This window comes from Mytilus edulis, chromosome 3, assembly GCF_963676685.1.
Source record: "Mytilus edulis chromosome 3, xbMytEdul2.2, whole genome shotgun sequence".
In the NCBI taxonomy this organism is placed as follows: Eukaryota; Metazoa; Mollusca; class Bivalvia; order Mytilida; family Mytilidae; genus Mytilus; species Mytilus edulis.
Genome location: NC_092346.1, coordinates 57,684,293 through 57,972,650, shown reverse-complemented (window position 1 = coordinate 57,972,650; position 288,358 = coordinate 57,684,293). Strand labels below are relative to the sequence as shown.

The following is a 288,358-nucleotide window of genomic DNA, read 5'->3' as shown; positions in this document are numbered from 1 at the left end:
CTTCTATTTCACACTTTAATATTGCGTGAATACTGCTGGTTGAAAAAAATATAAATCTGACAGAACTCATGTGATATATTGTTAGGACACATGTCTATTGTTGCAAATTACACGTCTCCCTCCAGATTTTTTTTTTCTGTAGTTGGGTTGCTGCCTCATTGACAATTACCTCTCATCTCCTTTTATTGACGCAGTACTTAACTTTCCATGGGCACTTATTGCTGACAAATAATATCATATAAATCGGATAGACTAAGCACTGCCAGTGTTTCTTTGCATCAAGTGTAGTGGTTGATTTGATGGTTTTTGCTTAACGTATAGTGGCAAATATTCCATGCAAATTAAAGCCACTGTGTTAGAAATTCACCTCAAGTCTACTTAAACATTAGCTTTTATTGATGTTTTTCTGAGAGAAGGAGAGAGAAAAGAGAAAAAAAACAGAATGATATAGAATTGCAGACACGAACTTGCTTCAAATGTGTTTTCTGGAATAAAACCACTATGCAATTTTAAGCATTGATGGCTATTTCGACTTAAGTTAGAATAAAGTGGCAGTTATCTCATAGCCAAATTATCTGCTCCCGACTTGACTGTGATGAAAAAAAAGCAACATATTACATAGTAGAGCACACTGGTTCCCGAAAAGTAGATAGTATAAGAACAGGTACTTCCGATCTGGGCAACAAGGCAAACATTGGCCCCATCATACTTTCATATATATATTATATCATTCACGAGAAACTTCCGTCACGGGTTCTACCCCCCCCCCCCCCCCCTGTGACGTGGAGCCTTTTTCAATTGACATCAATTCATTACCCATTTTCTTTTACGTTTGCACAAAGTTACAGCTACTCGTAGGAACTACAGTTTGTCTAAAAGATGTATTTCTGTCTTGTATGTTCTTTGTGACCGGGCCCGAAATAATCTATATACCTTCTTGGTGGTGTCAAGCGAAACAAAACACAAAGGAATTAACGCACACACAATTTTGAAAATTTAGCGAAGCTCTACCTACGCAAGTCTTACTAGTTTTCTGCAGACACATACAAATAAGCAAAAACTAAACGAAGAGGAAAATGACCCAACAGAAAAAAAAAGAAAAAATTCCGTCACGGCTTTCTTGATTATTTCTTTTTTTTTTCATATCAACAATAGTCAGACTCTTTTTTTTTTCTTTTTTTTTTTGAAACTCTACCACTTGCACGTGAACAGAAGTGTATATTTTAACACTGAGTTTCTTCTAAAATAATACAACAAACAAAAAACAGCGAATTTCATACCGTTCAGTTTTGTGTTGTTGGCTTGCTGTTTGATTGATGTATTATACACTGCATCTCCTGTATGATTCATATGACTGTTTTATGTGTCAACAAGTTGTTGCTTATTTACTAAGCAATGGAGGTATTTTGCATTTTATAGCTGATGTTTATCATTTGAAAAATCTATTTCAAGGTACCCCCCTTTTCTTCATAAAATAATTTATACCAAAACAATGCAAAAGCAAAACAAAAAGCAAAAAACAACAAAAAATCGTTTTCCAGACATAACTCGTAACAAAACAAGTTTCGTATTTCAGAGGTAAGCATACGATGTAATGGGTTTGAAACCCTTATATAGTACCCAATTTGCAAAGTTTCCTCAGAGAAGGTATTGGCAAAAATCTGTCTGGTTATATACGTATAGTATACGTTTGTGGCTTGTGGCGTTTTTCTTGTATTTTGAAGTTGTGCTCTGCATAGATAAAAATCTAATAATCCCTAAAAATTTAAAACAACGACTCAATCATAAATTGAGTCTTTGTAGGGGCTTTTTCGTAATAACAAACAAAAATTTTGCAAAAATTCGATATAGTACACCTTTTTCATTGAATAATCTATACAGTTAAGTTTGCACTGCATGCTATGTTATGAAACCACAGTCTAGTAACCATGTCTAGGTCTGATGGGAACATAGCCCTCGACGGGACAGAATAATACCCGAACGTACGATGAGGCGAATGATATAAATCTTAGTTGCTAGTAGTCCTTTCTCTAATCTATTTAGGAAGAACGATAAAAGGGGGATGTTTAAAATATCGTTTAAAAAAATAAGCTTTAAAATAACAGCCCATTTACATTTTGTTTAAAAGACCGGTGTTTAAAAGCGTGTGTGTGTCCCACGTCAGGTATGTTGTCGTGAAAAGTCGTTTATCATATATTAATGGTTATGCCCCCCCCCTTTTTTCCCTTTATTTAGAGAATTGAGTATTGATAGCAGATCTTTGATTGTTTCTATTGAATTTATATATATATATCTGTCATAAAATCGAGATAGTTCAGAGCGAGACATATCGACAATGTGTCGACTTGTCTATTTGTCGTCGTAGACTTAATGTCTGCATCAAAGATGTCGTTTCTTTTTCTGTCGTTGGGCTGATGTTCAGTTAACTTATAACCTACATCCGATTCTCCTTCTATTTCACACTTTAATATTGCGTGAATACTGCTGGTTGAAAAAAATATAAATCTGACAGAACTCATGTGATATATTGTTAGGACACATGTCTATTGTTGCAAATTACACGTCTCCCTCCAGATTTTTTTTTTCTGTAGTTGGGTTGCTGCCTCATTGACAATTACCTCTCATCTCCTTTTATTGACGCAGTACTTAACTTTCCATGGGCACTTATTGCTGACAAATAATATCATATAAATCGGATAGACTAAGCACTGCCAGTGTTTCTTTGCATCAAGTGTAGTGGTTGATTTGATGGTTTTTGCTTAACGTATAGTGGCAAATATTCCATGCAAATTAAAGCCACTGTGTTAGAAATTCACCTCAAGTCTACTTAAACATTAGCTTTTATTGATGTTTTTCTGAGAGAAGGAGAGAGAAAAGAGAAAAAAAACAGAATGATATAGAATTGCAGACACGAACTTGCTTCAAATGTGTTTTCTGGAATAAAACCACTATGCAATTTTAAGCATTGATGGCTATTTCGACTTAAGTTAGAATAAAGTGGCAGTTATCTCATAGCCAAATTATCTGCTCCCGACTTGACTGTGATAAAAAAAAAGCAACATATTACATAGTAGAGCACACTGGTTCCCGAAAAGTAGATAGTATAAGAACAGGTACTTCCGATCTGGGCAACAAGGCAAACATTGGCCCCATCATACTTTCATATATATATTATATCATTCACGAGAAACTTCCGTCACGGGTTCTACCCCCCCCCCCCCCTGTGACGTGGAGCCTTTTTCAATTGACATCAATTCATTACCCATTTTCTTTTACGTTTGCACAAAGTTACAGCTACTCGTAGGAACTACAGTTTGTCTAAAAGATGTATTTCTGTCTTGTATGTTCTTTGTGACCGGGCCCGAAATAATCTATATACCTTCTTGGTGGTGTCAAGCGAAACAAAACACAAAGGAATTAACGCACACACAATTTTGAAAATTTAGCGAAGCTCTACCTACGCAAGTCTTACTAGTTTTCTGCAGACACATACAAATAAGCAAAAACTAAACGAAGAGGAAAATGACCCAACAGAAAAAAAAAGAAAAAATTCCGTCACGGCTTTCTTGATTATTTCTTTTTTTTTTCATATCAACAATAGTCAGACTCTTTTTTTTTTCTTTTTTTTTTTGAAACTCTACCACTTGCACGTGAACAGAAGTGTATATTTTAACACTGAGTTTCTTCTAAAATAATACAACAAACAAAAAACAGCGAATTTCATACCGTTCAGTTTTGTGTTGTTGGCTTGCTGTTTGATTGATGTATTATACACTGCATCTCCTGTATGATTCATATGACTGTTTTATGTGTCAACAAGTTGTTGCTTATTTACTAAGCAATGGAGGTATTTTGCATTTTATAGCTGATGTTTATCATTTGAAAAATCTATTTCAAGGTACCCCCCTTTTCTTCATAAAATAATTTATACCAAAACAATGCAAAAGCAAAACAAAAAGCAAAAAACAACAAAAAATCGTTTTCCAGACATAACTCGTAACAAAACAAGTTTCGTATTTCAGAGGTAAGCATACGATGTAATGGGTTTGAAACCCTTATATAGTACCCAATTTGCAAAGTTTCCTCAGAGAAGGTATTGGCAAAAATCTGTCTGGTTATATACGTATAGTATACGTTTGTGGCTTGTGGCGTTTTTCTTGTATTTTGAAGTTGTGCTCTGCATAGATAAAAATCTAATAATCCCTAAAAATTTAAAACAACGACTCAATCATAAATTGAGTCTTTGTAGGGGCTTTTTCGTAATAACAAACAAAAATTTTGCAAAAATTCGATATAGTACACCTTTTTCATTGAATAATCTATACAGTTAAGTTTGCACTGCATGCTATGTTATGAAACCACAGTCTAGTAACCATGTCTAGGTCTGATGGGAACATAGCCCTCGACGGGACAGAATAATACCCGAACGTACGATGAGGCGAATGATATAAATCTTAGTTGCTAGTAGTCCTTTCTCTAATCTATTTAGGAAGAACGATAAAAGGGGGATGTTTAAAATATCGTTTAAAAAAATAAGCTTTAAAATAACAGCCCATTTACATTTTGTTTAAAAGACCGGTGTTTAAAAGCGTGTGTGTGTCCCACGTCAGGTATGTTGTCGTGAAAAGTCGTTTATCATATATTAATGGTTATGCCCCCCCCCCTTTTTTTCCCTTTATTTAGAGAATTGAGTATTGATAGCAGATCTTTGATTGTTTCTATTGAATTTATATATATATATCTGTCATAAAATCGAGATAGTTCAGAGCGAGACATATCGACAATGTGTCGACTTGTCTATTTGTCGTCGTAGACTTAATGTCTGCATCAAAGATGTCGTTTCTTTTTCTGTCGTTGGGCTGATGTTCAGTTAACTTTTAACCTACATCCGATTCTCCTTCTATTTCACACTTTAATATTGCGTGAATACTGCTGGTTGAAAAAAATATAAATCTGACAGAACTCATGTGATATATTGTTAGGACACATGTCTATTGTTGCAAATTACACGTCTCCCTCCAGATTTTTTTTTTCTGTAGTTGGGTTGCTGCCTCATTGACAATTACCTCTCATCTCCTTTTATTGACGCAGTACTTAACTTTCCATGGGCACTTATTGCTGACAAATAATATCATATAAATCGGATAGACTAAGCACTGCCAGTGTTTCTTTGCATCAAGTGTAGTGGTTGATTTGATGGTTTTTGCTTAACGTATAGTGGCAAATATTCCATGCAAATTAAAGCCACTGTGTTAGAAATTCACCTCAAGTCTACTTAAACATTAGCTTTTATTGATGTTTTTCTGAGAGAAGGAGAGAGAAAAGAGAAAAAAAAACAGAATGATATAGAATTGCAGACACGAACTTGCTTCAAATGTGTTTTCTGGAATAAAACCACTATGCAATTTTAAGCATTGATGGCTATTTCGACTTAAGTTAGAATAAAGTGGCAGTTATCTCATAGCCAAATTATCTGCTCCCGACTTGACTGTGATGAAAAAAAAGCAACATATTACATAGTAGAGCACACTGGTTCCCGAAAAGTAGATAGTATAAGAACAGGTACTTCCGATCTGGGCAACAAGGCAAACATTGGCCCCATCATACTTTCATATATATATTATATCATTCACGAGAAACTTCCGTCACGGGTTCTACCGCCCCCCCCCCCCCCCCCTGTGACGTGGAGCCTTTTTCAATTGACATCAATTCATTACCCATTTTCTTTTACGTTTGCACAAAGTTACAGCTACTCGTAGGAACTACAGTTTGTCTAAAAGATGTATTTCTGTCTTGTATGTTCTTTGTGACCGGGCCCGAAATAATCTATATACCTTCTTGGTGGTGTCAAGCGAAACAAAACACAAAGGAATTGACGCACACACAATTTTGAAAATTTAGCGAAGCTCTACCTACGCAAGTCTTACTAGTTTTCTGCAGACACATACAAATAAGCAAAAACTAAACGAGGAGGAAAATGACCCAACAGAAAAAAAAAGAAAAAATTCCGTCACGGCTTTCTTGATTATTTCTTTTTTTTTTCATATCAACAATAGTCAGACTCTTTTTTTTTTCTTTTTTTTTTTGAAACTCTACCACTTGCACGTGAACAGAAGTGTATATTTTAACACTGAGTTTCTTCTAAAATAATACAACAAACAAAAAACAGCGAATTTCATACCGTTCAGTTTTGTGTTGTTGGCTTGCTGTTTGATTGATGTATTATACACTGCATCTCCTGTATGATTCATATGACTGTTTTATGTGTCAACAAGTTGTTGCTTATTTACTAAGCAATGGAGGTATTTTGCATTTTATAGCTGATGTTTATCATTTGAAAAATCTATTTCAAGGTACCCCCCTTTTCTTCATAAAATAATTTATACCAAAACAATGCAAAAGCAAAACAAAAAGCAAAAAACAACAAAAAATCGTTTTCCAGACATAACTCGTAACAAAACAAGTTTCGTATTTCAGAGGTAAGCATACGATGTAATGGGTTTGAAACCCTTATATAGTACCCAATTTGCAAAGTTTCCTCAGAGAAGGTATTGGCAAAAATCTGTCTGGTTATATACGTATAGTATACGTTTGTGGCTTGTGGCGTTTTTCTTGTATTTTGAAGTTGTGCTCTGCATAGATAAAAATCTAATAATCCCTAAAAATTTAAAACAACGACTCAATCATAAATTGAGTCTTTGTAGGGGCTTTTTCGTAATAACAAACAAAAATTTTGCAAAAATTCGATATAGTACACCTTTTTCATTGAATAATCTATACAGTTAAGTTTGCACTGCATGCTATGTTATGAAACCACAGTCTAGTAACCATGTCTAGGTCTGATGGGAACATAGCCCTCGACGGGACAGAATAATACCCGAACGTACGATGAGGCGAATGATATAAATCTTAGTTGCTAGTAGTCCTTTCTCTAATCTATTTAGGAAGAACGATAAAAGGGGGATGTTTAAAATATCGTTTAAAAAAATAAGCTTTAAAATAACAGCCCATTTACATTTTGTTTAAAAGACCGGTGTTTAAAAGCGTGTGTGTGTCCCACGTCAGGTATGTTTTCGTGAAAAGTCGTTTATCATATATTAATGGTTATGCCCCCCCCCCCTTTTTTTCCCTTTATTTAGAGAATTGAGTATTGATAGCAGATCTTTGATTGTTTCTATTGAATTTATATATATATATCTGTCATAAAATCGAGATAGTTCAGAGCGAGACATATCGACAATGTGTCGACTTGTCTATTTGTCGTCGTAGACTTAATGTCTGCATCAAAGATGTCGTTTCTTTTTCTGTCGTTGGGCTGATGTTCAGTTAACTTATAACCTACATCCGATTCTCCTTCTATTTCACACTTTAATATTGCGTGAATACTGCTGGTTGAAAAAAATATAAATCTGACAGAACTCATGTGATATATTGTTAGGACACATGTCTATTGTTGCAAATTACACGTCTCCCTCCAGATTTTTTTTTTCTGTAGTTGGGTTGCTGCCTCATTGACAATTACCTCTCATCTCCTTTTATTGACGCAGTACTTAACTTTCCATGGGCACTTATTGCTGACAAATAATATCATATAAATCGGATAGACTAAGCACTGCCAGTGTTTCTTTGCATCAAGTGTAGTGGTTGATTTGATGGTTTTTGCTTAACGTATAGTGGCAAATATTCCATGCAAATTAAAGCCACTGTGTTAGAAATTCACCTCAAGTCTACTTAAACATTAGCTTTTATTGATGTTTTTCTGAGAGAAGGAGAGAGAAAAGAGAAAAAAAACAGAATGATATAGAATTGCAGACACGAACTTGCTTCAAATGTGTTTTCTGGAATAAAACCACTATGCAATTTTAAGCATTGATGGCTATTTCGACTTAAGTTAGAATAAAGTGGCAGTTATCTCATAGCCAAATTATCTGCTCCCGACTTGACTGTGATGAAAAAAAAGCAACATATTACATAGTAGAGCACACTGGTTCCCGAAAAGTAGATAGTATAAGAACAGGTACTTCCGATCTGGGCAACAAGGCAAACATTGGCCCCATCATACTTTCATATATATATTATATCATTCACGAGAAACTTCCGTCACGGGTTCTACCGCCCCCCCCCCCCCCCCCTGTGACGTGGAGCCTTTTTCAATTGACATCAATTCATTACCCATTTTCTTTTACGTTTGCACAAAGTTACAGCTACTCGTAGGAACTACAGTTTGTCTAAAAGATGTATTTCTGTCTTGTATGTTCTTTGTGACCGGGCCCGAAATAATCTATATACCTTCTTGGTGGTGTCAAGCGAAACAAAACACAAAGGAATTAACGCACACACAATTTTGAAAATTTAGCGAAGCTCTACCTACGCAAGTCTTACTAGTTTTCTGCAGACACATACAAATAAGCAAAAACTAAACGAAGAGGAAAATGACCCAACAGAAAAAAAAAGAAAAAATTCCGTCACGGCTTTCTTGATTATTTCTTTTTTTTTTCATATCAACAATAGTCAGACTCTTTTTTTTTTCTTTTTTTTTTTGAAACTCTACCACTTGCACGTGAACAGAAGTGTATATTTTAACACTGAGTTTCTTCTAAAATAATACAACAAACAAAAAACAGCGAATTTCATACCGTTCAGTTTTGTGTTGTTGGCTTGCTGTTTGATTGATGTATTATACACTGCATCTCCTGTATGATTCATATGACTGTTTTATGTGTCAACAAGTTGTTGCTTATTTACTAAGCAATGGAGGTATTTTGCATTTTATAGCTGATGTTTATCATTTGAAAAATCTATTTCAAGGTACCCCCCTTTTCTTCATAAAATAATTTATACCAAAACAATGCAAAAGCAAAACAAAAAGCAAAAAACAACAAAAAATCGTTTTCCAGACATAACTCGTAACAAAACAAGTTTCGTATTTCAGAGGTAAGCATACGATGTAATGGGTTTGAAACCCTTATATAGTACCCAATTTGCAAAGTTTCCTCAGAGAAGGTATTGGCAAAAATCTGTCTGGTTATATACGTATAGTATACGTTTGTGGCTTGTGGCGTTTTTCTTGTATTTTGAAGTTGTGCTCTGCATAGATAAAAATCTAATAATCCCTAAAAATTTAAAACAACGACTCAATCATAAATTGAGTCTTTGTAGGGGCTTTTTCGTAATAACAAACAAAAATTTTGCAAAAATTCGATATAGTACACCTTTTTCATTGAATAATCTATACAGTTAAGTTTGCACTGCATGCTATGTTATGAAACCACAGTCTAGTAACCATGTCTAGGTCTGATGGGAACATAGCCCTCGACGGGACAGAATAATACCCGAACGTACGATGAGGCGAATGATATAAATCTTAGTTGCTAGTAGTCCTTTCTCTAATCTATTTAGGAAGAACGATAAAAGGGGGATGTTTAAAATATCGTTTAAAAAAATAAGCTTTAAAATAACAGCCCATTTACATTTTGTTTAAAAGACCGGTGTTTAAAAGCGTGTGTGTGTCCCACGTCAGGTATGTTGTCGTGAAAAGTCGTTTATCATATATTAATGGTTATGCCCCCCCCCTTTTTTTCCCTTTATTTAGAGAATTGAGTATTGATAGCAGATCTTTGATTGTTTCTATTGAATTTATATATATATATCTGTCATAAAATCGAGATAGTTCAGAGCGAGACATATCGACAATGTGTCGACTTGTCTATTTGTCGTCGTAGACTTAATGTCTGCATCAAAGATGTCGTTTCTTTTTCTGTCGTTGGGCTGATGTTCAGTTAACTTATAACCTACATCCGATTCTCCTTCTATTTCACACTTTAATATTGCGTGAATACTGCTGGTTGAAAAAAATATAAATCTGACAGAACTCATGTGATATATTGTTAGGACACATGTCTATTGTTGCAAATTACACGTCTCCCTCCAGATTTTTTTTTTCTGTAGTTGGGTTGCTGCCTCATTGACAATTACCTCTCATCTCCTTTTATTGACGCAGTACTTAACTTTCCATGGGCACTTATTGCTGACAAATAATATCATATAAATCGGATAGACTAAGCACTGCCAGTGTTTCTTTGCATCAAGTGTAGTGGTTGATTTGATGGTTTTTGCTTAACGTATAGTGGCAAATATTCCATGCAAATTAAAGCCACTGTGTTAGAAATTCACCTCAAGTCTACTTAAACATTAGCTTTTATTGATGTTTTTCTGAGAGAAGGAGAGAGAAAAGAGAAAAAAAAACAGAATGATATAGAATTGCAGACACGAACTTGCTTCAAATGTGTTTTCTGGAATAAAACCACTATGCAATTTTAAGCATTGATGGCTATTTCGACTTAAGTTAGAATAAAGTGGCAGTTATCTCATAGCCAAATTATCTGCTCCCGACTTGACTGTGATGAAAAAAAAGCAACATATTACATAGTAGAGCACACTGGTTCCCGAAAAGTAGATAGTATAAGAACAGGTACTTCCGATCTGGGCAACAAGGCAAACATTGGCCCCATCATACTTTCATATATATATTATATCATTCACGAGAAACTTCCGTCACGGGTTCTACCGCCCCCCCCCCCCCCCCCCCCCTGTGACGTGGAGCCTTTTTCAATTGACATCAATTCATTACCCATTTTCTTTTACGTTTGCACAAAGTTACAGCTACTCGTAGGAACTACAGTTTGTCTAAAAGATGTATTTCTGTCTTGTATGTTCTTTGTGACCGGGCCCGAAATAATCTATATACCTTCTTGGTGGTGTCAAGCGAAACAAAACACAAAGGAATTGACGCACACACAATTTTGAAAATTTAGCGAAGCTCTACCTACGCAAGTCTTACTAGTTTTCTGCAGACACATACAAATAAGCAAAAACTAAACGAGGAGGAAAATGACCCAACAGAAAAAAAAAGAAAAAATTCCGTCACGGCTTTCTTGATTATTTCTTTTTTTTTTCATATCAACAATAGTCAGACTCTTTTTTTTTTCTTTTTTTTTTTGAAACTCTACCACTTGCACGTGAACAGAAGTGTATATTTTAACACTGAGTTTCTTCTAAAATAATACAACAAACAAAAAACAGCGAATTTCATACCGTTCAGTTTTGTGTTGTTGGCTTGCTGTTTGATTGATGTATTATACACTGCATCTCCTGTATGATTCATATGACTGTTTTATGTGTCAACAAGTTGTTGCTTATTTACTAAGCAATGGAGGTATTTTGCATTTTATAGCTGATGTTTATCATTTGAAAAATCTATTTCAAGGTACCCCCCTTTTCTTCATAAAATAATTTATACCAAAACAATGCAAAAGCAAAACAAAAAGCAAAAAACAACAAAAAATCGTTTTCCAGACATAACTCGTAACAAAACAAGTTTCGTATTTCAGAGGTAAGCATACGATGTAATGGGTTTGAAACCCTTATATAGTACCCAATTTGCAAAGTTTCCTCAGAGAAGGTATTGGCAAAAATCTGTCTGGTTATATACGTATAGTATACGTTTGTGGCTTGTGGCGTTTTTCTTGTATTTTGAAGTTGTGCTCTGCATAGATAAAAATCTAATAATCCCTAAAAATTTAAAACAACGACTCAATCATAAATTGAGTCTTTGTAGGGGCTTTTTCGTAATAACAAACAAAAATTTTGCAAAAATTCGATATAGTACACCTTTTTCATTGAATAATCTATACAGTTAAGTTTGCACTGCATGCTATGTTATGAAACCACAGTCTAGTAACCATGTCTAGGTCTGATGGGAACATAGCCCTCGACGGGACAGAATAATACCCGAACGTACGATGAGGCGAATGATATAAATCTTAGTTGCTAGTAGTCCTTTCTCTAATCTATTTAGGAAGAACGATAAAAGGGGGATGTTTAAAATATCGTTTAAAAAAATAAGCTTTAAAATAACAGCCCATTTACATTTTGTTTAAAAGACCGGTGTTTAAAAGCGTGTGTGTGTCCCACGTCAGGTATGTTGTCGTGAAAAGTCGTTTATCATATATTAATGGTTATGCCCCCCCCCTTTTTTTCCCTTTATTTAGAGAATTGAGTATTGATAGCAGATCTTTGATTGTTTCTATTGAATTTATATATATATATCTGTCATAAAATCGAGATAGTTCAGAGCGAGACATATCGACAATGTGTCGACTTGTCTATTTGTCGTCGTAGACTTAATGTCTGCATCAAAGATGTCGTTTCTTTTTCTGTCGTTGGGCTGATGTTCAGTTAACTTATAACCTACATCCGATTCTCCTTCTATTTCACACTTTAATATTGCGTGAATACTGCTGGTTGAAAAAAATATAAATCTGACAGAACTCATGTGATATATTGTTAGGACACATGTCTATTGTTGCAAATTACACGTCTCCCTCCAGATTTTTTTTTTCTGTAGTTGGGTTGCTGCCTCATTGACAATTACCTCTCATCTCCTTTTATTGACGCAGTACTTAACTTTCCATGGGCACTTATTGCTGACAAATAATATCATATAAATCGGATAGACTAAGCACTGCCAGTGTTTCTTTGCATCAAGTGTAGTGGTTGATTTGATGGTTTTTGCTTAACGTATAGTGGCAAATATTCCATGCAAATTAAAGCCACTGTGTTAGAAATTCACCTCAAGTCTACTTAAACATTAGCTTTTATTGATGTTTTTCTGAGAGAAGGAGAGAGAAAAGAGAAAAAAAACAGAATGATATAGAATTGCAGACACGAACTTGCTTCAAATGTGTTTTCTGGAATAAAACCACTATGCAATTTTAAGCATTGATGGCTATTTCGACTTAAGTTAGAATAAAGTGGCAGTTATCTCATAGCCAAATTATCTGCTCCCGACTTGACTGTGATGAAAAAAAAGCAACATATTACATAGTAGAGCACACTGGTTCCCGAAAAGTAGATAGTATAAGAACAGGTACTTCCGATCTGGGCAACAAGGCAAACATTGGCCCCATCATACTTTCATATATATATTATATCATTCACGAGAAACTTCCGTCACGGGTTCTACCGCCCCCCCCCCCCCCCTGTGACGTGGAGCCTTTTTCAATTGACATCAATTCATTACCCATTTTCTTTTACGTTTGCACAAAGTTACAGCTACTCGTAGGAACTACAGTTTGTCTAAAAGATGTATTTCTGTCTTGTATGTTCTTTGTGACCGGGCCCGAAATAATCTATATACCTTCTTGGTGGTGTAAAGCGAAACAAAACACAAAGGAATTAACGCACACACAATTTTGAAAATTTAGCGAAGCTCTACCTACGCAAGTCTTACTAGTTTTCTGCAGACACATACAAATAAGCAAAAACTAAACGAAGAGGAAAATGACCCAACAGAAAAAAAAAGAAAAAATTCCGTCACGGCTTTCTTGATTATTTCTTTTTTTTTTCATATCAACAATAGTCAGACTCTTTTTTTTTTCTTTTTTTTTTTTGAAACTCTACCACTTGCACGTGAACAGAAGTGTATATTTTAACACTGAGTTTCTTCTAAAATAATACAACAAACAAAAAACAGCGAATTTCATACCGTTCAGTTTTGTGTTGTTGGCTTGCTGTTTGATTGATGTATTATACACTGCATCTCCTGTATGATTCATATGACTGTTTTATGTGTCAACAAGTTGTTGCTTATTTACTAAGCAATGGAGGTATTTTGCATTTTATAGCTGATGTTTATCATTTGAAAAATCTATTTCAAGGTACCCCCCTTTTCTTCATAAAATAATTTATACCAAAACAATGCAAAAGCAAAACAAAAAGCAAAAAACAACAAAAAATCGTTTTCCAGACATAACTCGTAACAAAACAAGTTTCGTATTTCAGAGGTAAGCATACGATGTAATGGGTTTGAAACCCTTATATAGTACCCAATTTGCAAAGTTTCCTCAGAGAAGGTATTGGCAAAAATCTGTCTGGTTATATACGTATAGTATACGTTTGTGGCTTGTGGCGTTTTTCTTGTATTTTGAAGTTGTGCTCTGCATAGATAAAAATCTAATAATCCCTAAAAATTTAAAACAACGACTCAATCATAAATTGAGTCTTTGTAGGGGCTTTTTCGTAATAACAAACAAAAATTTTGCAAAAATTCGATATAGTACACCTTTTTCATTGAATAATCTATACAGTTAAGTTTGCACTGCATGCTATGTTATGAAACCACAGTCTAGTAACCATGTCTAGGTCTGATGGGAACATAGCCCTCGACGGGACAGAATAATACCCGAACGTACGATGAGGCGAATGATATAAATCTTAGTTGCTAGTAGTCCTTTCTCTAATCTATTTAGGAAGAACGATAAAAGGGGGATGTTTAAAATATCGTTTAAAAAAATAAGCTTTAAAATAACAGCCCATTTACATTTTGTTTAAAAGACCGGTGTTTAAAAGCGTGTGTGTGTCCCACGTCAGGTATGTTGTCGTGAAAAGTCGTTTATCATATATTAATGGTTATGCCCCCCCCCTTTTTTTCCCTTTATTTAGAGAATTGAGTATTGATAGCAGATCTTTGATTGTTTCTATTGAATTTATATATATATATCTGTCATAAAATCGAGATAGTTCAGAGCGAGACATATCGACAATGTGTCGACTTGTCTATTTGTCGTCGTAGACTTAATGTCTGCATCAAAGATGTCGTTTCTTTTTCTGTCGTTGGGCTGATGTTCAGTTAACTTATAACCTACATCCGATTCTCCTTCTATTTCACACTTTAATATTGCGTGAATACTGCTGGTTGAAAAAAATATAAATCTGACAGAACTCATGTGATATATTGTTAGGACACATGTCTATTGTTGCAAATTACACGTCTCCCTCCAGATTTTTTTTTTCTGTAGTTGGGTTGCTGCCTCATTGACAATTACCTCTCATCTCCTTTTATTGACGCAGTACTTAACTTTCCATGGGCACTTATTGCTGACAAATAATATCATATAAATCGGATAGACTAAGCACTGCCAGTGTTTCTTTGCATCAAGTGTAGTGGTTGATTTGATGGTTTTTGCTTAACGTATAGTGGCAAATATTCCATGCAAATTAAAGCCACTGTGTTAGAAATTCACCTCAAGTCTACTTAAACATTAGCTTTTATTGATGTTTTTCTGAGAGAAGGAGAGAGAAAAGAGAAAAAAAAACAGAATGATATAGAATTGCAGACACGAACTTGCTTCAAATGTGTTTTCTGGAATAAAACCACTATGCAATTTTAAGCATTGATGGCTATTTCGACTTAAGTTAGAATAAAGTGGCAGTTATCTCATAGCCAAATTATCTGCTCCCGACTTGACTGTGATGAAAAAAAAGCAACATATTACATAGTAGAGCACACTGGTTCCCGAAAAGTAGATAGTATAAGAACAGGTACTTCCGATCTGGGCAACAAGGCAAACATTGGCCCCATCATACTTTCATATATATATTATATCATTCACGAGAAACTTCCGTCACGGGTTCTACCGCCCCCCCCCCCCCCCCCCCCCCCCCTGTGACGTGGAGCCTTTTTCAATTGACATCAATTCATTACCCATTTTCTTTTACGTTTGCACAAAGTTACAGCTACTCGTAGGAACTACAGTTTGTCTAAAAGATGTATTTCTGTCTTGTATGTTCTTTGTGACCGGGCCCGAAATAATCTATATACCTTCTTGGTGGTGTCAAGCGAAACAAAACACAAAGGAATTGACGCACACACAATTTTGAAAATTTAGCGAAGCTCTACCTACGCAAGTCTTACTAGTTTTCTGCAGACACATACAAATAAGCAAAAACTAAACGAGGAGGAAAATGACCCAACAGAAAAAAAAAGAAAAAATTCCGTCACGGCTTTCTTGATTATTTCTTTTTTTTTTCATATCAACAATAGTCAGACTCTTTTTTTTTTCTTTTTTTTTTTGAAACTCTACCACTTGCACGTGAACAGAAGTGTATATTTTAACACTGAGTTTCTTCTAAAATAATACAACAAACAAAAAACAGCGAATTTCATACCGTTCAGTTTTGTGTTGTTGGCTTGCTGTTTGATTGATGTATTATACACTGCATCTCCTGTATGATTCATATGACTGTTTTATGTGTCAACAAGTTGTTGCTTATTTACTAAGCAATGGAGGTATTTTGCATTTTATAGCTGATGTTTATCATTTGAAAAATCTATTTCAAGGTACCCCCCTTTTCTTCATAAAATAATTTATACCAAAACAATGCAAAAGCAAAACAAAAAGCAAAAAACAACAAAAAATCGTTTTCCAGACATAACTCGTAACAAAACAAGTTTCGTATTTCAGAGGTAAGCATACGATGTAATGGGTTTGAAACCCTTATATAGTACCCAATTTGCAAAGTTTCCTCAGAGAAGGTATTGGCAAAAATCTGTCTGGTTATATACGTATAGTATACGTTTGTGGCTTGTGGCGTTTTTCTTGTATTTTGAAGTTGTGCTCTGCATAGATAAAAATCTAATAATCCCTAAAAATTTAAAACAACGACTCAATCATAAATTGAGTCTTTGTAGGGGCTTTTTCGTAATAACAAACAAAAATTTTGCAAAAATTCGATATAGTACACCTTTTTCATTGAATAATCTATACAGTTAAGTTTGCACTGCATGCTATGTTATGAAACCACAGTCTAGTAACCATGTCTAGGTCTGATGGGAACATAGCCCTCGACGGGACAGAATAATACCCGAACGTACGATGAGGCGAATGATATAAATCTTAGTTGCTAGTAGTCCTTTCTCTAATCTATTTAGGAAGAACGATAAAAGGGGGATGTTTAAAATATCGTTTAAAAAAATAAGCTTTAAAATAACAGCCCATTTACATTTTGTTTAAAAGACCGGTGTTTAAAAGCGTGTGTGTGTCCCACGTCAGGTATGTTGTCGTGAAAAGTCGTTTATCATATATTAATGGTTATGCCCCCCCCCCTTTTTTTCCCTTTATTTAGAGAATTGAGTATTGATAGCAGATCTTTGATTGTTTCTATTGAATTTATATATATATATCTGTCATAAAATCGAGATAGTTCAGAGCGAGACATATCGACAATGTGTCGACTTGTCTATTTGTCGTCGTAGACTTAATGTCTGCATCAAAGATGTCGTTTCTTTTTCTGTCGTTGGGCTGATGTTCAGTTAACTTATAACCTACATCCGATTCTCCTTCTATTTCACACTTTAATATTGCGTGAATACTGCTGGTTGAAAAAAATATAAATCTGACAGAACTCATGTGATATATTGTTAGGACACATGTCTATTGTTGCAAATTACACGTCTCCCTCCAGATTTTTTTTTTCTGTAGTTGGGTTGCTGCCTCATTGACAATTACCTCTCATCTCCTTTTATTGACGCAGTACTTAACTTTCCATGGGCACTTATTGCTGACAAATAATATCATATAAATCGGATAGACTAAGCACTGCCAGTGTTTCTTTGCATCAAGTGTAGTGGTTGATTTGATGGTTTTTGCTTAACGTATAGTGGCAAATATTCCATGCAAATTAAAGCCACTGTGTTAGAAATTCACCTCAAGTCTACTTAAACATTAGCTTTTATTGATGTTTTTCTGAGAGAAGGAGAGAGAAAAGAGAAAAAAAAACAGAATGATATAGAATTGCAGACACGAACTTGCTTCAAATGTGTTTTCTGGAATAAAACCACTATGCAATTTTAAGCATTGATGGCTATTTCGACTTAAGTTAGAATAAAGTGGCAGTTATCTCATAGCCAAATTATCTGCTCCCGACTTGACTGTGATGAAAAAAAAGCAACATATTACATAGTAGAGCACACTGGTTCCCGAAAAGTAGATAGTATAAGAACAGGTACTTCCGATCTGGGCAACAAGGCAAACATTGGCCCCATCATACTTTCATATATATATTATATCATTCACGAGAAACTTCCGTCACGGGTTCTACCGCCCCCCCCCCCCTGTGACGTGGAGCCTTTTTCAATTGACATCAATTCATTACCCATTTTCTTTTACGTTTGCACAAAGTTACAGCTACTCGTAGGAACTACAGTTTGTCTAAAAGATGTATTTCTGTCTTGTATGTTCTTTGTGACCGGGCCCGAAATAATCTATATACCTTCTTGGTGGTGTCAAGCGAAACAAAACACAAAGGAATTAACGCACACACAATTTTGAAAATTTAGCGAAGCTCTACCTACGCAAGTCTTACTAGTTTTCTGCAGACACATACAAATAAGCAAAAACTAAACGAAGAGGAAAATGACCCAACAGAAAAAAAAAGAAAAAATTCCGTCACGGCTTTCTTGATTATTTCTTTTTTTTTTCATATCAACAATAGTCAGACTCTTTTTTTTTTCTTTTTTTTTTTGAAACTCTACCACTTGCACGTGAACAGAAGTGTATATTTTAACACTGAGTTTCTTCTAAAATAATACAACAAACAAAAAACAGCGAATTTCATACCGTTCAGTTTTGTGTTGTTGGCTTGCTGTTTGATTGATGTATTATACACTGCATCTCCTGTATGATTCATATGACTGTTTTATGTGTCAACAAGTTGTTGCTTATTTACTAAGCAATGGAGGTATTTTGCATTTTATAGCTGATGTTTATCATTTGAAAAATCTATTTCAAGGTACCCCCCTTTTCTTCATAAAATAATTTATACCAAAACAATGCAAAAGCAAAACAAAAAGCAAAAAACAACAAAAAATCGTTTTCCAGACATAACTCGTAACAAAACAAGTTTCGTATTTCAGAGGTAAGCATACGATGTAATGGGTTTGAAACCCTTATATAGTACCCAATTTGCAAAGTTTCCTCAGAGAAGGTATTGGCAAAAATCTGTCTGGTTATATACGTATAGTATACGTTTGTGGCTTGTGGCGTTTTTCTTGTATTTTGAAGTTGTGCTCTGCATAGATAAAAATCTAATAATCCCTAAAAATTTAAAACAACGACTCAATCATAAATTGAGTCTTTGTAGGGGCTTTTTCGTAATAACAAACAAAAATTTTGCAAAAATTCGATATAGTACACCTTTTTCATTGAATAATCTATACAGTTAAGTTTGCACTGCATGCTATGTTATGAAACCACAGTCTAGTAACCATGTCTAGGTTTGATGGGAACATAGCCCTCGACGGGACAGAATAATACCCGAACGTACGATGAGGCGAATGATATAAATCTTAGTGGCTAGTAGTCCTTTCTCTAATCTATTTAGGAAGAACGATAAAAGGGGGATGTTTAAAATATCGTTTAAAAAAATAAGCTTTAAAATAACAGCCCATTTACATTTTGTTTAAAAGACCGGTGTTTAAAAGCGTGTGTGTGTCCCACGTCAGGTATGTTGTCGTGAAAAGTCGTTTATCATATATTAATGGTTATGCCCCCCCCCCTTTTTTCCCTTTATTTAGAGAATTGAGTATTGATAGCAGATCTTTGATTGTTTCTATTGAATTTATATATATATATCTGTCATAAAATCGAGATAGTTCAGAGCGAGACATATCGACAATGTGTCGACTTGTCTATTTGTCGTCGTAGACTTAATGTCTGCATCAAAGATGTCGTTTCTTTTTCTGTCGTTGGGCTGATGTTCAGTTAACTTATAACCTACATCCGATTCTCCTTCTATTTCACACTTTAATATTGCGTGAATACTGCTGGTTGAAAAAAATATAAATCTGACAGAACTCATGTGATATATTGTTAGGACACATGTCTATTGTTGCAAATTACACGTCTCCCTCCAGATTTTTTTTTTCTGTAGTTGGGTTGCTGCCTCATTGACAATTACCTCTCATCTCCTTTTATTGACGCAGTACTTAACTTTCCATGGGCACTTATTGCTGACAAATAATATCATATAAATCGGATAGACTAAGCACTGCCAGTGTTTCTTTGCATCAAGTGTAGTGGTTGATTTGATGGTTTTTGCTTAACGTATAGTGGCAAATATTCCATGCAAATTAAAGCCACTGTGTTAGAAATTCACCTCAAGTCTACTTAAACATTAGCTTTTATTGATGTTTTTCTGAGAGAAGGAGAGAGAAAAGAGAAAAAAAACAGAATGATATAGAATTGCAGACACGAACTTGCTTCAAATGTGTTTTCTGGAATAAAACCACTATGCAATTTTAAGCATTGATGGCTATTTCGACTTAAGTTAGAATAAAGTGGCAGTTATCTCATAGCCAAATTATCTGCTCCCGACTTGACTGTGATGAAAAAAAAGCAACATATTACATAGTAGAGCACACTGGTTCCCGAAAAGTAGATAGTATAAGAACAGGTACTTCCGATCTGGGCAACAAGGCAAACATTGGCCCCATCATACTTTCATATATATATTATATCATTCACGAGAAACTTCCGTCACGGGTTCTACCCCCCCCCCCCCCCCCCTGTGACGTGGAGCCTTTTTCAATTGACATCAATTCATTACCCATTTTCTTTTACGTTTGCACAAAGTTACAGCTACTCGTAGGAACTACAGTTTGTCTAAAAGATGTATTTCTGTCTTGTATGTTCTTTGTGACCGGGCCCGAAATAATCTATATACCTTCTTGGTGGTGTCAAGCGAAACAAAACACAAAGGAATTAACGCACACACAATTTTGAAAATTTAGCGAAGCTCTACCTACGCAAGTCTTACTAGTTTTCTGCAGACACATACAAATAAGCAAAAACTAAACGAAGAGGAAAATGACCCAACAGAAAAAAAAAGAAAAAATTCCGTCACGGCTTTCTTGATTATTTCTTTTTTTTTTCATATCAACAATAGTCAGACTCTTTTTTTTTTCTTTTTTTTTTTTGAAACTCTACCACTTGCACGTGAACAGAAGTGTATATTTTAACACTGAGTTTCTTCTAAAATAATACAACAAACAAAAAACAGCGAATTTCATACCGTTCAGTTTTGTGTTGTTGGCTTGCTGTTTGATTGATGTATTATACACTGCATCTCCTGTATGATTCATATGACTGTTTTATGTGTCAACAAGTTGTTGCTTATTTACTAAGCAATGGAGGTATTTTGCATTTTATAGCTGATGTTTATCATTTGAAAAATCTATTTCAAGGTACCCCCCTTTTCTTCATAAAATAATTTATACCAAAACAATGCAAAAGCAAAACAAAAAGCAAAAAACAACAAAAAATCGTTTTCCAGACATAACTCGTAACAAAACAAGTTTCGTATTTCAGAGGTAAGCATACGATGTAATGGGTTTGAAACCCTTATATAGTACCCAATTTGCAAAGTTTCCTCAGAGAAGGTATTGGCAAAAATCTGTCTGGTTATATACGTATAGTATACGTTTGTGGCTTGTGGCGTTTTTCTTGTATTTTGAAGTTGTGCTCTGCATAGATAAAAATCTAATAATCCCTAAAAATTTAAAACAACGACTCAATCATAAATTGAGTCTTTGTAGGGGCTTTTTCGTAATAACAAACAAAAATTTTGCAAAAATTCGATATAGTACACCTTTTTCATTGAATAATCTATACAGTTAAGTTTGCACTGCATGCTATGTTATGAAACCACAGTCTAGTAACCATGTCTAGGTCTGATGGGAACATAGCCCTCGACGGGACAGAATAATACCCGAACGTACGATGAGGCGAATGATATAAATCTTAGTGGCTAGTAGTCCTTTCTCTAATCTATTTAGGAAGAACGATAAAAGGGGGATGTTTAAAATATCGTTTAAAAAAATAAGCTTTAAAATAACAGCCCATTTACATTTTGTTTAAAAGACCGGTGTTTAAAAGCGTGTGTGTGTCCCACGTCAGGTATGTTGTCGTGAAAAGTCGTTTATCATATATTAATGGTTATGCCCCCCCCCTTTTTTTCCCTTTATTTAGAGAATTGAGTATTGATAGCAGATCTTTGATTGTTTCTATTGAATTTATATATATATATCTGTCATAAAATCGAGATAGTTCAGAGCGAGACATATCGACAATGTGTCGACTTGTCTATTTGTCGTCGTAGACTTAATGTCTGCATCAAAGATGTCGTTTCTTTTTCTGTCGTTGGGCTGATGTTCAGTTAACTTATAACCTACATCCGATTCTCCTTCTATTTCACACTTTAATATTGCGTGAATACTGCTGGTTGAAAAAAATATAAATCTGACAGAACTCATGTGATATATTGTTAGGACACATGTCTATTGTTGCAAATTACACGTCTCCCTCCAGATTTTTTTTTTCTGTAGTTGGGTTGCTGCCTCATTGACAATTACCTCTCATCTCCTTTTATTGACGCAGTACTTAACTTTCCATGGGCACTTATTGCTGACAAATAATATCATATAAATCGGATAGACTAAGCACTGCCAGTGTTTCTTTGCATCAAGTGTAGTGGTTGATTTGATGGTTTTTGCTTAACGTATAGTGGCAAATATTCCATGCAAATTAAAGCCACTGTGTTAGAAATTCACCTCAAGTCTACTTAAACATTAGCTTTTATTGATGTTTTTCTGAGAGAAGGAGAGAGAAAAGAGAAAAAAAACAGAATGATATAGAATTGCAGACACGAACTTGCTTCAAATGTGTTTTCTGGAATAAAACCACTATGCAATTTTAAGCATTGATGGCTATTTCGACTTAAGTTAGAATAAAGTGGCAGTTATCTCATAGCCAAATTATCTGCTCCCGACTTGACTGTGATGAAAAAAAAGCAACATATTACATAGTAGAGCACACTGGTTCCCGAAAAGTAGATAGTATAAGAACAGGTACTTCCGATCTGGGCAACAAGGCAAACATTGGCCCCATCATACTTTCATATATATATTATATCATTCACGAGAAACTTCCGTCACGGGTTCTACCGCCCCCCCCCCCCCCTGTGACGTGGAGCCTTTTTCAATTGACATCAATTCATTACCCATTTTCTTTTACGTTTGCACAAAGTTACAGCTACTCGTAGGAACTACAGTTTGTCTAAAAGATGTATTTCTGTCTTGTATGTTCTTTGTGACCGGGCCCGAAATAATCTATATACCTTCTTGGTGGTGTCAAGCGAAACAAAACACAAAGGAATTAACGCACACACAATTTTGAAAATTTAGCGAAGCTCTACCTACGCAAGTCTTACTAGTTTTCTGCAGACACATACAAATAAGCAAAAACTAAACGAAGAGGAAAATGACCCAACAGAAAAAAAAAGAAAAAATTCCGTCACGGCTTTCTTGATTATTTCTTTTTTTTTTCATATCAACAATAGTCAGACTCTTTTTTTTTTCTTTTTTTTTTTTGAAACTCTACCACTTGCACGTGAACAGAAGTGTATATTTTAACACTGAGTTTCTTCTAAAATAATACAACAAACAAAAAACAGCGAATTTCATACCGTTCAGTTTTGTGTTGTTGGCTTGCTGTTTGATTGATGTATTATACACTGCATCTCCTGTATGATTCATATGACTGTTTTATGTGTCAACAAGTTGTTGCTTATTTACTAAGCAATGGAGGTATTTTGCATTTTATAGCTGATGTTTATCATTTGAAAAATCTATTTCAAGGTACCCCCCTTTTCTTCATAAAATAATTTATACCAAAACAATGCAAAAGCAAAACAAAAAGCAAAAAACAACAAAAAATCGTTTTCCAGACATAACTCGTAACAAAACAAGTTTCGTATTTCAGAGGTAAGCATACGATGTAATGGGTTTGAAACCCTTATATAGTACCCAATTTGCAAAGTTTCCTCAGAGAAGGTATTGGCAAAAATCTGTCTGGTTATATACGTATAGTATACGTTTGTGGCTTGTGGCGTTTTTCTTGTATTTTGAAGTTGTGCTCTGCATAGATAAAAATCTAATAATCCCTAAAAATTTAAAACAACGACTCAATCATAAATTGAGTCTTTGTAGGGGCTTTTTCGTAATAACAAACAAAAATTTTGCAAAAATTCGATATAGTACACCTTTTTCATTGAATAATCTATACAGTTAAGTTTGCACTGCATGCTATGTTATGAAACCACAGTCTAGTAACCATGTCTAGGTCTGATGGGAACATAGCCCTCGACGGGACAGAATAATACCCGAACGTACGATGAGGCGAATGATATAAATCTTAGTTGCTAGTAGTCCTTTCTCTAATCTATTTAGGAAGAACGATAAAAGGGGGATGTTTAAAATATCGTTTAAAAAAATAAGCTTTAAAATAACAGCCCATTTACATTTTGTTTAAAAGACCGGTGTTTAAAAGCGTGTGTGTGTCCCACGTCAGGTATGTTTTCGTGAAAAGTCGTTTATCATATATTAATGGTTATGCCCCCCCCCCCCCTTTTTTTCCCTTTATTTAGAGAATTGAGTATTGATAGCAGATCTTTGATTGTTTCTATTGAATTTATATATATATATCTGTCATAAAATCGAGATAGTTCAGAGCGAGACATATCGACAATGTGTCGACTTGTCTATTTGTCGTCGTAGACTTAATGTCTGCATCAAAGATGTCGTTTCTTTTTCTGTCGTTGGGCTGATGTTCAGTTAACTTATAACCTACATCCGATTCTCCTTCTATTTTACACTTTAATATTGCGTGAATACTGCTGGTTGAAAAAAATATAAATCTGACAGAACTCATGTGATATATTGTTAGGACACATGTCTATTGTTGCAAATTACACGTCTCCCTCCAGATTTTTTTTTTCTGTAGTTGGGTTGCTGCCTCATTGACAATTACCTCTCATCTCCTTTTATTGACGCAGTACTTAACTTTCCATGGGCACTTATTGCTGACAAATAATATCATATAAATCGGATAGACTAAGCACTGCCAGTGTTTCTTTGCATCAAGTGTAGTGGTTGATTTGATGGTTTTTGCTTAACGTATAGTGGCAAATATTCCATGCAAATTAAAGCCACTGTGTTAGAAATTCACCTCAAGTCTACTTAAACATTAGCTTTTATTGATGTTTTTCTGAGAGAAGGAGAGAGAAAAGAGAAAAAAAAAACAGAATGATATAGAATTGCAGACACGAACTTGCTTCAAATGTGTTTTCTGGAATAAAACCACTATGCAATTTTAAGCATTGATGGCTATTTCGACTTAAGTTAGAATAAAGTGGCAGTTATCTCATAGCCAAATTATCTGCTCCCGACTTGACTGTGATGAAAAAAAAGCAACATATTACATAGTAGAGCACACTGGTTCCCGAAAAGTAGATAGTATAAGAACAGGTACTTCCGATCTGGGCAACAAGGCAAACATTGGCCCCATCATACTTTCATATATATATTATATCATTCACGAGAAACTTCCGTCACGGGTTCTACCGCCCCCCCCCCCCCCCCCCCCCTGTGACGTGGAGCCTTTTTCAATTGACATCAATTCATTATCCATTTTCTTTTACGTTTGCACAAAGTTACAGCTACTCGTAGGAACTACAGTTTGTCTAAAAGATGTATTTCTGTCTTGTATGTTCTTTGTGACCGGGCCCGAAATAATCTATATACCTTCTTGGTGGTGTCAAGCGAAACAAAACACAAAGGAATTGACGCACACACAATTTTGAAAATTTAGCGAAGCTCTACCTACGCAAGTCTTACTAGTTTTCTGCAGACACATACAAATAAGCAAAAACTAAACGAAGAGGAAAATGACCCAACAGAAAAAAAAAGAAAAAATTCCGTCACGGCTTTCTTGATTATTTCTTTTTTTTTTCATATCAACAATAGTCAGACTCTTTTTTTTTTCTTTTTTTTTTTGAAACTCTACCACTTGCACGTGAACAGAAGTGTATATTTTAACACTGAGTTTCTTCTAAAATAATACAACAAACAAAAAACAGCGAATTTCATACCGTTCAGTTTTGTGTTGTTGGCTTGCTGTTTGATTGATGTATTATACACTGCATCTCCTGTATGATTCATATGACTGTTTTATGTGTCAACAAGTTGTTGCTTATTTACTAAGCAATGGAGGTATTTTGCATTTTATAGCTGATGTTTATCATTTGAAAAATCTATTTCAAGGTACCCCCCTTTTCTTCATAAAATAATTTATACCAAAACAATGCAAAAGCAAAACAAAAAGCAAAAAACAACAAAAAATCGTTTTCCAGACATAACTCGTAACAAAACAAGTTTCGTATTTCAGAGGTAAGCATACGATGTAATGGGTTTGAAACCCTTATATAGTACCCAATTTGCAAAGTTTCCTCAGAGAAGGTATTGGCAAAAATCTGTCTGGTTATATACGTATAGTATACGTTTGTGGCTTGTGGCGTTTTTCTTGTATTTTGAAGTTGTGCTCTGCATAGATAAAAATCTAATAATCCCTAAAAATTTAAAACAACGACTCAATCATAAATTGAGTCTTTGTAGGGGCTTTTTCGTAATAACAAACAAAAATTTTGCAAAAATTCGATATAGTACACCTTTTTCATTGAATAATCTATACAGTTAAGTTTGCACTGCATGCTATGTTATGAAACCACAGTCTAGTAACCATGTCTAGGTCTGATGGGAACATAGCCCTCGACGGGACAGAATAATACCCGAACGTACGATGAGGCGAATGATATAAATCTTAGTTGCTAGTAGTCCTTTCTCTAATCTATTTAGGAAGAACGATAAAAGGGGGATGTTTAAAATATCGTTTAAAAAAATAAGCTTTAAAATAACAGCCCATTTACATTTTGTTTAAAAGACCGGTGTTTAAAAGCGTGTGTGTGTCCCACGTCAGGTATGTTGTCGTGAAAAGTCGTTTATCATATATTAATGGTTATGCCCCCCCCCCCTTTTTTTCCCTTTATTTAGAGAATTGAGTATTGATAGCAGATCTTTGATTGTTTCTATTGAATTTATATATATATATCTGTCATAAAATCGAGATAGTTCAGAGCGAGACATATCGACAATGTGTCGACTTGTCTATTTGTCGTCGTAGACTTAATGTCTGCATCAAAGATGTCGTTTCTTTTTCTGTCGTTGGGCTGATGTTCAGTTAACTTATAACCTACATCCGATTCTCCTTCTATTTCACACTTTAATATTGCGTGAATACTGCTGGTTGAAAAAAATATAAATCTGACAGAACTCATGTGATATATTGTTAGGACACATGTCTATTGTTGCAAATTACACGTCTCCCTCCAGATTTTTTTTTTCTGTAGTTGGGTTGCTGCCTCATTGACAATTACCTCTCATCTCCTTTTATTGACGCAGTACTTAACTTTCCATGGGCACTTATTGCTGACAAATAATATCATATAAATCGGATAGACTAAGCACTGCCAGTGTTTCTTTGCATCAAGTGTAGTGGTTGATTTGATGGTTTTTGCTTAACGTATAGTGGCAAATATTCCATGCAAATTAAAGCCACTGTGTTAGAAATTCACCTCAAGTCTACTTAAACATTAGCTTTTATTGATGTTTTTCTGAGAGAAGGAGAGAGAAAAGAGAAAAAAAAACAGAATGATATAGAATTGCAGACACGAACTTGCTTCAAATGTGTTTTCTGGAATAAAACCACTATGCAATTTTAAGCATTGATGGCTATTTCGACTTAAGTTAGAATAAAGTGGCAGTTATCTCATAGCCAAATTATCTGCTCCCGACTTGACTGTGATGAAAAAAAAGCAACATATTACATAGTAGAGCACACTGGTTCCCGAAAAGTAGATAGTATAAGAACAGGTACTTCCGATCTGGGCAACAAGGCAAACATTGGCCCCATCATACTTTCATATATATATTATATCATTCACGAGAAACTTCCGTCACGGGTTCTACCGCCCCCCCCCCCCCCCCCCCCCTGTGACGTGGAGCCTTTTTCAATTGACATCAATTCATTACCCATTTTCTTTTACGTTTGCACAAAGTTACAGCTACTCGTAGGAACTACAGTTTGTCTAAAAGATGTATTTCTGTCTTGTATGTTCTTTGTGACCGGGCCCGAAATAATCTATATACCTTCTTGGTGGTGTCAAGCGAAACAAAACACAAAGGAATTGACGCACACACAATTTTGAAAATTTAGCGAAGCTCTACCTACGCAAGTCTTACTAGTTTTCTGCAGACACATACAAATAAGCAAAAACTAAACGAAGAGGAAAATGACCCAACAGAAAAAAAAAGAAAAAATTCCGTCACGGCTTTCTTGATTATTTCTTTTTTTTTTCATATCAACAATAGTCAGACTCTTTTTTTTTTCTTTTTTTTTTTGAAACTCTACCACTTGCACGTGAACAGAAGTGTATATTTTAACACTGAGTTTCTTCTAAAATAATACAACAAACAAAAAACAGCGAATTTCATACCGTTCAGTTTTGTGTTGTTGGCTTGCTGTTTGATTGATGTATTATACACTGCATCTCCTGTATGCTTCATATGACTGTTTTATGTGTCAACAAGTTGTTGCTTATTTACTAAGCAATGGAGGTATTTTGCATTTTATAGCTGATGTTTATCATTTGAAAAATCTATTTCAAGGTACCCCCCTTTTCTTCATAAAATAATTTATACCAAAACAATGCAAAAGCAAAACAAAAAGCAAAAAACAACAAAAAATCGTTTTCCAGACATAACTCGTAACAAAACAAGTTTCGTATTTCAGAGGTAAGCATACGATGTAATGGGTTTGAAACCCTTATATAGTACCCAATTTGCAAAGTTTCCTCAGAGAAGGTATTGGCAAAAATCTGTCTGGTTATATACGTATAGTATACGTTTGTGGCTTGTGGCGTTTTTCTTGTATTTTGAAGTTGTGCTCTGCATAGATAAAAATCTAATAATCCCTAAAAATTTAAAACAACGACTCAATCATAAATTGAGTCTTTGTAGGGGCTTTTTCGTAATAACAAACAAAAATTTTGCAAAAATTCGATATAGTACACCTTTTTCATTGAATAATCTATACAGTTAAGTTTGCACTGCATGCTATGTTATGAAACCACAGTCTAGTAACCATGTCTAGGTCTGATGGGAACATAGCCCTCGACGGGACAGAATAATACCCGAACGTACGATGAGGCGAATGATATAAATCTTAGTTGCTAGTAGTCCTTTCTCTAATCTATTTAGGAAGAACGATAAAAGGGGGATGTTTAAAATATCGTTTAAAAAAATAAGCTTTAAAATAACAGCCCATTTACATTTTGTTTAAAAGACCGGTGTTTAAAAGCGTGTGTGTGTCCCACGTCAGGTATGTTGTCGTGAAAAGTCGTTTATCATATATTAATGGTTATGCCCCCCCCCCTTTTTTTCCCTTTATTTAGAGAATTGAGTATTGATAGCAGATCTTTGATTGTTTCTATTGAATTTATATATATATATCTGTCATAAAATCGAGATAGTTCAGAGCGAGACATATCGACAATGTGTCGACTTGTCTATTTGTCGTCGTAGACTTAATGTCTGCATCAAAGATGTCGTTTCTTTTTCTGTCGTTGGGCTGATGTTCAGTTAACTTATAACCTACATCCGATTCTCCTTCTATTTCACACTTTAATATTGCGTGAATACTGCTGGTTGAAAAAAATATAAATCTGACAGAACTCATGTGATATATTGTTAGGACACATGTCTATTGTTGCAAATTACACGTCTCCCTCCAGATTTTTTTTTTCTGTAGTTGGGTTGCTGCCTCATTGACAATTACCTCTCATCTCCTTTTATTGACGCAGTACTTAACTTTCCATGGGCACTTATTGCTGACAAATAATATCATATAAATCGGATAGACTAAGCACTGCCAGTGTTTCTTTGCATCAAGTGTAGTGGTTGATTTGATGGTTTTTGCTTAACGTATAGTGGCAAATATTCCATGCAAATTAAAGCCACTGTGTTACAAATTCACCTCAAGTCTACTTAAACATTAGCTTTTATTGATGTTTTTCTGAGAGAAGGAGAGAGAAAAGAGAAAAAAAACAGAATGATATAGAATTGCAGACACGAACTTGCTTCAAATGTGTTTTCTGGAATAAAACCACTATGCAATTTTAAGCATTGATGGCTATTTCGACTTAAGTTAGAATAAAGTGGCAGTTATCTCATAGCCAAATTATCTGCTCCCGACTTGACTGTGATGAAAAAAAAGCAACATATTACATAGTAGAGCACACTGGTTCCCGAAAAGTAGATAGTATAAGAACAGGTACTTCCGATCTGGGCAACAAGGCAAACATTGGCCCCATCATACTTTCATATATATATTATATCATTCACGAGAAACTTCCGTCACGGGTTCTACCGCCCCCCCCCCCCCTGTGACGTGGAGCCTTTTTCAATTGATATCAATTCATTACCCATTTTCTTTTACGTTTGCACAAAGTTACAGCTACTCGTAGGAACTACAGTTTGTCTAAAAGATGTATTTCTGTCTTGTATGTTCTTTGTGACCGGGCCCGAAATAATCTATATACCTTCTTGGTGGTGTCAAGCGAAACAAAACACAAAGGAATTAACGCACACACAATTTTGAAAATTTAGCGAAGCTCTACCTACGCAAGTCTTACTAGTTTTCTGCAGACACATACAAATAAGCAAAAACTAAACGAAGAGGAAAATGACCCAACAGAAAAAAAAAGAAAAAATTCCGTCACGGCTTTCTTGATTATTTCTTTTTTTTTTCATATCAACAATAGTCAGACTCTTTTTTTTTTCTTTTTTTTTTTTGAAACTCTACCACTTGCACGTGAACAGAAGTGTATATTTTAACACTGAGTTTCTTCTAAAATAATACAACAAACAAAAAACAGCGAATTTCATACCGTTCAGTTTTGTGTTGTTGGCTTGCTGTTTGATTGATGTATTATACACTGCATCTCCTGTATGATTCATATGACTGTTTTATGTGTCAACAAGTTGTTGCTTATTTACTAAGCAATGGAGGTATTTTGCATTTTATAGCTGATGTTTATCATTTGAAAAATCTATTTCAAGGTACCCCCCTTTTCTTCATAAAATAATTTATACCAAAACAATGCAAAAGCAAAACAAAAAGCAAAAAACAACAAAAAATCGTTTTCCAGACATAACTCGTAACAAAACAAGTTTCGTATTTCAGAGGTAAGCATACGATGTAATGGGTTTGAAACCCTTATATAGTACCCAATTTGCAAAGTTTCCTCAGAGAAGGTATTGGCAAAAATCTGTCTGGTTATATACGTATAGTATACGTTTGTGGCTTGTGGCGTTTTTCTTGTATTTTGAAGTTGTGCTCTGCATAGATAAAAATCTAATAATCCCTAAAAATTTAAAACAACGACTCAATCATAAATTGAGTCTTTGTAGGGGCTTTTTCGTAATAACAAACAAAAATTTTGCAAAAATTCGATATAGTACACCTTTTTCATTGAATAATCTATACAGTTAAGTTTGCACTGCATGCTATGTTATGAAACCACAGTCTAGTAACCATGTCTAGGTCTGATGGGAACATAGCCCTCGACGGGACAGAATAATACCCGAACGTACGATGAGGCGAATGATATAAATCTTAGTTGCTAGTAGTCCTTTCTCTAATCTATTTAGGAAGAACGATAAAAGGGGGGTGTTTAAAATATCGTTTAAAAAAATAAGCTTTAAAATAACAGCCCATTTACATTTTGTTTAAAAGACCGGTGTTTAAAAGCGTGTGTGTGTCCCACGTCAGGTATGTTGTCGTGAAAAGTCGTTTATCATATATTAATGGTTATGCCCCCCCCCTTTTTTTCCCTTTATTTAGAGAATTGAGTATTGATAGCAGATCTTTGATTGTTTCTATTGAATTTATATATATATATCTGTCATAAAATCGAGATAGTTCAGAGCGAGACATATCGACAATGTGTCGACTTGTCTATTTGTCGTCGTAGACTTAATGTCTGCATCAAAGATGTCGTTTCTTTTTCTGTCGTTGGGCTGATGTTCAGTTAACTTATAACCTACATCCGATTCTCCTTCTATTTCACACTTTAATATTGCGTGAATACTGCTGGTTGAAAAAAATATAAATCTGACAGAACTCATGTGATATATTGTTAGGACACATGTCTATTGTTGCAAAATACACGTCTCCCTCCAGATTTTTTTTTCTGTAGTTGGGTTGCTGCCTCATTGACAATTACCTCTCATCTCCTTTTATTGACGCAGTACTTAACTTTCCATGGGCACTTATTGCTGACAAATAATATCATATAAATCGGATAGACTAAGCACTGCCAGTGTTTCTTTGCATCAAGTGTAGTGGTTGATTTGATGGTTTTTGCTTAACGTATAGTGGCAAATATTCCATGCAAATTAAAGCCACTGTATTAGAAATTCACCTCAAGTCTACTTAAACATTAGCTTTTATTGATGTTTTTCTGAGAGAAGGAGAGAGAAAAGAGAAAAAAAACAGAATGATATAGAATTGCAGACACGAACTTGCTTCAAATGTGTTTTCTGGAATAAAACCACTATGCAATTTTAAGCATTGATGGCTATTTCGACTTAAGTTAGAATAAAGTGGCAGTTATTTCATAGCCAAATTATCTGCTCCCGACTTGACTGTGATGAAAAAAAAGCAACATATTACATAGTAGAGCACACTGGTTCCCGAAAAGTAGATAGTATAAGAACAGGTACTTCCGATCTGGGCAACAAGGCAAACATTGGCCCCATCATACTTTCATATATATATTATATCATTCACGAGAAACTTCCGTCACGGGTTCTACCGCCCCCCCCCCCCCTGTGACGTGGAGCCTTTTTCAATTGACATCAATTCATTACCCATTTTCTTTTACGTTTGCACAAAGTTACAGCTACTCGTAGGAACTACAGTTTGTCTAAAAGATGTATTTCTGTCTTGTATGTTCTTTGTGACCGGGCCCGAAATAATCTATATACCTTCTTGGTGGTGTCAAGCGAAACAAAACACAAAGGAATTAACGCACACACAATTTTGAAAATTTAGCGAAGCTCTACCTACGCAAGTCTTACTAGTTTTCTGCAGACACATACAAATAAGCAAAAACTAAACGAAGAGGAAAATGACCCAACAGAAAAAAAAAGAAAAAATTCCGTCACGGCTTTCTTGATTATTTCTTTTTTTTTTCATATCAACAATAGTCAGACTCTTTTTTTTTTCTTTTTTTTTTTGAAACTCTACCACTTGCACGTGAACAGAAGTGTATATTTTAACACTGAGTTTCTTCTAAAATAATACAACAAACAAAAAACAGCGAATTTCATACCGTTCAGTTTTGTGTTGTTGGCTTGCTGTTTGATTGATGTATTATACACTGCATCTCCTGTATGATTCATATGACTGTTTTATGTGTCAACAAGTTGTTGCTTATTTACTAAGCAATGGAGGTATTTTGCATTTTATAGCTGATGTTTATCATTTGAAAAATCTATTTCAAGGTACCCCCCTTTTCTTCATAAAATAATTTATACCAAAACAATGCAAAAGCAAAACAAAAAGCAAAAAACAACAAAAAATCGTTTTCCAGACATAACTCGTAACAAAACAAGTTTCGTATTTCAGAGGTAAGCATACGATGTAATGGGTTTGAAACCCTTATATAGTACCCAATTTGCAAAGTTTCCTCAGAGAAGGTATTGGCAAAAATCTGTCTGGTTATATACGTATAGTATACGTTTGTGGCTTGTGGCGTTTTTCTTGTATTTTGAAGTTGTGCTCTGCATAGATAAAAATCTAATAATCCCTAAAAATTTAAAACAACGACTCAATCATAAATTGAGTCTTTGTAGGGGCTTTTTCGTAATAACAAACAAAAATTTTGCAAAAATTCGATATAGTACACCTTTTTCATTGAATAATCTATACAGTTAAGTTTGCACTGCATGCTATGTTATGAAACCACAGTCTAGTAACCATGTCTAGGTCTGATGGGAACATAGCCCTCGACGGGACAGAATAATACCCGAACGTACGATGAGGCGAATGATATAAATCTTAGTTGCTAGTAGTCCTTTCTCTAATCTATTTAGGAAGAACGATAAAAGGGGGATGTTTAAAATATCGTTTAAAAAAATAAGCTTTAAAATAACAGCCCATTTACATTTTGTTTAAAAGACCGGTGTTTAAAAGCGTGTGTGTGTCCCACGTCAGGTATGTTGTCGTGAAAAGTCGTTTATCATATATTAATGGTTATGCCCCCCCCTTTTTTTCCCTTTATTTAGAGAATTGAGTATTGATAGCAGATCTTTGATTGTTTCTATTGAATTTATATATATATATCTGTCATAAAATCGAGATAGTTCAGAGCGAGACATATCGACAATGTGTCGACTTGTCTATTTGTCGTCGTAGACTTAATGTCTGCATCAAAGATGTCGTTTCTTTTTCTGTCGTTGGGCTGATGTTCAGTTAACTTATAACCTACATCCGATTCTCCTTCTATTTCACACTTTAATATTGCGTGAATACTGCTGGTTGAAAAAAATATAAATCTGACAGAACTCATGTGATATATTGTTAGGACACATGTCTATTGTTGCAAATTACACGTCTCCCTCCAGATTTTTTTTTTCTGTAGTTGGGTTGCTGCCTCATTGACAATTACCTCTCATCTCCTTTTATTGACGCAGTACTTAACTTTCCATGGGCACTTATTGCTGACAAATAATATCATATAAATCGGATAGACTAAGCACTGCCAGTGTTTCTTTGCATCAAGTGTAGTGGTTGATTTGATGGTTTTTGCTTAACGTATAGTGGCAAATATTCCATGCAAATTAAAGCCACTGTGTTAGAAATTCACCTCAAGTCTACTTAAACATTAGCTTTTATTGATGTTTTTCTGAGAGAAGGAGAGAGAAAAGAGAAAAAAAACAGAATGATATAGAATTGCAGACACGAACTTGCTTCAAATGTGTTTTCTGGAATAAAACCACTATGCAATTTTAAGCATTGATGGCTATTTCGACTTAAGTTAGAATAAAGTGGCAGTTATCTCATAGCCAAATTATCTGCTCCCGACTTGACTGTGATGAAAAAAAAGCAACATATTACATAGTAGAGCACACTGGTTCCCGAAAAGTAGATAGTATAAGAACAGGTACTTCCGATCTGGGCAACAAGGCAAACATTGGCCCCATCATACTTTCATATATATATTATATCATTCACGAGAAACTTCCGTCACGGGTTCTACCGCCCCCCCCCCCCCCCCCCTGTGACGTGGAGCCTTTTTCAATTGACATCAATTCATTACCCATTTTCTTTTACGTTTGCACAAAGTTACAGCTACTCGTAGGAACTACAGTTTGTCTAAAAGATGTATTTCTGTCTTGTATGTTCTTTGTGACCGGGCCCGAAATAATCTATATACCTTCTTGGTGGTGTCAAGCGAAACAAAACACAAAGGAATTAACGCACACACAATTTTGAAAATTTAGCGAAGCTCTACCTACGCAAGTCTTACTAGTTTTCTGCAGACACATACAAATAAGCAAAAACTAAACGAAGAGGAAAATGACCCAACAGAAAAAAAAAGAAAAAATTCCGTCACGGCTTTCTTGATTATTTCTTTTTTTTTTCATATCAACAATAGTCAGACTCTTTTTTTTTTTCTTTTTTTTTTTGAAACTCTACCACTTGCACGTGAACAGAAGTGTATATTTTAACACTGAGTTTCTTCTAAAATAATACAACAAACAAAAAACAGCGAATTTCATACCGTTCAGTTTTGTGTTGTTGGCTTGCTGTTTGACTGATGTATTATACACTGCATCTCCTGTATGATTCATATGACTGTTTTATGTGTCAACAAGTTGTTGCTTATTTACTAAGCAATGGAGGTATTTTGCATTTTATAGCTGATGTTTATCATTTGAAAAATCTATTTCAAGGTACCCCCCTTTTCTTCATAAAATAATTTATACCAAAACAATGCAAAAGCAAAACAAAAAGCAAAAAACAACAAAAAATCGTTTTCCAGACATAACTCGTAACAAAACAAGTTTCGTATTTCAGAGGTAAGCATACGATGTAATGGGTTTGAAACCCTTATATAGTACCCAATTTGCAAAGTTTCCTCAGAGAAGGTATTGGCAAAAATCTGTCTGGTTATATACGTATAGTATACGTTTGTGGCTTGTGGCGTTTTTCTTGTATTTTGAAGTTGTGCTCTGCATAGATAAAAATCTAATAATCCCTAAAAATTTAAAACAACGACTCAATCATAAATTGAGTCTTTGTAGGGGCTTTTTCGTAATAACAAACAAAAATTTTGCAAAAATTCGATATAGTACACCTTTTTCATTGAATAATCTATACAGTTAAGTTTGCACTGCATGCTATGTTATGAAACCACAGTCTAGTAACCATGTCTAGGTCTGATGGGAACATAGCCCTCGACGGGACAGAATAATACCCGAACGTACGATGAGGCGAATGATATAAATCTTAGTTGCTAGTAGTCCTTTCTCTAATCTATTTAGGAAGAACGATAAAAGGGGGGTGTTTAAAATATCGTTTAAAAAAATAAGCTTTAAAATAACAGCCCATTTACATTTTGTTTAAAAGACCGGTGTTTAAAAGCGTGTGTGTGTCCCACGTCAGGTATGTTGTCGTGAAAAGTCGTTTATCATATATTAATGGTTATGCCCCCCCCCCCTTTTTTTCCCTTTATTTAGAGAATTGAGTATTGATAGCAGATCTTTGATTGTTTCTATTGAATTTATATATATATATCTGTCATAAAATCGAGATAGTTCAGAGCGAGACATATCGACAATGTGTCGACTTGTCTATTTGTCGTCGTAGACTTAATGTCTGCATCAAAGATGTCGTTTCTTTTTCTGTCGTTGGGCTGATGTTCAGTTAACTTATAACCTACATCCGATTCTCCTTCTATTTCACACTTTAATATTGCGTGAATACTGCTGGTTGAAAAAAATATAAATCTGACAGAACTCATGTGATATATTGTTAGGACACATGTCTATTGTTGCAAATTACACGTCTCCCTCCAGATTTTTTTTTTCTGTAGTTGGGTTGCTGCCTCATTGACAATTACCTCTCATCTCCTTTTATTGACGCAGTACTTAACTTTCCATGGGCACTTATTGCTGACAAATAATATCATATAAATCGGATAGACTAAGCACTGCCAGTGTTTCTTTGCATCAAGTGTAGTGGTTGATTTGATGGTTTTTGCTTAACGTATAGTGGCAAATATTCCATGCAAATTAAAGCCACTGTGTTAGAAATTCACCTCAAGTCTACTTAAACATTAGCTTTTATTGATGTTTTTCTGAGAGAAGGAGAGAGAAAAGAGAAAAAAAACAGAATGATATAGAATTGCAGACACGAACTTGCTTCAAATGTGTTTTCTGGAATAAAACCACTATGCAATTTTAAGCATTGATGGCTATTTCGACTTAAGTTAGAATAAAGTGGCAGTTATCTCATAGCCAAATTATCTGCTCCCGACTTGACTGTGATGAAAAAAAAGCAACATATTACATAGTAGAGCACACTGGTTCCCGAAAAGTAGATAGTATAAGAACAGGTACTTCCGATCTGGGCAACAAGGCAAACATTGGCCCCATCATACTTTCATATATATATTATATCATTCACGAGAAACTTCCGTCACGGGTTCTACCGCCCCCCCCCCCCCCCCCTGTGACGTGGAGCCTTTTTCAATTGACATCAATTCATTACCCATTTTCTTTTACGTTTGCACAAAGTTACAGCTACTCGTAGGAACTACAGTTTGTCTAAAAGATGTATTTCTGTCTTGTATGTTCTTTGTGACCGGGCCCGAAATAATCTATATACCTTCTTGGTGGTGTCAAGCGAAACAAAACACAAAGGAATTAACGCACACACAATTTTGAAAATTTAGCGAAGCTCTACCTACGCAAGTCTTACTAGTTTTCTGCAGACACATACAAATAAGCAAAAACTAAACGAAGAGGAAAATGACCCAACAGAAAAAAAAAGAAAAAATTCCGTCACGGCTTTCTTGATTATTTCTTTTTTTTTCATATCAACAATAGTCAGACTCTTTTTTTTTTCTTTTTTTTTTTGAAACTCTACCATTTGCACGTGAACAGAAGTGTATATTTTAACACTGAGTTTCTTCTAAAATAATACAACAAACAAAAAACAGCGAATTTCATACCGTTCAGTGTTGTGTTGTTGGCTTGCTGTTTGATTGATGTATTATACACTGCATCTCCTGTATGATTCATATGACTGTTTTATGTGTCAACAAGTTGTTGCTTATTTACTAAGCAATGGAGGTATTTTGCATTTTATAGCTGATGTTTATCATTTGAAAAATCTATTTCAAGGTACCCCCCTTTTCTTCATAAAATAATTTATACCAAAACAATGCAAAAGCAAAACAAAAAGCAAAAAACAACAAAAAATCGTTTTCCAGACATAACTCGTAACAAAACAAGTTTCGTATTTCAGAGGTAAGCATACGATGTAATGGGTTTGAAACCCTTATATAGTACCCAATTTGCAAAGTTTCCTCAGAGAAGGTATTGGCAAAAATCTGTCTGGTTATATACGTATAGTATACGTTTGTGGCTTGTGGCGTTTTTCTTGTATTTTGAAGTTGTGCTCTGCATAGATAAAAATCTAATAATCCCTAAAAATTTAAAACAACGACTCAATCATAAATTGAGTCTTTGTAGGGGCTTTTTCGTAATAACAAACAAAAATTTTGCAAAAATTCGATATAGTACACCTTTTTCATTGAATAATCTATACAGTTAAGTTTGCACTGCATGCTATGTTATGAAACCACAGTCTAGTAACCATGTCTAGGTCTGATGGGAACATAGCCCTCGACGGGACAGAATAATACCCGAACGTACGATGAGGCGAATGATATAAATCTTAGTTGCTAGTAGTCCTTTCTCTAATCTATTTAGGAAGAACGATAAAAGGGGGATGTTTAAAATATCGTTTAAAAAAATAAGCTTTAAAATAGCAGCCCATTTACATTTTGTTTAAAAGACCGGTGTTTAAAAGCGTGTGTGTGTCCCACGTCAGGTATGTTGTCGTGAAAAGTCGTTTATCATATATTAATGGTTATGCCCCCCCCCTTTTTTCCCTTTATTTAGAGAATTGAGTATTGATAGCAGATCTTTGATTGTTTCTATTGAATTTATATATATATATCTGTCATAAAATCGAGATAGTTCAGAGCGAGACATATCGACAATGTGTCGACTTGTCTATTTGTCGTCGTAGACTTAATGTCTGCATCAAAGATGTCGTTTCTTTTTCTGTCGTTGGGCTGATGTTCAGTTAACTTATAACCTACATCCGATTCTCCTTCTATTTCACACTTTAATATTGCGTGAATACTGCTGGTTGAAAAAAATATAAATCTGACAGAACTCATATGATATATTGTTAGGACACATGTCTATTGTTGCAAATTACACGTCTCCCTCCAGATTTTTTTTTTCTGTAGTTGGGTTGCTGCCTCATTGACAATTACCTCTCATCTCCTTTTATTCACGCAGTACTTAACTTTCCATGGGCACTTATTGCTGACAAATAATATCATATAAATCGGATAGACTAAGCACAGCCAGTGTTTCTTTGCATCAAGTGTAGTGGTTGATTTGATGGTTTTTGCTTAACGTATAGTGGCAAATATTCCATGCAAATTAAAGCCACTGTGTTAGAAATTCACCTCAAGTCTACTTAAACATTAGCTTTTATTGATGTTTTTCTGAGAGAAGGAGAGAGAAAAGAGAAAAAAACAGAATGATATAGAATTGCAGACACGAACTTGCTTCAAATGTGTTTTCTGGAATAAAACCACTATGCAATTTTAAGCATTGATGGCTATTTCGACTTAAGTTAGAATAAAGTGGCAGTTATCTCATAGCCAAATTATCTGCTTCCGACTTGACTGTGATGAAAAAAAAGCAACATATTACATAGTAGAGCACACTGGTTCCCGAAAAGTAGATAGTATAAGAACAGGTACTTCCGATCTGGGCAACAAGGCAAACATTGGCCCCATCATACTTTCATATATATATTATATCATTCACGAGAAACTTCCGTCACGGGTTCTACCGCCCCCCCCCCCCCCCCCTGTGACGTGGAGCCTTTTTCAATTGACATCAATTCATTACCCATTTTCGTTTACGTTTGCACAAAGTTACAGCTACTCGTAGGAACTACAGTTTGTCTAAAAGATGTATTTCTGTCTTGTATGTTCTTTGTGACCGGGCCCGAAATAATCTATATACCTTCTTGGTGGTGTCAAGCGAAACAAAACACAAAGGAATTAACGCACACACAATTTTGAAAATTTAGCGAAGCTCTACCTACGCAAGTCTTACTAGTTTTCTGCAGACACATACAAATAAGCAAAAACTAAACGAAGAGGAAAATGACCCAACAGAAAAAAAAAGAAAAAATTCCGTCACGGCTTTCTTGATTATTTCTTTTTTTTTTCATATCAACAATAGTCAGACTCTTTTTTTTTTCTTTTTTTTTTTTGAAACTCTACCACTTGCACGTGAACAGAAGTGTATATTTTAACACTGAGTTTCTTCTAAAATAATACAACAAACAAAAAACAGCGAATTTCATACCGTTCAGTTTTGTGTTGTTGGCTTGCTGTTTGATTGATGTATTATACACTGCATCTCCTGTATGATTCATATGACTGTTTTATGTGTCAACAAGTTGTTGCTTATTTACTAAGCAATGGAGGTATTTTGCATTTTATAGCTGATGTTTATCATTTGAAAAATCTATTTCAAGGTACCCCCCTTTTCTTCATAAAATAATTTATACCAAAACAATGCAAAAGCAAAACAAAAAGCAAAAAACAACAAAAAATCGTTTTCCAGACATAACTCGTAACAAAACAAGTTTCGTATTTCAGAGGTAAGCATACGATGTAATGGGTTTGAAACCCTTATATAGTACCCAATTTGCAAAGTTTCCTCAGAGAAGGTATTGGCAAAAATCTGTCTGGTTATATACGTATAGTATACGTTTGTGGCTTGTGGCGTTTTTCTTGTATTTTGAAGTTGTGCTCTGCATAGATAAAAATCTAATAATCCCTAAAAATTTAAAACAACGACTCAATCATAAATTGAGTCTTTGTAGGGGCTTTTTCGTAATAACAAACAAAAATTTTGCAAAAATTCGATATAGTACACCTTTTTCATTGAATAATCTATACAGTTAAGTTTGCACTGCATGCTATGTTATGAAACCACAGTCTAGTAACCATGTCTAGGTCTGATGGGAACATAGCCCTCGACGGGACAGAATAATACCCGAACGTACGATGAGGCGAATGATATAAATCTTAGTTGCTAGTAGTCCTTTCTCTAATCTATTTAGGAAGAACGATAAAAGGGGGATGTTTAAAATATCGTTTAAAAAAATAAGCTTTAAAATAACAGCCCATTTACATTTTGTTTAAAAGACCGGTGTTTAAAAGCGTGTGTGTGTCCCACGTCAGGTATGTTTTCGTGAAAAGTCGTTTATCATATATTAATGGTTATGCCCCCCCCCCCTTTTTTTCCCTTTATTTAGAGAATTGAGTATTGATAGCAGATCTTTGATTGTTTCTATTGAATTTATATATATATATCTGTCATAAAATCGAGATAGTTCAGAGCGAGACATATCGACAATGTGTCGACTTGTCTATTTGTCGTCGTAGACTTAATGTCTGCATCAAAGATGTCGTTTCTTTTTCTGTCGTTGGGCTGATGTTCAGTTAACTTATAACCTACATCCGATTCTCCTTCTATTTCACACTTTAATATTGCGTGAATACTGCTGGTTGAAAAAAATATAAATCTGACAGAACTCATGTGATATATTGTTAGGACACATGTCTATTGTTGCAAATTACACGTCTCCCTCCAGATTTTTTTTTTCTGTAGTTGGGTTGCTGCCTCATTGACAATTACCTCTCATCTCCTTTTATTGACGCAGTACTTAACTTTCCATGGGCACTTATTGCTGACAAATAATATCATATAAATCGGATAGACTAAGCACTGCCAGTGTTTCTTTGCATCAAGTGTAGTGGTTGATTTGATGGTTTTTGCTTAACGTATAGTGGCAAATATTCCATGCAAATTAAAGCCACTGTGTTAGAAATTCACCTCAAGTCTACTTAAACATTAGCTTTTATTGATGTTTTTCTGAGAGAAGGAGAGAGAAAAGAGAAAAAAAACAGAATGATATAGAATTGCAGACACGAACTTGCTTCAAATGTGTTTTCTGGAATAAAACCACTATGCAATTTTAAGCATTGATGGCTATTTCGACTTAAGTTAGAATAAAGTGGCAGTTATCTCATAGCCAAATTATCTGCTCCCGACTTGACTGTGATGAAAAAAAAGCAACATATTACATAGTAGAGCACACTGGTTCCCGAAAAGTAGATAGTATAAGAACAGGTACTTCCGATCTGGGCAACAAGGCAAACATTGGCCCCATCATACTTTCATATATATATTATATCATTCACGAGAAACTTCCGTCACGGGTTCTACCGCCCCCCCCCCCCCCCTGTGACGTGGAGCCTTTTTCAATTGACATCAATTCATTACCCATTTTCTTTTACGTTTGCACAAAGTTACAGCTACTCGTAGGAACTACAGTTTGTCTAAAAGATGTATTTCTGTCTTGTATGTTCTTTGTGACCGGGCCCGAAATAATCTATATACCTTCTTGGTGGTGTCAAGCGAAACAAAACACAAAGGAATTAACGCACACACAATTTTGAAAATTTAGCGAAGCTCTACCTACGCAAGTCTTACTAGTTTTCTGCAGACACATACAAATAAGCAAAAACTAAACGAAGAGGAAAATGACCCAACAGAAAAAAAAAGAAAAAATTCCGTCACGGCTTTCTTGATTATTTCTTTTTTTTTTCATATCAACAATAGTCAGACTCTTTTTTTTTTCTTTTTTTTTTTTGAAACTCTACCACTTGCACGTGAACAGAAGTGTATATTTTAACACTGAGTTTCTTCTAAAATAATACAACAAACAAAAAACAGCGAATTTCATACCGTTCAGTTTTGTGTTGTTGGCTTGCTGTTTGATTGATGTATTATACACTGCATCTCCTGTATGATTCATATGACTGTTTTATGTGTCAACAAGTTGTTGCTTATTTACTAAGCAATGGAGGTATTTTGCATTTTATAGCTGATGTTTATCATTTGAAAAATCTATTTCAAGGTACCCCCCTTTTCTTCATAAAATAATTTATACCAAAACAATGCAAAAGCAAAACAAAAAGCAAAAAACAACAAAAAATCGTTTTCCAGACATAACTCGTAACAAAACAAGTTTCGTATTTCAGAGGTAAGCATACGATGTAATGGGTTTGAAACCCTTATATAGTACCCAATTTGCAAAGTTTCCTCAGAGAAGGTATTGGCAAAAATCTGTCTGGTTATATACGTATAGTATACGTTTGTGGCTTGTGGCGTTTTTCTTGTATTTTGAAGTTGTGCTCTGCATAGATAAAAATCTAATAATCCCTAAAAATTTAAAACAACGACTCAATCATAAATTGAGTCTTTGTAGGGGCTTTTTCGTAATAACAAACAAAAATTTTGCAAAAATTCGATATAGTACACCTTTTTCATTGAATAATCTATACAGTTAAGTTTGCACTGCATGCTATGTTATGAAACCACAGTCTAGTAACCATGTCTAGGTCTGATGGGAACATAGCCCTCGACGGGACAGAATAATACCCGAACGTACGATGAGGCGAATGATATAAATCTTAGTTGCTAGTAGTCCTTTCTCTAATCTATTTAGGAAGAACGATAAAAGGGGGATGTTTAAAATATCGTTTAAAAAAATAAGCTTTAAAATAACAGCCCATTTACATTTTGTTTAAAAGACCGGTGTTTAAAAGCGTGTGTGTGTCCCACGTCAGGTATGTTGTCGTGAAAAGTCGTTTATCATATATTAATGGTTATGCCCCCCCCCCTTTTTTTCCCTTTATTTAGAGAATTGAGTATTGATAGCAGATCTTTGATTGTTTCTATTGAATTTATATATATATATCTGTCATAAAATCGAGATAGTTCAGAGCGAGACATATCGACAATGTGTCGACTTGTCTATTTGTCGTCGTAGACTTAATGTCTGCATCAAAGATGTCGTTTCTTTTTCTGTCGTTGGGCTGATGTTCAGTTAACTTTTAACCTACATCCGATTCTCCTTCTATTTCACACTTTAATATTGCGTGAATACTGCTGGTTGAAAAAAATATAAATCTGACAGAACTCATGTGATATATTGTTAGGACACATGTCTATTGTTGCAAATTACACGTCTCCCTCCAGATTTTTTTTTTCTGTAGTTGGGTTGCTGCCTCATTGACAATTACCTCTCATCTCCTTTTATTGACGCAGTACTTAACTTTCCATGGGCACTTATTGCTGACAAATAATATCATATAAATCGGATAGACTAAGCACTGCCAGTGTTTCTTTGCATCAAGTGTAGTGGTTGATTTGATGGTTTTTGCTTAACGTATAGTGGCAAATATTCCATGCAAATTAAAGCCACTGTGTTAGAAATTCACCTCAAGTCTACTTAAACATTAGCTTTTATTGATGTTTTTCTGAGAGAAGGAGAGAGAAAAGAGAAAAAAAACAGAATGATATAGAATTGCAGACACGAACTTGCTTCAAATGTGTTTTCTGGAATAAAACCACTATGCAATTTTAAGCATTGATGGCTATTTCGACTTAAGTTAGAATAAAGTGGCAGTTATCTCATAGCCAAATTATCTGCTCCCGACTTGACTGTGATGAAAAAAAAGCAACATATTACATAGTAGAGCACACTGGTTCCCGAAAAGTAGATAGTATAAGAACAGGTACTTCCGATCTGGGCAACAAGGCAAACATTGGCCCCATCATACTTTCATATATATATTATATCATTCACGAGAAACTTCCGTCACGGGTTCTACCCCCCCCCCCCCCTGTGACGTGGAGCCTTTTTCAATTGACATCAATTCATTACCCATTTTCTTTTACGTTTGCACAAAGTTACAGCTACTCGTAGGAACTACAGTTTGTCTAAAAGATGTATTTCTGTCTTGTATGTTCTTTGTGACCGGGCCCGAAATAATCTATATACCTTCTTGGTGGTGTCAAGCGAAACAAAACACAAAGGAATTAACGCACACACAATTTTGAAAATTTAGCGAAGCTCTACCTACGCAAGTCTTACTAGTTTTCTGCAGACACATACAAATAAGCAAAAACTAAACGAAGAGGAAAATGACCCAACAGAAAAAAAAAGAAAAAATTCCGTCACGGCTTTCTTGATTATTTCTTTTTTTTTTCATATCAACAATAGTCAGACTCTTTTTTTTTTCTTTTTTTTTTGAAACTCTACCACTTGCACGTGAACAGAAGTGTATATTTTAACACTGAGTTTCTTCTAAAATAATACAACAAACAAAAAACAGCGAATTTCATACCGTTCAGTTTTGTGTTGTTGGCTTGCTGTTTGATTGATGTATTATACACTGCATCTCCTGTATGATTCATATGACTGTTTTATGTGTCAACAAGTTGTTGCTTATTTACTAAGCAATGGAGGTATTTTGCATTTTATAGCTGATGTTTATCATTTGAAAAATCTATTTCAAGGTACCCCCCTTTTCTTCATAAAATAATTTATACCAAAACAATGCAAAAGCAAAACAAAAAGCAAAAAACAACAAAAAATCGTTTTCCAGACATAACTCGTAACAAAACAAGTTTCGTATTTCAGAGGTAAGCATACGATGTAATGGGTTTGAAACCCTTATATAGTACCCAATTTGCAAAGTTTCCTCAGAGAAGGTATTGGCAAAAATCTGTCTGGTTATATACGTATAGTATACGTTTGTGGCTTGTGGCGTTTTTCTTGTATTTTGAAGTTGTGCTCTGCATAGATAAAAATCTAATAATCCCTAAAAATTTAAAACAACGACTCAATCATAAATTGAGTCTTTGTAGGGGCTTTTTCGTAATAACAAACAAAAATTTTGCAAAAATTCGATATAGTACACCTTTTTCATTGAATAATCTATACAGTTAAGTTTGCACTGCATGCTATGTTATGAAACCACAGTCTAGTAACCATGTCTAGGTCTGATGGGAACATAGCCCTCGACGGGACAGAATAATACCCGAACGTACGATGAGGCGAATGATATAAATCTTAGTTGCTAGTAGTCCTTTCTCTAATCTATTTAGGAAGAACGATAAAAGGGGGATGTTTAAAATATCGTTTAAAAAAATAAGCTTTAAAATAACAGCCCATTTACATTTTGTTTAAAAGACCGGTGTTTAAAAGCGTGTGTGTGTCCCACGTCAGGTATGTTGTCGTGAAAAGTCGTTTATCATATATTAATGGTTATGCCCCCCCCCCCCCTTTTTTTCCCTTTATTTAGAGAATTGAGTATTGATAGCAGATCTTTGATTGTTTCTATTGAATTTATATATATATATCTGTCATAAAATCGAGATAGTTCAGAGCGAGACATATCGACAATGTGTCGACTTGTCTATTTGTCGTCGTAGACTTAATGTCTGCATCAAAGATGTCGTTTCTTTTTCTGTCGTTGGGCTGATGTTCAGTTAACTTATAACCTACATCCGATTCTCCTTCTATTTCACACTTTAATATTGCGTGAATACTGCTGGTTGAAAAAAATATAAATCTGACAGAACTCATGTGATATATTGTTAGGACACATGTCTATTGTTGCAAATTACACGTCTCCCTCCAGATTTTTTTTTTCTGTAGTTGGGTTGCTGCCTCATTGACAATTACCTCTCATCTCCTTTTATTGACGCAGTACTTAACTTTCCATGGGCACTTATTGCTGACAAATAATATCATATAAATCGGATAGACTAAGCACTGCCAGTGTTTCTTTGCATCAAGTGTAGTGGTTGATTTGATGGTTTTTGCTTAACGTATAGTGGCAAATATTCCATGCAAATTAAAGCCACTGTGTTAGAAATTCACCTCAAGTCTACTTAAACATTAGCTTTTATTGATGTTTTTCTGAGAGAAGGAGAGAGAAAAGAGAAAAAAAACAGAATGATATAGAATTGCAGACACGAACTTGCTTCAAATGTGTTTTCTGGAATAAAACCACTATGCAATTTTAAGCATTGATGGCTATTTCGACTTAAGTTAGAATAAAGTGGCAGTTATCTCATAGCCAAATTATCTGCTCCCGACTTGACTGTGATGAAAAAAAAGCAACATATTACATAGTAGAGCACACTGGTTCCCGAAAAGTAGATAGTATAAGAACAGGTACTTCCGATCTGGGCAACAAGGCAAACATTGGCCCCATCATACTTTCATATATATATTATATCATTCACGAGAAACTTCCGTCACGGGTTCTACCCCCCCCCCCCCCCCCCCCCTGTGACGTGGAGCCTTTTTCAATTGACATCAATTCATTACCCATTTTCTTTTACGTTTGCACAAAGTTACAGCTACTCGTAGGAACTACAGTTTGTCTAAAAGATGTATTTCTGTCTTGTATGTTCTTTGTGACCGGGCCCGAAATAATCTATATACCTTCTTGGTGGTGTCAAGCGAAACAAAACACAAAGGAATTAACGCACACACAATTTTGAAAATTTAGCGAAGCTCTACCTACGCAAGTCTTACTAGTTTTCTGCAGACACATACAAATAAGCAAAAACTAAACGAAGAGGAAAATGACCCAACAGAAAAAAAAAGAAAAAATTCCGTCACGGCTTTCTTGATTATTTCTTTTTTTTTTCATATCAACAATAGTCAGACTCTTTTTTTTTTCTTTTTTTTTTGAAACTCTACCACTTGCACGTGAACAGAAGTGTATATTTTAACACTGAGTTTCTTCTAAAATAATACAACAAACAAAAAACAGCGAATTTCATACCGTTCAGTTTTGTGTTGTTGGCTTGCTGTTTGATTGATGTATTATACACTGCATCTCCTGTATGATTCATATGACTGTTTTATGTGTCAACAAGTTGTTGCTTATTTACTAAGCAATGGAGGTATTTTGCATTTTATAGCTGATGTTTATCATTTGAAAAATCTATTTCAAGGTACCCCCCTTTTCTTCATAAAATAATTTATACCAAAACAATGCAAAAGCAAAACAAAAAGCAAAAAACAACAAAAAATCGTTTTCCAGACATAACTCGTAACAAAACAAGTTTCGTATTTCAGAGGTAAGCATACGATGTAATGGGTTTGAAACCCTTATATAGTACCCAATTTGCAAAGTTTCCTCAGAGAAGGTATTGGCAAAAATCTGTCTGGTTATATACGTATAGTATACGTTTGTGGCTTGTGGCGTTTTTCTTGTATTTTGAAGTTGTGCTCTGCATAGATAAAAATCTAATAATCCCTAAAAATTTAAAACAACGACTCAATCATAAATTGAGTCTTTGTAGGGGCTTTTTCGTAATAACAAACAAAAATTTTGCAAAAATTCGATATAGTACACCTTTTTCATTGAATAATCTATACAGTTAAGTTTGCACTGCATGCTATGTTATGAAACCACAGTCTAGTAACCATGTCTAGGTCTGATGAGAACATAGCCCTCGACGGGACAGAATAATACCCGAACGTACGATGAGGCGAATGATATAAATCTTAGTTGCTAGTAGTCCTTTCTCTAATCTATTTAGGAAGAACGATAAAAGGGGGATGTTTAAAATATCGTTTAAAAAAATAAGCTTTAAAATAACAGCCCATTTACATTTTGTTTAAAAGACCGGTGTTTAAAAGCGTGTGTGTGTCCCACGTCAGGTATGTTTTCGTGAAAAGTCGTTTATCATATATTAATGGTTATGCCCCCCCCCCTTTTTTTCCCTTTATTTAGAGAATTGAGTATTGATAGCAGATCTTTGATTGTTTCTATTGAATTTATATATATATATCTGTCATAAAATCGAGATAGTTCAGAGCGAGACATATCGACAATGTGTCGACTTGTCTATTTGTCGTCGTAGACTTAATGTCTGCATCAAAGATGTCGTTTCTTTTTCTGTCGTTGGGCTGATGTTCAGTTAACTTATAACCTACATCCGATTCTCCTTCTATTTCACACTTTAATATTGCGTGAATACTGCTGGTTGAAAAAAATATAAATCTGACAGAACTCATGTGATATATTGTTAGGACACATGTCTATTGTTGCAAATTACACGTCTCCCTCCAGATTTTTTTTTTCTGTAGTTGGGTTGCTGCCTCATTGACAATTACCTCTCATCTCCTTTTATTGACGCAGTACTTAACTTTCCATGGGCACTTATTGCTGACAAATAATATCATATAAATCGGATAGACTAAGCACTGCCAGTGTTTCTTTGCATCAAGTGTAGTGGTTGATTTGATGGTTTTTGCTTAACGTATAGTGGCAAATATTCCATGCAAATTAAAGCCACTGTGTTAGAAATTCACCTCAAGTCTACTTAAACATTAGCTTTTATTGATGTTTTTCTGAGAGAAGGAGAGAGAAAAGAGAAAAAAAACAGAATGATATAGAATTGCAGACACGAACTTGCTTCAAATGTGTTTTCTGGAATAAAACCACTATGCAATTTTAAGCATTGATGGCTATTTCGACTTAAGTTAGAATAAAGTGGCAGTTATCTCATAGCCAAATTATCTGCTCCCGACTTGACTGTGATGAAAAAAAAGCAACATATTACATAGTAGAGCACACTGGTTCCCGAAAAGTAGATAGTATAAGAACAGGTACTTCCGATCTGGGCAACAAGGCAAACATTGGCCCCATCATACTTTCATATATATATTATATCATTCACGAGAAACTTCCGTCACGGGTTCTACCCCCCCCCCCCCCCCCTGTGACGTGGAGCCTTTTTCAATTGACATCAATTCATTACCCATTTTCTTTTACGTTTGCACAAAGTTACAGCTACTCGTAGGAACTACAGTTTGTCTAAAAGATGTATATCTGTCTTGTATGTTCTTTGTGACCGGGCCCGAAATAATCTATATACCTTCTTGGTGGTGTCAAGCGAAACAAAACACAAAGGAATTAACGCACACACAATTTTGAAAATTTAGCGAAGCTCTACCTACGCAAGTCTTACTAGTTTTCTGCAGACACATACAAATAAGCAAAAACTAAACGAAGAGGAAAATGACCCAACAGAAAAAAAAAGAAAAAATTCCGTCACGGCTTTCTTGATTATTTCTTTTTTTTTTCATATCAACAATAGTCAGACTCTTTTTTTTTTCTTTTTTTTTTTGAAACTCTACCACTTGCACGTGAACAGAAGTGTATATTTTAACACTGAGTTTCTTCTAAAATAATACAACAAACAAAAAACAGCGAATTTCATACCGTTCAGTTTTGTGTTGTTGGCTTGCTGTTTGATTGATGTATTATACACTGCATCTCCTGTATGATTCATATGACTGTTTTATGTGTCAACAAGTTGTTGCTTATTTACTAAGCAATGGAGGTATTTTGCATTTTATAGCTGATGTTTATCATTTGAAAAATCTATTTCAAGGTACCCCCCTTTTCTTCATAAAATAATTTATACCAAAACAATGCAAAAGCAAAACAAAAAGCAAAAAACAACAAAAAATCGTTTTCCAGACATAACTCGTAACAAAACAAGTTTCGTATTTCAGAGGTAAGCATACGATGTAATGGGTTTGAAACCCTTATATAGTACCCAATTTGCAAAGTTTCCTCAGAGAAGGTATTGGCAAAAATCTGTCTGGTTATATACGTATAGTATACGTTTGTGGCTTGTGGCGTTTTTCTTGTATTTTGAAGTTGTGCTCTGCATAGATAAAAATCTAATAATCCCTAAAAATTTAAAACAACGACTCAATCATAAATTGAGTCTTTGTAGGGGCTTTTTCGTAATAACAAACAAAAATTTTGCAAAAATTCGATATAGTACACCTTTTTCATTGAATAATCTATACAGTTAAGTTTGCACTGCATGCTATGTTATGAAACCACAGTCTAGTAACCATGTCTAGGTCTGATGGGAACATAGCCCTCGACGGGACAGAATAATACCCGAACGTACGATGAGGCGAATGATATAAATCTTAGTTGCTAGTAGTCCTTTCTCTAATCTATTTAGGAAGAACGATAAAAGGGGGATGTTTAAAATATCGTTTAAAAAAATAAGCTTTAAAATAACAGCCCATTTACATTTTGTTTAAAAGACCGGTGTTTAAAAGCGTGTGTGTGTCCCACGTCAGGTATGTTGTCGTGAAAAGTCGTTTATCATATATTAATGGTTATGCCCCCCCCCCTTTTTTTCCCTTTATTTAGAGAATTGAGTATTGATAGCAGATCTTTGATTGTTTCTATTGAATTTATATATATATATCTGTCATAAAATCGAGATAGTTCAGAGCGAGACATATCGACAATGTGTCGACTTGTCTATTTGTCGTCGTAGACTTAATGTCTGCATCAAAGATGTCGTTTCTTTTTCTGTCGTTGGGCTGATGTTCAGTTAACTTATAACCTACATCCGATTCTCCTTCTATTTCACACTTTAATATTGCGTGAATACTGCTGGTTGAAAAAAATATAAATCTGACAGAACTCATGTGATATATTGTTAGGACACATGTCTATTGTTGCAAATTACACGTCTCCCTCCAGATTTTTTTTTTCTGTAGTTGGGTTGCTGCCTCATTGACAATTACCTCTCATCTCCTTTTATTGACGCAGTACTTAACTTTCCATGGGCACTTATTGCTGACAAATAATATCATATAAATCGGATAGACTAAGCACTGCCAGTGTTTCTTTGCATCAAGTGTAGTGGTTGATTTGATGGTTTTTGCTTAACGTATAGTGGCAAATATTCCATGCAAATTAAAGCCACTGTGTTAGAAATTCACCTCAAGTCTACTTAAACATTAGCTTTTATTGATGTTTTTCTGAGAGAAGGAGAGAGAAAAGAGAAAAAAAACAGAATGATATAGAATTGCAGACACGAACTTGCTTCAAATGTGTTTTCTGGAATAAAACCACTATGCAATTTTAAGCATTGATGGCTATTTCGACTTAAGTTAGAATAAAGTGGCAGTTATCTCATAGCCAAATTATCTGCTCCCGACTTGACTGTGATGAAAAAAAAGCAACATATTACATAGTAGAGCACACTGGTTCCCGAAAAGTAGATAGTATAAGAACAGGTACTTCCGATCTGGGCAACAAGGCAAACATTGGCCCCATCATACTTTCATATATATATTATATCATTCACGAGAAACTTCCGTCACGGGTTCTACCCCCCCCCCCCCCTGTGACGTGGAGCCTTTTTCAATTGACATCAATTCATTACCCATTTTCTTTTACGTTTGCACAAAGTTACAGCTACTCGTAGGAACTACAGTTTGTCTAAAAGATGTATTTCTGTCTTGTATGTTCTTTGTGACCGGGCCCGAAATAATCTATATACCTTCTTGGTGGTGTCAAGCGAAACAAAACACAAAGGAATTAACGCACACACAATTTTGAAAATTTAGCGAAGCTCTACCTACGCAAGTCTTACTAGTTTTCTGCAGACACATACAAATAAGCAAAAACTAAACGAAGAGGAAAATGACCCAACAGAAAAAAAAAGAAAAAATTCCGTCACGGCTTTCTTGATTATTTCTTTTTTTTTTCATATCAACAATAGTCAGACTCTTTTTTTTTTCTTTTTTTTTTTGAAACTCTACCACTTGCACGTGAACAGAAGTGTATATTTTAACACTGAGTTTCTTCTAAAATAATACAACAAACAAAAAACAGCGAATTTCATACCGTTCAGTTTTGTGTTGTTGGCTTGCTGTTTGATTGATGTATTATACACTGCATCTCCTGTATGATTCATATGACTGTTTTATGTGTCAACAAGTTGTTGCTTATTTACTAAGCAATGGAGGTATTTTGCATTTTATAGCTGATGTTTATCATTTGAAAAATCTATTTCAAGGTACCCCCCTTTTCTTCATAAAATAATTTATACCAAAACAATGCAAAAGCAAAACAAAAAGCAAAAAACAACAAAAAATCGTTTTCCAGACATAACTCGTAACAAAACAAGTTTCGTATTTCAGAGGTAAGCATACGATGTAATGGGTTTGAAACCCTTATATAGTACCCAATTTGCAAAGTTTCCTCAGAGAAGGTATTGGCAAAAATCTGTCTGGTTATATACGTATAGTATACGTTTGTGGCTTGTGGCGTTTTTCTTGTATTTTGAAGTTGTGCTCTGCATAGATAAAAATCTAATAATCCCTAAAAATTTAAAACAACGACTCAATCATAAATTGAGTCTTTGTAGGGGCTTTTTCGTAATAACAAACAAAAATTTTGCAAAAATTCGATATAGTACACCTTTTTCATTGAATAATCTATACAGTTAAGTTTGCACTGCATGCTATGTTATGAAACCACAGTCTAGTAACCATGTCTAGGTCTGATGGGAACATAGCCCTCGACGGGACAGAATAATACCCGAACGTACGATGAGGCGAATGATATAAATCTTAGTTGCTAGTAGTCCTTTCTCTAATCTATTTAGGAAGAACGATAAAAGGGGGATGTTTAAAATATCGTTTAAAAAAATAAGCTTTAAAATAACAGCCCATTTACATTTTGTTTAAAAGACCGGTGTTTAAAAGCGTGTGTGTGTCCCACGTCAGGTATGTTGTCGTGAAAAGTCGTTTATCATATATTAATGGTTATGCCCCCCCCCCCTTTTTTTCCCTTTATTTAGAGAATTGAGTATTGATAGCAGATCTTTGATTGTTTCTATTGAATTTATATATATATATCTGTCATAAAATCGAGATAGTTCAGAGCGAGACATATCGACAATGTGTCGACTTGTCTATTTGTCGTCGTAGACTTAATGTCTGCATCAAAGATGTCGTTTCTTTTTCTGTCGTTGGGCTGATGTTCAGTTAACTTATAACCTACATCCGATTCTCCTTCTATTTCACACTTTAATATTGCGTGAATACTGCTGGTTGAAAAAAATATAAATCTGACAGAACTCATGTGATATATTGTTAGGACACATGTCTATTGTTGCAAATTACACGTCTCCCTCCAGATTTTTTTTTTCTGTAGTTGGGTTGCTGCCTCATTGACAATTACCTCTCATCTCCTTTTATTGACGCAGTACTTAACTTTCCATGGGCACTTATTGCTGACAAATAATATCATATAAATCGGATAGACTAAGCACTGCCAGTGTTTCTTTGCATCAAGTGTAGTGGTTGATTTGATGGTTTTTGCTTAACGTATAGTGGCAAATATTCCATGCAAATTAAAGCCACTGTGTTAGAAATTCACCTCAAGTCTACTTAAACATTAGCTTTTATTGATGTTTTTCTGAGAGAAGGAGAGAGAAAAGAGAAAAAAAAACAGAATGATATAGAATTGCAGACACGAACTTGCTTCAAATGTGTTTTCTGGAATAAAACCACTATGCAATTTTAAGCATTGATGGCTATTTCGACTTAAGTTAGAATAAAGTGGCAGTTATTTCATAGCCAAATTATCTGCTCCCGACTTGACTGTGATGAAAAAAAAGCAACATATTACATAGTAGAGCACACTGGTTCCCGAAAAGTAGATAGTATAAGAACAGGTACTTCCGATCTGGGCAACAAGGCAAACATTGGCCCCATCATACTTTCATATATATATTATATCATTCACGAGAAACTTCCGTCACGGGTTCTACCGCCCCCCCCCCCCCCCCCTGTGACGTGGAGCCTTTTTCAATTGACATCAATTCATTACCCATTTTCTTTTACGTTTGCACAAAGTTACAGCTACTCGTAGGAACTACAGTTTGTCTAAAAGATGTATTTCTGTCTTGTATGTTCTTTGTGACCGGGCCCGAAATAATCTATATACCTTCTTGGTGGTGTCAAGCGAAACAAAACACAAAGGAATTAACGCACACACAATTTTGAAAATTTAGCGAAGCTCTACCTACGCAAGTCTTACTAGTTTTCTGCAGACACATACAAATAAGCAAAAACTAAACGAAGAGGAAAATGACCCAACAGAAAAAAAAAGAAAAAATTCCGTCACGGCTTTCTTGATTATTTCTTTTTTTTTTCATATCAACAATAGTCAGACTCTTTTTTTTTTCTTTTTTTTTTTGAAACTCTACCACTTGCACGTGAACAGAAGTGTATATTTTAACACTGAGTTTCTTCTAAAATAATACAACAAACAAAAAATAGCGAATTTCATACCGTTCAGTTTTGTGTTGTTGGCTTGCTGTTTGATTGATGTATTATACACTGCATCTCCTGTATGATTCATATGACTGTTTTATGTGTCAACAAGTTGTTGCTTATTTACTAAGCAATGGAGGTATTTTGCATTTTATAGCTGATGTTTATCATTTGAAAAATCTATTTCAAGGTACCCCCCTTTTCTTCATAAAATAATTTATACCAAAACAATGCAAAAGCAAAACAAAAAGCAAAAAACAACAAAAAATCGTTTTCCAGACATAACTCGTAACAAAACAAGTTTCGTATTTCAGAGGTAAGCATACGATGTAATGGGTTTGAAACCCTTATATAGTACCCAATTTGCAAAGTTTCCTCAGAGAAGGTATTGGCAAAAATCTGTCTGGTTATATACGTATAGTATACGTTTGTGGCTTGTGGCGTTTTTCTTGTATTTTGAAGTTGTGCTCTGCATAGATAAAAATCTAATAATCCCTAAAAATTTAAAACAACGACTCAATCATAAATTGAGTCTTTGTAGGGGCTTTTTCGTAATAACAAACAAAAATTTTGCAAAAATTCGATATAGTACACCTTTTTCATTGAATAATCTATACAGTTAAGTTTGCACTGCATGCTATGTTATGAAACCACAGTCTAGTAACCATGTCTAGGTCTGATGGGAACATAGCCCTCGACGGGACAGAATAATACCCGAACGTACGATGAGGCGAATGATATAAATCTTAGTTGCTAGTAGTCCTTTCTCTAATCTATTTAGGAAGAACGATAAAAGGGGGATGTTTAAAATATCGTTTAAAAAAATAAGCTTTAAAATAACAGCCCATTTACATTTTGTTTAAAAGACCGGTGTTTAAAAGCGTGTGTGTGTCCCACGTCAGGTATGTTGTCGTGAAAAGTCGTTTATCATATATTAATGGTTATGCCCCCCCCTTTTTTTCCCTTTATTTAGAGAATTGAGTATTGATAGCAGATCTTTGATTGTTTCTATTGAATTTATATATATATATCTGTCATAAAATCGAGATAGTTCAGAGCGAGACATATCGACAATGTGTCGACTTGTCTATTTGTCGTCGTAGACTTAATGTCTGCATCAAAGATGTCGTTTCTTTTTCTGTCGTTGGGCTGATGTTCAGTTAACTTATAACCTACATCCGATTCTCCTTCTATTTCACACTTTAATATTGCGTGAATACTGCTGGTTGAAAAAAATATAAATCTGACAGAACTCATGTGATATATTGTTAGGACACATGTCTATTGTTGCAAATTACACGTCTCCCTCCAGATTTTTTTTTTCTGTAGTTGGGTTGCTGCCTCATTGACAATTACCTCTCATCTCCTTTTATTGACGCAGTACTTAACTTTCCATGGGCACTTATTGCTGACAAATAATATCATATAAATCGGATAGACTAAGCACTGCCAGTGTTTCTTTGCATCAAGTGTAGTGGTTGATTTGATGGTTTTTGCTTAACGTATAGTGGCAAATATTCCATGCAAATTAAAGCCACTGTGTTAGAAATTCACCTCAAGTCTACTTAAACATTAGCTTTTATTGATGTTTTTCTGAGAGAAGGAGAGAGAAAAGAGAAAAAAAACAGAATGATATAGAATTGCAGACACGAACTTGCTTCAAATGTGTTTTCTGGAATAAAACCACTATGCAATTTTAAGCATTGATGGCTATTTCGACTTAAGTTAGAATAAAGTGGCAGTTATCTCATAGCCAAATTATCTGCTCCCGACTTGACTGTGATGAAAAAAAAGCAACATATTACATAGTAGAGCACACTGGTTCCCGAAAAGTAGATAGTATAAGAACAGGTACTTCCGATCTGGGCAACAAGGCAAACATTGGCCCCATCATACTTTCATATATATATTATATCATTCACGAGAAACTTCCGTCACGGGTTCTAGCGCCCCCCCCCCCCCCCCCCCCCCCCCCCTGTGACGTGGAGCCTTTTTCAATTGACATCAATTCATTACCCATTTTCTTTTACGTTTGCACAAAGTTACAGCTACTCGTAGGAACTACAGTTTGTCTAAAAGATGTATTTCTGTCTTGTATGTTCTTTGTGACCGGGCCCGAAATAATCTATATACCTTCTTGGTGGTGTCAAGCGAAACAAAACACAAAGGAATTAACGCACACACAATTTTGAAAATTTAGCGAAGCTCTACCTACGCAAGTCTTACTAGTTTTCTGCAGACACATACAAATAAGCAAAAACTAAACGAAGAGGAAAATGACCCAACAGAAAAAAAAAGAAAAAATTCCGTCACGGCTTTCTTGATTATTTCTTTTTTTTTTCATATCAACAATAGTCAGACTCTTTTTTTTTTTCTTTTTTTTTTTGAAACTCTACCACTTGCACGTGAACAGAAGTGTATATTTTAACACTGAGTTTCTTCTAAAATAATACAACAAACAAAAAACAGCGAATTTCATACCGTTCAGTTTTGTGTTGTTGGCTTGCTGTTTGACTGATGTATTATACACTGCATCTCCTGTATGATTCATATGACTGTTTTATGTGTCAACAAGTTGTTGCTTATTTACTAAGCAATGGAGGTATTTTGCATTTTATAGCTGATGTTTATCATTTGAAAAATCTATTTCAAGGTACCCCCCTTTTCTTCATAAAATAATTTATACCAAAACAATGCAAAAGCAAAACAAAAAGCAAAAAACAACAAAAAATCGTTTTCCAGACATAACTCGTAACAAAACAAGTTTCGTATTTCAGAGGTAAGCATACGATGTAATGGGTTTGAAACCCTTATATAGTACCCAATTTGCAAAGTTTCCTCAGAGAAGGTATTGGCAAAAATCTGTCTGGTTATATACGTATAGTATACGTTTGTGGCTTGTGGCGTTTTTCTTGTATTTTGAAGTTGTGCTCTGCATAGATAAAAATCTAATAATCCCTAAAAATTTAAAACAACGACTCAATCATAAATTGAGTCTTTGTAGGGGCTTTTTCGTAATAACAAACAAAAATTTTGCAAAAATTCGATATAGTACACCTTTTTCATTGAATAATCTATACAGTTAAGTTTGCACTGCATGCTATGTTATGAAACCACAGTCTAGTAACCATGTCTAGGTCTGATGGGAACATAGCCCTCGACGGGACAGAATAATACCCGAACGTACGATGAGGCGAATGATATAAATCTTAGTTGCTAGTAGTCCTTTCTCTAATCTATTTAGGAAGAACGATAAAAGGGGGGTGTTTAAAATATCGTTTAAAAAAATAAGCTTTAAAATAACAGCCCATTTACATTTTGTTTAAAAGACCGGTGTTTAAAAGCGTGTGTGTGTTCCACGTCAGGTATGTTGTCGTGAAAAGTCGTTTATCATATATTAATGGTTATGCCCCCCCCCCCCTTTTTTTCCCTTTATTTAGAGAATTGAGTATTGATAGCAGATCTTTGATTGTTTCTATTGAATTTATATATATATATCTGTCATAAAATCGAGATAGTTCAGAGCGAGACATATCGACAATGTGTCGACTTGTCTATTTGTCGTCGTAGACTTAATGTCTGCATCAAAGATGTCGTTTCTTTTTCTGTCGTTGGGCTGATGTTCAGTTAACTTATAACCTACATCCGATTCTCCTTCTATTTCACACTTTAATATTGCGTGAATACTGCTGGTTGAAAAAAATATAAATCTGACAGAACTCATGTGATATATTGTTAGGACACATGTCTATTGTTGCAAATTACACGTCTCCCTCCAGATTTTTTTTTTCTGTAGTTGGGTTGCTGCCTCATTGACAATTACCTCTCATCTCCTTTTATTGACGCAGTACTTAACTTTCCATGGGCACTTATTGCTGACAAATAATATCATATAAATCGGATAGACTAAGCACTGCCAGTGTTTCTTTGCATCAAGTGTAGTGGTTGATTTGATGGTTTTTGCTTAACGTATAGTGGCAAATATTCCATGCAAATTAAAGCCACTGTGTTAGAAATTCACCTCAAGTCTACTTAAACATTAGCTTTTATTGATGTTTTTCTGAGAGAAGGAGAGAGAAAAGAGAAAAAAAACAGAATGATATAGAATTGCAGACACGAACTTGCTTCAAATGTGTTTTCTGGAATAAAACCACTATGCAATTTTAAGCATTGATGGCTATTTCGACTTAAGTTAGAATAAAGTGGCAGTTATCTCATAGCCAAATTATCTGCTCCCGACTTGACTGTGATGAAAAAAAAGCAACATATTACATAGTAGAGCACACTGGTTCCCGAAAAGTAGATAGTATAAGAACAGGTACTTCCGATCTGGGCAACAAGGCAAACATTGGCCCCATCATACTTTCATATATATATTATATCATTCACGAGAAACTTCCGTCACGGGTTCTACCGCCCCCCCCCCCCCCCCCCCCCTCCCCCTGTGACGTGGAGCCTTTTTCAATTGACATCAATTCATTACCCATTTTCTTTTACGTTTGCACAAAGTTACAGCTACTCGTAGGAACTACAGTTTGTCTAAAAGATGTATTTCTGTCTTGTATGTTCTTTGTGACCGGGCCCGAAATAATCTATATACCTTCTTGGTGGTGTCAAGCGAAACAAAACACAAAGGAATTAACGCACACACAATTTTGAAAATTTAGCGAAGCTCTACCTACGCAAGTCTTACTAGTTTTCTGCAGACACATACAAATAAGCAAAAACTAAACGAAGAGGAAAATGACCCAACAGAAAAAAAAAGAAAAAATTCCGTCACGGCTTTCTTGATTATTTCTTTTTTTTTTCATATCAACAATAGTCAGACTCTTTTTTTTTTCTTTTTTTTTTTGAAACTCTACCATTTGCACGTGAACAGAAGTGTATATTTTAACACTGAGTTTCTTCTAAAATAATACAACAAACAAAAAACAGCGAATTTCATACCGTTCAGTGTTGTGTTGTTGGCTTGCTGTTTGATTGATGTATTATACACTGCATCTCCTGTATGATTCATATGACTGTTTTATGTGTCAACAAGTTGTTGCTTATTTACTAAGCAATGGAGGTATTTTGCATTTTATAGCTGATGTTTATCATTTGAAAAATCTATTTCAAGGTACCCCCCTTTTCTTCATAAAATAATTTATACCAAAACAATGCAAAAGCAAAACAAAAAGCAAAAAACAACAAAAAATCGTTTTCCAGACATAACTCGTAACAAAACAAGTTTCGTATTTCAGAGGTAAGCATACGATGTAATGGGTTTGAAACCCTTATATAGTACCCAATTTGCAAAGTTTCCTCAGAGAAGGTATTGGCAAAAATCTGTCTGGTTATATACGTATAGTATACGTTTGTGGCTTGTGGCGTTTTTCTTGTATTTTGAAGTTGTGCTCTGCATAGATAAAAATCTAATAATCCCTAAAAATTTAAAACAACGACTCAATCATAAATTGAGTCTTTGTAGGGGCTTTTTCGTAATAACAAACAAAAATTTTGCAAAAATTCGATATAGTACACCTTTTTCATTGAATAATCTATACAGTTAAGTTTGCACTGCATGCTATGTTATGAAACCACAGTCTAGTAACCATGTCTAGGTCTGATGGGAACATAGCCCTCGACGGGACAGAATAATACCCGAACGTACGATGAGGCGAATGATATAAATCTTAGTTGCTAGTAGTCCTTTCTCTAATCTATTTAGGAAGAACGATAAAAGGGGGATGTTTAAAATATCGTTTAAAAAAATAAGCTTTAAAATAGCAGCCCATTTACATTTTGTTTAAAAGACCGGTGTTTAAAAGCGTGTGTGTGTCCCACGTCAGGTATGTTGTCGTGAAAAGTCGTTTATCATATATTAATGGTTATGCCCCCCCCTTTTTTCCCTTTATTTAGAGAATTGAGTATTGATAGCAGATCTTTGATTGTTTCTATTGAATTTATATATATATATCTGTCATAAAATCGAGATAGTTCAGAGCGAGACATATCGACAATGTGTCGACTTGTCTATTTGTCGTCGTAGACTTAATGTCTGCATCAAAGATGTCGTTTCTTTTTCTGTCGTTGGGCTGATGTTCAGTTAACTTATAACCTACATCCGATTCTCCTTCTATTTCACACTTTAATATTGCGTGAATACTGCTGGTTGAAAAAAATATAAATCTGACAGAACTCATATGATATATTGTTAGGACACATGTCTATTGTTGCAAATTACACGTCTCCCTCCAGATTTTTTTTTTCTGTAGTTGGGTTGCTGCCTCATTGACAATTACCTCTCATCTCCTTTTATTCACGCAGTACTTAACTTTCCATGGGCACTTATTGCTGACAAATAATATCATATAAATCGGATAGACTAAGCACTGCCAGTGTTTCTTTGCATCAAGTGTAGTGGTTGATTTGATGGTTTTTGCTTAACGTATAGTGGCAAATATTCCATGCAAATTAAAGCCACTGTGTTAGAAATTCACCTCAAGTCTACTTAAACATTAGCTTTTATTGATGTTTTTCTGAGAGAAGGAGAGAGAAAAGAGAAAAAAACAGAATGATATAGAATTGCAGACACGAACTTGCTTCAAATGTGTTTTCTGGAATAAAACCACTATGCAATTTTAAGCATTGATGGCTATTTCGACTTAAGTTAGAATAAAGTGGCAGTTATCTCATAGCCAAATTATCTGCTTCCGACTTGACTGTGATGAAAAAAAAGCAACATATTACATAGTAGAGCACACTGGTTCCCGAAAAGTAGATAGTATAAGAACAGGTACTTCCGATCTGGGCAACAAGGCAAACATTGGCCCCATCATACTTTCATATATATATTATATCATTCACGAGAAACTTCCGTCACGGGTTCTACCGCCCCCCCCCCCCCCTGTGACGTGGAGCCTTTTTCAATTGACATCAATTCATTACCCATTTTCTTTTACGTTTGCACAAAGTTACAGCTACTCGTAGGAACTACAGTTTGTCTAAAAGATGTATTTCTGTCTTGTATGTTCTTTGTGACCGGGCCCGAAATAATCTATATACCTTCTTGGTGGTGTCAAGCGAAACAAAACACAAAGGAATTAACGCACACACAATTTTGAAAATTTAGCGAAGCTCTACCTACGCAAGTCTTACTAGTTTTCTGCAGACACATACAAATAAGCAAAAACTAAACGAAGAGGAAAATGACCCAACAGAAAAAAAAAGAAAAAATTCCGTCACGGCTTTCTTGATTATTTCTTTTTTTTTTTCATATCAACAATAGTCAGACTCTTTTTTTTTTCTTTTTTTTTTTGAAACTCTACCACTTGCACGTGAACAGAAGTGTATATTTTAACACTGAGTTTCTTCTAAAATAATACAACAAACAAAAAACAGCGAATTTCATACCGTTCAGTTTTGTGTTGTTGGCTTGCTGTTTGATTGATGTATTATACACTGCATCTCCTGTATGATTCATATGACTGTTTTATGTGTCAACAAGTTGTTGCTTATTTACTAAGCAATGGAGGTATTTTGCATTTTATAGCTGATGTTTATCATTTGAAAAATCTATTTCAAGGTACCCCCCTTTTCTTCATAAAATAATTTATACCAAAACAATGCAAAAGCAAAACAAAAAGCAAAAAACAACAAAAAATCGTTTTCCAGACATAACTCGTAACAAAACAAGTTTCGTATTTCAGAGGTAAGCATACGATGTAATGGGTTTGAAACCCTTATATAGTACCCAATTTGCAAAGTTTCCTCAGAGAAGGTATTGGCAAAAATCTGTCTGGTTATATACGTATAGTATACGTTTGTGGCTTGTGGCGTTTTTCTTGTATTTTGAAGTTGTGCTCTGCATAGATAAAAATCTAATAATCCCTAAAAATTTAAAACAACGACTCAATCATAAATTGAGTCTTTGTAGGGGCTTTTTCGTAATAACAAACAAAAATTTTGCAAAAATTCGATATAGTACACCTTTTTCATTGAATAATCTATACAGTTAGGTTTGCACTGCATGCTATGTTATGAAACCACAGTCTAGTAACCATGTCTAGGTCTGATGGGAACATAGCCCTCGACGGGACAGAATAATACCCGAACGTACGATGAGGCGAATGATATAAATCTTAGTTGCTAGTAGTCCTTTCTCTAATCTATTTAGGAAGAACGATAAAAGGGGGATGTTTAAAATATCGTTTAAAAAAATAAGCTTTAAAATAACAGCCCATTTACATTTTGTTTAAAAGACCGGTGTTTAAAAGCGTGTGTGTGTCCCACGTCAGGTATGTTGTCGTGAAAAGTCGTTTATCATATATTAATGGTTATGCCCCCCCCCCCCTTTTTTTTCCCTTTATTTAGAGAATTGAGTATTGATAGCAGATCTTTGATTGTTTCTATTGAATTTATATATATATATCTGTCATAAAATCGAGATAGTTCAGAGCGAGACATATCGACAATGTGTCGACTTGTCTATTTGTCGTCGTAGACTTAATGTCTGCATCAAAGATGTCGTTTCTTTTTCTGTCGTTGGGCTGATGTTCAGTTAACTTATAACCTACATCCGATTCTCCTTCTATTTCACACTTTAATATTGCGTGAATACTGCTGGTTGAAAAAAATATAAATCTGACAGAACTCATGTGATATATTGTTAGGACACATGTCTATTGTTGCAAATTACACGTCTCCCTCTAGATTTTTTTTTCTGTAGTTGGGTTGCTGCCTCATTGACAATTACCTCTCATCTCCTTTTATTGACGCAGTACTTAACTTTCCATGGGCACTTATTGCTGACAAATAATATCATATAAATCGGATAGACTAAGCACTGCCAGTGTTTCTTTGCATCAAGTGTAGTGGTTGATTTGATGGTTTTTGCTTAACGTATAGTGGCAAATATTCCATGCAAATTAAAGCCACTGTGTTAGAAATTCACCTCAAGTCTACTTAAACATTAGCTTTTATTGATATTTTTCTGAGAGAAGGAGAGAGAAAAGAGAAAAAAACCAGAATGATATAGAATTGCAGACACGAACTTGCTTCAAATGTGTTTTCTGGAATAAAACCACTATGCAATTTTAAGCATTGATGGCTATTTCGACTTAAGTTAGAATAAAGTGGCAGTTATCTCATAGCCAAATTATCTGCTCCCGACTTGACTGTGATGAAAAAAAAGCAACATATTACATAGTAGAGCACACTGGTTCCCGAAAAGTAGATAGTATAAGAACAGGTACTTCCGATCTGGGCAACAAGGCAAACATTGGCCCCATCATACTTTCATATATATATTATATCATTCACGAGAAACTTCCGTCACGGGTTCTACCGCCCCCCCTGTGACGTGGAGCCTTTATCAATTGACATCAATCCATTACCCATTTTCTTTTACGTTTGCACAAAGTTACAGCTACTCGTAGGAACTACAGTTTGTCTAAAAGATGTATTTCTGTCTTGTATGTTCTTTGTGACCGGGCCCGAAATAATCTATATACCTTCTTGGTGGTGTCAAGCGAAACAAAACACAAAGGAATTAACGCACACACAATTTTGAAAAATTAGCGAAGCTCTACCTACGCAAGTCTTACTAGTTTTCTGCAGACACATACAAATAAGCAAAAACTAAACGAAGAGGAAAATGACCCAACAGAAAAAAAAAGAAAAAATTCCGTCACGGCTTTCTTGATTATTTCTTTTTTTTTTCATATCAACAATAGTCGGACTCTTTTTTTTTTCTTTTTTTTTTTTGAAACTCCACCACTTGCACGTGAACAGAAGTGTATATTTTAACACTGAGTTTCTTCTAAAATAATACAACAAACAAAAAACAGCGAATTTCATACCGTTCAGTTTTGTGTTGTTGGCTTGCTGTTTGATTGATGTATTATACACTGCATCTCCTGTATGATTCATATGACTGTTTTATGTGTCAACAAGTTGTTGCTTATTTACTAAGCAATGGAGGTATTTTGCATTTTATAGCTGATGTTTATCATTTGAAAAATCTATTTCAAGGTACCCCCTTTTCTTCATAAAATAATTTATACCAAAACAATGCAAAAGCAAAACAAAAAGCAAAAAACAACAAAAAATCGTTTTCCAGACATAACTCGTAACAAAACAAGTTTCGTATTTCAGAGGTAAGCATACGATGTAATGGGTTTGAAACCCTTATATAGTACACATGCTTTATTTGATTGCATTTGATTGGATTACTTTTACTCAGTCTATAAATGTCTATTTCATGATAGAAACTTTCATTGTTAGGTTGCTTTCTTGAGGTCATTTGCTGATTTGACTATCATTTTGAAAAGAAGAAGAGTTACAAAGCATTATTAAGCAGAATATAAAATTTCATACTTTTGATTTTTGTACTTTATTTACTGTTTAAACGCCACAGTCAATAACGCATTTCTAGCTTGTTTGTTTCTTTTTTTTAAACATATAGTAAACAGTTACATGAGATCGAATCCATCATGTGTGTTTAATGATTGTTGGACACGAACGTATACACAAACAACCAACTTTTTCAACAAAGACTTAAAACTATATTTATTTAATAAATGCATTTAAATTTTGTTATCAAAATACTTCATACAATATAATATACAATTTTTAGAGAACAAAAAGTACAAACTATCAAATATCAACTTTAAATGAGGAATTTTCTTGATTAGATTATAACCTCTGGATAACCAAACTCCATCAGTTCTTCAACCAAAAATGGAGGTCCTGGGACTGCATTGTACCAGTGGTATACGTAAGCCTCCCACTCCAGTATAACTTGTGGGTTTGTATCCAACATTCTGGTATAATATCCCATCGCTGTAGGCCTTTCTCCATTACCTTCTACAAAATCACTAGGGCATGTCTCTCTTGGTGGAGGATGCAACATTAACATGAAATCTTTGCCTAAATAAAAAAAATAAAAAAAAGAATCTACATCTTCTATTCAAATTTGAAACATTCTACCTAGGAAATGTAAGTTGATTTTTGTCATGATGTGATATACCAAGGCCAACTTGAAAGTAACAATAATTTGTCAACGTATATCAAGTTGTGAACTTCCTCAGGAAACTAAGTTTTAAGTGAAATGCTATAGTATGTTCTCCTCCTGGAACAAAAATGATTTGCAAAAGGAACAGACAATGTAACATTTCTTTTCACTGTAAATAATATTCCAAAATATTCCTTACATTTAAATTCAGTTTTATAAATGAATTTCTATTCCATGACACCTCGTCACCTCCGTATTTGGAAGAGTTTTATTTATTGAAACATCAGTTCACCTTGTAATATTATCTAGTGTTGATCAATTTTTTGAAGGTATATGATGTTCCCCGTTTTATTACACTTATTGCCAATATATAATCAACCAAATTTTTCCCACGAAATGGGGGGGGGGGGGGGCGCCCCCCCCCCTGGATCCGCCTATGCTATTAGGGGACATAATCATTAGTTAAGATCATGAATGGTTCCAGATGAACTTTAGACTAAATATTTAATTTCATGCATCGTCCAACTTACCCATGAACATAGTGTACGATTTCCCATTGACGATTTGAATCCTGGAATCCAATTCTCTCTGCCTTGACTTTCGTAACATTTTCTTGGTATAATTTCCTTGGCTCTCCTTAATCATGACTAAAGGATCTCCCCTTTTCGCCGGGTGACAAATCAAAAATACCTTTAGATATTTGACATGTTCGATAAGATATGACGCCTCTGGAAATCTTTCGAATAAATTTTCCGAAATATTCGATGATTGATATTTTAAATATATTTTCATGCCACGCAGACTGTTGGCATAATATCGAAGGAAATGTGGAATGTTGAATGCTTCACCATCATGTTCCCGATCTAATTTCAAATTCTCCAATCCTTTTTGGATCCGTCTATCTATATCACTGACAATCAAATGGCCGAATCTTATCGGTTTTGATTTTGGATGAAATGGACTCTCAACATATTCGGTAGTAGAGCAATTCAATCGTCTCCTTGGTCTGATTAATCTAATTGTTTGTTTTTTCTGTTCTATTGATTTTTCATCGTTGCTGCCGTTTAAAAGTTCTGATTTAGGTATAAGCTCATCCTTTGTCTTTGTCGTTTTGCACGATGACAGTTGATTTCCCATATCTTCACCATTGCTCGGATCAACAACAAAAGTAACGTTGCCGAGTAGATTCTGCAACGTAACTGTTTTGACTGTGACGTATCATGGTATTATCTAATTTGTCGAAAGCGTGCGACTCACTTCAATCAAGTAATTGAACTATTGAAAAAAGTAGATTCATGGTATACCGCCATCTTGGATTGTACTATCGCGGTACACAATAAGTCTTGTTATTTGCCCAAATCTGCAAAGGAGTAGGTTCAGTAAGACCCCTTTTTGGCCCCAAAATATAGCAGTTTTGCAAAATTGTTAAAATGTAAACCTTTAGTTATTGATTGGACAGTAGAATGCTTCTGCTACATAAATATCGGCTGTTTTTGACAATACGTTGCACATATATCCGGTACTAGCACCATTAAGTCATGCTAAATTACTGAAATCCTCATAATTCTAGCATTTTAGTTAAATTTTAGACGGTTTTCGTGTAAAACGAAAGTGGCCGCATTCGTGTTCATCCTTAATATTGAAATGTAAGTTGTATTTTATGATAATACATAACATATATAAAGGTTGAGGATGAACACGGATGCGGCCACTTTCATTTTTACCAAAAACCATCTGAAAAGTGACATTTTTCGGCATATTAGGTAGATTTTTCACATTTGAGCTTGAATCGGATCGTTTTTAATGACTAAATATGTTAAAATCTTTCACATAAACTAATTAATTCAAATAAAATAGACACTTAAGTGTTTAAAAAGTGGTCAAAATCTTTCGTCAGATGAACCTGAAATTTGAGGCCAAAATCGGTCCTTACCGGACCTACTCCTTTGTAGACAGATGTGCAATTTTATTGGTTAGACTGTTATTTATATGAAGACAACTTGCTAATTTATTGCATTATCAGAAATATTGAAACATATACCAATCATTTGTGTTATAGAATCATTTCTTTTCAACTGAGCCATTTAAGGGGAGATAACTCTGTTAGTAAAAAAATATACTGGTCTGATAGGAAATTTTTTAATTTTTACTTGTAGCAAGAAAACAAGTTCGGTGACACCATTTTTTCTTTTTATTTTCTTAAAACATTATAAAACCTATCTTCTCACAATTAACTTCAAAATTCTATCTCATAGATTTCTTTCTATGCACAAAAATGTGTTTTTTCATGATCATTCTAACCAATTTTAAGCAATTTTTGAATGACTCATAGCTTAAAAAATAGCACGGTGACCTATTTTTTTTTTTTTATTATTAAATTCTTTAAAAGAGCATGGTAAAATCTTCATTTTGACAAAATATAAGAAAATTCTATCTCGGGAAACATATACCTATGATCTATTAGTAAAATTTAATAAAACTGCTGAAACTACAAATTCGGATACCTTCTAGATTATGGTCTAAACTATTTGATTTTTATTGTATACATCAGAAACAGAATTGTTATGTAAAAAATGTCGTGCCACATATTACAGAATAGTCTACTTATCAGATAAGTCTGATACTTAAGTAAAGGCCAATCATTGTCTATAAACCGCTACTTTGTATGATCCCTGTTAACAGCTGACAAGATTCTGCTTAAACAAGACTGCTTGTATATCTTAAAACATAATATGCAAATTCAGAATGTGATCAGTTTGAAGGTTATTTAAAACACAAACTGCATAAAGGTGTTCGTCTTCTCTCCAACTAAAAAGTATCAGAGGGTACACTAATGAGATTTCTTTTATCCCTCGTGTTAATATATTATTCATACTGCATCGATAGTTGTTCTTCTTTTCTTTTCTATTTTGCTGCAGTTCTCATTATTGTTATATTTTCATCTCTTATATTAAGTATAAAGAGAAAAGGACCAATACAATTTTTCGACTTGACGTATTTGTAGATCTTGTCTCGCTGGTCATTTTTTGCTTATAGACAATAACTTAAATAAGGCAGCAACCATTTGATTTTCGGGGGGGGGGGGGATTGTTTTCTACTTGTCGACAACTAAAAAATAGATTGCCCTCCCCCCCCCCCCCCCCCCGAAAATCAAATGGTTGCTGCCTAAGGAGGAAAGACTTTGGTCATACTAATTTATAATTCTTGACTCGTTGATCATTTTTGCTATTTGAAATTGATTTTCAAGATAATAGGCAAAAATAAAAAAAAAAAAATATATACGAAAATCGTTATTCAAGGGCAATAACTTCAATTAGATGTCGACTATTTCAGCTAGGAAGACAGTTTGTTTATGCAATTTATACGTGGTTCTCGTTTGTCTTTTTTTTTTTTTTTAATTTTATATAGATTAGACCGTTCGTTTTCCTGTTTGAATGGTTTTACACTAGTAATGTTGGGGCCCTTTATAGCTTGTTGTTCGGTGTGATCTAAGGCTCCGTGTTGAAAGCCGTACATTGACCTAAAATGGTTTACATTTTTAAAATTGTTATTTGGATGGAGAGTTGTCTCAATGGCACTCACACCACATCTTCCTATATCTTATCTATATAGTTGAAGATCTTGTTTTGCTGGTAATTTTTGTTAGTTTACGTTTTTATGTTTTTGTTATAATTTCCAAGATAATAGGCAAAAAACGCGAAATATTTGGGGGGAATTCGTTAATTAAAAGTAAAAACTTCAATAATATGTCAACTTAACTATTTCAGCCATGTAGACTTAATTGTAGATCTTGTTTGCTTTTTTAAGTTTCTATCTATTTATGGTGTTCAAGGGAACAGACAAAAACGCAGAATATTGGGCAAAACGTCGATTAAGGGCAATAACTCTTGTATAATGGTTAACAAGAAAATAAACTCTATGCACTTTCTTTAGCACTGTTATTTAAAATACTTTTAAAACTACATATCCCAATGATGATTGTGGTAAAATTTTGTTCCGATTCAGGGGCGGATCCAGCCATTTTAAAAAAGGGGGGTTCCAACCATATGTCCCTATTCAAATGCATTGATCGGCCAAAAAAAGGGGGGGTTCCAACCCCCTGAACCCTCCCCCTGGATCCGCCACTGCGATTGGCTCCATTGTATAAAGGAGAATGTTTTGTATACCAAAAAGGAACCAGAACTAAAAGTGATGAGAAAAATTTCCCTGACCAGGTCAGCTAGAAAATTAACACCACAACAAAGAAACCAAACAAAAGGCAAAGCAAATCCCTTTCAAAATGCAATAAGTGAGCAGAAGTACATCAGTTTAATATGCAGTTCTAGCTCTGTTATCAACAATGCATACATTGTATAAATACAAGTCAACCAAAACATCATTGAATCAAGACAGAAAGTTTTACTTACTTATATAAACTTGTAACAAAACCATAAGAAATATAGTCGTATCTAGACCTCAGTCCACATTCATCTCTTTGTGAAGTAAGCCTTCTTTCAATAAACTGTTGACATATGTCTCCTGTTATGTTATATTGATGGTATAATGCAAATGTTGCAATTAAAATATTTAATTTAATATATAAACATGAAGGTTGAGGGCAAATAACACATAACCTCCATGGAAATGAGATGTACTAATGCATATAAATTTAAAACATCATACAAAATACCATTGACTGATCATAAGTGGTTCTTATTCAGGGGCGGGTCCAGGTAAGGGCGTAATGGGCGTACTATTTATTTATTAAATCTCAGTTACCTGGACCCGCCCCTGAATAAGAACCCCTTTAAAAAAAAAAAAAAAAAAAAAAAAAAAAAAAACTATCGTTATAATCTGCTAGTATTGTATTGAATGATGGCAATTTATCATATTCATTAATTAAACACATACTCTGATTTCTTTTTATACTGATTCCCCAATTTGATGGGTCATCATCAACCGTAAAATTTCTACTGGGTACATGGAAATGAAATTGCAAATGCAAATACAACTGCCTACCAATTAAAATTGACTTAACATTAGTTGTTCATCTTAAACTGATCTATTCACAAATTTTAACATGTGATTAATGGAAAATATTCAGTCAGTGAACCATGACTGAGGGGTCCAACAATCTCCATGGGAATGAGATGTGCTAATACATCTTCATACCAAAGATTATTGACCTACCATTAATAATTTTCTTTAAACTGGTCATATTACAAACTTATACATGTAAACTAAGCTAAAGTTTTAAAGACAAGAGACCATGACTGAGGGGGCTGGGGAAATAATCTCCATGGAGATGAAATGTGCCAATGCTTATACATCTGCATACTAAATATAGCAGAGCTACTTGACCTAACAAGATGGTCCTTTTAAAATGACCTTATCACACAAACTCACATAAACATGTAAACAAAGCAAAATTTTAAAAGTCAATAGACCATGATGGGACAAGGTCAAATGATCTATATGGAAATTAGATGTGTTAATGCTTATACAACTGCATACCAAATATAATTGATCTGCAACTAGTGAATCCTCATAAACTTGACCTAGACCTTGACATTGACTTAACTTAAAATCATATATTGTTGACGCCACAGTAAACACTGCTGTTGGAAACAGCACATATAAGTCTCGCTTTTAAGACACCTTTGATGCATGAAAATAAATCTGATAGGATCCACCTTTGTTCTGAAAAACCTAAGCTTGATCTTTATTTATATTAAAACACAAAGGTCAACTTGGTATAAATAAATATTACTATTAAAATTTCAAGTCAATCTTTTCTCATATTTATAAATCATACAAAATACATACAAAACAGATATAATGTTTACTGCATACAACTAAAGACTGGATTTTATAGTTTAACAAAAGTAATAACAGTAGAATAAAACTGAGATTTAATAAATAATAACAAAAAATATAAAATACCTAATTCCATTATTTCTACATCACATTCTTGTATATAGTTTTCCTTGATTATAGGATATCTGATAAATCATAAAAATGCTGAGCCAAGAAAAATGAATATCTGATATTTTGGTAAAGGCTATCAGTATCTTTAGGACTGTTAAGACTTATCAACATACTTAGTATTCTAGACAATCATTGGATATTGCTCTAATAGCAATTCTAATCATTTAATTTAAATAATTATACTAAGCAAAGGTAACTTATTATGATATTGAAATCAAATAATAACAGTTGAATTTCAGCATATCCAATCCTCGGTGTTTTGAAATCCATCATTTCATGCAGTTTTCCTAGTCCTAGAGGCATAAAAGATTAAAAGAATAAGTCAAACAAACCTTAATATTTGTAAGATAAAAACTGATATTCAAAATCTCATACAATTTATTACTGGTAATTCAAATGTTAAGATCAAAAGATAGGCAATCTGTTAAAAGAATGTACTATGTAGGTGATTTGTAAATGACAGTTATACAATCAAAAACCAAACATCAGCACAATATCTTCTAAAAAGTACTGACATAGATAAGAAATACATTATTTTCCTTAAATTATTTAAATTGAATGACAATCATTATAAGGTAAATCAAACTTCAAATAATTTAAAATAGAATTCTTGTGAACTTTGCTGATACTCATAAAAAAATCTATAAACTAATCTTTGCTATATATCTTAACAGAAAGCCATAAAAACATGGTTTTACCAGTTTTATGTTTTATTATGTTCTATTTTCAGTAACATCAGCCATGCTTTTGATGAATCAGATGGGAAACACATGCTAAACTCTGAAAGTACACAATCTTAAGATGATTGTGATTAAGTTGGCTTAAAGGGACTCTGTGGATTCAGAGGAAAATTTTTTAAAGTTTAAATACTGAGTTTCATACTTTGATAGACAACAGTTGCCAAAATAGCTAACGCTGCCTTTTTTGGATTAGGTTAGCAAAACCCCATTTCAACTTTTCTATGAAAAAGGATCTTAAACAGTGTGAGTTAGACTAATTTTAAACAAATTAAGAAGCTTTCAGGGCCACAATGTTGACAAATGGTTAACTGGTAAAAACACACTATGATCATATAATTTGTAGAATGGTCTAAATTGATATATAGTTTAGAATGTAAAATATATTACATGAAAACTGAAAAACACAACTAGAAATGGAAGCCATAATTTAATCAACACTTAATAAACTCTTACAATAATCTATTGCGTAACATGGCCATAGCCATTGATATAAAGATCATGTGCAATGAAGAGTAAGACTTATTATAATTGGATTTGAAGTGCATCTTACATTTATCATTACAAGATAGCGTGTTGACTACTCCATTGAACAAAGGCAAATCTATTCTCTTGATCAATTACTTTGCCCAATAATATACTAAGAATTTATCTAAAACGTTGACAGTATTGAAAGACAAGGGAGATAACTAACTAAAAAAATATTTCTAGAAAAGCAATGAGAACCTAAATTTGGGATTTAGAATAATATTTGCCAAAAAAGTTTTCTTTATTTATAACAAGATTACTTCTTGAAGTCTGTATCTCTAAAACAGATACTATTATAGCCAAGAGAAAACAATTGTATTTTGCAATCTTCTGAATTTATAAAAATTTAGAATTAAGAATTTAAGTTATCTCCCTTTGCATATCAACATATAATTCACATACACTATTCTGTGTGCAATGATATCTGAGAAACACATTGTATCATTGAAATCTTATGCTATTACACATTTGTAAACAAGCAAATGTAAAGATTTGCATAATTAAAATGCCATGGTAGATAATATATAAATGAGTATATCCTTGCTAAGTCCTTCCTTTTTTCTGTAGATATTTGGAGGTCACATGATCATCCATTTCAAACTGGACATGACTCTCTCTAAAAAAGAAAAAAAAAGAGTTTTTACAGGTATTTATGAGTTTTAATTGATGTCACAAATTCTTGAAATAGAAGCAAATTAATCAAGGTATCTGCATACAAGATATGAAATATCTGTTGCTTCTACTCTTTCAAATATAAAATATTAAACATGGAGCTAGAGAAGTCACAGCCACCACAACTTAGCACCCCAATTTTTTGTGAGGAAATTATTTAAACAGTACTGAACCATGAAATGAGGTCAGGGACAACAGAAAAATGTTGCAGTCCACCACTGCTTGATTACCATTTTGACACAATCGTCACAGGCAGAACAATAAAACACCAATGCCTGCCATGAAAATGAGACTAAGCACAGGTCAAATTACCTTCAATTACTCAATCCACATCATTGTTTTCTGAGAAAATGGACTTACACTTGAAAACTTCCCCATATCTTAAGGAGTCTATATCTAAAATATATTAAATGATCAGCTAGACACTGCTAGTAGACCAATGCCATAATTTATACTAAAATTTGAGTCATGTGTAACAAGTTCCATCAAAATATTAATAACTGTTTTCAGAATTTTATTTTTTACTTGGTTATAAAAAAAATCTTACTTCCAACATCTTTCACAATATAGGTCAAGGTCACAACCATGGCAACGAATGGAAGCATCTTCGGTACACATCACACAATATGGTAACTCATCATCATCTTCAACATCACTATTGTTTTCCTCCACCTAAACAAGAACAGAAAAGATTATGTAATAATTCTAGTAAAGGTGTCTGACAAGCATGGAAGCCCTATAAACACAGATATAAATGATATAACTGTGAGTTGACTCTTTATAATAACAATATGTACCAATATGCAATTGGGTCGAAAACTTGAATTATCTGTAATAGCTGAAGAGCAACACCTAAAAGCAAGTCACAGTTATATTGGAACGTGAACATTGTGTTTTCTTACATATGTAATTGATGATAACCTAAAGTCAGCAAGGTGAACATATAAATGTTCCTTAAACAGGACACTGGGGAGCAATGGATGTGAAAAAGCCTCACAGGATATTGTATGCTCACATGAAGTTTGATACCAAATTTCAAGATAAAACAAAAATGTCATACATGGCCATTCATTGTAGGCATAATTCATTAGACATAACATTACATCATACACCATTCTTACATGAAGTTTGAAAGCAAATTTCAGTAAGTCGTGATTTGTTGTTCTTGGGAAAAATGGGACAATAATGCCTTACACATTAATATTATTTGGCTTTCTACATACTATTTTCACAGGGATTTTTTTAACACATTTTATGCATTCGCTAAGTATGTAAAAAAAAATCATCACAAAAAAGTTCTTGTGTACTGTTCTATGAAAAAATTTCATTTATATAAATGTTCTGATACTATTTATTGTTTTATCTTCCATAATTATTCTCATGGTAAAACAATACAGGGATTACACACCCATGTGTTATATCATGTGTTATATCATATTTTACCTGTTGTCTTTTTGGTTCTGTATTCAGTACTTTCTTAGATTTCTTGTCTTTCTTCGATTTTTCTTTACTTTTCTTTGAATCCTTTGAAGATATTTTATTTTTTTCTTCCCTTGAAGAGCTTGTCTCTGAAGTGTTTATCCCATCCTTAGCTGCTGCTTCATCTAATTTGTTTTCTTCTAATATCTGGAGGAAAAAAAATTTAATTCTAATATGTATAGATTATAACATGCCCTTTTCCATATTGGCCCTGGTATCATCCCGAGACTCCCATATCGGCCTCGAGGCTTTAGACGAGGGTCGATATGGGTCGAGGGATGATACCAGGGCCAATATGGAAAAGACATGTTATAATCTTTTTATCACATATTTAATTTCTGCAGAAAAGAGAAAAAAAGGTCAATTATAACAATTTAATGAAAGATAAAAGGTAAAATCTTAAACATTTTATCACAAACGTGTCGTTAAAGACCAAACAGCCTATTCATTTCTACCAGTGATTTTTCCTTAAAATTTTGTGTGAAGGTATTTCATGATTTGAGGAACAAAATATGATGAAAAAAATTGGGGGTCACCGACTTACTTTTGTCGCTATAGCAACCTCAGTTTCGTGTTTTCACGAATATTAACATAATATTTGCTTGTTATATAAACTCTCAAAAAAATACTTTATATCAAACCTACAAGCATAATTCTTGTTTCATGTTAAACAGTAGATTTGTATTTATAAAATACAGGTTCAAGAGTTTAAGACTCATATTGTTTTGATCTTTAAAAATATGATATATTTCATTCCCGCCAAAAATAAAACGTAAAAATGAAAAACGTTTCCAGTATTAAAAAATATCTACCAGTGATTTCTTCATAATAATTTCAAGAAGGAAAGTGCCATATGCACTCTTCAAAATAAAGCAAAAAAAATTGTATGTCACCGACCTTTCAAAAAAGTTATGAGTAATGTTCATGTATTTTTCTGGTTCGTTTTGAAGAAAAGAGTTGTCTTTCTTCAGAACATTGCATCTGACGTCATAGTACAAAACTTTGCTTGCTGGCGCACTATTTGAAAAAAAAACGCAAATTGGACGTTTGAAACCCACATTTAAATTTCCAAGAATAACAACTATATTCACCTACTTTATTATCCGGTAATACAAGAGATTAAATGCATGTGTCAGTATTAGATCTTATGATGTTGTTGCCGCACAATATTAACCTTCAGAAACATGCATCATCCGTCGGAATGGAATATTGTTTGAAATAACCTTTCACGCCGCTTTTGTTAGGAAAGTCTGTTTTTGTCCTCTGCTCCTCATTAACAATAATTATTGAAAATAAAAAAAAAGAAATGAAAGATTGCACTGGCTAACTACAGAGTATTTGACTATATCTGACCAGATGTGTGTGGGTTTTTTTTTGCGTCAATTTTCAGAAGTTTGCCGTAACGAACTCATTTGCTACTGTTGACAGACGGACATACAAAAGCGTGGACGGACATCTTTATACCATTATTATATTTCCTGACTAAGATGAACGTAAAGAAATTATTCCATCTATTTTGTGAATTCATTATTTCTAAATATTTATCTTTCGTCCCCTTATTAGATATAAGGAAATTGAAATTATAGGTGTACTATATTAATTAAACGGTTTTTGATTCTAAAACGTTTATACATCTATCATAAAATACAATCCCTGTTATTACTACCTCACGTGTTTTGAATAAACGAGACAGTAAATATAAAATACAAAAAGTTTTTAATTCAAAAATTAATTTAGAAATAATTTTTCTGTTGAAAACTACAAAGTAAGATTTCTCCAACAGGATAAAAAATTATAAATCTAAATTGCTAATTTTGGAAATTAAAACAAAGACAAGGTTGTTACCGGCATTGAAAATCGAAATGTTTTCAATCTTTCCGGTCATAGTCGTAGCTAAATGAAAGGGAGATATTTTATGTTGGATATTATACTTGGAGCAATTGTTTTTGTCATAAGTTAAATTTACAACAATTAAGTTTTAAACACCGAACATTTTGATTTTAATTCATATTCGCTGAGTATTAATTTGATTAATATGTTTTGCCTTACATCTAATTTCCTAATGCATGTAGGGTAAAACTTTGGTTGACTTCCTTGCTTTGTTTGTATAAATGTTTATTCAAGCTTTGTAATTAAGATTGACATCTTCATATATAGGTATGTAAACCTGTATATATGATATTTAAATTCAATTTGACATTATCAAAATATAATTATACAAAATATACATACAAAGCAAGCAAGCTAACCAAAGTGTTGATCTTCATAAATTAGGAAATTAGCTGTAAGTTTCAGTCAGATCAGCCGACATGTTTATCATTTCTTCTTAAGACAATTTGAAATGAAACAAATGACAAACGGCAATGACCCTATGTCATAATTTTATTTTTATTATGAGATTTTGTCAAACAAGCAGTATAAATAAATTTTAACTTCATTGCAAGATCGGGCATTATTTTACGAGAATCATACAGATATCAGTTACATGCATACGTTGCAAGTATGTCAAAACTTCTAAGAATAATTTTTTTCGGCCTGACCTTCTGAATACTCAATTTTTGAAAGTTTTGAAAAAAGACATTAAAAAAAGAAGGATCAAATCATACGGAACATGTGTATTGTACTAAGTTTTTAAGTTGACAGGATTTCAACTTCATCAAAAACTACCTTGACCAAAAACTTTAACCTGAAGCTGGACGGACGGACGAACTAACGGACAAACGGACGCACAGACCAGAAAACATAAATTGGACATAAAAATAACTCTCACCATTCTAATAGCCCCGGTAACCTGTACACACTCGGCGCAAATGAAAGACAAAATCTACCCAAGTGAAAGAATGAAAACAAATGAAATGCAGATCGGCGCAAATATAAGACAAAATCTATACGCATGTGAAAGAATAAATAAACGAGATGCAAACGAAGGTTAAATATAGTGTAGTATCTTTTGTGACCATTTGTATAAATTTCCACAAGATATCAGCGCAACGTTTAATTCCTCTTTTCTTGGGAGACGTATTTTTAAGCGTTTACCATGTTGGAATTCGTGAAAAACGCGAAATAGGACGTTATAATTTGACGTTTTTTCATTGCTAGAAACAACGTCATAGAGCTTTTATGTCACTACCAAGTTGCGTTAGTTGATGCGCATAAACAATAGGCTGTTTGGTCTTTAAGGACCCAGTGACGTCACGTCATATAGAATCAGGGCACAATATCAATATGCTCTTTTTTGCCCCGGGCAATTTTGAGGTTATTGCATATGCAAAACCAGACGTAACAATATGTGATAAGACATGCTTCTTTCGCTTTATGAATAAACCCATGCTCTAAATCCAATATTTTTTTTTTGCACATGTGTATATTGACTACTGCAGAATAATGAATTTTATAAAATTGGCATGCATTTCATATACTTCATTAACTTAAAACACTTCCAAACTCTTAAAAGTTGCACATGTTGTTACTTATTCATTTATTATGACTGTAATGTGTTGCATTCTGAAATTGACATATTTGACCTAGTTCATACTGGCTGTTCAAAAACTCCTCCCTCTGAAAAAATCACAGTGCCAGCCATTTGCTTCATGATAAACAAAAAAGGGAGGTTCGTGGAAGCCTAAACAATTGCTTTACTCTTATACACATCAGGCATAGGAATTACCTTAATTGTCCTAATCAGAATCGAAAAAATTGACGCAAGCTATACTTTATTGTAGTCTTAACATGGGTAGGCATTATATTTGTGTTGTTTTAGCCCTCACTATCGCTCGGGCAAAAATAATTAAAATATACTGCCTACCCATGTTAAAACTACAATAAAGTATACCTTGCATCAATTATTTCTTAAATTATAAATATAAACCAGGTGCTCCGCAGGGCGCAGCTTTATACGACCGCAGAGGTCGAACCCTGAACAGTTGGGGCAAGTATGGACAAAACATTCTAGCGTGATACAGCTCTGAATTTGGATTGTGATCAAATTTTTGACATTACATGGTTTTTTTTTACACAAAACAAATGTCAAGATTTTACAAATTTTACAATTAAAGATTTCTTCTTCAAACTTTTTAAATCTAAAATTAAATAGTTGACACAGCATAGGTTTCTGACACAGAATGAATGTGGTCTAATGAACTTAAAAGTTTGTTTTTGCCTTTTAGCAATTCACTATGCTGTTGAATATTAATCCTCTCAAAAAAATGTTTGAAGAAATTTTCTTTTTATTTATGAAATCTAAAATGAGAAAAATTTAACCCCCCCCCCTTTTTTCACATCCCCGTTTCCCTTTTTCCAAAACTGATATCAATTCAAATTTCTAATGGAGTTTGCAACAATAACTACTCTTTTAAATACATCATAAAATATCAAAATGTAAAATAAAGTGCTTGTTATCACTGAATGGTAAAGATTGGTTGGTAGTAAAAGTGAATATACATTGTTTATTGTATAAAACAATAAAAAAAACTTCATCAGCAACATTTTATATTGGCAAATTTCCAATGAAGTTATTTACATAAAGTTATTGGCAAATAAAAATAGAAAATGACATCATAGTCATGTCTGGCAAATGTCCAACATACATTATCTAAAAACATTTTAGATAAGATAAGGAAATAAGATGTAAAAAAACTGCTTGTTATCACTGAATGGTAAAGATTATTTTAATTTATCAGTGGGTAGTAAAAAGTGAATATACATTGTATATTGTATATAACAAAGATTTAAGTTGATTCTGGACAAAGAAAGATAACTCCAATTAAAAAAAAATCTTGCTATTGCACAATATTTTGCAATTAGATATTTCTTGCTTACTATTCTGGACAAAGAAAGATAACTCTAATTAAAAAAAAATTTGCTATTTCACAATATTGTGCAATTAGATATTTCTTGCCATTGCGCAATACTGTGCAATTGAAAAGACTTGCTATTGCACAATACTTAATATAATAATTTTTGATCCTGATTTGGACCAACTTGAAAACTGGGCCCATAATCAAAAATCTAAGTACATTTTTGGATTCAGCATATCAAAGAACCCCAAGATTTCAATTTTTGTTAAAATCAGACTAAGTTTAATTTTGGACTCTTTGGACTTTAGTGTAGACCAATTTGAAAACAGGACCAACCAGATGCTCCGCAGGGCGTAGCTTTATACGACCGCAGAGGTTGAACCCTGAACGGTTAGGGCAAGTATGGACACAACATTCAAGCTGGATTCAGCTCTAAATTTGGATTGTGATTAAATAGTTGACACAGCATAGGTTTCTGACACAGAATGAATGTGTTCTAATGAACTTAAAATTTTTGTTTCTCTTAGAGCAATTCACTATGCTGTTGAATATTAATCCTCTCAAAAAAATGTTTGAAGAAATTTTCTTTTTTATTTATTTTTTTAATCACATCCCCCTTTCCCTTATTCCAAAACTAATCTCAATTAAAATTTCTAATGGAGTTTGCAACAATAACTACTCATTTAAATACATCATAAAATATTAAGATGTAAAAAAACTGCTTGTTATCACTGAATGGTAAAGATTATTTTAATTTATCAGTTGGTAGTAAAAAGTGAATATACATTGTATATTGTATATAACAAAGATTTAAGTTGATTCTGGACAAAGAAAGATAACTCCAATTAAAAAAAAATCTTGCTATTGCACAATATTTTGCAATTAGATATTTCTTGCTTACTATTCTGGACAAAGAAAGATAACTCTAATTAAAAAAAAATTTGCTATTTCACAATATTGTGCAATTAGATATTTCTTGCCATTGCGCAATACTGTGCAATTGAAAAGACTTGCTATTGCACAATACTTAATATAATAATTTTAGATCCTGATTTGGACCAACTTGAAAACTGGGCCCATAATAAAAAATCTAAGTACATTTTTGGATTCAGCATATCAAAGAACTTCAAGATTTCAATTTTTGTTAAAATCAGACTAAGTTTAATTTTGGACCCTTTGGACTTTAGTGTAGACCAATTTGAAAACAGGACCAAAAATGAAGAATCTACATACACAGTTAGATTTGGTATATCAAAGAACCCCATTTATTCAATTTTTGATGAAATCAAACAAAGTTTAATTTTGGACCCCGATTTGGACCAACTTGAAAACTGGGCCAATAATCAAGAATCTAAGTACATTTTTAGATTCAGCATATCAAAGAACCTAACTGATTCATTTTTTGTCAAAATCAAACTAAGTTTAATTTTGGACCCTTTGGACCTTAATGTAGACCAATTTGAAAACGGGACCAAAAGTTAAGAATCTACATACACAGTCATGACAGTTAGATTCAGCATATCAAAGAACCCCAATTATTCAATTTTGATGAAATCAAACAAAAGTTTAATTTTGGACCCTTTGGGCCCCTTATTATGTTGGGACCAAAACTCCCAAAATCAAACCCAACCTTTCTTTTATGGTCATAAACCTTGTGTTTAAATTTCATAGATTTCTATTTACTTATACTAACGTTATGGTGCGAAAACCAAGAAAAATGCTTATTTGGGTCCATTTTTGGCCCCTAATTCCTAAACTGTTGGGACCTAAACTCCCAAAATCAATACCAACCTTCCTTTTGTAGTCATTAACATTGTGTTTAAATTTCATTGATTTCTATTTACTTAAACTAATGTTATTGTGCGAAAACCAAGAATAATGCTTATTTGGGCCCTTTTTTGGCCCCTAATTCCTAAACTGTTGAGACCAAAACTCCCAAAATCAATCCCAACCGTTCTTTTGTGGTCATAAACCTTGTGTCAAAATTTCATAGATTTCTATTAACTTAAACTAAAGTTATAGTGCGAAAACCAAGAAAATGCTTATTTGGGCCCTTTTTGGCCCCTAATTCCTAAAATGTTGGGACCAAAACTCCCAAAATCAATACCAACCTTCCTTTTGTGGTCATAAACCTTGTGTTAAAATTTCATAGATTTCCATTCACTTTTACTAAAGTTAGAGTGCGAAAACTAAAAGTATTCGGACGCCGGACGACGACGACGACGACGCTGACGACAACGTGATAGCAATCTACGACGAAAATTTTTTCAAAATTTGCGGTCGTATAAAAATGAAGAATCTACATACACAGTTAGATTTGGTATATCAAAGAACCCCATTTATTCAATTTTTGATGAAATCAAACAAAGTTTAATTTTGGACCCCGATTTGGACCAACTTGAAAACTGGGCCAATAATCAAGAATCTAAGTACATTTTTAGATTCAGCATATCAAAGAACCTAACTGATTCATTTTTTGTCAAAATCAAACTAAGTTTAATTTTGGACCCTTTGGACCTTAATGTAGACCAATTTGAAAACGGGACCAAAAGTTAAGAATCTACATACACAGTCATGACAGTTAGTACGGCATATCAAAGAACCCCAATTATTCAATTTTGATGAAATCAAACAAAGTTTAATTTTGGCCCCTTTGGGCCCCTTATTCTGTTGGGACCAAAACTCCCAAAATCAATACCAACCTTCCTTTTATGGTCATAAACCTTGTGTTTAAATTTCATAGATTTCTATTTACTTATACTAACGTTATGGTGCGAAAACCAAGAAAAATGCTTATTTGGGTCCCTTTTTGGCCCCTAATTCCTAAACTGTTGGGACCTAAACTCCCAAAATCAATACCAACCTTCCTTTTGTAGTCATTAACATTGTGTTTAAATTTCATTGATTTCTATTTACTTAAACTAAAGTTATTGTGCGAAAACCAAGAATAATGCTTATTTGGGCCCTTTTTTGGCCCCTAATTCCTAAACTGTTGAAACCAAAACTCCCAAAATCAATCCCAACCGTTCTTTTGTGGTCATAAACCTTGTGTCAAAATTTCATAGATTTCTATTAACTTAAACTAAAGTTATAGTGCGAAAACCAAGAAAATGCTTATTTGGGCCCTTTTTGGCCCCTAATTCCTAAAATGTTGGGACCAAAACTCCCAAAATCAATACCAACCTTCCTTTTGTGGTCATAAACCTTGTGTTAAAATTTCATAGATTTCCATTCACTTTTACTAAAGTTAGAGTGCGAAAACTAAAAGTATTCGGACGACGACGACGACGACGCCAACGTGATAGCAATATACGACGAAAATTTTTTCAAATTTTGCGGTCGTATAAAAAGATGTGTTATGTTTGCCAATGAGACAACTCTTCACAAGAGACCAAATGACACAGAAATTAACAACTATATGTCTCTGTACAGCCTTTAATAATGAGAAAAGCTCATACCACATAGTCAGCTATAAAAGGCCCTGAAATGACAAATATTAAACAATTCAAAGTTGAGAAAGTTTCTTTTATATATAACCTTTTGAACTGCTGTCAATTTAAAACTATTACTTGCAAGAACATACCCATAAATTAGTGTTTCCTGCAGCTTTTAAAAAGGGCAGGGTAATTGTTAGCTCAGAGGGCACATTAAGCGCGATGGACAACAATTTTAGGGCACTTACTTAACATAAACAGGCAATGTCTATAAAATGGATTCATTTAAAACATACTAGTTTAATACTATAAAAAGGACATATACATCTGTAATCAATCATTAAAACAAATTGTTAAACAAGAAAAAGTGTTTAAAACATATATATATGAAATATTTAAAACAATAAACACAATTAAAAACAAAATCAGTTCTTTAAAAACAAGAAAGCACTATGTCATATACATGTATATAAAAATATTGCTTTGGTCATATCAATTGTCATTGACAAATCCGCCTTTTTTTCCCTAAAAACAGGTTGACACATACCCTGATATCCAGGGTCATTTTTAGTAACCAAAATTTATTAAATTACAAAAAAAAATAACTTTACAAATTAACCCCTTCCCCTCTACACCTTTTTCCAAATTAAATTAATATAGATACAACAAGTTTTACTACTTTCATGGCACTACCATATCAGCTGTTTATTTTAAATGTCTATAAATAGCCAGAAATAGTTGTCTGTTACTTAGGTGTTTTCCCCAAGTATTTTTCCCTCCTAAAATGATCATGTGACATGTTTGTAAACAAAAGAAAACATTTGATCAAGGAATTCATTTATTTTCTGGATTATTCTGCTTTTATTAATTTAGTTTGGATTTTTATTCATTTCATTTAAGGTACAGTCAAGCATTTGTATTTAAAAAATAGTTTGCAAAGAATTTTTACTTTTCAATTTGTCAAATGTCTCATGATCGCCGTTCATTGGCTTGTTCAACCATGCAAACAATGTAAATTAGAAATTGTACATTTTTAAAGTAAAATGAGATTTTATTAAATAAATACTTACCATCATAAATTCTGAGTGCATCCATCTGCGCAAGTCTGACAGGCGGAAAACCCCAAAATAAAAATATCATCCAATGAGAAGAGGGATGACCAGTGCCCGTATAACCATGCCTTTATATCATCCATTTAATTTTCCAACATAAGCATGAAGCCATAGGAAAAAAACAGGGGATGAAGGGGAGGTTGGGAGGGACCTTTAATTTATGATGGTAAGTATTTATTTAATAAAATCTCATTTTACTTTAAAAATGTACAATTTTATGTCAATAAATACGTTACCATCATAAATTCTGAGTGAAATATAGAATCTAACACAAAGCTGAATCCCCTGAACCAGAAGATGCAGGAGGAAAAACAACTCTTTGTGCGGAAACTAAAGGTCCTAAGGAGTACAAACTCTGAGCTTGAGTAGCTAAAGACTGCAGATAATGAGAAATGAAAGAATTTTCAGTTCTCCAGAAACCTGCAGATAAGACTTCCTCTAAAGAAGCATTATTAAACAGAGCCCAGGAGGTAGAAATAGCTCTAACATCATGGGCTTTAATATGCATACTATTCAGAAGTTCTTCATTAGAAAAACTGTAAGCTAACTGAATAGTTTTACAGATCCAAGATGAAATGGTTTTAACAGACAAATCTTGTTTTCCTTTGTTAATAGGAATAAATAACCTGGAATTTGAGGAGGTGCGGAGACTTTGAGTTCTCTGAAGATATAAAAGTAAGACTCGGATAGGACAGAGTACTTTAGAACTTGAATCAACAGGAAGGGCTGGAATCACTATCGGTTCTGAACCTCTACCAGGAATTTGATTTTTGGCTAAAAAAGCTGGATCCGTTAATAGGGTAACAGATGACTTATCCCTATTAAAACGAAGGCAGTAGTCAGCAGTGGAAAAAGCATGAATTTCACTTCTTCTTCTACCAGAAGCTAAGGCAAGAAGGAAACAACACTTATACGACAAAAACTTGATTTCAACCTTTTCCGCAGGTTCAAAAGGATGGTTTTTTAAAGCTGATAAAACAAGACTCAAATTCCAAGACGGGATTAAAACTCTCTGTCTAGGGCGTTCAAGAGTAAAATTCTTAACTAAAAGAGAAATGAATTCATCATTACCAAAGTCTGGACCTCCAGACAGTAGAATCGTCCTAGAAATAGCTGATCTATAGCCTTTAATAGTAGAGGGAGATAATCCTTTCTCTTCAAAAAGGTGGATCAGAAAGTCTGCTAGTTGTTGTACAGAAATTTGGAAAGGATCAATTTCCTTCCCACTACACCAACTACTGAAGATAGTCCACTTGGCATCATAGACGATGTTAGTGGAATCTCTGACTGCCCTGGAGAGATGTCTGGCTGCGCATTCAGAAAAACCTCTCTCCTTGAAGCTATCCCTGAGAGAAGCCACGCGAATAGATGTAGCTTCTCTGGATTGGGATGAAGTATCTTGCCCTTGAACTGGGACAAAAGATTGTGTCGTACTGGTAGAACCAGTGGACGAGCACAGGATAGATGAAGAAGATCTGGAAACCAGGCTTGTTTGGGCCAAGCTGGAGCAATAAGAATGATCAAACCTTGCTCTGCTGAGATCTTCCGAAGAACTTGTGACAGAAATCTGAACGGTGGGAAAGCATAAGCGAACATCCCGTCCCAAGGAACACTCATGCAGTCCACTGCGTAAGCTTTCGGATCTGGTACAGGAGACATGAACACTTGAATTTTGTAATTGAGGCTCGTTGCAAACAGGTCTACATGGGGAGACCCCCACTGAAGTGTTATTGCCTGAAATACTGATTGTAGAAGTTCCCACTCTGTATTGACTGGAGTAAGTGTTCTTGACAGAGCATCTGCTAACACATTGAGTTTCCCTGGGACATGACGAACTACAATCTGTAGATGAAGTTGATTGCAAAGAAGAAGGATTTCTCTTGCTAAAAGATACAGCTCGTAACAATGAGTTCCCCCTTGGTTTCGCAAATAAGCCACCACAGTGGTGTTGTCCGTTGCTAGAACCAGAGATTTGTTCTGCAGTAGGGACTGAAAATGAGACAGGGCAAGAAGCACTGCCTTCATTTCTAGTATGTTGATGTGTTCCTTCAAAAGATCTGGAGTCCACACTCCTGACACTGAAAGACCTTCCAGAAAAGCTCCCCAACCGAGGTTGGAGGCATCTGTGAACAGAGTCTGATTTGGGACTGGAGAGGACAGAAGTTGGCCTCTCAAAACGTTTGCTTGAGAAGTCCACCAAACCAAATGAGGACACAATTCCTGATGAATGATTGGAACTGGAAACTCCCAATTCTGTGAAGCTGGGAGCCAATGTTGGTGTAGATAAAATTGAAGAGGTCGAATGTGAAGGCGACCAAGTGGAACAACATCGGCTAGAGAATTTAAGAGACCTAGCAGTTGTGAAAACTGGCGAGCAGTGACTGTTTTTTGAGATAGAAACAGATGAATTTTTGAACAAAGATTCTGAAACTTTTCCTGAGGAGGTCGAACTATGCACTGATGAGTAAGGTAATGTTCGCCTAGGAAAATAAAGTCCTGAGACGGAATGAGGTCCGACTTTTTCCAAGAAATGAGAAACCCCAGAGAGAGCAGCAATCTGATGACTACATCTGTATTGAGATAGAGTTTCTCGGGAGAAAGTTCCTTGATCAGTGAGTCGTCCAGGTAAGAATGAATCTGAATAGCCTGTGAATGAAGGTGAGCAATTGCTACCTGCATAAGTTTGGTGAAAGCTAGTGGTGCAGTTGACAGACCAAAAGGGAGAGCCCTGAACTGGTAAACCCTTTTGTTCCAAACAAACCAAAGGAATTTGCGGTATGAATGGCAAACTGGGACATGAAAATAGGCGTCCGTCAGGTCCAGGGATGTTGTCCACATACCTGGAAGAATAGAAGCTCTTATTGAACGATTGGTCTCCATTTTGAAATGGGGAATAATCATATAAGAGTTGAGGATAGACAAGTCGATGACCGGTCTCATTCCTCCGGTCTTCTTCGATACAAGGAAGAGACGAGAATAGAAACCTGGATCTATTGAAGATACAGGGACTTCCTCCACTGCCCTCTTTGTCAAAAGAGTCTCTACTTCTGTTGACAGAAGAAGAAATTTCTGTGGATCTTGAGTATTGGACAGTGGGATAGGAACAGGTGAAAGAGGTGGTTGTTCTTTGAATTGAAGAGTCAATCCCCCTCGAATTACTGACAGAACCCAACAATCTGAGGTAATACTTATCCATTTTTTTAGAAAATGAGTTAACCTCCCCCCTACTGGTAATTGAGAAAGAGGAGTTTTGTAGTACATCTCTGGATTGGGTTCTGACAGTAACGTACGAGGGGGCAACTTCCTAGGAAGAGGGATTGGCCCTCTTGCCACCTCTCTTAAAACTGTTAGGTTTAGACCTAGGGATTGAAGATTTCTTCGGTTTATTACCTCCATCATTCGTGATTTTCCTCCTCTTCTCCTGAGAATTATAAGATGAGCCTCCAGCAGAGGAATAACTACCTCGCTTAGAATTATTTCCCGAAACAGATACATTTACCTTCACTGGGACTGGAGTTTGATTGAGATGTTTCTGTACCTCATCAAGTGGTAACCCAAATATCTTCTCATCCAAAGGAGACTTGATTAAAGCACCCTTAAGATTATCTGACACCTTTGCCTTCTCCAAAATTTCAGATCTTTTGGATAAGGTGCAGTTGGCGATGGAACCCATAATCAGCAATTGGGAGGCACCCAAAGCCTTGTCTACCTGTAATAGGAAAGGTTTGACCTCTGGTGGAAGAGAAGAGTCTTTAAGAACTGGGGCAACTGCTGATAAGAAATGTTCAGCAGTGCCTAGAACATGAGAAGCGTTTCTAAGAAGATTCTCTGTTTTAGACCAAACAGACTGAGTAAGACGCAGTCCATCGGCGGGTTTAGAAGAAATAGTAGATGATAACACTTTGTCACATTTGGGTACTAGTTTGCCCAAAGTAGAGTCAAAAATTTCATAATCCTTAGAGCGGAACTGCTCAGAGAATGAGGCCAGACCGAAACCACTAACCTGGGAAAATTGAGACTCATTAGACACAATCCCATCATTAATGATCTGCAAAGAGTTGGACATATGATTAGACTGTGGAAAACTACTATGAGATTTATTATCATCTACAGGCAGACCACATGAAGCCTCAAAAGTGGAGGTTAGTTTCTTGGGTCTGGGAGGTGACTGAAAAGGCACCTTGTTGACATCTCTCATGATAGTATAAACAGAATCTCTGAGATCCTTCAAGGAGGAAGGGGCATCTTCAGTCTCTGGTTCTTTACCAGAATTGGTAGAAGACTGACCAATTACAGATGAAGATAAAGACACAGGAACAGAAGGTTGCGAAACAATCTGAGAAACCTGAACTGAGTTGTCATCTTCATCCGAAGTAAACCCTTCTTCTTGGCTGCCTGGGGCAACTGAAAAACGTTCCTCCTCATCACTGTCTTCCAGGTCACTTCCAATGTCATGATCTGGACGGAGTGAAATCACTGGAGAACTTGACTTATTGGCAATGTTCTCTAGTGTACACAGGCGATTGGAGAAGGAAGTCAATTCCGAAGAAATAGATTGACGAAAATCATCCAAAATACTCTTGAACCCATCTAAGGAGGGGCCAGAGTTAGCTACCTGATTAGACTGATGCCCAACAGAAGAGGTAGGCAGAGCAGCAGGTACAGATATACTACTACCCCTACTAGACACTGCTACAGGAGGAGCAGGAACTGATAGATTAGGAGTAGTACTCTGTGGAACAATAACTGGTGTTGGTCCACAATAAGGCCAGAAACCTGGAAAGGGCTGACTAGGAAAAACCTGATTAGGAAAACCTTGACCAGGAAACCCTTGACCATGAAAACCCTGACCAGAAAAGCCTGAATAAGGATAACCCTGAGACCAAGGAGGTCTAGACCATGACATGGCATTACTAGCCGAAGCCGGTAAAGTTAAGCCACAATAGGACGCTGGTGCTCTAGAACCAGGTAAGTTCAAACCCATAGAGATACCAGGGTAAGATGAAATGGACCCTGTGGTGTCAACTGGCCTAGAAAAAGTGTGTGTAACCGTAGCAGTGGTAGGGACACCTCCATCGTAACCGACAGAACCTGCATGCAGGGTCTGTTGACCGGTCTTAGTAGTCACCGAAGTAAAAACGTCGGTTAGTTGACTACTTATAGGAGGGGTTCCCTGCCCTACCGCTGTTACGGTCACAGGAAAGGGTAATGAACCGTCTAAGAAAACATCATTACCTGTAATGGCCTCGTAAGGACTGGGAGCATTAAACTCCATAATTAAATAAGTATGAAGTTAAACACTTATAACAACAATATAATAACAAAAAATGTCAAATAAATAATGGTATGGGGATACCTACGATATTCAATATAGAAAAAACAAAAAACTTCAGTCTTCTCTGTAAGTTATGTACTAATACAAAAATACGTGTGTCTTGATGCGCAGGCGGAAATTAAATGGATGATATAAAGGCATGGTTATACGGGCACTGGTCATCCCTCTTCTCATTGGATGATATTTTTATTTTGGGGTTTTCCGCCTGTCAGACTTGCGCAGATGGATGCACTCAGAATTTATGATGGTAACGTATTTATTGACATAAAATCTATCAGCTGTAAAAAAAAATTATCTAAGCATCACATCGATGTTTTATCATTAATCTTCTAGGCAAAACGATGTTTCTGGGACTTAGGGGATACAATCAGGACCCGTGATTAGTATCTGTATTCACTATTCAATCTATTGCAGTTTGCTAATCAGCTGATTACAAAATCGATTACAAAATGGCGACCTAGTGAAATTTTGTTTTGAAGGGAAATAACTCGAGCGGTATTCATAAAATATGTCTTTCAGTACCGGTTGTTAATTACGACGTCGGGAATTTCGACAAAATTAGGGCAGGGCGCCAATTTTTTTTCCCAAAAAGGGCAGGGCGTCTAGAAATCGCGGCAGGGCGCCATTACACGCCAAAACCACCTGTAGGAAACACTAATAATTTTTTTCAGCACTTTTATATCCTGCAAATTATAAATGCATTGTAAAATACATATTTTTAACATAAGCAATCAATTAATCAATTAATTAATGTCTGTACATACTTGTTTAATGAGATTCTTTGTTAGTGTTTCTTCATTCTCATTATCACTGTCTGATATTTCATCAGCACTCTTTTCATCAGTATCTGTTAAAGAATAAATTTATCTCCTTTATTCACTCTTACTATACAATAAAGTCGGTATATAATTTATTATTGTTTTATATGAATAAAAGGTAGATTATTTTTGAGTCACACATAACAGATAATTTTATAGAAACCAGATGAAAAAATATTTTCATCTGAAAGTATGAGCAGACATATCACCCAAATTTTGCCATTTTGACTTCTTTTATATTATTTAATTGAGAGTATACCTATGAAAAAGGTTTTGACATCACTACACTTTCACTTAGCAGTATTCATATTCTGCTGATAAAAGATTCTGGAGACCAATTTGGGTTTAGAATTAATTTGAACTTTTGAGGCAAACAGTGAAAGCTTAAAGGCATATCTTCTGAACAAAGAATTGTGGTTTCAGACATGTATTTATGTGCTTGAAACTCAGGTGGTTATTCAAATATGATACTAACATCAGTATAGTAAAAACAATGTCTTCCTTATTGTTAGTCCTACAGGGCCAAATAATTCATAAACATTAGAGACAAACCTTGATTATGGTCTCAACTACCTCATGAGCTTGTCCTCTCAAATACATTTCATCTCAGAAGTCTAAAATTACGTTTGTGATTTTTTGTGATTGTCCATTATTAAATTTTGTACCTTTATTCACATCCTCTTTCTTTTTATTTTTCACTGCCTGTAGTCTTTTCATGATATCTTTGTCTTTCTGTAGATCTTCTAATGCTTTATGTGCATCAACATCTAACTCTTTTGATGCCTCTGCTATCAACCTCTGCATTTCTTCTAATGGAATCTCATCATTTGTTCGTGTGTCTGTTGTTTGTGTGTTATCTATATTCTTTGTATATGGCACTGTTTCTTGTGAGTCTTCCCTGTTTAGATTGTTACTGGGTTTTTTAGATTCTCCATTACTTGGTTTGTCAGATTCTGTGAAGGAAATTAAAAAAAACAACATTATACCAGTAAGTATAAACATTGTGAGCTATTGCACACTTTTTGTAAATATGAATTTGAAGAGCAAAGGATATGGAAATGCATCCAAAGTATATGATGCTTACATATATGTTGATACCAAATATCAGTACCCTAATACATAGAGAACAATTTGACTAAAATCTCATAAATGGTTATGCCATTTCAATTGATATTTTATAATGTGTCTTTTTATGTTGTATATGTACTGTTAAACTCAGTCACAGGTTAAGGCAAAGGTTGGCCACTGGTAAAACGTTTAAACTCTCTTCTTTTGCATGCACCTGTCAGGAGCGTGTTGTTCAGTGGTTGTCGTTGCTTGGTGTGGTTCATAAGTGTTTCTCGTTTTTTATATAGATTTGACTGTTGGTTTTCCTGTTTGATTTGTTTCACACTAGTCATTTACTGGCCCTTTATAGCTTGTTGTTTGCTGTGAGCCAAGGCTAAGTATTAACAGTCATACATTGACCTACAACTATTTACTTTTTACACATTGTGTCTTGGGTGGAGAGTTGTAAGTTATAAAATATACTTTACATCATTATTCAAGACATACATGTATATCATCTTGATGCATTCTCCTTTTATTTCTTATAAGGCTGAACTTATATTATCTATTTATAGTCCAAACTTGTATTATGATTTGTTACAAACACATTAACAAAACCATTAAAAAACATAAGTATTCTCTATACCTGGATTTCCTTTCAGACCAGCTAGTCTATTTTCAATGTCCTTTACAGGGTCAGGTCTATGGGAATCTATTTCTATTTCCTCTCCAATTTCATCCAATAAGTCATTAATTTGATCCTGTTGTGTTCTTCTGTCTGGAGCATGGTACGCCTAAAGAAAAGGAAAATTAGTTTGTTTTTTAAAGATGACAAAGCCAGATGTATTATATGATACGTCATGATTATCTCCTCTTTCTCAAAAATTGTTTTGTTTTTGAAAAGGTGTGAAAGTTAATTAAAATGTATAAAAGAACATACTGTTATTCAATATATATTTATTTAATTGCCCTGAATACATGCTTTGTTTTTGGTTGTTGTCTGTTCTCTATATGGTATGGGTTTTGCTCATTGTTGAAGGTTGTTAAGTGCTATATTGTTGTTAGCAGCCATTGGTCTCTAGTGAATAATGGTACATTACACCACTTGATCTTATTTTTATAAGTCGCTGATACAACTACGGTATGCTTTTTGCATGTTCTGATTTCATCATTACTAATTACATGAATAAGTTACGGTAGGTAACAAAAATAATGCATTTTCTCCTGAATGGCATGCATTTTATCAATGTTTTAAAACTTTCTGCATGTAATGACAGTATCCTCTGTTTCGACCGTGGTAAATTAAGTGAACATAATAGAGATCACTGTAATAAGGTCTATCTATTTTAAAATCATCTTACTGGTTTCTTAGAAACTGCTGCTGTGGCTGCATTTTCTCCTTTTAACTTTGAAAGTCTTTCTTCTATATTTTTTTGTGATGGACTGTTTTTTTCTGAAATAAAGATTTTTATTTTAAATAGATGAGTTAATTACATTAAAGAAGGGCCATTATCTATTTGTTTGAAACTTGCAATCATTTAAATAAAGCAATATTTGTCCTATCAGCATAAAACTAAGGCATGTTTCTAAATTTAACAATTTTTATAATTGTGCTTTAGCATTTGCAATTCAATTAAATAATTTCAACATATATTATTTGAACTTTATTAACATTTCTGCAAAATTATTTCTCTTAAGAGTTATTTAAAAAAATGTTTTATACCTTTTTGTATTCTATCTTCCTTTAACTTATCTAATCTTTCTTGTATTTCCCTCTCAGGTTTTGCAAGGTGTTTATATTCTGGTTTGCCAGCTGGTTTTGTATGATGTGGCTTACTACCATGACTGCCACCACCCTTTTCTCTCTCTTCTAATGCTGCCACACGCCTAATCAGAAATCAATATAAAATCTTGATAGATGAATTGAATTATATTGAAAACTCACCACACTATTCTCTCTCACTCTCTGTCTCTTTCTATCTCTCTCTCTCTCTCTCCGGTGTTCAAATTAAACTGCTTTACTCTTTATCTTATATTTGTATATATTAAAAAAAAAAAGTTTCTAAAAGAAAGATGTATTGATAACATAATATCTAGATTTATATATTATATATTGCTATTATATTTGTGTATATTATGTTGCAAATTGGAAGTTATAAATAATAAAAATTAAAAAAAAATAAAGACTTGAATAGTCTGCTCTTGAATATAACAATATATAAATATTTGTACAATGTATGATGCACTACAGATTTTAACCAAGGCAAAATTCGAAAAAACTTATGTGAAATTGTTCTGTTTATTACAAATCCTCTTACAAAAATCTCAATACAAAATAATTGATATTTTGATGGAAAGTACACTGTAATCTGCCTAAATGACACTTGAGTATTCAATACTCCCCCAGTGTGTTGAATTACACAGGTTACACTGTATAAGTAAATAATTATCTATTTCTTTTTTATTGAAGGCTTAAAACTACGAATTATAAGGTTTTAAATTCATTAAAGGATTTACTAGTATATATCAACAACACTCCAAAATAATGATAATTAACAGTTATCTCCCCTTACCTAAAATTGATTTTTTAACTTTTGATGAATACTGGAATATGTAGTATTGAGAATTGTTAAAAATTACAGAACAAGACGCTTCAAAAGAATTTTTAAATTCTCCAGTTGACACAAAAAAACATTAAATAACTCTGAAGCCTCATAGAAATGTTTTACATATATTGAAATGATGATTAAAATATATTTTTTTTGTATGAAAGTGTTTAAAAGATTGAAGATTATCAAAATTATATACCGTAACCAGTATATTACTCAGTTACTAAAACTCACTTTTTGTATGCCTCAGGAGGAGAATATCTTCCAGAATCATCCTGAGGTTTTATTTTTCTACAAAAAAATAAGAATTTTTTACAGAAATTGTTTCAACAATACTCTTTTCTTCCTATTGTGAAAATGGAGTAATTCTGTTTTACGCATATCTTGAGAAAAGAGTGACAAAAAATTTAGTTTCATATAATATATTTAAAAAAAAAAGATATAAAACAGAAAGGACATGTCAGACAGATATGAAAAGTAGTCAAAGGTTACAACTCATCATGGTCAAGCTTTTGACCAATAGGAAGTCATTCTGTTCAGTAGGACCTGAGAAAAGTGTGACAGAAATATTTGTTGTGCAGACGAAAACAAAGGATGGAGGGATGAACAGATAGATCAGGTAAATGCAATATAGTATATAGCACAAACTCAGAGAGTGACAGTATAATTGTTTTAAATCTATTGCATGTGTTTCTATAAGGACATAACATTTAGGAAAGCAATACCTCAGTATAGAATTTTGACAGATTGATAATTATTTAAATATACTTGCCTTTTTGGTATAGAATGTTACAAGTCAAGTGAAATAAAAACCAATATTTTTTTTTAATTTCTGTAAAAATCAAAATATAACAAAAGCATGTGTCCATAGTACACAATGTCTCATTCACACAATTGCACTTCCATGTTTTTGTGAACTTCAAATTCTGATCATGAGTCATCCCTAGTTTAGTAAATATCTTGAAATGTTCAGTCCTTAACAAGCATATGTATGGTTGACTTTTAATACTTTAAAAGTTACCACATATTTCACTTTGTACTAACTACAAATGTACATGTACTAACTTAACAAAACTAAAATTAAATGAAAGAAGCACAAACCCTGTTAAGATGTTGAAACACTTATTGCACACATGGTGTTTTTCATTCTTCAGTTTGGGGACAGCTATCTTCTTGTTTAAACAGGAATTACAGAAGGCAAATCCACAATTTTTACAGCCATGCTGAAATTTAAACAATGTGAAAACTGTTTTACTGGCAATAACTTAAAGATATTAAACTATTTTCATATATGTTATATATAAAACTATTTTCATATATGTTATATATATAAAACTATTTTCATATATGTTATATATTAAACTATTCTCATATATGTTATTACACTTCATAAATTACTTTGAACCTGTTAAATCATTTAAACCCTCAGCATGTTATGCACCTGTCCTAAGTCAGGAGCCTGTTATTCAGTGGTTGTTTTTTGTTATTGTGGTTCATAGGTGGGTTTTTTTTTTGTTTTTTTTTTTGTATTTACTTTAGATTATAACATTGTTTTGATTTGTTTTACACTAGTCATTTTGGGGACCTTTATAGCTTGCAGTTTTCAGGATGAACCTAGGCTCTGAGGTGAAGGCCATGCTATGACATATAATAACTTTTATACATCATATTCATATTTATCATATTCATCATATGTATCCAATAAAGCTTAGCAATTAGGGACATAATCACACTAAATAGGATACAGTTTCATGAATGTTGATTATCACAAAAATATATGGACTCAATCAATTTCTCAATATGTTCACAAAACAGAATTTTGGGTGTTGATGCATTACGATATAAACATCTATGTTAAATGTCAATCCTTAGTGTAATTGTTGTCATATCTGTCCTATGTAATTCTCAGTCTATTTTGAGAAATATTGTGAAAGTGGCATTTAGTGATCTATTGATTTATATGAATTCAATTTTAGTACATTTTCATCTTTCTTTTTATTTTTGTTTGTTTTATGCTACATGCATACTGAATCAAATAAAGTTTTCTATGTCCACATCTGACTAACCAAATGCTAGAATGATTTTGAATGGGTGCCAATTTGACTGGGCGTCTATTTGACTTGAACCTGTATTTATGGCAACATATAGATTTGAGAAACTTCTAAAATTAAGTTATGAAGTCTATAAATCTCCAGCTTGGCACTCAGGTCTGCTCGGCATGAGAGTATAAAATAGAAATTCAAATTCAGTTATGCTTGTCGTCTCCAACAAGAAAGAGATCTTTGTCTGGACAAAGTGGCAGTGTAAAAAATAAAAAAATGAACTGCAAATCTAAAAGTCAAGCAGATTAGAATGAAATATTTTCAATTTTTACAACCAACGGCAACATCAAGTTCCTTTGACAATGATTCGAGAATTAATCTTTTTTCACATCATGTTCATTCACATATTCTATTTCTTCTGATTATCTGTACAATGTTTGAAAGCATGCTTAGTATGAGACTCACAACAAAATATCATAGCTATCTCCCTTTTTAAAGGGTTTGAAGGTTTTAAAGGTTGACAGGTATGTATTAAATGAACCTATATGTATTTTAAATGTCAAATGAATGTATGTGTTTTCTGTTATACCTCTTTTTTAAATAAACTGAAAGTTGTTCCACATCCATAACACGACATTCCGAGTTTCTGTGTGTTTTGTTCAATTTGGGTTTGTATTTAATCTACATGACAGTCATATCATATTCGCAAAACAGAAAAACAAAAAGCCAATAATAATCACATGAAATTTCGTCAAATAATAACAGAAGGGCGACAACTCTATCATGAACTCTAAAATTAGATTGTATACCGGTACAGCAAGCAATTAGTTCCGACAACACAGAAAGACTACGTTTGGCCATACATTGAGATATATACAAATACTTGGTATGGCGGCCACAATACTCAGACTGCATGTTATTGTTTCTGAAAATTCCCTAAATTTTGTCAAAATGTTGAAATGTATATGAAGTTTCCCCCTCAAAAGAATTCTGAATAAAAGACAAATAATACAAATTTTCTGCACCCAGTATATGTCTCTGTTAAAAGTATTTATCAGGGGCTCTTTTTTAATCAATACATTTGTGCAGAATTTGTATTGATTAAACATTAAAAAAAAAACCAACACACTTTTACATGTGGGATTTCTAGCCTGTTGAATTTTTCTAACAAATATGAGAAGATAGCTCTAATATAGTGCCTCCCGAGAGAAGAAACCGCAAAACTATAGGGTCAGGGTGTAAACAAAATATTGTCCTATGAATTATTGTACCACAAGACAATATTTCATAACTACGTATCATGAAAAATTGTCCTCGTCTATGGAAAAATGTCCAGAGAAGGACAAATTTTCATAGTGAAATCTCAGGTTATCAACATATATTCATGTAAGAGAAGGTATATAGGATTTTTATTTTTTTGCAACACGTGCCTGTGTATATATTTACAAAACAAACGATCGACAGTACTTTACTTATATTTGTACAGTATAATGTAATAAATTTGACATGCATTAGAGAATTCTTAAATCTATAATTAACCATTTGTAAAGTACATGTATCTATGCAAATTTGAAACTCACTATTTGTAATAATACAAAATCCTAACTATACAAACAATTTCAATTATAAATCTAAAAATGTGCATGCTGCATGCTTGTATACTATTTCTAACTGTGTAATAATAAGATTAAAAAATATTTTCAAAGTCAGTGAAGTACGTATTGTCATGAACAGAATTTCATAGTGAAATATTGTCCAGAAGGAGGTGACAAAATTTCATGGACAAGGACAATATTTCATTATGAAATACTGTCAGTGGATAATATTTTATATCATCGGAAATTGTGTCCGACAGACAATATTTCATGGGGGACAATATTTTTATGTTATATACATTTTTTTAATTTTACGTGAAAAGTCTTACAATGCATGAAATTCTCTCTCAAAATTTGTACATTTCATAAAAGATCTAGACCTTTTGCTTTCTGCTATTTTACCGATCCAAGGCGGCGGAAGACACTCGACCAACCTTATTCATACTGTCAAAACATAACGGTATTAAACATTCAAGATACATTTCATTACAAAGCCGTATTACTGTCAAGTTATCTTATATTTCGATTTAAATTTTTTTATTGGTCATGATTAAACTGATGTGTTTGCTATTGTTGTTAGTGTCTTGAACTTTCTAAAACTGACACCATCAAAATGGTTTTTTTTTAATTGTTACATATGTTTTATTCGTAAAGTATATTCAGTTATCTTTGTCCTTTTGTTTTCTGAGAGATAGCTGCCTCATTTGCAATATTACCATATCTCCAATATTCTGACATTCGTACGTATCTTCTCAATACGATAAATGGATTGTTGTTTGCTTTACGTCAAGTGACAAATATTTCACAATAGCCAGGACAAGAACACATTATTGAATAATTATTACAATGGACTGAGGGCCGTCAGGGTTGAAGGGTCGGAGAAGTTTGGAATGCCATTAGAAAATAAAAACATATTAGAATACATGATATTCGTTTCAGTTTATTCCATCATACAAGAAATCAGAAATGGGTGCATTATTCATAAACAAATGTTAATTTTAAGTTTGGTCGTGGGATTATAAGGTACAAATATGAATGACTGAATGAATGAATGATACACTCTAATTGGTTCTTTAAATATTGTTTTCCTCAGTATAAATATTGATTTTGAAATCATTAAATTAAAAACCATCTAAATATATTGCTATGCATCTTCACAACCATAAAATCCGTCGATGTTTTTAAACTGACGGACAATAACCTATTGAGTTTTAGTCTTTAATAGACACATTATGTTTTTGTTGACTTCATTATCCACGCAGGAACTTGTCTCAGAAAAAATATATTTGTGTATCTTAACCCTACTTTCAAGTATAGATAATATGAGCATCCTCCAGAATTTGCGGTCATCCGATTTTCAGTTCTTCAGTATTTTGAAACTTGTTTGTTCTAATGATAACAGGGCTGTTATATCACTTTCGTATGTAAGCAGGAGCACTGGGCGACAGCATTCATGTTTAACGTTGCCACTTTATGAATGTGGATGTCACGAGCATGCATTCAATAGTTGTCGTTTGTGGCTGCACATCATTTTTTTTTTTTGTTTTTGTTTATTGTTTTGTACATATTCATGCCGTTAAATTTCTCGTCTAAATTGGTTTACTTTAAATTCGTTGTAGGATAAGACTTCCCATACCGATAATAGACCGTTTGTCGATATATAGTCATACTTCTAACTTATCATAAACCTCTTCTCAAAAGTAGTGTTATGTCAGGCTTATTCGAAATTGAACAGTTTGTTTATACAAAAAAGTTGAAACAACCTTTTAGATGGTTATAAATTGTGGATGGATACCCTTATACCCTTTGTTTTCTTTAATAGTATCAATATCATTTGGTTTTTTGTTCTAAATACACGTAATGACTTGTTGCGTTGGGAAATATGTCTCATGTGGTTATAACGACACTTAATCTCAAAGAAGGAATACAAAATCTGGCATATATTGATTTTAACAAAGTCGTATACTAGTAATACCTCAATGTATTATTTATTTGATTTAACCTTTATTTGCATTCTGTAGCGACTATATAAATTTGGTTGTTACAAAACAAACAAAAGGGTAATACGTTTCTGGTTGTTTTGTTTCTTTTGTTGTTATTTGCTATTTTTTTATTCCTTATCTTGAAAACATCAATAAAAAAAACTGATGACGTTTAAACGGCAGTGCAAGAATGTGTTGCCCAACCACCTGTATACTTATGTATGTAACTGTACGTATATCAGTAAACTGCTCAACCATAGAAAAAACGAAGAACACATAAACTGAGGTCTCACTGAGGTACTAGGACTTTATCATCTTTATATCCTCTTTGTCCTGTTGGAAATGTATGGAAATCTTGATACGTAAAGTAACATTACTTTAAATAGTCCAAAAGATATGTTCTCTAAATTGTTCGCTCACAGTCTCGTCTAAGCAAGCACTGGTTTGTTTTATGTTTGTATGGGGAAAATTATACGTGACTGTTGGTTATACTTCAATTTAGGGCGTATTTCTTTTTTTGTTGACATTAATTTTGATTAAAGGAAAGTATTTAATCAGCCATGCACTCCCATTTCTTGGATACTAAACCACGCCACTATTTGTGAAATACCGTATCTCTGAAATATAAAACTATGAGATAATTTTGTTTGTATCGTTGTTTTATAAATGAAATGATATTCATATGAAGGACAATCAATTGTAAATGACATAAGTATATAAGATTGAGAATGGAAATGGGGAATGTGTCAAAGCGACAACAACCGCGGACCATAGAGCAGACAACAGCCGAAGTCCACCAATGGGTCTTCAATGTAGCGAGAAACTCCCGCACCCGGATATAGGAAATATGTACACTAGTTCAGTGATAATGGACGGCAAACTGAACTCCGATACAATGACTTTCTACAAGATCCATATGTTGATACAGATATAAGCATGATACAGCAAATGTCAACCTTAATGTCTTGTCGGTTATAAATGACCTCCCTCACTCACATAAACATGCATGCAATTTATTATTACTATCATTTCTAAAATCCTGTTATTGCGTGTATTAATGATCTCTTTTGGGTTTAAAACTCAGTATCTTTTATCGTCTCATTATTATTATTCTGTCTTATGTGTCTCATAGCTTCACCTTTCGGTATTTCCTGTTAATACGGCTTATAAGCCTACTATATACTGTAGATATAGGAAGATGTGGTATAAGTGCCAATGAGTCTACTTTTCATCCAAGTCACAATTTATAAAAGTAAACCATTACATGTCAAAGTACGACCTTCAACACGGAGCCTTGGCTCACAACGAACAGTTAGATATGAAGGGCCCCAAAAATGACTAGAGTTAAACCCTTCAAACGGGAAAACCAACAGTCTAATCTATATGAAAACGAGAAACAGAAACACTTATGAACCATATCAACAAACGAAAACTAATGAACATCAGGTACTATGGCTGGATTATGAGCAAAATACATAGTACATGTATTGTTAGTGGGCATCATTATTTTGATAACTTGTAATTCAGTGGATGATGTTGGGTGATGTTTGTTATACCTGTGTTTTCATGTTCATTCACGGTTTCTCATTAATTGGTCAGTTTTTTTTTATATTTTTATTGTTTCAACATTTGTCAGGTCGGGGCCTTTTTATAGCTGGCTTTATGATATGTTTTTTTCTCAATGCATGTAGAATGCACCTACGACTGTCATAATCCTCGTTATTTGGGATAGTTGTCTAATTTTGTTTTGAATGGGCACGATCATCAAACAATCGTTGATTTTCATATTGATTTCAAATAATAACTCGAGGTGGTATCAAACTCTACAGCTGGTCTGACGAAGGTGTAAAATTCTTATTCGTAGGCAATGTCCGAAGTTTCTTCTTAGGAAATCCAGGGTGTCGTTTGCCTTCTTAGTTACAGCACCAGTGTAGGTGTTCTAAGATAAGTTTTTTTCCGAGATGTTTAGTCCTAAATATTTTGTTGAGTCAACACGAAAAAGGATATGAACATGGACGAGGTATTTGTAGTCTTATTGTTGGTTGATTTACTTAAATTGTAGTATCAAACTTGTATGTATGCTGTTTATGGGCCCTGTTTTTTGGAAAAATAAACTAGTCTATGCTATGCAGTATGTGTGTAAAATGTCGCTTACTGTGCTACATATGAAGTTTTCTAGTATACAGTGTGTATGTTCCGGACAATATTTAATTTTTACGTAGTATTCGAATTATAAAATAATGCATTGTCATGTAACCATGATTGGTTTGTAAGATAAAGTTTTTGTATTATTGAAACTTTTATAATGTAATTCAAAAAAAATACCTATATGGTCCAAATACTCATATGGTCCGGCCCGTTTTATACTCATATGGTCCGACATAATATGAGTTTCTGACACAAAACAAAAGTCAAGATGTTACAAATCTATTGCACAATATTGTGCAATAGAAGATTTCTTCTTCAAACTTTAAAAAAATTTGGAATTTGAGAAATGTGGAGGAAAAAAAATGAAAACTACTACCACCCCCCTTGTTTGCAATAATTCCAAAACCTGACATTTCTTTATACATAATTTACCAGCAGTGTAAGGGAGGTAAATCCACACATACCCAACATTGTATGTTAAATGTTTTTGAGTTACCTCCTTTACACTGCTTTTAAATTGTCTTAATTGTCCATTGCCCAGAAAAATCTAGTTTTTCGCCTTTTTTTGTCCCTAATTCCAAATTGTTTGAGCCATTACACCCCCCCCCCCCAAAAAAACCCCACCAAAATAAAAGTCAATACTAACCATCCCTTCATGGTATGGAAACTTGTATAATTCCAGAGAAATTCATACACTTAAACACAAGTTATTGACTGAAAACTACAAAAATGCTTATTTGGGCCCCTTTTTTTGGTCTCTCACTTCTTGAAACTTCCACCCTTGAAGCAAGAACCCAAAAATTCAATTCCAGCCTTTCCTTTGTAGTAAGAAACCTTGTAGAACCTAGTATAATTTCAGAGAGATCCATACACTTGAACAAAAGTAATTGTCTGTAAACTAGAAAAATGCTTCTTTTTGGCCCTTTTTTTTGGCCCGTTATTCCTATCTGTTGAAGGATATTAACCCCAAACTGAATCCAAGCCTTTGTTATATGGAACCTTGTGGTACAATGTCAGACAGATCTATATAGTTATACATAAGTTATTGTCCTGAAACTACAAAAATGATTGTTTTTGGCCCCTTTTTGTCCCTTAATTACTAGACTGTTTGCCCCATAACCCTTGAAATAAATCCCAATCTTATGAACATTGTGGTATATGTAATTTCAGAGCAATTGAAATACTTGTACACAACTTTTTGTCCTGAAAATAGATAAATAAAATTGAGAATTGAAATGGGGAATGTGCCAAGAGACAACCCAACCATAGAAAAAAACAACAGGCTGAGCTTGTTTTATGCCCCTTTGTGCCCCTAATTTCTAAACTGTTGGGATCATAACCCCCAAAATCAATCCCAACCTTCCTTTTGTGGTTAAAAACATAGTGTTAAAATTTTATTGAATTCTATTAACTTATACTAAACTTATTATCCGGAAACCATCCGCGTCTTCGGACCGTGCACTGACAACGTGATACCAATATATAAGACCAAAACATTTTTAATTTTTGCGGTCGTATAAATAGTGATTAGTTGTGACAATCATGTAGCTTCAAACATAAAAAAAATGTATAAAATTTGCTTTTGAAAAAAAGTCAACTTATAAACTTGATATTCAAATTGCATATGTGCTGAGACTACTATAACACTGTGTTATAGTAGTCTCAGATATGTGTAAACAAAAAAGTTTTTAATTTGGCTTCCTTTATCTAATGAAAATGACATATTTTCTATTTTTCCAGCAATGGCAACAAAATCACTATATATATATATTTATTGCTGTTTAAAGATTTTAAAATATGTTACCTTCGATTTCACCTCTGACATAATAATATATATCGTCACTCAGTATACTTTTCTATGATTTTCAAGCTATATTATAGATGGATTAAATATTTATTTAATTATTTGTAATATACATAAAGTGACATACGACTTCGATGGAGAATCTCGTTTCCGCCACGCAAAATTTCACGTTACTGTTTACCTGTTTAACAGCTGATTGTTGATTGATAGTACACGTGGGACTGTTATTGTAATCCGCGGTTAATTGATTTGACATTTCTGATTGGTGGAAAAAGTTACACTCTTCAATACTCCATGATGTGATTGCCACACACGAAAATTAGATGTTGCGGAGAAAGTACAGATTCGTGGTACTCCTATGTGCCCTGTGGATACTAGGCTTACTAGTTTTTGTATTGAAGGGCTCAGGGAATCAGGTACAGCAAATTTTAAAAGTTTTCTTTCTGTTTTTACTTAAAACACAACAGTAAAAAGTTTATTAAATTCTTATCCAGGTGTTCTCTTCACATTAGAGATAACATTGAAAGTTTTAAATACTAAGGAGTGAAACTATTTCTTGTACACGTAGATATAAAGCCAGTACAACAAAAGAAAACCAAAAATTCTGCAGAATCTGCACGTTTTATGATAAGTGGCTATACGTTGCCACACTATTTACTTGTAAATTGTAGATTCCCTCTGAATTTTTATATCACAAAGTCTTTAACAAGAACTGTTTCAAACTGAAAAAAAAGAATGATATTTTCAATGACTAAATGAAGCATAAATATCTGTAAAATGAATTAAAAATTCAATCATGGTATCTACACATACATTTTGTCATATGATATCTTACCAAAAAATATATGAAAAGTCATTTGTGTTGACAGTTTAATTATGTCAAGAAATTACCATTGTTTACAGTTTTAAATATTTAAACAATTATTCTTTGTGTGTAGCTTCAGCACTTTCTTGACTTTCAAAGAAAATGTATGTCTGATATAATTGTATCTGTATCTGTATCTGTATTTCCCACTTATGAAATTAGGATGGGTACGTCACAGATTCCTTTCGGCTATTATGTGACGGGTTGGTCTGCGCACAATTAGTCGCGATTGCTGAGGAGTGCTGATTTAAACTCCTCGGTATGCCTATATATAGTTTATATACACTTTGGTAATAAAGATAAAGATGAAAGACTGTTGTCAGATATTTGCATGCATGTACATATATTTTATATGTGCACAGTGTACATGTAAACTAAAAACAAAATGTAAATCTTAACTAATAAGGAATATTCTTTGAGATAAGCCTGTTTTATCTTCTTGCTTGCAATGAAAGTCTCAAAGTCAACATAAAGCGATATTTCATTCTTTTGTCATTAGTAGCACATATACAGTAAGTTCAGTCTGCGGTTAGAGTTTTTATTACAATTGCAATTAATAACCCAGCTGTCATACCTTAGAATTTAATGAACACTGCTTTGTAATACTGATTGAGATAATCATTTGAAACAGTATATACAGTATTGTAAAATTTATTGTTTATAGTGAATTCACTGATTTATGGACAGTCTTCTATTTTATGGATAAAGATTCAAATCTTCATTGATTTTTTTAAAACTTGAATTGAACCTTTTAAGGTTCATAATCAAGAGATTTCAGGTTAAACATAAAATGTAAATTGTTTGATATTGTCTAGTTACCCCAACAAGTCATGCATGTACAAAAAATGTATCTACCTTAAATATTTGACACAAATTATTTCCTTTTTTGTTCAAAATTTGCCCTGGCTCTCCCATGGCACCATTTGCGAGTATGGTATTGAGGAAGCGATGATAGTCCGTCGGAAGGGGACGATAAATGGCTGACCTGAGTTAAGAGAGGGACACCCTTGTAGATTTCGAAAAAGAGCAGGCTAATGCTGTTTCAAGGCACCCCCCTGCAAAGTGGAAAGGGATTAATATAAGTTGCAAGAACTTGTTTCTCAATCCACTATAAATAAATATATTTAAACTATTTGAGGAACTTATTTAATTTTCCATACATGTAAATTTAGTCATGTTTTTTCAGCAAAACTATATGTTTGATATATGTACCAGAAAGACTTCCATTTTTGTGTAATCAATTGTACAAAATGTAGCTTATACATGTACAAATGTAGATTACATGATTCAATGGTATAAGTTTAGTTTTGGCCCTGCCCCTTTGAAATGATCCTATGACTAAATATTTGAAAAGTTTGGTCAGTTTAAAGAGAACACTTACATAAATGTATTATAAATCATGGTATTTGGTATGTAATTGCAATAGCATTGGCATTTCTCATTTCCACTGAGATTATTTGGTCAAGCACCTTCAATCATGGTTTATTGATACATTTTGTATGTTAAAGTATTGTCATATACATGTATGTCAACATTTGTGATTATCTTCAGAATAGCATTATTGCATTATTGCACTGACATATTAAAGAAACATTCTGTGCAACCCAACCATTTAGGGACGACATCAAAAGATCGATGTAGGATAAAAAACTTAAATCAAATAGTTTGGGGGTGGGGGAGTTGAAATTCTGCAAGTTTTGTATATCTAAAATTGATTTTTACATACCGGTATATCCCTATTGGTAAATCATTTTTTCCCAAATTAAGTTAAGAGGGGGGGGGGGGGGGGGTCAGTGAAAAAACTATGAGAATTAAGTTTTTTATCCTACATTGAACTTTTGATGTCGTCCCTTAGATCTTGGATCCATTTGATAACTATTTCTCACTGTAACTGGCTAGTTTAAGATACAGCAATAGCAATGTCTAGACTGAAGCATCCAGTATATTTGCTATCACAGTACTTTTTATCCTATATGTTATCATATAAACTGGTTAACATATTTAAAGACTTGTATAAGCAGTTGATTGACAGTCTTTTTCTTGACACTCTAGCTTTGGTCATTCATTTACTACTTATTAATTTGGACAGTAAATATATGCATGTTCAATATGTTTCATTTGTATGCTGTTAGGTTAATTTTGTTAATGACTTTTAAATGCAAATAAGACCAAAAACATTTAATAAGCGTTTGACTCAACAGTTTAAGATAGAAAAAAAAGAATTACAAGATACAAAGTTATTCAAAAAAGGTTAATTAGATATGTCACAAAACAAAAATACACTGATTTGTATTCTAAATACAGTGATACATGCATATATCTATTTTTAAGATGGCTATATATATGTAACAGTTGATCTACTTTCAAGCATTTTTTTTAATTGTGTATAATTTAGGTTGTACCTTCTCCATTCAATATCCTTGTATAATTTAGGTTGTACCTTCTCCATTCAATATCCTCTGCATCCCTGTTGTTCTTTGTGACACGCTTCAATGGAGGTCATGCCTTGAGTGAGAAAGTTGAAAGTGCATACATTTAAAATTAATATGAACCAGAAAGAAATTTTAAGTATTGCATGAGCAGAATTATGTATAGCAAGCATGATGAGTAACAAACCATGAAATAGAAGCATTTTTAATTCAATTGAAAAGAAAGTACATGTAATTGGCAAAGATGGTGTGAAAATAACCATTTACCACTGGAATTTATGATAAAGGACATTTTTAATGTTAAGGACATCATGAATTTACAATACTGTGTTTAACGTGGGGATGAAGTTTTCAATCTTGCAACTACTTTCCAGTTAGACTAAGTCATGAACCTTGCATACTTAGTCACATTTTTTATTTAATAACATTGGAGATCTGAATTTGTAAAAATTCATCAAGCACAGAATCTTTTATAGAATGAATGATTACCTTTAAGATTTATTTTTACAGCTAGGACTTTAAAAGTCACATTGACATCTTTATGATAGATGTAAAAATAGATATAGAGCCAACTTTTTCTTTACTGGGTTAATCATGTAAATAAAGTCAACAGGTTATACCATATACATGATGTAGTACACCATTTCACAAATAACTATTGTTTACAATGTGCATTTATAAATGCTGAGCACATAAGCAATAAGTATTGCCATTGGTGTGCACTAAGATTCCTTAATCGTTCCTAATATAAATGACAGCTCCAGAGCACATCTGTACAAAGATCAGATTGAGACTGTTATGGAACTGAATAAAACATGTTTAAAGAATGACTTTACTTCATACAACACATAATGCTTAAAGTCTTTAAAATACTTAGTCTAAGGATGGCAATCTAACTCTGTTTGACGAAAGTTTTTACAAAAAATTATCTAAGAAGATGATTTAAGTTAGTGCTTTTCATGGTAAATTATATTTTGTTGATCATCATAATCATATAAATATATACATGTACATGGATGTTTTAATACTTCACAGAAAACATAAGCAGCAAAGACCCCTCAAAAACCAGTTACATTTAGCTCTATCTATGTCATTTTATATAAAGTATAAGCAAAAAAATCCCTTAAAAAAACTTAGATATGTCCATGTCATTAATATGTATTCCAACTGAAAATTCAATTCTTATTAATTCATGTACACTGTAGTCTATCAAGTTTTATGAGAATTAAAGTTTACCTTTTATGGTATAAATGGGATGTGGTGTACTAATCATGAAAAAAATCTGAATGCCCTTTACCATAGACATTTCCTGTCACCAATATGTAAAAAAAACCTCACCAAAACAAAGAATATTTTGATGAAAACCACTTCCCCATTTTGAATAATTTAGGATTTATTTAAATCAAAGTAATACATATTGGAATACATTGCATGATATTATTGATATATGTTCATATATAAATTACGGATTGATTGGTTTAGTCAGTATTTTGATTTGTACAATTATAATTTATGTAGGTATACCCTCCGGTTATCTGAAATCATTTCTACCTGTTGTTATATTGTATAATGGGGAGAGAGCTTATCAAAGCTATGTGTCAAACCCAAGAGATAAGAATAACTTATGTTCAAGGAACATTTGTGTTACCAGTAATTTTTATACTAACAGCAAACATTTGCGGCTGTATAGTGGTATCGCAATGTTTTGGTTTTGTCCTCTTTGAAATTGTACCACAAGGTCCATATCTCAAAGGAAAGTTGGGATTGATTTGTGACGTTATTGTTCTAATTACTGTTTAAGAATTCTGGGCTAGAAAGGCCAAAAGCAAACATTTTTTGGGTTTTGAGTTCAAGTGTATTAATTTGTATAAAAGGGTATCACAAGATCAGAAGCCACAAAAGGAATGTTGGATTGAATTATGGCCTTATCCATGTAATGGTGTCAGTGTTTTGCAACATGCTTCCTGTTTGGGACGTCTTCATACAAAGAGATTCTAGTAGTAAGACATTTGTAGTGCGTCTTCATACAAAGAGATACTAGTAGTAAGACATTTGTAGTGTTTCTGTTATAATGAATTTTAAAATACACCTCAGTACTTGTATACATTTTATTTAAACTCTCAACTGCTTTGAAGCCAAAATAATTTTCAAATGTACACACTTATGTATTATATTTATTTTATAAATCATTTTATAAAAGTGCTTGGAGGAAATTATTGTGTGAATTGAAATACACTTTACATAATCCAACAATTTATTTCTTGTGAATCATATTGTACTTGAAAGATTTTCCTAAGGGTACAAGAGTAATATCTAAATGTCAAACACGAGTAGATTAAAAAATGGAATTTGTCAAATTCTTGTGGAGAGTTGTCTCATTGGCAATAAAACAACATCTTTTATTTTCATTTTATTTAAACAACTGTATAACTTTTTTCCTATTTCAACCTCTGAGTTGTCTTATTGATTAGTAATGACATGACTTACAATTCTCAGACATTCAATCTTAAGAAAACTGTGTTAATTGCTATGAGGAGACTATAGATATTATCACTTATTATTTTCCAAGAATGATCAATATAAACCTTTGACAAGAATCATAAAATAAGCTCCAACATCTCCAAAACACCTGAGACTTTTATTTATAATAGTTGCATCATCAACTAGGATCAGATATGAAATCAAAAAGCAAAGGTTCATTTAATAAATTAAGTATGATTGGTATAAAAATTATATATTTATCATGTACTATTTAGAAAGGTCGCTCAGTTTTTGTTGTTTTTATGTCCCATTTATGGGCATTATGTTTTCTGGTCTGTGTGTTCGTTCGTTCGTTCGTTCTTTTGTTCGTCCGTCTGTCTGTCCCACTTCATGATAAAGTTTTTGGTTGAGGTAGTTTTTGATGAAGTTGAAGTCCAATCAACTTGAAACTTAGTACACATATGTTCCCTGTGATATGATCGTTCTAATTTTAATGCCAAATAAGAGATTTCCTCCCATCATCACAGTCCACTGAACACAGAAAATGATAGTGCAGATAGGGCATCTGTGTACTGGGGACACATCCTTGGTTTTTTTATTATTACAAAAGTTAGTTATATTTCTTCTGAGTATGGGTAGCATTATTTTATAGATCAGATGTGATAATGACAATGTAGAAATGTTTAATACCAACTTGTCCCCATTGAAATACTCATAAAAATGTCTTTTAGTTGTTTGTTTCCCAACCACATTTCCTTTCTTGTGGCTTTAGTAAATCACTGGAACTTACCAGTTTTCCACAAATTGTCTCTAGTCAAGATTTTGTTTGAAAAAGTATTTTTTTGTATGAATTATTGTGTTAAGGTGAAGAATAATGTTCTATTGTACCAAATTATTTGGTAATTTTCAAAGTGACTCATTAGAAAATCTCTTATAACAATGATAAACGTAATATTTTTGATTATCTTATGCAATATATACATTATAACAAACAGATGAAATAGAAGAAAAAAACCTGTTATGATCAATTTATTGTAGGTTTATGGATATTCTCCATAAACATGATAAATGTCGGTATTAAATATCAATTATAATAATAAATGTTGATGTATAGTGTTATAACAACAAAAAATGTCAGGTTATTTTACCATAGAAATATTTCAGCAGTGTTTTGACAAAGAAGGGTATATTTGATGAATTGCTGGATATTTTTTTGTTCTGATTTAATTGTTATATGTTTGTTTTATTTTATAAACAAATGCTGACAGGTTAAATAAAAGTTCAATGAAAACTCCTTCATTCTTCTTTAAAGGTAACAGTAAATCAAAATTGAAATGATATTGTCTAATTTATTTAAACATTTAAATAGACTTATGTATATATGTAAGCAACAACTGTTTTGTAGTGGGTTGAAAATACAAGTTATGTTATGGTCAATATATAGGTCCATGCCAATTTTATACAGTTACCTAAAATTAACCTTCTAATATATAGAAAAGAAGATGTGGTATGATTGCCAATGTGACAACTCTCCACAAGACACCAAAATGACACAGAAATAAACAACTATAGGTCACCGTACAGCCTTCAACAATGAGCAAAGCACATACTGCATAGTCAGCTATAAAAAGACCAAGAAACGACAATGTAAAACACTTCAAACAAGAAAACTAAAGGCCTAATTTATGTACAAAAATTGAACGAAAAACAAATATGTAACACATAAACAAACAACAACCACTGAATTACAGGCTCCTGACTTGGGACAGGCACATACATACAGAATTACACACTCTGGATGAGATGATCAGTATGCATACATGTACTAAACTACTCTTTGATGCTTGGTTTCAGAGAAATTTTGCATCATAATAAAAAATTGAAAATGGGGATATTAGCATTATAGATGTCAGCTGCAACCCTGTGAGTGAATATTTGAGTCAATCCTTGCATATGTATTTATGTGTGTCTGTCTGTCTAACTGTCTAAAATTTGAATGCTTTGAAAGTACATTTTGTACATCCCTTATTATTAATATATATGTGGGTTTTTTTAAAGCTTAACTTATGAATTGAGATATCATGATTTTAATATCTAAACCAAGTTGAAAGTTTTGTAATTTTCAAGGGTTCTTAAAACTACTTTGAAATCAATTTTCCTTTGTTATATGGCTTAGTAATTAAATGAGTAAAGATAATTTCCTGTACAGTTAATATAGTTAACAGCTTTTCAAGGACATTTATGCATTACATAATACACTAGGTTTTTGTAATATGATGCCAGCAACTGAGCTGGAATTGATGAAGATTTTTAATTTCTTTTTTGTGGTAATTCAAATTCTGTCTTGCTAGATTCATAACACAATTTACAAAAACTACTTTATAAAATTATTCCTTGTGGAGAATCTTTTAAGTTAAGTTTATTTTTAGTTTAGTTCTTAGACTTTCATTCCAGACATTATCAATAACACTTATCCATTAGCTATATAGTATCGAGCTAACATATGTTTTAAAGAACTGATACCTTTATATTATGCTCTGCTTCTAAAAGAGGGAACCACTGAATGTTAAGCAGCCAACAATCAATCTAAAAGGGGAGAGGAGTCTGATGTATCTCTGTTAATCTGCTGCAGATATCTACTGCACATGATTCTTTCTAAACAAGCTGAATTTTGACTTTTTCATTATATATTATAAAGGTCATTACATTTTATACATGTTGTTTTTATGGGTTCCCTTTCTAATATACTGTAAAGCAGGTGTAAAATTTCATGATTTTCATTGAATAAGGTATACAAAATATTTTGCCGGTTATTATTTTTTGCGGATTTAAAACTTTTATCAACACCTTTGCATGTCCACTTTTAAATTGGCGTAATTCATTTAGGCGATTTTGTTTTATGCGCAAATTCTCAATATTATGATATGAATACTCTTGATAAAAAGTTTTTAGGTCATGATTTTCAATAATGATATTTATTCCAAAAGTTAAGCATATATATCTGGAGAATATGGTGTCATAGGTTCTCCATCCAATATCCTTTTATGCACATTTATGCACATTTATTTAGATTATAGTGCAACCTTACATTACATAAAATTACAACATGCTAAAGTACATGATTTACATACCAGTCAGCTTTCAAAGACTGATGATGCACTGCTATTAAACTCATTCACAATAATAAATTGTGCAATAAAAAGAAATATATATATATTTTTTTAACAATTTCTTTAGACTTTATTAAAATTCAAATAGAAATTAATTGTTCTCACATATTTGTCATATCAATTATATAATTCGAGACATATTTAGTTATACATTTGTTAGTAACATTAGTAATTCATCATCAGTTAACAATGATAAGTTGATACATGTGTGCTAGTTAAAGTCAGTAAAAAAATGTGTTTGTATATACGTGTACAAATATGTAACCTATAAATAAATGACCAAATAATAGTTGGCAGTAGAGGATTATTGCAAACCAAAAGTTTTATAGATAGAGAATAAGAGAATATACTTTGTAGTCAGTTCAAGTTTTATATAGAAAATAAACTGTGTTTTCGGTTCACATTAGCTGAACAAGAACCTCTATTAAGGGGGGTATGGGGGGTTACAGGCATGCTTCAGTGATTCCCTTTAAAATCAACCAAATTTTTCCCACGAAAAGAGGGGATTAGGCTCGGGGGTAACTGACTATCCTTTCAGGTTTAACTGTGCCGACAGCACTTGCCAAATAATACCCTGTTCTAACCAAAAAACATTGAAAAACATACCTGGTTCTAAACAGAAATATTTAAAACCATACCCTGTCCTAGACACTCTCAGAAAATCAGACATGCTCTAGACCGTATAAAATAGATGCTGTTCTAGACGGGTTCTAGACTATATTTTAAACAGTTAAATAAGCGATCCTGTTCTAAACAAATACTTTGTTAAAAACAAGACCCTGTTCTCACCAGAAGGGCATGAAAAAGCGACCTTGTTCTAACCAGCAGGACATGAAAAAGGGGACCCTGTTCTAACCAGCAGGGCATGAAAAGGGACCCTGTTTTGCAGCACACTTTTACCATAAAAAATATAGGAAGTAACTCGCCCTGGGGTTAAGGCCACTCAGGGCCCCCCTGAATCCACCTAGTGTTCTTATATAGATTGTTCTTTTGATAGAAGCACTGTAACTGATTGAGTCAAGTTATCCCATACATGTATAAGGTTATTAATTATAAGTAAAGAAACGTTGTTAAGAACACTGTACATTTTGACAGGTTCTGATGATCTTTCTGTTACAGACATTGTCATAATATATCATCCTAATTATGTTTTGAATTTTAATTTGGTACTATAAATTTTATCTGGAGTAAGTAATTATGCTACATGTATATTGATGACTTGATGATCCTACTTGCATGTTAATTTTGCTGCAAGATCTGTCTCACACACTTACATGTATAAGCATTACATCTTCTTAAACTTTGTACCCTTAGATTATTTATAACACAATTGAATGAAGAAAATGTATCATATATATGGGGCCTTATCAGTAAGCTTGCTATTTTACACCGACCCTGTAATGATTACATTTTTATACGACCGCAAAAATTTAAATTTTTTGGTCGTATATTGCTATCACGTTGGCGTCGTCGTCGTCATCGTCGTCCGAATACTTTTAGTTTTTGCACTCTAACTTTAGTAAAAGTGAATAGAAATCAATGAAATTTTAACACAAGGTTTATGACCACAAAAGGAAGGTTGGGATTGATTTTGGGAGTTTTGGTCCCAACATTTTAGGAATTAGGGGCCAAAAAGGGCCCAAATAAGCATTTTCTTGGTTTTCGCACTATAACTTTAGTTTAAGTGAATAGAAATCTATGAAATTTTGACACAAGGTTTATGACCACAAAAGGAAGGTTGGGATTGATTTTGGGAGTTTTGGTTCCTACAGTTTAGGAATAAAGGGCCAAAAAAGGGCCCAAATAAGCATTATTCTTGGGTTTTCGCACAATAACTTTAGTATAAGTAAATAGAAATCTATGAAATTTAAACACAAGGTTTATGACCATAAAAGGAAGGTTGGGTTTGATTTTGGGAGTTTTGGTCCTAACAGTTTAGGAATAAGGGGCCCAAAGGGTCCAAAATTGAACTTTGTGGGATTTCATCAAAAATTGAATAATTTGGGTTCTTTGATATGCCGAATCTAACTATGTATGTAGATTCTTAATTTTTGATCCCGTTTTCAAATTGGTCTACATTAAGGTCCAAAGGGTCCAAAATTAAACTTAGTTTGATTTTAACAAAAATTGAATCCTTGGGGTTCTTTGATATGCTGAATTTAAAAATGTACTTAGATTTTTAATTATTGGCCTAGTTTTCAAGTTGGTCCAAATGGGGGTCCAAAATTAATTTTTGTTTGATTTCATCAAAAATTGAATAAATGGGTTCTTTGATATGCCAAATCTAACTGTGTATGTAGATTCTTAATTTTTGGTCCAGTTTTCAAATTGGTCTACATTAAGGTCCAAAGGGTCCAAAATTAAACTAAGTTTGATTTTAACAAAAATTAAATTCTTGGGCTTATTTGATATGCTTTATCTAAATATGTACTTTGATTTTTGATTATGGGCCCAGTATTCAAGTTGGTCCAAATCCATATCAAGTATTGTGCAATAGCAAGAAATTTTCAATTGCACAGTATTGCACAATAGCAAGAAATATCTAATTGCACAATATTGTGCAATAGCAATTAATTTTCAATTGGAGTTATCTTTCTTTGTATAGAATAGTAGTTGATAATATATGTTGGAAATTTGCCAGACATGACTATGATGTCATTTTCTATTTTTATTTGCCAATAACTTATGTAAATAACTTCATTGGAAATTTGCCAATATAAAATGTTGCTGATGAAGCTTTTTTTCCTTATCTTATCTAAAATGTTTTTAGATAATGTATGTTGGACATTTGCCAGACATGACTATGATGTCATTTTCTATTTTTATTTGCCAATAACTTTATGTAAATAACTTCATTAGAAATTTGCCAATATAAAATGTTGCTGATGAAGTTTTTTTTATTGTTTTATACAATAAACAATGTATATTCACTTTTACTACCAACCAATCTTTACCATTCAGTGATAACAAGCACTTTATTTTACATTTTAATATTTTATGATGTATTTAAAAGAGTAGTTATTGTTGCAAACTCCATTAGAAATTTGAATTGATATCAGTTTTGGAAAAAGGGAAACGGGGATGTGAAAAAAAAGGGGGGGGTTTAAATTTTTCTCATTTCAGATTTCATAAATAAAAAGAAAATTTCTTCAAACATTTTTTTGAGAGGATTAATATTCAACAGCATAGTGAATTGCTCAAAGGCAAAAAAAAACTTTTAAGTTCATTAGACCACATTCATTCTGTGTCAGAAACCTATGCTGTGTCAACTATTTAATTTTAGATTTAAAAAGTTTAAAGAAGAAATCTTTAATTGATTTGTAAAATCTTGACATTTGTTTTGTGTAAAAAAACACCATGTAATGTCAAAAATTTGATCACAATCCAAATTCAGAGCTGTATCACGCTTGAATGTTTTGTCCATACTTGCCCCAACTGTTCAGGGTTTGACCTCTGCGGTCGTATAAAGCTGTGCCCTGCAGAGCACCTGGTTATGTCCTAGCATAACTAAACTTTTTTTTAGTTAAATTTGTATTCCTTTGCATTTTGTACTAAAACGATTTCAATGTTCACTGCAACAAAATCAAAAGATTTTGGCTTATAACTCTAAAACCAGAGCATTTAGAGCAAATCTGACATGGGGTTAAATTGTTAATCAAGTGAAGATCTATCTGCTCTAAAAAAAAAATTAGATGAATCGGACAACCGGTTGTCGGGTTGCTGCCACTGAAATTTTGTCGTTTTTGGTTATTACCTTGAATTCTATTATAGATAGAATAAACTGTAAACAGCAATAATGTTCAGCAAAGTAAGATCTACAAATAAGTCAACATGACCAAAATGGTCAGTTGACCCCTTAAGGAGTTATTGCCCTTTACAGTCATTTTTTACCAATTTTTCATAAATTTTTGTTATCTTTTACAAAAATCTTCTCCTCTGAAACTACTGGGCCAAATTTTACCAAACGTGGCCACAATCATCATTGGGATATCTAGTTAAAAAAATGTGTACAGTGACCCAGCCAACCAACACAGTTGGCCGCCATGGCTAAAAATAGAACATAGGGGTAAAATGTAACTTTGGCTTATAACTCTGAAACCAAAGCATTTAGAGCAAATCTGACAAGGGGTTAAATTGTTTATCAAGTCAATATCTGTCTGCCCTGAAATTTTTCGATGAATTGGAAAACCGTTTGTTGGGTTGCTGCCCCCCAATTGGTAATTTTTAAAGAAATTTTGCCGTTTTTGGTTATTATCTTGAATACTATTATAGATAGAGATAAACTGTAAACAGCAATAATGTTCAGCAAAGGAAGATCTACAAATAAGTCAACAAGACCAAAATGGTCAGTTGACCCCTTAAGGAGTTACTGCTCTTTATAGTCAATTTTTAACAATTTTCATTAATTTGGTAAATTTTTGTAAATTTTTACAAAATAATTTCCTCTGTTATTAATGGGCAAAGTTCATTATAGATAGAGATAATTGTAAGTAGCAAGAACGTTCAGTAAAGTAAGAACTTCAAACACATCACCATCACCAAAACACAATTTTGTCATGAATCCATCTGTGTCCTTTGTTTAATATGCACATAGACCAAGGTTAGCGACACAGGCTCTTAAGAGCCTTTAGTTTTTATTTTGATGGTTTAATGATGTTATAGGGTTAACGATACCTACATTTTGATTGATCTTCTTTCACACAAAGTGTAGGTAATTTGGTTATAATTTGGACTTTGATGTAATTTGTATGCAATTAGAACTTGATGAACTGCATTTTTGACAGAAATTGATATGTATTAATTAGGTAAGATAAATGCCTCTTACATTTTTTATTTTAATTACAATCAACTTGTAGCTTTGACAAATTATTAGGTTAAGGAGATATAACAGGATTATTAAAACATTCAATTGTAGGGAAATAAAAATGCCTATACTCAGACAAATAAATACTGGTTTTGCATTATAAAAATGTAATCACTTGTATAAAGCTTAAAATGTCAGACTGGTAAAGAGCTGGATTACCAATATCTTGTAGTTATTGGTCGATAAAAAATATTCTGTTGGCATATGTGTCTATTGTCCTTGACCTCATTTTCATGGTTCAAGGATGCCAGAAAAAGAAAACTCTTTATGCCTCTTGTGAAATAACCTCTGTTTCTGAAAACATCTCTAAAACATCAAAATAGAATATAAGAAAAGTATTATGTAGTCAATCTTGATAGTACTGAAGTACTAAACACTGAGCTGATAATTCTTCTTTTGAAATAACAGTTCTGTCCACTGTGTCTACCAGCAGTGGTATCAACATTTACAATGCAAGAAAATAAATATAGGGAAAACGGTACTATTACATTTTCCCAGCATTAGGTTGGCCTTTTGTGTACCCAAGACAGGTGAAGGAAGTCAACTTAGGAGCGCCGTGATTGGATGTAAGGGTACAATATATTTTTTTATTTATCTATGAATAACTGCAGTGTTTATATTTACAATATAAATTTTAAAACCTATTGAAATATTTTCTAGAGAATTATTCGAAAAGGGTTTCAAAATTTTATAAATTTGGTGCAAAATGACGATGGGCATGGATAACATAAACAAGCTCCGTTGGAAATTGGTCATGATACTATTTGGCTTAAATTTTTAAAATAGAGTAATAAAGTACTAACACCACACATAAGTGTTTTATCCAGGTTTTTATTATAAAAAGTGGTAAAATTAGAAAATGTTAGTATTGTCGCCTATGGCAGAATAAATAGTACCGTTTTCCCTATAACACTCAATTGTAATGAATAACGGAACATTGTAAAATCTGTTGGAATGAGATTGTTCACCTGTTTAATTTGACAGTAACACATGTATCAGTATGTTTGTAGATGTAACATATATGTATTGACATGAAAGGGTAAAACACTTTGACATTTTTGTGTAAGAAAAGTCATGTCGAATTAAAATCAACAGCTTTTATCAATGTAGCTTATAATGTTATATCCCACACCTGATGAACAATCAGATATTCAATTGTTTCACAAAGGAGAAAATCCATCAATTAAGGATTCACATTTAACTGATCTATATCATTTCATACCAATTTTTTCCTGTAAAATTTGAGTTTATACAAACCTTTTCATGTGTTAATTTTGATGGTTCTGTCTGTAAGAAAATTTGATTGACATGTAGCATTTAAGTTAAAATTTACTTAAAAAGGTATCTCTTCTTGATTACCTTCTTCAGAAAAGCCCAGAACCTAAATTGTAGACAGACTAAGACAGCAAGAGATAGTTGAATACAACATTAGTAAATTAATGAATAAAAGCCTAAAATAAACAAATCTGTCGACTGTTTTGTGGACTTCTTTATGATTTTTCCTTGTTGGCTAAAAACAAGTACGACAGTTTGAGTTATTGCCACCAATTTGCATCTGTTGTCTTGTTTATGTTTTCCTAACTTTTTACAAAAATCTTCTCCTTTAAACCATTTGGCCACAATCACCTGAGTCCTCCAACTTGCTAAAACAATTCTGATGATCCCAATATTGCTGCAATGGCTTAAATAGAACATAAGGGGGTTAAATGCAATAAGCATCTACAATTTTCAAAACAGTTATAGGAAGAAAGAAATTTTTAATTTTTAAAGGTCATCAGTATAAGTAAAAATATTGGTATAACTGAGGTTAGTGCAAATAGTATAAGTTGGCTGTTATAGCAAACATTTTATATGAATGGCTTTATAATCTGTAAAAGGTTATTTAGTAACATTCTTTAGACTTTTCATGTTACCCACTTTTGACTACATAGTATTCTTTCAACAGATTACCTAATCTTTGATTAGGAAACCCTGGTACATGGTACTCGGTCAAGTAAGAGCAATGTAAAGAAGTAAAATCAAGCTATTAATCAGTACAATTTGGGCCAAAGTTAACTGTTTTATTTTTCTATTCACGACAAAATAATTGGAAAACATTAGACTTTCCCCAAAAATTGCATACTTTATACATGTTACAGTATATGTTTGAATCACTTCTTTTGGTTGCTCTTACCTGACCAAGTACCAGGATGTCCTACCACAGATTAGTAAACCAGTTGTAAAATTACATAATCTGGAGTAAAAAAAGTTGTAATATGAAAATAGTCTATTGTGTATTAGGTTCATCAGTTGTAATATAGTTTGAACACCTTTAACATAGTCTTGGTTTTATTTATATTTCAGGATTCATATTCTGGAGGAGTACCCAGGGATGTTGTTGAGTTTGTAGAAAAAGTCCCTCGTGATACAGAAATCCATGAACCACCAGAACCAAAGATCTCAAATGAAAAAGTACCAGCTTTTTTGGAAAAGTTGAAACCAGTAAAAATAATAAAAGCAAAAATACAGCCACTACCTGATGGACCAAATGATGTTTCATGGCGTGAATTTGATGAGAAAACTTACGTTGATAAAACACGGTGTAATGTTGGAGAGGACTGCTATGCCAAAAATAAATATAATCAATTAGCCAGTGATAATTTAAAAAGTAACCGAGGTGTTATAGATACTCGACACACAAAGTAAGTTCAAAAATTTTATCAAGAATTATTATATTTTCCAAATAGTATTTATAGTATACTATAACTTATAAAATGAAAATGAAAATGACACTTTATAAATATGGAGCCCCTGAAGCTCTTATCTAGATTTACCTTCATCAGAAAAAAATCGAAAGTCATGGATCCTGGATATATTACAGCCGATTCCATTTATTGTGTAGGCAAAGGTAATATCTTTGGTTAGCTTACTTGCTAGCTGAACAGTGAAGACATTATTAGGTTAGGTAAACTAGCCTCCTTTAAAAGTAGACTAGTCCCACAAATAACCAATCTATCTGTCTGTAGGACTAGGCTACCTCGAAAGGAGGGTAGTATACCTTACCCAATAATGAATTCACAGTTCAGCTAGCAAGCAAGCTAACCATAGATATTACATTTGTCTATACACTCAATGGAATCGGCTGTAATACTTGAATAGTTTAGAAGGTATTAGCAATATGACCTTAAGGGAACCGAAAAAGCTTACTTCTTACAGAAGTTACGCTCATTCATTGGACACAATCAACCCATGTTTTATGTATTTTTTTTCTTTTTCTCTTGGTTTTACTCATATTAGCCTGGATAAAATAATAGAAACATCATGTCTGCATCATGGGTTGGCTGGGTTGACAAACTAGTAAATTGATATGTCAGTAAGATGTTTAAAAACAGATATTCAGTCTCCTGATTGCTTTGTATGTTTGTCCATGCTAAATCAGGGAAGGTAAAAACAAAACAAAATATGTCAATCTTGCTTAGTGTTATAGAATCTTTTTTTGTAACACCCACTGATCTGATTCTAAGTTGTGGATTTTATTTATTTCTAAAGGTTGACAGTTGCTTCAGCTAGTATTTGATTATAAAAGTTTAAATATGTAGATTCCCTAAAGACAATCTGTATATCAAATACATGATACAAGATTTATAGTAATAGAATCACGTTTTTGTCTCATGTACTTATGCAAAAACATAAATCAGTAAAATAAGTTCAGGTAACAAGTCCTCACTTTGCTACTTTCAAAGCAAAATTATGTTCAATTATTAATATATTATGTGAGTGAATAATTTGACAGATTTTAATAATTAGTAAACGAAGGATGTCTGGATTTTAAGGAAATCACTGTAACTAAAAGTATACAAGTTTGAATTCTAATGCAGTTTTAATGAAACAGTAATGTTGTTTGGATGAAGTCATATATTTTTAGAGAGTTTTAATTGTATGTTTTTCCTGCAAGAAATCATTTGGTAGGACGATTTAAGCAATTGCATTAAAATGGTTATAACTGTCATGGGTTTCAACACTTATTATGCTCCTGCTTTCTCAGGCAGTCAGTATATAGTTATGTAGATTCTGTCTGTATATATATTCATCTGTGCCTAAATGTTTAAGGGTGTATCTAAACGAAGGAAAAATTTTACGCTTTCTTCTATATTTTAACTAAGATAATCTGAATATCTGTCTGGTCAAATGACTTTTTGTCGGACACGTACATTTTGTCGTTCAGACAGAGATTAAGTCTCACTGAACAATGTGATGTTAATAACCTACAATGCTATATATTTTTGTGCAGCTTATACTTCACGTTCTATTTGATAAAAGCTTGGTAAAAAAAGTTGAAGACAACAGAGAGATCTCTAGTACTACAGAAATCTTAATCATATGATCAAGAGTCCTCCTGTTTTATTATTTCCTCAGAATCGTTTTTAGGGCTTTCCATATTTTAAGCGTGTATATAGCTCTTGCTAATCAGAGTTAGCGAAAAGTGGCAGTTCTCAGGATTTTACCACCAAAATTTTGCATAGGACTGACATGTTTTAGAATTTTTCAATAGAATTGATATTGAGGACCAGCAGATTTTCTTCAAGGACCACCAAGGAAAAAAGATTTTGCAAACTCTGATTGCTTTAGTTGATATCTGTAACTTCTGTTAAACCCTTTTAACTATTTATTTAAACTTTTCTCAATTTTTGCCATATATCATGTATATTGCTCTTTGTGCACATCCTATGTTATTCTTTTTAACATGATTTATTTTAGGGGTTTACTGTACCAAAGCATGGACTTAACCATTACTTTTGTTTATAAGGGACCCATATTGTATTAGCAACTTCTTATATACAATTAAATTTAATTAATTATGGTGTAAATGGGTTTCTTTTGTATGCTAAGTTTCTCGTTCCCAGTACAGTAATTCTATTTTAATATTTTTCTATTTCAGATGTCGTGGCAAACCATATCGCTCAGATCTTCCGTCCACAAGTGTAATCATAACATTCCATAATGAGGCCAGGTCAGCTTTATTACGAACTGTGATAAGGTTAGTATTTTTATTCCATTAAGGATTTAATTAGATAATTGTAGTATTTCAGCTGACAAAAACTAAATTATCGTTTCATTAATCTTATGCTTTACTGTAAAATGAAAGATAAAAGAAAATTGTCTGGTATAAATGCTTGTTGGCTATCTTAATACCTAAAACTAAGCAGATCTGATATTAAGATACAGACTAAATTACGTACAAAAGATTTTATTGTGGTGTTTATTGTGTTGATATAAAAAATGATTATCCTAAAGGTAATAATGATAATTTCTAAATGTATTGTAAAAATCAGGTAATATCCATTAGTTTACTATTAAAGGTCTTTATGTAACTATGTAATAGGAAGTTTTATTATCATGAACTATATTAATCAATTTAATCAGCTTAGATGTCTTAATAAATATGTTACAATTTGAAACAGTTCTTGTAGGAGGAATATTTTAAAATATACACTTTGAAAAGGTTAAGGGAATGTGTTTTGTATAAATCTTGTTTTGTCCCCAGTGCAATGCTCTTGCAGATTGTGGTTATGGTCTTAGTCTGTCTTTCTGTCATTTTATCTGTCCAAAACTTGGCTTGATGTATATAATGATTCATCCAAATTTTTCTTTCTTATGATAGTTAATGTCACCTTTCATGTACAAGTCCCTTATCTGTTTAGTTTATAATGATCGATGCTTTGTTTTCAGTGTTTTCCAAAGAAGTCCAGAGACTCTGATAGATGAAATCATTCTAGTAGATGACTTTAGCGATGATCGTATGTATAGTTATATAAGTTTTGTTTTGTATTCAAGTTTGAGCCATGGTCTGTATCTTTAAATTAACATATTAAATGTCATTTACTCAAAATTCTGAAGTGTTAATTGCATGTAGGGCTCGGCAGTAAATATTACTTCTTAAAGTAGTACTAATGAATCATCTAATTTAAGCAAGACAATTTATTTTTACAACTTATCCAAGTTGAATAATGCTAATATATAATATGATATAAAATATAAAAAGTCCCATGCAAAATATGCTAGAAAGTGACAGATGCATAATTTAAGTTAGTTTACAGTAGATATATCGGTAATTGTGACAATCAGGTAATTGTAACGAATTGTTAAGGTTCATTCGAATATTATATATAGGGTCAATATTATTTCTGACCCTTCCTGCCGCTGTGGTGTTAATCGTGAAGATTCCTATCATTTCTTTTTTAAATGTATATTATATTCAGACATACGAAATAAAATGTTTGAAAGTCTGCGCTGGCTTCCAAATGATTGTAAAATTAACATAGAACTACTTACCTCGGGTAGTTGTCTTCTTTCTCTAGAGCAAAACCAAACCATTTTCAAAAATGTCTTTGAGTTTATTAAAAGTTCGGAAAGATTTCAAATTGTCTAGGTAGCAAACCATGATCGCACACACATCATCATCTAAGTAAAATTTCTTCTCCCCTTTTTTGTCCTTTTTATTTTTTTTCGTTTTTTTGTTTTTTTTGTTTTTTTATTAGGTCTTTCCACCTTTCTTGTGGAAAGACCTATTGAATTCGTTCTGATTATTTTATTTTTCTTCCGCCTAATTTTTTTCTTGCGGTGTAAAAATGTTTCAAAAGATGTCGCTTAGTTTTTTTGTATATGATATTATTCAGTCTATACGCTTTTGAAACTGACCCTGTTTAACCGAACACTTTTCTTTGTAAGAGTTATCTCCCCAAACACTGTTTTTCTTGTTATCAGATCTCCTCCGCAACCGTAAAAGAAAGCGACAAATTTGTTTTTCCAAATTGCTCGTTATATCCTCAGGATGTTACGTTTTATTTTCACCAAAGTTTTACGAAGACTCCATATGAGAGTTATTTCCCCTTTTGTAATGAAATAAATGAAATAAATTTGTTACTGGAAAACCATTAGTGATAGAGGCCTAGGGTCTTTCGATTTGAGGTCATTGGTCCAAAAAAATTAAAATGAGGTCAAGGTCAAAGGTCAAGGTCATGTTCAAAAATATGATTTTGGCTTGTTATCTCTTCTTTTCAGAAATCCTATAAGATATCGACAAAATATTTTCACAAAATGTGTGTTACGACATGGCGTAACACGTAAATTTTAGTTAAAAGGGTACGTAAACATTTGATGCGACTTTTCCCCCTTTTATATCTTATATTAGTTGTATGGTAATATAACTCATTATCATTATAAAGTAAAGGCTTAGGGTCTTTTGATTTAAGATCATTGGTCCAAAAAAATGAAAATTAGGTCAAGGTCAAAGGTCAAGGTCAAATTCAATTTTGATTTTGGCTTATTTTCACTCTTTTTCATTAACCTTATAAGATTTCAACAAATTATTTTTACTAAATTGTTAGTTGTGACATGTCGTAACTTATAAATTTTGATTGGAAGGGTGCGAAGAGAATAAATGGGATTTTTGCCCCTGTTATATTTAGAATTATGCGTAAAGTGATATTACTCATGAACCATACATAATACAGACCTAGGGTGTTTTAATTTGGGATCCTTGGTTTATGACCTTGAAATTGAGGTCAAAGTCATAGGTTAATTGGACGTTCTAGATTTTGACCTTTGCTTGATATTCATATTTATATATCATTTAGCCATAGGAACTGACATTTTCAACTGAATTTTAATATTTTCATATCAAAATAGATCCTTATTGGTGGAAAGACCTTCAATTGTTCAAAGAACAATTGGTTTTTAATTATTATTTGTTTTTTTGTTGTTATTTTTTGTTGTTTTTTTTTGTGTTTCTGTTTTCTAAATAATGATTTATTTATTTATATATTTTTATTTTTGATTTTTTTTTTCTGTATTATTATTGTTTTTTTTTTTTTTTCTTTTCTTTCTTCAATTTTCCGTCTTTCAGTGATCCATATTTAAGGTCTTTCCCCTACATGGGAAAGACCTTATTGTTTTTCTAATGTTTTTTTTTCTTTTTTTTCTTCCAGCATTCGTTTGGCTTGCCCTCCTATCGCTTCTATTGGAGTTATCAATACCAAAATTAAACCATCGATAGACATCAACATGAACTTTTACCAGATGAACTTTTGTAGGATTTCATCATCCCCTTAAGAAGTTATCTCCCTTTTATTGATTTTTTTCAACATGGTCCCCCCAAAATGTGTTAAAAGATATCATGACTTTATTTGGACAATAGGTAGATCTCATCAAGATGTATTACCACATGAGGCTGCATAGGATTTCATCATCTACTTTGAGAGTTATATCCCCTTGAAGCATTTTCTTTCATTTGCATTTTTCTTTAAAAGTATTAGAGATAGAATCGATTTGAAAACGGCAGCATGTACAAGAACAGATGACAATGTTTATAAACATAAACAATTTATTTGTTACTAAGCCTTATAAGGAGTTATGTCCCTTTTAAAATTATAAATATTTTTTGAAAAATTCTATTTCGAGAACCAGAAGTCATAGAGACTTGGAACCTTCACCAATAATCTTTAATTCATGTGACCTTTAATATGCACCCAAGGTCAAAGGTCACTGAGTGCAAAAAAAAATTACGCTGCAATTTCAAGCTTACATATTAGGAAAACGTTAAGACTTTGCTGCATACATACAGCGTATAAATTGTTCCTCTCGATGAGCTCTACATTTTATACAATAATTCCAAAAATGTCCGACCGTCTGTTTAAAAGTTACAACGGGATGATTCTTAAAAGTATAGTTTTATGTGCATATCTTTTAAAAGGTCACAGATATCAACCTACTATAAACTGCAAAGATGATCAGTAAGTCAAGACCTTCAATTTGAGGTCAATGAAAGCTCATGATGAAATTTCACCTTGACCTTCACAGTATACTATGACCTTGACCTTGTGATATTTGAAAGGTCAAGTGGTCCTGAGTTGAATGGTGGTAGTCCCATGTCTCTACGACTTCCGGTTCTCAAGTTTGGTATTGCATCATATATTTTATGATTAATTGTGACCTTGGTGAACTTTGAAATTGTCCCAATTCTCTTTCTATAATGTTGTCCTTCAACTGTAGATCATTTATCATTGAACAGATTTGAGATATCTATTGTCGTTTTAGAGATAATCCAGTTTGAAATTTTGCGAGCGGCGGCATGTATTTCTGAATCAACAACAGCTTACCACTTAAAATGTTTAAGAAATTGAAGAGGTTGACATAGTTATATGTTTGACCAAATACCAAAAACATTCCATTGAAAAAAACACCAAAAAATCATTTTGAAATTTTCATGTTTTGCATCGACTTTGTAAGTTTCATAACTTCTATTTATATCGTTGATATTGCATCATTTTTGGCACTTTGTCAAATGGGGTCATCTGATATATCAAATTGAAGGTCTCAATAAACTCTACTTAAAAATGAAAATTTTAAACCTCTATTTCAACCCAGGTGGAAGGGTGGGGTCATTTAGTGCAAAAATTCAAATTTCTCAGATGATAAGGTTGTCGCATATCAAATGAAAGCACATCAAGCGTACATTTCAAATTTCAAATTGTCGTCCCTCAAAAATTGGTTGGATGGAGTCATTGAGTGCACAAAATAAATTTTCTTTTCGATAGGGTTGTTGTATATCAAATGAAAGGTCATGATTTGTACATTTGAAATATCAAATTCCCAACCTCCAAAAATTGGTTGGTTGGGTTATTAAGTGCAAAGATCAAACTTTTTAGAACATGGCGTTGTCGCATATCAAATGAAAGCTCATCTACCCTGTGTTACATATATCATACTTCCGGCGGATGAGGTCATTAAGTGTAAAAAGCGAAAAGTTTCAGAAGGTATGCTTGTCGTATATCAAACGAAAGGTCGTACAAAGAACATTACGAAGACATCACTTTTACAGGAAAGACCTTTCAATTGTTTTACAAACAATTGAGATACTAGTTATATATATATTTACTAAATAGATATACCATTCTATACATGCATGCTCATTCATATATTTTTGTATTATATTGCTATAAATGTTAAATGGAGAAGACTTCATAAGTCTGTTTGACTTGTGTCTTATCCAATTTGTACTTTAACAAATAAAATATGTTTAAACTAATTCGAATATTGTCCTGTTACATTTTAGACCATTTCCATGTTACTTTGTCTAAAAGGTCTGGTCTACAAAATACATAAACGAGATTATTAGAAATAAAAAGTACCAATATTGCTGTACATTACTGCTTACAAAAGATAAACTCATTGACCACACTTTTTGTCTGTTCTGTTGTTTTTTATTTGTTTGTTTGAAGATATGAATTTCTTTTGTTTGGAAAATAGAGAACCTGCTTAAGTGAAAGTATCCCTGAACAAGGGTTAAAATAAACCGGTCAACAGTTGATTAGCCTATAGATAATGAGATCTCATATATGGTCAATTTAGGTAATGAAAAATGAAAGATCCCTTTGATGTTGCTTTCGATGTTGACTTGTAAGAGAATGTATTTATGTTGATTTTATGTATTACAGCAACTGATGGGTTAGAACTAGCATTAATAAAGAAAGTGAAGATTATAAGAATGGAGAAAAGACAAGGTTTAATAAGATCAAGGGTCAAAGGTGCAAATGCAGCTATAGGTCCAGTATTGACCTTTCTGGACAGTCACTGTGAATGTAATGACCATTGGTTGGAACCTTTACTGGACAGAGTAGCTGGTGTACGTTAATTTTTCAGAGTTTTTCAATAATTTAATGTAGTAGATGTAGTTTGATTGCTTATGAAACAATTATTCCACCAAAGTTCAAATGAAGTGGATCTAAGCAATTATAGGCAAATGTATGGCCTACCAACAATGAGAAAAACAAATACAGTATAGACAGCTATAAAAGGCCCAAACATGAAAAATATAAAACAATATAATTGAGAAAACTAACATTTTAATTTATAATAAAATAATTTCAGAAAAAGTAAATAGGATAGATAAAAACCAACTTCAACAACTGAGCTACAGGCTCCTGACTTGGGACAGGCACATAAAAAATGTGGCAGGATTACACATGTTTGTGAATGCTCAATCCTCCTACTAACCTGTGACAGTGGTGTTACAGCACAACATAAGAACAAACTATAGAAATCAGTTGAAAAATGCTTAACTCGTCAGATCGATACAAATATTGATAGAGTTGTTTATAATGAACTATCATCGGAAAGAATAAGGACTGCACAGAAAAAATAACTAGGAAAAAATGAGCTGAAAGTCCAGTTGATAAGTTTACATAAAACATTGTAATTGTATTGAATTTCTTAACACATTGTAATTGTAATGAATTTCTTAATACATTGTAAATGTATTGAATTATATTTCAGGATAGAAAGAGAGTTGTTAGTCCCATTATAGACGTGATCAATATGGACAACTTTGATTATATTGGCGCATCTGCTGATTTAAAGGGAGGTTTGTATATTCTAGCGAAAGTTTTAGTCATTATGAAGCAGGGGTCACCACACCAGGCGAAGTGAGCGACACAGTCGCTCTAGGTCTCCCCACTTCGTTCTAGAGAAGCTCCAGGGAGAAGTTTATGTCGCCCTCGATTTTCAGTGTCGCCTCATGATTTTTGAAAAATTGTCGATTCAAACGTAAAGTTAAACGACCGATAGGTATTGAAATACAAAGCATGTTTCTCCAAATTCAGAACTGATTTCTCTGCGATAGTATCATACATCAACGTGAAAATTGCATGCCCGGGTGTACTATAAGCAAGAAAAAAGTAAAATCTAGATTTGTTATGATTGTTTATTGTCCGCCATCTTTGTTATTGAAAATTGTAGATGGCGCCATTTCATCTTTTCATCTCTCATCATTTACCTTATCCATATTGAAATGCACTTTAAATTTTGATGTTCTTATATTTACTGACAAAATGTGATGTCCCATGAAAAATTTCAGATTTCTTTTCAAAAACGGAATATTATCAACTGGTATTCGCTTGTATTTTTACTATGTATGTAGTTTAGTACACTGCCGGGAACCAGCACAACAATTATAAAAGTCAGTTCTACAAAAGCAGTCGGTTTTTTGTTCAGGATTTTGTTTTACAGACTGATACATGTGCTTTGTTTCAGCTAAAGGTCCTTTAAAAAGTATTTCAATGAATATCTGCTCATTAATTTGATAAGGAACGGCAATATTTACTTCCAAAGTCGTATATTTTTGAAAAATATAAAGTAAGAAATTTTGACGTGGATCGCACCGTATTTGTTTTTGATTTACAAGTACCTATTCAATTCCGGTTATGAAAAATATGACTTTTCCGATGCTACTTTTTGTGATTTAGTCATATTTAAACACTCGTGAAGTGTTTTAGAATCAATAACATACATTTCTAACGGCAACTTGATTTTGGAAATCAGCATTTCCATGAAAATACCGCAAATGTGTGCGATTACATGTACACGATTTGAAATTAACAGTTTTACTTTACATTTCAACACATGTCAAACAGTTTTCTCTCTGAATTCTTATTAAATATTATTTTAAGAACAAATGCATTTTGAATCATGATCTTAGCTATGAAAGACAGTGAAACCGTATTTTAACTTTTCTTAATTGATTATCATTTTTGTTTTAAAAGGTTCTTGGACTTGGTTTAATTTTAAAATCTTATGCAGCATAATTTGATCCAGGTCAAATCTTCAATTCATTCAGACCTACCAGAATAAATATAGCTCTTGTGCCACTAACTTGTGGTCCTTATGTCATGATATTTTTTGACAATTTGCATAGGACCACATGTAAATAAAAAAAGTATTTCAGACTACAAGCATGGCAAGACAAGGACTTACAAAATGTACTTCCTTAGCAATTGTCATGAAAAAATTATTAGAAAAGTAACAAAAAATTTTATTCATAAAAAGTATAAACGCGATCTGTCGATTTTTCCCTGAACTCTCCCTGTTGGGCCTTCACTTCTCCCTGAAGTCTCCCTGTTGGGTCTTCACTTCTCCCTGTTTGGCTGCCAGGGAGAAGTGACTTCTCCCTATAATTTTGAAGTGTGGTGACCCCTGATGAAGAATTAAATAAATCCCCCTAAAAAAATAAGGTGGATAAAAAATCACACTGTCTGTCCATCAATGTTGTTAGCTCATGATTAACTCCACTTAAACAATTGGACAATTTAAAAATTCCATGGAAAAGGTAGTCCAATTTAGGGAGATTTGCATGAGGCAAATTGTTTCCTATTGTATATATTGAAAATAGATGATGCTGATGTTTTGTATGTAAATTGGAGTCAAGTATATTGTGTTATGTGTTTGCTAACAGTTTTCTATTTTCATCTGATTTTTCATTGAATACCAAGTTTTTACTGACATAGAAAATATCCATAAAGAGGTCATAAATTATCTGTAAAAAAAATAACTATTTAAAGTTGAGCCACTTAATGTCTAAAGCATATTCACTCATATATCAGTATCTAATAGGGTAAATTCAGAAATAATTGCATGCATTTGTTATTGCGATTTTGTCATAGACTAAAATGTGATTTTCATCTTTGCGATATTGAGAAAAATCCTGTTTAATTCATATAAAAAATTTCAACGTGCGTGTTTAAATTATTGCGATTATCACCCTGTTGCATTTTTCTCAATAATCAGTACTGTAAATTCAGAAACTTTTGCAAGCATTTATTTGTTTGATTGTTGTACATTGAAATCAAGTTTTTTAGCTCACCTGGCCCAAACATAGTATCAATGTTCCTTATGAGGTGATGACCAAGTGTTGTAACTTGGTAGCCGATCCATCATCTAATATGGCCGCCAGTGGGGGACTTAGTTTAACATAGGACCCTATGGGAAATGCATACAAATGACTTCTTTTAGAGAACCACTGAATGGAATGAAACCAAACATGGCATGAATGTTCCTTATGAGGTGCTGACCAAGTGTTGTTACTTTGTAGCCGATCCATCATCCAAGATGGCCGCCAGTGGGGGACTTAGTTTAACATAGGACCCTATGGGAAATTCATACAAATGACTTCTTTTAAAGAACCACTGAATGGAATGAAACCATACATAGTATCAATGTTCCTTATGAGGTGATGACCAAGTGTTGTAACTTTGTAGCCGATCCATCATCTAATATGGCCGCCAGCTGGGGACTTAGTTTAACATAGGACCCTATGGGAAATGCATACAAATGACTTCTTTTAGAAAACCACTGAATGGAATGAAACCAAACATAGTACTGTGAAAGTACTTTAATTCGTGGGTATCAATTTTCGTGGTTTGAGCAATATTTACATGTTCGTGGGTTTTTAAATTCGTGGGTTTTAGTTTTCTAAAAAAAGAAATTAAAAAAATAAAGCCTTAGAAACAAAGGTTACAAATAGTATGGATTGAAGAAAATTGCAAAGTAAACATTGACCCGTGTAAATCGCAGTGATAACACTAATTAATCCATGATAAAGAGGGCCGATATCAAGTTTTTAGCTCACCTGGCCCAAACATAGTATCAATGTTCCTTATGAGGTGATGACCAAGTGTTGTAACTTGGTAGCCGATCCATCATCTAATATGGCCGCCAGCGGGGGACTTAGTTTAACATAGGACCCTATGGGAAATGCATACAAATGACTTCTTTTAGAGAACCACTGAATGGAATAAAACCAAACATAGTATGAATGTTCCTTATGAGGTGCTGACCAAGTGTTGTTACTTTCAGGGGTTTATCTGGGTATTTTGGGAAAAAGGACCCTGGCCAGTTTTGGGAATTTTTTAGCACAGTTTTCAATGAAATAGGGAAAAACAACCAATATACCAGAAGTTAGTTTTAGTGTGTTTAGTTCATTAAATTTGTTTTTAAATATAACAACATGGCATTAAAGTTTATTTGAGTATCAAAATAATGAGTTCTAACTTTTTAAAGAATTGTTTTGTTTTTTTTTGACATGAAAATTTGTGAACTAAAATATTTTGAGTTCTGTATAAAATATATCCTGTTTCTATTTTCTTTTATATATATCTTTTACTTTTCAATTTTAGTGTTGCTATGATAGCTGTCACATGTTTGGTTCTTTTCATTTTTTATTAACTGTATTTGATTGACGAACACGGAATTATATATTACTTGTTTGTTTCCGGATTTGATCTGGTTTTAGTATTTTCCCACACTTCCTGTTTATTTATGGCAGCCATAGTTTGTCAACTGTTGTTTGTCATTCAATATGTTTCAACTTGGATTTACACACATTACTTGTTGACGATTTTTGACATAAAGCTACATGTAGCTGTTGAATAAAATAAACATCTCTGTCATGAATAATAAAGATGAAAATAAATTTTGTGATCATTTGGGAATTTTACTCCCAAAATTGGGAAAAATGTAGGGTTTTTGCCGTTGGGAATGGGTCCGAAAAACGGACCCTGTGGAATGCTAGAAAAATCCATGACTTTGTAGCCGATCCATCATCCAAGATGGCCGACCAGCGGGGGACTTAGTTTAACATAGGACCCTATGGGAAATGCATACAAATGACTTCTTTTAGAGGACCACTAATGGAATGAAACCAAACATAGTATGAATGTTCCTGATGAGGTGCTGACCAAGTGTTGTTACTTTGTAGCCGATCCAACATCCAAGATGGCCGTCAGTGGGGTGACTTTGTTTAACATAGGGCCCTATGGGAAATGCATACAAAAGTGAATGAAATCAAACATAGCATAAATGTTCCTTTCCTAATGAGATGGTGGCCAAATGTTGTTACTTTGTACCAAATTTTATCTTTTTTTATATGATTTCAAAAACCCAAGTAGAGTCAGGTGAGCGGTACAGGCCTTGAGAGCCTCTAATTTATTTTTGTGAAACCTTTCACCTGGGCTTGGGAAAAGAAATGTTGCAAAAATTTCTGAATTTAAAATAACAGAAAGTCATAATGCGTTTATTGTCTACATTTGTTCTTGTCCATTGCTATATGTTTATGTGTTATATCTAGATTTTACAATGTTCTGATTGTTATCTCTTTTTAGGTTTTGATTGGAATTTAGTGTTTAAATGGGATTACATGACACCAGAAGAAAGAAATAAAAGGGTGAATAATCCAATAGGTCCAATCAAGTAAGTGGCACATGATGAGGTTTTATTATCTAGTTTATCTTAATTTTTTTTTTTAAGGCTTTTAACGCTGATGTGTGAATGAGGAAAAAACTTGGGTCATTACCCAAGAGATGAATTGTGCTATGAAAGCACCTTAATGAATGCATGAGATGTATGTTTCATTATAATACGTTATTCTGATTAGCTAACTGCAATCTCGCGTTATTCCTTAATCAACTTCACACGTTCTTCTACAATGAAGTGCACAGGAAAATGAAAGAAAAAACTTGATAGCAATCCTGTTTTCATGATCATAGCGTAAAAAAAAATATTATAATTAATGAATGCTACTTTTAGTAATTTCATAGGGTTGTAAAAGCGCTGACCATATGCACATTTTAAGAATGAAGAGCTTTTGTGCTTCATACAAAATGTACTTTGGTCAATGCTTTTACACCACAATGAATTTACAAAAAAAAGTATTCAATTTCTAAAATGAATTTGTAATGCATTTATATTTTGGGATTCAATAACAGCATCTGAGGCAAAACTCAATGACATGACTGTTGATGAAATGCAAACAAGAAAAAGAAACTTTTTTTAAATTAAAACAAGGTCTCAAATAACTTATCATGATCGTAACTTTAATCCACAAAAGAAAAGGGACTGTCTGCTATCAAACAATGTTCCTGTTTTGTTATTGATTTACTCAGTCTAATACACTACTGTCACTAGTCTACTCAGTCTAATACACTACTGTCACTAGTCTACTCAGTCTAATACACTACTGTCACTAGTCTACTCAGTCTAATACACTACTGTCACTAGTCTACTCAGTCTAATACGCTACTGCCACTAGTCTACTCAGTCTAATACACTACTGCCACTAGTCTACTCAGTCTAATACACTACTGTCACTAGTCTACTCAGTCTAATACACTACTGTCACTAGTCTACTCAGTCTAATACACTACTGTCACTAGTCTACTCAGTCTAATACACTACTGTCACTAGTCTACTCAGTCTAATACACTACTGTCACTAGTCTACTCATTCTTTTACACTACTGTCACTAGTCTACTCAGTCTAATACACTACTGTCACTAGTCTACTCAGTCTAATACACTACTGTCACTAGTAAAAGAACAGAGCATGCAAGTGCATTGATGAAAAAAGTCTGGTTTTTATGCCCCATTTATGGGCATTATATTTTCTGGTCTTATACGTCCATTCGTTAGTTCTTCCGTCCATCAGTCCTATCTGTCAAGCTTCAGTTTAAAGTTTTTGGTCGAGGTAGTTTTTGATGAAGTTGAAGTCCAATCAACTTGAAACTTAGTAAACTTGTTCCCTATGATTTGATCTTTCTAATTTTAATGCCAAATTAGAGATTTTACCACATATTTACAGTCCGCTGAACAAAGAAAAAGATAGCGTTGATGGGGCATCCATGTACTATGGACACATTCTTGTTTTTCATATTCTTTCTTCTGAACTTATTGGGTTAACCAGAACAAAACATATCTACAATCATCTATAAAATGTCTTTTTTCAAAATTTCTAAAGATTCTATTATACTAAACAAATCTTTTTTTCTGATGACTTTAAGAAAAATTAGAGAAAAGCAAACTCCCAATAGGTCTTCGTTCTTTTCTGGTAATTTTGGTTGATTCATTGAATTCATTTATAATATTTAATCATGATTATTTTGTTTCATTACAGAACACCAATAATAGCAGGTGGATTGTTTACCATTGAAAAAAGTTGGTTTAATGAATTAGGAAAATATGATATGAAGATGGACGTCTGGGGAGGAGAAAATTTAGGTAAAATTCTAACCACTGTTTGCTATAGATATAATAATGACTTTCAAAAAAACAGTTTTCAATTAAAAATATTGTCTAGATGCAATACAATCATGTTGAATGTTGAAATAAAAAGTTATGTGAGGGTATATATCATAAGACCATCCACAGTTAATCTTTTACAAATATGATGACCGTCTTGTCACAAGTGAAGCTAATCAGAATGTTAACAAGTGACATTAACACATAAGAAATCTTAAATACTTTTATCTTAAAAAACTGAATTTGATGTTTTATAACATAAAAAAATCAAACAAATAAATGAAGATCCATATATTGTGAAGTTAATTTTTTATCAAAGGGAAGTAATTACCTATTTGGAAGGGAAGTAATTACCTATTTGGAGTGAATATCTTTGATAAAGATTTTTTTTTAACTTATTAACACTGGAAGTAAACATCTGTTAAATTGCTAGAATTTCATGTTCTTGGGGATAAAAAATTATTTTATTCTAAAAGGGAGAGGTTAAATATATTTCTACCAAAGCCATTGAATGTTGGTTATTGTATTTTGAGACTTAAACAGATTGCTGTCAGAAATTTCATTAAATAAGATTTGTTTTATTACAGAAATATCGTTCCGAGTATGGCAGTGTCATGGACAGTTAGAGATAATACCCTGTAGTCGAGTGGGTCATGTATTCCGTAAACAACATCCATATACATTCCCTGGAGGAAGTGGTAATGTGTTTGCAAGGTCAGTTAAGTTGAAGGATACATATCAAGGCTTTAATATTCTAGAATAAATTTACACTTTGTTTTCTACTAATGTATACATGAATAAGAAAGAAAGGGTTGTTTCAGAAAAAGTCAAATTGTGGGTTGGTAGACCTGTAAAACATTATATATTATGGGTGGTCAAGCTTAATTTAGAAGTCAAGTATTAAGATTTCTTATTACGTTAACATGGTTTCTGGATTGAGAATAGTTTTCTACTTTAAATGCACTTATTAAGTTTCTGAGTAATCACCATAATAAGAATAGCATAAAAGTGATATTTGCTAATTTATTAATGTCAATCAAGCATTGTGATTTGATAGACAATAACATCTGTAAATGTCATAATGATTTGACAGGTTTTATTGTCAGCTGTTCAGCCTGTGAATTTGATGTATGACTGCACTATTTTAATATTGAGGTTTGAAAAAGGTAGTTGTTCTAATATGCTCATAAATTTATATATAAAATATCTTATCTGTTTATGTAGGGATGGGGGCAATTATAGAGAAATTGGGAATTTAAGTATGGAGGCATATATAAAGTAATAAGGAAGTTAAAATTTTAAAGAAGGGGGACCTTGATTAATGCATGCAGGCCCTATAATGCATTAACTTTTTTTTTTGAAAACACATGTTTAGCAGGAAGACAGTACTAACCAAAGTTTAAGTATTTTTGAAATTGTATATTTTAGATGTTGGGGAAACTGGACTTAGCTCAGTTCGGTTAGTAACTTCAGCAAAGTTTAATTTGTCAAGACAGATTCTGGTTAAACATAATTTTTTTCTTCATTTTCTGCTTTCCACGTGGGGGAAGATTGGTGTTTTCATTACTGCTTTATTTAATTTATATTTTGATCCTTTACCCTCCATCTGTATATAACTTGAAAAACAGCCATGTTTTTTTTTATATTTTTACTATTTATGGGTATCAGTTTTGATGCTTTTATGGTTGTCACTGTTTTAGCTAATTCAGCTTAAATATAAAGATGAACCAAAAATCTAGCTGATTTTCAACAAATGATTTCAGACACAGACCATGTCTTTTATGCTTTGTTATGGGATAAGTACATCTTGCCATGCACTTTTTGTGCCATATTAAGCTAAAGCAAGAGCACAATGATAGTGTAATTTCTATGGGAAATCAATGGAAAGCAAGAACATTTGATGCTCTCAATATAATTTTAACCCAAGAAAAACTGAGATCTAGTGAACTATATTTTGATTTAATAAAAATATAATCAACATTCAAAGAAAATATAAACAGATTAGAATGTACAGAAATTCAGATTATCAACTAACATATTAATGCTCTGACTTTCTGATCTGATGCATATAGATTTACCAATGACAGTCATTGTAAACGATTAAAAACATTTGAAGTATATGAGATAATAAACATAGTATGAGTAATTTTTTGCACTCCTAACATAGGTAAATTTGAAGTTCAAGACTGTATCTACTTTGTCAATTGATGTGTATGTGCAGATGAATTTTATAATACTTATTGAATTTTATTACAATGTTTGAGTACTCTAATTGATACATTGTTTTGTATTATGAATGTTTAATATATTTTGTCATATTTTACAGGAATACAAGAAGAGCTGCTGAAGTATGGATGGATGATTATAAAGAATTTTATTTTGCTGCTGTGCCTTCTGCTAAAATGGTGCCATTTGGAGAGTAAGTTAACCTTAAAAGCCACTATATTTGTGAAAAGATTGGAAGATCAAGACAAAATATTTAAGGTGTTTGTCAGGAATTATTTTTTGAATATATTCAGTTTTCAATGAATATTTAAATATTAAAATAAAGTTTTTGGGGAAAATAGAGCATATTTTCAGCATTTATAAAAAATTTAACAATACTTTCTGAATTTTCAGTATTGACTTGTATGCTTGTAAATTGATATCTTTTTATTTGTGTTGTTATATTATTATCTCATTGAAGTTTAACCCACATCTCCTTTTATTCACTCAAGAATGTTCTGCTTACATAATATATTTTTAAGTCTTTGTATTGCACATGTAGATACACAAATCAAGTAAGTAGAGATTAACATAGTAGTATTATATTTCAGCATATCAGAGAGAGTAGAATTAAAAGAAAGATTACAATGCAAACCTTTTAAATGGTACTTAGAAAATGTTTATCCTGAACTCAAGTAAGTACAAATTTATCTTCTTGCAGTTTACAAAAGGGTTAGTTAAGAATATAATTTACAAGCAACCACTTTTGTCAAAGATTTGCATAACAAAGATGTATTAATAATAAAAAGATAATTTTGATATGAGCTTTGTCCAATAGAAATTGACCTTATGCAAATTATTATTACAATTTTTCTATAGCGCTTAATCTAAAACAATATTACTCAAAGTGCTTTACATCACATGTTAAACGAAATATACACACAGACAGTGATAAAAATATAAAACATGAACCCACAAAATAAATATTTAAGTGTTAAAACTTTTCTAGATTATAAAAGGATTAATAATGTGGAAATTTTTACAAAAAAGTGGAATATATATATCAATGAATCAAAATTAAAAAAAAAAAAAATGAATATCAATACATCTGTTCACCTACTTCAAGTTGGAAAATGTATATGCAAAGTCCTGAGTTTTCTCCTTGGCAATCATACCACATCTTCTTGTTTTTATATATAATCAAATTGTTTTATTTTGAATCTTAGTGAGTTTTACACATTCAGGTATACAAAATAATTATTTATTTTAGTGTATTCCATATTGTTGTATCAGTGTCTACCTTTGTAAGAGTAAAGCCTTCATTCCAGATATTTATTGTTGTAGATATCAGAACATATTTATTGTAAATGTATTCATTTGTTAGATTGTTCAGACAGGGACATCTATTTAATTTGATGTAATAATGTATCATTAAATGTATTTTGAAATCAATTCTACATCTTGTATGTTAAATTTTTTATTTTGTTTGATCAATTATATATATGCATTTATATATAGTTTTTAAGACATTATATATATAAAGAAATTGACATGTTGTCACTCTCAGATCTAATAGAATTATTCTGTGTTAATATAAGTCATATGCAGGTGTTTTATAAAATGGACATGGGAAAGGGTTAGAATTTACAATAATTTCTTTTACAGAGTGCCAGGTGGAGGTGATTTGGCCTTTGGAAGTATCAGTCAAGATAAAATGTGTGTAGATACACTCGGCCATTTTGCAGATGGAACTCTGGGTATTTTCCCTTGTCACTTTGCTGGTGGTAACCAAGTAAGTAGTGGTAAACAAAATTACTTAGTGCTTAAGTTGCAACAAATTTATAAAATGTTAGTTTCGTCATCCAAGATATTGCTAGATTTAAACCTGAAACATAAATTTTATTAAAATCCAATGATAGCTATGAGCATGGAAAAGGGTTACACTGGTGGAAGGCCTGCAACAACAAAAACTATTTTACCACAAAAAACAAGCATAAGTCGCCAGCTTAACAGATTAATAATGTGGTCTGTCTGGTGTACTGTCCAGTATTTAGTGTAATTTCTGTCATTGTTTTAATTGTATTATTGTATTGACTCAGAACATTATGAAATTGTATATTTTATAGGAATTTTCCATGAGTAAAGATGGTCAGATTCGTCACTTAGATTTATGTGTGACAGTAGTCGGAACAGACCCTGGTACACCTATAAAGTTATTCCAGTGCCAAGAAGGCAGAACTATTCAGGTTTGCTTATAATATATAATTATAAAATAAAAGTATGCCCCAGCCATAGCAGAGGGGGGCTTTAAGTTTTACCTTTGTCTGTCTGTACATCTGTCTGTATGTCCCAAAATTTGTTTACGTTCGCTATCTTTAGTTTGCCTCTATCAAATGATATGACACTTATACACCATGCTTTTTACCACAAAATATAGATCAAGTTTGAATATTGATGTTGTCACATTATCTGTTCTTTACAAATGGAAAAATTGCTGAATTTTTCGTATTTTCTCTAACTTAAGTTAGCTTCATTCAAATGTTATGAAACTTATACACGATGCTTATAACCACAAAATACAGATCAAGATTGAATTTTGTTGGTGTCACTTTTATTGTTCTAGAGTTGGGCTTCTTCACAAATGGAAAAATTCAGCCAGTTCTCTAAATTTAGTCTGCCTCAACTAAATTTTATGATACTTATACACAATACTCATTAATAAAACACAGATCAAGTAAAATTTGGGTAGCATCATTATTACCGTTCCTCAGTTATGTCCCTTTATAAATTTATATGATATACAAGTTGGGGCATCATTAAGTATAAGTATATGTTTTTCCCATTTTAAGGGAACATGTAAACTGTTTCAGAGTTACTTTACACAAATTTAAGCAGTTAATAAATGAAACTGTGAACCACATGTAGTAAAACTTTCAATTTTCTTTACACTAAGGCGCTTGTATTAGTGACAGTGTTAAATTTTTGCCAATACTTTTGTAAACATTAGTGATAGTGATGAATACCATTGCTCTCTAACAGTCAGGGTTGGCAAAGTATTAAATAAGTTTTCACAGGCTGTGCAATAATTTCAGAAATGGATTATACTGGGAAATATCTGAGAAAAATAGAAATAAAAATGTTTTTTTTCTTTCTTTTTTCAGTTTTGGAAGAGGAGTCACGATGATACCATGTTAGAACACATAGAGACCAAGTTATGTTTAGACAGTCAAGAAGTTCAGACAAAAGGTCTTGTACTTAATCCTTGTAATTCAAGATCCATGACCCAGCAATGGAAGTTTCAGCTTAGTAAGAGAACATGATGAAAACCAAAATTAGATTGTTATTTATGACAGAACTCTAGTATTTTAGAAGGTTTTAACAAAGACTTATTCTACAAAAATTATATACCAAAGTAAAGCTTTACATGATGGAAGTCAGATTTAAAATTGTGTCTGTAGATAGAATGCATACTACAGGGATAAAATCTGACATCTTTTTGGATATCCTAATGGCTGCAAGTTAACAGGTTACAGTTGTTAGGATAACAGATTTGTTAAACTTTTTGATTCTTTAAGAATAAAAAGAAATATTTTAAGAAAGGGCTTAAACTCCCACTCCAAAAAAAAACAGAAGAAAAGGAAAAAGACAATCATTTTGTTTTAGCGTTTGCAAATTCAAACATATCACACTGTCTTATAAAACATCTACAAATCCAAGATGGCTTCCCTTTTAATGCTTAAAATTTTAATCTATGTAAATTATTTCAAGAGATTTGGTATGAGTGTCAATATCCACCAAAGTACTCTCACTTTATGTGATTCCAAGGGTTATTTATGCTTGTTATCTGTTAATAGTAATGACATCAAATTATCCAACAGAAACAGTGAACCCTAGTAAATACTTATTTTATAAGACTCAGTAAATCAAAATACGGTTCATTTATCAGTAAACTTGATGCCATCCATGTGATATATTTTGTACCTACTTACATTGAAGAAAGTTATTAGAATTTTCCATCAGAGACCGGTTTACAACGACACAATTTTTTTTTTTTTTTTTTTAGTTTTTAATTATATACATTCCATTAAGTTTCTTCTTTAGAAGGTCCAACTGCTTTTAAAAACCTTTAATGACCTTAGCTTTAAGCTGTTTTACTTATTTCCTTTATATATGTGACTTGTGCAATTTGTGCTTAATAAAAAATAAAAAGCATTGAATTAATGATACCAAGAAGCCCAATTATATACATCTCCAAAATATTAAAAAAAACTTTATTGTATACCATCCTGTGATATATTTGTAAGAGTGAAAATTGTTTTGAAAAAAGTCATGTCCAATCTGAAAAATAGACCATGGTGTTATTTTACAAATTAAAAGATAAACAAATATCCTTAGAGCAACTTATTGTAAACTATCTAGAATTTTGTGTATTAATTGATTTGGCAGGGGTGTCATATATGATGATACTTTGAATTGAAAAACTTTGAAATTAATTTATCTCCTGTAAAAAAAAATGTTTTGAATTCCAAATTTCCAAAAGGGTAAATTCCTGTAGATTCATTTAGGTTTTTGTAATGTCAGTTTGTTTTAGTCCTTTATTAACATATCTCTGCCAATAGGGTAGTTTTAAGTTTCTGTATTTTTAGGAAATCTTTTGCTATTTGTCCAATCATTTGACAATTGTTTCCATAGTCTTATAAGTAACATGTTATTGAATACAACCTATACAGTATTTGAAGGCCATTTAAAATTGCCTAAAGAACGTAAAATCATTGCTACTTTTTGTGTTTATCAGAATTATTTTTCTAGAATTTTGATAGAAAATAATAAGTTTGAATTGTCAATGTACTTAAATTTTATATACCCTATACTTAACTGTTATAATTGTCTTTAATTTATTTAAGTTTGTAATGTATATATATGTGATTTAGTATTGTTAATTTCAACAGATTCAATGAATTATTTAAAACAGCATTAGTGAAACGGCTTTAATTCAATATGCATGCTACTGAAATTTAAGTTTGTATTTGTCGATTTTATGTTTAAATGTTTGGTATTCTTGCATATATTTATATTGGCATCACAACAATGAATGTGTTACTTTTATTCTCTGCTGAATAACAATGAGAAATTTGTTATGGATATTCACTGCTGAGTTAACCCACTTTGGGGTCATTATTGCTCCTATCAAGTGAGCATGGTCTCCTTCCAATCATAGCCAAGTTCATGTTATAACAAGTCTGCTTTATAGTTTCATAGAATAACAAATTTGGAGCTGTGTCATAAACTAATATGTCTTCCAGTGCGAGACAATCTTATTTCTGTTGTGTGTCATTCATTATTAAAAAACCATAGCATGCCTTAAAATGTTGACACAAAATTATATGTTTGCTCAAATTAGTGATAACCCACCTCTTATTATTTTGTATCTTTTTTTCTAGTGTCTTGTCTTGTTTATATGTCAATATTTTTCATAGTATATCAAAAAAATCACTTGTGAAAATCAAATCTAGTCCTTTTTATACAGGATTTTCATCTATTATAGTTAATTTATCAAATTTGTGTTTTTGTAAATAATTAAAATATAGAATTTATTATAGAATTTATTGGGAATAAGAAGCTTTATAAATCATATCACTATTGATTTTGATTGTATAACAGGTCTGCACACACACAAAAATGAATAGAACCAGTGTCCAGTGTCATTTTATTCCAAATTTTCTAGGATTTTGAAAGTTCTATGATACTCTGTTTTTCAAAGCAGGTTATTTTCTTTAAATATATATTTTAGTGAGATAAGCTTTTAACCACATATAGGACATCGAAAAAAACAAAGGTGTACTATTATTTTTTTTTATTTATGTGTATAACCTAGGATATTTTTTCTTTGAGTATCAAAAGGTGCTAGACGTTACTGCCAAAATCTTTTTTAAAATAGAGTATAATTTTTAAACGTTAACTCTAAAATGTTTGAAACATAAATAAATGATATTTAATACATGTATTAGATTCATTCTGTTGAACACAAATAAACTTTAATCATCATACATTGCATTGTCATACTCTGAGCTTTCTCATTGTCCACACATTTTCAATGGCGTTCATATGAAATGGCATTTATGAAGGGAAGAGATAGGTATAGATGAAAGAATTTACAAACAACTCTAGTTATAAGTTAGTTTGTTAGACAAATCATGTTTAGGATGTATAATGTTGAAATTTAGATTTACAACATTTTCATAAATAAAGCATTCTTAAAAAGAAAATTTTTAGTATGTAAGTTATAGAATTATATAGATTATTCTGTGTGAAGTCTTTTTCTTTTTAAATTGGATTTTTTTTTACCTGAAAATGACAGGATGTTCATATCAAATTTATGCGACAGATTCAGAAGTTCAGATAAATGAACATGTAATAGTAATATAAAATGATTTACAGCAGATTCAAACGAGTATGAAGCTACAGGTAGATTCTTTGGTTAGCTTCCTTGCTAGCTCAACCATGAAATGATTATTACCTTAAAATTGGGAGGAGCATAGCACTAATTCATCATCCAATGAAAACACTCATATCAATGTCCTGTTTATAATAATAATGTATGTTTCATACAAACAGGTTTACCTAAACAACTTTGCAAATTAAATTTTATTTCTTATAGTCTTTGATTGAATTAAAAAATTCTTTGTATTACAATAAATTAGAAGAGGAGTTACGGTTTATGTTTTGTTCAAGGATGATAATATTTAGTGTTGATTCAATTCAGTTGGCAATTTGGTACTTGATAGATGGAGGATTATTGCAAGCAGTGCTAGCTAGCAATGATTTCCTAAAAAAACAAGTTTAGAAATTAAGATATTGGTTCAAACAAATATATATAAATATGGATCAATTCAAGTACCTTAATTTAAAGGTTGTAATAGGACTTTTTGTAAACTTTAAACGCTAGCACATCAAAGAAAATCAAGAGAGTAATCTATGCTTAAAATTTTATGACAAAAATATCTCTGGATTTTCTACAAAAATCTTGGTTTTTTTTGCCACAAAATCCCGTTTAACTTTAAAAATGCAATGAAACTATAAATAATAATGCTTGCTTGAAGTTTCCCCTTTGTATATGTACAAAATGGCCCATCTCTATTATTCATTATCGCTTTGCTGTTTTTATACTATTGCAGTTTGAAAAATTCGTAATTCAAAGGCAACAGAAGGATATAGTTGTAATTGTACCATTGTAAAGTATATACACATAACTGTATTTATATATGAACTGAGTAATTGATTGAAATAAAATTGGCAATTCAAACACATCTACAACATGCTTGTGAATCAATAAATTTTAAATTTAGATTGAAAACTTATTTTTAAACTGACTTGTAAAACAAGTTTCACAATGTTTATATTCTGTCACTAGTTCTGATTGGTTCTCTGTTTAACTATTGACTCCCCCCACAGGCTTGTGTACCTTACCTAATAATGATTTCATGGTTGAGCTAGCAAGGAAGCTAACCAAAGAATCTACATATAGCTTCATACTCGTTGGAATCTGCTGTAAAAAATATATTGAAACAACCTTTTTTGAGATGATTATTTATTCAAGTTATAAATTTGAGAAATGCAGCTGTTGCTGGGCAATCTTTTTTTAAAGAAATTGCAAATGATAAATCTAGCAGGCTTACAAACATAAGGGAAAAGTGGAATAGTGGAAAAGTTTTAAAATATAGTTCTTTGTTTTTTACTTATACGATAAGAAAAATCGTCTGTGATTGTAAAGAGCATCAAACAGTACATTAATATACTGATTATATTTTTTTTTAAATCATCAGAAGAAAAAAAATCAAATTATGATTCAAAAAGCTGATTTTAGTATAATGTAAAATTAACATGATGCATAAATATACACTTAAATTTACCGTTAAATTTGTTATATTTTTAATTATTTGAAATATTGTAATCCTAAGGGGGTATTAAACCAGCTGCACACATCCTAATAATATGTGATGACATTAATCATAGTATTGCCTTGTAAGAAAAATTTATACAGTAACGAAAGTGCAGAATAGGTTAAAGGTTCAGGTTGTACTTGTGTTATTATTGTCCATGACAAATCTACAAAATGTAGAATAGATATATTATATATTTTTCGGAAAAACATAGAAAATTCATTATTATAGGGTTGAGGGTGTTATTCATTTGTTCATCAATATCAGAGTTTTAATATTGTTCATATTTTATTGTTTATTGAATAAACTAGTTTATTTTAAGAGTTTGTTTTTTTTACTTTTTAACTTGTTCTCAAAACTGACCATACATGCATGAAATTGTTACACAGAGCTTAATTCTAGATATGATCTGTGTGGTTTTTTTCTGGCAGTATTGTGGTGAAGCATAGTATTATTGATACTTAGGTTCTGTCCAACCCTCCCTCTAATATATTGTGATCACATCATGGAGATCTTTAGAATAAAAGAGATGAAGGATGGTTATGATAAGTTATGCAGCAATTTATGATTGGTATGTTTTTGTCAGATTTATGTTCATTTAATGCAACCAAATATATAGCCTTGTAATCACGTCTTTTATGGCTGAACAACAATGGCAACATTCATATTTTTTGGAGGAACTGTTTCTAGAGAAGTGTTACCTAATCTGTTCCTAGATCTGTGCTTTATAATTTTATAACTTCCATGCCTCATCAAGACTATAGTTTTGTACACATGACTAGTTGAAAGTTTGTAAAATGGCATCACTTTATTAACCTAATAGTGCATTTCTTTCTAACCAAAGTTTCGTATACGTTGTGTGTTGTTTGTTATAAATTGTTAAACGTTACAAAAGTAGAAAGAGATGCATCGTTTAATCAGTGTTTACTAAACCTGTTTGACCTGCTTTAGACATTGTTTGTTTTGAGTTATGACAATGTTGAACATACCTCTTTTTTAGTGGGAAAATATATATATAACACATAAAATGATCAAGTTAGAAAGAAATGCAGGGTTTGTACTAACAAATGATTAACTACAAACTGTAGACACATTTTCAGCGAGTGTATTGTTTGTTAAAGTTTATGCAAACTTTGTAAACGTATGTTAGAAAAAAATTATCTAGATGTGTGTGCACTGAACTGTTTGTATCTATTGTGTAAGATAGAAATGCAATCGAAGACTGACATGAATGTTAAGTTAGGCTTAAAAGTTATCAATATATTTCTCCTAATTTATAGAGGGACAAAGTTGTCTCCTGGCGGAGTTGATGTTCTTCAAGTACAATAGGCCTCTAAGGAATTCATAAAACATGAGTGGACATGCTGACATGTCTAGCCTGTTTTACTGACAATTGATTTTATGTTGATAGTCCAAAATGAAAGGCTTTACTACAGGTATAACCTAAGCTTAACATGATCCAAGAAAATGAGGTCTGGGTCAGATAAACCAAACTGGAAATGCATATACACCTTTTAATCGTTCTGAATGTAAACCAAGAAAAACAAGTGAAACTGCGAGCTCCTGCTCACTGATGATACCCCCGCCGCAAGTGGATAATTTTAATAGTGTAAAAATATGCAAGTGTTCGGTAAACAGGAAGTTGTTGAGTGATGAATCTGAAAACGTATTACACGGTATAGCTGACTTGTATAAATCCTGAAACCAAATTTAGTTTGCCTCAACCAAATGTTATGAAACTATTAATACACAATGCTTATTACCACAAAACAAAGTTCAAATTTTAATTTTGGGAGCGTCACTTATACTGTTATGCCCTATTACAAATGAAAAAATCATTATTCAACGTTTCCGTTCCATTTCCTAAGTTTGCATCAACCAAATGTTATGAATCTTATACACAATGCTTATTACCACAAAACTCAGATCAAATTAGAATTTAAGTAGCCTCACTTGTATCACTTCAGTTATGTACCTTTATAATGTTTTATGCAAGTGGGGGCATCGTCTTTGTCCCATGGTCACATTCCCAATTAATTTCTTGTCATAACTGCAGTGTGATGCAGGTCCAGACATAATGTTGGTCATGTAGTGTAATAAAATAAGTTATATAAAAGTTTTCACAAAACAATATTTATTACAAAATGTCACATAATTCAGATCTGTGTAGAATATCACCATCACAATATAACAACAAATAGAAAATAATTAATACATCTATAACAATAGTTAGCCTTAAAACACACAAGCTTAGGACGGCATATATATAGTAATAAATAAAGCTTGTGGTCAAAATGTTTATAAAAATTAAACTGGTTTACTTATCAGCAAATAAATATTTTGATAACTTTATAAACTGGTTTTGACTTTTAATACCTGAACTGGTAAAAAAAGTTGTAATAAGTAGGTCTTTTTACAGAAAATGATTTTGTCCACTCGCTATAGCTCTAAAAAGGCCAAAATACCTTTTTCATATTCATAATTGTCAGTTGTTTGTGTATCTAAGATAAATAATTTGGTTTCACTAGAAAAATTGAAAGGTTTTTGCTATTTTATGGTTGCCTTATTGTTTTTAAGAGTTTAGAGGTTTTATTAATTTAGTATAAAGGGAACTGTACAGATAATGATTGGTGGTGTTTAAATGCCACTTTCAAGTGTCATTTTTGGGCTATCATTTGTAGGCGGCCAGTTTTTATAGGTTGAGGAAGCCAAAGTGCCTGGATAAAACAATGACCTTTGATGGGAAACTTACAATCCTAGTCAATTAAGATTGGAGTTGATTGCACCTGCATGAGCAGGGTTCGAATTCACAACCTCAGTGTTGACTGGCTAATAATTGCAGTAGTAGAGTTCCATAGACCACTCAGCAACAGTGGTCTATGGAACTCTACTACAACGGGAGCAATGGGCCTCTGTACATATAATTATTTCCTTACATAAATAATTGTAATTCATTTATGCAGATGTTTAAAGAAGATAATTGTCACCTTTGTTGTTAACAGAATAAACAAGAAATGCCCATAAAGAATAATTCTTATGCAAAAATGCAAATTATCTAGGATTCCAATAAGGTGCAAACCTAATGTTAAGTTATGAGATGAGGAGAAGCAATTTAATGCTGGTAAACAACTTAATTAGATTGAATATTTTCAGGATTTTTATTTTTTTAATTGACCCTTAATTGGTATATTAGCTGAGAAAGATAACCATTTCACAATAAAATGTTTTCAAATTTAAACGGGTGGATTTAGGGGGGCAGGGGTTCCGGGCCCCCTTTTTTGGAAATATTTTGGTTGGTTATATAGGGAATCACTGAAGATTGAAGGGAGCAATGGGCCCCCACTTATGAAAATTTCAGATCCGCACTGTTAAAGAATAAAAAATTCAAAAGGACGTACACTGATAAAATAAATATCTTAAGCAAAAATTAAAACAAATAAACTGGTAACAAAAAATAGAGTACAAAAAAAAATGTAGAAGGTTTTGAGTACATTTTTAGCTTAGGAGTAAAACACAAGGTAAGTTCAAAAATTGATCTGAAATCAATATTTATTTTATCAGCACTGATATATATTTCCTAACATATCACAGATAAAATCAATCAATAAATAATAAATTTAAAACAGCTGAACCTATGCAGATATTGGTCAGAGCAAAAAATGATAGCGCAATTAAGACAAAATTTTTGTTTTCTTGTATTGTGCGTTGTGACATTGAAAAAATAAAAATCAAACAATAATAATAATAAAATTATAAATATACCCATAAACTAGCAAATAATAAAAAGTTATAGTAAGTCTAATTGCTTAGTAGAGATTTCTGATATGATTTGTTACAATGAAAATTGAAACTCTAAAAATAGTTTATTTGCTCTGTACATACTCCCTAAAATAGTTAAAGGGAAACTTCGCAAAAAAATCAAAAATTGATATTATGTCCATTCTGTATAAAAATGCTCAAATTTATAGATATTAAAGTTTTATTCCGCTAAATAAGAGATCACCATCGATTTTAAATTTTGAGTATCAGTTCTCTACTCTCCGCCATCTTGTCACCTTCTCCGATGAAAAATCCCGATATGTCAATAAACCACAAAGGAACAAAACTACAGTAAACGATGTAGTCGTAATTGCGTGTCGATATCTTGTCAATCGTACGGTGGTTTTATCTGACTGACTAACTTGATACGGAAAATGGTCTTATAATTTTAAATAACCATATAGTCTGTTATTTTTAAACTGATAATATTGTAATTAGTTAAAAAGTCAAAGTTCAAATCATAAAATGATAAATAAGTGTTCCGTGGAAATTGTTTTCGAAAATCTAATTCGTTCATAATTCTTTCAAGTAATAAACTTTATTTAAATAAATTCGGATCTTCCCTTATCTGATCACCAGCATGGCTAAAGGTATTACTCCCAAAGGTATTGGAAGGGGTGTAAGGTGACACGTCCAGGTATTCAATCGATTTCCTGTCCGACATGAAGTTCATGCATCGTTTCACTTCTGTAGGTATTGATCAGTGTACACGACCGTTACTTAAACTTTCCATTTTGAACTATCAGGTGCATGTATAATATACATTTTTGTCTTGCATGTCCAATATACAAATCTATTTACATATTTTTCCAAGGGTTAATTTGGGAAAATGTAATATATACTCGTTGTCAATAGTTTAGGACAGATTGGAACATACCAGAATTATTGATCTAAAAAAATGTGCGCACTTGTCGACGATTCGTGTATACATACGCCTGGTAGAAAGTTACGGAACTATAGTCAGTAGCGCAATTTAAAATATGTATACATGTATACATTGAACATAAGAAAGAAACATACATTTTGTGTAAATTGTGGTAAAAGTTTTGTAAATAGACTAGTCCATGTATGCCAACAGTATGTAATCAACGAATTCGATAGACTATTGTATACCAAAAGAAGAAGAAGAAAAAAAAGAAACAATTTGATTTAAATACAGGTCAATTTATAACTTGCTTTGGTTCATCGAAGTTAAGAACATAGTAAACTCACAGATTTATATATCAATTAAATTGTTCTCGAATAAAGGACGAAATTCGTCATCATCACAATTGTTCCAACATTCATGTAAAATATATGCAACTGGACGTACACTAATAATCCCCAAGGAATGTGAATATTTTCTAGGAAAACTATTGAGTATCAATTTCGGGATTTATTTTCTTTCTTGATATTCAATGACAGCAATTTAAAGAATAAACTGCTTATCGGATATTTGTCCGCTTTAGGGGTATTCTTGCAAGTTGAACAGACTTATAATAACATTCAAAAATAGGGAAAGATAACATTAAATTCGTTGTCTTTTAATTTTAAACATCGTTGATCAAATAGTTATTTAAGTATATATATACGTTGGGAGACGACGATTATTATATATATATAGTTGTCTCAGATTTTAATAAGGACGTTCCCCATTATGAATAAATTTGGTTGACGTTTATCACACTTGAAAAGAATATCTATTCGTAATTTTTCGATTCCATTACAAAAATATTTTTTTCTTTATTCGTACATATTATATTCCGCTTCGGTAGAGTTATCTTCAGATAGTTTCATATATTAATTAATACATGGCTTTCAAAAGTCTAAATGTAAGTGTTCTCGTACATTTTTTCGCCTAATAAAGACAAATAAAAATGATTTTATTAGTAAAGCTATTTCTAATTTCTAAGTCCCCCTTTTTTATGAGACATCAATCAAGGACAAGACTTGTATATCATTTCATTCTGACATATGAATTAAGTTTCCCGTCTTTAACCGAAAATTGTGTATTTCTTAGTAAATTAACTTATTTGAATTCAAATAAATAATAGCACCAAATATAATTAAATAATTCCACGGCGACCAATTTTTATTTGTCACCAACTTGAATATGTATTTTTAATGTGTGTATTAAATGCTACCACTGATCCGAATAGACAGTCACACCTGGCAAGGTGTGCCCTAGAGGCGTGGTTAAATACCGAAGTGCAAATAACAATTTACCTTTCAACAAGCCATCTACGAGTATTGCCACAGAACCGTGAATACACACATCGTATAAACCTAGCCATAGCAGAGATAGTAAAAGGTCAATAATAGTACACCAACATATTGTCTTTACAGATTATTGTACTTTAATTTGTTCACCTTATCAGTCCGAAAATGCATTTATTAAAAATAAATTTATAACTTTTTGTGTTGTCTACAAAAATAATTCGAATATATACGTTTAACATAGATAATTTATCTCACCAATGAGTACAATTGAACGTCTGTGCGTTTTATCTTCTTATTATCGGATGGTTATTAGATAAAGCATAAGTCATCGGCGCGCTTACGTTAAAATATGATTAAAAACCAAGACTTTTAATGATTGTATTTTAAATCCCGGCATGCAAAAATCAGGAGAAAACGTCACGACCTACAGGAAGTAGTTGATATTTTTTCATTAATTATTGAATTTCTCCTTTATTACTGCACATATAGCGATAAAACTTTGTGAATATATATATTATGTCATAATGAACATATTTAAACCATAAGTAAAAAATCGTGAATTTTCCCTTTAAGGACCATTTATTAATATTTCCCATTTTTATGTATAGTCTTTAAAATTTCCTGTCTGACATATTCTGCAGCAGCCATGGACTCAAAATGGCACTGATAAACATCTTTGTGACTGAATATTTACAACTGGTATTAACTCATTAATCAAAGTGCAAGTGAGTACTAAGGGGTAAGGTATCTTGACCACCTAATCGCTATTTATTCCATTCCGGATAAGTTCTAAAATTACACAACTTTTTCATCCAATTGTAGCTATCTGGGACCCTGTTTAAACAATTCACCATGCATGATACTTTTTAATGAGACCTGTTTAAACTACCGTAAATACTTCAAACAAAATATTTTTTTACTTCAATTTTAATTTCGAAAAAAGTGGATCATTCTATATCAAAGTTTCTTGATGATCACTTTCTAAAGTTTTTTCTCCCTCAGCTCACTACTGATGACCTCCATTTTTCGGCCAGTGACCCAAACAGGAAGTTGTATAAATGACTGTTTTTCCCCGAATGGACTAAATAGCGATAAGGTGTATTGTTTTCGTTTCAGGTGTTGTTTCCAAACACAGTACTTTTATTTGAAGCCCTTGGAAAAAAGATAAAAATGAAAATGGTCCTTAATTTTTATTGTCATGTATGAATTACAGTAATATTCATCTGTGTACTTTAAAAATATTTACACATTAAATACTGAATTCATGTAAAAACTACCGACTATGGCACAGGCTTATGAGTTTTAAATAAAAAGTTGACCACTATACCTTAAAGGAAATGTGAATAGTTATCAATATGAAAAGAAAGCTTATCAATGTAAAAATAAGGAAATGTGGCATGATTGCAAAGAAGAAAACCATACATCAAAGTTCAAATGATGTAGATATAAGTACATGTAATTATAGGTCACAGTTCAACCTTCAACAATTGAGAAAATCTCATACAACCTAAATTTTCACAAAAAATACCCTACATCTGTAAAACATGTGAAAGTCAAGTCATTTTAAACAAATCATGGAAGTAAGACATGATTTAAATTGTAAAAAATAAAGTCACAGTAGTAAGAGCAAACAGTAAAGCAATATCTAATTGTGTTCGTACATAAATAACAATAAAAAAGAGAATAACATATTAATCAAGTTCAATATAACTGATTGCACTTAGACTATAAATAAAATACTGGTTAAGGAATAGTTGCAGTTATTTACCATTAACTATCATTTGATATGTTTTGCAATAACCTTATTGATGCTTTAAAATTGTAATACTTCTGCTAAGACAGACAGTAATGAGATAAAAGTCCTTTCTTTAGTAATTCATGAAATGTTTGTTTCAATTACTCCTGGACTGTATCAGTTTTTCTCTACATATTTATCACCATCCAAATTTATGTAATGCACTGTACTTAGCGGTAGATAGGTCAATATGGACTTTCTCTCTAATTTGAACTAAATGTTTTGTATACAGAAACAGTGTTAAAGCATTATATAATAATCATAAACATTAGAAAAAAGTAAAGTTTCTTTAGAATTGAAAAAAAAATAGACTTGAAAAGTATTTCAACATGTTCAAAGTACAATTCATTTTCACTTGAACTTGACTATAGAAAGATATATAATTGTATCATCAAAGAATGCAGAGCTTAAAAAAATAGTATTTTTTTGGGGCATTAAATGGACATTTATGTACAAATCCTAAGGTATATGATATCCTTTAAAGTATTGCCTCAGAGCAACAAAAAAGGCATATGGTCCCTTTTCCAAACCAGTATTTTAAACAGAAATGAAGATGTGTACCTGAAAGTTAGAGTGATTGTTATGGCAAAAATATAAAAAATCAGTAATTGTAATGGAAGTTCATAAAAATATACTATTAAAGTAACATTCCTGTGGTTTTTGCATACATATTTCTCTTCTGAAGAAATAATACACTGTTAATACATAAAGTACAGTAATACCAGCTATAATTTACTTTGAAATATTACTAGAATTGAGAAATTAGTTCTTAATTATGTGGCCTGAACATTCACAATCATTGGTTTTTCCGTGGTTTAGATATGACAAAAAAATATATAATTAGCTTTTCAGTCACCGTGTAACCCTTGTCTTATTTCCAATGACAGAACTGGTTTTAGGAAATTTTTGTTAACTTCATTGCAGAATTTTACAAAATAAAATGTAGCACGAGATGCATATATTTTTATATCAGGCCTAAGTTTACACTGGTTTTTTTCAGTCAACTAATGATTAAGGTTTCATAGTTTTCAGTTCATTCATTTGTAGCTAAATAAAAAAATTCAGAAATGGTAACAATTGTGATTCATAATCTGATGTATTTATAAAGAAAACTTCTAAGCCAAGGCTTACATATCAAATTGTTCTCTGTTGTCAATCAAAATAAAACAAAATAATGATCAAATGTGGGGAGCAAAGGACAACTTAATTACATATTTTAAATCTGATCTGTCTATAAAACTTATATATCATGAGCAAAAGAAACTTTCAAGGACCTGTAGCTCTTTTCACAAAAAATCTGGAGAGTAAAAATACTCAAAAGTCATATACATTTTAGTATAACTTACTATCAATTTTAATTTGTAAGATTTTTGGGGAAAAGAGTCGCTGTTCAAAATCAATAAAACCAGAAGAATAAATTCTTCAGTAATAAATATCAGATATCATTAAAGTTGCATTATTTTTCTTCAAAAATAAAATGGGGTGACATTGGGGTGTATAAATATAAAAACATAAATCTCATTTTAAATCACAGTGTTGGAATGCTTATAGGTTCTGATGAGAAAATAGGGTATCCAAGTGGTGGGTCAGCAGACTGTACAGTTAGATTTCTGAGAATTGTGGGATGTGCTTGTATACTGTAACGCTCCTCATCATCATTGGTCAAATATAACAGTTCCAGACTTAGATTGGCCCACTGTCCCTTGACTACTTCTGGATTCATCCTCCCGATATGTGCCATCACTGGCTGAAGGGAAAGAACTCGACTGTTATAGGTTCCCTATAAAAGAATGGAATACATTTAATCTGATTTGCTAAAATTCCATATCTTCTCTAATGACAAATATAGTGATAAAGATATGCAGTTTGCCACTATTTCCCTTTCTAGCTTTAAGATTCATGTAGGAACCTGAAAATGAAATGAATGCTCTGAGAATGTGCAGTGTATACAGTAAATAATGAAGTAATTACTTGAGATATCAAGAATGCATAAGCAAAAGCATACATTTGAGAAGCTGCTATCTTAGATCAACCTTTCAACATAAATTATTAACTTATTTCAAATTTAAGATATATTGAAACTGCATTTAAATCAGAACAATGTCAAAAAATGTCATATTTTCTAAACTATATGTGATTTTTGTTTCATTCAGAAACATTTCACAATACAAGTCAAATAACATCACAATTTATATATTGCAGAATTTCATAAATTTTGATGTTTCAAATTGACTGACCAACTTACTGTTTATTACTAATATTTGGCTGGTAACTTAATATACTTATTTTTATGCCCCACCTACGATAGTAGAGGGGCATTATGTTTTCTGGTCTGTGCGTCCGTCTGTCCGTTCGTTCATCCGTCCGTCTGTCCCGCTTCAGGTTAAAGTTTTTGGTCAAGGTAGTTTTTGATGAAGTTTAAGTCCAATCGACTTCAAACTTAGTACACATGTCCCCTATGATATGATCTTTCTAATTTTAATGCCAAGTTTTTACCCCAATTTCACGGTCCACTGAACATGGAAAATGATAGTGCGAGTGGGGCATTCGTGTACTGAGGACACATTCTTGTTTATTATTATAATGTGATTAACATTTCATTTGTGATAGAGGGATTGTATTTAAAAAAAAAATCATGTTCATGTCTTACATATGGATGTGACAGAGTTTCCAAGTGACAACTGGAGATTTGATTATTTTCAGCTGCATTTTAGCAGAGACATATACTGTATTTATATGTCTCTGAAGTGTCTGATTTTAGGTATCATATTAAACTGGAGATTTTTATGAACATTTACAGGGGTTAATTGTATTAAATGATAAAACTACATATATTTCCCATTACTTTTAGCTAAAAGTATTAAATGCTATTTTTTCATTATCTTAGCAAGATAAATGTAGATCTCATTTATGCATTTGCTTTGTACTCTTTTTGAAATACTGATGAAAAAAAATAGTTTTCAAGCATCTTTTCCTAAATTAGTAATAAACTTTTAATAAGTTACTAACAACAATATAATGTATGTGCACTATACCGATTTATCTGTTAGTGTTGCTTTTATAATTAGCTTTACTATTTGTGTGTGATAAGTTTACTTTACTGTGCTTATTCCTATTCCTAAATATATTCCGTATAAAGCTATTACATTTTTCTTATTTTTTCTTTAAACTTTTCTTTAAAATTTCTTTTATCTTTTAATAATTATTACTTTAAAAAAAATATTTATCTTTAATTATTGAAAACAAATTTCTCTTCTAGTTTCAATAACTACATGATTAATTTCTTTCATGTTTAATTATTGTAAACCAATTTCTCCTAGTTTCAATTACTACTTGATTAATTTCTTTCATCTTCAATTATTAATTCCTTTCATATAATCATTTATTGATTAATCCCTTTTATTTATAGTAATCATTCAAATGCTTTGTGTTAATCTTTTAATGTTACCTTAGAAGAAGTAACAAAAGTGAGAAGAATTAATCACAAACACAAGCCAAACCCAAGCTAACTTTAATTTTGAGTAAGTTGTAAAGATATATATACAGGACCATAATTTGGGAACGTTATTCAAACTATTGAACAAGTCCTTCTAACCAACACACTACCAATACAATAATGGAATACTCTACTGTCCAAGCCTATGCTCAGCAGCTGAAGACCTTACTCACTGCACATGACCAAACAGTTACTCAAATCAATCTACTTGAGGGTAAAATCCAGCAACTAGACCACTACTTGTTTACAGCAAACATCAATGGAAGTCATGGCTACAGTAAACATCTTCTAACTCAAAAGTCAACTACACTTGGTATCCGTAAGATGTACAACCAGTACAGAGAGAAGAAATGGAACCAAGTCCAAGAGTTATCTACCCTCATCATGAAGTCTGCCAACTCCACTCCTACATCTCCTGAGAGCACATCAGAGGGTTCACCAAGACGTACACAACAAGACATTGACACTACTGTACAGTCTTTAACAGAAGATTTCTGTGTATTCTCCAGAGACTGTTAATATATTTGTGAATTGTTATCACTGTATTGTAACTTAGTGCTTTCTAGTGTGAATTGTTAATCAATTGTTATCTAATATAAATAAATATATAAAAAATATTATCCTTGTTTTAAGTTAATATATAAAAAATATTATCCTTGTTTTAAGTTTTCATTTTATCAGTACAATCTACATACATTTAATAATACACCCATCTCTTGAATAGAGTGATAAAAGATTTAAAAAAAATGTGTTTATTAAAGAAGTGTAATGACCTTAGTAAACTTTTGCTTTATTTAACAAGATTGCTGCATCATAAGCATAATGTCCCCACCAATGTATAAATGATGAATCAAACATCGTGTCACAATGTGTAGTTATGGTACAATGGACACAATATGGTAAACATAGCAGAACTCCGATACAAATGGTCAAAGCAAATGACAGTACAATTTGGTCAACTTCACACTACCAGGTATGAGCATTCTAAAAAATAGTCTCTAGATTCAAAGACAACAATCATGACAATGTTGTGGTCATACAACAATAGATTTCTAGAGCCAACAATGAAGAACTATCAAGCAATGAACAAGAGTGCACACACTGAAATGTGACACTTCTGTACTAATCATTGATAATATGTTGATAGTCCTAAATATAAAACTTTATTAAAACTGTCACATAAACTTAACTTTAACCAAGAAAACTAAACATTGACCAATGAACCATGAAAATAAGGTCAAGGTCAGATGAACCATGCCAGGCAGGCATGTACAGCTAACAATTCTTCCATACAACAAATATAGTTGACCTATTGCTTATAGTTTAAGAAAAACAGACAAAAACACAAAAACTGAACACTGAACAATAAACCTTGAAAATGAGGTCAAGGTCAAATAAAACCTGCGCGACTGACATATAAATCACAAAATATTTTTTAATACACTAAATATAGTTGACCTATTGCATAAAGTATTAGAAAAAAAGACCAAAACTCAAAAACTTAACTTTGACCACTGAACCATGAAAATGAGGTCAAGGTCAGATGACACCTGTTAGCTAGACATGTACACCTTACAATCATTCCATACACCAAATTTAGAAGACCTATTGCATACAGTATAAGAAAAACAGACCAAAACACAAAAACTTAACTATAACCACTGAACCATGAAAATGAGGTCAAGGTCAGATGACACCTGCCAGTTGGACATGTACACCTTACAGTGCTTCCATACACTGAATATACTAGACCTTTTGCTTATAGTATCTAAGATTTGGACTTGACCATCAAAACTTAACCTTGTTCACTGATCCATGAAATGACGTTGAGGTCAAGTGAAAACTGTCTGACAGACATGGGGACCTTTCAAGGTACGCACATATCAAATATACTTATCCTTTTACTTATAATAAGAAAGAATTTAACATTGCAAAAAATCTTAACTTTTTTTTCAAGTAGTCACTGAACCATGAAAATGAGGTCAAGGACATGTGACTGACCGAACTTCGTAACATGAGGCATCTACATACAAAGTATGAAGCATCCAGGTCTTCCACCTTCTAAAATATGTAGCTTTTAAGAAGTTAGCTAACGCTGCCGCCGCCACCACATCACTATCCCTATGTCGAGCTTTCTGCAACAAAAATTGCAGACTCGACAAAAAGCATAAAAATTAATTAAAACACACTCCCCCCTTAACAAACAACCATGGGGCAGAATATTCAATAAGTACTGTAAGGTACACTGGTACAGTGTCCTTTTTAATACCTAGTATTTGTTTGGGACAATAAACATTTTTAAGGAAATGTTTGTGGAAAAAGTCAGCAGCATTATTCTGTTGAGGAGTGAAATAAAAAAATCACTAGTTGAAAATATAAGTGACTAGCAGCATGATTCCTTGTGTAAACATTTTGAAAGCTATAAAAGAACTAACTGCACACATGGAATCTTTACCTGTGCTTTATTGTGGCCCATTGAGAATAACTGTTTCCTTGACGACAATACAGCAGCTTTCCAATCATCATCCTTTTCCAGTCCAATGTACCAGTCTTTGTCATACTCCTCAAAGTATTCCTGGGTTTCCTCTGGGGTATTAGCTTCGCCTATCAGTATCTGGTCCAGCATCAACTTAAAACCATACCTGTGATATTACATGTATATACAAAATTAAGCACTAGTCAAAAGAAATGAATGCCATCGTCAAAACTGAAAGTACATGTTTTTAAATTCTTTGGCTAATTAACCCTTTCTGGACCCTTTTTAAAAAAAAATATCTATCAACTTGTTGCTGTGATTGCCATTGATCTCAATAGTTAATTGACGTAGTTGAAAGATGAATACCTTTATCTCCCTCTGGATGAATCTAATGACAACTTTTTAGTTTTATGATGTAGAAAATTTATGGAAGAAATAATTGATGCAAGCTATACTTTATTGTAGTTTTAACATGGGTAGGCATTATATTAATATTATTTTAGCCCTCACTTAGTGAGGGCTAAATAAAACAAGAGGTTCTCAAGAGCCTGAATCGCTCACCTTAATTTTTTTGGTTAAATCTCTCATCAATGATTATTTTGGCTTTTCAATTTATTTAAATGTTCTTTGAATCGTCCTATTTTCTTCAAAAGCAAAAAAAAAAATCATTTTCTCCTATGTTCTATTTTAGCCATAGGAGCTATGTTTCTGACATACAAGGAAATGAAATATAAAATTTATACTAGATACTCTGAAACTCATTTAGCCTAAGTTTGGCTGAAATTGATACAGCAGTTTCAAAGGAGAAGATTTTTTAAAGTAAGTCAACATGATGAACAAATTGTGAAAAAAGTCTTTAAAGGGCAATAACTCCTTAAGGGGTCAATTGACAATTTTGGTCAAATTGACTTATTTGTAGATCTTACTTTATCTGTATCTATAATAATATTCAAGATAATAACCAAAAACTGCAAAATTTCTTTAAAATCATCAATTCAGGGGCATTATACCTGAAAAACCAGTTACCCAATTCGGCTGAAAATTTCAGGACAGGTAGACCTTGACCTAATAAATACTTTAACTTCTTGTCTTATTTGCTCTAAATGCTGGAGTTTTTGAGATATAAGCCAAAAACTGCATTTTACCCTGTGTTCTATTTTTAGCCATGACGGACATGTTTTTTGACGAAATAAAAAATAAAGCACAAACTTTATTTTATACACCCTACTGATCATTCAGTTGAAGTTTGGTTGAATTTGGTTTAGTAGTTTTAGAGGAGAAGATTTTTTAAAGTTAGCAAATATGATGAACAAATTGTGAAAAATTGTCATTAAAGGACAATAACCCCTTAAGGGGTCAATTGACAATTTTGCTCATATTAACTTATTTGTAGATCTTACTTTGCTGATCATTTTTGCTGTTTACAGTTTATCTTTATCTATAATAATATTCAAGATAATGACCAAACACTGCAAAATTTCCTTAAAATTACCAATTAAGTGGCAGCAACCCAACAATGGTTTGTTTGATTCATCTGAAAATTTCAGGGCTGATAGATCTTGACCTAATGAATATTTTTACCCCATGTCAGATTTGCTCTAAATGCTTTCGTTTTTTAAGATATAAGCCAAAAACTGCATTTGACCCCTATGTTCTATTTTAAGTAACAGCGGCCATGTTTTTTGACGGATCAAAAATCTAAGCACACACTTTGTGCAGGATAATCTAAGGAACAATCATGCTAAGTTTCATCCAAATCCATTCAGTAGTTTCAGAGGAGAAGATTTTTTAAAGTTAGCAAATGTGATGAACAAATTGTGAAAAATTGTCATTAAAGGACAATAACCCCTTAAGGGGTCAATTGACAATTTTGCTCATATTAACTTATTTGTAGATCTTACTTTGCTGATCATTTTTGCTGTTTACAGTTTATCTTTATCTATAATAATATTCAAGATAATGACCAAAAACTGCAAAATTTCCTTAAAATTACCAATTAAGTGGCAGCAACCCAACAATGGTTTGTTTGATTCATCTGAAAATTTCAGGGCTGATAGATCTTAACCTAATGAACATTTTTACCCCCATGTCAGATTTGCTCTAAATGCTTTCGTTTTTGAGATATAAGCCAAAAACTGCATTTGACCCCTATGTTCTATTTTAAGTAACGGCGGCCATGTTTTTTGACGGATCAAAAATCGAAGCACACACTTTGTGCAGGATAATCTAAGGAACAATCATGCTAAGTTTCATTCAAATCCATTCAGTAGTTTCAGAGGAGAAGATGTTTGAAAAATTGTTAACGACGACGACGACGGACGCCAAGTGATGAGAAAAGCTCACATGGCCTTTTAGGCCAGGTGAGCTAATAATACTAATATAATGCCTACCCATGTTAAAACTACAATAAAGTATAGCTTGCATCAATTATTTCGATTCTGATTAAGACAATTAAGATAATTTCTATGTTAAATGTGTATAAGGGTAAAGCAATTGTGTAGGCTCTTCCATGAACCTCCCTTTTTAATTTGTAAACAAGCAAACGGCTGGCAATGTGATTTTTCAGAGGGGGAGTTTTGAACAGTCAGCATGAATGGTTATCATATCTAGGTCAAATATGTCAATTTCAGAATTCAACACATTACAGTCATAGTAAATGAATTAGTAACAACATGTGCATCATTTAAGAGTTTGGAAGTGTTTTAAGTTAATGAAATATTTAAATTCATGCTAATTTGATAAAATTCATTGTTATGCAGTAGTCAATATACGCATGTGCAAAATAAATTATTGGATTTAGAGCATGGGTTTATTCATAAAGCGAAAGAAGCACGTCATATTAGAATACAGAATCATTAGAGAAGCAGATTCTTAAATTACCTGTATGCTCTGAGAACTAAGTTATGCAACTGCTTGTCTTCTGACAACCAATCTAACATAGCATTCCAAGGTAAATCACCATTATAATACTTGTATAGCTGACTAGCACTTTTTACACTCCCTGAAATGTACAAGTACAAGGTAAAGAATTTAATCTAAATCTGTTAACAGACTGTGTATAATTACTAAAGATAATTGTTTTTGTGCTGCAGTGTTTGTTCCTTTCAAACATCTGTCTCTATATTGGTGATTGATTATTTCTTGCTTTATGTGCAGTGGCAGCTATCTTACATGTTTACATATACAGGAGAGAAGTAATGGGATTTAAGCTTATATTTACTTCACTCCAAAAAATTATTTCTTAGACATGTACAATAATAATACATACATTGCAATCACTATCTACAAGGACTGGTACAATTCTAGCTATAGGACATCATCTATAATTCATTAACATGAGTTTCTTTTGTATAAATGACTAAAAAAAACCTTATCAGGATGATCACTGATTGGTCACTTGTAAATGTAGCTGCTTAAGTCTATTTTTTATCCATATGTAGATTATCAAAAAAATGAGCAGACTGATACATTTATTGGTGGAAAATGTAATTAATCTCAGGTAAAACTTGAAATACTAAAAATCTACCATTTCTTCATAGTTTTCTTCGGGGCAGTTTTACAGTACCTTATTTTTTTGGTTCAAAATTCAAAAAAATATGTATGCATTGAAAAAATCCAACTATTAATTAACATACCATTTGATTCAAAAATGGAATAACAAGCCATGATAAGCTGTGAGTAACAATTAAGTAGAGCCTCATCCCCGGTAACTTCTCCTAGTACTTGTTGTGTAGATAGTCCAGTGTTTGACCAGTCCAATGTACCCAATACATGTTTGTACCAGTCTCGTGGAAATTTACTCAAGTACCGAGACAGCTGTGAATATTCTAATGGCAGTTCTCTCCACCTTGATGGTAAACTTATCTGAGTGGAATGTGAACATTTAAAGTCAGGTGACCCTGCTAGATTAGTGACAGGTTTATAAATTGTGTTACCATAAGAAAACTGGTTCTTTTTTATTGGAGCCTTAGATGTATTGTTGGCCGGTTTGGATCTTTGGTTAATATCCATAGCTGGTAACCCAAAGTCAAGGTCATCTAACATCTCATCAAGAACGTCAATATCGTCATCAGATTTCATTGGTTTATTTGATACTATTGGTTTTTTTATTTCTTTTTTGGGTGGTTTCTTATCATTGAATATACCATCTTCAGAAAATATACTGTCAGTAAAACTATTGAGTGAAGACCATGATGACTTCCTTTTTACCGACCTTGATGATGGTGGACGGACAGTTGTTCTGTTATCTTTATCTATCACAACTTCCACTGTTGTTTTATGAACTGGTGGAAAGTTACCTTTCCTTGTATTTTCTGTATTTGTAACATTATTGGAATGCCTTAAGTTACCATTGAGACCATTGGAAAAATTATTATTAGATTCCTTTTTGAATTCTGTCAATTCAACTTTTTCAATTGGTTTTTGTCTAGACTTTGTCAGACTTTCATCACCCTTTTTCTTTCCTTCCTTTAATTTGATCTGATTCACATGTCTTATTAGAACCCATACTAAAGCTTTGATGAAAGAGTCCATGACAATATCATAATTAGCTGGATAATCTATAATTCCAGTCAGAACATTTCTAGCATCAGAATATGCCTCTACATTAGCAGAATCCATAGGTGTCAATGTATGCATTGGATACTCGTTGATATAACCCATACAAGAAGCATCTTCCTTTTCAAATGCTGATTCAAATATTTCATCTATCCTCGCTGCTTCAGCAGTGTGACAAGATGTTTCCTGTAATTCCAATCCTTTAATATTTAAGGAACAGAATCCATAACCTCTCTCAAGAACCATAACCCAAACTAGCCTGTCCTGGAATCTGACAAGGTAATGGAAACCTGGTACTGGTTCACCTATTAAAAAATCAAAATATGTAAACTATAATTAAAGTGTAAAATCAAAGAGTATCTCATAATATTCCAATAAATTGATTTTTATTTTTGGTATTTTAATGCCACTTTTAATCACCGCATTTAGGCTATTTTTAATGCCACTTTTAAGCACTGCATTTAGGCTATTTTGTGATGGCCAGTTTATTGGTGGAGGAAGCCGGAGTCAAGTGAACCCGCACAATCGGGGTTCGAACTCACAACCTCAGTGTTGACTGGCTAGTGATTACAGTAGTAACTACTTAGACCACTCGACCACCGAGGCCCCTATTCTATACATAAAAATAACAGAAAACTAATCTGAATAATGCATGTGTATGTGTTTCATTTAAATTCAGAAATTACTTGGTAGTACTTTTATAAACACCTCTCGTTTAGTTGGAATATGTGGTGTTTATACAAAATTATATTGATGATTTTCTCTTTTTTAAGGTTATCTGACCATTTGGCAAAAATTGGAAACTTTGCAAACTCTTTTTATTTAGCAAAACTTGTTTAGAGGATTTAAACAGCTTTTTTTACATTTTTTCCAACACTGAAACACTTTTCTTCAAAATGAATTTAACAATTCATGTACATTCATCATTGTATTTAAAAAAATATAAATATGAGACCCAATTTTGATTGTGATATTGATATCATTATGTAGATTTGTTTGTACTAAAAATTAAAAAAGCCATTATATGAGTTTTCTCCTAGTATTTAACCTACTAAAGATAAAAAAAAATCACATAACTGTTTCAGACATAGCTTTTTATTGTTTTTTGTCAACGATAACTAAACATTGAAACCTACCAAGACTGCCATCTGCAAATGCTGCCCTTAAAGTTTGTGATAACTTTGGAGCCACTTGCATATAAAACATAGTATCTGGATTACTGTTAGCCGATGCTCCTACTGCCTCAGGCCAGAACTTGTTTGGACGTGGAAATCCAATGAAGAACAAAGGCAGGGTAAAGAGTGACAGTAGTGGTGCAGAAAGAATCGTGGCTGCTCCAATGATTCCTAATACCACAGGGAAGAACAATATCGATAAGACAAATATTGGAATTGTTGACTTCCTCCTCTGTTTCTTGTCTGACACAGATGTGATTAGAAGAGTGAAGGCAAAATATAATTTGTAGATGAACTGGAAAAATCTGTCTCTTGAAAGTCCTATTAGAAGTGACAGTATTGGTACTCCATAACTTATAACTGTAGTATTGTTTGGAATGGCAACCAGTATTATGTGTACGATTGAGAGTTCTAGCAGGCTGTTAACTGTCCCCTGCCAAATCTGCAAGATAAAGAAGATACAAGTTTTCCATGAATTTCAGCTAATTTGGATCTGATCTATTAAATGTAAGTTTAGAATTTAATCATGCAAGATAAATCAATGCCCTTCTGTATATGCTGTAGTAGGATTATTACTATGAAGATTTTTAAAAATGCATGTTTTTATAATTGCAATGTTTTTTCTTAAGAAGGAGACATAACTCCCATTTATCAAACAACTTCTTAAGAACTTAAAAAGTTTGATTTAATAAGTCAAAATGGAGAATTATTCTGTTTGCTCGTTATGAGATATTTTATACAAATAAAGCACTACAATAAAATGTGTCCAGAATTTGCTAATCAATAGGGATTCAAATACTGTGAAAGTACTTTTATTCATTGGGAACCAATTTTCGTGGTTTTTGTAGATGACCTTATCCACAAATTTAAGTTTCCAACGAAATATAATAAGTGTTGTCCAAATGAAGACATGGAAAGATCCCCATGTAGATTTGTCTATCGATAATATATAGAGAATACATTTAAAATCGGCAAATCTACCAATTGCACTATGAACTACAACTGCAGGCAGGTATACCCAATTAATCTTTAAAATTTTAAATTATAGCATTTTTTTATATAAATGTTTTCTTCAATATTTACATGTTTATGACTTAATTAACACCTTTGATGGTCTTTAATCTGCTGATCACTTAATCACGGGTTAATTAGTGTCATCACTACGATTAACACATGCAGGTGCAACAATTTGAATGTTTACTTTGCAATTTCCTTTAATCGAGACAATATGTTATCTTCGTTTCTAACGGCTTCAATTGAACTATCTATTATTTTTTTTTAGAAAACTAATTTTTTAAGAATCCACGAATTTAAGAACCCAGGAACATGTAACTTTTGCTAAAACCATGAAAATTGATACCCACGAATTAAAGTACTTTCACAGTAAAGCACTACAATTAAATGTGACCAGAACTTGCTAATAAATAGTGCAGCTATGAGACTGAAAGTCTCACCTAAATTTTGTTTTCTATGCTAAAGTTGGACATGAAAATAAAAGATGAGCTATTAAATTCAACTCACCAGCACAAAGCTTTCAATAATGAGAAAATCATATTATAAATATAACGTAAAGACAGGACTGTGTTCTAAATATATCTTTCAATTGACTTACCCATCTGAATACTCTAACGGTACCAAATGTGTACCACACAGCTATTGTAGTGTCCATTCCTGATGTCAGAGACACAGAATCTGGATCTGTACTAGTGATGAGGATTGATATATAAGCCAGCATTAGAAAGGGACTCACTGAAAAGACAATTGACTCTTTATTTATTATCAATAAAAAATATCTACAATGTCTTGGAAGACAATCACCTTTCAAATAAATGTAATTTAATGGGCGTTTTTACTTTTGATAATACTGTCTTTTAAATAATCTCCATGTGCCAATTGTATTAGGAAATTAATCTTTGATAATTGAGCTACTCAGTATACTTTTATGTAATTGTATGCACCATGTTAAAATTTCCAAATCATTCCTTCCCTGAAGTAATAAAATTAATTTGTTCTACAATTTTATCACTGTTGGACTTACCCCAGTTTACTATAAATCTCCTTATTACACCTAGTATTCTTAGTCTCCGCCGTCTTTTGTCATATGATCTTCCTCTGCTATTTGGATATATACACGGTAAGTTTCTCCACAATCCAAAAAAGATGTAAACATTCTGTAAGTCCCTAAATATTTTCTCTGCTACACAACATCCTATTATAACATATCCGATTGTTTTCCAAGCACTGGAATCTATAGAACCAGCAGTGCCTGTGTTAGAATTTAACATTCCTGACATGACTCCTACAATTACTATCATGACAAAATGGTAAAGACATTGTAATAATCCAAATTTCCATAAAAACCCATATTTTGAAGTCTGACTTGTTACATCCATTGAACTGGTACCTGATGTCACTTTATTCCTAAACAGTAAGTAATGATAAATGTTATTGGCTGCTGCACCAAGGTCAAGGCTAAGTAAGTATCCCATCAAAGCACATATCACAACTGTTGCTATACTTTTCTTTATAAAGTAGGCAGCAAGAAATACTGTTAAAGAAATCACCAACAAAACAAGTAATCTGAAAAATAAATTATGATTAATTAGTTAAGACTTCTTTTAGTATTTAAGCATTTTTATTATTATTGTAAATGGTCCGAGTACACAGTTATCGTCCTTTGATTTTCGTTGTCCACGAATATAGTCCTTAGTGTGGACAGTGTGTTACTTGCCAATTTTTGTTATACCCCTTCCAAATTTATTTCTCCATGTTTTATGCCTCATATAGCAAGTTGGGGGGTGAAATGACACTGTAAAAAAAGTTGGGTCATAAATATTAATGTAAAGTAGTGATTAGGTCCAGCTGAAAAAGGTCAAAAATTAGCACTTCGGAAGCTGTCAAAAGATTTCAAGACCCCCTTAACATAAGATTGTCCATATTTTGAGTTAGAGCTGATGAAGTTTTCTATAATTTTGATATAATTTGTCCCAAAAGTAGTACAACACACTGTAAAAATATTATTGAGAAAGCGCAGGTGGGTTTTTTTTAATTTTCATTTATTGTCTAAAAGAAATGCACTACGAAATAACTGTGTACTCGGACCTAAGAGGTGAAATCAGGAAATATAGAATCTGTACTTTGGCAACTTCCCTGAATGATTTGATGGTGCCAATTTGTCAAATAGCATAAAACTAAAGGATTTAAACTTTTATTTGATAGAATTTCTGCAAAAATGACCAATTTTGGCATTATATGGTCAAAATAAGCATTTCATAGCTTTTTCAATTTTGATGCATAAGTGGCATTCTGACTTTCTATCTGACATGTTTTCATGTGTCAATTTTTGTGTTTCTATGCTTTAATCCAGTTTTATTACTCATTTGTGAACTCTGAATCTACAGAAAAGAAGATTATCTCAGAAAATATGAGCAAAATGTGTTGTATAAATGACCCTCGTCTAACGCCCTGTTTGGAATAAGTTAAATGTGAGGAGCATGGCACATAAAAGTTGAAGTCCATAATAAATACCTCAATAAATTTGTATAAAAAGCACTTAACAATGTCTTTTGTACCTGTTTCATTTCACATAATATCTTTCTTTACCTCTGTAGGATAGCATGTGGTTCAAATATAAGCCTGTTGAGACTAAAATTGCATGCAAGTTTTTCACTAAAAAGTGAAAAATCTTTGTATCAGACCATACTGTCTACTAAAAAAGTTGAATGTAAGAGCCTTTTTGTGCTCAGATTTATTGTATCATGTCACCTGAGTATAGAAATGATAGAAAAGACACAAATTTTTATTTCCTATAACTTCAATATGCATTTTTAAATGTAAATATGTGCTACGGCCTAAATTGACCCTAAATTAATTTTAGTCTTACTTGGCCTAAGACCCTTTTAAACTAATATGATATGTTATTTGTAAGTTTTCTTTCCATTTAAAGTACATTAAGTACATATGTAAGGATTATTTATAATCAAAAAGCTTCACAAACTTAAAATTGCTGGAAAATATTACATCTTCATGTAAGGCCCGCTTCATTGGAAAACCTCCATTTTTAGGCACAGGCTCATATAAATTTGACTTTTGAAAAATTATGCTAAGTCTGATATGACAAATGAGTACTCTATTGCTTTAAATACATGATATATTATATATTAAGGCATTTTAAAAGTATTTTTTTGCAATATTTAAATTTTATAAGCCCCAAATGTTGATAGTTGAAATTTCTCAATTTTAACGTCTAAATTTAACACGCAAAGTTGAATATAGAATTAATCATATTGTCTATAATATATATCCTATTGCTATGAAACTTTGTAAGCAGTCTTGTAATATATTAAGCTTTAGTCATACCAAGTTTTATTAAGATTGGTCAACTTTTTCTATCCTATTAGGTCCGAGTACACAGTTATCGTCCTTTGATTTTCGTTGTCCACGAATATAGTCCTTAGTGTGGACAGTGTGTTACTTGCCAATTTTTGTTATACCCCTTCCAAATTTATTTCTCCATGTTTTATGCCTCATATAGCAAGTTGGGGGGTGAAATGACACTGTAAAAAAAGTTGGGTCATAAATATTAATGTAAAGTAGTGATTAGGTCCAGCTGAAAAAGGTCAAAAATTAGCACTTCGGAAGCTGTCAAAAGATTTCAAGACCCCCTTAACATAAGATTGTCCATATTTTGAGTTAGAGCTGATGAAGTTTTCTATAATTTTGATATAATTTGTCCCAAAAGTAGTACAACACACTGTAAAAATATTATTGAGAAAGCGCAGGTGGTTTTTTTTTAATTTTCATTTATTGTCTAAAAGAAATGCACTACGAAATAACTGTGTACTCGGACCAAATGGTTTCAATTTCATTTGTCACAAAACAATATTGTATAATATTTGCTTTATAATCTAAAATAAACTGAACTACATTATTTTGAAAATGGAAATGCTGTGTGTTCACTTCATAGCTACAAAAGACTTTTTGACAATTGTCCCTTAGAGCATTTACTTTGATATGAGTAAGAGAGTCCTCATGACAGCTGTATGTCTCCATTTTCAAATGTTGCTGCTTTTGCTCTTAATAATGTTACTTTTATAGACCTCTTTAAAAATGATTAAAAAACATGTACATGTCACTCAATTTTCATTCAGAAAAAACCCTGCACAAGACAGGACTATAAAGCATTAAAGGCACAGGGTTGCTGGAGGGTCTGGATGGGGGGGGGGGGGGGTCTGTTATTCTGTAAACATTTATTTTTCACCCTTTTTTTCTCTAATCTTTAAAAAAATAACCCCTTTTTTCTCTAATCTTCAAAAAAAAATAAAAAAAATTCTCTAATCTTCATTTTTTTTGCTCGTTATTCTCTAATCTTCATTTTTTAAGGGCATTATTCTTTAATCATTTAACCCCATCCAAATCTAAATTAATAATAATATATTATTTTGAGTTCAGTTTACAAGATAGCATAATGAATACATACCTGATATCAGAGGACACAGGAGAGCCTCCTAACATAAATACATGAATCTGTTCAAATAACCAGAGAATGAAAGCATCTAAGGGAGGTAATAAGCCTGTTATCCAAGCCAGAGGTAAACAGGCAAAAACTATGTGAAGTGCTTGGTCAGCTGTATTAAAAACTGTTGAGTAATACCTGCATTTGAAGAAAAAATAACATTAATTTAACACAAAATTCATGTACATGTAATATGGAAATAAATCTCTATCATCTATTCACTGGTATTTTAATCATGCCTACATGTATTTTAATTTGGTAAAGCTTTATACTTATAAAAAAAGGTTACTTTTCATTGTGCATCTATACATGTAATTATAATGTTGCACGTCTTATAAATGTTATCAATAATAATCTATATCTTAGTTAACTGGATTGCATATGGTCATGTTATGATGTTCATGTTGAATACTAATAAGATCATGAAGTGTAACTGAACTAACTGTGTCAAGAAGATATTGCACTGCATATAGTCTGCATTCATGATCATATTTATTGTTTAATCTAAAAACTGATTTTCATGATGTATTAATGCTGTGTACATTTGTGTGTACATATACATTGTATCATAAATTTTTATATTTGTGCAACTTTAGATTGGATAAAATCTGCAAACAATAAGTATTTTTTTATATACATGTATATATTTGCAGATTTTGTCCAATATAGATTCTAATTGCATGGGCAATATACTGATTTATATAATTTGTATTTATCATATACATATATGTGAAAACAAAAATAACATACTTTATACATACCTATTCATAAGATAAATTGAAACACAAATAAGAACATACAGTGACCTCATTAAAGGAGCTATTTCCCAGCTATCTTGTGTTTTGTAAGTATTTGGTTCTGGTGGTGACCCTACAGATAAGGAGTACTGAGCTATGCATAATGTCAACCAACCAAATATGTACAATACAACGGTTGCCCCAGTATTGTGACTATAAAGTGAATTCAGTGTCATTGGTAACAAGTACATGAAGGTCAACCCACACACAAATCCTGACAATACTGCATGGATAACAATATTAAATTTGAATCTCTTCTTTGGTACAACAAATTCCAAAGTTTCAACACCACAGCATGAGAAGAAGTCAATTTCATCTTCCTCTGCTAGTAGATTTTTCTTCGTAGGATATGGAAGGTCTGATGAATTTTGAGCTTGAACTATTGTTGATGTCAACTGCACAATCAACACACACGTAAAAATCAAACTTCCAGTTATAATACTGCCTACATAATCATCTATGGTTTTAAGTTCTACTAATAATGTGAATATACCTCCAATTAGAAATGGAAACAGAAATAATAACAGCTGTTGGAAATATACATAAACAGGTGCTTCATACCCAAGTCGTAACTTTGGTCCTCCAAGCAGAGTCTGAGGAAATCTTTTAGAAAGAAATTCTCGTTTATATTCATTCAGAAGAGGAATTCCAGTTCCCATCGTGAACTTTCTTTAACCATGAATTTATTTCAACAAATGAATATTGTGTCTTTAATCATCATCCTTTCTCAAACTCCATTGTTGATTATTACAATTGTTGGTAGTTTCACCTAAAAGACAGAAAAATAATAAAATTGTAAAACAATAGTTACATTGTATATTTATGATATTAGTTCTTCTTAAAAATGTGCAAGTCCAAAATGTAGACATTTAGCTAGTAACTGGTCAATACATTTAGGTTTTTTTTTTTAGACTGAAAATATTTACTCTCATTATGAACAGAATGACAATGATCTTAGACATCACGGATTATGCACGAAACAAATTAGAAATGTAGTATTAGAACACAATACTACTAACTACATAATATTTACAGGAAACAGCTCACTTATGCTTTACTTCTGCACTATTGTTTCATATCATAAATTATAGATTTATATCTTTTTAATCATAAAATTGTTTATTCAATTGCAATATATAATTTTCAGTTTAATATGAGGTAAATTTTAATTTCCCGTAAAATGTAATAAATAGTCTATGTATTCAACAGTATGTAATCACCAAATGTCAGGGGTATAATGTATGACCCAAAAAAGAAAGCATTATACCCAAAATGTGTGGGGTGCGAACGTATAAGGAGAGTGACCAGACCAAATACCAATGGAGATATTGGCAATATTTCTCATTTATCTGTATCTGTATTTCTCACTTCTGTATATGGGTACCAGTGGCGGATCCAGACCCCCCCCCCCCCCCCCCACCTTTGCTTAGACTTTTTTATCCCAATTTAACATACAACACACTAGAATTTGCCATGTCTATGTTTTACTGACAAGTCCCACATCAAATATATCAGTACATACAATGTAGCTTTTGATCCATACTATCATTTTATGACAGACATTTGATAGGGAAAATGAATACAGCATAAAACATGTCCAACTCTTACACTTCACAGCAACTGTAAAATATACATGTTCCATGTCAGGAACTGTTAAATTTTAAACTTATTTTATGTTTTTTTAGCCCAAAAAAGGTCCTAAAATTTTTTTCGCCTCGCTCCGCTCAGCTATCTTTAAAAAATTTGCCCCCCTTTCCAAAACCCTGGATCTGCCCCTGGGTACATCACAGATTCCTTATGGCTATTGTGAGACAGGTTGGTCTTCGCATTAATTAGTCACGCTTGGTGAGGAGTGCTCATTTAAACTCCTCGGTTGTAGTGACGGACACTACAGAGTCCTCTAGATGGTTCAAGTCTACTGCAGTGCGCACAAAGATAGAGTTTTTGTACTGGAACTATGACCACTTGTTTGTTGTTACGGACTTGTTAGTCTATAATGTTCTTAGTAAAAAAGTTATTCATGTTATTAAATGTTGCTTTTATTTGTCGTTTGAGTCTATGGAATTGTATTACCCGGTAGATTGTCTGGAAGAAGCGCTGGTATCTTCCCCTTAACCACTTTAAAAAAGAAAATCAGTCCTTGTTGTTGTCGTCTTGATTGTAGTGATGGATTCCAATTTGTCAAGGTTTTTTGGGGTATATGGGTTATTTCAGGGAGGATTCCAAGTGTTTTCAAATGGGTCCCTTGAACATCAAATTGGGAATTTTTATTCTAATTGGGAATTTTTTAAGCATAAAATCTAAGACGAAATAACCTTATTTTCCTGTAAAAACGGAAAATTTATATTATTAAGTTTAACCTGTACACTGATGTTCATGTAAGTTGTAACATTTTGAATAATTCTGAATGGGCTACTGTTATTACATGAATATCATTGAACATGATGCACTAGTGTATCATCTTAACTATAGTAACCTAGGCCTATTACAAAAACATATATTTCAGCTAACATAAACCACTGTAAAAAATCATTCATCGGGTATTTTTTCAACAGCAGGTCATCTCTATAAATTTACCTTGATTCAAATGGATTTCAAATTGAACTGGTCAATTGTCGAATTCAGAAAAGCAATTACAAAAGTTCATATACATTTGTACTTAATTGATAAGATATTTAAAGCATTGAACCAGTGTTCTTTAAAATTATTTGGATCATCTTCAAAACTTTTGAAATAGTTCCATAATGATGACATCGTATATCATGAATGGTCTATCATCAACATTATTTTCAATAAAACGCTCAAAATTTTGTCTTTTGAGGAAATAATTTCTTTTACAAAACAAGTTTTCATAATATTAAATAACCGGCTCTGCTGGGCGATCTGCTTTTACGAGATCCGCGCCCATTAAACTTTATCCATCATTGTTATATCAAAATTTGAATTTGCTCTCTGCTGAGGTCTGCTTTGACACCCATTTTTATCAACCTGCTGGGCGATCTGCTTTTACAAGATCGAATACTCCCATAACATATTAATCAATTGAATTCGGCTGCTAAAATTGTTTGCCACATGTTGACATAATTAAATCGTTGTTAATAAAATGCGATCGTAAACAGCATTCTTATCCAGATTTTAAAACGTTTTGACAACAAACTGTGAAAAATTATAGTTGCCTTAATCAGTGACAGAAACTTTTCCGGAAATATTGATTTTTATTTTATTTTCCTGAATTGGGAATTCATTTTCATGTACATTTTTTTGGGGCCGCTGGCCAATTTAAGGGCCGCTTACCTAAACTATATAGTGGAATCATCCCTGTATTTTTATTAGCCTTTTTATTATTACAAATGTAGGTTTTCTCCCAACCTGTTAGCTGTTGACAGTTGTACAAGAACCTTATTTATCTCTCTTAGCACCTGACATAGTAAAAGGGTTCTGAAGAAATTCAAAATCTTCAACATATACAAAATCAGGATCAACTGAACTTGGCGACACAATACTCGTATACTAGTATTGTCAACAATACTGGTATATAATTAATGTACTAGTATTGTTGAAAAAAAATAAAAAAATCAATAGGGTTTGTTATTTTCATATGTCTTTTATTAACAACTTGTTGGTTGTTTTTCATGCATTTTGTCAGATAAAAAAAATTGAGACTTTTGCTTATACTTTTATTATACTTAGAATCATATTCAAAACATTGTGGCTGTGGCCATTGATTGACAGCCTAAATTATCCCATTGACTGGGACAAATTATGTGAACGTTTGTCTTTAACGAGAACTGCTCACTATGAACTTGTTCAAGACACGGAAACTGTGGGGTCACCAAAGGTTCTCAACACCTAAATAAAGTAATTCAGAAAACTAATCAGGAATAATACGATGTTTTGATTAATATCAATGATATAAATCAAAACATAAAGGTCATTCCTGATTATTTTTCGAATTATTTTATTATTAAAGGCGTTAAGAACCTTTGGTGACCCCACAGTTTAGATTCTATACTAAGTAAGTAGTGAGCAGTGGTCGTTACAGACTAGCGTTCACCTAATCTGTCCCAGTCAATGGGATAATTCAGGTCGTCAATCCATGGCCACAACCACACTGTTTTGAATATGATTCTAAATTAACACTCCATTAATTACACAAGAAAAAATACAAAGAAATATATTTAAATTTTATACATTTTATACATAATATAATATTATGAATACCAGAAACAGGAATTCAAGATAATAAAAGGGGTTTCAAGATGAAAGAATGTGGCAAAACAAATGGGGGAAGAATACATAAGATGCATTCAACAACTTGTGTATCCACATCACTGAACAGTATCCAGTCTAAACAGTTAATATGCTGGAAAGTCCCACAGTGGCCAAACAGTCCTATTAAGGGTTTACTAAATGGGACAAAAAGAGTCTGAAATTGTTTTGCATCATTTTAAATATCCTTGGGCTTAACTTCCCCTTAATATGTACACTTTATCATGAAAAATAAAATTGAGAATGGAAATGGGGAATGTGTCAAAGAGACAACAACCCGACCATAGAACAGAAAACAGCAGAAGGTCACCAACAGGTCTTCAATGCAGCAAGAAAAGAACATTTATTTCAAAATAAACTATAATTTACATTTTTGAGATACACAAATGAATAAATGTATCAAGAAATATACATTTTTCAAATTAATACATTACTTTTGAATAATTATTGTAACATTCTATAGTCGCCGTCATGTAAAATTGGCACCATGTTTTTTCTTAAATTTTTTTTAAATATCAGCCGCGTTTCCTCAAGATGATGTTTTTCTTTTAGCGGAAGTAAAATCCTGTCCAAATATCCACTACTGTCCTACCGTTTATTGTGTTTGCACTGTATAATCCTGACCTTCACATTTTTCAAGATTATTTACATTGTGTAACCGCCATCTTGGTTTCTATGAGGGTCCCTTATTCCATAACATTCGTTACTCTCCGGTAATATCATTGTCATTGATGATACAATTTCCCGCTCTTTTTACGTAAAGATGACGAAAAGCTCCGAGAGACACAAGAAAATTGAGAGCACGTGGAACTCCACGGCAACACTTCCGGTAATAACAATGTCGGATTCCACCATACAAATTAATCTTGGATTATGTGAAGGTCAGGATTATACAGTGCAAACACAATAAAAGGTAGGACAGTAGTTGATTTTTGGAATGATATTTGATACCGCTAATTGAAAAACATGATCTTTAGTAAACGCGGTCGATATGTAAGAAAATTTTGACAAAAAACATGGTGCCAATTTTACGTGACGGCGACTATACTTAATTTTATAAAATTAAAAACAATACTAGGACAATACTTGTATACAAAATACTTGTACATTAATTATATACGAGTATTGTTGACAATACTGGTATACAAGTATTGTGGTCGCCAAGTTCAGGTGATCCCAAAATCATTTAATTTCACAAATCTCTACCTTAATTTCGTGGTTTTCATTGTTGTGGCACGATTTTTTGTGATGTTGATTTTCCTTAGAAACAAACTTCAGAAATACAGACAAAACAGCGATTGAACGTTGCTGAATAAAGAATAAACGGGGGTATATGGGTTCTGATTATTTCAATATTACTTTCAAAAACAATCACTAATTAAATTAGAATGAACAAATGCTCAATATACTTATGTCAAAACATTGGCATCGAAAAAAATTCCTCTCCAAAAATTGTAACACCAAAATAAATGACGGAAGGGATAGTACGTATCCGTACTGTGGAGGGGGAATAACTTCTTTGTTTAATGAAAATAAAAGCAATACGTGTACCAAAACTTCTTTGCTTGAGATATGAAAAAAAACTTACTATTCATTATCTGCTATGAATTTTATAGCACTTGTATTGAAATATTTAATTGGATACATTGTCCCTTCTGATCTGTCACAACAATACAGAATTTATTTTTTAATGTAATATTTTACAGGAGTAATGTAATAATTTACAGGAGTAATGTAATATTTTATAGGAGTTATGTAATATTTTATAGGAGTAATGTAATATTTTATAGGAGTATAGGCTATTAGGCTAGCATACCTGCCAACTTTTCAAAATCCCCATGGGGGTTTTACGTGCAAGATGGCTCTTATAATCCTATAAAACCTTCAAGGGGGCCTTAGATACATTGTTGTGTTGTTTTTTTTGCTTCTTCATACTTTAAAAAGCCCATTGCCATTGTAAAATTAATGTTTTGTTTAAAATTATGGACAAAATTGCTGTTTCAAAATTTTCATTTGGAAGCCTCCATGGGGGAAATCCACCCCAAATAGTGACAGTTGGCAGGTATGGGCTAGTATTAAAGTCAGCACATCTCATGTTGGACATCTAATGTGAATTTTCACTGACTAAAGTAAGAGCTTGGCATCATTTTGAAACATGGTCATCATTAAAGTATATCAACCTCTTAGTTTTTTTGGGTTTTTTTTGTGTTATGTTACTATCCTATTGAAATTTACCAAACAATTATTTTTTTTTAGATACTGCTGTAATCAATACTCAATAGGCCAAATATATTTGATGTATGGAACCATTTTAGTTAGGCAGCAACCATTTGATTTTCTGGGGGGGGCTATGGTGGTTTTTTTCGCCTGCTGCGAAAAACAATCTATTTTTTTCGCGACAAGTCGAAAACAATTTTTTTCTTTCATTTTTAGCATTACATATAGTGGCAGCTGAGGGTGAAACAAACATTTTTTTTTTCTCAGATTCAAAAACAAATTATTTTTTTCTCCAAAAACTGGAAACAAACTTTTTTTTCCAAAAAAAACCATAGCCCCCCCCCCCCCCCCCCCCCCGAAAATCAAATGATTGCTGCCTTATACATGTCTGGATGACAGGTAATTTATAACTTTGACCTCATTTTCATGATAAGTGAGCTACCATTTGATTTTTATGGGGGGGGGGGGCTAGGATGAAATTTGAAAAAAATAGGCAGGACAGGAGTTTTGAGTAAAAAAAATAGGCAGGATGAGACACTTGCAAAAAAAAAAAAAGTCAGGACGACAATTTATGTAAAAAAAAAGTCAGGATAAACTATAAAAAAAAGGCAGGACCGAACAGAGTGAAAAATAAAAAGGCAGGACAGAGATTACAGTTAAAAAAAAATGTTTGAGTGGTTTGGTTGGTTTCTGTAAGGAATAGGTCTATTTTTGGTGTACGGAACTGTAGTGAGGTGTCCTTGTTGGTCTGGTAGGGTTTGTCAGACCGTAACTTGATCACATAAATCATTGATAATGATAGTTTGTGTGAAATTTTAGTAGAAATTCTATCTAATTGTAATCAGTAGAGCAGGCAACATTTCAGTGTGTGCAATTTTGTATTGATAAATTAATAGGTTAATATATACTGGATAGTTTAGGTCACTTGTGATGTCACTATGAAGTCAAAAACATGTGGAGATTTGGGTATTTGACCTAAAATGTTCATTTCTCAGTTAAGTCTGTCACATATCTTTACTTACATTTTAGAAATTGGCAATGAGGTTCCCTGATAACTTAGCTTCTTAATTGCTAGCTTTCTATTTTTGTATAGCAAAAATATAGCAACACTTCCATATTGAGTTTACAAGTCTCTCTGTTGATATTCAAGAGATTACTTGTCCTATCACGGTTTCTTTTGATAGATGGTTGCTTCTTACAAGGAAGCTTCTAAGCCAACAGTTCATATCTGTGAATTGAAATCATCCCTCGAAAATTAAATGACACCATCAGGAATTGGTTGAATTTTATTGAATGTCTGTTTCATAGATAATAACCGATATGTTCCAATTGTTATAACCACAAAACATCCATTTTCCTCGTATGTGACATACTAAATAAATTTTATCCAAGAATTTGTATTTACATGAGCAACAAGAAAAGTGCCACAGTGAATCAGGATCTGTTTACCTTTCAGGACCACATGTTATCTCCCCTTGATTTTTGTTGTGTTCCTGTTCCTCAGTCTTGAGTTTTCTATATTGTGTTTTGTAAACAGTTGTTAGTCATTTGGTCATTTCTCAATTATGTCATGGCATTGTCACTTTGTTTTCCACTTGAGTTTGAATATCCCATTGATATCTTTCACCTCTTTCACATAGTTTTGGTTAAAATATATATGATCAAAAGCTTTAACCAAAAAGATATTTCACAGACTTTTTACAACTTTGTAAAATACATTATGTAGGGAAATATCTTTTGTTTTTTTCTTATCAAAATACTTTTTTTTTTTTATCTAATTTTTAATATTAATGACAAAATCACAAAAAATGTCTCTAAATGTAAACAGTTTTAAGTTCTAATGACAATTTGTTGAACAAAATTTAAACATATGAATACCATTGGAATAATATGCATACACATTAATTTGGTAGATCAATAATACTCTTGGAACAACATTATCATAGGAATTTACAATCAATTAAATTGGTTTCCCTTGGCCAGATGTACTGCTTCCAATCATGTCAGGAATGCTGTGAACTGTTGAACCATTGCAATATGTCTCTTATCAAACATCATGTTTGGAAGGGTTTAAATTATTTACATTACTAATTTTACATTTATTTGAAGTAGATTTTTATAATTATGTGATTGAATCTGGATTTATTTTTGTCATCTTGATTTGCTCCTTGAAGGTCCTTGGTATATTTCAATTTCCCTGGTTGTATATCAATCCTGTTTGGGTATTCTGTCATCTCTATAAGTTCTATTTTCTCATAGGATATTTATTTTGTCAACAGCATTTTTAAGACAAGAATTGTGGTATATTTTTTTGGAGTTTTGACATCTTTATAAGCTTTTTGTAAATTGTTACCTTTCCATCAATGGATTGACAAAAAAATCGCTTGACAGTAGTTTACCAGTAATTAAAGATAATATGATTATTCAAGTCAATGGAGAACACCAAATTTTGCAATGTCTCAGAATGGAAACAGAATACAGATGAAAAAGGGTCAAGATATTGAAAGCCCAGGTTAATTGATGACTGCTTGGGTTCATTCAAAAATCTCAGATCAGTTGGTGAAGTCCCATTTCTGAAATAAGTACTTGCATGTCCTATATAAATTTCAATCTTTTGAAGTACTGGTATGAGAAATAATGACAACCATTTCCATTTCTGTATAAATAGGGTACTACCGGTAATAGGTTGGTTTTTTTTCTGCAGTTACCATTATATTCAGAAGAAACCAAACAAGAGTTGCATTGAGAACTCCATGCCATTATTTTTGGTGTGAATGAGTTTCAAAAAGCATTATAAATAAATACATTTTTTGCAATGACATATACATGTACATGTAATACCCATGTTTGGAACAACTGCCCATTTTTTTCAAAGGGGTTTTCTTTAATTGTTTAATTGTATTGAATGCCTAAGCATCATGCTCTTTTTATAACTACTGCTAGTATGAGAATCACTAGAGGATATTATTCACTGATATCAGAATTACTGAGATAAGCTGTGGTGCCTCTTGACTAGTATATGAAGTTAGATTCTTATATTCAACCATTAGATTAATCAATGTCAAACTGAGGATTATACTGCACTCAGTGAAGATGGTACTGTGTTGTATAATTATCAACTTCACTTGAATTTTATATTTATTTACAAGAAAGTCGTTTATATATAAAAAAATATCATGTAGCTGTCCTTGTCAAAACTGCCATTAAAGTTTCTAGTTTTGAGGGAAAATTACGACCCTCAAATTTATTCATGTCAACTTCCTGAAATTCACATCCCACAAATGACCATTTTTCATCCTTGGTCACAATCCTGGATTGATTTTCTTTAGGACAAGACTGTATGAACACCTTGGTTCCAGTTGAAGGACCACTTTTAATTGCTAGAGCCCTATAAATTAAAAAAAAAGTTGAATTAAATAGAATAAAACAAAAATCTTGACATCATTATTTCAAACAGTTTTAAATTAAAATTCTAATATGACGTTCTTCTTTAGCTTTGGGTACAAAGCCATGTTCTAATTCGAATAGAACATGGGCTGCACGTGATTGACGTCACAATTGAAATTGCTACGTCAGATGAATTTTGAACAACGCCAGAGATCAAAATTGACATTTTTGTTGGTGTTGTTCGCTAGGAAATTAAATAAAAACATTCTAAAAGTAAGTTTAAATGTTTCTGTTCTTTTTTTTATTGACAAACTGTTGATTTTTCTATAACGTTTTTGTTCATCAAATCAAAATGGCGACATTTTGAGCGTCCACTGTAGGTCCGCTTCGAAGTAGAAAAGTTCAAAATATTCCTATTAGAATCGAAATAATTCTATCATGCCATACTCTATGCTCATTTTAACATGGGTAGGCATTATATTTGTAAACATTTAATAACTCGCTAACGCTCGGTATTAAGATATTAACAAATACAAGAGGCTCTCAAGAGCCTGAATCGCTCACCTTAATTTTTTTGGTTAAATCTCTCATCAATGATTATTTTGGCTTTTCAATTTATTTAAATGTTCTTTGAATCGTCCTATTTTCTTCAAAAGCAAAAAAAAAATCATTTTCTCCTATGTTCTATTTTAGCCATAGGAGCTATGTTTCTGACATACAAGGAAATGAAATATAAAATTTATACTGGATACTCTGAAACTCATTTAGCCTAAGTTTGGCTGAAATTGATACAGCAGTTTCAAAGGAGAAGATTTTTTAAAGTAAGTCAACATGATGAACACATTGTGAAAAAAGTCTTTAAAGGGCAATAACTCCTTAAGGGGTCAATTGAAAATTTTGGTCAAATTGACTTATTTGTAGATCTTACTTTGCTTAACATTTTTGCTATCAACAGTTTATCTGTATCTATAATAATATTCAAGATAATAACCAAAAACTGCAAAATTTCTTTAAAATCATCAATTCAGGGGCATTATACCTGAAAAACCAGTTACCCAATTCGGCTGAAAATTTCAGGACAGGTAGACCTTGACCTAATAAATACTTTAACTTCTTGTCTTATTTGCTCTAAATGCTGGAGTTTTTGAGATATAAGCCAAAAACTGCAATTTACCCTGTGTTCTATTTTTAGCCATGATGGCCATGTTTTTTGATGAAATAAAAAATAAAGCACAAAATTTATTTTATACACCCTACTGATCATCCAGTTGAAGTTTGGTTGAATTTGGTTTAGTAGTTTTGGAGGAGAAGATTTTTTAAAGTTAGCAAATATGATGAACAAATTGTGAAAAATTGTCATTAAAGGACAATAACCCCTTAAGGGGTCAATTGACAATTTTGGTCATGTTGACTTATTTGTAGATCTTACTTTGCTGATCATTTTTGCTGTTTACAGTTTATCTTTATCTATAATAATATTCAAGATAATGACCAAAAACTGCAAAATTTCCTTAAAATTACCAATTAAGTGGCAGCAACCCAACAATGGTTTGTTTGATTCATCTGAAAATTTCAGGGCTGATAGATCTTGACCTAATGAACATTTTTCCCCCAGTCAGATTTGCTCTAAATGCTTTCGTTTTTGAGATATAAGCCAAAAACTGCATTTGACCCCTATGTTCTATTTTAAGTAACGGCGGCCATGTTTTTTGACGGATCAAAAATCGAAGCACACACTTTGTGCAGGATAATCTAAGGAACAATCATGCTAAGTTTCATTCAAATCCATTCAGCAGTTTCAGAGGAGAAGATGTTTGAAAAATTGTTAACGACGACAGACGAAGACGACGACGACGACGACGACGACGACGGACGCCAAGTGATGAGAAAAGCTCACATGGCCTTTTAGGCCAGGTGAGCTAATAATGACTACCCATGTTAAAATGAGCATAGAGCATGGCATGAAAGAATTATTTCTTAAATGTTAACAAATGGTGTGTATTACATTAATGAGTGACATGTTGAGTCAAACTCAATATAATGTATCAGAGTGCATATGTCATTATACTTTCATTCACATAGACTCATAAAATATCCTGGAAAGTATTGTGTTATTTCATAATTTTTTTGCTTGGTTGCTGTCTCATTGACATACTTTCTGCATTCCATTTATTCACATTTAATGTATATATCATATAACACACTATTTCATATTTGTCTTCAATTCAATTCAATTCTGAAAATTTAACTTTAGTCTTTGTTTAACCATCCAGATGCCACTCTTAATTATCAAAAGCAGATAATCAAAGATGAATGATTCAATCAAATCTGTATCAAAACATCTATGAAAAAACTAGCTTATCTTTGTACAAAGATGCAGATGTTATTTTTCAAGGCTTGTGAAAGTTACTGCAATTTTACAAAAGCTAAATAAATCCAATAGGTTTTGAAATCACAGGTTGGACCTAAATTGGAATTATACTAATTCAACTTTCATTAATATAATTTCAACCATACCAGTGCTTAAGAGCTCTTGACGAAATGTCACTCAATTTATTTAGCTATAAGTAATGCATTTTTCATTTGAAAATGCATATATATGTAGGTAGTTTGTTTGATGGGATAGATTCGTTCAACATATATACCAAATTTTTAATTATTTAGTGAAAGAACATCATCTATATAGCGGAAAGTGAAGTTAAAGGATATTGCTAACTTCTTATCTTTCTTTCTAAGAACTTCCTGTATGAAGTCAGCCTCATAATAATAAAGAAACAAGTCGGCAAGAAGAGGGGCACAATTGGTTCCCATTGGAGTTCCAACAAAACTTGTCCTCCAAACGTAACAAATATCTTTTTAATGTTTAACTTACTTGTTATGATTAGGTGATGCCATGACAAGTGCTGATGCTGTTGCTGATGATTCTAGGTCTGACACGCCAAGAGCACCAGTAGTATTTAACATATGCCATCCCATTAGACGTGACAAATTTTGTGATACACTTATCTGATGCTGTGATATCTATGAAATATAAATTATATAAATAATGTAAATGCTTATTTCATATCAATACTAGAATTTGTCAAATCACTACTAGCTTTACTCTTTTTTTAATGAAGCCAAGTTGGAATTTCGGTATAATCTGCCTTATCTAGTTCTAAATCATAATAATTGATAATCTGTATTTCTTATTATCAATCTCTGATTGATTAGTCAGTTGTAAGTTTACTTTAAATTCACTGTGCATGCTATAAATTAAAATAATATTAAAGATTTCTAAAATGATTACTTCAATTGACATTCTTTTAGATGACGAAATCTACGATGCTGAAGATTGAATGCTTCAACACTTGATTCTTCTTGTGTGAATATTTACTATTAAAATCATCCAAATCCAAGTGTACATCAGCTTTCATTAATATTCTTCAATGACCATTTTTATATTGGTATTTTTCATTGGTTTTCATTTATTATCATTCAACTGCACCAGTATATTGTTTAATATGTACTTTGTGACTGTCTTCTTCATCAATATTTCTTATCTTTATCATATAGTTTCATCAATATTTTACATGAAATCATTCTCAGTGCCTGATGGACTTAAAGTAAGTTACAATTTGTCTTAAGGAACTACTTACTTGCCACAAAATAAAGTCTTCTAATTCTTTTTCTTCATAGGACAGAATTAATACTCGTCCCTCTCTGGTTATAACTTTGATTTTATCCACATAAATGTGTACCATAAAACTGTGCCATATTCTGAAATTAATCAAGATAATTCTTATTACATCAAATACATGTGTATCCATAAACTGTTCTGCATTTTGAAAACATCTTTCTGTCATTATTTATATGTTATTCTATTTTTTTTTTACAGGTAAACACTTTACCTTTAACTTGTAAATAAGGTCTATATAATGTATGGTCTAACATCATAAGCATATTTGACTGGCTGATTATTGTGTAATTTAAAACATGCTTTTATTGGTTTATTCAGGTTGCACTATAATAAATAGTTCTTCTTTTAACAGTCAAGTCAATATTGGAGATTAAATTTTATTGAAAACAATTTTCCTTATTTAAATTTGATTAGCATGATGTGTTTTGAATCAACACTTTTGATTGGCTGTATTCCTATTGGCTATATGTTATATATATGTAAGCCTTAAGTCTAAGCAATGTACATCACTTCTTCTTCTTAATCATCTTTGAGCAAACTTGCACATGAGGCCACAATGTACATCACTTACTTTATAATAAAATTTAAAAAGACAGATATATGGGTCTTGATTTATAAAAGAAAACTTACCTGAGATCATAGCCCTGTGAAGTGATGAGTACCCTACAACTAGATTCTAGACTAGAGTTGACACAATTCCAGTGGTTAGCTAACTGTGGATCTGACAAAGTTATAGCATATCTATCTAATACTCCCATGGTTCTGAAGAAGAAAAAAGATAATGAATTGTGTCATATGAACATATTTGTATTTTTGTCCATCTGATGAGTTCAGCCTTTTTCAACTGACTTTTAAAGTTCTTTCTTATGTTGTACTGTTATACCACTGTCCCATGTTAGGGGAGGGTTGGGATCCTGCTAACATAGATATAGGAATATGTGGTGTGAGTGCCAATGAGACAACTCTCCATCCAAATAACAATTTATAAAAGTAAACCATTATAGGTCAATGTACGGCCTTCAACACGGAGCCTTGGCTCACACCGAACAACAAGCTATAAAGGGCCCCAAAATTACAAGTGTAAAACAATTCAAACGGGAAAACCAACGGTCTAATCTATGTAAAAACGAGAAACGAGAAACACGTATAAATTACATAAACAAACGACAACTACTGTACATCAGATTCCTGACTTAGGACAGGTGCAAACATTTGCAGCGGGATTAAACGTTTTAATGGTACCAAACCTTCTCCCTTTTTCTGAAACAATAGCATAACATCACAACATAGAAAAACACACGATAAAATATGATTAACCCTGACACATTATGTATGTATGTGCCTGTCCCAAGTCAGGAGCCTGTAATTCAGTGGTTGTAGTTAGTTTATGTGTTACATATTTGTTTTTCGTTCATTTTTTATATAAATAAGGCCATTACTTTTCTCGTTTTAATTGTTTTACATTGTCATTTCGGGGCTTTTTATAGCTGACTATGCGGTATGGGCTTTGCTCATTGTTGAAGGCCGTACGGTGACCTATAGTTGTTAATTTCTGTGTCATTTTGGTCTCTTGTGGACAGTTGTCTCATTGGCAATCATACCACATCTTCTTTTTTATATACATTTACAAAAAGTTTTTCAAACAAGTTATCCTCATTCACATTGAAATTAGCATACAATCAATCATATTACATTCAATGGCTGGTATTTTAAGTAAGAGCTTGTCTAAAAAGGCGAAAAACAAAACAAATGTTATTTTGCTTGCCAAATATGTAAGAAATTTGTGTTAGAAATATGGTTAAAACAGGAACAATTGCAGATATGAAAATGACATAATTCGTTTATTTATAGTATGAAACAGTTTCAAATGTTTCTTTTCTGTTTTATTTGTACAGACTTGTAGACTAATAAAATTGAGAATGGAAATGGGGAATGTGTCATAGAGACAACAACCCGACCAAATAAAAAACAACAGCAGAATGAGTGTGCCACTTTGTAAGGACACTTGTCTATTGTTGAGGACTGCATAACCTTGACCAAATTAAGCAACCCCTGAAATATGATCTTATCAAACAAAGATTTTAGCTTAGATTAGTCGTTAACATTTCTGTAATAAAACTACACTTACTTTTGTCTTAAAACATGATGTTTTGTCTGTTTAATAACTTGTTCCAGTAAAGATTCACTGAAAACAGAAAATGTGTTTAGGTAAGTATTTTAGTTAAATAATAATGATCAAGTAATACTGATTGCTACAGTAACATCATAAAATCAAGTTCCAAAGGTAAACAAAAAACAATCTCAAATTTATAAATATTTCATGCTGTACAAACATTTAGTATTTGTCAATAAAATAATCATAGTTATTTGTATTATCATTTTTATTATGACAACTTCCCAAATATTTGCCATTTGAAAATTAATCTTAACACAGTTTACTAGTAATAATAAAAAGATATATATGGCATAATTATAAACCCACACATTATGGTGCACTGAACACGAATGACCAAAAGGGAAGATGTTTATCATTAGTCAAACTATTTCTGTACTTATTGTTGGTAAATTAACATGTTTTCCAGGTGGTCAACCTAACTGTACGTCTACTTACTTGTCTGCCATTTCCAGCAGATCTTGTCGACACATGGCTAAAGGCCCAGCCATTCTCCGTTTCTTACTAACACCAATCATTGCTGTGACTGGATGTGGAGGTGGATAATGAATGTTTTTATAATGTAATTCTCTCAGAAGTTGATGAAGTGAATGTTCTAACACATGATTATGGTCAAGTTTAGGTGGAGCTAGAGGTGGCTGTAAATGAAAACCATGATTAAGTTGAAAAACATCTCAAGACCAGGTTTTTATTTAATGCTGGTATTTGAATAAGCTTACAGGCACAATAACTAGCCCTAGGAACAAATTGTCAACTCATAGTACATGGTTTTTTTCTCTCTTCAAACTGGTACAAATTTAAGTAGGCAGCTATGATCACAGTTTCGGTGCAAATCATTGGAAATAGATAAGGTATTTACAATTGATCAATACCAATTTCCCTATAGAGAAGATAATGGATTCTTTCAGAAAATAGGTTTAATAAAACGTATGAGGTGACAGAGTAAGTCTATTATGATTCATAAAAGTTCACATTTTCTATGATGAAAAAGAAATGCCTCCTTTTGGTGTCTTTTTGGTTATTTGTGTCAATGGGTTGTTTTCTAAATGACATACCCAACATATCTTTTTTATTCATATTTATATGTACAAAATCTTGCATGAACATCAAAACTTTTTCCCATTTTACAAAACATTAATAATCACCCTTTTGTTTTTATCTTTCCCTGTTGAGTGACAGAGTATTATTGACAACTGTATTCCTGGAAACACCTACAAGTAAACATTTAATAATTATTATAACGTCATGCCATCAAAATATATCATAAGTTTAAAACAAGAAATCTATAACTTGTGAACATGATATTCAATAAAAGAACTAAGTTCCATGGTCCCCCGCTTTGCACATATTTTATCTATGCCAAGTACAAGGGTGATAAAAAAAAAAAAAAAAACACTTCTATTTTGTTCTTTAAAACTTTATAGAAATATCTCGAGGTAATTAAATGCAACTTCTGATATAATTAATATTACCAAGGGGCATAACTTGTTAAAAATATTTTATCAGCACTTTATTTTCAAAAGTGCCATATAAGAAATTTTCATGAAGTAAAAACATTATCATTTGTTCTACAAAGATCTTCTGTTTCGAGCCATATTTAGTTGAGATTGGTTCATCCTCTCAAATGAGACACTAAATGCATTGAACCCAAAATAGTAACGAAAGGTTAGCATGTTACAAATGACTTACATTAGTGATAATTTGGTTTCCTACAACAAGATGTGGTACTGATGAGTTTGTTTGAACTGCTTCTCTTGCTAACTACAATAAAAAGATATATTTATATTATTTACCATACTTAAGTCAGGGGCTGCTCTGGCTCCCAAAAAGTTGGAGCCAGAAAAATCGCCAGCTCTTATATTTTGTTGCCAGTTTTGAAAACTTGGAGCAAACTTTAGAACCAGCTAGAGTCTTTATTTCTTCTACCAAAATTTAAACTATGTTCAATTATTCAAATTGTTCAAATTTCTTATGCTCAGAGCCTGCACTTTACATTATTTAACATGTAATACTAAGTAAGTAATTGCATAGGATTTATATACATACAACAAAACAACATGTAACAGTCTATTATTTGAACTTGGAATTATTTTTAACTATGGAATTTGCTTGATTTCTTGTTATTGAAATTTTTAATAAATTCCATGATTATTCTGTACTGAAATGTTCTGTGCTGCGCACAACTCTTTCTATTACAAAGAAAATAGTATATTTTCAATAGAATGTACTGTGCCGCGCACAACACCATCTAACCAAAATACATTGTATGGAAAGTGTTATTAACCCCTCAAAAGATCATAATACAAAATAAACATGGAATTTATAAAAAAAATTTAAACACAAGAAATTATGCAAATTCCATAATTAAAAATAATTCCAAGTTCAAATAATAGCCTGTTATGTGTACTTTCTTTTCTTTTGTCAGTATTTCATATGTAAAAGAATATAAATTAGCTTATGGTCTGTATATGCTAATATAAAGAATAGAGAAAATGTCTTTAAATTAAAATATAAAGAATAGAAACTAGAGGCTCTAAAGAGCCTGTGTCGCTCACCTTGGTCTATGTGACTATTAAACAAAGGAAGCAGATGGATTCATGACAAAATTGTATTTTGGTGATGGTAATGTGTTTGTACATCTTACTTTACTGAACATCCTTGCAGCTTACAATTATCTCTATCTATAATGAAGTTGGCCCAGTAGTTTCAGTGGAAAATGTTAGTAAAAATTTACAAATTTTATAAAAATTGTTGAAAATTGACTATAAAGGACAATAACTCCTTAGGGGGTCAATTGACCATTTCGGTCATGTTAACTTATTTGTAAATCTTACTTTGCTGAACATTATTGCTGTTTACAGTTTATTTCTATCTATAATAATTTTCAAGATAATAACCAAAAACAGTAAAATTTCCTTAAAATTACCAATTCAGGGGCAGGAACCCAACAACGGGTTGTCCGATTTATCTGAAAATTTCAGGGCAGATAGATCTTGACCTGATAAACAATTTATCCCCCTGTCAGATTTGCTCTAAAGGCTTTGGTTTTTGAGTTATAAGCCAAAAACTGCATTTTACCCCTATCTTCTATTTTTAGCCATGGCGGCCATCTTGGTTGGATGGCCGGGTCATCGGACACATTTTTTAAACTAGATACCAAAAAGATGATTGTGGATAAGTTTGGATTAATTTAGCCCAGTAGTTTCAGAGGAGAAGATTTTTGTAAAAGATTACTAAGATTTACGAAAAATGGTTAAAAATTGACTATAAAGGGCAATAACTCCTATATGGGTCAACTGACCATTTCGGTCATGTTGACTTATTTGTAAATCTTACTTTGCTGAACATTATTGCTGTTTACAGTTTATTTCTATCTTTAATAATTTTCAAGATAATAACCAAAAACAGTAAAATTTCCTTAAAATTACCAATTCAGGGGCAGCAACCCAACAACAGGTTGTCAGATTCATCTGAAAATTTCAGGGTAGATAGATCTTGACCTGATAAACAATTTTCTAATGTCAGATTTGCTCTTAATGCTTTGGTTTTTAAGTTATAAGCCAAAAACTGCATTTTACCCCTATGTTCTATTTTTAGCCATGGCGGCCATCTTGGTTGGTTGGCCGGGTCCCTGGACACATTTTTTAAACTAGATACCCCAAAGATAATTGTGGCCAAGTTTGGATAAGTTTGGCCCAGTGGTTTCAGAGGAGAAAATTTTGGTAAAAGATTACTAAGATTTATGAAAAATGGTTAAAAATTGACTATAAAGGGCAATAACTCCTATATGGGTCAACTGACCATTTCGGTCATGTTGACTTATTTGTAGATCTTACTTTGCTGAACATTATTGCTGTTTACAGTTTATCTCTATCTATAATAATATTCAAGATAATAACCATATAACGGCAAAATTTCCTTAAAATTGCCAATTCAGGGGCAGCAACCCAACAACCGGTTGTCCGATTCGTCTGAAAATTTTAGGGCAGATAGATCTTGACTTAATAAACAATTTAACCCATGTCAGATTTGCTCTAAATGCTTCGGTTTCAGAGTTATAAGCCAAAAACTGCATTTGACCCCTATGTTCTATTTTTAGCCATGGCGGCCATCTTGGTTGGTTGGCCGGGTAACCGAACACATTTTTTAAACTAGATACCCCAATGATGATTGTGGCCAAGTTTGGTTAAATTTGGCCCAGTAGTTTCAGAGGAGAAGATTTTTGTAAAAGTTAACGACGACGGACGACAGACGCCGGACGCCGGACGCCAAGTGATGAGAAAAGCTCACTTGGCCCTTCGGGCCAGGTGAGCTAAAAATGGGTAATTGAATGAAAAAAACAAAATATAAAGATGTGTTTAAATTTACAGAATAGTGAAAATATATAACTACTGTAAATATTGCATATTGTGTTGTCGTATGAACATTTCTTCAAATGAAATAAAGACAAAATGTTGACTGACCAATTCTATTTGAATTAATTAATGTTGATGATCATTAATGACCCATCCAATAAATGGATTACTTGTAACAACAGATTATGACACCTGTTAATAAACTATTGAATCTGTAACCGTTGATTAGCTTGGGGTTGGAAACAAAGTCATAAACTTGTCGCCATGTAAAATTTTGTACAATTTAATTTTTTTTTTAACTTTTACCAAATTTAATGAAGATCGATATTGTCAAGAAATGGAAATTTTTACTTAGGAAAATGTTGGTGCCAGAAATATCGCCAGCAGACCTATTTTGTCGCCTGATGAAATAAAAAATCACAAATTGCAGCATTGGTGACGCACAGAGCAGTCCCTGCTTAAGTTTAAGATCAACATTAAAAAAATTTGCAAAATACAAACATTGAAAGAGTGATTTTTTAAATGGAAAGGTCAAATCTTCTTGTACCAATGAATCACATCAGTATAAAATATATTGCTTACTTGTAAATCCTGTTTGAAATAATAAAAACATATTATTCACTGTTTGTTGATTACATTTGTAAATTTACCACAATGTCTTCATTAAAGACATTCCTTGATAGCCAACAATGTGTTAGTGTCAAACACAATATTAAGACTTTTCTTCATATCAAATCACTGTTTTGTTCACAAGACTATTGCTCCAGAGACCATGAGATGAAACAAAAATTGTTTCTTGGATAAATATCATTAAAACAATAATACAATAATCAATTTGCAGGTGTCAATTAAATCAAAGGCAAGTTTAACCTCATATTTTACTTCAATTGACATTTTTGCAACCAAATCCAGTTTTTTATGTCACACATATTTAATATGATTATGAATGTTGAAGTAATCATTTTTATACCTGAGAAAATATTTCTTTACAAAAGAGAACATTTTGTGCTGCCTGTAGTTTTTGTTGCCAGTATGTTCCTGTGTGTACTGTACCAAGTTCCGATGGTAATCTCATAATGGCACTTGTTAGATCCATTTTCTCTGAAAGGGAATAAGATGACATGCTAAACAAATGGTTTTATTTGAAATATTTATCAAAAGTGGTTCTTTTTAAACTGACAAACATATCAACTTGATTAATGACCCCATCAATGACGGGCAGAATCAATTTGCGCCAATTGCAGTTTTGCAAAGGTATCAATTGCGCCACTGTCTTTTATTTTGATGGTATTAATTGCGCCAGATTTACCTGTAAATATTTTTTACCTATATCATACATGTACATGTTTTTCCAATATCTTACATGTATTATAATTAACCTTTCCACTTAAGATTTAACTGAACACTTATCAAATTTAAGAAAACTCACCAAAAAAGTTTAGTAATAGAATATTTTTTCACGAGTCAAGATGTCTGATATACCATTCAAGTAAATAGAGTCTGATAGAGGAAAACCGGTCATCATTGTTGAAGAACACAAATTCCGTCAGGCATTTGTAAAGAAAACTGGAGAAATAAGGTGGAGATGTACAGTTAAGTCGTGTTGTGCTAGGATATACGCAGATGAATTGTGTACAATTATTTTGAATGGAGAATTAAATCATATTCGTGCAAAAGAAAAGCAACTGATATGTTGTTAGAGCGACCTTCAAAAATAATAAATTCAGAGCTCTTCAAAATTGAAGAAGAAAATTTAGAAAAGAAAGATTTAAAATATGTGTGTCAGTCAATGTATAGAGAGAGAAGAAAACTGCATCCGAGGAATTTTTTGCTGATGGTACCTATAATTGTTGTCCAACATATTTCAAACAACTTTCTACTATACATGGCTTTAAGAATGGACATTGTATTCCCTATCAGTATCAACAACTAATGAGTGGAGAAGTAAGCAGAAAGGAATATGTGTCTATTCTCAACTGCAAATACCAGCCTTTAATTCAATGATGAACAGAGACATTTTATGGTTTTAACTGTATATATACCAGTGAACGTTTTAATTCAGCATAAATTTTGTTATTAAAATGACTTTAACTCCGCCAGTCGGTAAACTGCCTGTCCCAAGCCTGGATATAGGATGGAAGTCAATCATTTAGTTGTTATATATAAATAAAAATAAATAAAATTGGCGCAATTAGATGATTATTTCATTGGCGCAAATGATACCTATAGTTTTGAAAATTATGTGGCGCAAAAGAAGTATTGGCGCTATTAAGTTGTGGCGCAAATGAGTTACTTTTTGGCGCAAAAAGATATCGCCCTCAATGACAAACTAAATACAATAACTATCACTTCCTTTATCATGTTTATCACGTTTATACAGCTCCCAAGTCAATATTGTTTACTTATTTATTAAATATGAATGACAAATACTATAACTTATAAGTAACAGATAACATTTTAATCATCTGGTAAAAAGGTGACTTCCACCTTCTTGTAGATAGATGAATCTCTTATCTAATGCAGAGCTCATGAGTAGATCATTTGTAATGAGAACCTTTGACTCTCCATTAATATCATGTTGCTAGTAAACAAATGTATATATCTGACAGTTACACATGTTCGGTACATGATGATGTACCTTGTATTTCTTGTAATATTCTGACTTAACCCTGAATGCAAGACCTTTCCTGTGAATCCATATGATGTAAAATTTTGGATATTACTATCAATGAATGTAATAAGCCTTCTATGATTTGTTAGCCACACCCAAAAACTGTAGGGAATTAAAGCCTTTAACCATAAACTTCACATTTACCTGGTACAGATTTTACTTCCACCTGTATGTATGCCACACCCCTCAGATCATTAGGAATAACAACCTCTAAACCTCCCTTAGTGGCAGATCCTTCAGGTTCTGTAGATGTACTAGTGGTGGTCTTTAAAACTTCAAAGGTTCCTCCCTGCCAAAACCTTGAACCAGCTACAAAATCACAAATTTATCAATCTCACTTAAAGTACGCTTTATTATATCAATCAATTCATAATATTTTTTTTAAGTAAACATAACCTGACCTTTTTCACAATCGTTAGTTCCAATTTAGTTTTACTTTTAATTGATTACAAATACATTTGACTCTATCTCTCAGAATGCAAATATCTTATCCATCCAATCTAAGTACTACAATCTACTTCTATCTACTAAAATACAAAATGTAATTAGTTTTGTCAAGAAAAAAAGTTATAATATCTATAAAATAATTATGTATAACCCATTTTTTACCTGTTTTATAACTTAGATCTCCTAGAATTGTATTTCCCACTTTTTTAAGTCTCCAGTTTTGTCTTAGTTTTAGCAGCTCTATGTGAAAATCATTATGCTTAGATGTACCTTCTGCCTGTGATTTTTTTAATCTTTCAGCACTATTCATTAAAATATTTGCTGATGTGGTTAATGCCTGAAAATAAATTTTTATACAAATTATTCTTTAATTTCCAATCTTCTCAAGTTTATATTTTTACATAGACTAAAACACAAAACCTCAAAATTATTCCAACAATAATTGATAGATTGATTTCTATGTTTCCATGCTCTAATCCAAGGATGATTATGATTTTTCCATACTCTAATCCAACTGTGTTATCTTAATATATTTTATATTTTCTCTAGTACAAAACAAGAAGATAACACCAAACTAACCATTTAAAGTTATCAATGATAGTGTCAGAACAAGAAATTAACTGTGATGGCATGCAAAGTATACCTACCCCACTCAATATCAGACATTTGACCCAAAATGTCATGCTCAATGAGTATAATAAAATTCAAAGTCTCCTAAAACAAGATGAAAAAGCCCTGCAGATTTGATATCTCCTTACATTATACAACTCATCAAAATCAAATCAGATAAAGTAAAAAAATTCTAGATGTGCCAGAACTACACATTTACCTGCTTTTTAGAAGCTAACTGTAATGCAGTCTTTGGATCTGGGGCTGGTTGAGATACTTGATCTAACACCATATAATTCTTTCTCTTGGCAATGTTTAAAACATCTAACAGGACACTCATCTCTGTCAGGGAAGCCCTTTAAAACAAATAATTCAGTTAAATTATCTGCATGTCAAAATAAGTATAAAAGCATTGGAATTCTTTCAAGTAGTGACACTGTCACATGGTCACGAGAAAAATGAAAATCAATGTTTTTTACATGGCCATCATGTGTAAGAACATATACATATTTGGTAAAAAGGGAGTGGGCATGTGATTTCAAATCTGAAATTATATAACACATTAAAGCATGCATATATGTGACTAAATATTTTGAGGACAGATAGACAGTATACCCTCCTTTTGGAGATCAGGTATGATGAATGAAAAGTATCATAGTATTAAAGATCCTGTTTGAAAATTATTAATACATGTATAAACAATTATGACTCAATGAAATTAAATTTTCAAAAAAATATTAATTTAAATATAAAAAAGGTTAAAAAAATGTTTTAAATAAATGACTTTCCAAGGATCGTTGGATCCTCAGTAATTAGTACACTAACATGCTGTTATAGATCTCATTGCAGGCAACTTAGGACAGTATTTTATACATTGAATCTTCTTAATATCGTTCTGAAGAAAAAATTGTCTAAGAATTATACAAATGTGCAGGAAAAAAAGAAAGAAAGAAATTGAGCATATTTCCCATCAAAAGGTTCAAATTAGAATTTTAATGTCAATTACTGTTATATACTATACTTGTTTATGATTTTTAAAGTTTTACTTGAGTTTATTTCTAACTGAATCCCATGGCCATAATGATGGTTGAAATGTTGTGGCTTTTTCTTCTTCTGATTCTTTTTCTCCTTCTGATGTGGGTTTTCCCTTTTCTTCACATTCATCTTTATAAAAATCTATTTTGTTGGCTAACTTGGCCAAATTCTCTGACATAGACAGTTGTCTGTAACAAAAAAAGTCAGATAAAATAATTCAATGGCAAGAAACCATAAAAATGCACATATATAGATGAAACTTACAAAAAGAAGAGATAAATGACAAATGAACAAATTGAGGCAGGATTAATCATTTATATGGATCCAAGCGGTCAGTCTGCTCCAGAAGCAATGAAGCAGGGCAATCATTTTGGACAGGCAAATATCCACTTTTTGATATGGGAGGAACTCTGATGTCCCATGGCCCTAGCTTGTCTAGCAAAATAGTCATTGGATGTCAGATTTATCTCGGACTAATATGGGAGACGGTAGAAAAATCAATTAAAAAAAAAAAAAAAAAAATCGGGAAAACTTTCATTCTACTAATGAACTCAAAATCGTTAACTTTTTTTTCCAGACTTTTTTAAATCCCTGCATTTGCACAGAAATCTTCCTTTTCCGGTCTTGTTTGCATGAGACTTTGAATAAAATATATATTTATCATGTTTATCAGTCTAGTGAAAATATAGGATTGGAACTCAATACCAATTCATTTTTAATAATTGTTAGATATGAAAAAAACTGATGAAAGCCTTTCTTTGTTTACATTGAATATAATATGACGTCATAACTTTAATAACGTCACAACTAAATCCCTAACAAAAGAACCAAAATCGGAAATGTAACGATATTTCTGTTTCTTTTATAAACATGTTTGAATTAAAAAAAAATAATTCATACAGACTTCGTCCCCATTTACAGGTACGGTGCAGTCCGGTATATCCGCACACCTAAGACTTATGACTTCACTTCATTCAACTGATAAAACCAATAATTGGATAATTTTGTGTGAACACATTCATCATATACTTTTATTTCATAAAATCTTCTGTTTGTATGGTTTCATCTTCTGGATTTTGTGTAATGTGTGTCCAAAATTAGGGAAGCCCCTGTTCTGAGAGTTCCTCCAATGGCCGGTGATTTCGTGCATGCCTTCCAAAAATAGCTTATTTGGAATAAAGGAAAGATTTTATATTACGAAATATAGCTCAGTTTGGACCAAACACACTTCCAAGGATGCAGAGCAAAAATTATTTCAATCTAATATTAATTTGACGTAAATAAAACTAATTTTATCTGATGATGTAATTTTTTTAATGGAAATTGGCTAAATATGGTAAATCAAGGGATTTCAATTATTAATTAATTCTTGAACTTATCAATTTTATTCTTTTTTATCCCTTCGGAAGGATAAAACAATAACAAGAACGGTTTTGTATATTTTACTGTGTTGATATGACGAAATCAGCTAATGCGCGATAACAAGGGCCGCGCAGACACCGGGGACTCCACTGTAATGCTAGTCCGAGATTACTCTGACGTCTAACGGCTGTTTTGCCAGACAAGCTGGGGCTGTGGGACTTCAGAGCTCTTCCCATATCAAAAAGTGGATATTTGACCGTCCAAAATAGATGCGCTGCTTCGTCCCTTCTGGTGCCAAAGAACGGCCTTGGAATTATATAAATCGGGTATCTATTTGTTCATTTTTCATTTATCTCTACATTTATGTAAGTTTCACCTACCTGCCACACCGATTCTGGCATTTTGACTTTTATTTTGAAAGATTGTCATGTGACCACGAGAAAAAAGTAAGGCACAATGGACTTTGGGAAATAATGTATGCATATGACCCTAGGTCAATATATATATATAATCTAACACCTTGCTCATTTACGATGCAAGCAATGTAAATATCTGAGAGCTTGCGAATGTTATCGTGGTTGGCACTAAATGCTTAATACCGATCTCCTGTAAAGGAGGTAAAAAATTGTCGTTGGTTACTAAATGTTAAATATCGATCTACTATAAGGAGGTGAAAAAACTATAAATATTTGCATATTTGAGTCTTGAGGTCTTGTAACTTGATAGCCATTTGAAAATAAAAGTAAAAATGTCTGAATCTATGGATCACTGTGAAAACTGTCTAAAAATGAGAAAATAAAGGGTGGCAAGTAGGTGAAACTTACATAAATGAAGAGATAAATGAATCAAAGAGCTGAAAGCTCTGAAGAAAAATGACGCCACTGTCTCTAATATTGGGATAGTTTTTATGCAAGTCTTGATTTTCACATACCGTAATTAGTTTAACAATGCAACATGTCTCGTAAGCATATAATTGATATTCGTATATATGTGTGTGTGTGAAGTGAAGGTGACAACTGGCTGTTTTTTTAAGACAAATGAATAGGTCAAGACTACCTGAATTGTACAAATAAATACCGTAGAAAGGCTTGTATATTTCTCACTGGTACATAGTCTGAATCCGGGTCCGTTCGCGCCCACTCATGTTCGCCCCCGTTCACTTTCACACCCTAAATGTTCGCACCCAATCTTAATTGGTTTTGTGTTTAATAACTCTGTAAGCAAGTGTTTTCTTATAAGTATAATTGTTGTCATTGTCTCAAAATAAAGTGAGACAGCATTTTTATTTGTGTTGAATAAATCTTAATCATGTTTTGGATAGCGTATTGTTAAAAATAATAATAATCCTTTCTAATTAAAGTGGTATTTTGTCAACGTTTTATTTTGTGTTGAATAACTCTTAATCATGTTTTGGTTAGTGTATTGCTATAACTTTGTTTCATTGACTTCTTTCAAAATGAAGTGAGATTCTGACTATGTTTTTTTCTGTGTGTTGAATAGATTTTATCATGTTTTGGTTATAATAGTGGATTGCTATATTTTGGTTCCTATATTTTATTGTTTCGTTGTTTCAGATCAAAGGGACCAAGCTGTTAAAAACAATTATCTTTTGTGTTTTTCCTTTAAAATCTTCAATGTTTTACTCATACCAAGCTATAAATACATTCAGTATTTACACCAAAGCAATTTAAAACAACAATCATGATTTTCCAATTATTCAACTAGAATTTGAATTAAAATTGAGCGCGAATGAGTAGAGTGCGAACGGACCTTGGGTGCGAACGTGCGAGGTGCGAACCTGCAAGGTGCGAAAGTGTATTGGGCGCGAACAGACCTGATACCACAAAATATTAAGTAAATAATCTTTTTGTTACTGTTATCAAAGGTCTAATGAAACTCAGGTAATTTCAAACATTTGTCAAAGAATTCTAGTCAAACCGGCACCTGGTTAAATTGGCACCTGGACAAATCAGCACCTGGTTAAATCGACACCTGATATAGTCAATTCGTCACCCATGTTAAATATATATTTTAACAGTATTTTAAGCAAAAAGAGTAATCAAAGAGCTGATAGCTCTGAAGTGGAAGAAGGTGAATAAAAGGTAACTTGAATTACCATAAAAGCAGCCCCACTTACCCAGGCTGCTTTGTTCCATTATCGTTAAAATGTATTTTTTTTCTTCAAACAAGAAAAGGTCATAAGTACATGGATTTCCCATCCGTGCAATCATTTTCTATGTTCAGTTGACTATGAAAATTAGGTAAAATCTTTAATTTGGCAGTAATTAAGAAGATCATATCAAGAGGAACACATGTGTACTAAGTTTCAAGTTGATTGGATTTCAACTTCATCAAAAACTACCTCGACCATAAACTTTATAACCAGAAGCAGGACGGACGGACAGACTAGAAAACATATTGCCCATAAATGGAGCATAAAAATAGTAAGACTTGTTACATACCTGCCAACTTTTGAAAGTTCCCATATGGGTTTTTACTGCACAACAATTTTAAAGGTTACAATTTTTAGCGACGTATTTTGCAAGATCTGGATTGTCTAGAAAAAGTGTCATATTTGTATGATGAACTAACATGCCTTTTCCTTAAGTCTGTTTGCATGATTCTAGTTATATATTAAATCGGTAGAAAAAATATACATGAAGCTAGCAGACCAGGGTTTATTTTCCAGATTAAGAATATTAGATGCTTGTTGAAATTTCCAATTTTGAATTATGCACAAAGATGGACCTTTAACAGGTTGGGAACAACACTCCAAATGAGGGTAACCTAACTGGAAGATCATCACAACCCACTATAAAAAATGAACACAAAATAGAATTTTTCAATAAAATGCTGAAAATAGGCTTTAAAGTATTAAAATGCATTGCAAAAAACAAATATTTCATTAAATAAATTTAAGTAGAATATTCCTATGATATTCCTTTTCATATTGGATACAAATTTTATTGAGTCTACTGCAGACACTTTGTAGTCAAAGTGTTTCAACTGAGGTACTACACAGGCGTCAAAAGGCGTCATTATGGAGTAAAGGGGGTGGCGTCAAAAAGCGTCATTATGGAGGAAAGGGTTAAGTACTGAATGGTCAAAACATCATTTTTTTTATCGACATAAATTTTGTCATTAATGTAACCAAATGATGTAGAAATTGTGTTTTTTCTTCAAATTTCCATCAAATTGTAATGTTTATAGTTCCATTATTGCCTCTCTATTTGAATAAAATAAAATAATAAGAAGAATCTGTTTCTTGTTTTGTTTTGTTTTGTTTTTGACAAATGATTGTTCACTGCTAGCAAATGAATCATTATATTTATATATCTTATTAGGTCTTTCCACCTTTCCGTGTGGAAAGACCTATTGATTTTGTTCTGATTATTTTTTTTTTTTTTTTTTCTTCCGCCTAATTTTTTTCTTGCGGTGTAAAAATGTTTCAAAAGATGTCGCTTAGTTTTTTTGTATATGAGATCATACAGTCTATACGATTTTGAAACTCACCCTGTTTAACCTAACACTTTTCTTTGTAAGAGTTATCTCCCCAAACACTGTTTTTCTTGTTATCAGATCTCCTCCGCAACCGTAAAAGAAAGCGACAAATTTATTTTTTCAAATTGCTCGTTATATCCTGAGGATGTTACGTTTTATTTTGACCGAAGCTTTACGAAGACCCCATATGAGAGTAATTTCCCCTTTTGTATTGAAATAAGTGAAATAAATTTGTAACTGGAAAACCATAAGTGATAAAGGCCTAGGGTCTTTTGATTTGAGGCATTTGGTCAAAAAGTATGAAAATGAGGTCAAGGTCAAAGGTCAAGGTCATGTTCAAATTTTTGATTTTGGCTTGTTATCGCTTCTTTTCAGAAATCATATAAGATATCGACAAAATACTTTCACACAATTGTTAGTCGCGACATGTAGTTACACATAAATTTGAGTCGAAAGGGTACGTAAACATTTGATGCGAGTTTTCCCCCCTTTTATATCTAATATCAGTCGTATGGTAATATAACTCATTAACAATATAAAGTAAAGACCTAAAGTCTTTTGATTTAAGGTCCTTGGTTTATGACCTTGAAATTGAGCTCAAGGTCATATGTTAATTTAACGTTCTAGATTTTGACCTTTGCTTTTACCTCATATGTATTCATGTTAAAGCTATTAGACTTTTTGCATTAGGTTGCAAGCACTATGACGTTGAAAAAGTTAACCGGAAGTGACATTTTGTAAACCGGAAGTAGCTAATTTTTGTAATAAATTATTGTCAAAGTATGTAAAACCATATATTTTTGGAATCAGCTTCAAGTAAACTATAAGACAGTACCGGAAGTAACATATTTTGAACCGGAAGTAGACAATTATCTCCCTTATTTATATCTTTTTGTATAGAAACCATATATTTTTGGAATAAGCGTTCAATAAGCTGTCATTTGACGCTAAAATTGACATTTAAAACCAAATTTTAATATTTTCATATAAAAAAAGGTCTTAACTGGTGGAAAGACCATCAATGGTTCTCTGAACAATTGGTTTTTAATATTGTTCTTACATCTCTTCTGAAAAAAAAATCCACATGTTTGTTATCAGTTAAACTCTGAAACTACAAGTCCAATCGACCCCAAACTTTGCAGTCAGCAGGGCATACATGTACTAAAGGTTCATAAAACAACGTGGTGCCGATATCTCTCAAGACTTTTCCTAGAGAAAAGAAATTGCAATGCCGTAAAAATTGCTTGCTAGGTCCGTAAATCTCAGTGAAATGCTACAATAAAATGTCCGCTCCTAGATTGAAATACTTATCTGTGTTACAAACTGGTGCTGAAAAATGTACATTATCAGAAATTAATCCTTAAATGTGTTTTAAAGTTACACCGAATCAATTAAATCCAAAACATGCACTGCTGGTGAACTGTGATCAAAATGTCAATTTCCTACAATGACAAAAGAAATTACATTGTGTACATTCCGTCTCTATTATACATGTTGTCTGTTCAACGTCCCCACCTAAAGAGAAATAAAAAGACTAAGTTTTCGTTATTATAAACCCAAGTCACGTGGTGTCTCCTCAATCTGGCGCGCGCGCTGGACCTAAAATAAAATAAAAACTGTCCAAACTAAACATGAAACTTCCCCGGAATAATATAGACCTCTCACAGAAACAAACAAACAAACAAACAAACAAACACACACACACACACACACACACACACACAACAAACAATCATGTTTCTAAGGGGGGAAAGACCGTTTACAATTGCTTTTTGAAAGCAATTGATTTATATTATTGTTCTTACATCTCTTCTGAAAAAAAAATCCACATGTTTGTTATCAGTTGAACTCTGAAACTACAAGTCCAATCGACCCCAAACTTTACAGTCAGCAGGGCATACATGTACTAAAGGTTCATAAAACAACGTGGTGCAGATATCTCTCAAGACTTTTCCAAGAGAAAAAAAATGGCAATGCTGTAAAAATCGCTTGCTAGGTCCGTAAATCTCAGTAAAAACCTACAATAAAATGTCCGCTCCTAGATTGAAATACTTATCTGTGTTACAAACTGGTGCTGAAAAATGTACATTATCAGAAAATAATCCTTAAATGTGTATTTAAGTTCCACCGGATCAATTAAATCCAAAACATGCACTGCTGGTGAACTGTGATCAAAATGTCAATTTCCTACAATGACAAAAGAAATTACATTGTGTACATTCCGTCTCTATACATGTTGTCTGTTCAACATCCCGACCTAAAGAGAAATAAAAAGACTAAGTTTTCGTTATTATAAACCCAAGTCACGTGGTGTCTCCTCAATCTGGCGCGCGCGCTGGACCTAAAATAAAATAAAAACTTTCCAAACTAAACATGAAACTTCCCCGGAATAATATAGACCTCTCACAGAAACAAACAAACAAACAAACAAACAAACAAACAAACACACACACACACACACAATCATGTTTCTAAGGGGGGAAAGACCGTTTACAATTGCTTTTTGAAAGCAATTGATTTATATTATTAGGTCTTTCCACTTTTCTGTGGAAAGACCTATTGTTTTTCTTCTGATTATTTTTTTTTTTTTCTTCCGCCTAATTTTGTTCTTGCGATAAACATTTGTTTCGCAATATGTCGCTTAGATATTTGGTATATGATATCGAACAGTTTATGCGCTTTTGAAATTTACCCTGCGTAAACGAATACTTTTCTTTGTAGGAGTTATCTCCCCAAACACTGTTTTCCTTGTTAGCGCATCTCCTTCGCAACCGTAAAAGATTATGACAAATTTATTTTACAAAATTGCTCGTTATATCCTTCGCATGATTTGTCCTATTTTGACCGAAGCGATATGACCGCTCCATATGAGAGTTAGTTCCCCTTATGCATCTGATATAAGTGATATGAATTTCTATCTTATAAATCATAAGTGATAGAGACCTAGGATCTTTTGATTTGAGGTCCTTGGTCCCAAAAAATGAAAATTAGGTCAAGGTCAAAGGTCAAGGTCATATTCTAATATTTGAATTTGGCTTATTTTCACTTATATCCAAAGACTGTATAAGATATCAACAAATTATTTTTACTAAATTGTTAGTTGCGACATGTCGTAAGATGTAAATTTTGATTGCAAGCGTACGTTGAATGTAAAAGGGAGTTTTCTCCCCTCTTGTATTTAAAAATATGCGTTTGGTGATATAACTCATTAACTAAATATAATAAAGACCTATGGTCTTTTGATTTGAGGTCCTTGGTTTATGACCTTGAAATTGATCTCAAGGTCATAGCTTAATTTGACGTTCTAGATTTTGACCTTTGCTTTTATTCTATATGTATACATGATAAAGATATACAACTTTTAGAAAAAGGTATCAAACCATTTAACCTTGTAAAAAACAACCGGAAGTGACCTTTTGTAAACCGGAAATAGCTATTTTTTTGTACTTTATTAATATAAAAGTATATAGAACCAGATATTTTTGGAATCAGTGTCAAGTAAATATTCAAATATAATCGGAAGTAACATTTTTCAAACCGGAAGTAACAAATTATCTCCCTTATTTAAAAAAAATGTATGGAAACAATATATTTTTGGAATCAGCTTACTAGGAGCTATCATTTGACGATTGAAATGACATTTTAAACTTAGTTTCACAACTTTTCATATCAAAATACATTGTTTTGATGGAAAGACCTTCAATTGTTCTCTGAACAATTGGTTTTTAATTTTTTTTTTTTTCTTCCGCCTAATTTTGTTCTTGCGATAAACATTTGTTTCGCAATATGTCGCTTTGATATTTGGTATATGATATCGAACAGTTTATGCGCTTTTGAAATTTACCCTGTGTAACCGAATACTTTTCTTTGTAGGAGTTATCTCCCCAAACACTGTTTTCCTTGTGCTCACAACTCCTTCGCAACCGTAAAAGATAACGACAAATTTATTTTACAAAATTGCTCGTTATATCCTTTGCATGATTTGTCCTATTTTGACCGAAGCAATATGACCGCTCCATATGAGAGTTATTTCCCCTGATGCATCTTATATAAGTGATATGCATTTCTATCTTATAAACCATAAGTGATAGAGACCTAGGATCTTTTGATTTGAGGTCCTTGGTCCAAAAAAATGAAAATTAGGTCAAGGTCAAAGGTCAAGGTCATATTCTAAAATTTGAATTTGGCTTATTTTCACTTATATCCAAAGACCGCATAAGATATCAACAAATTATTTTTACTAAATTGTTAGTTGCGACATGTCGTAACACTTAAATTTTTATTGCAAGGGCACGTTGAACGTAAAAGGGAGTTTTCTCCCCTCTTGTATTTAAAAATACGCGTTTGGTGATATAAGTCATTAACCAAATATAATTAAGACCTATGGTCTTTTGATTTGAGGTCCTTAGTTCATGACCTTGAAATTGATCTCAAGGTCATAGCTTAATTTGACGTTCTAGATTTTGACCTTTGCTTTTATTTTATATGTATACATGATAAAGCTATGAAACTTTTGGAAAAAGGTATCAAACCATTTAACCTTGAAAGAAACAACCGGAAGTGACCTTTTGTAAACCGGAAGTAGCTATTTTTTGTACTTTATTAATATAAAAGTATATAGAACCAGATATTTTTGGAATCAGTGTCAAGTAAATATTCAAATATAATCGTAAGTAACATTTTTCAAACCGGAAGTAACAAATTATCTCCCTTATTTAAAAAAAATGTATGGAAACCAAATATTTTTGGAATCCGCGTACTAGAAGCTATCATTTGACGATTGAAATGACATTTTAAACTTAGTTTCACAACTTTCATATCAAAATACATTGTTTTGATGGAAAGACCTTCAATTGTTCTCTGAACAATTGGTTTTTAATCTGTATATATTTTTGTTCATGTCTTCATCTCCTTATCATTTGTAAATGTATAGACAAATAAGAAAGAAATAAGCTCCACATGTATATTTGCAACATCGTAAATTAATTAAAAAAACATTCTGTTGTAAACAAAATTATGATATAAACTTCAATTTAATCCTTGAAAGGAGGTCTAGATTGCTAAAATAATTCATAAATTTTAATTTTTTTATTTGTCCAAAATCATTCAAATTCATTTAATCAACATCCTTTTATGATTATTTGATTAAAATATTAATCATTTATAGTCTTTTTACAATTTACATTTTTAAAAGCAAAATACCTGAAAACAGGATAAAACAAAGGGAAGTAACAAAAAAGTATTTCAATATTCCCAATACACATCGTTTTGATAACACAACGGCAGTTAGCCGGAGGTAAACATCGTTGATTACCAGTATGTTTGACACCCAAGCTGTCAAGTGAAGCCATATAATTATACATCTTCTTTGATGTTCAGGTAAAATTTAACACAGGTGTCAATTACACCCGTACAGTAGTAAGAAATGATCAAATATGGCGTCTGAAAAATTTCATGCATGGGAGTTTTTTCTCCTAAACGGGAGGTTCACATGTATGTTACGAAGGGCATCTAATTCACATGACAAAGGAAAACCATGAATAAAGACAACACTTTATATATCCTTTTTATTTATATAAAAACAAAATCTTCTTGTCTGCAGGATTGCAAATTCGTAACTTCAAGGGCGAACTTGTAAACAGGGCGAGTTGTCCCGATACCAAATTCACGCATGCGTAATACAAATATCTACAGTTAAAACATCCTGTTACAAATAAACAAATAACGTTCATGTGGATGAGATGAAATCTAATAATTTACATAAATAAAAGGGTCATATTTACGATAGTGATTGTTTTACAATCATAATTTACAAATTAAATGATTCAGATGCCTAATCATGTGTAAAAATCGGTGTCAGGAATCTAAGTTGTTTTGAAATTGTAATACACGAAATGAATGCGGCATACGGAGACTCAATGCCAATGGTCAGCCCCTTAAGTCTTCAGAAGACTTGACGTCTTCTTCCACTAAAAATAAGTAAGGGGTTGCCAGAATTTTTTTCAGTATTTAAGCAAAAAGAGTTAAATACTAACTTTCACATTTTTGGGTGTTCATTGTACATTTTGTATATATTTATTTTTCTCAACTAAATGACATTTTTGGTGTATTTTTAATGATATATATATGAGTAGTCAAAATAATTATTACGTCTGGCAAGGCTTTTTTAATTTTATTCTGGGACACCTTTCTATGACCGCAAGGCTATGTTAATTTTTTTCTGGGACGCCTTCCTACGAACTTCGTAGGAACTTCGTAGGAAGACGTCACAGAAAAAAAATAAAATAGCCTTGCCAGACGTCATAATTATTTGGACTAATACATGAGATATTGGATATTTTTATGCATTATTTAAACCAGTTGAGCATTTTACAGGATTGTTTGTTTAATGCTTTTCAAACTTTACTGAAAAAAAAACACCTTAAATTTGCTTATTATTTGGCATGAAAGTTTGATTTATTGAAAGGGACTCATAGTTTTCCATTTTTTTTTAATAATTGTCTAATTGTTAAAACAACAGCTTGGGTAAGGGCTTCGTTGTTTACCTTTATACACAACAACATAATTTCACTTTGGTTTCGTTGTTTACCTAAATACACAACAACATATTCACTATGTACTTGGTAACAGTTATTAATTAATTGAATAGAAAATATTATAACAAATATTATTGGATGCCGAATTGACGTCAAATAGGTGCCGATTTGACTAGATGCCAATTTAACGAGGTGCCGACTTGACTTGTACGTTTCAATTCCTCTGCGATCGTTTGCGGTATTTTCTTGAGAAAAACCTATTTTCCATCATCAAAGAGAAGAAGAAACTGCTTGAAAATGATTCTGGAACGCTTCATGATTGTTAAAATAAGTTAAATTCACTCAAAAAACAATTTTAAAACTTGCGATGTTTAAACAGCAAGTTTCAAAAGCACGTGTAAAAAAAGAAATTAACCGGTGAGAGTGGAAATCCGTACATAACAGATATCACTATAGTACGACTTTGAAAGCAAAACAGTTCCATCTTTTTGTAAAACAGTCTTTAATATACCTATCACATTAATGTTTGAAGGGTCTTAAGCTTATTCAAACCATAAAAGTCGGTATGAAACACCAAAACGGAATGAACAATAACCGATTACGTTTTGTAGTTTACAAATTCTAAACTGGTTCCCGTCAAACTACAACACTTTGTCCGAGTGTAGTGGAATACAAGCAGAAACCAGTTAGTTTGTAAACTGGTTCCTGGCTGATTACTACACAATGACCTCTCATGCATAATTAATGATAACACAAGCAGATTCCAGTTTGTATAGAAAATAGTAAATACGAAACCAAGCGCGGTAGGCAGAGAAATGTAATGAAGTCCAGGTCGCCAGTAATGGAACAATGACTGCGTCATTTTCCAAAAATGAACAAATAGATACCCAATTTAAATAATTCCAAGGCCATCCGTTGGCACCATAAGCGACGAAGCAGCCTTCTATTTTGGACGGGCAAATATCCACTTTTTGATATGGGACGAGCTCTGACTTCCCACGGCCCCAGCTTGTCTGGCAAAACAGCCGTTGGACGTCAGAGTAATCTCAGACTAAGGTAAATTATGCCTGACTCATTTAATCATCTACATCACAGATCACATGCAACTCACAGTGCTGTGCTTTCAGTCTTCACGCCGAGTGGCAGCCCAGGCAGCCCAGGCTGGTAAAATTGCTCTAGGGCCTGTAAAAATCAGACCTACAGAATCTAACTAAAAATTTTCAAAAATTGAGATGTGGGCCTGTAGATTTAGCAGTTCAGCGTGAAGACTGTGCTTTGCATATTTCAAAATAAAATACATGCCAGGACTTAGTGGGACATATTCTTTGTATTTTATCTATGGCTTTCATAATCATATCTACGACTTATAGTCTATGCTATCACATTAAACACTTAAAACAGTAAATTATTCATGTAAATTATAATAATTATTAAAATTGAAAATAATAGTCTATAGAGCTTCTGACACAGGACAGGGCTGCTATATTGATAAGTATTCTTACAGGGCATAAACCTCTTGAATATCTTGTCCATCGCCTTCTACTCGGACTTCTTGTATTTGACTTTCTAAAACTGCTTCAACACAAACTGGAACTGGAGTAGTCATCTTTTGTCAAAAGACAAACTCCAATTATTGTAATCTGGTACCCTAAATTTATTCAAAGAATCGAACCAGTGCAAATCTAATATTAGTATGAATGCGGACAAACATTCACTTTCCGGAAAAAATCCACACTATTTTTGTTTTTACCTTTTCCAGTAAATATTTATTCATATTTTAACTTGTTTTGACTTTTCACTTAGGATACTTATTATGCTCTTGCATATTGATTAATGTTATGAACATGTTTAGTTTAAACATGAATTTTACATTACTAATGTATAAGTGTGTAAAATAGCATTGCACTTGATTATCTTTGTCAGAGACATATGTACGATCATATACGTCTCTGTCTTTGTCAATTATTTAAAGGGGCAATATCTGTCAAATTTATGTTCACCGATTTTAATCTAATTCTCATATTTAATACTATTAAAAGTCTAAAATTAACAATAAACAGATAACTGGCATGCAAATACGTATAGCTTCAAATCGTGCGTATTTTAGTCACATGAGACGCCATCTGATCAACCTAAAGTCATCTGATGACCATATATAAATGTATAAGCGATGTAAATATAAATATAGATAAAATAGATTAAGCAAACTCGTGTTGTTGGATTTTTTCTAGGTCTATTTAATTTTATATTATAGATGAAAAATAAATATTTATCATCGTTATTTCCTTATATTTTATTTTGACAAAATTTAACCATATTGGCTGCTAAAAGCGAATTATTATTTCACTATTTGCATTTCATTAATGATTGAGCAAAATGATACAATAGATTTTTTTATATATATCTCGTAGCTAGCGCCCCTTTAACAATAAGCAATTATGTTAATGCAAGATCTTCTTTGCGTTCATCGGACAATAATTGTCTTTTCATACCACGTCCGAGAACACATTTTATGAAAAGTACATTTCAATATTCCGGTACAGTTCTTTTCAGTAGAAATTAAAAAGATAGAAACGATAGAACAATTCAACCAAAGGTATTTCAACTTCTTGTTTCTTTACTAAAAATGTATGTATATGAATGATGGTTTTCACCTAGTTCACCTTAGGTTTTTAGTGGTTTTGTGTTGCTCAGTCTAGAGTTTTTAGTGGTTTTGTGTTGCTCAGTCTATAGACCTTCGGTTTTTAGTGGTTTTGTGTTGCTCAGTCTAAAGTTTTTAGTGGTTTTGTGTTGCTCAGTCTATAGACCTTCGGTTTTTAGTGGTTTTGTGTTGCTCAGTCTATAGACCTTCGGTTTTTAGTGGTTTTGTGTTGCTCAGTCTATAGACCTTCGGTTTTTAGTGGTTTTGTGTTGCTCAGTCTATAGACCTTCGGTTTTTAGTGGTTTTGTGTTGCTCAGTCTATAGACCTTCGGTTTTTAGTGGTTTTGTGTTGCTCAGTCTATAGACCTTCGGTTTTTAGTGGTGTTGCGTTGCTCAGTCTATAGACCTTCGGTTTTTAGTGGTTTTGTGTTGCTCAGTCTATAGACCTTCGGTTTTTAGTGGTGTTGCGTTGCTCAGTCTATAGACCTTCGGTTTTTAGTGGTTTTGTGTTGCTCAGTCTATAGACCTTCGGTTTTTAGTGGTTTTGCGCTGCTCAGTCTAGAGTTTTCTGTGTAGTGTTTTGTTGATTGTTTGAAGTGTTTGTCTTTTCGAACTTTTTTGTGCAATGTTGTTGTCTGTCAACATGGTCAAGTTAGGTATCTGTTCCTCAGTCAGTTTTCGAAGTCGTAAAACTCATGAGGTTCTGGATGGAGTTTCAGTTAGACAATGCAGAAAAGAGAATACTTGTCAAAATGTGCAGAATATATGGCAAATAAATAAAGAATAGAGAAAATAGGCTCGAAATAAGACTTGAAGAAAGACTCATAGAAAAGAATGCGGCGATAGGATTTTAAAATTCAACGTCAAAACAATTACGGGACGACATCAAAAGTTTCAATATGGGATAAAAAAAAAAAAAATCACATAGTTTTTTTACTGACCCCCCCCCCCCCCCCCCCCCCTTGAAAAAAAAACCCAACCCCCACCTTGCCCTCCCATCCTCTTAACTTAATTTGGGAAAAATTGATTGACCAATATGGATATATGTAAAATCGATTTTGTAAAACAAAACTTGCAGCAATTTTTTTATGTTAAGTTTCGGAAACAAAATGGATGCTATTAGTTTTGTTCATAATTGAAGGCCTACAATGATCTGGCTACAGTTGCTTAAAAAAACAACCTCAGTTAGACTTTTGCCTATTATCGTTGGAAATCATGCAACATCCTTATTTAATAATATTATTTATTAAGATTTCATTTGCCAAGACTTGATAACATAACTACAAAAGTTGTTAACTATGTTGCAAAATGTAATTATAACACATCTACGTTAGATCATGAATTTCGTTTCAATAACAGATCTAACCAAACATTTAATGCTGCAATCCCATTAGAAATGTTTTTCAATATAAACATTTAAAACTTTTAAAACTATTTTAATGTAAAATTGAAATTATTTCTAGATTTAAGTATCTTTTAATGATATCCGTGTGTGGGGGTGGAAGGTCATTATTACTGTGGCATTTAAAATATATAGTTAAAATCTGTCCATATACGTAAAAAAAATGAAAGAAAATTCTGACTCTTTTGTGATTGCGTGTATAGATCTCTAATTAATTATACATTCAATTTCTGTGATGAAATATGTCTCGTTAGTTTAAATGACGGATTATACGGTATTCGGTAAGTCAAAGAAACCCCATGGCGACTCCTATTTCATACGGCCTTCCCTAAGATCAAGTGATTAAGAAAAAGACACTTAATTATAAGTATTGATATTTAGTATCAAAAACTTTTTAACATGTGAAATCTTGTCTCTATTTTATTTTAGTCGACAAGCGTGACTATTCTAATAGGATTTTTTTATACAGAAATATATATTTCGCAACATTCATAATTTATAAAACACCTGACTAATAGTGTATTATATTCGTTTTATCTGTGCAGTATAATATTTTTCTTTCGGATTGTTTTCTTGAAAATATTGACTTCTCTACTTATATAAAATCAATCATACAGGAGTAAAAGACAGATTTTTTTGCCATGAACAATTGACGATTACTTAGTTATAAACAGGATTGAATGTTGTTTGAAATGAATGTAAATAGAAAATCATTTTAAATCTTGAATACACTTCTATTAAGTGTTGCTATAAATGAAGTGAAGTTATAAATGTAAAGTTATGTTATATTCACAATCATAGGAATAGATGAAAATGGATTATATTATGTTAAATGCTACACACAAAATATAGGAAACAAAAACAAGAATTTTCATCGCTTTTAGATATGGAACTGTCAATGACCAAATATTTCAATGCCGTGGCGGACAATAAGAGGATTGATGCAGGACTTAAAGTGTATGAACATAGAATCGATGATTCCAGAAGAAAAGCCATCAATAGGATTTGGAAAACTAAATTTGAGTTGTTGGATGAACTAGTGTTGCTTAACGTGAAAACACCAGAATGTCATGGTAAAAGACCAGGAACGGGTGAAATTAGGGTAGGCTTGAAAAATATGACTCTCGATGATAAATTATTTAGTTCAAAGCCAGTGTCGTTTGGCTGTAAAAAATCAAAAACTCCTGTAGCCCCGGTGATTGAAGTGAATGGAAAGGAAGCCGTGTGTTATCCGAATCCAGAAGCCAGGCGTGGGAGACATGTTCTGTTAGATAAAAGGACTTCGAGAAGGATAGAATCCGCTAAAATTCATACCACAGCTTTGTACAACATTGATCGGGACAGAATTCAAAGGGAAAAAACACAAAATGATCTTCGTCGTAGAAACCCCAGAAATTTTTGTCGACCCTTTACTGCCCCACGTTCACAAAAACCTGGTATACCACAAAGTAAAAGGCTTCTGAATAGACCAAAGACCTCTGTTGGGTTTCATTCTATTTCTGTAGATATGTTGAAAAGGTAATGAAAACATGTGTGAGGTTGGTAGATTGTATATATTCTGGAATTATATTTAACATCTGAAACAAGGATCAGATTATTGAAAATGCGGAAAACTCAATCTTTTACGTGTCGAATTTAGCAAAAATGCAGGTAAATGAATAAAAAAAGAAAATAGTGCACTGTATATATTTATTGTTGATATTCAGTTAAAATTCAAACATTGAAATAATTCAAAAATTAATATTGTATCTCGAATAGAAATACATTTGCTGTCATGAACTACAATGAATGTTGGGTTTTAATGTGCAGGTTTTTTTGCTGTCATCTGTTCGCCCCTTAGTGTGATCAATTACTTTTTCGCGTATCTTTCGATTTTAAGTCAACAAATATGATAAATATAAAACCAAATTTATTTTTATCGTATGTCTGTACATTTTTAATCCATTTTTTGGAACTATTTTCGTTCGAGATTTAATGTTCTTATGGTAAATATTTTCATTCCATTTTTATGAAGACATATATAACGAGTTTGTAATTATGTTTTTTGCAATTAAGTTTTTAAAGACACGGCCAATGAACCAAATAACAACTTCAGGATTGAAGCAATTAAACGTGCCTTTTTAAAAGCTTTAAATACAAATACTGCTAGAAGTTCATTTTAATATGACACATATACATATATATTAATGTTTAGTATATTTATCAGTTTAAATAAATACTCAACATCCTAGTTAATATGAAATATCATAATATTGGTGCTAATATTGTATACAATTTGCTTATTCATTTGTATGGTACATAAATCTCATATGCATGAGCGCAGTTTTTGATTTTGTACTTTAATATTTTAAATAAAGCATAATACATGTATATTTTGTGTTTTTTCGTTATATGAATAATTGCGTAGTTTATATCTTATTTAAAAACGAATCAGATTTGTTTACGGATTTTGTTGCCCAATCTTTAGATTTCGGTGTTGTGATTTGTGGTGTGTTGCTTGTCTGTTGTTTTTTAACATCACACCTAGGCCTATACGGCTATGCGAGCTATTGCGATCACTTGGAGTCCCAGCTGTTTATTACAACCAATGAATAAATCAAGTTCTCCGAACACTGTTATAAGATCTTTGAATATTGTTTTTATTGGTATACATATTGATTTTGTTATGTGTAAATCAAAACCATACTAAATATTATTGCTATACACACATGCAACTTTCTCTGACACTTTTATCCATTTATAGATGTTGGTTGTATACTGATTGATATTTGGTTTTGAGATCCAAAACAAAAATGTTATTGGATTTAAACTATAGCTACCAATGACAGCGAGTACACTCAGATCTGTATTTTGTGTCTTTGTTGTTGTTGTTGTTGTTGTTGTTGTTGTTGTTGTTAGGTCTGGTCTGTGTTTTTTGAAAGATGTATTTCTGATGAGTTTTTGTCGGTATGATGAATCAAAAGCAGTTCAACGGATTTTTACAATTTGTTCTTATTTTATCAGATGAGTGTTCCGCGCTCACAAGCATGTCCAACCTCTCCCCACACATTCTTTATGTGTCCGTTTCAGTGGTTATCTTTGGTTCATATATCTGTTGTCTTGATTTCTTAAATTGTTTTGTTACACATTATGCCATTAGTTTTTCAATTATATTGTTTCATATTATTCATGTAGTAGCTCTTTATAGCATATTATAATAATAAATAATAATAATAATAATAATAAATAAGCTTTATTTAGAGTCGGCATGGTATATAAAACATAGACAAACATAAGCTCTAATGAGCTTTTAACCGACATATATTATACGGAATGGGTTGTCTCATTGTTGATTTTGTTTTTGCGCCAGACGCGCGTTTCATCTACAAAAGACTCACAAGTGACGCTCGATTAAACAAAGTTAAAAAGGCCAAATAAAGTACGAAGTTGGAGAGCATTGAGGACCAAAAATTCCAAAAGGTTTTGCCAAATACAGCTGAGGTAGTCTATTCCTGAGGTAGAGGCCTTAGTATTTCAAAATTCTAAGTTTTGTAAATCTTTAATTTTAAATAATGACCATATCAATGATAATTCACGTCTATGCAGTACTTGGTGCTGACTACCGGGCTGGTGATACCCTCGGGGAATAAAAACTCAACCGGCAGTGGCATCGACCCAGCGGTTGTAAATAAACTCATCATAGATACCAGGATTGATGTGCAAAACTGGACACTTTATCTGAATTAATCAAAGCTATTTGGTGATCTATTGAAGCGATAGATACCAAAGGGACTTTGAAACTCATGAGTCGAAATTATAGTGACAAATTTATGGCAAAACAAGAATGTAAATAAACTTAAGACAAATAACAGGATCAAAACACAATATAGAAAAAATATCAATGATAATTCATGACAACACAGAAGTGCAGACTACCGGGCTGGTGATACTACCCTTGGGAATAAAAACTCCACCAGCAGAGGCTTTGGCCAAATGATTGTAAATAAACTCCTCATAGAAACCAGGATTGAAATTTTGTATTAACGCCAGACGCGCATTTTTTCTACAAAAGACTCACCAGTGACGCTCGATTAGACAAAGTTCAAAAGGCCAAAATAAAGTACAAAAATAAAGAGCATTCAGGACCCAAAATTCCAAAAAGTTTTGCCAAATACAGCTGAGGTAATCTATTCCTGAGGTAGAAAAGCCTTATTATTTAAAAAATTCAAAGTTTTGTAAACATTTGATTTATAGTTATATCATATCAATGATAATTCCTGTCAACGCAGAAGTGCCGACTACTGGGCTGGTGATACCCTCGGGGAATAAAATCTCCATCAGCACTAGGCATTGACCAAGTGAATGTAAATAAACTCATCATAGAAACCAGGATTGAAATTTTGTATTTACGCCAGACGCGTGTTTTGTCTACAAAAGAATAATCAGTAACGCTCGATTAGACAAAGTTAAAAAGTCCAAATAAAGTATGAAGTTGAAGAGCATTGATGACAAAAAATTCCAAAAAGTTTTGCCGAACACAGCTGAGGTTAACTATTCCTGAGGTAGAAAAGTCTTAGTATTTCAAAAGTTCAATGTTTTGTAAACATTTGATTTATAGATATGATCATATCAATGGTAATTCATGTCAATGCAGAAGTGTTGACTATTGGGCTGGTGATACCTCCGGGGAATAAAAACTCCATCAGCAGTCTTAAAAAACTGTATCAAGACATTTGAATCTTTTTTGCGTCTGTCAGTTAATAACTGGTCGATGCCACTGCTGGTGGACGTTTCGTCCCCGAGAGTATCACCAGCCCTGTAGTCAGCACTTCGGTGTTGACATGAATATAAATCATATGGTCTTTTTTATTAAATTTCCTGTTACAAAACTTTGAATTTTTCAAAAAACTAAGGATTTTTCTATCCCAGGAATAGATTACCTTAGCCGTATTTGGCACACCTTTTTGGAATTTTGGGTCCTCAATGCTCTTCAATTTGTACTTGTTTGGCTTTATAACTATTTTGAAATGAGCGTCACTGATGAGTCGTATGTAGACAAAACGCGCGTCTGGCGTACTAAATTATAATCCTTGTACCTTTGATAACTATTAATATATATGAAACACAACTACCCTAGTAAGGAAGAGATATGAAGACCTATGATACACGTTATAATGTTACCCCTTAAATTGAAACTATATACCCATCTATCCATCTTTTTTCATCCAGATCTGGTTAGACTTGTTAAAATTTTATGTACTAGTACATTGACCGGCAAACTACGCATACATAAGCAGCAACACTAAATCAAGAATATCTTTACCAGGTGCGCACAAGATACTGAATACAATTGTCAAAAGAAAAAAATAAATGAAACATAATTGATATTTATAGTAACTTTTAATATTTTCTTGACAAGACAAGATTATTGGATATATTTTTAAATGATAAACTTGTACAAGATTATAAAATCAGGCATTTAATCTTTTGCATGTTGTCGATTATATAGTTTAAACAACACTAACAATAATTCGAAACCTTTTTCAATCGATTTTAGATCACGCATACCTGAAAAACGCTTTGAATATCAAAATTTATCATCTAAAAATACAATAAATGATATCAATAACCATTTTAGACGTGACAAATTATCTGTTAAGAACACATGAATAATACATCCCGAAGAAGATAAAATTGGTATTAGTGACAAGTATGACATATGTTTGTGTAGTTTTAAAGAAAAAAAAACCAATATGATTAGAATTTGTTCTCCGCACTTGCCCGTCCATTTTGTTCATTTGGTTTATATACAGACTGCGACAAAAAAGCAACCAAATGAAAATACACCATATAACCGAACAAAAATTAAGAGCAAGCTCACATTTGCAACATAGAAAAGCTGGATGAAATTCGAGTAAAGTTTATAAAGTGAAAGTAACAATGATAATATGATAGAAAAATAAATGCAGCAGTAGTATACCGCTGTTCGATATTTATATAAAAAATCGATTGAGAAAAAAACAAATCCGGGTTACAAACAAAACTGAGGAAAACGCATAAAATATAAGAGGAGAACTACGACACCACAGGAACACAACATTAAAATGTAACACACACAGAAACGAACTATAATATAACATTGGCCATTTCCTTGACTTGGTACAGACATTTTAAGAAAAAATATGGTGGGTTGAACTTGGTTAAGTGGCATGCCAAACCTCCCGCTTTTAAGGCAATGTTGAATATACAAATAAAATGATAACATAACATGAAAAGACATTTTTGCGCCTGTCCAAAGTCAGGAGCCTCTGATCTTTGTTAGTCTTGTATTATTTTAACTTTTAGTTTCTTGTGTACAATTTGGAGTTTAGTATGGCGTTCATTATCACTAAACTAGTATATATTTGTTAAGGGGCCAGCTGAAGGACACCTCCGGGTGCGGGAATTTCTCGTTGCATTGAAGACCTGTTGGTGACCTTCTACTGTTGTCTGCTATGTGGTCGGTTTCTTGTCTCTTTGGCACATTCCCCATTTCAATTCTCAATTTTATTAATGATATTACAAAAGATGAAAAATATTAAAATATTCCTTAGCGTTTAAACTTCTTGACTCTTTACCTTCACTACATACTCTGCTTTTACTATTCAATGAGCGCACAATAGTACAAGACATAATAATACACGACAAGGTTTTGTTTTGTCTTTTGTATTTATTTTTTCGGCTACCCAGGCGCATATATAGATATAAATAAACTGTATAATCGAAAATATATTAAAACATGTGGTTTACTTTCTAAATATAGAATATGAAATGTCTCTGATATAGCAGAACTAAAGTGCTCTCTCTTACACCGAGTTTATAGTTCGTGGATTTGTCCTTTCATATTTGAATTTATTTTCCAATCAATGAATTTTAATTCATTAATTTATTTGCATTTGGGAAATTTCAACAAGGTACGTATGTATAAAGTTTAGTTTGATTTAAGATCATTTATATCTAAGTAAATCAAGGATGTATAAAACTTAATATATGCCTTTGAGTCAATGACATACTAGTATTGTTCAAAGTCAATATATCGTGGAATCTATACCTTTTATTTGTTTTTTGTGAAGTATATTAGTTCAATTAATAAAATCAAACTAAACTCAAACATGCCTCATATACAAATTATATTACAAATTGGAATGGCATTTGGAAACTGAAATCATAAGTAACACCAACAGCACAAGTTTTAAAACAATTCAAACTTTGTAACATTAGAAAAGGACAAAACTATCTAACAAAAGAAGTTATAGTAGCTACTATGTAAGTAACTTACATGAGATGAGCTATTCCGAAACTAAAGAGAGAAGAAACACAATGTTGAATTATTATAGAGAAGTGTATGGTAATAAACAAATTATTATTGTAATGAATTCAGCTATCCTGTTTGAATTATTCGACCACAAAATAAAAGAGGAGGCATCGATTTCATGTGATATCACATTTTGAATGCATCAAATAAAACACATAAATGCTGCACACATATGTGCATGACTCTAGTTTTAGTGGGAAGGGACACCTTCTGTTCTTTGGCATCTACATAGATATATTTCTGTCTTTTCTGGTGTTACAGTTCAGTTTAAATAGCTATACATCTTTTTTTTACATCAAATTTATCTTAATATTACTGTTACTGTGAACAACGTTTGATTATAAGTTAATTGAATTCACATTAAATATACGATGTTCATGTATTATAAAAATCAGAAGATGTTGTATTATTGCAAAACGGTCTGAACATTTCTACGACTTCATCTGTCAAAAATCAGATTTAGTGGGAATTCAATGTGTCTTAAAATTCATTTTATTGATAAGAAATAAAAAGGTACCACGTTGAATTTGATACACCATCGATACAAATAGTCTATTTATAGAATAATATATGTAAGAAGAACCAAAGTTAAATTAAAAAATAAGAAGTTCTGTTTTGATTTCAAAAACACAATTATCTACCTATTAAAGATATACTGTCTACTTTTCAATAAAAAATCAAATGTCAAAATAAACAAATAAACGTATTAAAAAAAGTAAGTAAGGGGAATTATTGTTTGTTTTAATTTTTTTTAATGGTGATCAAAGTCGGGATACGTCTAGCAGTTTATTTGGTCTTAAAATGTTACAATATTGAGTTAGTTCGCTTCCTTTTACATATAAATAATTTTAAGAAGTATAAAAACAGAATAATAAAGAGGTATGCGTAACTCTGTCTGTAGAACAAGTGTTAAGATAAATCTGTTTAAATCTGTCTAATACACATAATTATGTAACATATTATCGAATTAGTAATAATCCTTCAAACTGAAAGTCAATCATAAGAAAATTTTAACAAGTTATTATTAAGTATTATAAATATTCAAATAATTGAAACGCATTTCGCCCGTTCAAAGTAGCATACTATTCATATACGTGCTAAGCTAATATGCATCACATTGGCCAATGGTAACGTTATGTTATTATAGTTTTTGTTCATGCATTTGGACAATAAAGCACCGAATCAATATGTAACAATCATAGAAAGAGCACAGTTCATATATTTACAGATGATACACTTTTTCCCTGTAATGTCAATAAAGTATGTAAAGGCAGATCATGATCAAGCGTTAAGTATGAATTGAAATATGCAAGTATTTTATTTATAGAAATAAAAAGTTCACAATTTGAAAATCAAAATCACGTTTGTCATAGATTTTAATTTAAGTCATCGATAAGTTTTTATGCGAGGTAAAGATCAAGATAGGAAGCATACCTTCTGCAAGATTTCTGTAATACCATCAAAGATGTCTTGATGTAAAATTAAAGATACTTTTTATATTTTTTCGGGAAAGATATAAATTATCTAACTAAAATAAGAACGTTTCATTTAAATAAAGGCAATACCAGTATACCGCTGTTCAATAGTCATAAATCGATTTAAGTTAAACAAATCCTGGTCACAAACCAAAACTAAGGGAACACCTCAAATATAAGAGGAAACAGGACGGTACAACGTTAAGCACTGAAATGCTACAAAAACAAACGCCAACATACATAGAAACGGGCTTCGTGAATACTACTGTCATATTCCTGACTTGGTACATGACATTTTAAGAAAAATGATGTGTTGAACCTGGTATTATGGTTAGCCAAACCTTCTGCTTATATGGCAATGTTAAAAAATATCGCTAAAATGACAACATTACATGACAGAAATACAGTACAAATAAATGCAAGAACATTCAGTACAGAGAAATAAATCAGTAAATAATATTATAGTACATTAAACAATATATATATTGTGCAAATTACATTGCAAATTTTTAGTGGCTTTATAAAATTGAAATAGTCGCCATTAAAAGAAAACCGGTATAACTCACACTTATCATTATAAAAAGACAAAAAAAAACCTTCTACACGCAGAAGCTAAAAGATGCTGTGGAATTTAAATGCCGTAAATATAATTAAGAAAGGAAAAAACAAGCAATGTAGAAAAATAACATCAACAAAAGAAGCCAAATCATTTAATTTCACATTCAGACATATTAATAATGTTTCTTTCCATCAACAATTCAAACTATTCTGTTTGAGTTCCATTGATATATCATTCAGAACTCATTTTAGACTTAAACCTCAAATTTAACAGAAGCAGTCATCTCAGTACCAGAATCTATGACAACTGAGACGATTTAAATTTACAATTATAAATGTCCACCACCTCAGTACGGGGCGCCGAATGGGACTTGAACTTTTTGTAATCAAAGTCAATTTTGTGTACAGAAAATTCAATTTTGTCATAACAAAATCATTTTTGTCTTACAAAACTATGTGATACAGACTTGTTTTATGAGAACTTTAATTTTGTAATGACAAAATTCATTTTTGTAGACAAAACTCATTTTTGTCATGACAAAATTCATTTTTGTAGACAAAATTTATTCAATTTTGTCAAGGTATGCAAATATAAACTTATTTGCATACAAAATTTAACTTTTGTTACCTGATATGGAAATTAAAACACAAAAGTCAATTTTGTGAGACAAAATTGAATTTGTACGCAATTAACATGTTGATTAAATTAGCATCCTGTGATTTTGTAATTAAAATTATTTTTTGTGTAGACAAAATTGAGTTTTGTTAGACAGAAGTGAAAATTTAACACAAAATTGATTTTTGTGACAGAAGTCAATTTTGTGTCACAAAAGTCAATTTTGTCTACACAAAAATAAACACAACATTGAATTTTGTCATTACAAAAATGAATTTTGTGTTTATTTTTGTATAGAAAAATTGACTTTTGTGACACAAAATTGAGTTTTGTCTACAAAAATGAATTTTGTGACAAAAATAACTTTTGTGACAAAAATAACTATTGTGACACAAAATTGACTTTTGTGTTAAATTTTCTCTTCTGTTTAACAAAACTCAATTTTGTCTACACAAAAATAATTACAAAATTGAATTTTGTGACAAAATCTCAGTTTTGTATGCAAATTAGTTCACAGAATCAACAGTAAACTAATTTGCATACAAAATTGACTTTTGTCGCCCAATTTTCAAATTAGGTAACAAAAGTTAAGTCTGTGTAACAAAAATGAATTTTGTCATGACAAAAGTAACTTTTGTCCACTGAAAGATAATTTTGTATGACAACATTCAAATTTGTAGTATGCTACACATTTTGTTAAACTGAACTCATTTTTGTTGAACAAAACTCACTTTTGTCCGTACAAAATTGAATTTCGAGTACAAAACCACAAGAGTCCCATTCGGCGCCCTGTACTCAGCAGTAATTGACCCACTTAACCTGTGTATGGGATATACATTTCCGAACTCAATAGGTATACAAGAGCTTTCAGCGGCTACTCAGACTTAAAACAAAAACGTCTTCAGTGTCTGAACAGTTTATTAACATGCTGAATTGCTATCTTTAAATAACATGAAAAAAACAAGGAAATTGGCGTCTACATTCGGTTAGGTGAACACATTGTATGCGTTTTGTTATAAAGTCTTTGCTAATCAGGATTAAAGTATGGATCAAGTTTAATAATGTTTTAATAGGTCCAAAAAGATGTTCCAAAGTGAATATTAATTGTTTTAAGAAGTACAATGTACGTTCATAATGTTAAAGATAAGCGGAGCTGTTGATTATGTAATAGTTGCCCATTGTTAGGATAAATCAGTTAAAAATCTGTCGGGGATACATTATTATGAAATCAATTACAGGGACTTAGTTTAAACCAGTATTTAAACCATAAGATAATATATAATAAATTTGAGTAATGGTAGACAATTATTATCAAGGCCCAAAACGAAATATTCAAAATAATTGAAATACGTTTCGTCTGATCATAGTAGCAACATGTTTATGGACGTGCTAACTTCTAACATATCCCAAATTTAAACCGTTTATATTGTTTAATACATCTTGTGTTATTAATATATCTAGACCGAAGATTTGTTTAATCATAAACAACAAATTGCCATGTATCCTCCAGAACTATAAATTCAATATTTCAAAACAATAAAAAAAACCTTGAATTGAACTTGTTTGTGCTACGTGTTCATCTGTTGAGTCATGTCAAAAGATTTAATAGTTCATTATGTTGTGCTGTTATACCTTAGTCCATTCTGTTGTTTCAGTCCAAAGTCAGGAGCCTGTAATCCAATGGTTTTGTAACTCGTCGTGTTGTTCATATAAGTACAAACCAGAAGATAAGTCTAATTTTGTAGAGAACGAGATTGTTGTTACGACAATTGGAATATATATCCGTCATATTGTGAAACAGATATTCAATAACGGTCAGCCAGCTCGTGATGGCGTCCGTAAAATTTTCGAAAGGATTATTTTACATGCACAACATGGAACTCTTGGTTTTATAGTTCCTCGTGAGCAGCAAATCTCTATCAAGGAAATCATGATAGGAAATGCAATCTCTGAACTATCGTTTCAACTGGGAGATTTATGCTTCGTATGCTGGCACCGCCGGAATGTTGTTACATCGACATTGAAAGGTTACCATAGGGAATCTGAAATCGTCTCTTTTGTCGTAAAGGTTTGTTTTCAACTGACCCTCACTTTCAATTTCTAGATGTAAGTCAAAATATGAGTCGCACTTAACTGTATCTGTTGTAATCTTTATTCAAAGTACGATGGGATAGATAAAGGCAGTAGTAGTGACCCGCTGTTTAGAATTCATAAGCGGATTTAACAAACAAATACAACTATAAGAGGGAAGCACGATCAACAGAAACACTGAACTGCTACAAAAACACCAACATACATAGATGCGCTAAACACCATTACCATAATTTGAATTATTTAGTGAGAGGACATCGTCTGTATAGCGGAAATTGAAGTAACAGAATACTGCTAGCTTCATTTTTATTCTTCATAAGATGAACAGAATTGATTTTTATAGGCTTGTTAAAAACATACGTACTCCAAACGTAACAAATCGGTTGTCAATAAAAAAAATTAAGCATCTTGATGATGTCAGTTTAAGAATATTTTGTTTTAATTAGAGTGAATTTTAACGAACTTCAATAGATACTTCACAAGACTAGAAACTTGCATTTAAGTTGGCCATTTTATTTATGAAACAAATCAGAGTGCCTAATCTTTCAATTTGTCTTTTAGTTTAGAATACCTGTGTTAAGGGTAGAACAGTCAAACGTTTTTATACCATAAGATAAGAATTTTCTTAATCTAATCAAGAACCCATAAAGGGCATCATTTTACAACACAATATGATTGGGAAAAGCAAAACAGAAAACTAATACCATACTATAACGTTATGGACATGATCAGAGCTTAACACAACATGTGTCTTATATAACTATTATATTAAATCTTATAACAATAACATATTATATTATTTCATATATTTTGTTTACATCTGGATCTAATTTCTAAACCTTTAATAATGTAATTTCCTAGGCACATGAGAGTTGGTAAATGCTCATTTGTGAACAGCCAGAAATATTTCTTATCATTAGGTAGTTCTTTAAAATTAGTACAAAAAGTGATAACTTTATCAAATAATAATTTCCTCTGTTCATTATATAATGGACAATTTACTGTAAAATGGGTCTCATCTTCAATAGAATTTGATACATGTGATAAGCAGTGATGACATAGACGTTGAGTTATCTCTATGTATTTTTTACTATATCTATCTTTCTCAATTCTAAGATCATGAGCACTTATTCTCATTTTACATATAGCTCTTCTTATACTAAAATCTTTAATTGATAAATAAGCCTCCTTTACAAATTAGTCTTGAGGTTGAAATAACATATGTTTGTTATCATCCCATGTGAATCCACAATTTAGAAAAAAAACCGTCAATAATCGCAATTAAGACACAATAGGTACTTTTTCAGACGACTATACTTGTATCTTGTAGTCTTAAAACCGCAAAATCATGACGCTAGTGAGCTTTAACACAGACGCATCGTATATTATAACCAATTTGTGATAGCAAATGTAAAACTAATGAAGTGAAGATTTCAGTCGTTTTTCATCATAGCTCTGTTTGAAAAATGTTTGTGTGTCAAGAGCACCATCCCTTTGATGAAGTTCGTATCATGTTGAACATGCACGATTGTAACGTTTTGTTTGAGATATGTGAGCGGCATTTATCATATGTTTAGTAGTAAATACAGTAGTTTTGAATATTTGATAAATAGCCTGCTGTTAAATCCATATCGCGCAACTTTGATGCGCACCCTTTATCGCATACCCTTTATCACACCCCTACTTCTTTTTTTTTTTACAATCAGTTTTTAAATTTTTTTTTAAATTTTTTTTTTGCTTAAATATTTTTCCTCAAAATAGGTACGGTCATTCGGGCGTGACGCAATTTATTGAATGACGTCATTGTTTGGGATGTACATGTGACGTCAATAACGTCAAGTTTTCATATTTTTTGGCACACTAAATGCAACTATGAAAAATACAAAACACGAAAAAATACAATAATAAACAAAATATTTTTAAAACAACAGCACGCAAATTGTAAGGTAACCCAGGTGCTTTGGATAAGTAATTGAGCAGTTCTTTTAAGGCTTTTAAAACAAGACAAAAGTAGAACTGAAGGTTACCCAGTGAACAGTTCATATAATATAACTCTCCTGTGGAGATATATGATAAATAGAGAATAATACATGGCAAAATCCGTATCATATGTCGTATCATCCCGAGACACCAAAATCAGCCCAAGGGCCTTTAGCCCCGAAGAATGATATTGGTCGAGGGTGATACGACATGTGATACGGATTTTGCCATGTTTTATACGCTTTATCATATATTTCAACAGAAGAGTGATTAAGTGATGAACTGTTTTCTAATCCATAGTACTGGGTTACCTTCGGTTCTACTAAAAGCCTTAAAAGAACTGCTCAATTACTTACCCAAAGCACCCGGGTTACTTATAAAAGGTGTAATACAGGGTAAAGGTGTGATAAAGGCCCTTGGGCTGATATTGGTGTTTCGGAATGATACGACATAGGATACGGATTTTGCCATGTTTTATACGCTTTATCATATATTTCAACAGGAGAGTTATATTATATGAACTGTTCACTGGGTTACCTTCAGTTCTACTTTTATCTTGTTTTAAAAGCCTTAAAAGAACTGCTCAATTACTTATCCAAAGCACCTTGGTTACCTTACAACTTGCGTGCTGTTGTTTTAAAAATATTTTGTTTATCATTGTATTTTTTCGTGTTTTGTATTTTTTATAGTTGCATTTAGTGTGCCAAAAAATATGAAAACTTGACGTTCTTGACGTCACATGTACAAACCAAACAATGACGTCATTCAATAAATTGCGTCACGCCCGAATAACCGTACCTATTTTGAGTAAAAATATTTAAGCAAAAAATAGAATTAAAAAAATAAATAAAAATTGACTATGTAAAAAAAAAGAAAAAAAAGTAGGGGTGTGATAAAGGGTAAAGGTGTGATAAAGGGTATTCGATAAAGGGTAGGGGTGTGATAAAGGGTATGCGATAAAGGGTGCGCATCAAAGTTGCGCGGTATGGATTAAACAGCAGACTATTTATCAAATATTCAAAACTACTGTATTTACTACTATACATATGATAATTAATTAAATGTATTATTCTCTATATAATTGGTTATATGATATCATACTGCTGCGAGAATCGGAGTTGAAATCAGAGTCAAAATATCTAAAATAGAAATTAAAGAACTTTACAAGATGCCATGCCTTTTGTCTTTGTAGAGGCTGTAATTATAGTTGTTGTATTGATTATCATACCGCCTTATCTTTATATCAGTAGACAGATTGAATACAGATTTCGAGTGAAAGATGAGTACATCATAATAATACCATGTAAGAAAAATTTACTAATGATACCAGGCTTATATTTTGTACGCTCGACATGAGTTTTATTTAAAAAAAAAAAGGGTTCTTTAGTTGCCGAGCTCGAATCAAAACCGTTATAAAAGGCAAAAAAAAAAAAATACGAATGGACTCGAAATTCCGAAAGTACATGTTTTTCAAACAATCAACAGTTATGAATAGTTGAATGGTTTGTGGTAGAGTTAAAATTGCAATTTTAAAAATCAGTGTATTCAGTTTCAACTTCAAACTACATATAATTTTGTCAATAAATTGAAACAGTTTTGTACAATTTTTGTTATAATTTATCCATATTTTAAATATTTAGTTTTTGATATATTACTAGCTTTAAACATGTTAAAGTCATAAGAAACCTCAAATTAAAAAAAAATATGCATATGTGTTTTAACTAAATGGATAGTTTTCATTATACAACTTATGTACATATACTTTTTTCTGAGGAAAATTCTTTAATTTGTCCACATTTAGAAGAAGTTTACTTATTTTTAATTGCTTGCTTCCAGGAAGCAATTCGCCGACATATTTTCCGTATGCATAGTGACCCCAGCGTAACCCTCCTCGTAAAAATCCGGTGATCGCAATACGCATGGATCTGTCATTGAAATATACAAATGTTAAACACGTGCTCAATACCTATGCTTTTTGTGATTTGTTTACTATAAGGTGACAATCGGAAAACTCGGCTTCAAAACACGGCATTTAATGAGCAGCCATATTTGTTAAATCATAACAAACAGAGAGAAAAAAAATGACTATTATATGATATATTTGCGAAAATAATGATAAAATCGTGCACAGAGGACTAAGTTTATGATATATACATGCATAGGTTCAAGAATTGGATAAACATAATTTTTCACCACTCACTCGTTTCATATGACTTTAAAGTTATCTCCCTTACACCGAATCTCTGGTATACTTCAGGGATAAACTTTTTCAGGAATAATTAACCTTAGATGTATTTTTTGGAAATTTTGGTTATCAATGCTCTTCAACTTCTTACTTTATTTGGCCTTTAACGATTTTTTATTCGAGCGTCAATTGTGGGTCTTTTGTAGACGAAACGCGAGTCTATCGCAAATATAAAATGTCAACCCTGGTATCTATGATGAGTTTATTTGGCACCACTTGGTCGATGCTACTGATGGTGAAGTTTTAATTCCCAGAGGGTATCACCACCCAGTAGTCAGCACTTCTGTGTTGACTTGAGATATCATTCATTTGTTCATAATTATAATTTTTTGAAATACTCAGGCTTTTTTAACTCAGGAATAGATTACATTAGATGTATTTGGCAAAACTTTAAGGAATTTATATCCTCAATGCTCTTCGTACACTTTACTTTGAAAATCTTTTAGGATTTTTTTTTATCCACAATGCTCTTCGTACTTTATTTGGCCTTTTTAACATTTGTTAATTCGACTGTTTTTTTTATTTTTTTTTTATTTGTCTTTTGTAGACGAAACTTCTGTTCTGGTTCAAATATAAAATTTCAATCCTGGTATCTTTGATGAGTTTATTTATATGCTTTTTGGGGAATTTTTCTTTGTTGACATAGAATGATAGATGTTTGTTTAAAAGTTATTAAGATTATAACACAATATTCTCCGCTGTACCCAATTTTGACATTGTTACCTATTATGTTTGTTTTGCTTACACATAGTTGTAAATATAATGGAATTATTTGCAACCGTCATATAAATGCATGGCTATACTCTAGGTTTGATCCACCATTTTCTACATAAGTAAATGTCTATATCGAGTCAGGTGTGTGACAGTTGTTTTCCATTCATTTTGGTGTGTTTGAGATTTTGAGTTTTACATTTATAAATAAGAGACTTAAGACGAAATTTATGGCTTTATCTGCGGGGAGAATACTTTATTTTTCATGAAGGTAGGGCGTGTTAAGCAAAATTTGGGTCTTTAAAGATGGATGTAGCATATGTCACTATAGATATAAGAAGATTTAGTATGAGTGCCAACGAGACAACTCTCCATCCAAGTAACAATTTGTAAAAATAAAGCATTATAGGTCAATGAACAGTGCAGTGAAAACCCATTGAAACGGGTAAACCAACGGTCTTCAACTTTGTACTTGTTTCGTTTTCTAACTATTTTGATCTGAGCGTCACTGATGAGTCTTATGTAAACAAAACGCGCGTCTGGTGTATCAAATTATAAGCTTGGTAATTTTGATAATTACAATACTAGATTGAATTAATCAGCATTTTGAAGTTGTGTTTCCAATTTGATAGATTTAGGCCTACGATATTTCGGGCCTTTTGGATACAACATTTCACAAAGAAGTGTTATTTAGGTCATCAGTAATATTCTGTATCAACTTCACAATTAATACACGACGGTCTTCACGTACAGATATTGGGTACTGAACTTATTAAACATCTTAATAACGTGTTAAAGAATTCTTTATTTGTCTTTGTGTATATAACTTTTACTGTTTAGTCTGTTTTTGGTGATACCGATTTGAACTGACTCTGTACTTTACATACGAAAAGAAAATATATAATAAAATCACAGCTACAAACGTCATTATGTAATTGTACTATGATAACTTTTGTATTCTTGTCTCCCCTTTTTTCTAATGTGCTCTGTCTATATGCCTTAATTGTTTTTTAATGCGTATGACGTGGCTCATTCCCGAAAATGACTGTTTTGCTGAGTGCGAATTCGGATTGCAATAAGACATGTCTCGATATTTGTTTATTCAGCGTTCGTGTATTAAGTTACGAAAAGTTCTATTTGTAATTCTGATCGGATATTGTTTTGTTTATTATCGTTTGTAGCTTTGATTCTATTTTATATTTTCTTTACCATGTTTACGTATGTAAAAGTAAAGATAATCAATCACCCATTTTATTTGTATGATTTTAATTTAAAGCAACTATGTACACATAATTTTGGAAGAAAGGCCGACATAGTTAGTTGCACTATAACGAACACAATTCCATTCTTATAATTGTTGTAAAATACATCAAATTACATAATTGGAAACCGAATCTTGATTATAATCTATTGTGACGTTACTTTTTGTGGCGTTGATGCATTCGTGTGACAGACACACAATTCGTATTTTTTATTAAGCTGTTTTTGTGTACTGTGTGAACGTGGAATAGTTCGTTTTTGTTGGTTTGTTGGTATTTGGCTATAATTGCTGGAATGAAAAACCAATTCTTTGTAAAATAATAGATCTTTATTAATTGCTGGTCAATGTTCAAGTGACCACAATTTCATAAAATACAAGTTTTGTTTCATTCCCAGGTGAGGCCCAATTAAGGTAAAATAACTATGTACACAAAGTAAAATATCTCATAAACCCTGTCACTGGCCCCATGTCACCTAAGAGCTCAAATCTACGATAGCGTGGTCTTAATCCGGACATGCTAATCCAACATATTGTTAAAGGTTACATAATATTTGCTATCGCTAATAGATAATATATTAGACTCTAATTTATAGCTTTTGTAAATCTTTTGTAGAAAAATGTCAAATAATAGCTATTTTAATTCTTTGTCAAATTCTGGTATTTTATATAATCTCTTTTAAAATTAACTTATAAAAGTTGGGTGACATGACGACAGTGAAATTCTTTTATTTATAAAATAAATCAAAACTCATTTCTATTAAAACTATAGTAAAAATATGTAAAAGATCTATAAGAAAAGTGATGGTGCATTTTCCCCTATCACAAATATCCCCGTCATTAGAGATTCTTTGTCCTCAAAGAACATAAGAAATAAAGTAAAAAGTATCAAAATTCTAAAAATTTCCCTCTGGGATCAAGTCAACATGCACTTCTGAAATACATATTTGCAACAAGTCACATGAAATAATAGGATATTGTGCCCTTTTTCAGCATACAAGCACACAAGTCAAATATTAATGTTATATGTCACACAATGTAAAATTTGAATAAAGAGGTATATCTTTGAAAGAATTGCATCGTACCAGTGTTCATATTGAGGCAATACACGCAACTATGGCAATCAATAAACAACCTTGAAAAAATTGTTGTGTACAACTAAGATGTATGATGTGAATGGTGATTTAAATATGTTTTTCAACATTTTGCCTTTAATTGGATTGACTGTAAAAGTGTCAGGTACCTTGATTTGTTGGTTTGTGTGTACATTAACAATGCTTAAGCCTGACATTTCAACATTAAGTTTTGTATAAAAAGTACCAGATATTCTCATGTTTGTTATGTTATTTGGTGTTGCAATATCCCAATCTGATGGACATAAAGGTAAATTAACAACTGGTATTGTCAAGCATGTTAAACCATTGCTGATTTCAAGTATAAGTTTAGTGTGATGTTTCGTGCATACTTGTTTATATAGATAATGCAATACTCCAACAAATGAAATAATTGTGATTGCTGCCAACACAATTGATGGCCATTGATTTAATTGTGGTGATAATAATGAATCATAATTTTGAGTTGTTGATATGGGTGATTGCATGTAATGAAATGTTGGTGGTGTTTGTGGTGTCACAAATGCAGCTGATGATGGAGCTTTTTGTAACAGTATAAGTGCTGTTGTCAATGCACGAACTTTGTTAAATAGTATAATGCACGCTATCGTCAAAAGTATTGATAACACAAGAGATATCAGCGAGATCATCTCATTTGTGTTTGGCCAAGAATCGTCAATATCTATTTCACCATCAAGTAATGGTTCTGACAATGAGGTAAATATTTTTCTGTCGGCTTTTGCTGCTTTTGCTATTCTTTTCAGACTTAAGTGTAAATTATTATCTTGTGCAATGACTGAATTAAAAGTATGGTTGAAAAAGTGAAGGTTTGGAAGTGTAATGTCTGCTGGTTCTGTAAAAATTGTGTCGCCTAATATTGAGTTGTATGTGTCGGATGAAAAAAAGTGTTGAATAAGAGCTAGATTTACAGGATGTACTATAGTAACTGTGTTGTTATTGTTATCACACAATCCTATTTTTGCAGGTATAAATATTGAATCTGTTTTAACAGAACAAAGACATGGAACATGTATTATACAAAAGGAACATCCTTTTTCAATTTTATGACCCGATGGACAGTCAAAAGCAAGTGTTTTGGTTTTGTAAACAAGTAAACTTGTGTCAGTTATTTCTTTGACTGCTGGCTGTATGATATTTGTAAGGAATCGGAAATTGCAATTTGAATGTACAGTTTCTTTGTCATTGAACAGTAGTGCAAAGGAACAACTTGGTGAAACAGATGAAAGTAAAGGAAAAGTTTGTGTACAGTACAGTGTATCTATTCCTGAACATGTTTTTATAAAGTCATCTGATAATTCTGCATATTGTCTGTTGTCAGATGTGATAACTAAGTACTGTGGAAGATCTAATAATTGAGTTGCATGATTGCTGGTTGTATTTATAGGAACTGGATACGACTTTATTTTGTATAAAGTGAGTGGATTCACAAATGTAGTGATTGGAAATTTGATGCTAATGAATAAATGTTTGTGATGTCTGGTATATAAAATGTTAGATTGTGAATAATAATATGATGGGTTCACATTATTTAAGTAAAAACCTTTGAATTTGTCATTTAAGATAGATTGAATATGTTGAATTGTATGTTTAAGATTTTGTGGTGAAATTAAAAATGGTGATAATTTGCCTTTAACTAACTCATGTACAGCTATTTTGAGTTCTTCTAGATACTTATTAATTTCGGCTGTTTCATTCATTTGTTTGAGTAAAAATTTTGACAATTTGATGCTTAGTTTCTCAAATTGTGAGATGAATTTTGCTGTTTCTTGAGTGATATTTTGAATACCTTCATAATTGTTTTTTATACCCAATATAATATTGTCAAATCTCTTATTTGTTTTTGACATATATGATGATAACAAGTTATCGTGATGGGTAATATCTTTTGCAAATTCATTGTTTCTTCTAATTAAAATGTTCACATGTTTTGCCAATCTATTTACATCCTTAGTAGTTGCTGTTCCAAACAGAGATTTTGAAATTGAGCCAATAAAGTCAAATAATCCACGCTTTAGTCTAGATTCTGAATTGTATTTGTCGTCAATATCAATATGTGGAATAAGTTGATGAATCACCTCAACTGTGTGATTCACATCTGATGACACTTGTGTTCTGATAGCAGATAATTGTGATAAGACTTGGTTTAAGATATAACAATGCTGATGTGTAATATCACATTGTTCAAAGTTTCCATCAGTTTGCTTGCTAGGAAGGGGAATCTTGAAAGTGTGAAGCCAATTTTCACGACCCGAAAGTAAATTTTGTTGTCTCTCAAACACTACTCCATAATTGATACGCTGTATCTGGTTCACCTTGTCAGCTGACACACATATCATTATCCACAACCATATAAAAATCCTGGCAAGACCTATAACTCCTATAGAAAACAAAGAAAAGGAAATTGATAGAATGTGAAATGTTTGTTGGGTAAGAGGTTGCATGCCTCTTTTAGCACTAAGTAACATGAGCATAAGCTCATAATTTTAACAAACATAACACAGAAAGCAAAGAAAGAATTTTATAGTAAGAGTGTTCAGTTATGCCAACATTCTCATGTAATGTTTCACAGATAGCTAGGTGACCAATGTATGAAGTTTTAGATATATATGTAAAATTGTAAAAACCACTACCGTAAAAGTTATATATATATAATAATCTATCTCATGAAAGTCAATTGTAAGAAAAATTTTCAACATATCTATACAAAACATGGATTCCTTTGTGGACGTTTGCGTCTTCTCCCCTGTTGTGTTTTGGTAGCATGAAAATTACTGATAATGTCATCACTTAAATCTTTGGCAAGTTGCCATGTAAGTCCTCTGTAACCTTTCCATTTTATTAAATATTGTTTTTGACCGTCAACTGTCCTTGACCTAATAATTCTTTCTATTGGGTACTCTTGGTCATCATTTTGATCCTTTGGATCTACATCATTGTCATCATCATCATCATCAATATCATCATCAGGTGCTTGATGTGCATCCTGTTGAGGTTGTACTTGTGGCTGAACTGGCATTGGTAAATCTGGACGAGGCACATCCCTGGGAGGTGCATTTAAATTTTGTCTGTGATCAGGTGGGTGGTATAGTTTTAACCTGTTTGCATTGATCATACTTTTGAGTAATTTATGGTCGCTACATCTGCGCAATTTGTACGTGTAATTCGAACCTTTGTCAACAATGTAAAATGGTCCATCTTGTTTCTTGTAAAGTTTGGAAGAATATCCAACTGGTACTTTTGGAGTAAATACTAAAACTTGGTCGTTTACTTCAAACTTTGGCAATTCGGTGCGTTTGTCGTAATTTGTTTTCTGCTTTTGTTGAGCATGGTTTAAGTTTTCAGTAGCTATTGCCTTAGCTATTTTTAAGTTGTCCAGGATATTGTCGATATGTGTTTTCAGATTTTTGTTTAGATCTTCTCTTGGGATAAGGTTGGCATCAAAAGGAAGGTTCATGTCTTTGCCAAAAACAAGATAGAATGGAGAGTACTCTGAAGAAGCAGATGGAGTCATTCGAAAAGCCATTAGAATACCAGGCAGTAGTTCTGGCCAGTTTGATTGTTGTTCATTTATGACAGTTCTAATGCATTGGATGATGGTTTTGTTGGTACGCTCGGCAATTGAATTTGTTTGCGGATGGTAAGAGCTTGTGAAGGAATGTTTGACATTGAAAATGTGGTTGACTGCTGCAACAAGCTTGCTCATGAATCCTTGACCACGATCTGTACAGATTGAAACTGGGCTTCCATATCTTGTAAATATCTCTTTGTGCAATACAGAGGCAATTTCTGCTGCACTTTCTGACTTAACTGGAAAACATTCTACCCATTTACTGAAAGAATCTACTATGATTAAGATGAAGCGATGTCCTTCGCTTGTCTCTCTCTTAAAAGGACCAATAAAGTCCATGTGCCATCGAGCAAATGTGTCTGTAATTGGCATTGGTGTCATTGGAACTCTTTTGGAATGTGGTGGATATTTTGCTTTTTGACATGGTTCGCAACCTCTAATGTATTCTGTAACTACTTGGTACATACGTGGGAAATAGTATTTTTCTTGAATAGACTGGTATGTACGATCAAAACCAAAGTGTCCGTGATCATGGTATGCTTTCATTAGATCATTTCTAAGTGTACGTGGCAATGCAAGTTGTTTAATGAACCTTTTGATTTTTCTTAAACCTTTTTGTCTTGGTTGATACTGATGATACAGGACATCATCTTGCATGATGTATTGACTTGCCTCTAGGACAACCTTTTGTGCTATTTTCTTGTCATCTGGAAGTGTGTTGTTTTTAACATATTCATATATGTGACAAAAATCTGGACATTCACTCTGAAGTTTGCCTATTTCAATGGGTATGATATCAGATGTTGTTAATTCTGCAACTAAAGGTGATGTGCTTTTAGGCTGATCAGAATAGACAAATGTAACTTCTAGATAAGGATTTTCAGATTGGTCAATAGCATGAATTGAAGGTATGACATCTTCAGGTTCAGAAATATCAGATTCTTTTGTGACTGGATATTCACGTCTAGAAAGACAATCAGCAACGACATTTGTTTTACCTTGTCTGTATAAAATTTCCATATCATATCCTTGTAACAAAACTGACCATCTGGCTAAGCGACCAGTAGATTGTTTGATGTTGTTCAGAAATTTGAGAGCATTGTGATCTGTATAGACTTTGAAATGTTTGTATGCTAGGTAAACATGATAAGTTTTGACACCTTCCAATATAGCTAGACATTCGTGCTCACTAGCTGACCATTTCCTCTCTGCTTCTGTTAAACTTCGACCACCATAAGCTATAACTTTTTCTTGACCTTCAGAATCTAATTGAGCAAGAAAATAACCAATAGCTGTGCCGCTGGCATCAGTGGTAAGAATAAAGTCTTTCGACATGTCAGGATAGGCAAGAATAGGAGATGAAATCAGAGTTTTCTTGAGTTTATCAAAAGCAACTTGACAATCCTTTGTCCATTCAAAAGGTACATTGTCCTTAGTCAGATTATGCAAAGGACCTGCAATGTGGCTATACCCTTGAACAAATTTTCTGTAATAGTTACAGAGGCCTAAGAAACTTCTGACTTGTTTTTCAGTTTTAGGAACTGGGAAATTTTCTACAGTTTCAATTTTAGATTTGTCAACTTCAACACCTTTCTTTGAAACTTTATGGCCTAGATAAATCACTTCTTTGCGTGCAAACTGACATTTGCTAGGTTTAAGAGTGAGGTTTGCAGCTTTCAATCTGTCAAAAACCAGCTGAAGATGTTTTAAATGATCTTCAAATGTTCTGCTAAAGACAAGTATGTATTTGTGATAGGGGAAAATGCACCATCACTTTTCTTATAGATCTTTTACATATTTTTACTATAGTTTTAATAGAAATGAGTTTTGATTTATTTTATAAATAAAAGAATTTCACTGTCGTCATGTCACCCAACTTTTATAAGTTAATTTTAAAAGAGATTATATAAAATACCAGAATTTGACAAAGAATTAAAATAGCTATTATTTGACATTTTTCTACAAAAGATTTACAAAAGCTATAAATTAGAGTCTAATATATTATCTATTAGCGATAGCAAATATTATGTAACCTTTAACAATATGTTGGATTAGCATGTCCGGATTAAGACCACGCTATCGTAGATTTGAGCTCTTAGGTGACATGGGGCCAGTGACAGGGTTTATGAGATATTTTACTTTGTGTACATAGTTATTTTACCTTAATTGGGCCTCACCTGGGAATGAAACAAAACTTGTATTTTATGAAATTGTGGTCACTTGAACATTGACCAGCAATTAATAAAGATCTATTATTTTACAAAGAATTGGTTTTTCATTCCAGCAATTATAGCCAAATACCAACAAACCAACAAAAACGAACTATTCCACGTTCACAAATATATTTGTGAACGTGGAATAGTTCGTTTTTGTTGGTTTGTTGGTATTTGGCTATAATTGCTGGAATGAAAAACCAATTCTTTGTAAAATAATAGATCTTTATTAATTGCTGGTCAATGTTCAAGTGACCACAATTTCATAAAATACAAGTTTTGTTTCATTCCCAGGTGAGGCCCAATTAAGGTAAAATAACTATGTACACAAAGTAAAATATCTCATAAACCCTGTCACTGGCCCCATGTCACCTAAGAGCTCAAATCTACGATAGCGTGGTCTTAATCCGGACATGCTAATCCAACATATTGTTAAAGGTTACATAATATTTGCTATCGCTAATAGATAATATATTAGACTCTAATTTATAGCTTTTGTAAATCTTTTGTAGAAAAATGTCAAATAATAGCTATTTTAATTCTTTGTCAAATTCTGGTATTTTATATAATCTCTTTTAAAATTAACTTATAAAAGTTGGGTGACATGACGACAGTGAAATTCTTTTATTTATAAAATAAATCAAAACTCATTTCTATTAAAACTATAGTAAAAATATGTAAAAGATCTATAAGAAAAGTGATGGTGCATTTTCCCCTATCACAACTGTTCTAAATTGATTTAAGATATTCGTTGTTATTCTGTGGTTATTATTTCGAAATGTAATATTATATCATTTATTTATGTATTATAAAATTGAGAATGGAAATGGGGAATGTGTCAAAGAGACAACAACCCGACCAAATAAAAAACAACAGCAGAGGGTCACCAACAGGTCTTCAATGTAGCGAGAAATTCCCGCACCCGGAGGCGTCCTTCAGCTGGCCCTTAAACAAATATATACTAGTCCAGTGATAATAAACGCCATACTAATTTCCAAATTGTACACAAGAAACTAAAATTAAAATAATACAAGACTAACAAAGGCCAGAGGCTCCTGACTTGAGACAGGCGCAAAAATGCGGCGGGGTTAAACATGTTTGTGAGATCTCAACCCTCCCCCTATACCTCTAACCAATGTAGTAAAGTAAACGCATAACAATACGCACATTAAAATTCAGTTCAAGAGAAATCCGAGTCTGATGTCAGAAGATGTAACCAAAGAAAATAAACAAAATGACAATAATACATAAATAACAACAGACTACTAGCAGTTAACTGACATGCCAGCTCCAGACTTCAATTAAACTGACTGAAAGATTATGATTTCATCATATGAACATCAGGCACAATCCTTCCCGTTAGGGGTTTAGTATCATTCCATCATAACATATATGAGAAGAACATAACCCGTGTCATGCCAACAACTGTTTTTTAGAATAAATGTGTTTAGTTCCGATGCAAAGACCTTATCAGTGACTCAATATTAACGCCAAAATATGCAATCTTTAATGACTTGACAACAGTATCGTAATTATATCCCTTCTTAATAAGTCTATTCAAAGGTTTTGTAAGTTTCTGAGGTGAATACTGACACCTTTGTGCTTTATAAAGAATATTACCATAAAAAATTGGATGTGAAATACCTGAACGTATTAGAAGTCTGCATGTTGAGCTATATTTACGAATGATGTCTTTATACCGATGAAAAAATTTAGTAAATGTTTTGACTAGTTTGTGATATCGAAAACCCTGGTGTAATAATTTTTCAGTAATACATAAATTTCTCTCGTTAAAATCGAAAACATTGTTACATACACGAGCGAATCGTACAAGTTGAGATATATAAACATCGTAAGATGGTGACAAGGGAACGTCACCATCTAAAAACGGATAATTAACGATAGGAAATGAAAAATCATCCCTTTTATCATAAATTTTAGTATTCAGCTTTCCATTAGTGATATAGATATCAAGATCGAGAAAAGGGCAGTGGTCATTGTTAGTATTAGCTTTATTTAAAGTAAGTTCAACAGGATAAATTTCATTAATATACATACTGAAGTCGTCATTATTGAGAGCCAAAATATCATCCAAATATCTAAAAGTATTATTAAATTTGTTTATCAGATGTTGTTTCGATGGGTCTTTGCTTATTTTTGTCATAAATTGTAACTCATAACAATACAAAAACAGGTCCGCAATAAGTGGTGCACAGTTAGTCCCCATTGGAATTCCGATAATCTGACGATATACGGAATCTCCAAAGCGAACAAAAATGTTATCTAGTAAAAATTCAAGGGCATATATAGTATCAAAGCATGTCCAATTAACATAGTTTTTTTGTTTATTGCTACTAAAAAATGACCTAAAAGAGTTTGAACATATATATTCACATTCTGATTTTTTGAATGCCCATTTAATTAGGTGTGTGAATTTTTTCTTAATGAGAATGTGAGGCAATGTGGTATACAGGGTAGAAAAATCAAAACTTTGAACAGATTCAAAATCACCAATATAAGCATGCAATTCATCAAGTACTTCCAACGAGTTCTTGACACTCCAAAAGTAATTTATTCCACTATTTTCGAAGGCCTTATTTGAACAATTTATTATCAGGTTTTTAATTGTACCAAGTGTGCTGGTAAGAAGAATAGACAATTTAGTAGTTGAACAATGGCTTGAAGACGAAATAAATCTATATTTGTAAGGGGTTTTGTGTAGCTTCGGAAGCCAATACATAGTTGGGACTTTCATTGTATTTGGCTCTGCTTGTAAAGCGGTGGCTAAAAGTTTATGTTTGTTACAGATTTCGTTTTCTGAAAATGGAGTCAGTTGGAATGTTGGTGAATTGGTGATTTCCTTTTTCAGAACCTCAATGTAAAATTTACGTCAAACAATAATAATATTATTAGCAGCTTTATCTGCCGGGACAAAAACAAATTCCTTGGCTAGTTCTTTTAGTTTATGTTTGATACGAGAAATAGGTTTATTGTGGTTATTGTTTATAGTAAAATGTTCTTTAAAATGTTGAATACGTATATCAGCTATCTTCATTACTGAATTAAAAAAAGACTCTGTCTTGGGTGTTCTTGCATTTATTTGTCCTGTATTCCCGTCATGAAATATTGCAATTTTAGCGGTACATTGATCATTGCCATAAAGTGCGGAGGTTTGGCTAGCCATAAAACAAGGTTCAACATACATTTTTTTTTCTTAAAATGTCCTGTACCAAGCCAGGAATATGGCAGTTGTTATCTAAAAGCTCGTTTCTATGTATGTTGCATTGTCGTTTTTTCGGGGATCTTTGCACTTTAATGTTCTGTTGTTTCGATGTTTACGTTAAGTTGATGTGTTTCCCTCGAATTTAGTTTGTGGCCCGAATTTGTTTTCTCTCGATCGATTTATGACGTTTGAACAGCGATATGCTACTGTTATTATGCTATTGTAAATTTTTGCATTGTTGTCTTTCATATTTATTAATGCGCTTTCGTCGCTTTGTCTATATGCCTTTTTGTGCTTCTTTGTTACATATTTGTTTGTTTTGATAGCGATTAAGATTATGACACAATGTTGACTGTTGAAACCCTATTTTTGACATTTTCCCCTTTTATGACTATTTGTTTTGTTCACACATCGTTGTCAATATATTGGAATTTTATGCAGCTGTCATACAAGTGAGAGGTTTAGCTAGCTATACAACAGGTTTAAATCACCATTTTCTACATACGAAAATGCCTCAACTAAGTCATGAATAAGACAGTTGTTATTGATTTAACTATTTGATTATGGACATTTCGTTTTGAATCTTCCTCGGGGTTCGTTTTTTTTTTGTGATTTGCAACTTTTTACGCGAAAGCATTCATGGTCTTTTTTTACAGTCATGAAATAGCAATGTCACAGGTGAACAGAATTATATTAAGTTATTTTCTGTAGCCTAAATGTCGTCCTCCTATTCTCATTTATGTCACCAAGGAATATGACGTGTCATCGTATTGTCACTTCAGTTGTCATGATAGTGTACTACTGGTGTAGGAGAAAAGGCTTACCCTTCTAGGAGACTTGATTTTACCCACGTTTTTTGTTGTGATGGTGATCTTTAGTTTTCTGTGTACTGATTTGTGGAGTCATTTATTTTATTTTTTGTTTGACCTTGGTGTTGTTTGTCTTTCTCTGTATCATGTTTTTAAATTCTTTGATACCTTTATATGTTTTAATCACTTAAAGCAGGTACATACATGCATACTCGTTATAGTTTGAAACTAAGTATGTTAGTGGTACTTGCAAATGTTGCACCATCGGCTTTACATATATAAATATTTTTATTACTTTATATGAATTATAAAGTAAATAGTAAAAACTATTTATTATCAAGGGTTGCTAGTTTTCATTATAAAACTACAACAACTTTTAAATTGAATATCCATTTTAGTAACAAAAACATTAACACACATATTAACAGCATATGGTTTTATAATCAATCTTTCATGATAAAGTACCACCATACTTTCAACTTTCGTAGTATGTGCTAGTTGTTTATAATAACTTATCTAAAATGACACATTACGCGTTTCTATTTGTAAAAGTCATTGCAAGCAAACATTATTACCTCACTTGGTCAAATAATGAAGATGGAGAATATTTCAAATTTAATTATTTTTAAAAGAAAAGATAGGTCAGGTGTTTGATTAGTTGTATTAGCTATGTGAGAAATTGATTTATATCTGTCATTTAATCTAATATTGTCCACGGCAAATCTCACCTAAACCTAATAATATTTCACAAATACGTTGAAATAATCGTTATACGGTGAATCTAATCAAAACAGTTGTATCTAACATTCAATTTCACTCTTTAAGTTCGAGATCAAATCGAGAGAAAAAATATAACATTATTTGTAAGAACACTTGTGCTACTTTGGTATCCTGTTGAGTTAAGTAGAGTGAAAGACGATTCTATTCTCCATCTTTTGTTGGACTCCAGAGCGACATAAAGCAGACATATGAGTGTAAAAGATTTCTGCTTCAGTAAGTGCCATGTAAGTTTATGTTGTGTTTCCAAGTGACTTTATTCCATTATATTTGTACTATTCAATGAGTATAACTCGGTGATCAAAATATTCACTAAACGAGATTTAAAGTATTCGTCAACAGCTTGCCAACTGGCATAGGCATCCTGGTTGTCCCTGAGTTTATTCATAAGTTGTAAACAATGGAACAACTTTCATTTTATCGAATTCAAATTTCTTTATGCTGAAAAAAATTACTTTGAATTGGTGGAATATGTTTATGCTTCCTCAGTTTCAATTCTTCTTAATCATACATGTCTACAATGTAATCATAAGGACATAAATCACATAGACATGTGCATTGCTTTTTCACATCAACTTCCTTTTAAATCTCAACCATCGTTCTATAAAAAAAAATTACACACAAAAATAAAAGAAAAAAACTTAACTCTGCATGTACTAACGGTAGAATAGAAAACAAAGTTAAATGCACAATCAAAGCAATTATAAACAATAACGTATCAGAAAGTTCATAGTTACTGAAACCAATCTCAAAGTACTCAGCCCTGTTGACATGAAAGCATGCCGTGTTATACTCTAATCTAGTTGGTATTACTTCAGTGAAGAGTTCAGCAACACCATAATCAGAACTTGAAGACACATATGTACGGAATTTCTTTGTAGAAAATCAACGGAACCATTTAGTCTTGCTCTTTTTTTTTTAACTATAGAGCAAATTGATGTCGTTCTGTTATTTTAATCTCTATCCTGTTTTGTTTTAAATACTGTGTCGTTGGTTAACCTCATTGACATTTTCCCTTCATGTTACGTTTAACAGATCTGATATAATATCTGTTAATTTGTTTGGAACGCTTTTTCGACCAGGTGTTATTTAAAGCTATAATACAATTGTCATTTGTTCAAAAACATGGGGTATCAGTATAGTCTTTGTGTTGTCGGATTGCTGTATTATCGGCTTAAAAATCAAATTTCATTCAAATATATTACATTTTAGTCTCCAGATCGTCTCCAGTTGTTTTCTTAACAAAAGTAAAACAGAATTATAAAAAAAATAACTATATTCATTCCTCAAGTCATGTAGCTTGTCTTTTCTGCCAATTATTTGATGATACAGTAATTATGGTCTCAAATTTGTATTTGACAATTATAAATATATATACGCTTTATTTGTAATCCACTAACACAGTAATGTTAAGATGATTTATAAGGTAGTGTAAATTTATTAAATTTTAATTTACAACCCTACTGCAAAATAGACCTACATCATAAACATTTCTACTGACGTATATGTAATATAATTAAGGTATATATGCATTTGATATTAGTTATGTCAATATTTGAATGGTGTGGCTTTAAATTTTAATAATGTTCAGGTAACTAACATCTAAGCTTATCTGTAGATGCTTACTATTATATTGAGTCCGATTTTAAAGGATAAAGCAAGGGAAGTGGCTTAAAAAGGTAAGAGATATTTATTTCGCGTTGCTTTTAATTAAAGTTTATATAAAACTGATTTTCAAAATGATCTATAAAGTATTTTCTAAGCTTATGCGTTAAGTATATAGGCTATAATAGAGATTTGTTTCATTAAAATTCATATCTCGCATCTTCTATTTCATAAATGGCAAAAATTGAGGTACAGCAGTCGACATTGTGTTATTATCTTAATCGCTATAAAACAAACAACTATGTCAACAAAGAGAACAAAAAGACATGTATATAGTCTATAGACAAAGCACATAAGCAATCGTGAAAGACAGGAATACAAAAGTTGACCATACCACATTTAAACTATTGAGGGATGTATAAATACCGAGCCACGCCAAAAGGATATTAACAAAAATTGACAGTCAATCAGAATTCAGTTTTTGACTTAAAGATTTTATTTTAACAAAAAACATGATAGAACTATAAGAATTTGTAGATAAAAGATTCATATGTCTTAAAAACCCATTTACGATTGATAATTTGCACCACAACACGATGATACACATATGGTGATACAGAATTTTTGAGAAGATTATTGGAGCAGTTATACTATACTGACCGGCTTTAGAAACGCAACACTAAATTATTATTTTGAATTCTCATTTTCAAATATGCAATTTTTTGTAAACAAACTTATGAACGGAAAGTGCTTTCATTACTTCAATGTTTAAAAAAATGCGGTTCCAAAGTTGAATTGATTACGTCATTTTCAATGTTCAAATATTGTGGTATATAGTGAAAACCAATGGACGTGTCACCGTCAAAAGTACAATGACTGCCTGAAACAAACGCCAAAATGATTATCAGAAAGGTCAACAAATTCTGTTCGGCACGTTTTGAGTTCTGTTTTGCCGTTGTTCCACCCATTACAATTGGTTTTGCCAATTATGCGGTTGAAACTTCAACGCTCTAAATGTTTTTCTGCAGTTGATTCTTTGGCAGTTCAGTTAATGAGAACATTTATGGCATAAATCTGTGCAAAATTTCATTCATCAATTTGGTTGGCAGTTGACGTTGCGGCCGTAGACCTGTCTCGCAAATGACATTGTCTAATCAAATTCTATTGACGTTGCATTGTCACTACATGTTGATTTGGTCTTTGATGGTCTTCAACAAACCCCGTCTACTGGTATCATTGTCAGAAGGACAGTAAGACGAGTTTGGGACGTTAAATCGTCTTGTTGCAGCACGTTCACGTTTTCCTGTTTGCAGTATTCTAATGTGTTGATTCAGTTTTTTATTCCTCAGTCTTAGCAATATGGAGATGCAACATTTTTAAAATGATTTAAGTGTGGCCAAGGATGGAACGAACTGTTTCACAAAGAAAAAAATGAAAAAAATCTTTTATTGGCTCGAAATTTCGCTTTCTGGAATTCGTGCGACCGCAATAATCCGGTATGTTCAATAACCACAGGTACGTCAGATGTTGATTTTTTTCGAAAGGGAAAGAAGTATGATGAGCATGAATAGTATTTTTATGAGGATCAAACATGATTTTGTCCAAAAATATTACAAAATGAGTGTTGCGTTTTAAAGCCAGTCAGTATATTAACTAAAAGTACTTTAAATTCCAGTTCTTGCTTTGGCCAGTCCTTAGTGACACTCTAATAGTGACAAGAAGAGACTATGATCACGACTTTGTTGTTCAAAGTTGTCTTTGGCAAAGTCACAGGTGTTTTTTTTTTTTATCGAAAACTTGTATAGACCAAACTTGACATGGCTTCGTACTGATATAAGGGACATTTCATGAATTTAGATATTTTTTTTTTGCATTTTTGCATAGTTTCTTGTGTAAACAATTTGGAAATTAGTATGGCGTTCATTATCACTGAACTAGTATATATTTGTTTAGGGGCCAGTTGAAGGACGCCACCGGGTGCGGGAATTTCTCGTTACATTGAAGACATGTTGGTGACCTTCTGCTGTTGTTTTTTTCTATGGTCGGGTTGTTGTCTCTTTGGCACATTCCCCATTTCCATTCTCAATTTTATTGATATTCGAGATTTAACAGAGAAAACATGACAAAAAAACTTTGTAGCAATAAACCAGTTATTGGTGTAACTATGTTCTTCGTCATAAAAAAAATGTCTTTGGTTTTTGAGTTTAGGGTATACCTTAATCAGTAAAATTGTCTGGCGTGCTGACTGTTGTATCAACTGTTAAATCCATATGCAAATTATTAAGTGATAATTTCTGTAAAAGCCTACAACATAATTTCTTTAAATATTTGTTATAGTTCGTATAATATTAAATGTGCAGACAAAGTCTGACAGTGATGGAAACAAGCCCTAAAGATAGAACAGTAGTTATTATGGAAGACTTTACACAAACGTGTTCGCTTCTGATCATTACTTCAGGCAACACATTCAGCAATTTGTGAATTTTGAATGTTTTAAGTATTTTATGTAACACGAATTATATTGGTTTTCATTGTGAGATTATATTTCAAACGATTTATATTCAACTCCCTCGTGAAAAGTTGACTTTTCTGATTGGATTCCATTAATATATACCCTTAGACTAGAAATTAAAGAAACAACAAACACGGCTTCCTCTGTCTAATTTTTAGACTTACATCTCGAATTTGACATACACAGTCATCTCTAGGGGCGGATCCAGTAATTTGGAAAGGGGGGGGGCGAAGTTTTTAAGTTTTTAAAAATTTTTGGAACCTTTTTTAGGCTAAACCATAAAATAAGTGAAAAATGCACTTTTTAAACGGTTTCTAGCGTGGGGCATGTATATTATATAGTTGCTGTAATGTGTTGGTGTTGGACATTTTTTTATGCTGTATTCTCCCTATTGATTGTCTGTCATAAAATGATAGTATGGATCCAAAGCTATGTACTCAGTGATATATTTGGTGTGGTACTTGTCAGTAAAAAATAGACATGGAAAATTCTCGTTTGGTGTATGTTAATATAGTTATCAAAAGTACCATGATTATAATTTAGTACGCCAGACGCGCGTTTCGTTAATTTAGCATAACCTCACAGATTTCTTGTTGTAAACAAGAAATACGTCAGGCTATTCTATGAAATTTACAATACGACAAACACGAGTTAAAAAAGGTCAAACAAGCAATTTTTATCCAAATGTTTGGTTGGTATGTGTCACCCAACAAAATTAAATCCAAATCAACCAAAGGCTACGAATGAGTCTGAAATGACAACGAATTTATGAATGACGGCCGACAAATGGAGACTTAAAGGCCACACTCAGCAGACAGGTTGCAGTCTGGTCTTGAAAAAAAAATTCAATATATCAGTTCACCGAAACAGACATTCCGGTCAGACATGCAAACCCCGGCCTCAAACAAATACGCCCGTTTTGTATTCATCATTTTCATTTAATACTAAATAATTCTGTTGGAAATTTTCGTTTCTAATAGCAAAAAAACATTATTGTTTTCAATCCAGATACGGCCAGAATTTTTATTTAATGCAAAAATCAGAGTCAGATTTTTTTCCCTCTCAAATACCTTAGACTGCCTCCTCAAATCAAATGGTTCGTACCTTAGACTTTAAATCTATCTAGAGCTTATACTGAATGGGGATCATTATTCAGCTATTACGCTATTTTAAAATAGGCTGGGGCGTTTGGGGTTAAACATGTTTTCGTAGGTAAATAATATTGCTGTGGATTTTTTTCATGAGAGTGTAATAGAATATTACTTTCTGTTTGGTTGAATTGTGAAATAGATGTCATTACGTTCTTGCTCAATCTTGTGTCGCTTTGAAGCTATCATGGTCGTCATCCTCAGCCTAAGCAATGTGAAACTGTAATTTGAATTTCAAAACAACTAAGTGACGTTTATTTTACGCACTGATCAACTCCACCATGTAGCGAATCACATGACTTTGACATAATCAGTAAATACCAGCGAAAAATATCTTTATAAGTAAAGAATTGTCGCATGAAAATTAAATACACTGGAAATGGCAAAGTTCACAAAGTCTAGTCTGATTAATCATTTTACAAAAAAAAAGTCCAAGCAAGGGCGTATGCCCTCTACGCCCCCCTCTGGATCCGCCACTGATCTCAGTACCAGAATATATGATACACGAGACAATGATTTTAGGAGTTATCAATCCCCCCCCCCCCCCCCCCCCGACACACCTCATTAGCTATATACCAATTTCCGTATCAACTTTTCAAATAATACAGTATGGTCTTGAAGTATAGATTAGATGGGTACTGACGTTGTTTATCGTCTTTATAGCGCGTTATACTATTCTTTTATTTGTCTTTGTAATTTTTGTATTCTTTACTTTTATTTGAGCTAATGTGCTTTGTCTTATGCCTTTTTTTAGTTTCTTTGGTATATATATGACGCGGCTCTGTAATTATACATCCTTTCATTGTGTTATTATTCTATGATTTTTTTTTTGTATTCTGGTCTTTCATTTTTGCTAATGTGCTTTGTTTATATGACTTTTTGTGTTTCTTTGATACATATGACGTGGCTCTGTACTTATATATGTTACAGTGAATTTGTATAATCAGGGATTATGTAGAATCCCTAAAATTTTCAGGGATTATGTATAATCACTGGTTAGTTTAGGGATTATATATAATCACTAAAACTTTCAGGGATTATGTATAATCACTAGAAAAAACGTCAGGGATTATACAAAATAACTGAAATGATACTAAAATATATAATATATTGAAATATCTAAAAAATTAACCTTAATATATCATAATAATAACCTTAATATTGTAAAACGTTAGGCATAATTTATTAATATGAAAGACACAAAAATATTGAAATGTTATACACAAAACAATTTATTTAAATGATAAGCACAATATAATTAAATGATAAGCAAAATATATACAGAATAATTGGTTTTGTTTTAAATGCTGACTTTATCAGTAATAATATCAAGCGAGCCCTTTTTGATATTGACTGTATTAGTATTAATGATATCAAGCGAGCCCACACGGGCGGGTTGATGAAGTCAGTATGAAAATATTAAATTGCATAATGATTATTCTTTTTATCGTATTGTTTTAGCAATTGTTTTTAGGTTGAGGATATGAAATAAAATAAAATTGTCATAAAAACTATGCGTACAGTCGTTTTGATAAATGTTAATGTTATGTATAATATTTTAATATTAAACATTTTATTTACAAATTAAATTCGAATGGCATCGACTATTACACATTTGCCCTGATTTTCTACAGGCATATCTATCAAAATCACATCTGTTTTTACCACGATATCAAATTTAAAAAAAAACTTGTCCTCAACTTCAAATCAAATTTTACGACACGTCTCAGAGAAATAGAGTTTTCAGCACAAACATCTGAAGGTACGAATTGTACCAATGAAGGGAAATCAGCAACCTCAAACTGATTTTTTTGTATAAAGATCCGAGCAGGATTCCATGCTAGCTAAAATCACTGGTCATTTTCAGGGAATCTATATAATCACTAATGTTTTTAGTGATTCTACATAATCCCTAAAAAATTAGGGATTCTACATAATCCCTGATTATACAAATTCACTGTAACATATTCATTATGTTATTGTGCTAAGGTAAATTTTTGCAATTTTGTCTTTCATTTTTGCTAATGTGGTTTAGTCTATATACATTTTTGTGCTACATTGTTACATGTTTGTTTGTTTTTATAGTGATTAAGATTATAACACAATGTTGACTGCTGTACCCCTATTTTTGCCATTTTTACCTGTTATGTCTTTTTGTATTCACACGTCGTTGTTTATATAATGGAATTTGATGCGAATGCCAATTGAGAGGTTTAGTTAGCTATTAATAAAACCAGGTTTAATCCAACATTTTCTACATAAGAAAAGGAATGTACCAAGTCAGGAGTATGACAGTTGTTATCCATTCGTTTGATGTGTTTGAGCTTTTGATTAGGAACTTTCCATTTTGAATTTTCCTCGGAGTTCAGTATTTTTGTGATTTAACTTTTATCAAAATGACTACAACCCGACCATAGAGCAGAACACATCCGTAGCCACAATGCTCCGTCATCTTTTTTTTTTCGATTGTGACATCACTGAATACGACTATTCATCGGATGGAGAACTGCTTTCTTTTTCCCCAGAACACCTCAGTTATCACAGGATTTCTGTTAATTTTTCTCAGACTTATTCTTTTTTCCTTTCAGCCTTTGGTATATTATTACCATTTTCAACCTTCCACATAATTTTGATAAGTAAAATGTTGTTAATTTGTTATTCGACTGACATCTGTGTTCTGCTCTTTTGTCGGTATGTTGTCTCTTTGATCCATTCTCAATCTGTTTCTACTAATTTTGATATTTTTGTTCTACACGTACAAGTTTTAAATCAATACATAAAATATAACATGGGGTTTATATTGATCATTAAACGTAAAATCGCCATTGTCTCAAGTTGTTCCATTCCTTACAGGTAAAAATTTAGCCGGGGAAAAAAGGGGGTGATCTTGTGCCTTTTAAAAAGTGTTTGTTGAACTAATTCTAATTATGCAGTCAAGGCATATTAACCATTATAGTATAGAATTGACCTTTTTTTGTAATTTATCGCACGCAAGTGTCGAATCAAAGAAATGATATTAACTGGAAATGCATCTACTACTTGTATTACAAAGAATATTTATTTCGACCTTTTTATTTTCTTTTTAGCTTTTGTATAAAAAAAAGAGTTCATATTTGATGTTTATGTAAATCACTTAATGAGTTTGCTTACAACTGAAGGGGGAGGGGGGGGGGGGGGGGGCAACTATGTACGATTTAAAAGTCAAATGAAAACTTTTTTATGAACTGTCACTGGGTGGAATATAGAATCATATTCAAAACAGTGTGGCTGTGGCTATTGATTGACGACCTAAATTATCCCATTGACTGGGACAGATTGTGTGAATGTTTGTCTGTAACGACCACTCCTCACTATGTACTTTTTAATGGCACTTTAACTGTGGGGTCACCAAAGGTTCTCAACACACAAATAAAGTTATTCGAAAAAATAATCAGGAATAACACGATGTTTTGATTTACATCAATAATATAAATCAAAATATAAAGGTTATTCCTGATTAATTTTTCGAAATATTTTTTTTATTAAAGACGTTTTAGAACCTTTGATGACACCACGGTTTAAATTCTATAATAAGTAAGTAGTGAGCAGTGGTCTATACAGACATACGTTCGGTCCCAGTCAATGGGATAATTTAGGTCGTCAATCAATGTCCACAGCCACACTGTTTTGAATATGATTCTAATTTTTTTTAAGTCTGGCATTCATTTCGCTAAACTAGTATAATAATATATTGTACAGGTGCGGGATTTTGTCAAATTGGTGGCCTTTGGCTGATTTTGCTCTTTGGTCGGGTTTAAAAAAAATCGTGCTCTATTCGACAACGACGTACACGTAATACAGAAAATGTTGTTAAGGAAAATCGAAAAAGCATCGAAACGGTAGAAGAATATGTGTGTTGTTGCCTTGGATACAATAGTACATTTGATAATCCCACTGCATCAACATCTATTGGAAGATAATGCGCTATCGTGTTTATTTTTAAGAGACTTCAATATATGTAACGCTTATATCATTCTCATTTATCATAACAAAAAACCCGCTGTTTGTACGTTAACAAACCATTGAATCACCCTAGATAAACTGTTTGTACGTTAACGAACCCTTGGAGCATCCTAGATAGACTGTTTGTACGTTGACGAACCATTGAATCACCCTAGATAGACGTTAACAAACCATTGAATCACCCTAGATAAACTGTTTGTACGTTAACGAACCCTTGGAGCATCCTAGATAGACTGTTTGTACGTTGACGAACCATTGAATCACCCTAGATAAACTGTTTATACGTTAACGAACCCTTGAAGCACCCTAGATAGACCGTTTGTACGTTGACGAACCATTGAATCACCCTAGATAGACGTTAACGAATCATTGAATCACCCTAGATAGACTGTTGCAAGGTAAAATTTCAACCTATATCATACTGTCATTTTCCAGGGCATTCCAAATTTTAAAATGTCTCGCCCTATATCCCGATCGATATAATTTTCAGAACATATATATATCTTATTGTTAAAGCTGTCAATTTGCTTATGTCCCGAATGTGCATAAAATATTTGCCACTGGACGTTACCTAGCAACAATCAATCAATAGTTTACTACATATTACATATTAATCGTTTAAATAATACACTCCAAGAATGAATCCGGAAATGCAATTTTAAAGAACTTTGGCAAATTATATGTATTTAAAAAATGAATGATATTGACATTCTCATCTCAAACCGAAATTTCATCGAAAGTATTTAGCTTTCTTATGATTTGCAATATCATTTCAAATTTAATTTTTATCCTAAACATGCATAACATGTTTGCCACTGGACGTTAAAGTACTATTGATTTCAGCAGTAATGGCGGCGTGGCTATTTTTTTCATTATTGGATATATCTTATGAAATTGTGGAAAATCTTTCACGTTTGTATTTTAACAACTGGTATGCCATATCGAGTCATACAGCAACGTTCCGACCTAATCAGTGAAATAAATAAAGTGGAATTTGGTCTTGCTCTTTATGCATCTTATTAATTTAACATTGAAATATTATGAAATTTCGATCTGAGCAGAATTAAAATCCGAAGTTTAAGAAAATCCCTAGTTATATATATATATTTCTTTCTCTTTCTCTTTTTCTTTTCAACATCTTTATAACATTTATTAGAGGTTTAAATCACGGGTGTCATTCGGTTTAACGAGAGAAATGATCGTGAAAGAATATCTAACGGGAGTCAAGTATTGCGAGACGATCGTAAAAGCTCTGGTACCGGATCGTGAAAGACATTTAATGTAAATTCTAGTTTAGTACAATGTATCAGTAAAAAAATTGCTAAATATTTAAAACGCGGAACAAATCCGACCTAAAAAAATATGTCTGTCAAAATGGTTCAACTTCCTCAACATTACTGTGCAATAAGATAAAGAAAATATGCAGTACTTTGTGAAAAAAAACCCCCACAAAAGCCGCAATGCATGTCTGTGGAATTAATTTAAAAAAAAAACACGCTATTTGTCCCTGTAATTGTTATATTTCAATATATCATGATATACTTGAAATTTAATCTTTGGTGTATCTGATAATATAGTAAAATAAAAGTATGCTCTTCCCTTAAAAGCGTTAATTTGTTCATGAAAACCTTGAATTTTGTTGAATTTTCATCAAACTTGATCACGGTGAAAGATTAGGCAACGCATTATTTTGATCGTGAAAGATAATGCGTGACCTAATACTACTACAGTGAAACCTGATTAAACCGAACCCTGAATAAACCGGAAACCTGTCTAATCCAAACTTGTTCTGAAGACCAATCATATCACATATGCCGTGTGAACCTGATGAAACCGAATACCTGCCAAAACCGAACGAAATCTCAAGTCCCGAAAGGGTTCGGTTTAGTCAGGTTTCACTGTAATTAGAAGTCAATATTTCTTTTACCATTTGATATACCTGCAACTGATTGAATCCTGTAACTATTTTGATAAGAATGAATATTAAAGCTCTTTTTTTTTTAATTCAACACTTTACCTTGAAAGTTAAAAAACCCAAATAAACACGTGTCTAAATCAGTGTGAAATTCAGCTCTGAGAATTGGTCTAGTACAATTCAGGTAGACCACCACTACTTAGCCAATAGTATGGGTATGCAACGTTTAAACCAAAATGTTAAGCATCAACCAAAAACTTATAACAAAAACACCATCGTTATGAACAATTTGAGATTGAACGATAACCACCTTTTTGTGCAACAGTAATGTCTTAAGTTCTATGTATCTTTATTTATCATATACTTAGCATTGATATGATAGCTTTTGCATATGTGTATTGAGCGGAAGTACACAAGCCATAGTACATACTAATTTCCCAACCGGGCTGATAACCCATATCAGGGGCGTCTCGTGCAAAAACCCATAACAGTGCTTTTCGTGCAAGTTACTTCCGATGTTTCTGGTATCGATTGTTTACTTTTCCATTGTGACGTCAGATATTTTTTATGACGACTTATGATAGTATATTTGTTGAACGTCTGTAATATCAAAGGTTTTAATAAGAAGTGTTAAATACGCTTATAAAGATTGCCAATGTTTCATAAAAAGAGGTAAAGGTCAGATGAGTCATACAGATCTCTAAAAACATCCCGTACACCAAATATAGGTGTTCCGATCCTTACAGTGCCTTAGAAACTGACAAATGTAAAAGTTCTGTTTGACCAATTAATTCGGAACATAAGGTCGAAAGTATATGAACCTTGACCGACAGCCAGACATAGACATCTTACTATCATTCAATATATCAAATACAATTGACGTCATATATGAACCATGCAAACAGAAATGTACACCATACACCAAATACCGTGGCGCTATAGCATACAGGTATATAAACAAAAGGCCAAACAACATCAAACGACCATTGCTAAATGATGCATGATAATGAGGTCAATGTTATTGGAAACCTTTCAAAAGTCGAAAATGTACACCTTACAAGCATAACAACAGACAGTTACCATAAAGCTTAACGAATCCTCAATACGGACTGGACCACAAAACTAAATCTTCATCTATGAGTCTCCAATATACAAAATGTAGTTATCCTATAACTCGTACTTAGCGAGTACTTCACATGGCATTAAAAACCTTCATCCTACAATCAGCCAACTATTATACAAATAACAAGCTCAAATGCAAAAATAATTATGTGTTTGTAATATTTGTTCTTGTACAAAAAAATCTCCTGTTACCCCGCTTATATCTTGAGCAAGCGAGAATATGGATTGTCTTTATGCGTACCAGTTTATTTTTGGCTCCTCTTTGAGGTCCATGTTTAAACAAACGTTTCAAGTGCCGGATGTAACTTGCAGGATAATAACAATATACTTACATTGGTTGATAATATCAGGAACATAAATTATATATACTGTTTCCAGATAATATAAAATTTGCTTTTTTTGGCGACTACACTATGTCCTACAGTGATATTGGAAGTTGCGTGGCACCAAATCATCATTACAGGGTTGCATTCAATATCGTAGCGGCTACGTAGTGATAAGTAGATTTTGACTATTGAACGTGTAGCTATAGACTAGTCGTAACATAGATATTGATAGAAGATACGTAGCCGCTACGATATTGTACTCAACCCATGTAAGATTTTCTTAAAATATTGATACTTTAAAATGCCTAATTGAGGATCTTGGCGAATCTAGTTTTTCGAATATAATTGAAGAATAACTTGAACGTCTTCGTATCATCAGATCTTTCACGATCTTCAATAAGCGGTACGTGATCTTTCACGGTCCGAAAAATAAATTTTGTGTAAATATTTCTTTTTTTAACAAGTTTCAAATTATGTTTATACAAAATAACTATGAGAACCATTTGATTCATTCAAATTGAATGCCCTCATTCGGATAAAGATAGTTTATTTTATTCGAATTTGTGAAAAAATCATGTTTGTTTACATTTTTTATGTCATTGAAATGTCGAGAAGCAATCTGTCTTTTGTTGTTTTGTAAAAACTATGTACTTTTATAACTGGATTTTCTCTCACATACTGCTAGTTTTATTTTGTTGTAAATTTGTCTGTGTAATTAATTATATTAGATTATTTACTGATATGTCTTCTCGATTAAATGTCTTTCACGATCCGGTACCAGAGCTTTCACGATCGTCTCGCAATACTTGACCCCCGTTAGATACTCTTTCACGATCATTTCTCTCAATAAACCGAATGAAACCCATGTAAATGAGTACGAATGTAATAAATGCTTGCTGATGCTTGAAATTTTAGTGCTCTTTTAGGAATTTTGAGATTGTTAACAAAATTCCCCATGGACATAATTCAAATCTGTTTTATGCTGAAATAAGATGGCTAATCCTTGCTTTCCACTGTGATCTTAGCAAATATATCTTTTTAATGATCTGTTCAACACGCTTCTAAAATAAAGTGTCATAAATAATGCAAGTGAATTGAGTTTGAAATTCTCATTTACAAGCAGATTATCTTACTTGTTTCTCAAAATCAATAAACGGTATAGGTTTACCAAAATTGTTACTTAAACCGGAGAATGAGTGGATATAGTGCTGTATGTTCCGAGAAAATGTGTCCTCAAATGGACAAAAATGTGAAGAAAAAATTAACAAGGATATCAAATGAATCGGACATTTTGGGGAAAATGATTGAGCTTTCTGGTAAGTCGTGTATGTTAGGAAACATGAATAGTACAGATCATTGCTTGACCATATAATGTTTGGCCTTTTTTCTTAAATTGGATTTATATAAAATTACAGACATTGAACCAAAATTTTTCAACGTTTTTACTATGAAAAAATTAAGAAGGTGTTTTATGATTGCCAATGTATGTTTTAACCATCACAAAGATGTATATGATACCGATTTCAGGGCATACGAAACTTGTTTTGTTAGAAATAAATAGTTACAGAAGGATGTGTAATATTAGAATCGTTGACTTTTTCGGATAAAAAACAAAATGAAATTCTGATTATATATATACAATATAAAATAAAACTAACATGCACTGCTTTGATTTAGTTCGTTTGGTTAAAGTCAACTCTTTACATCAAATATGATTTAAAAATGACTTTTCACGAATATTGCCTGACGTTAAACCAAGTTATGGTTTCACCCCTGCAGCCTCTAAAGAGATACCTTCACCTTTGTCATTCAGAAACATTCATTTAATTTGTTCCAGCATATAGTAGCAGTAACCCTCTATATCTATGTATCAAGCAAACTCCTGACAGGACATTAAATATTAGGAATACCGAACCAACTAGGCAACAGATATTCCTGACATCAAAGTCTTAATACCTCTGGAACTAGTATGAAATTCAAAACAGTGTAGCTGTGGCCATTGATTTGACACATTAAAATCATTCATTGATTGGGACAACTAAACACATATTTGTACGTTTTGATTAATAATGATTAAGGTGGTACCCAACACTTTCACTAAAATTAATTTGGCTCGTTTAATTTTCATAAAATTTTGACAAAGTATTTACTTTGACCCTTTGACAAAAATATAAAAGTTTCAAAAAATTTGAACCAAGCATTTTATCAGAAAAATTATACTGGTTATATAGCAGTTTGACAAACACTAATTTTGATCATTGAGAAGCTTAATATTCCCTTTAAAACACAACGTCATTAAAACGTTTAGGTGATTTTACAGAGTTATCTCCCTGTAGTGTTAGGTACCACCTTAAATGAGTGCTTGACGTAGTCTGTTAAACGTCCTGTGGCAAATATCTCATGCATTTTATGGAAGGAATAAATTCACGAATCGAAAATTTTGGTGCTGCAATGGAGGTTAACCGGTATTATGGGCGGGAAGTTGATACTGACCGAAATTGTACCTTGTAACGATAAAAATTTCGAGCAGGATTATCCTCCTCAGACTCAATTCTACCATTCAAAACACTGGATTTGGTGTTTTGTGCACAAATTGTGTACTCCGAGTATACTGAGTAAATTTTTATGACCGATGACCTATAGATGTAACGTCTCCATTTCGACTCGACGTGCCTGTATATTTATCCATCCCGTACGACCGGCCCATGTTAACAAGGGTATTACTGCTTAACTGGAGAAAAACGTAGATGACCATATTTTCATACCTCATTTAAATCTCCAGAAGAATGGGTTATGTTTATCGCCTTAATCATACAATAAGTGTTGAGTCTTGTGTCAAGTAGTCATTCAATAACCACAAATAAACAACCCTTAATAACTAACAAGAGGGGTTGGTGGCTGTATAAGTACACCTGCAATCATGAATAATGATCATATCTTATACAGAATTGTTACTTATTGCTACAGTTAATTGTTTTTGTATATGACAATAAAATTTTGTAATACATCACTACTCACACTTTAAAACTTGTACAATCTTTCTTCAGTCCAAATTTAAGTGTAAGTTTCGTTGACTTTTGCCCACGAAACGAAGCCTATTTGTCTACGAAGCGTGAATTGAAGATCAATTTGAATGAACAGATAATTTTGAGGGTGTCGTGTGACATTAAATGATTCGTTTGGTAGAGCTATATTTCCAATCGGAAAAAAAACAAATGTTTCAATTTGAGTATCACTTCTGACCAGTAGTTATATATTGTATCTAGCAGAAATGCCAAAAAGTTGAATACTTAGTACCTGTATATTTTGTCGTTTAATTAGCTTGATAGTTATTTTTTTGCGGAGATGATTTTTTCTTTGAAAACAGGGGAAATTTAGTTGAAGCAAAATACACAATGAGTGTTGAACAATTCTTTTTGATATCAAAAGTTGTGTTTTATTTTTCTTGAACTCGTGTTAGTAGTTTAGTACAACTTGTCGCTCGACGGATACAACATATCGATACTTTTTGAAGATAAAAATAACATGTGTAAACTCGTAGAAAGGTTATGAGCAAATATAACAGATGTCACAAGTTTTATGCTTTGCTATGTGTCATTGAAATCCACCAACTGATAAAGTATAAAGATAAAGAATGAGTCCCTGATGAAAACGAGAAAGAGCAAACTGCCTTCTTTTATAATTCAATAAGCTTGTAAAGTGGTATATAATAAATGGAATGACCCACAGATGAACATTGACAAATGTTCTTTTTATGCCGTTGTACTAATTTGTCTTGAAAAACTCCACTTAAAGACACATTAATCATGCTGAATAAGAATTCCGAACTCTTGGAGAAAATAAATCTACTCTAATAAGGTTAATGTTTTGCTAATTTGTTGTCTTGTCTTTTCTTTTTTAAGGTACAGATATATGATAAAGTCTTAATTTTGTATTCTTTTTTTCTGTCTACATACAAATACTTTATTTTTCGTCTGTTCTTCTCTGGTATACGGTTTATCCTTATGAGCGAAACTTGGACAAATGATCTGTACTTTAATGAGATTTCACTGGTGAATTATTCCTGCATGTCAGTCAAGGTGCAGCTTTAAAAGATAACTTTAAACCAAAAAACAAGGGCTAGTTTCCATTGTATATGATTTCGATGAAGCAAAACTTCTTTCTTGACCTTTTACTTTGTTTCTGTACCAAATTAGGAATTTGACAGTTGTTATCCATTCATTTGATGTCTTTGAGCTTTGATTTAGCGATTTGATAAGGGACTTTCCGTTTTGAATTTCTCTCGTAGTTTGAAGTATTTTTGTGATTTTACTTTTTGCTATGGTGGTCTCTTAACAAATGTAAATATCGTCAATTTTAACAAGGTGCTTTAATTTTTACTATTGAAGCTAGTAATGAAATTGGGAACAAGAAGGGCCAACAAAGTCATCCGTATGTATTTTATTGGCATTCAAAGTATTCAAAAACAATTCATTCAGTTAAATCTTTATTGGACCAAATACTTCACTACTCTACTGTTCAAAACCAATATATCTACCCAACAATTATAAAATCAACCTAATATAGGTACTTGAGAGACCGATTTATTGTGTTAAATCCAATAACCAAGGCTGATCTGTCAAATACACTTTGATTAAGAGTAGAAAAAAATTAATAAAACTGGGATATAATAAAGTGAATACGGATTACAAATTTTCATATAAACTTATCACGCATTTTATACGCAAATTCGGGTGTCTATATGGTCATTTAATGATGTAAGAAATAATATTTTTGATTTTGCAATATTCACAGGTGGAATGGGTTGTTCTGGGTCTACAGGACCACAGCCTGGACTCACAGAAAGTCACACGACTACAGTTAAAAAGTCATGGGCCAATTTTGTCAAGAAAGGAGATTTGACGGACCTAGGAATGCCAATGTTTATAAAGTAAGTTTGGAATGGTATAAATAGGCTGTTTCTATTTAAGACGTTTGTAGACAAATTGTAGATTAAATATCAGTTTTGAAAATAGAAACAAAAATTTTGTTTTCATTTGGTAAAATGCAGTAAGTATATTATATTCAACTTGAATAAGTTAATGACATCTAATTTTATAAAAACGCGTTTATAACAATAAGGAAACGCCAACGAACAAAAGGAACACACGTAAGTTTGAGACTTGTTATTTAAAAGGAGCAAACTTTTCAACTTACAATAGTAAAAAATTATGCATTCAAAGAAAAGTTGAAAGAAGCGTCTACTTTATAAAGAAATAAAAAATAATACGAGGACAATTAGAATATATAATTTGTTCTAAAAGATTCATGTTATCAGTACAGTGACAGGTTATTGCTTTCACAATGGTATCAATTCTAGTAGTTTATAAAATATTTATACCGGTACCATGATACTTGACATTTGATGTCGCTGCCATCAACAATATAATTGATACCACGAACGGAAAACAAATCAGCATAACACAATAATATATTAGAAGCAAAAGAGAATAATATACAGCTTCACGCAATAAACTGGAAATTGAAATGAATTCTGTCTGCTTTCCGGCGAGATTGAAGCTTAAGAGTTATCTGTATTTTATATTTTTAAACGCTCATCAATCAAGGTTAATTCATTATGTCACCCGATCGACAATGTCGGGTGACATATTGCTTTTCCTCTGTTTCTTTTTCCCTATTATTATTTTTCTTCCACCTAATTTTGTCCGCCCGCTTTCTCGGAACCAAAGGAACCAATCTAAATGATAGTTCACTATAACAAGAAACCCTGACTTTCGAGTTGCAGTGCAACTTTGGAACTAACAAATTGCTGCCGTTACCTACTATATACTGGTTTTAGAGGATTTTGGCAATCATTGGAACTACTATGTTGCCATGGAAACTACACCTAAATTTTCAAAAATATCAAAATGCTCCAATATTAACGAAACTTTACAGTAACGATGAGCAACATTGGTAGATGTGGAATTTGGCGTTAGAATTTCAAAAATGACTGCCGTTACCATGGAAACAATGCAAAACAGGTCAAAATGGTTCAAAAACCTTAAAGTGGCATTTACTTTCTTAAAATGGTAGGTCAAATTGATCGAAACTTTGATGGTATGGTCCCTCCCATGTACCAATGTGATATATGCCATTAACTTTTGGGAATGGTCTCTGTTGTCATAGGAACCATCAAAAGTGTCAAAAATTTCAAAAATTTCAAAATGCTCAAAATTTTATGAAACTTTATATAATTGTAGACTGGCAAGTCTGGATGAGACTTTTGATGATGGAATTTCCAAAAAGGCCACCGTTGCCATGGAAACTGCAAAAATGTAAAAAAAAATCAAAATGCTTTGAACTTAATGAAACTTGATATTTTGATTAACTGGCATGTATAGATGAGACTTATGACTTTGAAAATTTCAAAATGGCTGCCGTTGCCATGGAAACGACAGAAATGAAATTTGTTTTAAAATGATCTAAATGAACTAAAAAAATTACAGAAAGATGTATAGTCATGTATATTTGTGCATTCAATTTTAAACATTTTTTTAAATGGCTGCCGCTTAGTGGCAATAGGGGGAAGGGTGACATCCGCTATTGCTTGCAATGGCAATTCTAGTTTCCTTTCTTATTTGAGTCTCAGCTCTGTAACATTGGAAATACAAAAAAAAACTCTTCTTATCTAGTGATATCATAATAATTTTAATGTTGATGTTTTGTTCAATTTATTTTGTGAAAATTTTCATTCGACTCGTGTTAAATTTTACAGCTATTTTAAAATACAAATACTAATAAAAGCAATTAAATGATATCAAATTGTACTTAATAGTTTGCATATCTGCCCAAAAAGTGTGTCAACGCTTAAAATGAAACCAGCTTGCTATGAACATTAATCCCAATAAATGTCGCTTTTTATCATTTGGTTTTTATTGCTTACTTTTGATACGGTATAAGATTACTTAAGAGTTGAATGCTTTTTTTTTGTAACTTCTTTATAGTGTAAAAGCGTTGACCGAAGTACATTTTGTATGAAGCGCGGAGGCGCTTCATTCTAAAAATGTGCGCATGGTCTACGCTTTTACAACCATATGAAGTTACAAAAAGAAGCATTCAATACTTATAATTACATTTTTAGTTGGAATCATGAAAACACGAATTTTATCAACTTTTTATTTAATTCACCTGTGCACTTTATTGTGGGACCTCGTGTTATTGCTTAAGGAATAACACGTGATGTGCAGTTAGCCAATCAGAATAACGTATTATAATGAAACATACATCTAATGTAATTATTCGTTGTTCGATGCCGTATACGGTAACCTGGGGTTGTTGCATCCTTGTCCATTGTCATATAGTTTTCTCATTGACAATCATTCCACAACTCACATTGTTTTCATTTTGATAAAAGGTATGGACGCTTATCATAACGGAAGAACTGTGCTATTATTTTTCTTTTGTGTTTTAATTGGTTTCTGTGCAATTGCCGAATTTTCAACAATCGCCCTAGTTATCATACGTTTACATGTCATATACATGTAAATGTATTCCTCTAAGGTATTCCATTAATTTACTGTGACAATATATTGTTTTCTCACGTCGTCCTGATGAAAAAATGTATAGTCTGAAGAAATCATTAAAAAGTAGAACATCAAAAATACATAACTCCAAAAAAAAAAAAAAAAAAAAAAACCCTGCAGGTCCCATAACAAATGGTTAAATCAAAAAAATTGATACAGGCATTTCTTTTGTATAGACAACGGTTGATTAAACATATTTTTATAGCTAGGTAAACCTCTTACGTGTATGATAGTCGCGTAAAATTCCATTTATTGACAACAATGTGTAAGCAAAACAAACAAAAGTAATAGGTAAAAAAAACAGCAGTCATCATCAGCAAAAATGAAGGGAAAAAAATAATACCAAAAAAAACCAAAATGGCGAGATTATTTTTTAAATACCGAGCAACGCCAAAAGGATATTGCCAAAAATGAACTAAATGGTAAAGGTTGAAAATATACAAAGACAAATAAAAAATAACACTTTAACATGTAATTAAACAGTGGTTTTATAGCTAGCTTAACCTCTCACTTGTATGACAGTTGACAACAGTTCTATTATATTGACAAAAAAAAAGTAAAAACGTCAAAAATTGGGACACAGCAGTCAACATTGTAAAATTATCTTAATCACTAAAAAAACAAAGAAACACAAAATGGTATATAGACAAAGAACATAAGCAAAAATGAAAGACAAGAACTCAAAATTGACCATAACACAATGACGAGATGTATAAGTGGTCTTAGTATCTTTCGATGAATTTAAAAAATGACATAATTCGGGTTCATCATCTTTCTGTTCAGACACTAGTAACGTTTTATAAAGTCTGAGTATCAGCTGCAAGCTCTTGAAAACCGAAATGTATATCCCATATGTAGGTGAAGATGGTATATTGTGTGGAAAATTTATAATTTCAATGAAATCGTCTCGTTTGTAATATATTCTAGTACCGAGACGAAGGGCTTATGATTCTCCATATTCATTCTTCTTAAATGATATGCTCTTGTATGTGGGGTTACCTGATTTCTCTTTTATTATAAGTTACATCATAGTAGTATATGAACTTTAAATAGTCCATTTTCGTTTTGTTTTGTTTCATTGTTTTTACTTGTGATGACTTTTAGACATTCTCCGCACCCTCTCTTAATGCAAAAGTTTGAAATAAAAAACAAGTATAAAGTTTAAAACAACAAAATACAGGGGAGTATCCAATCATTTCAAAAAGGGATCCCAACCCATGAGAAAAAAGGGGGTCCAACTGTATGTCCCCATTCAAAAGCATAGCTCGTCCAAAAAGGTAGGGGTTCCAACCCCCGGAACCCTCTTCCTGGATCCGCCACTGAAATGAGACGTTCATTTGATGTATTGAATATTTCTAACCGTATATGGTCCTTATGCACATACACATTTGCAATATATATTTCATTACACTATACGCTTCTTGGTTTTGTTCATTATTGAAGGCCTTATAATGACCTATACCGGTAGTAAACTTATATGTCATTTGGGGTCTGGTGGAGGGTTGTTCAATTGGCAATTTTACCACATCTTAATATTTTTATAATTACAACTAATTTTCCTTTTTCCTACATTCTTTCAGATTGTTTGAAGAAGCCCCAGAGGTTAAGCCATTGTTTAAATTTGCAGACACAAGTAACAGTAACGAAAATACCAAGTTACGAAATCACGTCAAAGGTGTCTTCGAAGTTGTTGGTATAGCAGTTGATACGATCGATGATTTAACGAAGCTGAATTCGATAGTTGTTGATCTTGGCAGTCGTCATTTCCACTACGGAACCAGGCGAGAACATTTACCGGCATGTATTCATTGTTATCCTTTAGTATTTCGCGTGTAACGGACTTCTATCAATATAATATAAAAATCCTTTAATTGTTTTTCCTTAAAAACCCAGTAACATCAGCAAGCTTTTTCATTCAAGCATATCAAAATTAAATGTTTATATTCGAAGACAACCGAGAACAAAACTCGCGCATTGAAGCATTTAAACATACAAAAATCTACACACAAAAATAACACTAGGCAGAGTCAATTTTTAAAGAAAGATAATAAATATTTGTACATTGAACCTAAAACAATAGTTTGTTAATACCAAGAGCTACTATAAGGTTTAAAGATCTTTAAACTAAATCTGCATTGTTAAGGTTACACGCCATTATTCCGACAGCCCATTAGTCCGACAGCTCATTAATCCGACAACCCATTGTTCCGATAGCCCATTGCTCCGCCAATCCATTAGTCCGACAACCCAATAGTCCGACAGCCCATTAATCCGACAACCCATTTGTCCGACACTTTAGAAATAAATATTGGGCGGTATCAGTGTAGAATATATGTCTGTCTTAGGGTCTATTTCAAACGTTTATGTTATATACAGAAATCGTGTATGTATTTACCAATGTTAATGTACAGAATTATATCTGTATGGATTTACTTCGAATTCCGTATATACGAAAATATGACGAAACAGTTCCTTGCTAACTTAAATACAGACAATTGGCAATCATACCACCTCTTCTTGTTTGTATGTGCAGAATTGGAATTAGGTATACTGTATTTTATAGTTTGTTCTCATATTTGTACTATATCACAACTGCATGCAAGTCCAGGTTTGGGAGTGTTGACTCCTTTAGACATGTTTAACCCCGACACATTCTGTATGTGCCTGTCCCAAGTCAAGAGCCTGTAGATAAGTGGTGGTTTTTGATCCATGTATGTTATATTTGTTTTACGGAAGTTGTTGTTATTAAATAGGTTGTTAGTTCTATCAATTGAATTATTTCTTACACGGTCATGTCACCGACGACAATGTGGGTTTCACGACATTTATCCATGATGGTCTTGCATATTAGGTCGGTGCATTTTTTAACGGACTATAAGGTATGGATTTTTCTCATCGATTAAGGCCATATGGTTTCCTATATATCTTACATCCACATCAGTTAAACTTTGGTGGATAGTTGCCTCAATGACAAGCAATTACAGCATTCCATCATTTTTATATTACACAAGAACAATCAAATGACAGTAAAATTAGTAAAACCAACATATCATATGTATTAACCTTCAATTTGGATCTTTTTCTGTTGTGATTGTTTTTAACCAAAATATACATAATGAAAAAAAAACTCATAGTGATACATTAAAAGTTTGCACTAGTTTAAGTTTGGTATGGTCAGAAATGTCCCTGCTTGCCTACCTTATAAAGTTATACTAACATTATTAACTGGCATTTTTTTCATTTGTGAAGGGGCATAACTCTAGAATGAATACATAGGCGAAATAAATCAAACTTGATATGTGTTGTATGGTAATAAGCATTGTTTATATGTTTCATGACATTTGGTGTAGAAAAACTAAAGTTAGAGAACAGAACCCAACTTTTGGACGAACGAACGGACGTACAGACGGACACGAGTAAAACTTTTGAGGCATTAAAAGGATAACGAGGGTTAAGATTTGCAATTAGCATGTGTATTAATCCAAGGCACTGATACATATATCCTGTAAGAGAAGAATAAACGAGTCTAAACGGACAACAACCAATAGTATCGAAAACGTAGTTGCTCTTTTAAAGAATAATTAATCGACACAACTATTGCCGATGCATTGTCGGTGTAATGGGCTGGCGGAATAATGAGCTGTCGGAGTATTGGGCTGTCGGAATAATGAGCTGTCGAAGTATTGGGCTGTCGGAATAATGGGCTGTCGGAGTAATGGGATGTCGGAATAATGGTTGTCGGACTAATGGGATGTCACCCATTGGGTTTACCTAGTGCTACTACAAGGGCCCGTAAACTAAATCCGCAGAGTGATTTACATACTTCATGTATGTCATTGGTTTGGCACGTGTATTTTAAAAATTAACACGTGGTTTAATGAAATATTCCAGGATAAAACTTGCATTTATTTGACAAATAATTCAAGAGTCATCGATAATTCCCCTTTAGACGATGCGTGATATAACATCAGAGAAAACAATGCCCACAAAAAGGAAAATAAAAAAACAAAGGAAAGTAATTGGACACACATTAAAAATAATGGTCTTTTTGGTTGTGTTTTTATCAAACTATATCTCGTCGTATGATTCGAAAGAACCACAGTATTATATGTACAGAAGGATCCATTTTTTGAATGCTTCTGGTTTTTTATCACACGTGATTTATTAGACAAAAGGAGATGTCGGTATGCAAAAAAGAAATCAGCAATATTAAAAAAAAAACACAACTTGACAAAAATGGAAGGTAAATCACTTGGTGCTTTACCAGATATTCTCAGTATCTCTGAGATGAGTATTTGTAATATTAATACTTTATTTTTAGGTTGTTGGCAAGTGTTTGATTCACGCCCTATCCGAAGGCCTTGGTGATGAATTTACAGAAGATACAAAAAATGCCTGGCTTTCCTTTTACAACTGGTTGGGAGGTTGTTTCGCAAAGGGAGTTTCCACAGAATCTCGGAAGAAATAGTTAATTTCATAATAGCAAACCTCATCTATTCATTTTTCATGTCATATAACTGTCATTACGTAATACTACAGAAGTGTAATTCAGTTTTATAAATTGCATTACTGTGTTGAAATATAACTGACATTGGTTAAGAAAATCAAAATAAATTATCATCATCATCAGTTAAATCTTTTTACTTTAACGTATCTACAATGTCATTCTTTTAATTGAATCATAAATTAAAATGTTCTTCCAAATTTAAATTACTAACATTAGCAACACGACGGGTGCCACATGTACAGCAGGACCTGCTTACCCTTCAAGAGTACCTGAGATCACTTTTTAATCCTTTTGATTGCTTCGAGTTCCAAAAAATGTCATTGTTTTGACCACTTTATGGAAGTGAAGAATTGCATTCATTATAATCTCTAAGATGTCATTACAATCGTAAGCATATCGAATCAACTCAGAAAAGTACATGCCATAAGAGCAAACGAAATATCACCGTCAAGAAATTAAAAAAAAATACGCATTATTATATATATTTATTTAGGGCTTTGGTGGTAAAGAGAAGAACTTGCGCACACTTTTTAAAAAAAAAAGGATATTGTTTAAAAGAAAAAAAACCCAACAACCCAAACACATAAAAAAAAATAACACACAACATTACACACAGTTAAATGTAACCATAAATTTTAGACTCCGTGTGATTTAGAGATTTACGTATTGTATGGGATCTACACTTTTCTCATGTTGACCTCTAGAAGTCCGTCTTCTGTCTTTTTTGACCCAGTTAAGACGAAACTAATCCTATAATATAAGACTTCGAAGGTTCATATCATTTACATCCAACGTTTGTTATGGAATATTCGTTTCACTGTCAATGATAGTTATAAAAAAATTGTTCATATCATTTACATTCAACTTTTTTATTGGATATTATTTTTACTATCAATGTTGACCGTTCATATCATTTACATACAACGTTTATTATCGGATTTTTTTTTTACTATCAATGTTGAACCGTCATTTATCATTTATAGTATAAAAAAAATCCTATAAAAAACGTTGAATGTAAATGATATGAACCTTCGAGGTTGGGGATTATAGGACTAAGACGAGACCAAACGAGATTTTATTAATTGTATGAGACGTTCTTCATATTTTTAATGCAAAACAATTGTGTTTCATACTAATGATCTTTCTTCAGAAATTGAACTTTCGTTTGTGCATTCAAATACTTTGTAGGTAGACTAGTCGATTCAGTCGACACACGTTTGTTCTAAATATGGTAAAGATTTTAGTTTATTTTTCTTAAGTCATCAAAATTTAACGGTTTACCTAATGTTCTTATATGTCATCACATTTTAATTGCATATATAATTTTCTCATCACCAACATTCACATCCTCGGTGATTTTCTTTTCTCGTTTTTCTCTAAATATGAATACGCTGAAATATAAAATAAAATTTGTACATGTACGCACAAAAGAATGGTTATCACAGAAAAAATACTAAAACATCTACGCACAAGAAACTACAAATATAAGCAAAGGTTTAATAAAATGTAAAATAATTTGATTAAAAGTCTATACAAGATTATTTTATAGTGCTTCTGTTATCTAAAGAAGTGTAATGTTATTTTATGTAGATTCACCATTTTAGCATTTCTGGAGAAAGTGTGATATTGGTACTGAGTCGAAATTTGTGATTCAAAATTAAAACATTAAACGAAAATTTAAACTAGATACCTTATTAAACAAAGGGCGATAAAATGGCAGACACCAAATATAGCCATAGCTATTCCTCTGTAAATAGCAACTGTTTCTCCGTATATAAAGTTAGCCAACACCGAACCCAACAAAGCAGACGTAGACTCAATGGCTGTTAAACCTCCAAACATTGCACCTGTAAAGATAGCACATATATTAAAGATGTAATACACTTATGTTGAGCATCAGATTGGAACAACTACTGGAAAAACCATCAACGTGTGCTTGTTTTTTTATTGCTGTAGTTTTAACTTGCAAAACACTTTTCTTTGCTTGAAAGAAATTTTTGGTAGGATTTTCATGCACAAAACACGTGTTTCTTAAACTTCATAGAATTAATTGCATAACAGTGTGGTCGACAGTAAAACGTTTGTAGGTTGTAACTTGTTTGTCAACGGCTATGATTTTATGCTCACCCAGTCTGTCAGAGGCCTTCCAGTGGGGATTGAAATATTCACTTGTTACACATTCCGATACATAAAATGAAACTTTCTTTTTACAAAGCTTGAAAGGAATTTGTTTTAAATATTTATTATAATCATCACATACAACCGTGTCATTTATAAGAATAATAATGTTCAGAGATGATATTATTTAATAATAATAAAAAAAAATAGGTTTATCCATTGTTAAAAAAAACTATTAAGTTGATGGGGTTAATTCACAAAATATCTCATTGATTAAGAGCACAACTACTTCTACGGTGTGATCATTTAAGAATGGCCTACTATTTATTCAATGCGTATACATGTGGGTTTTGTTTGTGAAGAGTTCTGGATAATTAAAAAATCATTTGATTTCTTTGTTTAATACCATAAAACGATTCATTCTTTCAGATATTTGTCACTTTGCCTTATCTTCAAGTCCAACACAATTTCTCACGTTTCTTACAAAACTTAGGAAGATGTGGTATGAGTGCCAATGAGACAACTCTCCTCCCAAGAAATAATTCATAAAAGTAAACCATTATAGGTCAAGGTACGACCTGCAACACGGAGCCTTGGCTCACACCGAACAGCAAGTTATAGAGGGCCCCAAAACTACTAGTGTAAAACCATTCAAACGGGAAAACCAACGAGAAACGAAAAACACATATGAACTACATAACCAGACGACATCATGCATTGTAACTTTTAAAGCCAATTAAGTAAAAAAAATAATCTGAAAGAACGTGCGATATCATATTAGGAAAATTGATGGTCAAACCATAACAAAAAAATTTTAAGTATTCAACCTTTATAGCTTGCTGTTCGGTGTGAGCCAAGACTCCGTGTTGAAGGCCATTTTTATTTATTTTCAAATTACAAAGGTTATTCCTGATTAGTATTTTTAATTATTTTATTTAGGCGTTTAGAACCTTTGGTGACCTCACAGTTTAAATTTCTATGATAAGTACGTCGTGAGCAGTGGGCATTACAGACGAACGTTCACCTAATTTTCCCCAGTCAATGAATGGCCATAGCTACACTGTTATGAATTTCCTTCTACTTTATCTAACACACAAAATTATAAGACTAGTATCTTTGGTGAGGTTTTAAGTTGAGAGTAATCGTCGTTAGAACTAAGGACTAAGTGCTGCTCGATACCAAACTCTTCGACATCCATTCGATATATTGAACGTTAATAGTCGCCTAACTGACTTGGTGCCGTTTATATGGTTTTTGGTACAGATATTTCTTGACAGTAAGGACCGCCGTATCATAGACTTGGTGTCATATTCTTAATATCATACCTTGTTCATCTCTGGCTGTGATTGCTGACAACAAAGACCGTATCATAGGTTTAGGGTAGTGTGACATAATTCCAACAACAGGAGCTAAGAATACAAAACACAACTGTTTATAACACATGAATTAAATGTGCATATTAGTAGTATGTAATTGTTGAAATGTCTATTACATAAAGATTTTTATCTATGGTCTTTGGTCAGTTTATTCCATACGTTTGCGCTATCATCCGGTGAACAATTGCCTTTGTCAACTTTACTATGAAAACTATCTAGATATCTAATGTTTCGGTTAAATGTGGATTATGTCTTTTTCAACCATTGACATCTAATTTTGCAAAGAAGTAACTTAATTTTCGGAATAGTTTTACTTTGGTTATACTAAACCCCTGATTTAGAGGTTCTAAGAACAATCACTAAATCTCCTTGGTTGTAACATGGACACAAAAGGTGTTGATACTAAGTAGTCATGTTATGGTACGCATTGTCTAAATAATGGTCAGAGAAAATTCATAGGTTTCTAATCACACAAAAAAATTAAGTACCATCAAGTGACATATGTTCTTTTGCAAAAAAATTACGGAAAGTTGAGGTTTCTTATAGAAATTTTCTCTTTAAAGTAAAACCATCAAGACGTAGCACTCTTAGTAAACAAACGACGGACCAATTAACAAGACATTGAAATGAATCCGTATCGTATACACTTTCATATTACTATGAGTTGTGGCTGTGCTTCTTTCCGCCTTGCATAGTCATACGGACGACATAAACAGCAAACACAAATTGAATTTGTTAGATCGGGAAAATTCCGGTACAAAAATTAATGACGAGAAATTAAAAAGGATTGAAGTTTACTATATCAAAGTTCACACTGAAATTGTAGTTCAGATGACCGAGGCTAATGAACCGCTGTTCTATCTGCAAAATATTTATACTTAGTTAAACCAGTAGTACATAATGACTAAGTCGTATCGCAATAAAATAATAGCATTTGGTAAAAATTATAACTATTAAAAAAAAAAACATTTCCATTAATATACTAGTAAACAATCTTTTTAATTTTTTACTGTGAAAAAGAACTTCCTTTCATATAAATAAGTTCTAAAATATATTTTTCTAAAGACATCTTAAATAAAAATGCAATGTTTCTGAACTTACTTAAAAATACCATGATATCGTTAACTGCAGTTGACATAAGGGTGTAGTAACCAATTGCTGATAGAGTGCCTGCAAACAGCATTTGTCGTTCAGACATACATTTCCGTAGAAGACGAACAAGTCCTAAGCCAATAATCAATTCTGACACAGATCTTGCAGCTCCAAACCAACCAATCAGAACAGAACTCCAACAGTATGGAGAATTAAGTAAATAAAATATCTGAACGTTATTTCTTCCAATAGTTGGCATCACAGACAATGAAAATGAAGCAGCAAGTATGATATATTTCCAACGAGAAGGACCTTTGTGAATGTAAAAGTTAATAGAATTTTTAAAATATTGAATTTGTGAGACGCTTTGAAAATTTTTCTTTGACTGAACGGTTTCTGGTAAGAAGATTATCAATATCAAAGTCAGAATGGCAACTGATAAACATGCGACTACAGAGTATAAAAATCCTGTGTATCTAATTAAGTATCCTGAAGTTATGTTAGCTGTTGTCACGCCTAAGCCAAGGGTCATTTCAACCAAAACAATACCAAATGTTCTAGTTTTGCCATATTTCGTCAAATCTGCGGTGAAAGACAGCGCAGCACAGATAAAACCGACAGAAGTACCGGCTATACCATCCACAAAAAACGGAATCAAAAGATAATAAATGTTCCATTCTAACTGTACTGAAATAGCTAGAAAGGAACATTTGAAAATAAGTCCTAGAATTGGAATAATAAGTGCAACTCTACGTCCAATTTTATCACTCCATGAACCAACTAGGATGGTCATGATCAGCGCTGGGAAGGCGCTTGCTATGTGACCATATGCATTCCACTGTGCTGTCTCTCTTTGTATTTCCTGTTGAAGGAGGTATTGGCTTGTTGATTTATTAGCTGTACATGATGTATCACGTGACACTGACCCCGTTACGTTTCTTTCTCGCTGAACGGCATAGTAAGCGTATTGAGTTTCCACTACGACTGAACATACAGTGGAATACATGAACAATGCGATCATAACGTAAAGTAAATAGTGCTGACGTGTCATTTTTAACGGAGGAAGAGATTCAATCTTTTCTTCATTTGATGCCATGTTGATATACCAGTTTTCCCTGAAAAAGGTTGAGAAAACATTTCACCAAGTGGTATGGTCAATTTTCTAGAAATTCAGTTCAAAACACATAAATAGTCCTTCATATTAGTTCTAGGTGTCATTCAATGTAAAATCTTGCTACAGTGTATCAAAATTGTCCTTAACAATAATTCTTATTGCTAAACACATTCTGATTTTTGAGATATAAAAGAAACATAATCCTTTAAGGTTCCTTAACATTCCAATTTTACCCAATCCAGGAATAAACTAAGGGATGTATAAAATTTCCCCTCTCACACGTTCTCTGTTTGAAGTGTACGAGTTCTCGTAATTCGGCGCCCGGTTGAAAGACTTAATTCAGTCTGCCCTATCCAACTTGTGCGGTTATGGTCATGCATAGAAAATAATAGCACTAAAATATTGCGTCCATGGTGCGCCGTATTCATACATATTCGCAATAAAGCGAAAAATATCTATAAGATCAACGAAAAAATTAACATAAAAGATATTCGGGCTACCAGAGGGGGTACATAGCCGAAAACAAATTGTCTTCATATCAGTGCACTGTACATGGGAGTCCCCTTTTTAAGGTGTTACTGTACACAACTGCAACGATGCCCTTGCAGATTTTAGAATGTTGAAGTATAAGTTGTTATCACCATCAAGTGGTACAATAGACATTATAAAAAAAAACATAGTTTCACGCTTACCTGTGTAGAAGAAGATTTAAAACGTGTTTGTTTTCCAATTTTGAAGAGATTTTTCAAAGCCAAGAATGGTAACATATGTGTTTATACTTTCGCGTATTCAGTAAACAATCCTCGACCTGCAAAGTATGCTTGTCTTAGAGTTTCTTGCATTATAACATAGCCATTTAAAATGAAAATAAAAAGGATTTTCCCACTATAACACCTTCGAAATTTGTCGCCAAAATTTACCTTTACTGACCAAAATTACAACATAACAAGAATGCTTACCCAATTTTTTTTTCGTTTTCCGATGTAACTAGAATGTACCAACAGTCTCTAGATAGATTGAGTGCATAAATGTCTTTAAAAATATACTGGTTACTTACTGTTAAAGCATTGAAATATAAAAATAAAATGTAGAAACAACACTTTTTCTATTACGATTGGAATAAGTTTTTTTACTTTATTTTATTTGGAAATATGAATTATAGTTTTGTAAAAACGGTGAATTCTTAAACTTTGATTTCTCTCAGATACTGACCATAATTTTGACCGACGTCTTAACCCCCTCCCCCGCCCTTATTTATTCTTATGCTAGTAATTTATTAAATTAGATTGCATATTGACCTTACATCCGCAAATTTGATACAAAATAAATAAATAAAATGCATTTATAAACATACCAATATTTCGCTGAGCAAGATCGACTGAAATCTAAGGTTGAAAGTATAGTTGCATATCGCCGATTAAAACAGTGCACACTTGGAGAGTCAAATATGTAGTACTTCAAGAATGTAATAGTTATCATTCTAATTTATGACACAGACATTTTCATTGAGAAAACAGTAAAACTTGTGTAGCGTAAAGATTCCAGTAACAGGAAAGAAGACAGATCGCTAAATTAGAACGTGTTTTAAACAAACCTGACGACAGGGGAACTCCATGGACGGACGATACAAAAAAAAAAACATCATTATTGATTATTTCTTAACATTTTTAACATATAGTAAATTTTGACGCATTATTGGAATGTGCAACGAATATGTACCTTCATGAATCTCCTATTGAGATCTTTTAGTTTGAAATTTGTATGGGTTTTTTTCATATATAAACACAAACTTTTATATTCAACAATTTATTATCCCTATGGTTTTTCCTTGAATAATTGCTGCATTCGAAATGTGTGTGAAATCATACATATATATTGGCGGTAATAAAAAGTCGTCGATACATTTCTTGCCAATGCAAATGCATATAGAAAAATTCGGTCGTTGATCAGTTTTTGTTTTTTTTTGGCAATATCGATACAATATTCTTGAAGTAGTTAAAAAGGGTACTAATTTTAGCTAGAAAAAAGAAAACCTATGTTTTTTTTAATGCTTAAAATCCCACCTCCCTGCAGTTTTTTCTGCCGTACATGAAGTTTTATGAATACATTGCTATATTAGAATTTATTGGGAATACAAAAATAAACAGTCTTTATTTGCCCATGTTCGTTTTGCTTTGGGTGTACTGTCGACTTGACGAAACCATTTTGCTGACGTTAGTGATTTTCTGCGAATTTTGATCATTAGCAACGATGCGAAACTAGCGTTTTTTTTGTGAGAAAAAATAGGGTTTGGTTGAGATTTGGCGATTCTGTAAACATTGAAAAGTGAAAATTCGTGCGAGCTATCGAGACTTTCAGGAAAATATTATTGTTTATATTCTTTTTTGAATCTATAAATTAATTCCATAAAGCAACATCCGAAAATTATTTCCTTTGTAACAGTCACAATAGTCATAACGTCATAGTTATCGCAAAGGATTATAGTACATTGGCAACGTCTTGCAAAACTCAGAAGCATTGTACTCTTTGTTTTTGCTTCTGTTTAGATATATAGTAATGGATTTTCTACTGGATCAAGTCCATCGTTTCTTAACTAGAATTGGACACAGAACAGATCTTGGTAATACTACACTATCTACTATACTCGATGCATCCTACTCAGACTTTAATCTTGAATCGAAGCTAACAGCAGACGACTACATCGAATATACCGCGACAGCGTTAGGACTATCAACAGCTGCTTTCATGACTGTATTGTGTTTTAGATATATTTTGGACAAGTTGCCAAACGCCTACAGTAAGTATATTTTGTTGTTTATATAGAAAATTGTTTTGCCGTTAGACGACGCGACGCTTTTCAAGGCATAAATGAAAATGTGTTTTTATCTTAAAAAATGTTTGTAGATTTGATAGAATTTTATATATATAATATAAAAAGAAAAGAGAAATACATTAATCGACTGAATAAGGTATACAATTGCATGATTGGATCAGGTTATACTATTATAAATGGTTCAACTTGTTGATTTTCTAGTTCCAGAAATTGAAGACGAGCCGACTGAAGAAAAAATTATAGATCAAAATCTTCCAATGGTATGTATTGCTTATATCGGAGTATTTGTAAGAAGTCATTTTAATAATGAATTTAAGTTTTACTTATAATATTAATCAAACCAATACTTTAATATATAAGTATTTATGGAAATCATATCGTATAATGGGGAAAACTGGCGATAAAGTCACGTCTTCTTCGATAAAAGAACAAAGAACTCTTCAATGTTTGACATATTTTTCGTAAGATACTTTGCGACAAAATGTATCATACTTAGGATTATAAGCATCACTTTGTAAATTTTAAAAAGAAGGTTAATTTGATGGATGTCTGAAATTCATTAACTAAAATAAAACACAGAATATTTACATATTGAAAGTAGGAGCTGTGAAACTATACCGCAGCAGTCATCGAACTTGTGGACATCCCTTCTTTGGTTCTCAGGGAAATTGAAATTGATGGATAAATTTAAAAAAAAGTACGTCCCATTTCAGAGCAACCAATGGTTGTGTGAGTCAAATTTAGGGAAGCATAAAACATATAAGTTAACGGTTACGTAGAGTTTTTTATGTGAATAATATTGGCGTTTTATTGTGTTTCAAGAATTCCAGCTTTACAAACTCGCAGCTTTTTTAACTCTAAACTATAAACGTGTTTTAATTAATAATAATTTTGTGATCTATTATGTATGAGAAGTGAAAACATTCCAGAAAACGTCCTTGTATTTTACCATTTTTATGCATTATTTGCAGATACAAGAACCAAAACATGTAAGACCAACTTATAAAGTAAGAAGCATTTTAAATTTGTCGAGCAATGAACTTAAAAATTTTGAGAATGAAGCTGAACTTGAAAGTTTTTACTGTTGGCGTGAGAGTTTACCTCCTCCACTGGTCCCAGAAGAGATAGAGTCCGATGGTTCCGGTGAAATAGAGGAAGAACCAAAAGAACCGACAAATTATACAAGAAACCATGAACCTACTAACTATACAAGAAACGAAGAACCGACAAACTACACAAGAAACGAAGAACCGACAAACTATTCAAGAAACGAAGAACCGACAAACTATACAAGAAACGATGTTGTTCAAGATGATCCTTCTTTTGACAAACTTTATCGTCAACATTCTTACTTACCTCCATTCGTTAAAAATCATGCTGCTGTTGAAAGATACACCGAAACATTGCTTGCTGGGCTTGAAAGAGATAAAGATAATCTGTCAATTCAATATACACCAGACTCGTTAACATTCAACAAGTTGACACGGCTGTTACATAATGATGTGGTCCCATTTGACATTTCACCAGAGAGCGTTACAGAAGTTGTTGTGAGAAATAAACGTCTTGGAAACGAGGAATTGTTGGATATACTCTGTAGAATTTATGATCTGTGCTTATCAAATAAGGTAATATATATATATAATCATTGAAACCTCAAAACACATTGTAATATTTAAATTCACTAAAATCTGCCTGTCAACAAAAGCATAAGAAACATTTTGATCAAATTCTAATTCTTCAAATTTAACATTTTTACTCAAACTAAGGTTCCAATTCCTTCTAAAAAGAAGAACGCTGACGGATTTAGTTGGTATTTCTATTACCCAATGTTTTCCAGTGTAAGATGTCTGTCCATAGTGTTCCTGCATACGATTCATTATAGAATAACTAATCGAAGAATTCAAATAGAGGAAAATATTCACCGAGTGACCGAACAACACAATAATTTAGTAGAAAAACAAATATACACAGTAATGTCTTTCTTTTCAACACAAAAATATGTAAATTTTACTCGGCAAATCCACAAAATATATTAGAATTTAAAATAATCATTGAAAAATATTGATCACCTAATTTTTTTTTATCTCATAGATAGCAGAATGGTCTCTGCATTACAGAAAAAGCGTCCAACCATACTTCAGAAACAGACATTACAGAAAGTAAGTATATATATACATAGTACTATAACAAACAGTATATTTACACTCGATCTGATCACGACAATATTTTAATGAGGGATAAAACTATTATTATAAGATTTTGCCATTCTCGAGCGACAAATGATCTTATTTATGTTGATTGTATGTATTATTTAATTTGTCTCTTTGTGAAAATAAAAATATTTCTTTAATTTCAGACAATTTCAAACTCGCCCAGTCAATGATCTGCTTCAAGACATACAGAATTATTACAGCAACCAAGATCAAAGTTAGTAGAAATCTACGGCTTGAAGGCTTCGTTAAAGCAAGATGTGTGCTGATGGACTTAATTTCTGCATTTTTATGTAGACACTTATATATCAATAAAATTTTCTGCATTGCAAATGTTTCATTTTGTTCAGGTGTATGTATATATGCATCAAGTATCTCAAAATAGTATCTTCTTTACAAATAGAAGACGACTTATGATATAGTTTCCAATTTCAAGACATATCCACAAAGTTGAATCCGTCACATCAAGAATATGTTGTCTTAAAGAACTGCAACAGAAAGAATATAAAGAGATCGCAATCCATAAAACAAAACATCTAGATGTTATCAATACCGGTAGTCTTTACATTAAATAAATGTGTAAAACATTTTAAATAAAACCTCATTGAAGATTGTTCAAAATCACTAAGCAAGCTCAATTTTCTATTTTTACTGGATATGCGTGAAATAATTGCCACTGTATGTTCATCAACCAACATACAGTCAATCAATACTAACGTCTGCACTTTCCAGTTTTCATTTAAGGTGGTAATCTTTTGAAGCGCATTTTGAATACTAAACTGGCTCTAAGGACCCTCCGTATGTACATTAAAAAAGAGGTTATCCATAACTCCTTTCATTAAGATTGGGATTGTCTTGCCAAGCATCATTCTGGGCTATATATCATGAAGACTGAAAGATAAGGAAGACCAAGCCAATATATTGTCCGATGCCCTGATCATTTATTATCGACTATTTTTGAATTCAAACTTTACTATCTGTATACTGGAAAAAAATTGTCAGGAAATCAATTTGATAGTATGGTCAACATAATGGTAGATTGTTGATAAATAAGGCACCGAAAAATTTTCTTTTTTTCTTTTTTTGTGGGGATAATTGGTGTACAAATTGATTTTCCAACAAAATATTGTTCCTGTATTTTATTACTTTTCTTTTTTATAAGAATTAAGAAATAGTCTAGAGTGCGAAAAATAATTCCCATCAAGAGATGAAGGTTTTGATTGAGTTTTTTTAAAGTCCGCAATCTATATATTTTTTCATGTTTCTCAAAGTGCCTTAATACATATATTCATTTCTAGAGTAAGTGTTCGTGTAGTACTATTGATTCATTTTGTTGATAACAATAGATAAACTATACACGAGTTTATATTTGAGGACAACGTGAACATACTATAATCTGTAGGGTTCACAAAATGATAACTTGCATCTCTTTTCATTCAAATTAATTGTCAAAGTTTTAGATGTCGTTATCAATTTTCTAGTCCTTGACTCGGAATAGCCAAAAAAATGTATTACCTTTGAGGTAAATCTGAATGTCAAACTAGACCGATTTGATATTTGATACTGAAAAACAAACGACCTGTCGCTTACTTCTCCTGGCTTCAAACTTTTTAACTGTCATCCTATAAGACCCTGTCATTGGGTCCATGACAACTTAAGTTCTATACGATGAATGAAACCAATTTCCAAATCCGAAGCGCTTTTCTGGATTAAAATGTCAAAGCATTTCAAAAATTTAATGGAATTTAACGGATGCATAAATAAGACCACAATTAAAAATATTTTGGTTTGCCCAAAGCCTTCCCAAAGGTAGAGACACTGGGTAGGTATAGGAAGACATTTTTTCGGCATGAGTAATTGAATTGTCAGATGATTTTTAGTCTTCATGCCTTTCTGATTTTTTTTTAATCAGGACAATAAAATTAATTTGAGTAGGAAGCCATTTTCTGGGTAAGCAGGGTTAGGGAAAACAAACATAATCTTTTTTAATGTCCTAAACTGCTAGAAATAGAAGTAAAGAAAACCTTCCTCCATTCCAACCAGAATAAAGGCCATAAAGACATGCTTTGAAAGGAAGTAGGATTAACCAGTTGTAAATAATTTTAATTGTATATTTTTGCGAACGTTTTAAATGTAATTTGTAAATAGCCAAGAGAAACCTTTCTGTGTTGCCCGACACTGCGTAAAGTTTTCGCGCGGAACCAATAACATCCAGATTTGAATTCGGTTCCTTACCTGAAAGAAGAAAAAGAAGAAGAATACAAAATAGTAATATCTAATGCCAAAATGAACATTTAATTAAGAAACCTAAACTCGGCCATTAATTTATTTATACGCCAAATTTAAATTTTATGTCGATAACATACATCATGGAACTCTTTCAAATATGACTAAACAATGGTAATTAACAGCCTATGGAGTGACATCAAACATATCCCAAGTTTTAGGGTAAATAGTACACAAAGTAAGAAATAAAACATTCATATAATGGAAACCTTTTGTGTTAAATTGATAGTCAATAAGGATTCTTGGGAGTATCATCCCTCCTTCAAATTAGACTTACTTACTTCAAGATTTAAAATCATGATTCTTCTTCTTATTTCATAATTGATACCAAGCAATGGTTACGTGTGTGAATGAACTTATATATATATATATCAACAATGGAACCTCTTATATAAAAATTCCCTCCATTTAGAAGTTTGATTTGAAACAGTATAAACAGTTGCATCATAAAATACCCTTCTTTCTCATATTGAATTTGCCTCAAGTATTCATCAGAAGCCGAAATAAAGCCTACATTCACAAAACCCCAAAAGTTTGTCTAGTCAGATTACGATCTTGGCCTTGTCGTGACAGATTCTTATGTATCGGATAAGAATCGTAACAGTGTTCTGTGTTTCCTGGACGTTGTCCTCTAAAATATGCATGATGTGGAGAAACTTGTCATTGCTGTTTTCTGCCGATCAAGCTTTTTTGAATCAACACGTGACATGCTATTGAAACAAATTTGAAAGACAGTAGCATGCTTCACGACAGAAACATTGATGTATAAGCAATACACAAAACACAAACATGATGTACAACAACAAAATGAAAATTTAAAAATCTCTCCATTTAGATGTTTGATATGGAACAATATAAACAGTGGCATCATGAAATACCCTTCTTTCTCATATTGAAATTGCCGCAAGTATTCATCAGAAGCCTACATTCACCATTCCCAAAAACAGTAAAAGTTTATAGTAATTTGTTCCAAACATATTCAGCTAGAGTATGACATGAACAATTACCGTATTTCTGGTGGTTGAAGGTCCCATATCTCAGGAATAGAAAATAAGAACTCTTCAAAGTCAAGATTATTTCCAAAATTGGCTTTAAACTGTTTAAAACTTGTGTTAGTATGACATAGAAACTGCTGCGAAATGGACACAGTATAGAGGATTAGACGAAATAAAGCATTGACATTTCTACTTATTTCTATACATGTCTTCATAATTTTCATTAGTCTGGAAGCTCCTAGCGATGACAAAGCGACACACTAACTTCGGTTAAGGCAATGAAGCAACTGCATTTCTAGATCTTTGACCTTGAAAAACTGCCCCATTATAAATATATGAAAATTGGTTTGAGGGCATCATATAAACCCTTTTTATTGATACTTTAATAAAAGGGAAAGATATAGATTTAATAAACTACCTATTTATTCAGACTGCTGCCTCATTTCCATTAATCATATTCTCTTCTTTTGGTTTTCAAATGATGAATACATTTCGTCTTTAATGATGTAGAACGTCAAAAGAATGCATCCCAATGTCTGGAGAGATTTTTTTTCAGAGTTAGGCGTTTGTTTCAGAAAGAATTTCTTATGATAAAAAAGTACCTCATTGTACTTCATTTATGATAAAATGTGGCTTTGAAATAGTACAAATGTTTTATTTGCCATGTCCAATCTAAATTGCCTTTGTCAAGTTTTCCTGTAATTTTTATGATATATTGTGTCTTTGCAAAGGTGTCATGATACATGTATATCGCTTTTCTTACACAACTAATGACATTATTTTTAAAATGGTTGTTTTACTCCGAAATCATTATAATATAAATAACTTATTACTGAAAACAATATATTTTAAATAACACAAAGGTAGTCTGGTTAAATGAATTTCAAAGAATACTGGGATTCTAGTGACCAGTCTTTATCCCCCTGCTGCATGATGTGACCACTTCTTCCTAATGAAAACATTTTAGTGTCCGTCAAAATGAAGAACATCAATTAAAGGTGCTTTCCCTTTGACAATTAGATAGTAAAACATATGCTTATAAACACAGTATCTGTGATATATATATAAACATTTGAGAAATCTGTTGTAGATCACAATTCAAATTTAACTCTTTCCATGCTGCAATGATTTTCAGAAAATGCAATTCTTTTATTTGAAAAATATGCAAATATACTATTCCTTTACTGCTTATGCTTTTTGGATGACAAAAAAGCTAAGATAGGTGATCATCGGGCAGGTTCTTTGAGTGATGAGTTGGAGGTAGGTGAGAGGAATGTTCCCCCAAAGTAGGTTCTCTGGTGCAGTAAGTGTCAATTTTGATAATTTTTTGTCCTATTCCTTGACCTGGAAGACCCAGGAATGCTAATATATGTATCTCACTGCACCCCAGTGAACACCTAACCCTGAAAAATGCTCAGGTCTGATGACTGGGTATGGCTGTCTACAAATGGTAACTTCAGTTTTTATAGGTGTATAAAGCCGTAGTCCCCAGAGAGAACCATCAACCTTTTGTAGGAAAACTGACAATCCTAGTCAATTTTAAGACAGGTGTTTATAAGGGATTCAATCTCACATTCTCAGTTTTGACAAACTATTTTGACTACTTAGACCACCCTGCCATCAAGGCCCCCTAGTTTTAAGGGAAAATGCATAAATTTTGAGACACATATCATAGTTTACTTCTTAAAAGTATGGAGAGCCATTGGAACCAAGAAAACAACCCTGTATTTTTGGCAAAACAGTGATACAGTAGACTCCACCTAATCGGATATCGGTTAATCGAATATATCGGCTATTGTAATATTATTTCAAAACACCGAACCATTCCCTATACATTTCAGTCAAAATACATCGGATAATCGAATATCGGTAATTAGAATATATCGGCTAATTGGATAGGAATATTCATGGAAAATGTGTGAAAACCATGTACAATCGAATATTTTGAAATAATTTCATATTTTTTTTGACAGGAAATGAAGCCGGAAGTTACGCCATTACGAAGTTTAAGAAAACTTCAGTACAGAAATGTTTCATTTTATTAATAAAAACGATCTTTCATATTCAAATAAAACATATTTAAAATTTTTCTTATTGTCTTGTTTATTTTATGAATTTGATATTATATTCTGCCCAAGATGTGTTTGTTATGTGTTTATCCAAATGTGATCGTTGTCATTTACTTCACAAACAACGACACGACAGAAATGATAAACTGTGCGTGATGTTCATCAATGTTTATTAAATATGAATGAAATGTACCTCTTTCTCAACAATTTATTAAAATATATATAGAAGTCCCGTGTAAAAACAAGGAATCGTGTGTCAATAGCATGTCCCAGGTGAAATAGAAGGTAAACGGACAGAAAGTCACAGGACAAAAAGTCACAGGACATAAAGTCACAAATTTGGTAGGACAAAAGTCACAAATAATTTATTGACAATTGTTTTAATATATCAGAATATATCTTGAAATATTTACTTTTAAATACATATATTCATATTAAAGTTTAGAAAATGTGTCATTATACTTGAAAAATGAAGATTTATTTAATTTTAATCATGCAAAAGATGTTTTTCTTGGCACCATGAAGCCATTAAAGTGCCAAGTCACTTTGACATTTTGTTTTTTTAACAATTATTTGATAATCTTAGATATTTTTTTGATATATTTTGTTTACAAAGTTGGTTTATATACAATAGTTTAAGAAAAATACAAAAATATTTTTGTAGAAATAAGCGTTCTTATTCAAGGAAAATAATCAGAAAAAATGAATTGTGACTTTTTGTCCTGTGACTTTTTGTCTGTGACTTTTTGTCCTGTGACTTTCTGTCCTACATTCAAATAGAATTATGTAACTTGTACACACATACGCCATTTTCCTAATTTACATAATATTGAGCCTTTTATTTTGAACCACGACAGATAAGATGGAAAAGCAAAATTAATTTTACAATTTTATAATCATAAACATAGTTGTATTACTTGAAATTGGAAATGGATTTCATCAATAAAAAACTGTAGAAAATTAGATCCGAGTACGATTACAGGTAGAAGTTTATAGTCAGCATGAATTCGTAGCTATTAATAGAATTAACCTGTGGCCTACTTCCGAGAATTCATAGCTATTTTTAGCTTTTACCTGTTTTAACACACAAATGAAACAAATCACACAAAAACAACAAGTAAAATTATTTAAATGGTACATATTTTATTCAGATAATCAACACATCAATAGACTGACAGATAAACAAAATACATTATTATCAACTGTTACTCAATCAACCGAATTATCCGAACTTGTACCTGAAAAAACAATGAGATTAGTTACAAATTTCCATTAATAAAGCAGCTATAATAGCTATTGGTATCTTGGGGTTGTGTCTGTCAATTTTGAAAAAAAACCTTGGAGGAATATACGTTCATCGGCTAATAAACAAATATAGCCTTTGTATGAGGTCGATACAAGGATATATTGACCTGAAAGAAGTATATTGACTGAGGATGAAGTCCGAGGTCGATATACTTCTTTGGGTCGATATATCCTGCATTGACCTCATACAAAGGCTATATTTGTTATATTATTAATTTCCGACCATATTTGTATCAAAATCGTCATTTAGGTTTGTTGGGATTTTATAGATACTACATTGTCTCCTTGACAATAACAACATATTAGTTGTTATTTCATTTACTTTTTTTTTTTGACATATATGTATTTGAAGATATTTTTCGTCAAATAATCGATCACAGATATCATGTGTTTCAAAACGTTTAACAATATCCTGAAATTCATTACATGACGTCACAAAGTATATCAGTTTTTAGATATTCTAAAAATAACCGTGCGATATGCTTTTTGCTATCCGCCGTTTTCTCTCTACCTTCGAAAATATAGTTTAACATGCGACTATCCCTAAACGAATCAAATTTGTTAAAATATACGAATTAATAATATTTGAATATATCGGATATTTTTAGCTGACATTTTGGGTATCCGATTGGCCGGAGTCTACTGTATGACAGGCCCTGCATGGTAAGGTTTAATAAATAACTATACATAATTGGTAACTGATCAATAAAATGACAAGGAAGACAATTTTTGTCTTTTCACATTTATTAAAACAATTATATATTCTTATGTTGAGAAGAACATGTCATAAGGTTTTTCACAATAAATCTATTCAAATATAATTCTAAAATATCTAAATTACTTTTTATAGCTAATCTATATGATAAATTATGATTTAATTCATTTATCATTTACAAGTGATTAAATTATAAATACCAGATAGTCTTTTCACAACCTAGACCTGCAAAGTGTCAAAATGAAATCTATAAATCCTGGATGATATAAAAAAAAAGAAGATGTGGTAGGATTGCCAATGAGACAACTATCCACAAAAGACCAAAATAACACAGACATAAAAACTATAGGTCATCGTACGGCCTTCAACAATGAGCAAAGCCCATACCGCATAGTGAGCTATAAAAGGCCCCGATAAGACAATGTAAAACAATTCAAATGAGAAAACTAACGGCCTTATTTATGTAAAAGAATGTGTTAATACCTTGTAAATTACTCTTGTAACATTAGGGTTATCAAATACATCAAAATTTTTTATAAGAAAGATGGAAGAAGGAATAACATTTACAGAAAGATGGAAGAAGGAAAAACATTTATGGATTAATGACACAATCAACAGCAATATACATTATCCTTACTTCACAATAGTTAGAATAACTACAATAGAAAACTTCAGTCTATAATGAAAACAAAATATTATGTATAACAGTTCATCTGAGTAAACATGACAATATGTTTGAACATCTCACTAAATAATTTTACTGATTTGTTCAACACATCTCATAGCATGATACAATAGCATTCAAACTTGCAAATATCAAGTCATGCTGCCCAATCTTACAAAACAGCTCTTTTCCAACTAGTAAATAGTGATAACATCACTTCGGCACTATGATCTAGTTTGGCACAGACGATTTCTTTATTTCTCCCGTTTATATGCCTCTCAGTCTTTTGCATCTCCAACACCGTCAGGATTAATTGCAAACATTGCTTCACCTTCAGGTAAGCAGGGCGAGTCATAGATTTTACATATTCTGGTTTCTCCTCTACCTTTCCTCAAATATAATCTGAAAGTAACAAAACAAAAACTTTTTAAAACATCTTTTCCTTTTTGGTACAATTTCAAAATCAGGTATAATATTCTTTAGCTACTTGGGTATTCAAACATATAAATATCTATTTCTATGAATTAGTTGTACTAATGCATTCAAGTAAATTATAACAGTATCTAGTTTAAATAAATATTTTGATGTTCTAATTTTTTAATACTTCTGTTTAACCATGTAACCCTTGAATCGTTAAGATATACATTTATAACTAAATAACAACACACAATGATATCATAAGACTGACACTGTACATAACTTAATGATATAAGAAATATATAAATAAATGCAACATGGGTCTAAATATAAAGCCATGCTGTAAATCCTACCTTGTTGTAGAAGCATGGGCAATGATATTTCCTCCAATAGGCTTCTTTGGATCTGCAGCAAACATGGCTGCTGCTCCATCTACCTGTGCTACAACCTGATTGGTGATTACCACTGCTACTCCATACTGAAAGAAATATTGATAATAACAACATATGTATAATGTCCTGCTAACTTTCTGGAATTTTATACTTATTGCACTATTATCATATAGATTATCATTAATATGAGAAGAGATAAAGGGTCATATTTTGAATACCTCAGTATGTTCTATATATTTATTGCAACTGGTTAGTTCTAAATTTATGAGGATTTTAAAAATTTGATGAAATCAACATTGATCTGTGGAGACAGTTTGACTCATGTGACACAATAATTTTAATTTTGTCAAACAAGAAATGCACATCTCTAAAATCGTGCCAAGCTGAGTACATTTTCATCATATCTCAGAAATCTAGACACGAAATATTATCAAAGAGCTGTGTACATTTTCATCACAATCTGAAGCAGTATGTAACAGAACTGGTATTACAAAAGTTGTTAATGATCAATGTTAGATAACTCTAGACCTGAACGCAGTATGTAACAGAACTGGTATTACAAAAGTTGTAAATGATCAATGTTAGATAACTCTAGACCTCAACATAAGCAGACTGTAGGTGAAACAGTGCTAGAAATGATTGTGAATGGACTGATTACTGAAGAGAAAACATAAGGGTCTGGAATTGTTTTTCTAAGAGTTCTAATCATCAGATTGAAACAAATAATTAATTACATAATACATGTAATTCTTTATTTAAAAGAATATTGAATTTTACATTCTTTTTTCTATCATGCAGAAAAATTGTATCAGACAAGTTATCTGGTTAAAATCTTCTCTACAACACTGACACTTACCTCATCAGCTAATCTCAACAACATTCTCAGAAATCTGGCTAAATGCATTTGTCTAGCTGATAATTCTCCTCGACCTGAATAATCTGTTCTGTAGAGAGAGGTAGCACTGTCTACTATCAACAAAGCATACCTGTAATCGTATATACATATTGTAAATTGATTGTTATTATATACTAACAAATGTAAAGAAAGATCTTCCACAAAAATTAGAATTTTACTGAAAAAAGGTAAAATCATTGCATTCTTCTTACATCTTTTAACTGTTATTATCTGCAATTTGTTGATTAAATTATCAAATATTTGAGAGCCATTATTTTTCTTCACTGTGTTCTATCGTCCATCCACAAGCATTTGCCTACATAGTATAGCTTATTATGTTGTTTTTCAAATGGTTCTAAAAGACTGGAGAAAAATTGCAACACAGCAGAACTACAATCCAACCACAAGAACAGCTGTAAGGTGATAGAATAGGGAGAAAACTAGACATTAAAATAACATTTTACTTAAACAGACATTATTTGTATACTACACAAGAACATCTTTTTTTTACCTGTGGTATGTACAGAAGTTGGCTAATCACATGTTATAAATGGATAAATGTTGTCAACCAATCATGAATGTTTTTTATTAACCTTACCTAGATTCTGACATCATTGCAGCAGCCTGTACCAACAGCTGGGTTTGGTGATCACTATTGTAGGCTCTAGCATAAGCTACATTGTCTAAAACATCACTTCCAGATAAACCATACCTAAAAGTACAATCATTAACTATTAAAATATCTATAAACTAAATACGTATATATGGTGATAGGGAATGGCAGGTACTCAAATTAATTAATTGTGAGGTCACCCGTATTAGTTGTTGTTTGATGTTGCCTACCCATGCCTTGCAGGTAGAGTATTTTATTTTTGCCAACATCAGAAGTTACATGTT

General features: G+C 32.5%; 10 protein-coding genes across 11 annotated transcripts in view; 4 read left to right on the top strand and 6 right to left on the bottom strand.

Moving 5' to 3' along the window:
• Positions 1-65,772: 65,772 nt before the first annotated feature.
• Positions 65,773-67,447, bottom strand: LOC139516930 (uncharacterized). The gene is made up of 2 exons (XM_071307401.1): positions 66,765-67,447; positions 65,773-66,149 (listed from the first exon to the last, which is right to left on the bottom strand). Exons 1-2 carry the CDS (start codon positions 67,369-67,371, stop codon positions 65,911-65,913), a joined length of 846 nt encoding a protein of 281 aa, XP_071163502.1. The 5' UTR covers positions 67,372-67,447; the 3' UTR covers positions 65,773-65,910.
• Positions 67,448-71,985: 4,538 nt separating this feature from the next.
• Positions 71,986-97,606, bottom strand: LOC139516929 (abscission/NoCut checkpoint regulator-like). The gene is made up of 11 exons (XM_071307399.1): positions 97,400-97,606; positions 95,870-95,991; positions 95,003-95,059; positions 93,883-94,046; positions 93,521-93,612; positions 92,806-92,953; positions 91,778-92,065; positions 91,059-91,141; positions 75,582-75,764; positions 74,686-74,810; positions 71,986-74,082 (listed from the first exon to the last, which is right to left on the bottom strand). Exons 1-11 carry the CDS (start codon positions 97,445-97,447, stop codon positions 74,010-74,012), a joined length of 1,383 nt encoding a protein of 460 aa, XP_071163500.1. The 5' UTR covers positions 97,448-97,606; the 3' UTR covers positions 71,986-74,009.
• A 6,989-nt stretch (positions 97,607-104,595) lies between these two features.
• On the top strand, positions 104,596-144,670 carry LOC139514399 (polypeptide N-acetylgalactosaminyltransferase-like). The gene is made up of 14 exons (XM_071303579.1): positions 104,596-104,755; positions 120,492-120,829; positions 123,067-123,165; positions 123,858-123,925; positions 128,624-128,811; positions 129,462-129,549; positions 134,120-134,207; positions 135,906-136,009; positions 136,618-136,744; positions 138,357-138,449; positions 138,847-138,930; positions 139,901-140,027; positions 140,362-140,481; positions 141,397-144,670. Exons 1-14 carry the CDS (start codon positions 104,663-104,665, stop codon positions 141,553-141,555), a joined length of 1,776 nt encoding a protein of 591 aa, XP_071159680.1. The 5' UTR covers positions 104,596-104,662; the 3' UTR covers positions 141,556-144,670.
• Positions 144,671-148,292: 3,622 nt separating this feature from the next.
• On the bottom strand, positions 148,293-177,761 carry LOC139514397 (pecanex-like protein 4). Its single transcript, XM_071303577.1, has 11 exons — positions 177,683-177,761; positions 171,969-172,773; positions 171,172-171,345; positions 167,731-168,272; positions 167,305-167,441; positions 165,654-166,134; positions 163,596-164,822; positions 162,841-162,961; positions 159,940-160,126; positions 152,770-155,768; positions 148,293-150,080 (listed from the first exon to the last, which is right to left on the bottom strand). The coding sequence occupies exons 2-10, from the start codon at positions 172,661-172,663 to the stop codon at positions 155,517-155,519; spliced, it is 3,816 nt and encodes a 1,271-aa protein (XP_071159678.1). The 5' UTR covers positions 172,664-172,773; positions 177,683-177,761; the 3' UTR covers positions 148,293-150,080; positions 152,770-155,516.
• Positions 157,516-158,039, top strand: LOC139514398 (uncharacterized). The gene has a single exon (XM_071303578.1). It carries the CDS (start codon positions 157,605-157,607, stop codon positions 158,001-158,003), a length of 399 nt encoding a protein of 132 aa, XP_071159679.1. The 5' UTR covers positions 157,516-157,604; the 3' UTR covers positions 158,004-158,039.
• Positions 177,762-181,615: 3,854 nt separating the features above from the next.
• Positions 181,616-209,923, bottom strand: LOC139514396 (mediator of RNA polymerase II transcription subunit 17-like). The gene is made up of 14 exons (XM_071303575.1): positions 209,748-209,923; positions 196,858-197,034; positions 196,032-196,167; positions 195,365-195,539; positions 194,900-195,064; positions 193,055-193,185; positions 189,419-189,490; positions 188,875-188,940; positions 188,168-188,367; positions 187,685-187,741; positions 186,187-186,318; positions 185,516-185,636; positions 184,750-184,898; positions 181,616-181,878 (listed from the first exon to the last, which is right to left on the bottom strand). The coding sequence occupies exons 1-14, from the start codon at positions 209,849-209,851 to the stop codon at positions 181,665-181,667; spliced, it is 1,899 nt and encodes a 632-aa protein (XP_071159676.1). The 5' UTR covers positions 209,852-209,923; the 3' UTR covers positions 181,616-181,664.
• A 43,678-nt stretch (positions 209,924-253,601) lies between these two features.
• Positions 253,602-267,102, top strand: LOC139516928 (uncharacterized). Of its 2 annotated transcripts, none has more exons than XM_071307398.1 (4): positions 253,602-253,675; positions 259,703-259,838; positions 264,054-264,270; positions 266,795-267,102. In XM_071307398.1, the coding sequence occupies exons 1-4, from the start codon at positions 253,672-253,674 to the stop codon at positions 266,939-266,941; spliced, it is 504 nt and encodes a 167-aa protein (XP_071163499.1). In that variant the 5' UTR covers positions 253,602-253,671; the 3' UTR covers positions 266,942-267,102. The 2 variants fall into 2 exon arrangements, with proteins under 2 accessions (XP_071163499.1, XP_071163498.1); XM_071307397.1 differs by lacking the exon at positions 253,602-253,675 and adding an exon at positions 256,068-256,224.
• Positions 267,103-267,954: 852 nt separating this feature from the next.
• On the bottom strand, positions 267,955-272,698 carry LOC139516927 (lysosomal proton-coupled steroid conjugate and bile acid symporter SLC46A3-like). Its single transcript, XM_071307396.1, has 4 exons — positions 271,576-272,698; positions 270,424-270,507; positions 268,671-268,827; positions 267,955-268,371 (listed from the first exon to the last, which is right to left on the bottom strand). The coding sequence occupies exons 1-4, from the start codon at positions 272,660-272,662 to the stop codon at positions 268,281-268,283; spliced, it is 1,419 nt and encodes a 472-aa protein (XP_071163497.1). The 5' UTR covers positions 272,663-272,698; the 3' UTR covers positions 267,955-268,280.
• A 2,450-nt stretch (positions 272,699-275,148) lies between these two features.
• LOC139516926 (uncharacterized) lies at positions 275,149-278,056 on the top strand. Its single transcript, XM_071307395.1, has 5 exons — positions 275,149-275,477; positions 275,715-275,773; positions 276,485-277,138; positions 277,605-277,672; positions 277,870-278,056. The coding sequence occupies exons 1-5, from the start codon at positions 275,237-275,239 to the stop codon at positions 277,943-277,945; spliced, it is 1,098 nt and encodes a 365-aa protein (XP_071163496.1). The 5' UTR covers positions 275,149-275,236; the 3' UTR covers positions 277,946-278,056.
• A 7,048-nt stretch (positions 278,057-285,104) lies between these two features.
• Positions 285,105-288,358, bottom strand: part of LOC139514395 (DNA repair protein RAD51 homolog 1) — a 15,401-nt gene continuing 12,147 nt past the window's right edge. The window contains exons 7-10 of the mRNA XM_071303574.1: positions 288,060-288,173; positions 287,423-287,552; positions 286,528-286,652; positions 285,105-286,159 (exon numbers count right to left, since the gene is read on the bottom strand). Of these exons, the coding sequence (XP_071159675.1) occupies positions 286,036-286,159; positions 286,528-286,652; positions 287,423-287,552; positions 288,060-288,173 (493 nt within the window). The 3' untranslated portion in view covers positions 285,105-286,035. The remainder of the gene's footprint in view (positions 286,160-286,527; positions 286,653-287,422; positions 287,553-288,059; positions 288,174-288,358) is intronic.

Excerpts from the sequence above, each read along its gene's own strand:
- LOC139516930 (XM_071307401.1), bottom strand. The coding sequence starts at position 67,371 with ATGGGAAATCAACTGTCATCGTGCAAAACGACAAAGACAAAGGATGAG. Across the intron at positions 66,150-66,764 it reads ATCGTACACTATGTTCATGG|GCAAAGATTTCATGTTAATG; the intron begins GTAAGTTGGACG and ends TTTTTTATTTAG.
- LOC139516929 (XM_071307399.1), bottom strand. The coding sequence starts at position 97,447 with ATGTCGTGTTATGGATGTGGAACAACTTTCAGTTTATTTAAAAAAGAG. Across the intron at positions 75,765-91,058 it reads CAAAGAATCTCATTAAACAA|ATATTAGAAGAAAACAAATT; the intron begins GTATGTACAGAC and ends TTTTTCCTCCAG. Across the intron at positions 74,811-75,581 it reads CAGAACCAAAAAGACAACAG|GTGGAGGAAAACAATAGTGA; the intron begins GTAAAATATGAT and ends GTTCTTGTTTAG.
- LOC139514399 (XM_071303579.1), top strand. The coding sequence starts at position 104,663 with ATGTTGCGGAGAAAGTACAGATTCGTGGTACTCCTATGTGCCCTGTGG. Across the intron at positions 128,812-129,461 it reads TACTGGACAGAGTAGCTGGT|GATAGAAAGAGAGTTGTTAG; the intron begins GTACGTTAATTT and ends ATTATATTTCAG. Across the intron at positions 129,550-134,119 it reads ATCTGCTGATTTAAAGGGAG|GTTTTGATTGGAATTTAGTG; the intron begins GTTTGTATATTC and ends ATCTCTTTTTAG.
- LOC139514398 (XM_071303578.1), top strand. The coding sequence starts at position 157,605 with ATGGAATACTCTACTGTCCAAGCCTATGCTCAGCAGCTGAAGACCTTA.
- LOC139514397 (XM_071303577.1), bottom strand. The coding sequence starts at position 172,663 with ATGGGAACTGGAATTCCTCTTCTGAATGAATATAAACGAGAATTTCTT. Across the intron at positions 164,823-165,653 it reads ATTTGCAGATGGCAGTCTTG|GTGAACCAGTACCAGGTTTC; the intron begins GTAGGTTTCAAT and ends ATTTTTTAATAG. Across the intron at positions 155,769-159,939 it reads TGGGCCACAATAAAGCACAG|GGAACCTATAACAGTCGAGT; the intron begins GTAAAGATTCCA and ends ATTCTTTTATAG.
- LOC139514396 (XM_071303575.1), bottom strand. The coding sequence starts at position 209,851 with ATGACTACTCCAGTTCCAGTTTGTGTTGAAGCAGTTTTAGAAAGTCAA. Across the intron at positions 193,186-194,899 it reads GGAAGTAAAATCTGTACCAG|AGAAAATGGATCTAACAAGT; the intron begins GTAAATGTGAAG and ends ATTCCCTTTCAG. Across the intron at positions 185,637-186,186 it reads TCACAGGGCTATGATCTCAG|AATATGGCACAGTTTTATGG; the intron begins GTAAGTTTTCTT and ends GATTAATTTCAG.
- LOC139516928 (XM_071307397.1), top strand. The coding sequence starts at position 256,101 with ATGAGTGGATATAGTGCTGTATGTTCCGAGAAAATGTGTCCTCAAATG. Across the intron at positions 256,225-259,702 it reads GAAAATGATTGAGCTTTCTG|GTGGAATGGGTTGTTCTGGG; the intron begins GTAAGTCGTGTA and ends CAATATTCACAG. Across the intron at positions 264,271-266,794 it reads CCAGGCGAGAACATTTACCG|GTTGTTGGCAAGTGTTTGAT; the intron begins GCATGTATTCAT and ends CTTTATTTTTAG.
- LOC139516927 (XM_071307396.1), bottom strand. The coding sequence starts at position 272,662 with ATGGCATCAAATGAAGAAAAGATTGAATCTCTTCCTCCGTTAAAAATG. Across the intron at positions 270,508-271,575 it reads CGATATCATGGTATTTTTAA|CTCCTGTTGTTGGAATTATG; the intron begins GTAAGTTCAGAA and ends TTGTATTCTTAG. Across the intron at positions 268,372-268,670 it reads ATCGCCCTTTGTTTAATAAG|CGTATTCATATTTAGAGAAA; the intron begins GTATCTAGTTTA and ends TTTATATTTCAG.
- LOC139516926 (XM_071307395.1), top strand. The coding sequence starts at position 275,237 with ATGGATTTTCTACTGGATCAAGTCCATCGTTTCTTAACTAGAATTGGA. Across the intron at positions 275,774-276,484 it reads TAGATCAAAATCTTCCAATG|ATACAAGAACCAAAACATGT; the intron begins GTATGTATTGCT and ends CATTATTTGCAG. Across the intron at positions 277,673-277,869 it reads AGAAACAGACATTACAGAAA|ACAATTTCAAACTCGCCCAG; the intron begins GTAAGTATATAT and ends CTTTAATTTCAG.